This window comes from Haliotis rubra, unplaced genomic scaffold (genome assembly GCF_003918875.1).
Source record: "Haliotis rubra isolate DU_JTF1 unplaced genomic scaffold, ASM391887v1 Scf718, whole genome shotgun sequence".
NCBI lineage: Eukaryota > Metazoa > Mollusca > Gastropoda > Lepetellida > Haliotidae > Haliotis > Haliotis rubra.
This window is the reverse complement of record NW_025767433.1, coordinates 262,508-550,865: the sequence shown is the minus strand read 5'-3', so window position 1 is coordinate 550,865 and position 288,358 is coordinate 262,508. Positions and strand designations below refer to the sequence as shown.

The window sequence follows — 288,358 nt, the reverse complement described above, 5'->3', positions numbered from 1 at the left end:
AGAATATGTGTGCTTTTAATTTATGGCTAGATTTCTCTTCTGTCGCCAATGGCTGAAGGGATGATGTAAATCCAAGTAGGGTCCATGCAGGTAGCGAAAGTAATGTAAGTCCCCATGGTTCCTAGTATGGTGATCTACCTTCAGTTGTTGGCGATCTATAGCCCGTGTTTTATATTGTATTGTCTTCTTTAATTGGAATGTTTTAGCTTTGTTCACTAGTTTTATATTCATATCTGTGATTATCTAGTATTCTTACTGTCCTTCGTCGGCAGGTTTTTATAATATCTATATATATTCTATTTCAATGTCAAATGTTCTCGTCACGATATGGCTGAAATATTGCCGATGTGACGTTAAATAATAACTCACTCACTCACACTCTGATACAACAGGCATAAATCCTGCTAGGAAATCATGTAGGAAGCGAAAGCACTGTAAGTCCCCTTGATCCCCAGTAAGGTGGTCAACCTTTGGTTGTTGGTGGTTTATAGCCTAGTTTTAATTGGTACGAATGCATCTATTGGATCTACTCTCTTTTTATTTTAATTATGGTCAGGTTGGTTTTATGTTCAAAACTGTGATATATACACCTATTTTACTGCCCTTTGTCGACAGATATCTTAAAATGATTACCTTGTTTTTATCGCTATATGGCTGTAATATTTCCGGCGCGATGTAAACTTTTAACTCACTCACTCACTCGGATACAACAGTTACTGTGAGCTGGCTGACTGTCCTCGTACGGACTTATGACTATGCTACTTACGACGTGACTGTGTGCTTGCCCACTGATATACCCATACAGTTTAACATAGATACTCCACATATTATAACAAGAGTTGCCATATTCCTTTAGTATGACAAGTGGCGAGGCAATCGCTCTAACCGCTACACCACCGAACATGTACACCAGCAGTATATCTGACACAACAGAGGTCTAGTGTTAGAAACGGTGAGACATGGAAATGTTATGTGTGGCTTTTTATTGCAGGAAGGTGTGGAAATGAAATTGGGTTTAACGTCGTGCTTTCCATGAGAATATTTCGCTCATATGACGTCGTGCATGCGGGTGTATGTGTATGTGCGGCTGCTTGTACTAGCCAAGACTGAAACTGGTTTCATAGTGCTAGCCCACTGAGATACCATGCTGCAGTGAAGCATGAATACCCCACTCAGACACATTATACTGACTCCGAGCCGACCAGTCCTTGTTGTACCCATTAATGCCGAGCGCCAGGCAGGGACCAACAGGTACCATATTTTAACGTCTTTTGGTATGACGCGGTCGGGGATCGAACCCGCGACCTTCCGCTCTCCCTTTTAACCACCAGGATACCAGACTACACGCCTCATAGAAATGAGCAAGTGTGATATTAGTGAATGTCCGTCATTACATCCCACAATGCAGGGATCAGTTGGACAGTTAAATGTGTGGCTGTTAACGCGTAACAGAAACAACCTTGGTAAAACACACACAAAAAACTATCAGCCTCTACTTCGTGTTTCGTCCAACATACTACATCTTTGTAGTAATCAATATCGTTTTCATCAATAATGATCGAGTATCGACCAGACAACCCAGTGACTGATACGAGGGACAGTCAAAAAGTAGACGGCCTGGAAAAACCTAGTAAATGATACAAATGCAGCTGTTTTCACCAAGTTCATTTTTCTCGGAATGGTAACCCCAAAAATCGCAAAACTGCTCTATCTTGCAATAAATGCACCACAAAAACTTCAAGGTTAACAAAATATGCAAGGAAACATTTTGTGTGTTTCATAGATATTCCTATGCCATAGAACGTCAGGTCAATAACTCCTACCAAGATAATCTTAATCTACCTTTCAAGTTTAGAAATCATTTGCAATGTGTACATTAAATCGGATAGTGATCGGATTTCAAAGTGAGCAATGATTCCATCGAGAAATATTTTCTTTCAGTCTTTGCGAGAAAATGTTTTAGTTGTACTTCTTTCTTGCCCATCAAAATGGTGTGCGTATGAAATTCAAATTTGTGAATGAGTAAACAAAAATCGAATGATTTTACAGGTGAATGGTTTATGAATTACATATAAACACGTTCAGATTAGATTTTCTTCATCAAAGCAAAAAAGTTATACAAATCAGTGGTGGCTGCAATAAGCTACAGTACTTACAACTAAAAGCGTTGGAAAACAATATTCACTCTCTCAAGAATTTTGTCACCTTCGAACGTCTTGAAACAGGCCTTTCTCCGTTCTTGAAACCAGAATGGTCTGCAGATGGCAGGAATATTACTTACGCGGTACATTATATAGATCTGTTGAGCATGTATGGACAAATCGTGCATGAGTATCAATGGCGTTTTCGAAAAGCATTATTGCGGAAGGCTGGTTGTTCGAGCCTTGCCCGCGTCATAGCAACATATGGTAACAAGTGGTGCTTGCTGTTATCAGGTCTGTGGCTCGTCGTTTCGGAACAAAGCGAAGGACTGGTTAGTCCAGGGTCAGTATACTCCGTCTCAGCGGGATGTTGAGTCGGCATGGTATTTTAGTGGGCCTCGCCATAGAACGAATATGGTTCAGATTAGTACAAGGGCGGACACACAAGCACGAACGCACACACGCGCACACACATCGTAAAACTAAATGCAAAGCTCTTGAACGGAAGGTTAAGACTGATATTGTCTCCTGTTTCATGTGGAAGTCTCACTCAGCAGTATTACACCTGCTGGGTCGCAAACTTCAAGAAATCTGAGGCAATGCACCGAGTCGCCGAACCTCAGCCACTATCTATTTAACAGAAATTGCTGAGGACAACTCAAAATCCTTAAATAACGTAAATTCTTAGTGATTAATAATTACAAGTCCAGAATAGGCAACTGTCATCATGTATTGATAATGCATAAACTTAGCGCCCAATCAGTTTTGACAGACACTAACATTGGATAAAGACTGACTGAGTTTGGTTTTACGCCGCTTTTAGCAATATTCCAGCAACATCACGGCGGGGGACACCAGAAATGGGCTTCACACATTGTACCCATGTGGGGATTCGAACCCTGGTCTTCGGCGTGACGAGCCAACGCTTTAACCACTAGGCTGCCCCACCGCCCCCATTGGATAAAGAACATTAGGGAACATTAGAAAATATACTAACAATCACAGAAACAATGTGATCATGTTACTCATTTGTGACGTCGTTAACCACCAACAAATGATGCAACAGCCTTTAAGAGAACAAGAATGGACATATGATCACCATTTACATCGACATTAGTGGAAAGAATAGGAAGCATGCAATGAACATAAAACAGAAACGATACATAAAACTGCTTTGATTTTGGACACGTATTATAACCTATCGTGGATGCATACATAATAATTACTGAAGTTAATATTTGTAGTCTGTTTTGATGGCTGCAAAGGACATTTGAACTGTAGTGTTTACTATCTCTCAAAGGTTAAGATGGAAAAACAAAACTGGGAGAACGCAGCACTGCAGGTGCATTCTATGATTATCAAAGCCATTGTTGTTCAGATAAGGTCAGATATTGGTAGTTGTATAATTTGATATGTAACATAGTTTAGATTTACAATTTTCCTTTATGGTTTAGAGACATTAAAGTTCAGCATTCTGATCAAAATTAATTATTCAGCTACTCCTGTTATTGATAAAATACCACTGCAAAATGTTCAAAATCGATAATGCGGATGCATAAAAAAGATGCTATCCATTTCGTGATGAACTGACAGACGTGAAGGCAACACCATTTGAATTCTAACGACTTCTTAAAAGCACTCATTACATGAACTACATGAAAAGAAACAGTAGCTGAATTATTTCCTCGATAAAGTGAAAGTTGTATCTGTCAAAGTAATAGAATTTATCTTCAGCATACTCTATTTTCTGGATAAGTGTCTGAACAATAGTTTATCGTAGTTTCAGAATCGTCACAAATTAAACGGTCAGTTATAAACGGTATTTCCTGCATGACATTTCTCGCCACCTACTAGCATGTATCTGAACGTACATATTCATCCGTGGTAAGCTTCTAAGACCACCATCTCTTCACGCTTTCCTCATAAATCACCTGAAATGTCAAAATTGAAATTCTGTTCAAACCTTTGTAGAACTCATTGACTAGCTAATTATTTTGTGGGGCAGTGGGGGTAGCCTAGTTGTTAAAGTGTTCGAATCCCCATATGGGTACAATGTGTGAAGCCCATTTCTGGTGTCCCCCGCCGTGATGTTGCTGGAATATTGCTAAAAGCGGTGTAAAACCAAACTCAGTCAGTCAGTCAGTTTGCTCGTCACGCTACAGAACCGGGTTCGATTCCATACATTGTTATATGTGTGAAGCGTTTAAAAGGTGTCCCCCGCCGTGATATTGCTGGAACATTGCTAACAGAGGCGTAAAACTAAACTCACTCACTCGCTCATAATTTTGGCCCAAATAGTTTCAGTAGTTATCTCAACTCCCAGATAAACTATTCAATCTGGAAGGTCTATCAACTGTATTCACGTCCCTGACACGACTCTGGTCGAGGCTGTTTTAAAGCATTGTAAGAAAAGTCATTCTTGCTACCGAAAATTCTGTTGCAGTACTTTTTGTTCACAGAAGATGTCTTCGTATAATATACGCGTCCATTGGAAAAGTAAAAATAACACACAGGCAAAACATGTACATAACTAAATGAAATGATTGCCAGGATAAAAGATAATACTTAATGGTCCTGGCAATGTGTAGGGAAAACGAGATCATACCATGCAAGAAAGTGATGTGTCATACAAGATGACTTTGTGTAATAGAAGGAACCCATTATCTTACATTAAGTAAGATCACTATGTACTTCAAACACATGTGCCCAGAAGCAGCTAGCTCATGGTGGCCGTTCAGACATCATAGAGAAGAATATTTAGAACGTTTTGACAGCCTCAGAAGACTAGTTGCCTAAGTGAACAGTTGAGCAGACAGTGGTGAGCATTAACAACACAAACCTTGATCAGCTATCATTACTTTGTGCATTTTATTCCTTTTGAAGTCGTGATCTAACATGCTCGTTATTTTCATGCAAACGTCCGTTCATGTTTGTTCAAAACATTACAATATTACTCCAATGCCGATCAATAAACCAAACGAAATACGTACGCGTACTTTATTACCAACATGTACTACTAAGTTAGAGTTACGCACCGTAATGAGGCACCATCAGCGCTTCTACAAAGCCAGGATCCAACACAAATCATTGTATTGCAGATAGCTATGGCTATGTTAGTATTCGATGAATATTTATCGTCATAGTGTGTACGTAGTCTCCGTACAAATAAACGTGTTTCTGAAGTTCAAAGGCATTTTGATATGTCTATACTTCAACGTTGTTACCCAATGTTGTTACATTAAATTTATGGTATGTCATGTTATACTTATATATAAAAGTAGCCGCCAGTGTTATTGTCACTTGGGTTGTTTTAGTTGTCGTTTGATGGTCTTTCTCTCAGCATTGAAATACAACATATCGATTAAATATCTTCTCTTACATACACACAAATGTATCGTTATGAGGCAGTGTTATGCCTTGTGCAACTATGATTCAACTATGATTGTGTCTGTGGATTTAGTAATGGGGAGTGGGGATTAACATTTTGACAGAGTTCTGGAGGCTTGTGACCCACAGAATATTATCTCCTTATTTTTTAGTATATAAAGGGAGCTAGCTGTTCTTATTTCACGTTGCCTCTCCAGAAGAGCAGCATTATATGTAATGATCATACTTTGCCTGACCCAAGTTGCAAATTGTTTTGATTGTTTACAATAGCACTTTTTGGTTAACTTCACACAAAGCTCTTTTACGGATGATTCACAGTGAACTTCTAAGTTTCAACTGATGAATCAACACATAACAGAAATTGGGGGTTCGTCCGGAGCCGAAATTTAATATATCACATTTTTAACAATATCTTTCAAAATTGTTAGATAGAATCCTTTTGAAGATTTTGTCAAACAAACAATCAATATATATAACTTTATTTCAATCTCAGGTAAAGAAGTAGGTTTCCGCCCCACTCTTATATCACACAGTTAAAGTAAGGGCTCTGGAATGTACGAAGAAATGACTTGGTGTTTGGTAAGTGAGAAAATCATATGTTCTCCTATTCTCCTACGATCAATCAAATTTACCCTGAAATACATTTCTTGATGACATTGTATAGCCAGAATTATTGTACACTTATCTTTAGACAGCATAAATCTCAGAGAAGCAGGTTTGGTCAATATTGTGCGACGAGAAGGCTTTAACGCCAATATGTTATCCTGAATGCAAACCAAGTTACATAATCTCATGGTTGTGATTCAAAGAAAGACTTGATGCCGAAACCTCTTGAGCAAGATCAGCACAATTACGTTCGGCCGAGCCCCTTTCAAAAATAGTAATTAGACTGAGGCTGCCTTCAGCATAACAGGCATGACTGTCTATTTGGCGAGTTGTTGATGATAATGTACTGCCGAGATAAGCAATTGATGTCTCCTTCAACAGGAATGAGTCTTCCTGGGAATGAAAGAAAACAGCTCAAAACGGAAGGCCTAAAAGATTCATTAGCACAATGCAAGGTCTCAAGAGTGACACTAACATGGACTGGATAAAGAATGTTACTTTGATACATTGCCAGGATAACAAATTGCAGTTATCTGAAATGACCACTTTGATGTGAGGTGTTGGATGCTGATCCTGGCCAGGTGTGTTCATTAAGTGACACAATCCATCTGTCCTATTAGTCAGAAAGATTTCTTCACGTCCTGCACGACTCTGTCTGAAAATGGGTTTGAAAGGAAAATGAAAGAAACCCTCTATTCTTTCCTTCATATTTTTTCATGTTTCTCTTCTCTGCTGGAACACTACTCTCGTTCGATTTAAACTTACACTAACACAATATCATTCATATTAACTAAAGAAAGCAACAGAGGACAGCGTTCATTATTACTCCATGTTAAACAGTGTGACGAAATACAAAGAAGTAGTAAAGAAAATATACATTTTGTTCACGGCATCAAAGTATCAGCCTGGACTGTTTGGTCATTTCGTCCCATTAACTTGTCACTTCCGTGGATTTGAACTCGTCTTTAGCAAGCTATGTTTGTTGTATGAGGTGACTGACAGGATCGGATGTTCATCGCAATCGCAGTTTGTCTGCGCCAGTCTTACCCTGTCCTTTTGGGGAGTATGAACAAAGTTGACAGTTTAGGACCTATTAAAACCGGAAAATTCTTATATTATTACCGCGAAAAGTTGTTTTATCAAATCATTTGGAGAATATGCTATATTTATCCGTGAAGTCGAAACAGACGGGACCTAAAGATATATCCTAAACGGTGATATTATTTGAAATAGCAATTCCCTTAAAACAGTTTTTAAGCTTACAAGAGTTATGTCCCTTCGAATAACAATTCATGTTGAAACGCTTTGCGTCCCATACCGCGGCAGAAATGGAGAAGCCTTTCAATAATAACAGTATTATGACATGTCATAGTATTTGACACCTGAAATAGTTTAAAGGGTAATACAGTCGCTGCACTACACGGCCGTAGTACTGATCATGATTCACAACCTGGTGTCCCCGTCTACTTAATATTGTGCTTCAAAATAGGTCGGAAGAAGACAATAGGACGGCAATTACATTGTACTACTGTGTGCAAAAATGGGGTAACTGCAGACCTCTTTTTCAAGAGCAGGTGATGCCTTAACATTAAATGGATATAAACGTATATGTCTGTGAATCTTGAGGAAAGAGTTTTGGATCCAATGACGGGAGTAGTCTCAACATTGCATCATCCATGGAACCATATACAAGAATATAATATTGGGTTCGTAGTGGATTATATTTGTATTCCTGTAGAGTTTGGTACGGGAGATTTTCACGAGAAACACTGATGTCCCTACACATCATGAGAGATAAATATTGACTGGCAGGAATCAATACTAGTATCCATACATTATGTTTTTCAGTCATATCAAAACATGAATCTAATACTCGATGACGTTCATTACTTCTAAATGTGGTAATTTTCTTCATTCCTTCACGTCATCTCAAGTCTAAAATCTAAATGTCTGTCCGACATATTCATCTTACAAGTCTTTGATGATTTTGTGCAAGAACAGTGATACATAATGTCATGAGATAAGATGTCATTAATCAAACCATCATAAAGACGAATAGTGATAGTCTACATGATGATGATGAATCATTAGTTGTGTGATAGCTACATCGTTTTTGTATCAATTGCCCAATTATCGGCTTGTTAACAAGGCAACTCTCCACATCTGCTATCTCGCTGTAATATTAAAAGGGTAAAAAGCGTTTCATTTACAAATATAATATTCCCAATGTGGCTTCACGATCGTAACATTTACTCAAGGCACCGCACACACTGACATCAAACGTACTTTTCCCACTATGATTGATACAGTGACATGTCACAGCGTACACTATGCTTACTATGGAAACCATCGCAATGCAGTGAGTGAGTGAGTGAGTGAGTGAGTTGGGTTTTACTCCGCTTTAAGCTATATACCAACAATATCACGGAGGCAGACACCAGAAATTGGCTTCACACATTGTACCCATATGGGGGAGTGAACCTGGGTCTTCGGCATAAAGAGCTACACGCTTTAACCACTGTGCTATCCCACGACAATTAAAGTTCGTCTAAAATCCTAAAATAGGAAAATATGTTGATTCTTTTTGGCAACGACGCTACTTGTTAGCTTGGGTGACTGTACCAGCCTGTATTTATAACGCATTTGATCAAATTGGATCAGCAAGATTTATCAGAAGATAAAAGGTTCCTGTGTAATTCTAATCCAGGGCATGCCCTAATATCCTTTCCTTGATGTACGTACCTCCAGGTTCTGATTAGGATTTGTTGAATTGTCTTGCATCAGACAACACCACTTTTAATCAACAAAACCTATTCACAGATGCTCTTAGTCGTGGTTGATAAGAAAAGAACGAAATGTACATGTCTTTGAAAGGACTTTCAGATGTGGGAGATGAGTATAGTCACGATTTGGTACCTGTGCTCGGCGTCATCTGTCTACAACGTTGCTTCAGTTTGCTCTAGTCTGTGCCGATTTGTTTGCAGATGTATGATTTCTTGTTTTTGCAAATACACGAACTTCTAGTGTACATAACCGTGAAGGTCCGGGTTAGAATGAACCTTCAGTAACCAATTGTAAGAGGCGGCTAACGGGATCGGGTGGTTAGGCTTGCTGGCTTGGATGACACATGTCATCGGTTCCCAGTTGTGCAGATCGATGCTCATGCTGTTGATCTCTGGATTGTCTGGTCCAGACTCGATTATTTACAGGCCGCCGCCATATAGCTGGAATATTGCTGAGTGAGGCGTAAAACAAAACTCACTCACTCACTCTAGTGTACGTTGGACTAAAAACGTTGATTGATTTCCTTGGTAGACATTTCTGTATGATACAAGCTGTGATATTCAGGAAAGGCAGGTTTATGATGACAACGGTGTATAACGAGAATAGTAGTTTTACAATGTGTTACACTTTTGCAATACAATGTGCAGATGTGTATTGGACATTCAGCACTATTCCAGCAATATCACGGTGGGGGACACCAGCAACATGTTTCACATGTTATGCCCTTATAGAAATTCCTTTTGATATTTTATTATCTCTTCCATCAACGTAGCCATCAAATATAGATGCCCTACACCAATGATTGTGGATGGTGTCAAGATAACAAATATATGTACTCTGATCGAAAAGCGCCAGTGAACCACGGTGATTTGGAACTTGCATTTTATTACTTGATATCAAAGGTGGGGTTCTCCAAATAGACTGCATGAGATGGAATCCAAGATTTTGACAGATAACGATTAGCCTCGGTAACAATTTCAGAACATGCTCATCTACCGCACCTAAATCAAATGTCAATCCTTTGCCATGGGATGTACTTTTCATTAATTCCTTTGAACTCCGCTTCAGAAACTTTAATGATGCCTTCAGACGCCAGCCACTTCCTCCAGATCCAGTGCAGAAGTTGCAGAAATTTACATCGAGACCCATGGGTGTTTACTACACTACAGATTAAAATTCGATAGAACAATTGTATCCTCTGATAAATCTGTTTTATAAAGCTCGTATTCATTAATAATTCAGCCTGACAATTCACCCACGCTAACACATCGTTCCGTTTCCCTATTTTGGGATTGCAGACGAATTAATCTTTTCAGCGAGAAGCCCTTGCCCTGAGCAGCATTTTGATTTGGTTAGTGTAGGGTAATCCGACATGAAATGAACCAGGTATCCAGCAGACTTGATCTGGTCTCATCACAGTGTTGTGGGATGATATTTTGATACACATAACTCTATCAAGACCATTTGTTAACGGCCTGTGCAAACGCATAGTTCTAAGATGGTATTTTCAGCAATTTATATAATCTTGATATATATACGATTATTGTATTTCCTTCGTGGTGTGGCAAGGCTGAAATAGCCGCAAAATCACATTACATAAGTTAACATTGAGTACATGTTGACACCTGGTGTTTAAGTAAACTTATTTACAAATCATGTTTCCCATCAGTCATGTATATCTCTTTATAAATATTCGTAAAATACCAAACAGAGATCAAGCAATCTATTCTAACACTCTTAATTTGTTTTATAGGTGTATGGTATTTTGAGCAAATCCTTTACACAAGCAACAACATAATAAAAGAATCGACTACATGTATGTTTGAAGTTGTGCCGAAAAGATGCAAACGTGGAATACAATATTATGATATCCCTTTGCCAGATGAATGTATTAGACCACATTGTACAATGTGAATCTCGGATGATCAACGTTTCATATCTTCCTTCTCGGAAACCTAAGCTCACTTCTGATACAACAGGCATAAATCCTGCTAGGAAATCATGTAGGAAGCGAAAGCACTGTAAGTCCCCTTGATCCCCAGTAAGGTGGTCAACCTTTGGTTGTTGGTGGTTTATAGCCTAGTTTTAATTGGTACGAATGCATCTATTGGATCTACTCTCTTTTTATTTTAATTATGGTCAGGTTGGTTTTATGTTCAAAACTGTGATATATACACCTATTTTACTGCCCTTTGTCGACAGATATCTTAAAATGATTACCTTGTTTTTATCGCTATATGGCTGTAATATTGCCGGCGCGATGTAAACTTTTAACTCACTCACTCACTCGGATACAACAGTTACTGTGAGCTGGCTGACTGTCCTCGTACGGACTTATGACTATGCTACTTACGACGTGACTGTGTGCTTGCCCACTGATATACCCTTACAGTTTAACATAGATACTCCACACATTATAACAAGAGTTGCCATATTCCTTTAGTATGACAAGTGGCGAGGCAATTGCTCTAACCGCTACACCACCGAACATGTACACCAGCAGTATATCTGACACAACAGAGGTCTAGTGTTAGAAACGGTGAGACATGAAATGTTATGTGTGAGGTGAGGTGAAATTGGGTTTAACGTCGTTCTTGAGAATATTTCGCTCATATGACGTCGTGCATGCGTGTGTATGTGTATGTGCGGCTGCTTGTACTAGCCAAGACTGAAACTGGTTTCATAGTGCTAGCCCACTGAGATACCATGCCGCAGTGAAGCATGAATACCCCACTCAGACACATTATACTGACTCCGAGCCGACCAGTCCTTGTTGTACCCATTAATGCCGAGCGCCAGGCAGGGACCAACAAGTACCATATTTTAACGTCTTTTGGTATGACGCGGTCGGGGATCGAACCCGCGACCTTCCGCTCTCCCTTTTAACCACCAGGATACCAGACTACACGCCTCATAGAAATGAGCAAGTGTGATATTAGTGAATGTCCGTCATTACATCCCACAATGCAGGGATCAGTTGGACAGTTAAATGTGTGGCTGTTAACGCGTAACAGAAACAACCTTGGTAAAACACACACAAAAAACTATTAGCCTCCACTGCGTGTTTCGTCAAACATACTACATCTTTGTAGTAATCAATATCGTTTTCATCAATAATGATCGAGTATCGACCAGACAACCCAGTGACTGATACGAGGGACAGTCAAAAAGTAGTCGGCCTGACCTAGTAAATGATACAAATGCAGCTGTTTTTATTTTTCTCACATGTTATCTGTCAACCTCAAGCAAATTGGTTTTGATACGTTCCAGCCTTACGATCCCCATTTTGTTTGAAATTTTATCTTGGTACCCCCCAAAAGCGCAAAATCTGCAGTAAATGCACCACAAACTTCAGGTAACAAAATATGCAAGAAACATTTTGTGTGTTTAAGATAGGTAGACGTCAGGTCAATAACTCCTATAATCTTAATCTACCTTTCAAGTTTAGAAATCATTTGCAATGTGTACATTAAATCGGATAGTGATTGGATTTCAAAGTGAACAATGATTACATCGAGAAATATTGTTTACATCGAGTACTTCTTTCTTGCCCATCAAAATGGTGTGCGTATGAAATTCAAATTTGTGAATGACTAAACAAAAATCGAATGATTTTACAGGTGAATGGTTTAATGAATTACATATAAACACGTTCAGATTAGATTTTCTTCATCAAAGCAAAAAAGTTATACAAATCAGTGGTGGCTGCAATAAGCTACAGTACTTACAACTAAAAGCGTTGGAAAACAATATTCACTCTCTCAAGAATTTTGTCACCTTCGAACGTCTTGAAACAGGCCTTTCTCCGTTCTTGAAACCAGAATGGTCTGCAGATGGCAGGGATATTACTTACGCGGTACATTATATAGATCTGTTGAGCATGTATGGATAAATCGTGCATGAATATCCATTTTTGGAAAATCATTATTGCGAAAGGCTGGTTGTTCGAGCCTTGCCCGCGTCATAACAACATGTGGTAACAAGTGGTGCTTGCTGTTATCAGGTCTGTGGCTCGTCGTTTCGGAACAAAGCGAAGGACTGGTTAGTCCAGGGTCAGTATACTCCGTCTCAGCGGGATGTTGAGTCGGCATGGTATTTTAGTGGGCCTCGCCATAGAACGAATATGGTTCAGATTAGTACAAGGGCGGACACACAAGCACGAACGCACACACGCGCACACACATCGTAAAACTAAATGCAAAGCTCTTGAACGGAAGGTTAAAACTGATATTGTCTCCTGTTTCATGTGGAAGTCTCACTCAGCAATATTACACCTGCTGGGTCGCAAACTTCAACAAATCTGAGGCAATGCACCGAGTCGCCCAACCTCAGCCACTATCTATTTAACAGAGATTGCTGAGGACAACTCAAAATCCTTAAATAACGTAAATTCTGTACTGATTAATAATTACCAGTCCAGGATAGGCAACTGTCGTTATGTATTGATAATGCATAAACTTAGCGCCCAATCAGTTTTGACAGACACTAACATTGGATAAAGAACATTAGGGAACATTAGAAAATATACTAACAATCACAGAAACAATGTGATCATGTTACTCATTTGTGACGTCGTTAACCACCGACAAATGATGCAACAGCCTTTAAGAGAACAAGAATAGACATATAATCACCATTTACATCGACATTAGTAGAAAGAATAGGAAGCATGCAATGAACATAATACAGAAACGATACATAAAACTACTTTGATTTTGGACACGTATTATAACCTACCGCGGATGCATACATAATAATTACTGAAGTTATTATTTGTAGTCTGTTTTGATGGCTGCAAAGGACATTTGAACTGTAGTGTTTACTATCTCTCAAAGGTTAAGATGGAAAAACAAAACTGGGAGAACGCAACACTGCAGGTGCATTCTATGATTATCAAAGCCATTGTTGTTCAGATAAGGTCAGATATTGGTAGTTGTATAATTTGATATGTAACATAGTTTAGATTTACATTTTCCTTTATGGTTTAGAGACATTAAAGTTCAGCATTCTGATCAAACTTCATTATTCAGCTACTCCTGTTATTGATAAAATACCACTGCAAAATGTTCAAAATCGATAATGCGGATGCATAAAAAGACGCTATCCATGTCGTGATGAACTGACAGGCGTGAAAGCAACACCATTTGAATTCTAACAACTTTTTAAAATCACTCATTACATTAACTACATGAAAAGAAACAGTAGCAGAATCGTCACAAATTATACGGTCAGTTATAAACGGTATTTCCTTCATGACATTCCTCGCCACCTACTAGCATGTGTCTGAACGTACATTTTCATCCGTGGTAAGCTTCTAAGACCACCATCTCTTCACGTTTTCCTCATAAATCACCTGAAATGTCAAAATTGAAATTCTGTTCAAACCCTCGTAGAACTCATTGACTAGCTAATTATTTTGAGGGGCAGTGTGGGTAGCCTAGTTGTTAAAGGGTTTGCTCGTCACGCTACAGAACCGGGTTCGATTCCATACATTGTTATATGTGTGAAGCGTTTAAAAGGTGTCCCCCGCCGTGATATTGCTGGAACATTGCTAACAGAGGCGTAAAACTAAACTCACTCACTCGCTCAAAATTTTGGCCCAAATAGTTTCAGTAGTTATCTCAACTCCCAGATAAACTATTCAATCTGGAAGGTCTATCAACTGTATTCACGTCCCTGACACGACTCTGGTCGAGGCTGCTTTAAAGCATTGTAAGAAGAGTCATTCTTGCTACAGAAAATTCTGTTGCAGTACCTTTTGTTCACAGAAGATGTCTTCGTATAATATACGCGTCCATTGGAAAAGTAAAAATAACACACAGAGGCAAAACATGTACATAACTAACTGAAATGACTGCCAAGATAAAAGATAATACTAAATGGCCTGGCAATGTGTAGGGAAAACGAGATCATACCATGCACGAAAGTGATGTGTCATACAAGATGTCTTTGTGTAATAGAAGGAACCCATTATCTTACATTAAGTAAGATCACTATGTACTTCAAACACATGTGCCCAGAAGCAGCTAGCTCATGGTGGCCGTTCAGACATCATAGAGAAGAATATTTAGAACGTTTTGACAGCCTCAGAAGACTAGTTGCCTAAGTGAACAGTTGAGCAGACAGTGGTGAGCATTAACAACACAAACCTTTTGATTTTAGTCGTGATCTAACATGCTCGTTATTTTCATGCAAACGTCCGTTCATGTTTGTTCAAAACATTACAATATTACTCCAATGCCGATCAATAAACCAAACGAAATACGTCCACGTACTTTATTACCAACATGTACTACTAAATTAGATTTACGCACCGTAATGAGGCACCATTAGGCCTTCTACAAAGCGAGGATCCAACACAAATCATTGTATTGCAGATAGCTATGGCTATGTTAGTATTCGATGAATATTTATCGTCATAGTGTGTACGTACGTCGATGTTATACTTATGTCTAAAAGAAGCCGCCAGTGTCATTGACACTTGGGCTTTCTTAGATGTCCATTGATGGTCTTTCTCCCAGCATTAAAGAAACCACATCGATTAAATATCTTCTCTTACATACACACATATGTATCGTTATGAGGCAGTGTTATGCCTTGTGCAAGAATGATTCAACTGTGATTGTGTATCTCTGGATTCAGTAAGGGTTAGTGGGGATGTACATTTTGACACAGTCGTAGAGGCTTGTGACCCACAGAATATTATCTCCTTATTTTTGAGTTAAGGGAGCTAGGTGGAAATTTCTTACTTCACGTTGCATCTCCAGAAGACAAGCAGTGTATATGATGATCATACCTTGCCTAACCCAAGCTGCAAATTGGATCACTGTTGCTGGGAGGTGAAAATTACCATCAATGTCTTTATTGCGGTTATTTATTGTGTTATATTGCCTCTGAATTTGTACTGCAACACAATTTGGTACTGCCATAGAGACTTGTGAATTTAGTCGATGTTTGAATGCAATTCTTTACTACAGCACCTTTCTTTGTTGTTTTCACACATAGCTCTTTCACGGCTGATTCACAGAGAAGTTTCAACTGATGAATCAACACCTAACATAAATTGGGGCTCGACCTGAATGGAAATTTACTATATCACAATTTAAAAAATATCTTTCAAAATTGTTGGGTACAAATATTACAGAATATTTTGTCAGTCGGCAATAACAAAGTCCCCCACTTGGATGTATGTATGTATGTATGTATGTATGTATGTATGTATGTATGTATGTATGTATGTATGTATGTATGTATGTATGTATGTATGTATGTATGTATGTATGTATGTATGTATGTATGTATGTATGTATGTGTATGTATGTATATATATAAATATATATATAATGTGTGTGTGTGTGTATACATACATACAAATATGTATGTATGTGTGTGTGTTTATGTTTTCCAAAAGAAAATTGGAAAATATCCAACATGAATGTTGAAAAGCTTCTAGTGGATGTGCATGTTTGTATGGATGAGTGTGAATGGTATGCATGTAATTTCTTAAAAGGCCTTGGTCATGTAAACACCAAGTAATGACATCAATTGAAACAAAAACAGAACATTTTCTCAAACAAACAATCAATCAATATATATATATATATAAAATATACATAAAATATATTTATTTTAATCGCAGGTAAAGAAGTAATTTTTCGCCCAACTCTCATATAACACAGCGAAAGCAATGACCCTGAAATGTTTTGGAGCTTGGTAAGTTAGAAAATCATATGTTCACATTTACTCTGACATACATATCTTTATTTCGCCATGGAGATATCATTGCTTTACACTTAACTGAAGACAGTATAAATCTTAGAGAAGCAGGTCTGGTAAATACTGTGCGACGAGAAGATTTTAACGTCAATACTCTATCCTGAATGCAAACCAAGTTACATAATCTCATGGTTGTGATTCAAAGAAAGACTTGATGCCGAAACCTCTTGAGCAAGATCAGCCCAATTACGTTCGGGTGAGCCCCTTTCAAAAGGAGTAATTAGACTGAGGCTGCCTTCAGCATAACAGGCGTGACTGTCTATTTGGCGAGTTGTTGATGGTAATGTACTGCCGAGATAAGCAATTGATGTCTCCTTCAACAGGAATGAGTCTTCCTGGGAATGAAAGAAAACAGCTCAAAACGGAAGGCCTAAAAGATTCATTAGCACAATGCAAGGTCTCAAGAGTGACACTAACATGGACCGGATAAAGAATGTTACTTTGATACATTGCCTGGAAAACAAATTGCAGTTATCTAATGTGACCACTTTGATGTGAGGTGATCTGATCCTAGCCAGGCGTGTTCATTAAGTGACACAATCCATCTATCTTCTCAGTTAGAAAGATGTCTTCACGTCCTGCAGAACTTCGTCTGAAAATTGTTTTGAAAGGAAAATGAAAGAACCCCCCTTAGTCTTTCCTTCATTATTTTTCATGTTTGTCTTCTCTGCTGGAACACAACACTACTCTCGTTCGATTTTAATATACACTAACACAATATCATTCATATTAACTAAAGACAGCAACAGGGGACAATGGTCATTATTACACCATGTTAAACTGTGTGACGAAATGTAAAGAAGTAGTAAAGAAAATATGCATTTTGATCACGGCATCAAAGTATCAGCCTGGACTGGTTTGTCATTTCGTCCCATCAACAGACCACTTCTGTGGGTTTGAACTCGTCTTTAGCAAGCTATGTTTGTTGTATGAGGTGACTGACAGGATCGGATGTTCATGACGCCAATCGTAGTTTGTCTGCGCCAGTCTTACCCTGTCCTTTTGGGGAGTATGGGCAATTTAATTAGGACCTTTGAAAACCGGAGAATTCTTACATTATCATGAGAAGTTGGTTTATCAAATAGTTTGAATAATATACAATATTTATCCGTGAAGTCGAAACAGACGGGACCTAAAGATATATCCTAAACGGCGCTATTATTTGAAATAGCAATTCCCTTAAAACAGTTTTTAAGCTTACAAGAGTTATGTCCCTTCGAATAACAATCACGTCTCATACCGCGGCAGAAATAGATGAGAAATCTTTCAATAATACCTGTATTATGACATGTCATAGTATTTGACACCTGAAATAGTTTAAAGGGTAATATATTCGCTGCACTACACGGCCGTAGTACTGATCATGATTCACAACCTCTACTTAATGTGCTTCAAATAGGTCGGGAGAAGACAATAGCGCGGCATTTACATTGCATTTCTGTGTGCAAAAATAGGGCAAGTGCAGATTACAAGACCAAGCGATGCCTTAAATTAAATGGATATCAACGTATATGTCTGGGATACTTAAGTTAACAGTTTAGGATCCAATGACGGGAGCACTGGAAACGTTGCCATCATCTGTGGTACCGGCAATGAAAATGTATACAAGAATATTATATAAGTTCGTAGGTGATCATGCTTGCATTCCTGTAGAGTTTGGTATGGGAGATTTTGACGAGAAACGCTGATGTCCCTACACATTATGAAAGATAAATATTGACTGGCACGAATCAATACTAGCATCCATACATTATATAAATGAGTCCTAAGAAAACATGAATCTAATACTTGATGACATTTGTTTGCTCATTCCTTCACGTCATCTCAGCCTAATACCAAAATGTCCCTGAAATATTTATCTTTCAAGTCTTTAATGAATTTTTGTACGAACAATGATACAAAGTGTCGTGAGATAATATGTCATTAATCAAACCATCTTAAAGAACAATAGTGATAGTCCACATGATGATGATGAAACATTAGTTGTGTGATAACAGCATCAATTTCCCAATTGTCTGCTTGTTAGCAAAGCAACTCTCCACATCTCTTTCCTCGCTGTAATAATAAATGATTCAAAGCGTTTCATTTACAAAGATAATATTCCCAGTGGGGCTTCACGAGCGTACCATTTCCTCAAGGCAGTGCACACAATGACATCAGACATACATTTCTCCGCTATGACTGATACAGTGAAATGTCATTTTGAAGAGTATGCTATGCTTACTATGGAAACCATCGCAATTATGTGAGTGAGTCTTCGGCGTGACGAGCGAACGCTTTAACCACTGAGCTACCCAACCGTCTCGCAATTCAGACTATTGCTATTAGTCCTTTAACCGATGGAATCTGTTTGTGTAAGTATTTCAGCGTCATTCCTTGGGAAACATAATAATCATCAACTTATCTGGACGCGTTTTTCCAGTAACCTTTATAACGTAAAGTGTATAAAACTGTAATTACAAAACGCTTCTTAAATCCAAATCAGATATTCTTGCCCCAATGCCCTCATCTCAATGATAACTTTCTGGTAAGAAAACATGTTGCTGGTCAGGACGACACCCTCTCACACAAACAACTATAATTCGTTTTAAATCCTAAAACAGGAAATAATCTTGATTCTCTTTTGCAACGACACTATTTGTTAGCTTCGGCGAATGTACCAGTCTGTATTTGTAATGTATTTTGATCAGATTTGATCAGGAAGATTTATCAGAAGATGAAATGGTTCTGTCTAATTCAAATCCAGGGCAAGTCCTAATATCCTTTCCTAGATGTACATACCTTCAGATTCTGATCAGGATTTGTTGAATTGTCTGGCATCTGAAGACACCATTGTTAATCTACAAGACCAAATCACAGACGCTCTCAGTCGTAGTTGATACAAAGAAATGAAATGTACATACTCTTTCAAAGGAATTTCAGATGTAGGGGATGAGTGTAGTCACGATTTGTTACCTGTGTTTGGCGCCATCTGCCTACACCGTTGCTTCAGTTTCCTGTAGTCTGCACCGATTTAATTGCAGATGTCCGATTTCGCAAATACATGGACTTTTAGTGTACGTTGGGCTGACAACGTTGAACTAATCCATTTTGATAGTAGAATTCTTGGTAGAATTTTATGTGTACGATACATGCTGTGTTATTCAGGAAAAGCAGGTTCACGATGACAACGGGGCATATCGAGGATACTATTTTTTTACAAGCAATATGTATGACACTTTTGCAATACAATGTGCAGATATCTATTCGGTGAAATGGTGAGAGAGTGGGTATGGATTTTACGCCGCTTTTAGCATTTAGTACTATTCCAGCAATACCACGGTGGGGACACAAGCAACGTGTTGCAAATGCTGTACCAAAGTAAGAAATCGACCCCGGGTCTTGTATAATGTTACTATGCTGTTTTTCTGGTTGTTGGTGTTGATTATTATTTGTTCATATCTTGAAATCACAGCATTGTTAGTACAATACTCCTTTTGTTTGAAATACCAACATGATCCTAAGGTAAATATTGATCATGCAAAACTCTAAAACAGCCACTAAATCATCTTTGAATGGCGGAATATTAAAACACATTGTCACACTGTTCAATATCACGAACTTACTGGAACATATATGTGTCTTGACATGTAAAATAGCTACATACTGCATATTTCGTATAACAAAATGTATATATAATTAGGGGAAGGAACGTTAACAAACATGAAACATGTTTACGTTATTCTAGACTGAAATGAAGTGTTTGAGAAAAGTTTATATCACGTGTACAGTGGAAATGTAGATATTTTGTCAAAATCTATATGTATTTTAACTCCGGTTTTTTCCCAAAGGGGCAGATATACTTAGGTTCAACTGCGTGGATCAATGCTTATGATGTCCATCTCTGGAATGCACAAAGAGTCATCGGGAGGTGACTTGTCCTCCTTAGTCTGGTGCAATTCGGACATGAAGTTAAGCTAAATCGACGACACGTTTGAACATTATCATGTGATACCTTTACTGAGGAAATTGATTAACTGTAAATACTGATTTGATTACAAAGCCATCACGAATATATGCCTAGAAGACACAGTGCCATTTAGTCAATCCTAACATCCAAATCTACACTGGTATATGGGCCAAAGTCCTTCATACCATAAGTATTGTTGCCCCTTAAGTGATACATTTACTTCTTAAACGTTGTACCTCGTGACCATGATATTGAGAAACCTACTAAATACATTGACAAAAAAAATCAAACAGAACAAATTGTTCGTTTGATACAACACACATTCAGTGTATGTGGGAATTTCGTGTATGGTATCGAAGGATATAACATGGATGTCTTTATGATGTATATATTATCCGAAGTATTTATGTCATATCATGTACCGGGTAGTTATGAACATTTTACTTTAAATAGAAACAAGATAGATATACAGTCAACTCTCGTTAATCCGACACTTGTGGTTGCAGGGAAATATGTCGAATTAACGAAAATGTCGGATTAATGAAAATGTCGGATTAATGTATTTGTGTGAAAATATCAATGTTTACTAAATGTCATGATCGTCATACTGTTGCATGCATATCAGAAATGATAGATTTAGTTATCTTCATCGTATGTAAAAATATTCACAGAAATAAAATACTAACAATACATACTTGTTTTCATTTATTAACATTCATAGATGGCATAACATACATATACAATCACATAAGCGAACAGTTTCATATCTATTTCATGACCACATTGGCACAAAACTCACGTTTGTTTTTACCGCATATCAGCTGCCATTATGACCCGGATGTTACAGTTTCCATACAGCTAATTCCATAATAACATGTGGACGTCTAATGTACACTCAGGCGTGTATCATAACATATATAATTTATAACTTGAAAAAAATCTTTGATGGTCATTAACATCAAACACATCTAAGTGGTGTGTCAGAAATGTTTGCAAAGTGTTCAACGATGTTTTGGCCTCAGATAGCTTGAAGCATTGGAATCAGTCATAGAGACGCTCAACCACTAAGCAGACTACTTCAGGATGTCAGATACGGTTGATCGTCCAATCTTCACATCAAACTTCTGCTCAGCAAAAGTGATGACTTCTTGTTGTGTTGTCTGGGGTTTGTCTTTCTTCAAAAGGAGATTTCTTTCTTGATCAATGGCGTAACTTCTACAAGGGGTCGCTTAGCAGGTGGTGTACTCGTGACAAACATCTTGTGATGAAAACTCATGTCGGTTGTATCATAAACATTTTATACAGCTCGCTCCACTGTTATTTCTTGATTAAATCGTCTCAATTAATTATCCTGTGTTCCTAATTAACAAGTTTGATGTTCACTGACGCCGCTGTCAAGCAGCCAGTAAGGCACACGCTAATTATCACTCACGTGTGATTGTTTGTATACGGTCGGATATACGGTGGGATCATCCGACCGGCTGTGTTGATTGTCGGATTAACGAATGTTTTTTACACTGTATTTACAATAATCAGCTGCTAGATTGGTGTGTCGGAGTCGGAATGCGAGAATGTATATAACTTGTGTATATAACTTCTATGGCATGCACCATCATTACTTGATGATAGACGGGTTTAACTCGCTGGCATGAAACATCAATAACTGATTAATCAATATTATTGTGTTCTTAATTGTGATGTGTGAACAATGATTCATGAGCATTATGAAATAGATATCTGTACATCATTAACTGCGCTTCTGTCCATGTTACAGTATTCTATTCGCTAGCAGCCACACGTTCCAAGTCTCTTTACTGTTTGTTGGATAATTCGAAACTGGTGAATCATCTTGAAGCAACTATTTGTTTTACAAGGCAATAGCACTAGTCTACACATACTCCATCGTGTTGAATGAAAATATCAAACAATGACGAGTGTTATAAGAGATTGCTTGATCTGTGTTTGGTATTTTAAGAATATTTATGAAGAAATATACATGACGGATGGGAACCATGATTTGTAAATTAATTTACTAGAACAGCAAGACCTCAACATGTACTCAATGCTAACATATTTAATGTCATTTACGGCTATTTCAGCCTTGCCACACCACGAAGGAAATACAATAATCAGATATCTATAGGTTATTCAAATCGCTGAACATTAGTTCGGTAACAAATAGTCTTGATAGAGTTATGTGTATCAAAATACCATCCCACATCACTCTGATGAGACCAGATCAAGTCTGATGAATACCTGGTTCCTTTCATGTCGGATTACCCTCCAAACCCAATCAAAATGCTGCGCAGGGCAAGGGCTTCTCGATGAGAAGATTAATTCGTCTGCAATCCCAAAATAGAGAAACGGAACGATGTGTTAGCGTGGGTGAATTGTCAGGCTGAATTAGTGATGAATAGGAGCTTTATAAAAAATATTTATCAGAGGATACAATCGTTCCATCGAATTTTAATCTGTAGTGACTTCTAAACACCCATGGGTCTCAATGTACATTTCTGCAGCTTCTACACTGGATCTGGAGGAAGTGGCTGACGTCTGAAGGCATTATTGGAGTTTCATCTGGCAAAGGGATATCATAATACTGTATTCCACGTTTGCATCTTTTCGGAACAACTTCAAACATACATGTAGTCGATTCTTTTATTAGGTTGTTGCTTGTGTAAAGGATTTGCTCAAAATACCATAGACCTATAAAACAAATTAAGAGTGTTAGAATAGATTGCTTGATCTCTGTTTGGTATTTTACGAATATTTATAAAGAGATGTACATGACTGATGGGAAACATGATTTGTAAATAAGTTTACTTAAACACCAGGTGTCAACATGTACTCAATGTTAACTTATGTAATGTGATTTTGCGGCTATTTCAGCCTTGCCACACCACGAAGGAAATACAATAATCGTATATATATCAAGATTATATTAGAACTACGCGTTTGCACAGGCCGTTAACAAATGGTCTTGATAGAGTTATGTGTATCAAAATATCATCCCACAACACTGTGATGAGACCAGATCAAGTCTGCTGAATACCTGGTTCCTTTCATGTCGGATTACCCTACACTAACCCAATCAAAATGCTGCTCAGGGCAAGGGCTTCTCGCTGAAAAGATTAATTCGTCTGCAGTCCCAAAATAGGGAAACGGAACGATGTGTTAGCGTGGGGGAATTGTCGGGCTGAATTATTAATGAATCCGAGCTTTATAAAACAGATTTATCAGAGGATTCAATTGTTCTATCGAATTTTAATCTGTTGTGACTTCTAAACACCCATGGGTCTCGATGTAAATTTCTGCAACTTCTACGCTCGATCTGGAGGAAGTGGATGGCGTCTGAAGGCATAATTAAAGTTTCTGAAGCGGAGTTCAAATGAATTAATGAAAGGTACATCCCATGTATGGCAAAGGATTGACATTTGATTTAGCAGCGGTAGATGAGCACGTTCTAAAGTTGTTACGAAGGCTAATCGTAATCTGTCAAAATTATGGCGTCCACATCATGCAGTCTATTTGGACAACGTCACCTTTCACATCAATTATTACAATGCAAGTTCCAAATTACGGAAGTTTACTGGCGCTTTTCGATCAGCGTGCATATATTTATTATCATTACACCATCCACAATGATTGGTGTAGGACATCTGTATTTGATGGCAACGTTGATGTAAGAGACAATACAATATCAAAAGGAATTTCTATAATTCGTCTAAAACTGTGGTGACATAACTTTTATTTAGCATGAAACGTTTAGCAGTTAAAACAGTATGTCTCCGAGCTAGAATTGATCTCCAAAAACCCATGCCAATCGTGAGAGGCGTCTAACGGGATCGGGTGGTCAGTCTCGCTGACTTGGTTGACACACGTCATCGTATCCCAATCACGTAGATCGATGCTCGTGCTGTTGATAAGAGTGTCAAGTCCAGACACGATTGTTTACAGACCGTCGCCATACAGATGGAATATTACTAAGTGCGGGAAATCAACCAAACAAATCAAACAGTAGAAGAACTTAGAAATATGCCAATTTGAAAAGAGTGAGTATGGTTTTACGAAACTTTTCCCCCCACGTCGTCACCGACGACATGTAGCCATCACGTCACAGATATTTTAGTTTGAACTCTCTTTTACCATAATTTATAAAGTCCGGAAACAGATAATATGTATGCAAAATGAATGTAATCAATGTAAACGCAATAAGCATGTATGGAACACGTCACCTTCAGTTACAATATGCTACGTGTAGTATCTCTTCTGGCTTCTTATAACGCACTTCAAATAATTTTGAAATGTATATTGGCATAGACGGTTGTTCATAATAACAATCACTTGATTGTCTGGTCGAATATTTACATGCTGCCATAATAAGGCTACACTCCAGAGAGGGCAGAGTTAAACAACAAACACTTGTTCACTATGAATCAGCTACCAGCTGCCCTTGTATCAGAAAAATAAAATTCATAATGCCAAACAGTAGAAATGAACTACCTTCAAACGTGCCTGCCTCAGCTATGTCAATTGAACTCATTCATAATAACAATCACTTGATTGTCTGGTTGGATATTTTCATGCTGCCATCATAAAGCTACACTACAGAGGAGGATTTGTTCAATATTACATTGCTACCAGCTTGCATATATTCAGAATGATGAAATTCATAAAGCCAAACAGTAGAAATAAACTACCTTTAATGTGCCTGTCCTAGCTATGTCATTTGAGTGAGCGAGTGAGTTAAAATTTTAAATCACATTGGCAGTATTTCAGCCATGTCGTGACTAAGAGTGTTGTATATCAAACATAACTCAGGCAATATAAATATCTCTCAACGAAGCACAGTTAAATATCTTAGATTATCACAGATGTAAACTTAAAACTAGCATTTAATCATAACACGACATTTCTACGTACGTATCACACTCCAATTACGGAAAATGAAAGTTCTAAACATGGTTTATGGAATTTGGAAAGACAGAAATGTCATAAGGTGATTTTATTTATGTATATTCTCAACAACAGACGAGTACTGTATGATCAGTTGAACTTTGATACTGCATTATTTTAGATCTAATATAATGCTGACGAAGGGCGAGTATATTCTACCAACAGCATAAATGTGGTTCTGGATGCCCAAACAAAATATTACACGGGTCAGCAGTGTCTGGCTGAAACATTTTGAATGTGAAGATTATACAAAGTATAAACGACCTAAGACGATTATAGCAAGTGCTGCCTTATTCTTTAAGTATGCCAAGACGCGAGGCAGGCACTCTAACCACTACACCACCGAACATGTACACCAGCGATATATCTGACACAACAGAAATCTTGTGTAAGAAACAGTGAGACATGAAATGTTATGTGCAGTAATTTTGATAAAGCAGGATGATTTGTCAACCATAAACTGTCAGGTTGGAGTGAGTGAATGGCATTGAATACTGTTCTTAATTAAACTATTAACTTTGGCTTTGGCTTTTCTATTGCAGGAAGGTGGAACAGGAAATATACCTTTAACACACACTCATCAACCAGAGTCATATCAACATAATGCTGCGTGAGTCTTGTTTTACGACGCTTTAGCATTAACTTTACGAAAGACATCACAAAAAGAGTTCGAACGCTTTGACGATACCAGACTGCACGCCTCATAGAGTATGTGAGTTTTGTTTTACGCCGCACTCAGCAACATTCCAACTGTATGGCGGCCATGGGCGGATCCAGGAATTTTGAAAGGGGGGGTCCCCCCTCTGGATCCGCCAATGGCGGCGGTCTGTAATTAATCGAGTCTGGACCAGACTATCCAGTGATCAACATTATGAGCATCGATCTGCGCAGTTGGGATACAATGACATGTATCAACCAAGTCAGCGAGCCTGACCACCCAATCCCGTTAGTCGACTCTTACGACAAGCATGGGTTACTGAAGATCAATTCTAACCCGGAGTTTCACGGGTGCACGCTTCATGGAAATGTAAGGTTCTGTAGGTTAATTGGGTGGTTGTTTTTTTTAAACGTAATGTTACAAAACTTGGTTAAACACTAAAAACTCAAACTTTTAGCCTCCACTGCGTAGTAATCAATACCATATACATCATAAAAAGATCTCGAATTGGTTAAATTTAACGTCGCATTGTTTTAGTAAGTAAAATTAAATAGATCCATTTAAGCGACTATTTCAAGACACATTAGGACACCATCACAAGTATAATTTTGGGAAGGTTGTTGTATTACAAACGAGGATGTGTTATTCTTGGGACTTTGATTACATAGTATGATGTTCAGCATCTTTTAGCATTATCACGACTGGGTAGAACAGAATCATTGTACCCATGTGGGGAACTGAGCCCGGGCCATTTGCTTGAGGAGCGAACACTTTAGGGCATTATGCTTCCCCATCCCCATCGCCCGTTCATTACTTCGAACTGACGTTCACGTCAGATGGGACAAAGCTTATCCGATTAAAACAGCCCGTATCATTTGATTAATCGATACGCCTGAAAATGTTACACCATAAACAACGTAAAAGGATTACAATTTTGTTAAATGCATTAGTGCCTCCCTCATTATCCATCTATATGTCTCTAAGTATCTCAATGTATATTTTCAATATATGTTTTTTCTAACAATAGACTCGTATGTCACCATTTTCTTTCCACTTTAAAACTTTCAACACTATGTCTAATTACAAGTCCATTAGGTTTTTTTTTCCAGTCATATCGGCACCAAACAATGGTCGACAATAGGAATCATCAACATGATCTCCCGTTTCTGCTTTCGTGAATATAAGACGCCTTTAACGTACCTGAAAACTGATCGAATAACTGCTGGAGCAACTACGATGATCCTAGCCTGATATTATATTGATAATACAGCACATAAGAATTAACTGTCTAAATGATTTGTAGCTGTCATCAAAAACAGTGTAAAAGCAAGAAAGCTGAAAGAATGTATCTGTTTTAGTGTGAATATGTACTCTTCTATGGTGGTACGCGCGAATAGTGTAACTGATCATAGTGTAAGACCTGATCATTATTCAAGGGGACAAATAACTACTTTCAGAGCCCAAGTTACTTCAACAAATCAATAAAGTTAAGGCATTTACCAAACTCAAGCCCATGACAAGCCAGGTAGACACTTTCCTCTCAGAATCTCTCACGGTAAAGAGATTAGGTGCATCTCGACGGAGAAGAACACATTGTGTTTTAATAAAAAATCTTCTACCCAGAAGATTTATTCGTTGTGTACAACCTACTTCCATCTTTGGGGTTTGGCCTTTTTGGGATGCAATTTGGTGTTCCTTCTGATTGGGATGATTGCAACTACTTTTTTGCAATATCCTGGGCAAACCAGCGATTGGGAGATGTATGGTTCTGTATTTCTCTCTGATGAGATTTGAACAGTTTTGGAAGTATTAAGAAATAGACGAGCAGAGGGACAGCATTTAAAAGAACCACAGACAATATTATGACTTGCCCCCTAAAATACTAGAATGCCCCAAAAAAGGTTGCGTACAAATCTGGCACTGCATGTGCAGCTTCGACATTTGAATGCTGATCATATGTTGAACAAATCACCCCATGTAACTTTATCATAAGTCATAAAAGCCTTAAACATATATATTATAAAATGTCAGATTTCGCTTGTGAAAGAGGTCAAACTCATCGCTCCTGTACGCATGCTCATTAACGTACGATTGAAATATCACTTATGAAACTTTCAAAGTCGTTCATAGATAAATACATCTCTGTTTTATACCATCTTCAACATATGCCAAATGGCATTCGTACCAAGAATGACATACCTGCGGCGTTTGTTTCTTCCCATTTACTCAATGATTACAACGGAATGTTGGAGACAGAGGATTGACATTGATGATGTCCGCCATTCCACCGGAAGCTACGACAAGCTGGGGGTAGTTGGTGGGTGCTTGTTCTCTGGCGTCCACTCTCCGCCTGTGAACCTCCCATGTCAAGTGGTCGCCTCGGTGGTGTAGTGGTTAGAGTGTCCGCCCGGAGAGCGGAAGGTCGCGGGTTCGATCCCAGACCGCGTTATACCAAAAGACGTTAAAATATGGTACTTGTTGGTCCCTGCCTGGCGCTCGGCATTAATGGGTACAACAAGGACTTGTCGGCTCGGAGTCAGTAGAATGTGTCTGAGTGGGGTATTCATGCTTCACTGCGGCATGGTATCTCTGTGGGCTAGCACTATAAAACCAGCTTCAGTCTGGGCTAGTACAAGCAGCCGCACATACACATACACACGCATGTACGTCGTCATATGAGCGAAATATTCTCAAGCACGACGTTAAACCCAATTTCACCTCACCTCACCTCCCATGTCAAGTCACTGAGAGGGCTAGTCCAACGTCCGGATTCCTATTCGTCGAACAGGTCTACCTGGGCACGACGTGGTTTGCCATCCTGGAATTCAAAATTCCTGCCGTTAATACTAGCCAATAGAACAATGACAGGACACACACTTGTGTCGCCCTCGCCAGCAACGTTTTCTTGCATCCGTGAATAGGAGGTAGAACCGTGATTCGTCTGTAAACATAGTACGCTTTTATGTAACATTGTTATATTGCACATTGTAAATGATTCATAAATTGATTTTGAAATCATTAAGTGTCATACTTGTGCCTGTAGTATATTTATTGAGGTAGAAATATTCATTTCCGAGATCGCATTCATCCTTTTCTCCTTTAACGGCCTTTCGGTACCAAGTATTGTTTCACAGCAATTTATACATTCCAGATCGTTTGTATGTATGTAACTATGTACAGTGTAAAACAGTTGGGAGGGGAATTCGACGGATTGACTGAGGCGAAATTAACTAAGACTTTTCTGTCTCGACCAGTGGCCATCAGAAGTATTATGAAGAGCAGAGTTGCATTCGAAATGGCTACATCTGTAATAAAAGAAACCACAGTTGTTTCGGCGAATGTACACTTGTTGCAAAAAAACGATGTCTTTACCTCGCAGCTTGTCCTCACGTTGTTTTCCAATGTACGAAAGACACGTCTTTTTACCCTGATTATTTGGTGTGTGTACACCCTGTGTAACTAACAATATTTTCTTGTTCTTGCTGCTGTTCACGCATGCTCTCACGAAACAAGTCAGATACTGTCTAAAATAATGTAAACATAAATAAAACGAGAAAGTAAGTGTTCCCATTAAGATTCAAGGTTCAGCTAAGGGACACTGGAGGTGAATTAAAACAACTCATAGACATCCGCGGTCATTGCTTTTTACCTTTCCCAGTAAAACAGATCCTAGAAGTGTGCTGACTTATGTACGCTTCCACAGCAGCTCGGTAATGGCATCAGCGAACTAACAGGACAGGACGCGCATGCGGCCCTATTCCTGAAAGAAAGTCATTTAAGCCACTGAACGTTATTTTGGCGTCCGCTTATCTGCCTTCAAGGATGGTCCCACGGATTTACCATTTGTGTGAAGTCGTTTGAGCGTATCGGCCAGGCCACCATGGTACCTTATTGATGTTGAGATTAGAACAATGTGGCGCTGTTAGTAGCGTCAGAGAGTCCATTATAGGTGAATAACTGGTTCAGTTCTGACCTCCCTGTGAAGTTTGGCGTTCAGATGTCCACGGGTGACAACACGTGATAGACTCCTTTCGCTACAAATCAATCACGTCTGAGTAGAAGGACTGATGCTTCGATGCATCCGACAGCCAACCGTTCACCCATCCACCAATACAACAGCTGTGGACCATCTGGATACGAGGTAACAATTTGTATCTGCTGTCGTGGAAAAAACAAACCTGTGATAATCACGTCGAAACTGTCAGGCAATTGACATTGGGTGCGTTTGGGCAACTGAATTAAAGGTAACATGCAACGTAAAACACAACTTTGCAGATTCTGATACCTTTCGGTATGGACTTACCGAAACCCCAATCTATGCTCAACTTAGATCTAAGTACTTACCTCCATACAACTCCATGTCTATATATAGTTTTAAGAAGCTGTTATCCTGCAATAACCCCACAATCCAATTCCAAATTGCTCTGTTTATACACCATGCTTTAATATTACGCAAAACATCCTATTGTTAACATCATTGTATTTTTGTTTTGTATATATGTAACTCGAATGTATATGGGCCTATGGCCTTTCGTACAATAAAGCATTGAATTGAAGTGAATTGACTTACCGAAACAAATCATCAAAAATGCAAATTCAACTCATAAACTTGAAAACTAACGCGATGTAAATAAAACGCGCGAAATCGGGGTTCAAACGATTCACTAATTTTCCCCCAGCGCTTGGGGGAAAAGTGGCTTCAACAGCTGGGCTGCGCTCATAGCGGTACCCTCATAGCAGATGCGCAGTGAAATAGATTCGCGCAGCTTGGAAGCGGGTTGTCCGGTGAATACTCGGTGAAGGCTTTGGTGTGAGCTATGTTTCTAACTTTTTGTTGATATTTCACAGGCGCGAGCCTTTTATATGTTATGACAGTAGATTACCGATTTAACTGTTTATATAATTTCATTTGTCTATTTCACCACACGTTCTTCTTACCGAGTCACTTTCTCAGTTCGATACTTAAATCCCGGCTGCTTGGTTTCTTGGGAAGTAAACCCAAGTACAAAATACTGCACTTATGATTTGCGATCGTACGCTTATAATTTTGTTTATATGTTTTTAGCCAAAGTATTAAATTACGTATCACAAACAAGGTATGCTTTCTGCTTGATCTGCAAGTTATTTAGAGTGAGTGCGTTAATATTTAACGTCGCATTGACTATATTTTAGCAACCTGACGAGATAAAGTTTACACATACACACTAGTCCTTCATAAATATGTTATACCTAAAAGGAACTTCTTTACCTGTCAATATAATTTACCAATTAAAATACCATATCTCAAAATTTACAAACCAGCAATTGGTTATACACAAACATTCTTCTCAATTCACGATGCAGACCAAGAATGTTTGAAATGTTTCTTCATTGTTTAAGGCTGCTTTGATCAATACTCTGAATAAAGGCATGTGAGCCATCAAACCTGGAGCCTGAAAGACCAGTTCACTTATTTGTACAGGATTATGAAAACATAAAGTGTACTGGCAATGGGCTGAAGTTTGAATTGTTAACTTTGTCATTGAATGGGGTATAATATAGAAATAAAACTTACAAATAACACACAAATAAGAAATTGCTTATACCTGGACGAAAAAACACTGATCGGAGCACTGACACAAGGCACGATTTTTAGTGTTACCATAATTTTATGAAAACAGATCTTTACAGTTAGAAAGCAAAGTTGCAAGTTGTAAAGGAGTTAACTGACTTAGTCATTTGTAAGATCGTTTGTATGGCTAATTATACTTATTCCGTTCTGCAGGCATACTCCTTTAGATTTGGCAAATTACTGTAGGAACACAGTCCTTTAAGGTACAGTCAAAACTAGCATTTTAGTGATCTTTCACATGGTTCACGCTTGTGCATCTATATTTAACTTTGAATTATTATCAAAGAAACTGGAGGCGTTTAAGTTCTGTCGAAAAGGTTAAATAGGTATCTTGCCGTGCCTGATCACACTTTGAATGCATTTTCAGATGTAGAAAATCTGTTCATGCTTTGTGTGGTCGTTATTCACATCATAATGCCTTGTGATAGTTCAAGTTACACTTTACAAAGACTGTGTTGTTTGTACTCAAATTGTAACGATCGCTGTTGTACGACTCAAATACCCTTCAGCTAATGAAACCGAGAAAGAAATAATTTTGGTAAGTTGGATTTGAATCTACACTCTCATGCCAATATTGCATGAAATCGATATTTAAGTTCAGTTCCGTTCAGTTACAATATATTTTACTTTACCGAGCACAATGTGATAAAAGTCTCCACATATCTTTAAGAAAATGTGAGGTAATAGATACTTTCTAATCCATTGTGCCAATAAAAAATATTATATTTATTTATCTAGATATACGGTTCATAGGATTCTCTTTAAGACAACATGTTTATTTTATTTTTTCATGGGAATACGATATGTAAGACATATGTAAGACATATATACATCTTTTCTTTCAAACAACTGGTACATATTTGTTACAGTGGGGCGCATATTTCGGGCTATTATGTCCAATCCTATTTTGCAGTTCGAGCTGTGAAAAACAACTTGCATAATGCATGCTACATTAATGGGAACAAATGAAAAAGTTAACCTTAAAACCATTAAATATACTGAGTCAAAAAAGAAACTTCACAAAATGTAATTTGAAAAATAATGAATAATTTTTCTCTGATGATACATCTATGTATCCGAAATGGGATTCCTATCTTTCGACTCGTTAGCGTTAGCAAAACCCACTCAAACCCATCCATTCGTCGTGCAAATGATGTTAGTGCCAAATCAGGTTTTGCACGTGCAGTCGATCACGTGATCTTCGCATCGAAGTTTTCTTCATATGCACGTGTTTGCATTGGCCTCAAGAATTGAAAAAACACACTTTTAAACCACAGTTCTAACGGTACTTGAAATGCCACGATTGTCAAATGTGCAACGTGAACGTGCCGTTGGCATGTTGCAAGCGGGAAGATCAGTTATTGACGTCGCAAGAGCAATGGGATGCAGCCGTCGTACTGTGTATGACTTGCGAGGTCGTCTACAACAAACTGGCACGACTTCTGATCGCCCAAGGTCGGGTCGTCCACGTGTGACGTCACGAGCAGAAGACCGTCAAATCGTCCTACGTCACCTACGTGACAGATTTCTGCCGGCTACACGAACCAGGGCTGAGATGTTTAGACTGTCCTCATAGACCATTCGAAATCGGTTGCGGGCTGCCAATCTCCATTCTCGACGTCCATATCGTGGGCCAATATTGATGCCGTTTCCTCAACGTCAACGTCTGCTGTGGGCCCAACGTCACCTCCGATGGACCCAGAGAGACTGGAATCAAGTCGTCTTTAGCGATGAATCCAGGTTTACCCTCAGATTCGCGGATGGCAGGCATAGAGTCTGGAGACGACGTCGTGAACGGTATGCCCAATGTTGTGTACAGGAAGTCGACAGATTCGGGGGCGGAAGTTGCATGGTGTGGGGAGCTTTCTGTGGGAACAACCGTTCCCGACTTCTGGTCATCCGTGGAAACCTCACAGCTGCTGCTTACCGCGACCAGGTGCTCACCCCTGAACTCGTTCCTTTCATGGCGGCTCATGGCCCAGGTCTACAGTTCCAGCATGATAATGCTCGGCCGCATACCGCGATGTTGACACGAAATTTCCTTCAAAACGCTGGAATCAACGTCATGGACTGGCCATCGAGGTCCCCTGACCTTAATCCAATAGAGCACGTTTGGGATGCACTTGGGAGAAGGCTTCGTGGTCTTAGGAACCAACCTCAGAATTTGCAGGAACTTGGCGCTCCCTTGCAAGAGCATCAGGCAGTCGATGAGGAGACGGTGTTTGGCAGTGGTGAATGCGGGGGCGGCGATACACGATATTGAACTGAGAAATTTCGCATTTTTATTCTTGTGACTTGACATTCTGTATACCCATGTTTTGGAACGGCGGTGTAGCCTAATGGAACTGATTATGGCAGTGTCAGTGTATCGAGTACATCACACAGATCTCAGCAATGAAATAATAACAATTTAACCATCTTACCATCTCTTGTTCTTTTATAGTGCCCTGAAGAAAGAATGTGAAGTTTCTTTTTTGACTCAGTATATTTCACTATAAAAACTATGTTCAAAATAAGGGTAACGGGACTCTCCCAGATTCAAAACACAAAGACTCGAACTCTGTGATAGAAAGGTTCATTCGATAGAGCTGCTTGAAGACCAGAAAATAATTTTCATAGCAATCAAACATAGTACCGGTCCACTTTTTTCTTTGATGATCACATTTCATCAATGGCTTCAGATGCCTGACGTCAAATGTCCTCCATAATTGAACGATGGTGTCTACATTTCTGAAACTACTCTACAGCTGGGTTTAATCAGTCCGTGAAGAGCCGGGTTAGAATTGGTCTTCAGCGTGGTTGTCAAAAGAGGCAACTAATAGGATCGGGTGGTTACATACGGTACCAGTCCACTTAATGCTTTTATGGTCACATTTTCTCAATGTCTTCGGAAGTTCAAACTAACGACGTTGGGGGCTGTCAGCGTTCAGAGCGGCCACGACTGACAAATCCTAGGGAGGATACACCCCTTCTCAGAATAAAAAGAGCCCCCTTCAAGTGGCGTGTTATACATCGTTGTTTGCCCAACCGAACGATCCGAAAGTCGCGGCATACGATCGGCCGGGTATTGAACAAATCATACGACTAGCTTTGTGGCATGTTCTAGCTTTGTCTTACGTTCGACGTTACTTGAATTAGACGTGGAAGGGTCTAACAAAAGTGGTATGTTATGTTCATGACTGATGACCGAGCTGGCATTTGGCGTCGCAGAAACACTGCGAATGAACAAGGGAATATCTTGGAGTAGTTACCGTTGGGCGGTGCTTCGTTGTGGGGCAGGACTGCAGTCCTAGAAACTCTTAGGAGTCAAGCTGCCAAACACAATCACCCATCAAAGGCACTCCGCGCTCGGCGTTGATTAACTTCAACTAATTCGTGACCTGAACTCTACGCACAGGACAACACACCACCACCACCACATGTCGATGACCATCCAGTCTTCATGGGCGACAATGCAATTCAGGTGGGGTTGGTGACATCATTTTGGGTCCAGCATGAGTACAGAAATACATACAACTGAGCTTGTTTGGGACATAAGTAGTCGCAGAATATTCTAGATAGATTCTCCGGTACAAAATCTTGATGTATTGGAACAAGCCCTTCATAACGAATGGAAAAGCCCCATCTCAGCGTCAAATTCAACGTCTGATACTGTCATTGAGAATGTTATTGCAGTTTGCAGAGGTTCTACCTCATATTGACACTGTGGTCGGTTGTTGATAATGTATGTGATTTCTTGAGGATTTTATGACAGAATCTAGAAAATGACTGCACTTCCTAACGTCATACGACTGTAGGTATCAGCACTACAAAATGAGTCAGTGTTTAGTTCTAAGAATAATCTATAGTTATTCGATGTTTTATTGGGTAAATTTGCCTTTATTTTCAGAGTCAGTTTATCTAGATAGTTGGTTAATTTGAGGTTTGGATATATTCCAGCACTTTGGCTAATGGAAACAGAAGGGTACTTTGAAAATTGTAAGTGTTGCGATACATTTTCCATGGGTATATTTGAAGGAAGAATTTATATCGAAATGTTACAAAAACGTTTCTCAAACAGTTATGTATGGCATGTTTGTAGTTTCAGACTAATAGACTGGAAAGACGTCCAGCTGCAGATAAAACAGCTGATGTGTGATACTTTTCCAGCACCTGATGACAGGAAAGTTGCCAGTCGGATGTCATCTGACTAATTCCCTCATCACCGTCTATGGACATCACACGCCAAGAAAATGCCCAAATGGAGAAAATAGTCCTTCAAAGTTGACATGTCATTCCTTCGAGACAGGTGACGTTGCTGCTGGTATTTGCTATTCTGTGAATCGCGAGTTCAAATGACTTCTCATGTTTGCATTGTGACCTTTAATTGCAGGGTAATGCAGACACAATAAATTGTGATGGACTTGTGGTATCCTGGAGTTGCTTATTGCATCTTTAGATCTTTCATTGTTTTCTAAAAAAAATATTTTTAAAATACTTTCAAGATAAATAACAATTTAGCTCTTCAGTGAATAGAGAAATGTGTGTTTCTTGACAGAGAGGATAAGATATAACTGAAGGGTTTCTTGAAAGTGCTTGTCATTTTTTCCACCTTTGATGTAAAGAAATACAAAAGACCATGTACTGTCATACTTCCGTAACTACAAGTACAACGGATACATTAGGCTGGCCTCTGTGATGTAATCTATGTGATCTGTTGATCTCATGCTGTTGCTTGTCAGACTCTCGAACAATGCTTTCATCAACAGTGAACTCTTGCAGAATTATATCGTAATAGAATTATTTATTTGAAGGTAGTGTTTCTAAACTTCTTTGTCATTTTCTTGTTTCACGAGCACGTTTTGCGACATATTTGATATCTCATGGTATTGAATGTTTGTCCTGAAAGCTGTCCCCTATAAAGAGTACACACTCACTCCAAGTAGTGTTATCTATAAGTGTTAATCGTGCTGGCCTGTACACTGTGGCTGTTCATGTCATGCAACAGTCCCGGTTTCACTGTTATCGATCCGTGAAGATCCGGGTTAGATTTGGTCTTCAGTAACCCATGCTTGTCGTAATAGGCAACTGATGGGATCGGATGGTCAGGCTCTCTGACTTGATTGACACACGTCATCGTATCCCAATTGCTTATATCGATGCTCATGATGTTGATCAGTGGATTGCCCGTTCCAGACTCTATTATTTACAGACCGCCGCCATATAGCTGGAATATTGCTTAGTGCGGCGTAAAACTAAACTCACTCACTCACACTGTTACTGAAATACACCAGTCACCAAGCTGCGAACGTACCTGAAGCTAAATGTAGAACTGATGATGATGGGAAGGTCTTCTTTCCAAAATATACCACATAGAATGAATCAAGGATGCGGTCCAGCGTTTCACAAACTGTCTTTTCAAAAGGGTGCAGATGGCATTCGCTTTCATAATTGACAGATTGTGAGATTTAAATATATATCACATGAACTTGCTAGTCACACGAGTTACTGTGAAATATCTCACTTATCAAAGACAACATTATCTTAATCACAAGCCACCAGCTGAGTATTTAGAATACATGTATGACCCATTACACGACGGTGTAGTGCCAGTTAACAGTGCCGTCCGAAAACGTCCGATATACCTTTCTTCATTACAGAGAGATTTGAAAACTCCCTGCCTCTCATTCAGTGAGTGAATGAATTAATATTTACCATCACATCGGCAATATTTCAGCCACATCGTGACAAGAATAATTCATTATTGAATTATAGAGCAATAAAATTAGAAATTAAAAGCCTGTTTACGCAGTAAGGGCAGTAAAATTACAAGTGTACCACAGATATTAAAGTAAAACTAGCATGTTATCATAAAACGATATTTTAAAGTGAACAATACAATATAAAAACAGGCAATAGATTGCTATCAACTGAACGTAGACCGCAATACTAGATTTAAATTTACACCATTCCTTCACCAGTCAGCAATTCGGACAAATCTACCCATACGTTAAAATGACATATATTCTACGATTAAAAAGAGTGGAGAGATTAAATTGGCTTCGAATGTTTTTAGACTTACGCACCCACTCAGGAGCCACTCATTCAATGTTTATGGAAATAATATATCAGTTACAAGCGTTTAAAATGCTTTTGGTGAATTGAAGGAGAGTCCTTCTCTGATTATAATAAGGCTTATATCTAATCAGGTGGACAGGTGAACTTAGGATGAAAGGGGATTCGGTTTGTTACAATCCTGTTTGAGTTTTTTTCTCAAAGGCAACTTCTTACACTGCCTCAACCCATCCTGCAAGACATTTATGAGGTTCATCCTCTCTGTTGGGGCATTTTTAAAAATACAATTCGACAGCATCCATAGGCTTCCCCAAAAGAGCTTTGTTATCTCCAATAATGAAGAATGATTCACATTGCACTGAATGTACAACCTTTGTGTTTCTTATCTGTGGATAGACATCCATAAAAGAAGTTGTTTCGTTTGATTGTGGAGGAAAGCATTTCATTCTCCCCATTTATGAATGTCTTTACGCTGATTGTGTGTAGGACAATAGTTCTTGACGCCCCCTGTTATGGCCTCGTTGATCAACGTATGGAGCACATTGTGTAAATGTGGCATGCAAATAGATTGGTTTTATTGCAGCAAAAAGGAAATGAGTTCTACTCTGTGCGACAGGATAGAGATATGGTGCAATTTCCATTCTATTCTGGTTTTCCAACTAATTCAGTTTGACCTAAATGACCGAAAGGTAGAACTAGTTCTTTACTTTCACTGATAAGTTATTACCTTTGTGTAATTGTAATACTATATTTCTAATGTACATCTAAAGGAATATCGCCGTTATTTATGCTTATTACGTATTCAACAATTGCCTCTCCTATGTAACGTAAGATTTCAAGATGACAGTGGGTTCAGCAAAATATGTAAAATGTGTAACCGCTATAATTTTGAAGATGAATTACATTTTGTACTTGTCTGTGATGCATATGCAAATTTAAGAAGCAAATACCTACCAGAATTTAATTGTCCATCTGTTTTAAGCAAATATCATAAGTTGTTAACATGCAAAGATAAGAATTTACGAATAAAAATTCATTATTTATTAAACATGCACTATCTAAAAGGAATTCTATCCAATGTTAGAAGAGACATGTATGTATATACCTATGTATATGTTTAAACCACTATGCATTTATTGTACACGGGCCAATGGCCTATATACCGAAATAAATTCTTCTTCTTCATGTGTAATTGTGATGAATCGTTCCTGTACTGTGTTTAGTACTATTTCATTCAACCAGCAGTGTATGACTATACAATCTATAACCCATTTTACCGGTACAAGAAGGTGCAATCTAATGATCACATTTGCTTTACTATTTGTGTGATAATGTCAGTGACATGCAAGATCAAGCTAGTAAATGGGCGTTGGAAAGACCCTGTGAGATTCATCTACCAGTTGCCACCTCCATTGCCTTTACTTTTCAGCACACCCGTGAAGATCCAGTAGCAAACCCATGCTTGTCGTAAGATGTGATAGGGCTGACTTGGATGACACATGTCATCGTATCCCAATTGCGTGGAACGATTACCATGCTGTTGATCACTGGATTGTCTGGTCCAGACTCGATTATTTACAATTCATAGAGCGGAATATTGTTGAGTGCGGCGTTAAACAACAAACCAACCAACCAAATCAGCAAACAAATACTTTTCAAGACGTGTTCTTTCACCTATCACCATGGAAACAGATCATGTTAAAAATAAAACCAGTACATTTATTACAAGGTAACGTTTGCCGACTCACCGAATCCAGTTATTGAAAGGCCGTGTTAGTTTACGTCGCCGATGTACGTGCACGATAGCGAACATGTGTACGTCAAACAGGAAACATGATTTTTGTTTCCATCTTTACGATCTATAGGAACAAGATCTGTTTGGAGATCGTCTCCACTTTTGTCAATTGTGATGTGAGAGCAAATAATTGCTGTCCCGGGGGCGGCTTGGAACCATGAGTCACTTATGTGGACTTCTGTGATGACAAAGCTTCTCGGGATCCACGGCGTAATTTACAAAAACGAATGGTGCTAAAGCATTGAAAAATAACATTGAAAATTGTGAAGTTTTTTCGCATGATAAAACGCACTTAATCCAAAAACAGACTCGGTAGGTTTGACCGATGTTCAGTTTAACATTCAGTCATTTTAGGTATCTAACAAGAAGAAAATGCCCTTTAAGAATGCTTTTAAAAGGCTGGAAATTAGAGGAACTACATTAGCTTTAATGAATACATGTTCTTTAATCCTGAGATTGTATTGACTGCATTATTGGTAGTCATGATACATTACATCAACAGAAGCATATACAAAGGGGATGTATATAAAATATCGTGTAACAATATTTGGTTTATAACTCAGTGTCAATTAAACAAAACTAAAATATGAAAATGCTATGTGATATGAATACAGACAACACGAGTGAAACGCCTAGAAATGCTACTAAAATGTGTTTTATTTCTTGTGACAACACACGTGGGACAAGAGTATATTAACGCACAAATGTACCCATGATTTTGAACAACTGAAGAATAAGACATTATGACGATTGAAACTGATAATAAAGTTGTCACAGCAGTGTGGCATTTTCTTCTCCACACATATTTTTAGCGCAGAGAATTTAGGTGACAATAAGTCCGAACCAGACGATCCAGTGATTAACGTTTGAAGCTTAAATAACCATTGCTTGAGAATTAATAATTGCTACTTTACAACCCGTTTTTCGTGAAGCAGTGAATACCGTCCAAAACAATTTGTGGGTACCTTAAGTAAATACTAGAATACTGTTTGATTGGCATTCCATTGTGTGAATGTGATAAATACTTTATGGTTAACATGTTACCGTTTACTGCGTTTCGATGTACATTCTTGCATATATATTGAGCTGGAATGTTACTTCGAAACTAGCCAGATGGAATCAAATTGATACCACCATAATTATAAATTATCTGGTTAAAACTACGTGAGCAACACAGACAAAAAGATTTAATCGAACTTTGATTTATCTCCAGACATGCACAATTATACCGGACATTCAACTTAAGAGTTTGAGCGTCTGTGATTAAAGAAATAATCATGTGACCTGGGTTTTGGACGCATGTCATAGTGTGTTTGCTGAGAAGGTTCACCTATTCACACAGTTTGCCAAGTTTCAGCTATTCCGACAACTACAGGTACAGGCAACATCAACACCCTCTCGATCGAAAGGTGATTGCAGAATTCTTTAAATTTGATCCTGTGTTCTTTCCAACTGTATCTCGATGTTTCACGTGGTTCGTTATGTCCATGTTACATTTGTTCATGTAAATATGTGTGTAGTACACACTTTAGGTCTTTGTTCAAGCTTCCTATAACAACAAGACAACCGGGTTAATGGTCATTATACGGCATACTCCCGAATGTCTCAACAGTGTCTGTTACATGGCATCTTGGTTTTAGATATCTACAACTATCTGTACAGTTAATGAACATGGCAGAATCTCGTACCTGAAATTCTGTATTATATTACATTGAGTGAATGAGTGAGTTTGCGCCGCACTAAGCAATATTCCAGCTATATGGCGGCGGTCTGTAAATACTCGAGTCTGGACCAGACAATCCAGTGATCAACAACATGATCATCGATCTATGCAAATGGGATACGATGACATGTGTCAACCAAGTCAGCGAACCTGACCATCCGATCCCGTTAGACACTTCTTACGAAAATATGGATTACTGAAGACCTTGGTGCCGTTGTACAAAGCGATCTTAGCGCTAAGGTGACCGTAAATCCCATACTTTAACATAGACTTAAGGTAGCCTTAGCGCTGAGGTTGTTTTGTACAACGGCACCCAGTTCTAAGGTGTCGTTATTTAGCTACACAGAAGTTAATCTTCAAAGGTGCTTTGAAAATGCATATAATAGATTGTATTGACGCACAGAGTTTAACCTTTCGAATAAACCCAACCACACTCACTCAATTATACGTCGTTATTATTTATATAAATATCCAAATATTCCTTTTCGTCTCATTAGCATACACTGTTTCCCCTTGTCTAGACAGACGTATCTCGGCTAAAGACGTCACTGTCGACCTGTCACGTTCACCTGTAATTGCCTCACAGCTGTGTCGTCTGTGTCTGTACAAACTGTTGTAAAGAAAGAGGCCGTGTTAGTGGGTCTCTCTGAGCACATGGGATTGCCACAGATAGTCATGATAATCCCAAACGTCTTCTGTTGCTTCCATAATGATAGATATATGAATCTACTTCCACCATTGACATTTGTGGATGCTATCCTCATCTGTCATTGCCTGGTGCCTGGATAATATCTCGGAAAACAAATATACAGATCGATGAACATATTTTTGTGATATTCAATATTGAACATGCATATTTAAGGAGACAGATCCTCGAGGTTATGGTCCTTATTCTCTATTTTTACATAAATGTTCATGCACAACTATATATCAATGACTGACTTATGTTTGTCACGATATGGCTAGAATATTGCCGAGTTGACAACAAATCTTAACTCACTCATACTAGACGCACAGTATGGTGAGTTAGTGAGTTAAGATTTATAGTCACATCGGCAATATTTCAACTATATCGTGACTTAAAAAGTTATAAATTGATAATAAATGGAATTAAATTACAGACACCCAGTGAAATAACTAGATTGTCACAGGTAGAAACGTAAAACCAGTAATTAAATCTAGAACATTTTAACTATAGAGGACAACACAATATAAAACCAGGCTACAGACAACTGAAGGTTGATCACCATACTAGGGACCATGGGGACTTACAGTGCATTTGCTACCTGCATGGACCTTAGATGGATTTACACCATCCCTTCAGCCGCTGGCGATTGTAGGAAAAAAATAGGCGAAATTTAGAAGAACAAACATAATACGTTTAGAAATATGGTAAGCTTGAATTTAACTTTGAAAGTTTTGGGACTTACGTACACGCACAATATGGATGTTGGCCTGTTTTGGGGGGAGCATGGCGCTCGTGCACACAACAGCATACAATGATCCCTTAGTCATCAGGTGTGCACCCAAACACTTTGGTTAACGTAACACTAACGCAAGGCCACGGCTTATTTCTGTGCATTTTGGGAATGCTGACGGAGTGAAACATGACTAACGCGCAATAAATTTGCCAGAAAGTTAATGCTCATCGAAACAGAATGCTATCTCCATGAACAAATTATCTGAAGGTCAACCATTATGATATACTACATGTTACGTAATTAAAACATTGAGTGAGTGTCTGGTGTACGCTGCTATTATCAATATTCCAGCAATATCACGTCCAGGACACACATTGTACCATGTGGGGAATCGAACAATGGTCTTCAGCGTGAAGGGTGGACGCTTTAACCATCAGGTTACCCCATTACCCCGTCAGTCGAATGCTGCATCTACGATTGATACCACACTGATAGTTATACAGGTCGGTTAAAACTATTAAGTGGCAGAACTGTTCATAGCTTGTTCATGGAGCACGCCATCCGGGTCTAACGTCCAGCGGTCGCCCTATTGAGCTCACACGTTACCGCCAGGCACACTCAGTTTGATGTCGACAGCACCTGACATTCAAAATATAATAAACGAAGCATATATTAGTAGATTCATGCAGGTTGCATATGGGCATCTGTGATCGTCGTCGAAGATTAAATTTGTGTCCCATCTTGCATGGGGAACGTTTCAGCTCACCAACATTAGTTTAGGTAGAGGGAGTGAGTGAGTTAAAATTTATCGTCAAATTGGCAATATTTCAGCCATATCGTGACGAGAACAATTAATAATTATACTATAGATCAATGGTATTACAAATTAAACCATGTTGACGAAGAACAGTAAGACTACTAGTGTATCACAGATAGAGATATAAAACTAGCATGTAACTAAAAACTTATACTATAATGCAAGACAATACAATATAAAACGGGCTATAAATCACAGCAACTGAAGGTAGATCACCATAATAGGGACCATGGGGACTTACAGTGGTAGTTTAGGTAGACGCGTCGCTCATATTACAGCAGATTGTTAACGGCAATTTGAATGATGTACGCAACCTGCCCTATATCATTCGAAGAGTTGTTCTACCCTCTGTGAAAATGCTGACACGTACGTTGCAGCAGGGTAATGCTCGCCGCGTTGCCATACTGCCGTACTTGGCTGTTTCTTTAAACACATTGTTGATGACTTAACTATCTCAGAATGATGCCAATATTACATTTCCTATTATAAAATACAACCCCTCTTCGCGAATTATTGCTTTGGTTTGGTCACAGTAATTGAAAAGTATTTTAAGGGATAATAGAGCACTTGAAATGATAATAACGAAATAGTTCTTATGTCGCAAAAAAGTGAGAAAATAACGAGCAATTACGAAATGAAAAGGTAAAAAACCCTACTCTTCATGAGTTCCGGAATATTCCGAAATAGCAAATGTCAGTTTAACTTTTAAATTCTGCCTTCAGTGTTTCCAACCATAACATATTTAACGAGAATTTGATTTTGCGTCCTGCTGCATTTGTCCCAAGTGCAAACGAAGCGTGAAAGAATGTGTAGAATTGACAGATGCATTTTGCAATTTGAGCATCAATTTTCTCACGATTTATCTCCCAGTGTGTTGAAATTGTGAGGCTTATGATCCGTCTGGATTATGATCCTGGCAACGTTTCCATGTGGTTAAGGAAAGGTTTTTATTTTTTTTTATTTCAATGACTCATGTCAAAGATGCCGTTTATTTGTGTTTTCTCCGATTCTTTCAAATTTGTTGGCTCTTAAGACTTTCACTTTCAGCGTTATACATAAAAAATGAATGATATTGTCCTTGCGTTGACATCACTTATAAATAAATATGTGTCACGCACATTTGTACATCATAGTATAAATATAAAACATCGTGTTTTAACTGGTCTTAATTGTTTCTGGTCAAAATGTACCAGTACATGTAAAGGACGCATTTAGGGACGCGTTGCGCATTCTTTTATTGTTTCAATCTCATCATTTAAGATGGAAAATGACATCCAGTTCCAGACAAAGTTAAAGTGCGATGGCCTTCAGCAAGCACCTGCGGACCGGAAGATGGTAGCTGCAATTGCCCCACACCAAATCCCTGGTTACGTTCTGGAAAATCACAAATAGAGCCATGAACAAGGCAATCATTAAGAAATGACGTGGCTTTACCTTCGGGACAAATGGCACTGAAGTAAGTATGAACGTTGATCCTAGAATACGAAAGCGGTTCTGAAAAGGTGTTTCAAAGTGTGTTATGCCCTTGAGCATGAAAACCAAACAATCTACAGCGTAATCATCGTTCGCTGCGTATGATTGTTGTTATCTAAAAGCGTTTTATTTCAACAACCTCACCTTGAGCTATACTTTGCATTTTGTCTTTTCAAAAGGACAGATTTATTTCAGTAGCTGTTAATAACACCATTCCCCTCCACACACACATCATGCTCCCTAGTATGGTGATCAACCTTCAGTTGCTGGGGATCTAAATAGTATCTAATTTTAACTACATCCTAGTTTTAAATCTCTAACTGTGATATACTAGTTGTTTTACTGTCTTTTGACGACAGATTATACAACATTCTGAATTATTTAAGAATGAACTTTTGTAGTCACGATCTGGCTGAAATATTGCCATAGTGACTTTAACTTTTAACTCACACACACTCCACACACGCGCGCGGACGTACACACACACACACACACACACACACACACACACACTATAGGCCGAATGTATTGATTTCATCATTTGCTACTGCAAAACGTCAGTCATGTCAAAATATTTCAAAATGAATATTTCAAGCAATAACTATTTCCCATGCCTCTGCTTTTGGCATTGAAGAGGTAATAACTCTTTCTTAAAATCTAATCATCTTTCTTGACATTTAGTGCAACGGGTTGAAAGATATGTATTTGTTGTTATTTGTTCATATAATCTTTGCCTCTTCATAATAGTGTTATGTAGATGAACACATGGCCTTTAGCATGACATAAATAGTGATAATGGAGACCTTTTCGTTTCGTTAACTAATTGGAGCAACATTTAGATCACAACCGATAAGTGCTCAAACAAACATGTTGTTAAAACTCTCAATCAAGAGCTGATACATGAGACGAAAATAATTTGATGCAGCATACACGTTTTAAGTCGTATTCGCTGCGACGGGAAGCATCCGCGAGTTGGTCCCATAAGCTTACAATGATGTCTACACTTGTCAGACATTTCAATTAATTCCTTGTCATAAAAGGGATATTTTTTCACCAAGGTCCATGGGGTGTAAGAGTTAACATAGATTAAAGTTAATAAGAACCCTTTCAACCTTTGTAAAATTTGTTTGTCCGGTGTTCTAATACATTACAAATATAATGCAGCCTGGCAATTCAAGTTCGTATATAATCCGTTTCTTCTGGAACATATATGCGTCCAGTTTCGTGAGGAATATCTTAAAATATGTATTTTCTTTTGTGTCATGGTCTTCGATATATGCCCCTCTAGAATGAATGTGAGGAGCAAATTGCTAAACGCAGTAACAGAAAGAAAAAAATATCTTTAACTGAAAACTGAATGCACGATATGTTGCAGTTTAGATTCTATTTCAGTATTCCGACTAAATGACGTAGGACGTAACACTCAGATATTACAATTATAATGGATGTGGTTTATCACTTAAAGAACAAACCCGCTTCTTATTCAGCATTCGATTCGGCATTTTACACAGGTAGTCTTTAATCAATATAACTGCAGATTTCGTCATGGCGAAAGGACAAAGTAATATTCTTTATGTCATCCACTGGAGTGTCGCTCAAAAATACTACCCTGTTGTGTGCTAATGAAGTTTTTTTCCAGCTAAATTCTTTCCCTAGGGGACTGCTAATGGAACACGATGTCTGCTGAAGGTGGCACCAATGTCTTATCTCGGCAGTAAAATGTCATTATTGACTCGATGTAAGGCCTCTTTGACGTTCTTGGTCTAATTTCACTCTCAAATACAGTCTCACTCGAATACTACAGTGCTGAACGTAGCTTGTAGACTTCGGTTGCAGTTGTTTGATTCAATCATAACCTTTAGTTCATATAACCTGCCTTGAATTTTTGGAAAAAAGTTTATGTTGAAGTCGTTTAGTTCCACAGTAATGACCAAACTTTTCCCTCAGAGATTCGTGGTGGCCCTCAAGACAAAGCTGATCATTCATTTGGCTGAAAAATAACTATGCCTTGTATAACATTGAGACACAGGTAACACCTGTGAGGGATTATCCTTCACACATTACCTGGACATGTTAAGGCCGCACCTTTTGCCTTTTCCGTGTAATTCATCATCTGAAACCTCAACAACTTCTGTGGTATTTCAGTGGACCCGTGTTGCATGCAAATATTGGAAACCTGGATGAAGTACATGGACCTATCAAAACATGTTGAAGTATCCGCACGAAGGCGCACATGTGTTCAGCAAGGAACAAATATTGATTCCTGTTTGTCTCAGTCAAGCGGTTTAGGACAGTGGTGCCTCCGACATCAATCAATGGATGTGTTCTTGTCTGTCCACTTTCGCGATGTAAAGAAACATATATCTTTCCACGTTCATCTTTTCAGCTGAATTGTTCCAAACCATACTCAAATTTCTTGACAGGAAGTAAATAATTTTGTTGTTGTTTAACGCCACACTCAGCATTATTCCAGCTTAATAACGGCGGTCTGTAAGTAATCGAGTTTGGATCAGACAATCCAGTGATGAGCATCATCAACGCAATTGGGATTTGATGATATATGTCAACCAAGTCAGCAAATGTGGCCGATCCCGTTAGTCGTCTCTTACAATAAGCATGGGTTGCTGAAGGCCAACCCGAATCTTCACGGGTTACTGCATACACTTGCAGTGGTAGAGTAGGTGAGGTGAAATTGGGTTTTACGTCGTACTTGTTTCTCGACATCAACGACGACATGCCGAATCGTTGCTTTGTAGTCAATTGCTCCTAGGGGTCGGGCGATGGTGTCCCCATGCACAGATTTCCACAGGACCCCGCAGTTCGTGCTAAATGGGTTATGTTTGTGAGTGCGAAGCGAGCGTTGTGGAAGCCTGAAACGATATCTTACTTGTGTTCAGATCGCTTCACGGAAGTTAAAGAATCAAAACTACTTACTAGTTGTAGTAAAATATGCATATGATTGATGACCATAAAGATTTTCTATGACACAACTTGTAACATAACGATTTCTTCCTCGGAAGTGAGGTTGTGGTCGAAGTAACAATAATATTGTAAGTAGTATTATATTGACACCCACCTCGCTGCCACGAGAGAAATTGTTATGATATACGCTATGTCATGCAAAATCCTATTGGCCATCAATAAAATACATATTTTACTACCAGTAGAAAGTAGTTTTGATTTTGTAATTTTTTTAAAATAGAAAAATCTGTTAGAATTAATGAGATTATAGTTTGTTTTCATCAAGTTAGAAAATCAAGACTACTTTCTACTCGTTGTTAAATATGTATTGGAATCATAACCAAACGGATTTTGCATGACACAACTTATAACATAACGATTTCTTCCACGGAAGCGAGGTGGGGGTCGAAGTCACAATACTGCGCGATAAATTTCTTGCTACATTCCCATGGTTAATGTCCACTCACCAGTATGTAGATACTAGTCAATGTGCGTCTTTATATTTGGTCTTATAATCCTAATTAGTTTATTATCACACTTGTATGCATTTTGAAACTTAATAAAAGCAGACGATCTGCTGATACTTATAGTGAATTTATAACAGAACTGTAATATCTAGACATTTTATAGTTTTCCAATGTGAATCATAATTCGCACACACACCCTAGTGCATGTTGTCTGTCTCATTACACTTCACGGCGAAAACAATGATTCTGTTGAATGCCACGACAAATGAATAAAAACAAAATGCAAATATTAAAATTAAAACAGATTAAAGTTATAGGAACAATATCAGGCCATTACCTTGTTCGAGGAATGTATCCATCAATATCCACAAAACTGTTCCAAATGATGTGTCTTTTAACAGTTTAATATACGAAAAAGTGATAAATCTTTTCAGGTATTGGTGTATAGTCTCATTGGTCACCCAAGATAGCACACCTGGCAACTAATTGCATAATGTCCGCCTTTCTTTAAAAACAGTAATTTAGTTAGCCAATAATGGGCAATCAATCAATGTATTGCCGGTTAATCCTTTGAAAGAAGGACGTTGTTTTTACGCAGACACCGACACGACAGAGTGTATTCAGTATAGATTAGTAAATCTACATACATAAACGCTACCTTTTTGACAATTCCGCTGTGTAAGATAAAAGTAATTAATCAATCAGCGTGTTATCGGTTAATCCTTTGATCGATGTTTATAATGTTGAATATTTACTCCAGACACAAGAAATGCCAAATGGGAACCTTTGTCGGGTAATCTAAGTGTGTTACCACTAATTATACCTGTTATAAATTCATTAACTGACCATCAAGTGAATGATGACAAATAACATGTGTAGGTTTATACCACCTAACACGGGTTACAACGAGGGAGTATTAAATTGCTGTATTGCATGTGAAAACTGGGCCGACACTGTTTTGAGAATACAAACAGATTTTACATGACATGATTAAATATCGAGGTAAAACAACACAGAAATGGGATCAATTTGGATCAGTCATTATACAAATTAACGACACCAATCGATTTTGACAGAATCGTCTATGAAAACAAGTTGTAACTCGGAAACTAGGCAAAGCAGGAGACAAAATTAAATGACAGTAGATTGTGAGAACATATAGCTTTCATTTTCCACAACAATTGTCACGATTTCAGGTTTATACAAGCCTGTAAACACGATAATTTACCCCCTAAAATGTAGATGAATTCTGCATCGGCTCTCAAAGCTATTCCTCATATGACGTGCGGGCGATCAACTATATTTCTTACAATCACATTCACGGTGAAAGATGAATGCTCCCAAGCGTCTGTATGTTGAAGGCCCATCAATTCCTCTCCATGTCTGAGTGAATCAGTCAGGCATTACACCCCTCTGAGCACTATTCCAGTTATATCACGGCGGTTCAGCTTCAAGTGGGAGGAAAACCAAGAGTCATGCAGATCTCACATGTTTTTGCCTGAGAGAAACCCATGAGCGTGTGTATTGTACTGACACCTAGAAATATGATTCTGACTCAATCACCGTTAACCCCACCAGTCATGACTAACTTCACCCAGTCACGCCGAAGCCCCAATTTCGATTCATCACATGGGCGCAATGTGTAAAGCCCATTTCTGGTGTCTGCTCTGGTGATATTGCTGGAATATTGCTAAAAGTGGCATAAGACATACTCACTCACCCACTCATTTGTGTTGACTTATATATCTGCAAAGACTAGACAAATACGAGTGTCAACTTATATCAGAATATAGTAAATATTCTTGTACCCCGCTAGATGTGAAACAAAAAGCTATGGTTATGCTGGAGGTTCATCAGATGTCTAGGAAAGATGAATGAACTTCTTGTTCGCAACGACAAGATTACAAAACATGGTCATGTACACGTACAGCTGCACAGTGTCTCATGCCACTTGAAGTCATATTTCTGCTATATTGGGGGCAAGTAGGTTTTGTGTGGAACTTTATACACGACGTACATAAAACGAAAAACCAGGCCGCCTAAATTTTGCCCGGAATCCAACTACTTTACCAGATTTAAAAGACAAACTATGACGCGAATAAAAGCAGCCTTCGTTTTACCTTGCCCGTTTGACTCACTTTGACATTTAGACTGCAAACGTGTTCGATCAAGTGCAGACACCACATTCCACACCTCCATAGAATTTTTTAAAATACCGGAACCATAATGCTCATGGCTGATGGTTCAAATAAGTGAAAGGGGCGGTGGGGTAGCCTAGTGGTTAAAGCGTTGGCTCGTCACGCCGAAGACCCGGGTTCGAATCCCCACATTGGTACAATGTGTGAAGCCCATTTCTGGTGTCCCCCGCCGTGATATTGCTGGAATATTGCTAAAAGCGGCGTAAAACTAAACTCGGTCAGTCAGTCAAATAAGTGAAGTATCATCTAACTACGTCCACTGAAATATACTGAACTTACAGACCCTTCATTGTCAGATAAAATAGGTTTTAAGAGCCCAACTGTGTTAACACTGATTCCGATATCTACAGCCCGAAGCCATCATAAAGTAATTAAGATCCAGTAAAAACAATGCACGGTCGAACCTCATACATAAAGTCACTCGAAGTCGTGCGACAGTTGTTTAATGTGAATTTACAGAAGCTTGTTAATGATAACAACACCATGTCAGAACATGTAGAAACCAATGGTCATATATATAACATTGGTCAGATTGATCATATCACTCTTATTTTCCTGGAATATCACTTCTAAAAACACTTCTGGAAGTACACTTCATGTGTTTCAAATATCCATTAGATAATTTAAAATTGATCTCTGTTATGACCTCCAATTTCAGGTTAACATCAGTCCTACTTTAGTCGAAAGCTTGTTCTCTCCAAAATGTGTGTGTCACGGGTCTCACACGCGTGGCTCAAGGAGCTCCAAACGGGTTGCATCACGGGTTCCCCGCGGGTGTACGGGGTTGCCCTTTTAGGCAGTAGTGTAAAAGGTTTTTCGGAAAACACTTTCATCATTTCACTTTAATGGTTTTAGTATATTTCCACTAAATAGTGGTCAATGGTGATCAATAGTGTTCTTCTTACTAACAATTTTAGCTGTACTCATGTAAAGCTAACCATTACCAACGAAGTTCTAATTCACTTTTAGGGAACAAATTACCTGAGTGCCATAGCAGTTATTCGTGAAGTTCATGATTACATAACACAGTCCTCTGGAAATAGCAGAAGGGTTGTTTGATGCGTTTACCACGTTAATGAAAGCAGGATTTCGGTGCGATTCGCTTTCTCTTGAAATTCGATTTCCACAGGTGATAAAAGTTGCAGTGTTGGACAATTCGATCGTCGAGAATGGGGAACAGAAACAAAGTGTTGACGATAGGCTATGTGGATAAGGTCTATTGATTCTGGGTTTAGAGTAAGCGTTATTGGATCGATGGCAGAATGAATCAAAGTACAGCAGGCAGTTTGGGTGCTACTGCAGTCTACGCAAAATAGTTGTATCAGAAGGCATATATGATAGGGTGTGAAAGCCTTATAAGCATGTGCTGTCGTATTTGTTTTGGTGACTAGGTTTGGTTTAACCCATCTTACTTCTGTTCAGTTGACGTGAAAGGGCTACGTGTAAAGCAACACAATAAAGTGAGTGAGATCATGAACATTGATCTTCTCAATTGAGATACGATTAGATGTGTCAGCCAAGTCAGCTAGCCTGACAACCCGATCCCGTTAATCGCCTCATTCAAGTTTTGGGTGGCTGAAGATGAATTCTAACCCGGATCTTCAATGGCTTTTAAATGTCAGCAGGCCATTAAATTAAAATGTTAGACGCTAATTGATTGAATTCTGCCTTATGATTGATCATTTGCTGCAAAAGGGAATGTCAAGAGTCAAATGTAAAGTTCAGTGTCATTACACTGAGATCTAAGTGTTCAGGGATATATAAGAAACATCTTGTATTAAAATTCATTTATAACTATTTATATCTATACCTCAACAGAACAACAACAGTTTTAGTGACGACAATACTTTTATGTTGGCGCAATGAATATAATACATTTCATCATAGGTTCTTGCAAACTCAAAATAGCAGCTATATGTAAATCATATCCGTCCCTGACTATGACCACACCTCATATATTACGTCTAAGGTCATTACCACATCCGTGATCTAGTGTCTGCTAGAAGACCACCTCTGTTAGCGAGTGGACAGAACGTCTTGCTCGTCACCATCAAACACCAAGTAGTAGAGACGCCACAGCAGTTTCCTACAAGACGTTAAAAAAACGACAAAACAACACCTGGTCTTCTTATAATCGAGCATCTGTGTTAACCAGTGGCATTGTACCACAGTAAGTTTGCATTATGAACTCGGCATCAGTCCAGTCAAGTGCAGGCACACGCTCAAAACGCAAACCATCAGCCTCACACAGCGCAATACATGCATACCTGTGAATTCAATAATCTGGAAAGATAGCGTAAACGACCTTCCCCATAACCTGACCTTTGGTTTTCAAAAATCATTAAACAAACAAGCCATGGTGTTAATGAAACTTCACACAAACTGATTATTCAGTGCAGTTCCTCGTGAACCAGTGGAACCGTACTTCTTTGAAGCATTATTGCTCCATGTATTGATCATATCGATATGATATAATAATATAATATAAATAATACGTTGGAATGTAACGTTGCCTGAAAGGAAAGGTTACTATTGGGAAGCCGAAGTCATCGTTTTGGTACCCAGTCGTGCGGACTGCGTTCTCCTCACTGAATCCGTATACTGAGATCTAAAGGATAAACAGATGAGAATGTTCCACTGGTCTCGTTATTTCGGGTTCACTTGGTAAATCACTGGACGGGAATTGGCTATTTAGGCTGGCAATGGTGTCTTCAGATGTCAGACTCCTCAAATGAATCCTGATTAGAACCTAGAGGTTAACACTTCAAGGCCCATGAGGTGTGAGGGTTTATCACAGATTAAAGTTAGATTGAAACCTTTCATACTCTGATACATGTTATTCGCTCGCAAGCTTCAGTTCATTAATATTTCAACCTGGCAATGCACCAAACCTCAAGTACAAAGGTGGTTCCCTATTCTGGGATTACAGGCGAATTGGTGTTTGGCAGAGACGGACCTCGTCCTGGGCACCATGTTGGTTAGGTTAGGTTCCATATTATAAACAACACTTGAGGGGGTATTATGTGAATATTTATGTTGTAATCAAGCAACAGAAGATGTTCCTGCAGAGCAAGTTGATAAATACATAGGCTCACGTTATGTTTACCTTTCCAAGAACTATTTGATTCTAGTTATTGCATATATTCCCGAAGGCATAAAATGGGGATTTAAATATTAAAAGAATTGACTTTCACTTTGTGTAATTTCATTGGAGTATGAACATTGATAGAGTGAGGACCAAACTGTATGAACGTACGATATTGCGCCATGAAACTAAAGGAAATTCAAAGATGACAACCATCAATAGAGACCATGGCATCTAACCATGTGTATACAATCGTTATTTAACTGCAAATTGTTTTCCTTATTTTTGTGTAATTGCTCGAATTCCAATGCACATTGAAGTTTTGCACATTGTAATATTACGAACAATTAATCCTATGCTGTATTTTAAAACGTATAGAAACAAAGTATCAACTTTTTTAACTACAGATGCATATTGGTCTAGATGAAACATAAATTTAACTCTGAACCGATTTGGTGTGAGGTCCAGTCTCTAAACCACATTCCTCACGTCTAGGTAATGTAATGGATGTAAATATATTTACTTGCTTCGTATTATTGAGATAGATGTAGGCATGTAAAGCAGAGTTGCCAACGAGCAGACAAAGTTACATTTGACAAAAGGCAAATATTTCACATTTATTACCCACGTGGTCAACGTATGGGTAGTTGCATACTAATCTCGTACGTCACACGAGTGTCGTATCGCGTTGACCTGTGTCATAACGACTTGACCTGAGATTCTAACGATATGAAACCGGTTTCGGTTTGAAACCACAACAATACTAAAACTACGCTATTTTGTCAATTTAATGCATGTAAGACGTGGGTAATAAATAAAATACCACACTCGGTCTCATTACATACGAATTATACGAAACTCGTGACCTTCCTATGGTTTCTGACCTCGCTTTCGCTGGGTCAGATACCATAGGAAGGACACTCGTTTCGTATAATTCGTATGTAATGAGACCTCGTGTAGTATTCTCTATTTACGTTATCTTAGCAAATATGCTACTGTTTAGCACTGCCATATATTTAAGTGAATGATGAATATACAATGCTATTTAGAAACTGGTAAAATATATTATATAATGGACAAAAATAGTTAGGGATCTATGTAAATTTTGAAATTGTGAATAATGATCTATTTATTCATTGACACGTTGATAAATTATTAATCATAGAAATACCAATATCCCTATCTTATTTGTCCAGTTATGTGTTATATTTGGGATATACTAGGCAATCGAGATATGTGAATGATATTTCAGTAATTGTTGGTTGATACGCCATAAATACACCTCTCAACAAAGATTTAATTGTATCGGATTTTTTTCAAGAGCACCCCTCAATTTCGTACACAATAATGTCAGCAAGCATTATATTATGTTGGATTTTTTCTCTCACAGGGGTCTGAAGTAACAAAATAGCTAGGAGCTGCTCGACCGTCCAACCTGTATGTATTGTACAATATCCGGAGTAAATTGCGCCGGAGATCGTAAACATTACTATTCATTTCAGAAAATGCAAGTTTTGGTGACATCAAAGGGTTACCAAGTTATATATTTAGATCAACCACACTCCTCGAGTTGCAAAACCTTGGATCGAATTCATGTCCACAAACTACACACGCTAATTCAGGATCCAATAGAGGCTGATGTTACCCATCAAGTTTTGTTGGCTCTAAATGGACGCACAACACTGACGATGAAACTAGTGTACTTCTCATCCGAGAAGCAACTGCATTTGATTATGTGGTAACGAAGTCCTATGTGAAATGATTATTTTCATTCTTTATTACGTGTTGTTCCCTCTGTAACGCCCCCGTACTTCCCAGTGAAGAACACTGTGTTTAAAATGATAGGTTTCATAGAAGTGAGTGAATTAGATTTACGCCGCAATTAGATTCCAGCTATATCACGGCGCTTGTAGATAATAGAGTCTGGACCAGACAATTCAGTGATGAGCAACATGAGCATCGATCTACCTATTTGGGTTTGGATGACATGTGTCAAGCAAGTCAGCGAGCCTGACCACCCGATCCCGTTAGTCGGCTTTTACGACACGCATGGGTTGCTGAAGACCAATTCTTACCCTGATTTTCACAGGTACACAGTTAAAGGTGGAGAAGGTACTGAGTGATACACATACGCACAGGCACTACCAACAGCCATGGCAGGCCAGTACTAATCCCATTTACATTCTGTACAGGGCTAGAGTGATTTATCCTTTGACACACATATGAATCGTAATGCAGTTATATCCCACCGCCTATATTATTCAAACTATGCTTTACTGGTACTACATAAAATGAGGTTTACACTCTATACCCATGGTGGGGAATCAAACCAGAGGCTTAGAAGGTAAACTAAACTTTATAACCATGAGGCTACCCTCATCAGTCAAGAGAGTCAAATATGGTATTTATAAAGGTCTGCTCGACGTCAACAAGGGGGTCCTCCAGAAATGGGCTTCCTACATGTAGATGTAGACGGGACAAAATACATTTATTGCAATGTTGTCTTACTTCCAAACATTACTAACCAGCTAAAAGTATAATGCAGCAGAGAAAGGGTGGATAATCATTGCACAGTCAGGTTAGGTGCACCTAACATATTATAACATCCGTACGGTATGTCTCGCTGAACCAGTTATATACTTCGACGGTGCTAAATCGAGCCTGTTTTGAGGATAGGAGATATCACATTACTCAATTCTATGAAAATACAAAACGCGTTTATAGAACCATGATATAAAAAACTCTTGGTTCAACCAGGCATACTTCTGTCAAGTTCTGAGGGCAGTCAATCGAGCATTATCTGTAAAGTGCAGACACCAAATTCTATCCCTCTACGGAAGGAACGAATCCTTTCACGCAACCATATTACCCTTGACTGATGGCTGAAATGTGACCTTGAGTACACATATCACATAGCAACTTCTATTATTCAGAGTAGCTATATTCGGCCGAAATCTACAGATCCTTCATGGTCAGATATTGGATTTTTAAAACGTACAAATGCATAGATATAACACCGATCCATATAGTTTAGGGCTGTAGAGACATTGTTTGGTTTGTTTTTTCCCAAGCTGATTTTTTTTCAGAATATCCACCAGTCCATGGTATTACCCAATGAACCTGGTTGTATCCCATGAGCACAAAATAGAATTCTTCCGCCCACCTATCTTCCGGTTTTAGATGCTTTCAAGTCAAAACTTACCATTATCAGATAATTCCTGTTTTTTTTCGGGGCACAGTTGATGTAAGAGCCATGCAACTATTCGTGACGTTAATGATCACCAAACATAGTCCTCTGGAAATAGCAAAAGGTTGTTTGATCATTTTACCACTTTAATGAATGATAGCAAAATGTGAGAGATTCACTTCCTCTTGAACGTTTGAAAAAGTGTTAAAAGTTGCAGTGTTGGACAATTCGATTGTTGAGGACGGTGAACAAAAACGAAGTGTTAATAATTAGCGATGGGAGGTAGCGTCTGGGTTCCAAAATAGAGTAAAGTGTTATTGGATCGATGGTGGAATGAATCTGCCAGGACAGCATTTACCTTGTGGTACTCTTTCTACCTGAAATTAGTTTATCACGAGGGATGTTGTAAATCCTTGTGATTATTATTTGTAACATCAGTATTAGTAACTTGGTTCGGTTTAACTCGTCTTATAGTTAGTTTAGTATTATACTAACTGGGACTGTGCAATATTAACAGGTAAACCGTATGTACCGGTACAGTATCTCGCAATACGAATATCGCGATATGGTTCAGATTCTGCAATATATTGCTGGAGACATTATCACGCCCAGCAGAGCGAGTGAGTGAGTTAAGATTTAAAGTCACATCGGCAATATTTCAGCCATATCGCGACTAAAACCAGTTCAATATTCATAATACATACAAATAATATATACAACCCTGTCAACGAAGGACAGTAAAACCACTAGATTATCACAGATTGAATTAAAAGTAGGTAGCATATATCTTTAAAAGTAGAAAAATTATTTCTGGACAATACAATGTAAAAATGGGCTATAGATCGCCAACAATGAAGGTAGATCACCACGCCCAGCAGAGCTTCATTGAAACATGCTATCTTCTGAAGATAAACATGAAGTGACGATTGGTTTGAGAAATCTTGTTCTTACACCATGCGCAACTGAAGTTTAGTTTAACCATTTATTTTGTGGTAATATGTGCATTTCCACTTAGAGTTGACAGTTTATTATAGTTTGACAGACACCACTATGGCAGATGTGCCTTAGTTTTAACTAGTTTTAAGTTTCCATATTTTTACCACATCTTACAAAATGTTATACTTTTCAAGCTTTGAGTTTTGTGGGTTTGAATGTTTTCATATGTGAAATTTTGGAGGAATTTAGTGGCCTCAAATGGACCCAACTTAAATTTGGACTTATTAGTAGAACCTCTGGCTCTGAGTGTCCGTTTCACAATTCACATGATTTTGTTATTTTTGTTTGTTTCATAATGGGACATCTGTTATCAGTTTATCATAAAGGCCTAAGTCTTATACTTTTGTAGGACTGTACATGCTAGCCAAGGATTTTAGTTATTGGAGGTCAAATGAGATAATAACCTCTATATCATTTCATTTAAGCTCAAGTAGTTCACCTAAATAATGTTTTGGTTTCATTTTGCAGTAGTTCATGTTAACACATGTTTATCTTGGAGCTGAATCTGAATGAATCACTGACGTACAGTAACAATAATTACATACTGCATTGAAGTGTATTCTGTTGAAGCAAACACCACTGACCATGGAAATCATGTTATACTATTACCTTTATCATTATGTTCGCAAAACTTTGTTGCAATACTTCATTTAAACATACCACATTTAATTCTCTATATCATTTCATTTATCTGTATATCATTGGCATACAACCATACACAATGGGGACGGGGAGCTTGAAAATATGGTGTAACAGCAACTAAGAAGATGATGTCGAACACAGAGAGATATTAAGAATGTATGATGTATGCACTTGGGCAGAAACTTTCCAGTCAATATACCCGATTATGTATTGCAATATCTCGTAAATTATTGCAATATATCGCAATATGAGAATCAAGGCAATATCCAGCCCTAATACTAACATTTGTATAGCGCCAATATCCAATATCCAGTTCAGCTGCTCAAAGGCGCTTTGTTTTCCCTCGATCATTTGATGTCAATCTCAACGGCGCATAGTAATTTCAATCTCAACTCTTTGCATCCTTACGAGGTGCCCATTCACAGCTTGGTGGACTGGGACACATAGTCACAGTACTTTGTCCACGTTTTACTGCATTTTGCTCTACCCGCAACTAGGTGTTTGTACGTATTCATGTTGCTACCATCTGGTCTTTTACCAACGGATTCGTGGGGTCTTTTTAAGTGCACAGGGTTGTAACAACACTGATAGAGTCTGCACACAAAGTTGACTCCAAGGTTTTTACAAACGGTCACAGGTGGACTCGATCCCGGCACCTGAAGCTTACTAATCACTAGCCTGGCGCCTTAGACAGCTCGCCCACCACGTCACTGTTTTCCACTGCATGTTAACGAGAAGGGGTATCCGAAGTGGCACACAAGGAAACGGTTAACCTGGGAGATGTATCTGCCAAATTAAGGATCAAGTATGGTGCCAAGGAAAGTATTGAATCCGAACCCAAATATTGTTTATCTTGGTAGGGCGTGATGGAGCAGTAGTGGTGGCACATTGGACGACTTGGTCCACTGGGACACCCAATCACACAAAATCTTGATAACTGTGTCTGAAATTGAATTGGGCCAGTCCCTGAAGAAAGTGTATCCAAATAGAGACATATTTTCCCAACAGGTGGTTTTGTAACGACAATTTTTAGCATTACAGGTCATCCAATAATACACCTCCAACAAACGGCAATTCGTGTTAGAGTTAATTATAATTTTATGATTCATATAAGAACGTTTAGGTAAAACTAGAGAACTTTGCCAACACAAGATATACAGCAACATATACTAACAACCGAAGTGATGTTGCCTTAGGTTGATATACATTAAAGATAAATTTTAAATGGATTCGCGGCACAACGGTAGGTTTGATGACACAACATCTTTGGTTTAAACCCTTATGGTATTTCATTTTGTAATGGCGGGTGGACAAATGAAAGTTTGAAAGGCATATCTTATTTGAAAGAACACCTATAAATATCAGACTTGTACATGTCAAAGATGAGGTCCCATTCAGGGCACCCCAAACAAAAGGCTAATTGAGTAACACAGTATTATAAGGGTATTTATTTAGCGCTATAGTCAATCCCATCTACATGCATAGTCAAAGAGTTTTGTTTTTCCTCTTTCACTGGATGTCAACCTCAACGGCACATCCTAGTTTCAATCTCAACTCCATGGTTAGCATACAACGCTTGCAGCCACTAGGCGCACTGAGTCAATGTGGCTTTCCCATCCTTACGAGGTACCAATTCACAGCTGGGTGGACTGGGACACATAGTCACAGTTCTTTGTCCAAGTTTCGTTGCACTTTGCTGAACTTGCAACTAGGTATTTGCACACATTCATGTGACCACCATGTGCTCATTTACAAAAGGACCCGTGTTCTTTGTAATTGCACAGGTTTGTGTACTGTACACTAGGGATTGTGACAACACTGAAAGAGTCTGCACACAAAGTTGACTCCAAGCGTTTTACACCCGGTCACAAGTGGGCACCTTAAACTCCAGACGAATAAGGAATTGTACACCAAACAGCTGCCATGTTTGATGGTTAAAGGTTTGTCTCAGTTCATCAGTGACTCCTGCAAGGTTTCCACAGTTAGGAAGTATGATTGTTACGATAAGGAATAATGGAAGCCCACAATGTATAGTTGTTACTGAGTCATGAAGGTAATTTGTCAGAACTCAAACAATTCACCTCATTACACAACTCACGATTTTGTGTCACATTGTGAATATGCTAATTTTCAATGCAGATTTATGTTGATAACATTTTAATAGTTGATAGTGCATTTACTATTGCACATATTTAAATCCATCCGCCCACCCCACCATACACGTACATCCATCCGTCCATCCATCCGTCCATACATACATACATACATGCATGCATACATACATACATACATACATACATACATACATACATACATACATACATACATACATACATACATACATACATACATACATACATACATACATACATACATACATACAACATATCAGAGTGGGTTGTTGTGAGGAGTCCAAATTTGTATGGATTGTACAATATCCGGAGTAGATTCAGTTCGATCGAATGCTTTAATGTTGATAAGGCTCTCCTATTCAGAAGATGCAATCTTTCGTAACATCAAAGTGTGAACGAAGTAATATACTTTGATCAAACACTACCGAGGAGTTATAAAAGCTGGAGTTCGGTATCCTATTCATGTCCACTAAGTACAGACGCTGATTCAGTGTCCAATACTATCTAATGTTGACCATAAAGCCTTGCTGGCTCTAATAATGGTGACGCACAACAGTGAAAGTGTAACCTTTGTGTTTCTAAACTGACAAGCAGTTTCATTGCTTTGTGTGGTAACAAAACTCTAAAGGGAAAGGCTTGTTGTCAGTGATGGATGTTATAAATGTCATTCTCTATGTTATGTCTCCTTACGCCTTTGTGGATCTCATTGTGTTTGTGAAAACTGTAAACAGATTTGTTTAGAAGGTAAACAAAGTAGGGTGGAGTTTCCATTTTACGTTTTCGTGAAAGTAATGTTCTTTATCCAGTACACAGGAGCGTGGCTCCAAAAACATTCAACCTTAATTAATCTTCAAAGCCCGTGGCGTTTCGTCTTCAACAGCTTTGTTTCATTTCCAGTAAGTCTTATTCCCCAGGGGATCGATAATGGACCACCTACGTTGCCTGCTGAAGGTAGCATTAGCAGTAAATTGGCTTTAACTTCTCGCATTAGGGACAGCTATGACCTTTATATAAAAGACAACAGTGTTCGTGATTCTAATCAGGTTTTACCTGAATGCAACTGTGCTGAACCTAGCTGTATGATTCTTTGGTTTTAATTCCCCCATCAGTCACAACTGTCAGATAAAACATTATGGTTTGCCTGCACGAAAATGGTTTCAGTTAAAGTCACATTAATAAAATTAATGGATTATCAAAAAACTTACATACTCGAAACAACAGAGCGAAAGGGCACATGTCAAAGTGATGTACGCTGGACTTGAATTGATGTCTTTCTTCAAGGTCAAGCAAAATCGGAACAGCGGCTTTGCAATTTCTAATACTTTAGGACATACCCAATACCTAATGTTTGTCGCGCCAGACCATTTCAGTGACTGTACCGATGATAAGCCCTCATGAGGGCAAGAGCGTTTCAACTTGGATGCAAATTCACCCGCGCATACTCGCATAAAAAACAACACATTGGTGAATATCTCGCGGAATGTAAGGACACAACATGTTTGTGAACACTATTCACATAATCTGTGCTGAGGGAATAATTCTGAAATATCAGTGAGCGAGTGATCAAATACGCAGCTTGATTTAATGTTAATTCTCTATCAAAGTGGGTCGGGACATTCATACCTAAAGCTTTTATTCTGAAAAGGATGGATTAATGAGAAGACAATGTTGGGTGTCTACCTTTACCACAAGATAGTATTTCAACGCATTCGGATCACACTAACTGAATTATTGGTATAAAGACCATGGGTATTTGCTTCACTACATGCATGTACAGATGGCTTTCTAAACAAACACACACACACACACACACTCACACACATAGATATATGTACACATACACACGCGTACATAATACAAAATATGCTCTACTATTTTATAAAGGAATAATAATAAGATTACCTTTTTTACCTTGTCTGACTAAACCTGTTCTATTCTTGAGTTGATTAAATCGAGCAAGTTTTGTACCTGAAATCAACTTACACCACTCGCGGGCAATACGAGTAGCTATTAATGAAATGACATTCTAAACACACACACACAGACACACTCACTCACTCATATATACACACACACCCTCACACATATATACACACACACTTACATAGAGAGTGTATTGTTTTACTTCTAAATACAAACTAAACTTTATTATATTATACAGGAATAATTTTCAGATTACCTTTTATACCTTGTCTAACTAAACCTCTTTGATATTTGAATGGATTAAATCGAGCATGTTTTGTACCTGAAATCAACTTATACGGCAATACGAATAGCTTTTATCAATAACTCCTGGTTCAACTAGGCGTGCCTCTTTAATTTACTGAGTGCATTAATCTAGCCTTTCATGTCAAGTGCAGGCACCAAATTCTATCTCCCTATAGAAAAGACAAAATAATAGATCCACATTACCCATGACTGATGGCTCAAAAGTACAAATATCAACTAACAAACTTCACTTAAATATTGATGCACTTGGCTAAACTTACTGATCCCTCAGACAAGATTTTGAAAACGTACAAATGTGTTAATATAAAACCGATTCCAGTAGCGTAAAGCCGTAGTGATGCTATCAGTGTTTCTCTGATATCATTTCTTCCAGTGCATGAAATGTAAAGAAAAGTGACTGCCCGCCATTAACCCGAGTACCTGGTTGTATTCTGTGAGCACTTAATAATATTTTCCGGCTACCAAATGCTCCGATTTTATCTACTACCAAGTTAAAAGTTGCCGCTTGTACTTGATTTCTATTACACTTTTTGGACGCAAAATGAATGGCATTATAGCATCCCTGAAGTTAATGATTAGCAACCATTGCATTACAGAGATAGTACAAACGTTTCACTCTAGGGTCAGATTTGAATTTGTCAAGTGATAAAGCACACCAATTTAACCTATGACGCTATACTTACTGATCATATATTTATCATTTGGAGAATAATGTAATTGTGTTAACTATACTCCAGTAGATCATTTCATGTCGTATTGGTATTTGTTGATCTATGTACGCCTCCGCCAAAATCTGTTTGCCCCTGTGTTTTTATCTTTTGTTATTATTGCCCTGGCTGACGCACTTCAAAGAATTGGCAGTACAGATATCGAACTGCCCAATCTGAAAACAAATCCTGGTAGGGAGTCTTTGGTCACTCAGTTGCAACCTACTTGTTTTGTAATTTGAAACCAGAGCTCAATATTGTGTTGGAGATGGAAACATTTCAAGTGCCGAAATATGTGTCATGGCCAACGTAATATGATGCTTCTTGAAAGTAAGGTTCCATCGCTTTGAACAATATAAAAGCATCATTTTTGCTTTCTTATTACAGTATCGGATATACTGAAATACCATCACACTTCTGAATCTACTGATAATCCTTTGAAACATAAATGTACATTTCATTTATAAACGTAAAAAAATGACTGGAAACAACGGTGTGTTCAGATGTTCAAAAGGTAATTCAAAAGTATAGGACCATGGGATGTCGGGAATACCTTACATTTTCATAATTTCAAAAAGGAGCAACGATATCAACAAATTCATGGGTATGTCAAAAACATATTAATCCGCCTACAACTCTCAACGAATTCTGACCCGTGAAGGTTCGGGTTAGAATGAGCCTTCAGTAACCCATGCTTGTCGTAAGAGGCGACTAACGGGATCGGGTGGTCAGGCTCCCTAACTTGGTTGACACATGTCATCGGTTCCCAATTGCGCAGATCGATGCTCATGCTGTTGATCACTAGTTTGTCTGGTTCAGACTCGATTATTTACAGACCGTCGCCATATAGCTGGACTATTGCTGAGCGCGACGTAAAACTACACTCAGTCAGTCAACGAATTCTCCGCTTAACCAACCTTATCAATGTGTGTGAAAGCGCCATTGAGCATATTCAGTTAGGGAATTGAAACAATATCAGTGTCCACCTGTGGGTTTGACTGGCTTTACCAGAACACATTAAGTACATTTGTTCATTTCATTTCTGTATTAATCTCGTCTGACATGCGACAATGTGAGTGTTTGTACCTTGTTGGATGTATGGGAGCTGTCGCCATGGCATGTGGTCGTGGTATCGCTGGTTATGATGAAGATCAATATTTACTCCAGTTTTATGTATGCCGATGCAGATTGTTTCTTTTAATATTACATTTCGGAGTCTTTTGAATCATTCATAATTAACAAAACAGTTTTCTCTAAACTGTGTATTATATGGAGCATAAAAAATGCCAACTGCGCTTCACGATTTGACTTGACGTTCGAATAATATTATAAAGAATCCATCTGTATTAAACTCCAAGGGCATCTTAGTAAAAAGTAGATGAAACACAACACGGAAGTCATATAACCTTACAGATGTCCACTTCTTGTGAAATGGTATGCCAACATATTACACCTGCAAACACAGTCTCAAAGATGCTTTGACTTTTAATCTTGGTTATAATATTCGTGACTCATGCTTCAATAAGACTCATAAGATGTATAATCTGTCAATAGATGTAACATAAGATGCTTCATGTGACTATATTGGAAGTATTTAAAATGGTTCCTTTCATTTCATTTCGTGCATAGTGACGTCAACATGGTAAACGACGTAAAAACAGAAAAGGGGGATATGTGCGTTTTATCGTGTAATGAAGTCACTGTTACTGGATCAGCATTAATTACGTTTTCTGTAAAAGATATGCATGTCGGTCCTTGCTGTGTAACAAACAATTATTCTTTATCCCTAACTCATAAATCATCAATAGAAAGAGACTCAATAGAAAGAGACTCGTTTCCAGCCTGTATTGTGTTGATGAATGTTAAAGAAATGCAGCGTCACTTGACATTATGTGGCTTATGTTATGCAACTGCATTCTTTAATATCGCGTAAATCTCATTCCGCGGGGCACCGATAAGTGAACACGGTACCTGCTGAGCGAATTATAAGTTAAACTGACATTAATTCATGGCCGTAACGTTGCGAAGATGAGGAAAGTTGAAGTGAGAGACCTCAGGAAATGACAAAATTAAAACATTCTGGTGTCTGAAACTAGGCTGATGGCACAATATGACCAAAAAGGATAATACCATGAATAGACTCTGTGATTGTCATGATCAGGAAGAACCTGTGATATTCCATATGTGTCTGACCAATGAATGGGACCTTCAGCTGGAGATATAGGGCCGCTCTTATTTCTCGTTCCGGTGTATCTTGGCACGGAGGATTCCTTCTTGTTCCTTCCTTGTTGTTCCAATTATTAATGAAAATGGGTTGACCAGAAATATCTGTGCAATCAAGAAATGATTTTTTTCTATTCACGGAACGTATTCGAGGCTGATATAACACGTCGTGAATTGTACATTATACGATTTGATTGTACCTTTGTTATCTCAGAAATGAACACAATGGTATCGCAAACTGGCACGTCACTTTACAAAAGGGCACGTGTGACTAAATGGAGTAAACACTTCTTAATTTTGTAAGATTTACTTAATTTTGAGGTAATACAACGGTACCATCATCGTCAAACATCTAAAACAAGAGAAAACGGCGAAACCATCAGCGGTGTCAATATTATGCATAGCGAAATATGCATGTGGTATACCATAACGAGTGACAAAAACTATACACAAGACTGTGACCAGAAGGATGACTTCCGCAATCAAATAGACAATTTTCACTTTTTGTTGAGCATTGTTCCAGCAGCTACGTACCCGTCAAGATCCAGATTAGAATATTGATCTTCAGTAACCCATGCTTGTCGTAAGAGGCGACTAAAGGGATCGGGTGGTCAGGCTCGCTGACGTGGTTGACACATGTCATCGGTTCCCAGTTGCGCAGATCGATGTTCATGCTGTTGATCCGTGGATTGTCTGGTCCTGACTCGATTAGTTACCGACCGCCGCCATACAGCTGTAATATTGCCGAGTGCGGCGTAGAACTGAACTCACTCACTCACTCACTCACTCACTCCAGCAGCTCCATTTCTGCATTTCACAATACAAAGGAGCATGTCCTTTGTATGAAGATCTTATAGAAGCGAGGTGGCCTTTGCTAAAACGTGTTATGATTTTGGTTACATAATCCATAGCCTTGGTGTAGCTTTAAAACTCGTTGTTGAAGTCATGCTGTCCAAATGTGATGCATCATGGTTATTTCCTTATTGTACTTGTATCACATGTCCTCTTGTGAGAAAGGGCACTCCTGTTTTCATTCTTTGCTTTGTCCAAAGGGGAAGAGCTGTGTGACAATAGATAATGTCACAGGGTTAGTTGTAGTGATAGTGGCAGCAAATGCTGCTATCAACGGCTGAATTTGCCGAAGTGAGGTGAGGTGAAACTTGGTTTTACGTCGTGCTTGAGAATATTTCGCTCATATGACGACGTGCATGCGTGTGTGCATGTGTATGTGCGGCTGCAGGTACTAGCCAAGACTTAAGCTGGTTTTATAGTGCTAGCACACTGAGATATCATGCCGCAGTGAAGCGTGAATACCCCACTCAGACGCATTATACTGACTCCGAGCCGACCAGTCCTTGTTGTACCCATTAATGCCGAGCGCCAGGCAGAGACCAACAAGTACCATATTTTAACGTGTTTGGGTATAACGCGGTCGGGGATCGATCCCGCGACCTTCCGCTCTCCGGGCGGACGCTCTAACCACTACACCGGGGAGGCGGTTAATTTGCCGAAGTGCCGAATGGAATCCATTTTGATAATACCAAATTAGTGCAACCTTTCAACACAAGTTTATATTCAAGAGACAGATCTGTTTCGAGAGCGAAATTCCTGGGTATTTTTTCGTGTACCCTTACTTATCTGTGCTGCCATTCATTCAACCCTTTGCACAATTGCATTTGATGAATGTGAACTGAACCCTATTGTTTTATTGTTTCAATATCTGTTGATTATTCATTGATTTGGCATTTAGGATCTCAATGTTCCAGTTTCTGGATTAACCTATGCTTGCCAATGCAACTATCCAGAGAAAAACAGCGTGTGTAAAAATCCTGATGTCAAGAAGGCAAACTGCCATGTTACCACGTATGTATAAGAATCCTTTACTCTGTGTTTCATGACCAGCATGCCAGAATAAACTGATTCATAAATGCATCTGTTTAGATCTTCAAGACGGTGTGTTTTGCACAGACAGTGTTGCCAGGTTCTTAGCCTAGTGGTCACACAAAAACGGAAAAGTTGAAACGGATAGTTGATTGAACTATCAATTAGATCAAATACAAAATTCGAGTCATAAAAACCTGGAATATCTATTAATTGCAAGAATAAGGCACACTAACGTTGTCATAAAATGGCAGATGAAAGGTTCCTGTGGTACAGGAACTGTCACCTTTGCATTTCTCATCTGAAGTTAGAAAGACGTAACACAAGCAGTTTCGTTTCATTATGCAGGAAGGAAAATCTTTCATGAAATGATTATTGCTGCTTTGTAACTCTGAGTGTGACGGTCTATGATTATGGAAAGAGCTCTGTCACTTGTATGTGCACCCTCTGTGAATTGTGTAACCATTCTTATTTCCCTTTGTTATCAATAATTTGCGGAGCGAATTGTACAAATGCAGCATCTAAACAGATAGATTTTACAGGAGGAAAAAGTTTCGTGAACTGATTAGATTGTGTACACCATAGGGGACAGCTTTCGTTCTATTTCAGTTATAGTAGTAATTGAAGTAGAATGTAAAAGAATGAATCTGACAACAGGCGAGAAGATCTTATTGCATTGACCAAACCTGGACTGGATCAGTATTCAGCATTTCATATCATTTACGTTTCTGCACATTCTTGCATTGCGCTGCATTCTTTCCTCACCAGTAAGTCCTCTCCCTCAAGGGACCAGTAATGCTACACACTACTTTCTGAATCATGCATCAATTTCTTATTTTCGCAGAACATTGTCGTTAACAACTCGTTGAAGGGACAGTTGCAGATGCATCCTATGTCTGATGTCACTCTGTTACGAGGTCTCACCCGAATGTAAGTGTGAAGAACGTAGCCAGCAGATACTTTTGTATAAATCCTTTTGATTCAATCATTAACATCAGTTTACAGAGCTTACATAACCATCAGAAACCAAGCTGATGATATGACAAACACAAGAATGCCATGGATAACGTAGTAATTGTTGAACGATAAGAAGAACCGGTGACATAAGACAATATAAGTAACAAGGAACATTCTCTGTCGTCACATACACTTCCCGTGTAGCTAGAAATGAGTTGAATTATAACTGTATCTCATAATTCACCTACGAAAACCAATAGAAATGTGATGAATTATTGAATCGCAAATAAACAGCCAATCCGCTAACAGAACCACTTGACAGGGATTCAAAACAACACTAAATATCCTTTGGAATGTTAAGTGATTTCAATACCATTGAAGCCATATGTCATGACCGAATGAGTATGGTTTTATGCCGCATTCAGACATGTTCCATCGATATAACGGTAGGGAGACACAGGAAATTAGCCCTCTTTTGTACATATATATGTTACAGTAAATATGTATAATCACTTATATGTATTTACTGATTGTTTCAGTGATTATGTATATTTACTGATTCCGTCAGGGACAATGGCAATGCATATTTGCTGAAATGTTCAGGAAATATACATATTTAATGAAATCTACACTTAGTCTAATTCATTACACATATTTACTGAAATCATGATCTGATACAGGTACAGTTAGCACATGATCAAAAGTTGACAACGGGTTTTGTTATTGCAACATCTAATCTGAACACACGATTCTTGAATGTTATGTAAGATTATCCTAACGTTCAAATGTAGTTTAATTGCAAGAGACACTTTACTAAATTAGGAAGGAATATTTCTAAGTTCTTTCCTTTAACCTTTGCGCTTGAACTTTTATGGGTGCAGTAAGCCGCGCTTTTTCTATGAATAGCCAAAAGCAAAGTACTCCTTTCTTTGGAATACGTACAGATATTGTATGCAACCATACTGTCCACAACTGATGCTTCAACAACCCCCAAACACACCACTCTAATCTGACACTTACCATTGACATATACTATGTTGAAATCCCTCACGATCTGTTGTCGATCAGACGCGCATTCCAAGTGTGAACGTGCCACTTAGTGTTGTCCAGACGCTGTCATATTTCACTTAAAAGGTTTAAATATCCTGACTACAGGTGCATGAATTGTAACGCAAGGTACCTGGTTACCTTCTTCTAGACCGTTACTCAATTCTAGCTGTCTGGTCAATATGATTTTCCTTAACACCAGTCTTACGACTGTAGCCATAGTAAAGTTAACAATTTAACATCATTTAACTGGAAACATCAGAAATGTTTTTTTTAATAAATTTACGACCTAAATACAAGTCAGCAAGGCGATCACCGCAAACGTCAGACTAACAACTAGTCTTTGAAATGAACATATTTTACAGTAAAAAGGTTTATGGTAAAAAAATAAAATATATTGAAAAGGACCCCTGAGACTTTCTTCATGGAAATCTTGATTTGCCATATTTTCTACACTTGCGCTGGCTTTCTTTGATATATTGGCTCCAGGTTCTGTATGTCCGACTAGGGAAACGCCAAACATCACAAGTAAGACAATTTTGCACGATCAGTACACGGTGTGAAATTTTCTTGAAACAGCAACTGTGTTGGAATACATCAGACTACACCTGTCCGTCATTCATTCATAAGACCCACCAGGGTTAAAATTGTTCTTCAGGAAACTATCGTGGCAAAGAGGTGACTGACGGGGCGAAGGGTTAAGGCTCGCTGACGTGATTCATGCATGTCATCGTATCCCAAATATGTGTAGGTCACGCCTCGTGTTGTCAATCACCGGAGTAGCTGTTCGCGACTTAATTATGTAATGACAGCCGTGATTTAGCTGGAGTTAGGCTTTAAGCAACAAACAAACATTGGTACCTGCATACAGGTATAGTAAGTATTTTCTTCATCAATAATGCATATAGATGTATGACCAATGTATCGGAACATTTTGCATGACGTAATAGTGTTACTTTCACTTAAGATATAAGGAATACTGAATTTTCAACGTAACTTTGGCTGTAGACTGACTTTCATACATTTCTTAATGTTTCGGAAGTATACGGCAATGCTTGCTACATTTATATACAATAATGTCCACCGTATAGGGAAAGTTGACCCTTTGAAAGCTATCTCAGATATTAATGCACACAAGAAGCCAGACATCTGCTAACAAATCACTATTAAGACTGCAAAATGTGAGCACCATGGTGTTGTCAGTTTACACCTAGACACCTAAAAACTCCAGACTATGCTCATATCAAACAACTGAATCAGCTGAGAATCCTTTGATACAGTATGTACATTTCATTTATTCATATCAGCCACGACTGAGGGCGTCTGTGATTTGGTCTTGGAAGCTAACAATGGTGTCTTCAGATATCAGACATTTCAACTAAATCCTGATTAGATGATGGCGTAACAGACATCAAGACCATAGGGTGTTAGGAGTTACCATAGATTAAAGTTAAATAGAACCCTTTCAACCTCCGAAAAATGTTATTAGGTCCCCAGCTCTTATTCATGAAATATTCAAGCTTGCAAATCACTCCATTTTACATTTCGGTTCGTTTCAATGAAGAACACAGTTCTTTTCGAATTTTGCGAATTGCAGATATGGTAATCCTTTGTTGATATGAACACAGCCTCGCCATGACCAACATTTGTGTTTGATTTGTTCCATTAATAAACATTACATAAAACAAATTTGTAAGTTGTGAAATCTGTCCAGTGCCGTATTGAAACATCTTGTCGATTTTCTGCACATGATAGCTCCACATCCTCTTCTGCACTGGACAGATCTAGAGACACATTGTGCGAGGACACTGAATTCTTAATTGCCTGCAGAAATGACTTAATTAAACCAGTGTTCGGTAACGATTACAGTCACCTTTTTATCTCCAACAGTATATGGAAGCTTGCACATCTGATGTGGACTGAACATGGTAATTTTGTTACGACTGTATTTCGGAATGCTTACGACGGAAGGGTAGCTTTGTTTCAACATATCCAAAGTCGGGGTACTTTCCAATTGTTCTGCAGTCATTGAAAGCAAGGTTGAAATGTTTTTCTCTCTTGAGCTAAAGGTCTCACAAAGGTTGAATTATGTGTTGCTCTAGATAGACGTGTTGGACATCATGCCGGAAGAAGAATGTTTAGTATAAAGTTTCGGATATATCGTCCAAGACAAGCCGAAACAAAGTTACCAAAAATACGGCTAAATGTAAGCATTTGTTGGAAAGATCTGCACTCACTGCACAGATTCTATAGGTTATCATTTATTTCATTTCTCTCTTATTTGTTTAGCATTACGAGTTATACCTTGTGTAATTCTTCTTTATTCAGTATCTATGAAATTGTAGTGCCCGTTTCAAAGGGTGTTTTCTTCGGAGCAACATTGCTTCAAAGAGCCAATAATCGAGTAGTTTCTCCCTCTGAAGAAAAACATTGTGATGGTTGTAACTAGTTGATTGAACAGATTTGACAATATTCTTAGAAATTCTTACCTACAATCTAACAGGGTCGACCAAACAACATTTATATGCCAACGGTTACCTTCATAATACAAATAGTAGAAATATGTGTATTACAAATTATTTACACGACTGCCCTTCCAGCACAAGTGATGTCTTCAACAAATGAAAGCGGACTGAAAGGCTTTGTCTGGTATTTGAAAAAAAATAAATTTTTGTTCATGACAATATATCGTGTAAGATCATTGTTGTTAAAACGCCTTCAAAAGTGGTTTAAAAACATTGCATATGAACTGTATTCTTCACCATCTGACCAATAATCTGAATAAAGAAAGTGACAAATTTACCTCCATAGTTTAGTCGACTATATATCGGTGTCCAAAATGGCTTTGGAAAAACTATTCCTCTATACCATGCCATGTTCAAAATTGTAACCATTACATTTAAGAATGTTATTCTTGTTATGTTTTCCATTAAGTAAATTCTATATTACTGTCAAAACTTGTTCCTGTCATCAAACGTTTGAATAAATCATTGCATTTTAGTCTGGGCTAAAGGATCTGTAATGCCTATCTTAGTTCCAATTACAAACCATGTCAATCATATGTTACATTCTTCTTATATTCACATAAAGTCCAGGTGGAGAATTTCGGTATATATTCATCTTTCTTATGATTAGGTGAAGGGAATTGTCCTTTTTATATAGTATCTGTGTTTGCAGTATATGAGCTACCGACAAGAAGCCACTGTGCCATGTTATATGGTTGTGATACTGCTACATACGTGGAATTCATTAGTAAGACAATGTTCAACATTCAACATGTCAGTATAGACTGACTTTAACACGTTGTGTGGAACGTAACAGAGGTTTCTGGTTTTCAACTTGTATGTTGTGTGTGCAATCACGAATAATGGTTACAATCAACACGAAAGTTGTCATAGTAACATTTCACAAACTGACTTTAAGTACGCATTCTGAAGATGCGCTTTTTCTTAACATCAAAGGGCGAATCAAGCAATAAATTGTGTAAAGCCCAACTCTGCGTAATAAAATCTTGCTGTTAGATATCTATTTATGTCCACAATTACGCACGCTAACAATGACCAATGACGGAAGCAACTGGTAAGCCACGACCATAAAGATGTGTTGACGCTATCACAGATACAATGTTCTCACAGCTGTAACCTTTATGTTTCTAATCTGACATAACGCTAGCAATTCCGTTTGACTACATACGAAGGGAAGCCCTTTTAGAAATGATAGTGTTCTTGTTTCGTGAATAATTGTTTCTTGCAAATGTGTTTGTGCTGTGTGTGTCTATGGCAAGAATTCGCCCCTCACGTACGTCCCTGGTATTGTGGAGCACATTGTGTTAATCCAGCTTCCAAAAAAGAAATAAGAAAAAGAAATCTTCAATTGATTCCTTTCGAGGGAATACAGGATTTCCATGCTATTTCAGTTCTCAGACAAAGCGGAGAATAACAGAACCTAACAGTAGTGGATGTGTTTCATAATGTAATGTACAAACTGCAACTGGATTAGATTTCGGCATCTCACATCAATATACAGGTTTTTTTAATACAAATGCCGATTGATCCCTGGCAATACGTCAAATGTATATGTATTTTCAGTCCTTGGGAATGTCGCTCAAAGATGACGATTTACTACACTTTATTGTGTTAATGAGTCCTTTAGACATGTGGTCCTCCGTGATGATCTAGTCTTTCATTTTCCAGTAAGTTCTGTTCCTCTGGGAAGTGATAATGGAACACTTTGGCTGCTGGAGATAGCGTCACTGTCGAATCTCGGCCGTAAATTATAGCCCTTGTTTTAGTTCACCTTCTGATAAGGTCTAAGTTCAATGTAATTGTGCTGAACCCTGCGTCTTTGATACAAATTCTTAACTCCTCTATGTCGTTCCATGTGTCAGGGACCCGTGCAGATCCGGGGTAGAATAGGTCTTCAGCAACCCATGTGCTTGCCATAAAAGGCGACTATGCTTGTCGTAAGAGGCGACTAACGGGATCGGATGGTCAGTTTCGCTGACTTGGTCGACACATGTCATCGGTTCCCATTTGCGCAGATCGAGGCTCATGCTGTTGATCACTGGATTGTCTGGTCCAGACTCGATTATTTACAGACCGCCGCGATATAGCTGGGATATTGCGGAGTGCGGTGTTAAACTAAACTCACTCACACACTCCATGTGTCAGGATTACATGGTTTGCATGTACCGGTAAGTTCATGTCTTTTTACCCGCAGTAAAAAGACAATAGCTCCTTTCCCGAGCTCAACGGTCAGGTTTCATGGTGTGATAAGTGACGTGAGGAACAAATCTGTTCATATATTGCTGAACAAGGGGATGCGACGAATGGTATTGATCGTGTTGAAGAAACCTGTCAGAAACCATGTACCATGACTTTTTTCCATGCCTTTTTATGGCCTCTTCCATCAATGTCTAATGTCATCAATAGGCGGCTCAAAGGTGGACACAAGGCGATTTGGTGCCTCAATCTGAGGGTGTGGGTCGAATCCTGTGTCTGTGAGTCTAGATAGTCATGCTTCTCCAAACTCCTTTATGTACACAAGATCTTTCTCCGCTCAACGGCTCTTCACGAATACATGGGTGTTTTATTTTTAATACGGTTATGGATTTTAATATTAATTATGCAAAAGGTTTTGAGGTCACAGTGAAGAAGCATTCAGTTACACACTGTCCTGAACATTCAAATTCGACCATACTGATAAACAATTAATATTTGCTTATGGATGTTATCAGATGTAATCATACGTTAACATGTTACATATGCACGGCAAAATACACGTATGTGTGATCTAGAGTTAGAATAATACCCTAGAATTATTAAACCTTCCAGTCCCTGGTATCAACTTGTGGAACACAATGTCTTTATCCAGCTCCCAAGGAGAAAAAGTAGAAAGGATTCTTCAGTTGATTCATGAAGTAGGAGTGCATGATTTCCGTGGTTTAGTTTCGATTGACAGGACTTCTGTGATTTAGTTTCGTTTGACTGATTAAGAAAAAGTAATTCTTATTGGAAGTATAGCACCGTTGAATATACGGACTGATCCATAATCAGGATTTTACATTTCACATGGTCATAGGGTCTTTTAAGTCAAACGTCAAATGAATATTCTGTATCAGTACATGCGGATGCAGCTCAAACGAGACGAGTTACTACATTAATGAATCATTGGCATGTCGTCCTCCGCAATGAGCTACATTCGGTCATTTCCAGTTAGTTCAGGGGACCGATAATGGAACTCATTGCCTCCTGAAAGTGGCATCTCTGTCTTATCTCGGCAGTAAATTGTCATTAACAACCGCGGTAGCGACAGCTACGACTGCTCTGCAAAGGGCTGCTATGGGTTAATTTCACTTTCTGATAAGGTCTTACAAGAACGTAATTCTGCTGAACCCTGCTCACGGAGTCTTTGGCATTAATTCATTCATTCAATCCCAACCGTCAGATTACGCAACCTGGTTTACATGTACACGTATGAGAGAAGTCAATATCTTCTTGCATTCACGTTTGGAGTAATGTGGAAGTTAAAGTCTCCTTTGATCAACAGTAACGACCACAGCTGCTTTCACGGTATGTCTTTGGTGCTGTGTAAAACAAATCTGATCAAATACACAAATGACTTGGATAACATAGTACGGCTTACTGGTTGCATGGAAGAACCTGTTTGGAAGACCGAGTCATGTTGCTAAAGTACACTCACGATTGTGAACATGTCAGAGAGAAACTATTGATTCATTTTAGATGTCTCGTTGAGTAACGCGCCGATCATGCCGACAGAACATGCTGTGTCTCCAACGTCATCTTATCAATGGAACATTGCGTTTTTAGGTGCTCACTTACATCACGAGTTCATCCAGACTATTATTTATCACACCCGAAGTATTCAAAGTATCCACAGTGTATATAATACGTTAATGATGGACATCAAATAAGTCAGTGAGCCTGACTGCTACTCTTACGACAAGCATGTGTTTAACAAAACTCCATCACTTATAACCTGCAACCAAGCAGTTGTTGACTGACCGGCACCAAATTTGCAAGCGTTTTACATTATCGAGGAACATGACCAGCAATGTCCACTTTAAAAGGCCAGACAAGCAGATGCTAATCATTTCCAGTTCATGCAGTCTTTAGCAGTGCATAGGAGCACAAGTAAAGACTCCCCGTCTAGACCGAGATCCGAACCAGGCACCTCCATCACAACTGGTCCTAACCAACAACCCTAACAGCCAATACCATACCAGGCAACAGAGCTGTATCTGCATGAACTGTTTGAAGCCGACTAGACGTATACGTCATCCGTGCCAGACACACACCCTAAGAGCCCATTCTGATGCCAGAACATAGACGTCGACAGTGGATGACTATTGCGATATTCACCGATGTATCACGTTTTCTTCTTCACCAAGAGGAGAACAGGGCAAAGTTACATCATGCCAACTATTATGGAGTGAGTGAGTTAATATTTAACGTCACATCGGCAATATTTCAGCCACATCGTGACGAGAACATTTGATATTGAAATGAAATATATGTATATTATAAAAAACCTGCCGACGAAGGACAGTAAAACAACTAGAATATCACAGATATGTATGTAAAACTAGTAATTAAATCTAAAACGTTTTAACTATAGGGGAAAAAACAATACAGTATAAAAATGGGCTATAAATCGCCAATAACTGAAGGTAGATCACCATACCAGGGACCATGGGGACTTACATTACTGTTGCTACCTGCATGGACCCTAGCCAACTATTATGGAAGTCGATCCTCTTCGAGGAGCGACTAACGGGATCGGGTTGTCGACACGTGCCGTGGTTGACACATGTCATCGTTTTCCATTTGCACAGATCGATGCTCATGCTGTTGATCTAATGCTGTCTGGTTCAGACTGGATTATTTACAGGTCGCCGCCATATAGGTGGAATATTGCTGAGTGCGGCGTAAAATTAAACTCACTCACTCTTCCAGGTATCGGCGTTATTATATGGGGTGAGGAAATCCGCCCATTCCTTCCTCTTATAAGGAATGATTTTCAACAGGACATTTATCAACATTATGTGGTCTCAGTTAGGTGAAGGTGCCATGCCTGCGACAATGCGCCAGGTAGACAAACGCGGTGGTGACCATGTGAACTTGCCTGTGAACCCACACCAGATGCACAGTTCTTTTTGACGGTTGATAGTTACCATGCCTTGAAACATGTGCATGTCCATGTAACAACGTGTATTTCCAGTAAAGGTTTAACACTGAGTCTATTTGTTGTTGTTTGTGTGTCACAAGAACGTTTGCCATTGAGTATATAACTATTAAGTATAATTAGAGGAGCAATTAAGTTCTAGCATTATACCACTACCATCGAAGAATTTCCTTTGACATTCCGCATGATCAGATACTTCTTTTAGAATACATCAATGCGATAACATGATCTGATTCTTTAGGGTTATCAGTATACTATCAACATCACGATGAAGTAGTTTTTAAAATCTTTTCCATAAGTGCATCACATATAAAGAAAGGTAATTGCGATCGATACTAAATGAACCTAATTTTCTATGGTCTGATTTTAGCAAGGTAACTTAAGTTTCACTTTGGTGCACATTTCACCTAGCTGTCATTGCATGTATTCTAGAAGCTAATACTCACCAAACACAGTTCTCTTTAAATAACAGAAAGGTTGTTTGTTACATTTACGATCATAATGAAAGGCAGCAGGAATCGACAATTTTCGCTTTCAGCTGAAATTTGATTTTAAAAGGTGGCATAGGGCTTGCGGTGTTGGACAATTAGATTGTGGATAATTGTGTCCAGGATTGAGCTGTTGATGATGTGCGATGGGGAGGAGAGGATGGTTAATACTGGGCTCAGGAATAGAGTAAAGTGTCAGACGATCGATGACGGAATGAATCTTTAAATACACCAACTACCCTGCGATACTAAAATCTACTGATTATTGGTTAATCACGAGAGAGAGTGAATTAATTGTGTTGTGCCTGTGGATCAAATACTGTCACATAATTGACAGCCAACGAGAGGTTAACTATACTCATTTCTGTAATTCCCGTGTTTGTTGGCTTAGTGTTGGGTCAGTCTGCAAAACTGGCACTAATTCAATATGCCTTATACTTATTATACTTATACTATTATGAGACCTATATGGGATTGCAACTAAAAACAATTGAATTCTGGCAAGTAGCTGATATTGTTCTAAAGGCCACGTAACCAGCTTGGCCACCGTATCTGGTACACATGTTACAGGACACAAAGAATTCACTTCACACAGCGAACAATCAAATTGTGACGGTATCATGAGACAACTATCCCAAATTAAGATAACGTTTTATAACCACGATCGGATTTCTATGTTTGTGGTTATGAACCGACTTTTAGATGAATTATGAAGATTAGTTTGGATGGGTTTGGTCGTTCCGTACGTTTTAATGCCATTGTTTCTTTCAGATTGTTAGAATTGTCAAAGAAGTAACTCTTTAAAATAGAGGATTTTGTAAAACCTTTTTAGCCACTTTCCCAAATCATCTCAACAACATCACCAACAACAAAGTGAAGAAAAATCAATAGCTTGTAAAACAAGGTGGCGTAAGTTTTATTTTCAGCTCCATCAACCAAAACAGAATATCCAAAATGATCAAAACTCCCTCATGTTAAGGTGGAACTTTTGGCAGTCCGACTAAATGTAAAATGCTAAGAGAGCAAATGCTGGAAGATGCATAAGTACAGTTTTCATATATGATGTGGTTATTCTTATTTATTGGTTGATGTGACCTCAATTATGTGTCAATATTTGTCAGGGATAACTTTCAAACTAGATATCAAACGTGCGTCTGAAATGAAATTGCCTCTTCTTTGATGCTTAAGTACCGTGGGAGATGTATGTTGAGATCTTTGTCGTACATTTCATCAATTCAGCTATCCAGTCTTATCATTAGGTAGACATGTCATCTCTCACTGATCACCATGGACATGGTCCACACCTTTAAACAGAAAACAATTTGCAATCTGAGATCATTGTGTTGATCTTAATTATTTTTTATCCGGTGTGTTTCCTTGCTATATGAAAGCAATCTGTAAATATTTGACTGAACCAGCCAATCATGAGTTTACTAGGTGTGAGTGTGTACAGTTTGTACGCTTTTTTACACTGTACTGGAGAACCAGAAACGTAAAATGTGATGCCCTAATTATGATTGATACATTCCGCGATAGCCTGCACTTGTGTGCTATCAGTTGCGGTCTGGAACTAACCGTCTTAAACACTGCACAGAAACTATGGTCATGGACTTTGTGGTGCAAATGCTGTGGACTTAATGTTGGCACCACTGGGATTCACAACAAATAGATAGCTCACCACATTACACTAATTCCGGCTATCGGTTTGTTGGCCAACAGACGAATGGCAATAAAACATCGAGCTCTGGGGACGAAGAGATCAATAACACTTACAATCACTCGCAGTGAAAGAATAAGGTTCCCTGAATAAAACCTTGTGATACCGTTACTGAGGGTGTTTTAGGAAGATCTAAGACAACTTGACAGGGCTTCCGTGTAAAATGAGTCCAACATTCATTTTGTGTTTCATTGTTCAAATCGCATTTGGAGAGAGACCAGAAGTGTTGGGATGGCCTGTAGATCTTCCAGTCGGGTAACTGAAATGATTGATGTTGATGTCATCACCAGCGACCCAAACTGTAAGAGTACGATGAAACAGATTCAACCCAAGCGGCCTCATTCAGTTAAATCATACGCCTATTAGGAAAACATCTTATATTCCGGTAAGAGGGTATGCCGTTTCGACAACACACTATTTAAAACAAATTTTACACGTGGAACAAATGATTTTTCTTAAAGAAATGTTTCGTGACAAACTAGTCCTGGTGGATTTAACCAAGTTCACGAACGTTGATGGCATGCCTCAGTTCCGATCCACCTCCTGCATTAGGACAATGTGACAAGATGCATGTATAAATGTAACACTGCCCACACCAGCTCGCTCCCTGAACAAATATCGAATATAGTAACTTTGAAAAGTCTAAGAAGCAGATAAACAACATGACATGTATCCCCGATTTACAGGGGGCACGAGTGGACCATTTGTGAGTGAATATAGAACAAACTTTATGGATAACAGCTTCTTTTTATTCGTGAGTGCGACGTTTCGATGCAGATTCTTGTACCGTTGTCAAGCATAATGGAACATGAAGAAGGGGGAAGTGTATATATACTGGATGTAACAATGTAACAAAGAAAACAACATAATTAACATAATTGGCTAGGCAGAAAGCTGATGAAGCCAGAGAGTAGACAAAGGAAAGGCGTGGAAGCCAATGATGTACAAATAAAATGAGATGTTTATACAGCAGAGTTTATACAGTAGATTGGGCTTGGTGGATGAGTGCATCATAAGCGGATGGAATGAAGTATCCTTGGTCTCGGTTGATGGTGGGCTTTTGGCGTTTGATGTGGATGGTTTCGGTGAGCTTGCGTTTAGTGAAGTCTGTTTGTTTGTTAGAGAGAATGGTGATGTCAGACCACTCTATTTGATGATTGGGGCTTGCTTTGATGTGGTCGGAAATGGCTGATTTGCTGTCGGAATTGGTAACAGAGGTCTGATGTTCTTTCACTCGGGTGTTGATGGGTCGGGAAGTTTCGCCTATGTAGCTCTGCCCACAATCACAGTTTATTTTGTAGATGACACATTTTGGGTGGTTGTTCTTTACGGTGGCGGGTTTTCTTCCATTGGCATGGAGAATGTTGTTAAGGTTGGAGTTGTGAGAGGCTCTGCAACATGCTGTTCACAGTTCATAGAAACCTACAACTATGGTTTCGAAGCCTGTATAGATAACACCATATAATATCCCTTTTACATATTTTTGTTCAACCAAAGAATACGGATAAGTTATCAATGAAAGGTGATTAGCTTAAATTTGATTTTAATCCGCCTACAGCTCTCAGCGAGCTTTCCGTTTGATCATGTGAAAACGCCTTTATGTATATTTAACCTGCAAATTGAATGTTTACCTGTGTGTATATATAACCATCGCAAATTGGCACATCACTATACGACAGGGCCCGTGTCATAATATGTAGTAACATACGTCTTACTTAAGTTTGTGGTCATTACATAGACATGGTATTGTACCATCATGATCAAATGGCATAACAACTTGCACAACTGTGAACATCTAAGATAAAATAAATAAAACAGAAAACACATTACTATGCGGCATGCATGTGAGAATTTGTGGGTGTAAAAATTATGATGTCAAGAAGACAAACTGCCATGTTAATGGGTTGTAATATCACGGATTGTCTAAGGACTATTACTCCATGTGGGACAGCTCCCACAGCTTGCCAGAATAAACTGATTCATAAATGTTGAAGTGGATTACTGTCAGATTTTCAAGACGGTGTTCCCTGTTTCCAGTGTTTTCTGAAATCAAGGGATGATATGGGTTATCAGTTAGATCAAACACAACCGTCCAGTCATGTAAAAACTTGAATATATGTAGGACTCAGATCTGTGGCGGGTCTGATTGTTAAATGACGTCATCACGTAATTACGTCATTACGCGATGATGTCATAATCGCTAACCGTTCCCGACGTTATTCGACACTAGCCCTTCGTGGCGATAGTAAATCTCAGGAAAATATTCAAAGCTACGTAAATGGAAACCATGGAAAATGATGGTTTTGTAATTGCGGAGCTACCTACAAAGAAGAAGAAACACGTATCAAAAGATCCCAATGCAGAAACATTTTGGAAAGACATGGAAAAAATACGTGAGATTAACAAAACTGAAAACGCTTAATCCGAAATGGGGAAGTGTAAAGATTTGCAAGATTAGCATGGCCTAAATTTTCGAAGCTCTCTTAGTTCTATGATAGTCGTAAAAACATTAGCAATATCGAAAGACGATCTTAGCGCTAACAGAGTTTCAAAAATCTAGGCCCAGGGGTATCTGTAAGTTAGAAACACATAAATGAAATGCCATAAACCCCTATTCTACAGAGGTGAAATGTTCTAATGATGATGTGTAGGAAATCCGCCACAGATTAGGGTAGGTACGGCAACTAGCCATGGATTTGCAATTCTGCCATGGATTTGGAAATCCGCCACGGATTTGAGGCCTGCCATGGATCCGAGTCCTACATATATATTGCTATACTATTGCAAATAACGACAGAAAATTGAGCCTTCGAGTTTATAAAAACCTGGGTTATTTTACTAGTGCAAAAGATTACGCACGAGAACGTTCTTTAATAACGACAACAGCTACTAAGCCTAGCACAAAGAGCTTTGTTGACACTCTAATGAATGGTTAATGAGGCACATGAAGCGTTACCTTGGTATTTCTCATCTGACGTCTGACAAGGGTAACTTGTATGTGCACTATTCATGAATTGTGTAACCATCCTTATTTCTCATGTTATAACTTATAGTATCAATGTGCTGAGCAAAGTGTCTGAGTGCAGTATCTATACAGATAGATTTCACAGGAGCAAAATTCTTCAACTGATTAGATTGGAAACACGATACGGGGCAGTTTTCAGTTGTAAGACTAATTGAAGTAGAACGTAAACGAATAAATAATACAACAGATGAGAAGGTTTTATCACATATTGACCAAGCCTGCACTGGATCAGAGTTCAGCATTTCATATCAGTTACGTTTTTGAAATACTTCTGAACATTCTTGCATTGAGCTGCATTCTTTCCTTTCCAGTAAGTTCCTTTTCTCTGGGAACCAATAACAAAATATATTACTTTCTGAAACATGCATCAATTTCTTATTTTCAAAGTGCATTCTCGTTAAAAATTCACTGAAGGGCAGTTGTGGATGTGGTTTATGTCTAATATCACTGTTTTATGAGGTCTCACCCGAATGAAAGTGTGAAGAACGTTGCTAGCAGATACTTTGGAATTAATCCTTTTCATTCAATCATTATCATCAGTTTACAGTGCTTACATAACCATCAGAAACCAAGCTGATCATACGATATGACAAACACGGGCATGTTATGGATAACATGGTGATTATTGATCGACAATACGAACCGGTGAAAATCTTAGAGGCTGTTCACTCCCCATGGACCTACAGATGCAAGAATCTTGCATATCATAATGAACAGACGAATTAAAATTCAACCTTTCTTTGGATAAAGTATATAAATCACTCCTGCTCACAACTGACGATTCAACAACACACCAGTATGATCTGACACTAACCATTGACATACACTAGGTTGAAATCCTTCAAGATCCGATATCTATCAGACGTGTCTTCAAAGTGTTCACGTATCACTTAGGGATGTCCAGACGGTGCCATATTTCACTTAAACAGTTTAGATATCATCACTACAAGTGCTGGAATTGTAACAAAAGTTACTATCAACCCATGACCCTTACTCTGTTCTACTCTGTTCTACCTTGTGTGGGTGTTCAATATGATTTTCCACCAGTCTTCTGACTGTAGCAACAATCAAGTTAAACCATACCATTTAAGTTGGGGGGGAACATTTCAAGTAGTCCTCTGGCAACAACAGGAAGGTTGTATATATTTAAGGCCAGAATATAAATCAGCAGGAATCGGAAACCGTCTGTTTCAGATGAAATCCGATTTGATTGTAAAGGGTGGCGCCTGGCTTGCCGTTTTGGTTAATCGGATTGTAGAAAATAGTGTCAAGTACGAACAATTAATGATGTGCGATTGGAAAAAGTGTCTGGTTAGGAAATAGGAGTACAGTGTCGCACAATTCATTATGGCATCCATCTTCAAGAACAAGAATGTCATTACGGTATTTGATGATCATTATCGTATCTCAAGAGAGTGGTTGTACATTACTATAAGCCGTCACTATGCTTGATGCTTGTTAGTTGGCGACCATGGGAAGCGCCAGGGACCACTTTTAGGTAATTCAAGACCAGTAAACGGTGTCATATGTTTTGAAACAGAGCAACGGTGTTGGAATACATCAGATTACCCCTATCCGTACTGATTCTTAAGACCCATGGGGAGGTTTGGTACCCAAGTGGTTATGGGTTCAATTCCCCACATAGATACAACGCGTGACGCCCATTGCTGGTGTTCCCCGCAGTGATATTGCTGGAATATTACTAAAAGCGGCGTGAAACTAAAACCTCACTCTTAAGACCAATAAAGACCAGAATTAAAATTGGTCTGCATCATACCATGCTTGTCGTAAGAGGGAACTGCCTGCAAATCATACAGCTTTGCTACCAATGTGAATCGTTATGATCGAAATGCGAAACATGTGAATCATCATAAATATATATCATTGTGACAAAGCACAAACATTTTCCATTATGTCACAAAAAGCATGTTGGATTAGGATAAACGAGACTAGACAAGGCATATTCTCTAACACATACAATATGTAAAAGAACTGATACTCTAATACAAACACGATAACAAATATACTGGAAATTGGATGAATAATTCGTAATTTTTCAGCGTTTCAGGTATCTTATGCCTTATTAACAATGCGTACAAGATTTTTTATCCTAACAAGGACTGAGTCGTAAAACATTAGTACCTCACTCCGAGTCCCTAATCGATTTGCATTCTCTGATATGCGTGAGTGAGTTAAAACTTAACGTCACATCGGCAATATTGCAGCCATATCGTGACGAGAACAGTTTATATCAATATTCAAATCAATAAATGTAGAACGTAAAAACCTGTCATCGAAGTACAGTAAAACTACTAGAATATCACAGCTCTTAATTTAATACTAGTACGCTATCTTAAAAGTATATCCCGAGAGACAACAGTACAATATACGAACGGGCTATAGATCACCAGCAACTGAAGGTTGATCACCCTACTAAGTGAGGTGATGTGAAATTGGGTTTAACGTCGTGCTTGAGAATATTTCGCTCACATGACGACGTGCATGCGTGTGTATGTGTATGTGCGGCTGCTTGTACTAGCCCAGACTTAAGCTGTTTTTTTTATAGTGCTAGCTCACTGAGATACCATGCCGCAGTGAAGCATTAATACTCCACTCAGACACATTATACTGACTCCGAGCCGACCAGTCCTTGTTGTATCCATTAATGCCGAACGCCAGGCAGGGACCAACAAGTACCATATTTTAACGTCTTTTGGTATGACGCGGTCGGGGATCGAACCCGCGACCTAACCACTACACCACGGAGGCGGTCCACCCTACTAAGGACCATGGGGATTTACATCATCCCTTCAGCAACCGGTGATTGTAGTCAAATTTAGCCATAATTAAAATCACAAAAAATTTACGCTTAAAATCCTGGTAAGTTTGAAATTACTTTGAGGGTTTTGGGACTTACGTACCTCTGATATGCAAGAACACAAGAGCTCAGACATCTGCAACGAAACCACTATAGACTGCAATAAATGATCACCATAGCGTAGGCGGTTTACATCTGGAAACCTTTCAACTCCTGATCATGCTCATGCTAAAACAACTGAATCAGCTGAGAATCACTTGATACTGTATGTACATTTCATTTATTCATATCAGCCACGACTGAGGGCGTCTGTGATTTGGTCTTGGAAGCTTACAATAGTGTCTTTAGATATCAGACATTTCAACTAAATCCTGATTAGATGAGTGAGTGATTTAATATTTAACGTCACACTGATTAGATGAGGGGCTACTGGCAACGAGGCCATGAGGTGTTAGGCGTTACCACAGACTAAAGTTAAATGGAACCCTTTCATCATCCAATACATGTTATTAGGTTCCCTACACCCATTCATTAAATATTCAGCCTTGCAAATCACTCCAACTTACATTGAATAAAGAACACAGTTCCTTTCGTATATTTGGACTTGCAGACATGTTAATGTTTTGTTTAGAATGGGCTCAGTCTGGACCCGTACAACATTTGAATTTGATCAGTTTTTCTAATAAACAGAGCTTAATCTGACTTTGGTTGAGGCAGGACTGACTGACTGACTGAGTTTGGTTTTACGCCGCTTTTAGCAATATTCCAGCAACATCACGGCGGGGGACACCAGAAATGGGCTTCACATATTGTACCCATGTGGGGATTGGAACCCGAGTCTTCGGCGTGATGAGCCAACGCTTTAACCACTAGGCTACCCCACCGCCCCAATGTTGAGGGAGGAAGCTGACAGATCAGGTTTGAATGAAACAATTATTAGTATTGAGTATTTTGCATTGATATTTTTCATACAATGAACTTTATCAAGACTGCATTTTAGAAAGCTTGTGACAGAAGGGTAGTTTTGTTTTAAAATATCTCAAAGTCGGTAAACAATGAATTTGTTCTGTGATCATAATAAAACAAGGCTGAAATGTCATTTCAAGACATCGTTCCTTGTGCTAAATGTCTTTCAGCGGATGAACTATATGCTGGCTTGGACAGAAGTGTTAGATACTAAAAACATTATTTTTGATACATGTTTAGGGATATTTCGCACGAAAGAAACAGAAACAAAATTACAAATGTAAATGTACTGTAATCTAAATATATGCATTTGCTCGCATGAAAACATCTAATACACGCTGTGCAGTTCATAGGTTAGCCAAGTTGATCTACTAGTTAAAACTTACGCTCGTCCTGCCGAAGACCGGGTTCGATTCCTCACAAGGGTACATTGTGAGTGAGTGAGATCGAGAGTAAGGTTTTGAAATCACTTATACTAATATTCCAGCAATATCATGGCGTGAGACAACAGCAATATGAATGTGATATTGCTACATGTATGGAATTCAATATTAAGACAATGTTCCACATTCAACATATCAGTATTTACTGATTATTGATTCGTTGTGAGGAAAGTAACATAGTTTTCTAGTTTATGTACTGTAGTGTACGGTATCCGGCTAGAATGCGCGAGTAATAATTGTTAATCTCAACATAAAAGCCATTACTGTAACGTTTCACAAACTGACCTCACGTAGGCATTCCGAGTGAGCGAGTGCGTTAAAAATGTTTATCGCATCAGCAATATTACAGCCATATAGCGATGAAAACAAGGTAATTAATTTAAAATATCTGTCGACAAAGGACAGTAGAACCAACTAGACTATCATAGATATGTATTTATAACTAGTAATTATATCTAAAATACTTTAACTATGGAGGACGATACAATATAAACACAGGCTATAGATCACCAACAACTGAAGGTAGATCACCATACCAGGGGGCCATGGGGACTTACAGTACCTTTGCTACCTGCATGGACCCTAGTTGGATTTACATCATCCCCTCAGCTGTTGGCGATTGTAGAAAAAGTTTTGCCGAATTTTAAAAGAACAAAACTACTACGTTTAAAAGTCTGGTAAGCTTAAATGTAACTTTGAAAGTTTTGGGACTTACGTACCTTCTCAGGAGGACAATAATTTTACGATACTTTTACCCCCTTCGAAGGTACAGCCACTAACAATCGCAGTTGCTAATTTATACTACGTGATTAAATATCATTTATCTATTTACAAAACAATTTCTTCAACATTTCATCTAATAATTCTATTTCCTTTAAAAATCCAATTATTAAATGATAATTAGCATTACTAATAAGATCCTTCAATGTTTTGACATTGAAATATTTACCCCTTGCGATGGAAAAATGTAGGCATTCTGAAGATGTGTTGGGTTTTTCTTGTCATCAAAGCGTGAACCATGGTATAAATTAGATAAAGACCAACTCTGAGTAATAAAATCTTCGGGTTTGATACCTAGTTATGTCCAATGCTGGAAGCAACTGGTAAACCTGGACCATAAGGCTTTGTTGACCCTATCACCGATGCAATGATCTCACAGCGGTGTGGACCCATTTCAATTTAACCCATCAGACGGTATAATACAAGCTGTTTCGTTTGACTTACGGAGGAAGAGGAGTCAGTTCCGAAATGTTCTTGTTTCTTGCTTGTCTCTTGCAAATGTCTATGCACTGTGTTGTCTAGTGCAAGACTTCTTTCCACCGTTTTGTGAATTTAATCAACTAGTAAGGGTCTCTTTGTGTTGATCCAGCTTCAAAATAAGAAAGAGGTATTTTCAATTCATTACTTTCGAGGGAATAGAGGATTCTCATCATGCCATTTCAGGTCTCACACAATTTAGAGAAGGGCCTAAATAACACAACCTAACAGTATTGGTCGTGTTTTATAATGTAATGAACAAACTGCAGCTGGATCTCCGTTCTGCACCTCACATCAATATACAGGTTTTTATAACACACTTGCCGATTGATCCCTGGCAATATGTCAAATTAATATTCTTTTACAGTCAATTGGAATGCTGCTTAAAGGAGACGATTAACTACACTTTATTGTGTTCATGAATCCTTTAGGCATGTGGTGTTCCCAATTGCACAGATCGATGCTCATGCTGTTGATCACTGGAATGTCTGGTCCAGACTCGATTATTTACAGACCACCGCCATATAGCTGGACTATTGCTGATTTAGGCACTCACTCATTTAGGCATGTGGTCCTCCAAACTTGGCATGACTCTAGCAGTTTGGTTCGACTACTAAGTAGGTAAGCCCTTTTTTGAAATCATAGCGTTCTTGTTTCTTGCCTGATTGCTTGTTGCAAATGTCCTTGCTCTGTGTTTTCTAGTGCAAGAATTTTTGCCTCTGTTAGGTCCCTGTTATCAACTTGTGGAGCACATTGTGTTAATCCAGCTTCCAAACCAGAAGTAAGAAAAACACACCTTCCATTGATTCATTTCAAGAGAATACAGGATTGCTATGCTATTTCAGTTCTCAGACAAACTGGAGAATTGTGTGGTGGTGGTGGTGAAATTGGGTTTAACGTCGTGCTTGAGAATATTTCGCTCATATGACGACGTGCATGCGTGTGTATGTGTATGTGCGGCTGCTTGTACTAGCCCAGACTTAAGCTAGCTTTATAATGCCCACTGAGATACCATGCCGCAGTGAAGCATGAATACCCCACTCAGACACATTATACTGACTCCGAGCCGACCAGTCCTTATTGTACCCATTAATGCCGAGCGCCAGGCAGGGACTAACAAGTACCATATTTTAACGTCTTTTGGTATGACGCGGTCGGGGATCGAACCCGCGACCTTCCGCTCACCGGGCGGACGCTCTAACCACTACACCAAGGAGGCGGTCGGAGAATTGTGTAAATAACAGAACCTAACAGCAGTGGATGTGATTTATCATGTAATGTACAACTGGATTAGCTCTCTGCATCTCACATCAATATACAGGTTTCTCATAATACAATAATTAGTACCGCTCAGAAGAGAAGATTTACTTCACTTTATTGTGTTAATTGATCCTTTAGGCATGGGGTCCTCCGTGATGAGCTCCACCCGTTTGCAGTAAGTTTTGTTCCTCTGGGAACCGATAATGGAACACGTTGCCTGCTTGAGGTGGCACCACTGTCTTATCTCAGCAGTAAATGACATTAACAACTCGCAGTAGAGACAGTTAAAGCTGCTGTGCAAATGCAGTCCTGGTTTAATTTCACTTTCGGATAAGGTCTCAATTCAATGTAATTCTGCTGAACCCTGCTCAAGGGGTCTTTGATAATAATTCTCACATTCAGTTACATCCGTCAGGATTACATAACTGGTTTCCATGTACATGTTTAAAAGTTAGTGTCTCTTTGACACGTAGTAAAACACCATAACACCCTTTCCGAATTCCACGGTCAGTGTTCATTGTGTATTAAGTGACGTTAGAAACAAAGCTGATCATGTATTGCTGAACAAGGGTATGCTACGGAAAACATTGTATTTATTGATCGTGTTGAAGGAACCCATCAGAAACCAAGTATCACGACCTTTCTCCATGACTTTCAAGGCCTCTTCCATCAATGTCTAATGTCGTCAATAGGCGGCTCAAAGGTGGACACAAGGCGATTTTATGACTCTCTATGAAAGAGTGGACCGAATCCTCATATGTCTGTGAGTCCAGATATTCGTGCTTCTCAAAACTCCTTTATGTACACAAGATCTTTCCCAACAGCTCTACACGAATACATAGACTGACGATGTTTGGAAGTTTAGAGTGTGTATTTTTTTGTAATGAATGGATATTAAGTATGTAAAACGTTTTGAGGCAACAATGAAGACACATTTCGTTATACACTGTCCTAGGCATTAATATTAGATCATACACTTATAACTAATTAATATATGTTTTTGGTTGTTTTCTTGAAAAATAGTCATGCTTCTCCAAACTCCTTTATGTACACAAGATCTTTCTCAACGGCTCTACATGAAGACATAAAAAAAATGACGATGTTTGGAATTTAAGAGTGTTTTGTTGTTGTTTTCTTGAAAAACAGTCCTAAACATATGTTTACATGTTAAATATGCACGGCCAAATACAAGGATGTGTTCGAGACACATCATATCATGTCAATTCTAAGCTAGTGCATAAAAATCTGTTTCATTATTTGTGATTTTCTTCAGTCGAGTGTAGTGCCTGTTTAGCTCTTTTTCTTGAGCTAATAGTGCTACACTCACTAGGCAATAAGACCTTTATGAATGTAATTAGTTACACATAACTCTGGGTTGCTCGATGTGATGACTTCGGACGTTGGAAGAAGAGTCACTATATAACGAGCAATTGGAAAACTGACAAAATATATAACATTTCACATTCACTTTATGTTAGGAAACACCATCATGACAGAATTGTGTTTTTAAACATTGATATAAATTAGAATTAATGATATTTGAATAGTCGTTGCCTACTGCATCGGTGTCAATACATCTTCCTTGATAAATCATTGTTAATAACATCTCTGAGGGTGGCAAGATGGCAGTTTACTATGGCGGATCCACATTGCTGTTATATTACTGATTCAATATTTGCTCGATGTTCCACATTCAGCATACAAGTATAGATTGATTTTCTAATATTGCAGGGAGGGGGGGTTAGTTTCATTTTAAAAGGTCCAATTAACAAAGTTTTCTTTTTTATGAAAGTATGTAGTGTTCAGCATTCGGAGTGGGGGAATGCTTTGTTACGTTATCGCTGATGCAGCGTTTGAAAGTGTAGCCTATATATGCTTATTTAGCAGTGTGACGACACAACACAAGCACATTTATTTCCATAACTGTCTGTTAAACATGCGTTTGTAGTGTGTCTAGTACAGGAACTCTTCCCGGCGTGAAGTTCCTGGTATCAGCTTGTGGAGTACAATGTGTTTATACAGTTCCGAAAGAGAATCTTTAAAGTAAAAAAGATGTAGAGCGCGTACTGGATTCCTGTGATTTAGTTCGATTGTCTAATTAGGAAGAAACGGCAGCTAAAGTGAAGCAATTCTTAGTGAAAGTATTACATCGTGGAATATACGAATTACTCAGTAATCAGGATTCTACAATTTACATCGTCATGTTGTCTATTAAGGCAAACGTCAAACGAATGTTCTTTATCAGTGCATGTGAATGCATCTCAACCGAGACGATTTGCTACAATGCATTATGTTAATGAATCTTTGGCATGTTGTCCTTTGTGATGAGCAACATCTGTTAATTTTCAGTAAATTCTGTTTTTCACGAGACTAATAATGGAACTTACTGCCTACTGAAAGTGTCTTATCGAGGCAGTAAAGTGTCATTAACAAGTCACAGTAGAAGCAGCATGGTTTGCATGTACATGTAAGGAAGTCAATATCTTCTTTTGAGAACATAACTACTGAATATATGGAGGATCAATTAAGCTCCAGGATTATACCAATGCCGTCGACGAATCTCCTGTGACATTCCTCGTGATGCTTGTTTTTGAATACATCCTCATGTGTTGGCATAGTCTGACACTTTAAGATTATAAGTGTACTATCATCATTACGGTAGATTAGTTTAAAACAAAACTTTTCCATATGTGCATCAAGAAAGAAAGTTAAGTGCAAGACAAACTAAATGAACCTATTCTCCATTTACTCACCAGTCTTCCGATTTTAGCAGCAATCGGACTACAGCTTATCATTACAAGCTAATTCCACTTTCACTTTGGTGTACAGTTCACCTAAGTGCCCATTGCGTGCATTCTTGAAACTAATACTCACCAAACACAGTCCTATTGAAATAGCAGAAGAGTTGTTTGGTAAATTTACGATCATAATGAAAGGCAGCAGTGATCGACCATTTTCGCTTTCAGCTGAAATTTGATTTTGAAAGGCGACATAGCGCTTGCCGTGCTGGACAATTAGATTGTGGATAATGGTAACCAGGAACGAGCTGTTGATGATGTGCGATGGGGAGGAGTGTGTGGTTAGCTCGGGGCTCAGGAATAGAGTAAACTGTCAGACGATCGATGACGGGGTGAATCTTTAAGCACAACAATTACCATGTGAAACTCAAATCTACTGATTATTGGTTAATCACGAGGGAGAGTGAATTAATTGTGTTGTGCCTGTGGATCAACTACTGTCACATAATCGGTAGCAAAGGAGAGTTTAACTATACTCATTTCTGCAATTCCCTTGTTTGTTGAGTTAGTGTGAAGGAACGTCTGTATAACTGGCATACCTCCAAAATGTCTTATTCTTTGAAATCCAATAGAACATACTTGAACAAGCATCATATCGTGAGACCTATCTGGGATTCTGACTATACACAATTGGATTCTGGCAAGCAGCTGACTTGGAACATGAGGTCAGTAGGACCACCGTATCTCGTACACATATATATTATATTATATTATTATATTTATATATATTTATATAGCGCCAATATCCAGATCACCTGCTCAAAGGCGTTTTGTTTTCCTTTGATCATTGGATGTCAGTCTCAAACGGCACAATGTATTATCAATCTCAACTCCCTGGGGAGCATACAACTCTTATTCCACATCTCACAAAACATTATCATTATCATTTTCTGAGACTGATTTTCAGAAACTGTCCCAGAAATGATAAAAAAGTGGTATAGCCACGATGGGATTTTTATTTTGGTCGTACTGAATTGACTTTAGTGAGTGAGTGTAGTTTTACGCCGCACTCAGCAATATTCCAGTTATATGGCGGCGGTCTGTAAATAATCGAGTCTGGACCAGACAATCCAGTGATCAACAGCATGATCATCAATCTGCGCAATTGGGAACCGATGACATGTGTCAACCAAGTCAGCGAGCCTGGACACCCGTGAAGAGCCAACGCCTCGTGGTGGGTGGTGGGTAACGCTAAGCGCTCTTCAACCCCCCGTTGTGGACCCGGGGGTATATTTGGTCCACCAACCCGTTTGCCGTGGGTTGCGCCCCTGTGTCGGTGTAGGAAGGGAGTCTGGTGGTTGAGGGCAATAGGATCCTGGAACCGTGTTCCTGTTGCCCAACACACCACTTTGGCCCTTACTTCACTTAGACGGGTGGTAGAACTGGCCCGGTTGTATCAATCGGCTGGTCACGCCAAGCCCTGTGCATGGTGAATCTATACTGAAAGCCATTAAAAACGCAATTGGTATTTGTTGTCCTGAAACTTACAAAAGTTCTATTGAAGATTTTATCCTGCGATACAGAGGATGTAGGGATAAAAGGCTGTTATTCTGGCCCATTTCGAGTTCGAGTCCCGGAGCATTCCTCTCACATGAACTTTGATACTTAAAACTGAACCTTTGACATTTCTCGTAAACACGACCACATTCATGAAACACGTTGTGCACATGCATTACCTGCACCCAGGCCCTGTAAAAGCACAAGGAATTGTGGAACTCAATCACTTTGAGAAAATGCCACACTTGACACAAGACGAAAGGAATCAGGTTATCGGTATGGTCAGCCAAGGTGCTTCAGATGTGATGATTGCCAGGCACTTTAATGTGCATCCATCCACAGTAAGTCGATTCAGACAACGTTTTCGGAAGTGTTGCTGATCGTCCGCCACCTGGTGCACCACCTGTGATAACAGCTGGACAAAACCGCAATATCCGAGTTTCACACTTGCGAAATCGGTTCCAAACAGCTGATGATTAGGCAAGGAGGACAATTGGGACAAGTCAACGTCATTTCAGCGCCCAAAAGGTGCAAGGACGCAACCCGTACCGTGGTCCAACCTTATTGCATCGCCACAGACTTGCCAGACAGCGATTGGCAGCAAATGGGGCCAATCTTGGCAACAGGACATGGCCAGATGTCATTTTTTCAGATGAATCCAGGTTTAACTTATCCTTTGCAGATGGACGTCAACAGATTTATCGACGTAAAGGAGAAAGACTTGCGCCAAACTGTGTCCTTGAACATGATCGTTTTGGAGGGTGGGGGTGGGGGGTGGTGTGGGTGTCATGATCAGACCACAGACCATCAGAGGCTGCAAACCATCCAACAACTGTTCCTGAGAAATGTGTGTCTTTCAATGCCCCAAAGACTGCGAGCATGTCTTGCAGCTCACGGTGGACACACCAGATATTGACTGCAAGTGCCCCCTCCTTTGTGTGATGTCGCTGTTGCGTCACTGCTGTTGTTGTTGACTGGACATTTTCAGATGAAATTATTCACAGATGTTCACTTAAAACATATCTGCCAGTTAGGTTTATATATGTTGAAATAAGTGTGAGTAAAGAAAGTATGAATGTCAAATTGCATTTTTAATAGCTTTCAGTATATTATCTGCACATTTGCTTATTTTGAGCCTTGGTTATTTGTTATCCTCAATGTTCAAATTATTATGTTAACTTGCCTAGAGTCTACTGTTCATCATTTGAAGGACGGTGATAATTTATTAACTAGTAAAACTGACATTGTAAATAAACTTGGTGAAACTCTTGCGAGGCATTCATCTTCATCAAACTATGTCCCTGAGTTTCAAAAGTATCACAAACAACATGAGAAGAAAAGAATAAATGTTAACTCAGACAATGGTGAAGATTATAACGAACTGTTTACATTACATGAGCTCCATACCGCCCTTGAGCAAGCTCATGATACAGCAACAGGAGCTGATAATATTCACTATCAGCTCTTGAAGCATTTGCCGGTCTCATGTTTAGAAATCCTTTTAGAAATATTTGATCAAATATGGACTTCAGGGAATTTCCCAACTTCGTGGCGTAATGCCATTGTTGTCCCTATTCCTATGCCTGGCGGGATCATACTGATCCGTCTAATTGCAGACCAATCTCTTTAACGAGTTGTGTCTGTAAAACCATGGAACGAATGGTAAATCACAGATTAACATGGTATCTTGAAACCGATAACCTTATCACAAATATTCAATGTGGTTTCAGGAAAAATCGTAGTACTATTGATCATTTGGTACGTTTAGAATCCTTTATTAAAAATGCAATAGTAACTAAACAACATGCCGTATCGATATTCTTTGATCTCGAGAAAGCGTATGATACCACCTGGAAGCATGGCATTTTAAAGGATTTACATGATTTTGGTTTGAGGGGTCGTTTACCTCATTTTAAATCACAGTTTTTAAGAGGCTGGCAATTTCAAGTCCGAGTGGGTTCAACCCTGTCTGACCATTATAATCAGGATCAGGGTGTCCCACAAGGCAGTATTTTGTCTGTCACATCGTTCAGTATCAAGATCAACAGTTTATCCAAGGTTTTAAATGATTCAATCGATGGATCACTTTTTGTGGATGATTTTAATATTTCTTGTCGCGGTAAATATATGCATGCCATAGAACGACAACTGCAGTTGTGTTTAAACAAAATATATAAATGGTGTCTTAAAAACGGCTTTAAATTTTCTAAATCAAAAACTAATTGTCGACACTTCTGTAGAAAATATAAGCCTCATAAAGACCCAGAACTCTTTTCAAATGGCACCCCCATCAAAGTTGTCAAGGAGGCCAAGTTCTTGGGTCTCATTTTCGACTCCCATTTAACTTTTCTTCCGCATATCAAATCCCTAAAAACTAAATGCCTTAAGGCACTCGATTTACTGAAAGTCGTGTCTAATTCAAAGTGGGGAGGGGATCAAGCTACTCTCCTACACCTATACGGATCACTTGTCCGCTCGAAGCTTGATTATGGCTCCATTGTATATGATGGAGCCTGCGAAAGCAACCTAAAACTATTAGATTCAGTTCACCATCTAGGTCTGAGACTTTGTCTTGAGTCCTTCAGAACTTCTCCTGTTGACAGTCTTTACGTCGAGGCCGATGACCCTTCTCTTAACCACCGCCGAATAAAACTATCTTTATAATATATTACAAAATTATATTCTAGTGCGTTTAATCCTGCATGTAACTGTGTCTTTAACCCTCTTTATGAGGAATTGTATAACAAAAAGTCTTCTCATGTTCCGCCTCTTGGGCTCAGAATTAAACCATTTATTGCTGCTGCCGGCATTGAGCTGCAAAATATAGCTCCTTCCCGACTTCTTTCTTCTCCTCCTTGGCAATTGGTTAGGCCACAAGTCGACCTAACATTAACTACTTTTAAAAAAATTAGAAACTAATGCATTACAATATAAAGCAACAATATAATCAGTTAAAAAGTAATAATACTTACAAATCCTTATTTACAGATGGGTCCAAGGATGGTGGCGCAGTGGCATGTGCCACTGTCATGGGATTCCGAACAATATCTTCTCGAATACCAGATTATAGCTCTATTTTACAGCAGAAGCAAACGCCATATTAATGGCTCTTAAATATATTCAAAGACACCCTAAATATAAACAATATAATATCTTTTCTGACTCTCTTTCTTGCCTTCAGGCTATTACAATCTTTCTTGTAAACATCCACTTTTAATAGAAATCATTGAATTATATAATGATCTTGCTACTGGCCAATGCGACATCGTCCTCTGTTGGTTACCAAGCCACGTTGGCATTCCTTGGAACACAATGGCTGATCCTGCGGCCAAGGCAGCCCATAACAAATCTGTGACATCACTTCTTATTCCATACTCTGATTACAAAGCTAGCATTAGAACCTACATCCGTCATCTGATGCAGAAAACGTGGGACACCCAAGTAGGTATTACATGAAATAAAGCCCTATATTGGTTACACCTACTTGGGTTGTCAATCCAGATTTCAAGAGGTCATCATACGACGATGTCGTATTGGCCATACAAGATATACTCATGAGTACCTATTGAAAGGTGAGGATCCTCCGTTTTGTATCCCTTGTGATGAAAGAATCACGGTCAAGCATGTCCTGCTTGACTGTGTTGAATATTCCACCACAAGGGATATCTGTTTCAAATCACGAACTATGAAGGATCTTTTAAATAATATAAGTTCTCATATAATATAATATATATATATATATATATATATATAGAGACAAAGTCGACCTTTAGAGGCGACATTTGTGCGACCTTTAGGCGACAGCTGTCGCCCTAAGGATATATTTCTGTCGCCCTAAATATCTGCATGTCACAACTATGTTCATTTTCCTTAATAACTATCCCAAACTAGATAGATGGTTGGATAGAGGGTCGTCTCAGGACCTTCGTGTGCTTCTTTGTATTTTTATAAAATTTCAGTGCTGTTATTGAAAAAACAAAAATATCATGTATATAACGTCTGCGACCTTTTGGCGACACGGGGTTTTCTATAAAATTCTCTAACACGTGGATATATGTTCAGAAATAAACAATGGAGAAATTATTGTCTAAATACATACTCTTAGGTTTTGTACAGTTTTTTCAAATATAGAGTCAGTGCTCCGAAATCCGTACGGTGCCCGAAGTTCCGTACACTACATGTAAATAAATCTACTGATTAATCCATTTCATCAATGTTTTTGTCTCAAGCCGATACCTTTTCCGGTGTTTCCTGGTGTTATTTATAGGATCTAATCGTCACGCTATCACGTGATCACACGAACGGTTTTTATTGGTTAACTTCACGGTTGCCTGCGCAGGCGCGTTCTTTTCGCTCGCACTCGAGATTTTCGCAAGCCACGCCTTCGTTACCTTGGACACCTGAACTATATCCAAGACCATTACGATATTCAACAGGATCTGAAAGCCGTTATGGAAATTTTGGAACATTGTGGTTGTTATTGAAATAAATGAATTTCTTGTTCAATAACTAAGCTTTTGTTCTTTTTTAAATGACTCTACCATTGATACTTTATAGATGGGGAAGAAAAGAACTTATACAAAAGAGGATCTCCAAATGGCAGTGAACGATGTCAATATGGGCATGTCGTTCAGAAAGGCTGCCAAAAAGCATGGAGTGCCAGTCATGACGATATCGGACCGTGTCACTGGGAAATCCGAAGGTGATTTGCATCTTGGGCGTCCCCCAACCATCTCCACAGAACTTGAAAACGACATTGCAAGCAAATTGAAATTAGCTGCATTACAGGGATTCGGCGTCACCCGACGCCACTTAATAATAAAAGTGGCGCGAATTTGCAAACAGCTTGGTATTAAAAACCCTTTTAAAGGGGGAATTCCTGGCAAGAAATGGATTGCAGGTTTCCTGAAACGTCACCCTGACGTGAAACTGAGAACACCAGCGGCGTTATCCACCGTGAGAGCCAGGATGCTAAACCCCGTCATTGTGGACAGCTATTTTAAGACTTTACGTGACATTATGAATACATTAGATTTAAACAACAAGCCTCAGTTAATCTGGAATATAGACGAAACTGGGGTTCCTCTAACTCACCGGGGCACCCATGAAGGGCCACCTCCTCATGGTGGGTGCTGGGTCACGCCAAGCGCCCTTCACCCCCGTTGTGGACCCGGGGGGATATGTGGTCCACCAACCCGTTTGCCGTGGGTTGGGCCCCTGTGTCGGTGGAGGACGGTAGCCTGGTGGTTGAGGGCAGTAGGATCCTGGAACCGTGTTCCTATTGCCCAACACACCACTTTGGCCCTTACTTCACCTAGACGGGTGGTAGAATCGGCCCGTCACGCTATCACGTGATCACACGAACGGTTTTTATTGGTTAACTTCACGGTTGCCTGCGCAGGCGTGTTCTTTTCGCTCGCACTCGAGATTTTCGCAAGCCACGCCTTCGTTACCTTGGACACCTGAACTATATCCAAGACCATTACGATATTCAACAGGATCTGAAAGCCGTTATGGAAATTTTGGAACATTGTGGTTGTTATTGAAATAAATGAATTTCTTGTTCAATAACTAAGCTTTTGTTCTTTTTTAAATGACTCTACCATTGATACTTTATAGATGGGGAAGAAAGAACTTATACAAAAAGAGGATCTCCAAATGGCAGTGAACGATGTCAATATGGGCATGTCGTTCAGAAAGGCTGCCAAAAGCATGGAGTGCCAGTCATGGCGATATCGGACCGTGTCACTGGAAATCCGAAGGTGATTTGCATCTTGGGCGTCCCCAACCATCTCCACAGAACTTGAAAACGACATTGCAAGCAAATTGAAATTAGCTGCATTACAGGGATTCGGCGTCACCCGGCGCCACTTAATAATAAAAGTGGCGAATTTGCAAACAGCTTGGTATTAAAACCCCTTTTAAAGGGGAATTCCTGGCAAGAAATGGATTGCAGGTTTCCTGAAACGTCACCCTGACGTGAAACTGAGAACACCAGCGGCGTTATCCACCGTGAGAGCCAGGATGCTAAACCCGTCATTGTGGACAGCTATTTTAAGACTTTACGTGACATTATGAATACATTAGATTTAAACAACAAGCCTCAGTTAATCTGGAATATAGACGAAACTGGGGTTCCTCTAACTCACCGGGGCACCCATGAAGGGCCACCTCCTCATGGTGGGTGCTGGGTCCACGCCAAAGCGCCTTCACCCCGTTGTGGACCGGGGATATATATGGTCCACCAACCCGTTTGCCGTTGCTTTAGCCCTGTGTCGGTGGAGGGCGGTAGCCTGGTGGTTGAGGGGCGGTAGGATCCTGGAACCGTGTTCCTTGCCCAACACACTTTTGTGCCCCCTTCACACCTAGACGGGTCGGTAGAATCGGCCCGTCACGCTATCTTGATCACCACGAGCGGTTTTATTGGTTAACTTCACGGTTGCCTGCTTGAAGCTGGCGTTCTTTCAGCGCTGAGATTTTGGCAAGCCACGCCTTCGTTGCCTTGGACACCTGAACTATATCCAAGACCATTCGATGATATTCAACAGGATCTGAAAGCCGTTATGAAATTTTGGAACATTGGTTGTTATTGGTAAATGAATTTCTTGTTCAATAACTAAGCTTTTTGTTCTTTTAAATGACTCACCATTGATACTTTATAGATGGGAAGAAAGAACTTATACAAAGAGGATCTCCAAATGGCAGTGAACGATGTCAATATGGGCATGTCGTTCAGAAAGGCTGCCAAAAAGCATGGAGAGTGCCAGTCATGGCGAGGACCGTGTCACTGAAATCGAAGGTGATTTGCATCTTGAAGCGTCCCCAACCATCTCCACAGAACTTGAAAACGACATTGCAAGCAAATTGACTGCATTACAGGATTCACCCGGCACGCCACTTAATAATAAAAGTGGTATGAATTTGCAAACAGCGGTATTAAAAACCCTTTTAAAGGGGAATTCCAAGATTGCAGGTTTCTGATTACGTGAAACTGATTCCAAGAGCAGGATGCTAAACCCCGTCAATAGCCGTTATGGATACATTAGATTTAAACAACAAGCCTCAGTTATCTGGAATATAAACGAAACTGGGGTTCAATCCTAACTTTCACGTTCTCACCATGAAGGGCGCCGCTACCTCATACTGGGTAGCTGGATCAAGAAGCCCTTCACCCCGTTTATTGGACCGAGGATATATGTCCACCAACCCGTTTGCCGTGGGTTGCGCCCCTGTGTCGGTGGAGGACGGTAGCCTGGTGGTTGAGGGCACTGGATCCAGGAACAGCGTTCCTATTGCCAAACACACCACTTTGCGATCTTACTTCACCTAGACGGTTGGTAGAACTGGCCCGATTCTATCAATCGGCTGGTCGCGCCGATGCCCTGTGCATAGTGAATGTATTTTGCACATTTAACTCTCTGTGGGTTTTTGAATGATTTTGAATGTACTTTCTAAATTATTGATCCAAACTTTAATTGCCTAGAGTCCTATGCCAGAAGGCGGTGGCTCATGGGCCAATCTGGTGACGTTGACCTCCAAATTCAGTATGTATCCTATTTCTTGTCATGGGCAGAACCACCCTGGCATCTAATTTGGTATACAAATATTGCTATTTGCGTCATACTTCGCTGGAGTATAACATCCCTGTATCCCTGGTGTCAGCATCTTGGATATCCGGTGCTCTTTGACATCGTCCTTGTCGACACTCCATGGTGGGTGGGGAGCAGGGGTGTCGAATAAATTTCCTTTCATCATGTTACCCCAACAAGCTGGTTCGTCGCGGAATGAAAAAAGAGACGTCTGGACGAAATAGATCGTCCAAATGAAACCAATTCTTTACACGTTGATTCTTGGGCTCGATTCTTAGTGATCGAAGCTTCTGACTACCTACCTATTAAACTAAATCCATTTGCTATTTCTAAAGCTATCCATGGGATTTGTGGGAAGTTAGAAATGTTACCCGGCTCCGTAGTGGTTCACTTCTGGTGGAGTGCGCACGGAAACAGCAATCTCTTAATCTTTTGTCTATCAGAACATTTGCTAATGTTGAGGTTGCTGTGTCCGTGCACAGGACTCTCAATTCCTCCGTGGTATTATACGAGACAGGGCTCGTTGTCTCTCTGACATGTCAGAGGAAGACATAGCTGAAGAGCTTGAAGACCAGGCTGTTACAGAGGTTAAACGTTTCTATCAAAAAAGATGGCAAAATCACAAATACTAACACGTATCTCCTGACCTTTGCTAGATCAACCATTCCACAGTCAATCAAAGCAGGTTATGTTAACATCGGGGTGGATGTGTATGTCCCCAATCCACCTCGGTGTTATAAATGTCAACACTTTGGACATTGGTCTCACTCATGCGCCGTTAAACACAGTAGTGTGTTATCATAGTTGTAGTGAACATCATGAAAACATAGATTGCACAAATGAATACAAAAATGCGCCAATTGTGACGGCCCACATCCAGCTTCTTCCAGGTCCTGCCCTGTGTTTCTAAGGGAATCCAAAATAATGAAAATTAAATGTGAAAAAATCTTTCTTATCTTGAAGCCAGGAAACTTTTCACAACTCAGTCTTCACCGCCATTAAACATTTCTTATTCTGCCGCAGTCACCCGCTCTGTTGCAGGCGTCCTCCATTGCATGCCAGACTGACTTGACATGGGTCAACTCGGAAAAACCTGTATCTTCAACCTCAAACCCTACTTCCCCAGTCAGACAATCTACATCAGGATCTCAGACTGAAATTCAGCCTGTGTCATCACAAGCTTCTACATCAAATTCAGTTATCTCCCAACCAGCAACAGATCAGTACAAAAGAAGAAGAGGAAAAAGGAAAGGAAAATAACCCAACCTACTCTCACTTCATCTTCGGAGTTTCTCCCAAAATTCATTTAGACCTCTTGACATGGAGGTCACTCTGTCCTCACAAGACAGGCAGAGGAGCTTATCCTCCTCACATTCACGTGAACGATCGCCAATTGAGCCACCATGACTCAATTGTCGACTTTAATGCAATGGAATTGCAGAGGATTGCAGAATAACTTTAATGAGGTTCACTTATTGATACAAGATTTTACACTGTCAGCGTTATGTCTGCAAGAGACATACCTAAAAGATACAGATACTTTTAATTTGAGACGGTACAGTGATTACCACTCTTATTCTCCCCTTGGAGATAGAGCAACAGGGGTGCTTCCATTTTAGTACGACAGGATATAATACATAGTCCTGTCGTTCTTAATACTAATCTTCAGACTGTGGCTGTTCGTTTGACCCTACACATTGCAATAACTCTGTGCAGCTTGTACATACCTCCTTCTACTAATATTCAACAGGCAGAGCTCCAAAATTTATACGATCAACTTCCGAAGCCATGCCTCATTATGGGTGATCTCAACGGACACAACCCGCTTTGGGGAAGTGTTCAGATCAATACTAAAGGTAAAATCCTTGAGGAATTCATTTCCGATAATAATTTATGTATATTTTAATGATGATTCAGCCACTTATTTACATCCAGCTACGGGAACATATTCTTCCCTGGATCTGTCACTCATTGATTCCAACGTATATAATGAATTTGAATGGATGGTCCATGATGACCTATGTGGGAGTGATCACTTCCCCACCATTCTCAAAACAATCAGCCCTGGTGATGATCCACCTTTATCAAGGAGAAATTTCGCCAGGGCGGATTGGTCATTATATGAGAAACTGTGTGTTGAACACTTGCAGCATGATCTTTTTAGGAACAGTAAAGATCCTATACAGTCTTTTTCGGATATACTTAATCACATTGCTGACAAAACAATTCCTAAGTCCTCTGCAGTTCCGCATATTCGTAAACCATGGTTTAATAATGAATGCAAACAGGCCAGAAAATGTAGGAAAAAGGCCGAAAAATATTTTCGCAAACACCCTACTGTCCATAATCTAGACAAGGTCAAAATTACTAATGCTAAGGCTAGACGTTCTTTTAAACAAAATAAGCGTCAGTCTTGGCGAAATTATGTTTCTAAAATAAATTCACGTACACCTATGTCAAAAGTGTGGAACATGATCCAAAGAATAAAGGGCAAAGGTTCCAAATCTACTGTTCATCATTTGAAGGACGGTGATAATTTATATTGACTAAGAAATCTGACATTGCAAATAAACTTGGTGAAACTCTTGCCAAGCATTCATCTTCATCTAATTATGTCCCTGAGTTTCAAACGTATCAGAAACAACAGGAGAAGAAAAGAATAAATTTTAACTCGGACAACGGTGAAGATTATAACGAACTATTTTCGTTACATGAGCTCCATACCGCCCTTGAGCAAGCTCACGATACAGCAACAGGAGCTGATAATGTTCACTATCAGCTCTTGAAACATTTGCCGGAATCATGTTTAGAAATCCTTTTAGAAATTTTTGATGAAATATGGACTTCAGGGAATTTCCCACCTTCGTGGCGTAATGCCATTGTAGTCCCTATACCAAAACCTGGCCGGGATCATACTGATCCGTCTAATTACAGACCAATCTCTTTAACGAGTTGTGTCTGTAAAACCATGGAACGAATAGTAAATAATCGATTAACATGGTATCTTGAAACCAATAATCTCATAACAAATATTCAATGTGGTTTCAGGAAAATCGTAGTACCATTGATCATTTGGTACGTTTAGAATCCTTTGTCAAAAATGCAATAGTCAATAAACAACATGCAGTATCGCTATTCTTTGATCTCGAGAAAGCGTACGATACCACCTGGAAGCATGGCATTTTAAAGGATTTACATGATTTTGGTTTAAGGGGTCGTTTACCTCTTTTCATATCACAGTTTTTAAAAGACAGGCAATTTCAAGTCCGAGTGGGTTCAACCCTGTCTGACCATTACAATCAGGATCAGGGTGTCCCACAAGGCAGTATTTTGTCTGTCACTTTGTTTAGCATTAAGATCAACAGCTTATCCAAGTTTTAAACGATTCCATTGATGGATCACTTTTTGTGGATGATTTTAACATTTCTTGCCGCGGTAAGAATATGCATACTATTGAACGGCAACTACAGTTGTGTTTAAATAAAATAAATAAATGGTGTCTTGAAAACGGCTTTAAATTTTCTAAATCAAAAACTAATTGTTTACACTTCTGTAGAAAATATAAGCCTCATAAAGACCCAGAACTGTTTTTAAATGGCACACCCATCAAGGTTGTAAAAGAGGCCAAATTTTTGGGTCTGATTTTTGACTCCCATTTAACCTTTCTTCCGCATATTAAATCCCTAAAAACTAAATGCCTGAAGGCACTCGATTTATTGAAAGTCGTGTCTAATTCAAGGTGGGGAGGGGATCAAGCTACGCTCCTACACCTTTACAGATCACTTGTCCGCTCGAAGCTTGATTACGGCTCTATCGTATATGGTGGAGCCTGTAAAAGCAACCTCAAACTACTTGATTCTATCCATCACCAGGGTCTAAGACTTTGTCTTGGGTCTTTCAGAACCTCTCCCATTGACAGTCTCTACGTTGAGGCCGATGAGCCATCTTTAAAACTTCGCCGTATCAAATTGTCCCTACAATATATCACAAAGTTATATTCTAATGAATCCAATCCTGCTCACACTTGCGTTTTTAATCCTCTTTATGAGGATTTGTATAATAAAAAACCTTCACTTGTTCCACCTCTTGGGATAAGAATCCAACAATATATTTCTGCTGCTGGCATTGAGTTGGAGAATATATCTCCTTCCCGTCTTCTTTCTTCTCCTCCTTGGCAATTGGTTTAGGCCACAAGTCGACCTAACACTCACTAAATTTAAAAATCAGAAACTAATGACTTACAATATAAACAAGAATATAATCAAATAAAAGTAAATATAATACATATAAATCCTTATTTACAGATGGGTCCAAGGATGGTGGCGCGGTTGCTTGTGCCACTGTCATTGGGTCCAAAACAATATCTTCAGATTACCCACTGACAGTTCCATTTTCACAGCTGAAGCAAACGCAATACTAACAGCTCTCAAATATATAAATAGACACCCTAAATATAAACAATACATAATCTTTTCTGACTCTCTGTCTTGCCTTCAGGCGATTAAAAATATTTCTTGTAAACATCCACTTTTAATAGAAATTATTGAATTGTATAATGAGCTTGCTACTGGCCAATGCGACATCGTCTTTTGTTGGTTACCCAGCCACGTTGGCATTTCTGGGAACACGATGGCTGATATTGCTGCTAAGGCTGCACTCAACAAATCTGTGACACCACTTCTTATCCCATACTCTGATTACAAAGCTATCATTAGAACCTACTTCCGTGATCTGATGCAAAGAAGTGGGACACCCAAGTAGGTATCAATAAATTACATGCAATCAAACCAACTATCGGTTACACTTACTTGGGTTGTCAGTCCAGATTTGAAGAGGTCATCATACGACGATGTCGTATTGGCCACACTAGATATACTCATGAGTACCTATTAAAGGTGAGGATCCTCCGTTTTGTATCCCTTGTGATGAAAGAATCACAGTCAAGCATGTCCTGCTTGACTGTGTTGAATATTCCATCACAAGGGATAAGTATTTAATGTCAAAACATTGAAGGATCTTTTAATAATGCTAATTATCATTTAATAGTTGAATTTTAAAAGAAATTAGATTTATTAACTGATTTGTAAATAGATAAATATTTTATTATTGGTAATTTAAATTAGTCACTGAGATTGTTAGTGGCTGTACCCTCAAAGGGGGGTTGACGTAGCGTAAAATTATTGTCCTCCTGAGAGGGTACGTAAGTCCCAAAACTTTCAAAGTAAAATATAAATTATCACATTTTAAACGTAGTATTTTTGTTATTTTAACTGTTGGCTAAATTTTCCTACAATCGCCAATGGCTGAAGGGATGGTGTAAATCCAGCTAGGATCCATGCAGGTAGCAAAAGTAATGTAAGTCCCCATGGCTCCTAGCATGGTGATCTACCTTCAGTTGGTGGCGATCTATAGCCCATTTTTATATTGTGTTGTCCCCTATAGTTAAAATGTTTTAGATTCAATTACTAGTTTTACATATATATCTGTGATTATCTAGTTATTTTACCGTCCTTCGTTGGCAGAATTTTATAATTTCACTTAAATTGTTGATATATTTATAACCTGCTTTAGTCACGATATGGCTGAAATATTGCCGATGTGACTTTAAATCTTAACTCACTCACTCACTCTAACTCACCGGCCGGCGAAAATTTTCGCTCAAACTGGAATTAAAAAACATTCCTGGCCGTGTTGGTAATGACCGTGACAGGGTTAGTGTTTTGGCATGTGTTTATGCCGCTGGAAACACAATACCACCAATGGCCATCGTGAGAGGCAAGACCCAAAGATGTTTGGGCGCATACAACACTAAACTTGGCGTTCCTGGCACTGTCTACACATACCAGGAGAGAGCGTGGATGGAAGATCAGCTGGGGGAGAGATGGTTCGAAGACCATTTTCTCAAGTATTGCGGCTCAGAGAGACCTCAGCTAATCATCCTTGATAGCCATTCGTCTCATGAGACACTGGGTTTTCTGGAGAAGGCACGGGAGAACAACGTTACAGTTCTTGCGTTCCCTCCCCATACAACCCAGTGGCTATGTCCACTAGACAAAAGCGTATTTAGTTCTTTAAGTAGGGAATGGAATTTTGGGTGCTCAGATTATATGAGCAGTAGCCCCAACAACATTGTTTGTAAGTGGGAGTGGCCGAGGTTGTTCAGAGCTTCTTACGACAAAGCATTCACCGCCAGTAATATCATCAATGGCTTCAGGAAATGTGGGATATTTCCTTTCAATCCCACAGCCATCCCCAGGTCAGCATTTGCACCGTCGCAGCCCTTTGACAACGCTCCTACATCAAAGTCCCCAGTGAGCAACGAAATAGTTGCATGCGGTGACGAGTCATCGGTAGCTGTAGCTACCCCTGAAACAGCTGAAACACTCCATGATGCAGATGCACTTCAAGCTGCAGCTACTCCAGAACCGACACCATCTACATCCGTCCAGCAGGAGGCTGACCTTCCAGAGGGAGCAGAGGTCTTGTCAGCTGAAGAATTCATCCTCTCTGTTCTCACTGGAGACGTCCCTTCATCATTTGATGAATCTGGCAACATGGTTGTAGAGATTGCAAGCGATGAAGGGTTGCCACTTACACAACTGGAAGCAGTTAACCGGGAGTTTGCTTTGCCTGAAACTAAAAAGTCAGAGGGCAAAGTCAATCCCAGAAAGCTGACCTCACATAGAATCTTGACAAGTGACCATATCATTGAAATGAAAAGAGAGAAAGTTGAGCAGAAACGGAAAAATGAAGCAGAAAAGAAGGCCAGAAAAGAGCAGAGAGAACTTAAACTAAAACTTAAGAATAATCAGAAGTAGTTCTCCCATAAAGTATTGATTCAAAGTAAAATCAAGTTTAAGTCAGTTTCATTCTATGTGTGAATTATACTGAGACGTACAAATAGATCTAACTATTTTATCGTTCGGGATTAAAATTAGCATTCATCATGACTCAACGTTTTCATGTTGTATATTACACACATTATGGAATAATGCATGCATGCTATACATTTACGAATTAAATGAACACAAAAACTACTTATTTGGAATTATTTAAAACTTCGCCATGTAGTCACCGGCGATACCACTGTTGGCATTTGACAGCAGAGCTATTGAGGGTGTATGAGCTGTCAATCAATGTAATATCCATGCACGCCCCTTAGAGAGACACCGTGTACTTTATTTACAAACACTTACAAAGTGAAATGCAAAACAAATATTGCTTTTGTCTAGAAATTCAATATTTAATAACATATAATTCAGTATGTACGGTATTGAGCACCCTGTACGATATTGAGAGGTTAGGTGTACGGTATTACAGTGATTCCGTACGGCATTAGGGGCATAGAGGTTTGCGTGGAAAAGTTAACAGGGATGATAAACTGAAACCCGTATAATGAACCGGTTGCTATATTCAGACTCCCCATTGGATGAGCTTCATTCTGGTATATGACATTCCAAAACTGGTAACGGAAGTAAGTGGCGCATTCATTTAAGGACCAAAACCGTACGTACTTAGGAGCACTGACTCTACACATCGTTAAGTGTTCAGCATAACATCACTGTTTCGCTCGCAGTACCTTTCGGCGATTTGCCTTCACGCTCCTGTGCGTCAAAAACGTGAAAGTTCAAAAGCGGCAACGTCGAAATGAACACTTAGCTAATAATTCAATAATGTCTGTAGATATTGTGGGAGCTGACAGACAAGACTAATGTGCCACCAAGAACACGTTTAAATACTTAAAACATTTGATTCTTCGATCAAAATAACAATGTAATAATCTGTAAATAAATTGAATTCATGTTTCACACGAAGGCCCGTTCACGTTTTGTGTCAAATCGGATCCCCTTTGCTACAGTTTTCGCGCACTACACGAGGTGACTTGGCAGCACTAAGCATTGGGAAATGCATGGTATGTATCGTAATCGGAGTATTTTGTTGAAAAAAGCAGCATGTACACTTGTTTCAAAGGCGATGCCTGTCCCATGACACAATCTATTTCAAGATTTCTCAACTGGAAGAAACTGTTTGCTAGTAACTTGATCGCGATTGTGACGTTTCGTATCATGTTGTTTCTTGATCCTCACCTAGGGCTAGACTATCGCTTAGTCTCTGAATATAATTTTTTTTATATCAACAAACAACCGCATTATAAATTGAAAAGGAGCCCCGGGGGAACCAGAACTTGAGAAAATCTAGACTTACTTCATTTAGGGCCTTAGCATTGCAGAAAGGGCAAGGCAGTAGGGAAAATAATATTGTGGTTCAGGGATGTGACACAGAACTACAGGGTACAGTAGTTGGCTATAAGTGAGTCATCACTAGTGAAATTTCCATAGACTTACATGTTAATTAACTGTTGCAAGAATAATTTTCATAAATTGAGTAGAAGTTTGCAAACATCTTGAAAAATCATCTTCAGCTACGTGTACATAATTTTCTTTCATCTTTCCATTGATTAGTTATCGAATGACACCTGATTAAGCACCATAAATACAACTTAATTTTTATCTATCCCATAGACATGTTAAACCTGATTGGTAGGTCTAATATATGTTGTTTAAGAAGTTGCAGTTTTCTTAATAATCCTCGGAAAATTGAAAGGAAATTATGTGTACAAAGCTGAGATGATTTCCCAGCTGGTAGATAAGTGCTGAAAGCAATTCCACCTCAAACTAAATGTATGAAAATTATTCTTGCAAGAGTTAATTAACATGAAAGTCTATGTGAATTTCACTATTGATGACTCACTTATGGCCAACTACCGTGATCCACAACCGAAAAGAGCTAATCACAGCTGTATGATTTTATGTTCACTCAGTGGGTGAAATTGACCTTTACTTTTAGGCAGTTCGGTCGCGAAAAAAACCCAAAACATCTCTCATTCGGACAGCCTGATATTCAGGGGTATCAGACTGACTTGCACTGATATATTGTTTTCTTATTTTAAATAAATATCTACCAACTAATAGATAAATACACCCCAAACAGTCAATAACCATTACTAATTTCAGGAACTAACCAAATCTGTAAGACTTGAATTCAGCAAAATTACTTATAGGCCAAATGTAGAGATAGCATAACACATTACAATTGGTTTTATCACCCACACTGCATATTCTGACCTGGGGGTAATACTCATTGAGCATGGGTTTTGCTCAAATAATGAGCCGATGATAGTGCAGTGTTGGAGGAAGACTTGTAGTTATAGTTTCAAATGGCACTCTCCATTGTTGCTCTTTAGCTGTTTCCTCTGATGGCTGAACTACACATTTTTATATCAGCTACACATTTCCTAAATTGTTCATGCAAAGGAAATATCGCGATTTGCTCTCTCTGACCATAATATGTTTTCAGGTTACATTATTTATATCAAGAGTTTCTAACTTTCAAATATAGCTTTTTATTGCTCCTGCTTTGAACCCTGCCCCTTTGGGTGCTTATGTGCAGTGTATCTCCTCCACTGGTCTATCGTGGAAGTGAAAAAATATCAGTGTATAGTGATGAAATGTATATGTTGCACCATTTTCATGATAATAATAATAAATTATCTCCATATGAGTACAAAGATTGTAGCCTACCACCCTATTACCTACAAGTAAAGGCTGTTCAAGTCCAAACCCGTGTTTTGTTTTAGTAACCTGGATACATTTTGTGGCTGATTGTAGACAAAATTTCTAATTACCAGAAAACACATTTGCCGATGCTGAGAGATCTAAAGAGATAAAAATCTTTTCTTGCATTGTGGCCCAGACTATAACCTTGTCTGTCCACGCGCCACTGCCACTCAGCCAAAGCATAATTACTGACCCAATACATCCTCCTACTCACAGGTGACTCAACTGACAACCATAAATGTTGGTTTACGTTGTATTTTTCTGCGCTTGGTCCAAACTTGATGTAGTTCTTTTAAATGCTGGAGATTTTCCACTTCACTGATGCACTTGAATCTGTTAATTCAATATTGTGCATGAACACAGTCAGAATTCCTTTTTGAGCTTTCATAATTCCATTGCAGCTACTCTTATCTTTGTATGTTTGCAGGGACATTTCCTCATTTCAAAGTTTAAATCCTGTACATTGTGTAACATAGGAAGAGGAGTAAATACCAGTGGACAGGATAAGATTAACTGAAAAATCAAGGATGGATCTCACTAAACACATTGAGACATGTTGTATAACTTATTGGTTGGTCAATAGACCAACTGTTTTCTATCACAGGAATATGTTATTAGTCTTTTATGGTTTTAAGTTCACTTTAGCAGTCAAATTGTATAAAAGGGTAATTTTGTTCAAAAGCGGGGTTCTTAAACAAACTATTTCTCTTTAAAATGTGGAGGTGAAGTTTAACATTTCTTTCAGTACAAACAGCAACAATTAAAGCCTCTTCCTGTTGTAAGTTACCTTTACAAAGCCATAATAACAGTTTCAGAAATGACTCTTTGATGCATCTATTCAGGTAGTGTGCTATTCATCATTGGTCCATCATGACTAAATAGTTTGTATTGTAGACTAATACCAACATCTCTGAGCAGCACTGGGCAGACAGTATTGATGTAAATGTAAAGAATCGATGATTATTATTATGAATAGTAAATTAAAAATAAACCTGAAAGAAATTAACATTTTGTATTACTGGTGAGTTTTTTACCTTTATGCATGGATGACTAACAAAATCCTGAACATGACTTAGAAGCAACCCATGAATAAAGACATAACTTTGTATATTGTGTGAGTAAATTGAAACTATGATATTATGGGTATTCTTAAATTCCAATCAAATTGACTTGATGGCACAAGTTATTTCCTTTGGTCACCCTTCATCTCAAGATCAAAGTTGACATAGACTGTAAAAAGTCAGGAAAGGTCTAGTCTGTCTCATAGTTCCTGAACTGCATTATTTTTACTTCCGTCTATGCCTTTCTGCAATGATAAAGACCTAATTTAGGCAAGTCTAGATTTACTTAGTTTCAGGAATCTCCCATCTCACTGGAGCTCCTTTTCAGTTTAAAAGGATTTGTTTGATTCTATCAAAATTATATATATTCAGAGACTAATTGCTAGTCTTGGATGGTCCTGTTAGACATGGAAATCCTATCGAATCCAGTTTATGCCCGGTAAGTCAATTTTATTTTAACAATGGTTTCTGAATATGAAACATTGTAAATTCATAATTTATGTATTTTGTTAGGGTGATAACTAAATCATGTAGAATTTTAAATACTTTATCAGTTCAGAAGAAAAAATATTATTTCTTAAGCTAAATTTTGAATTTAAGTTCATAATCATTTTGAGAATAATATTGTTAACACATTTTAATGTTACATAATACTGACAACTATGAACGGGACCAAGACACGTTGAGCTTGGCAGAGGAGAAATGTGACCTTCAAATTGCAGAATCTGAGGGGGAGTCTCAGGCATTCCAATGGGAGGAGGAGGGGTAGGCTAGTGTGATCCAGAGATCAATACACCTTCATGTTACTAGATTTTGAAGTTGTGAATACCAATTTACAGCTTTGTTAAAATTTTTCTACCTTTCTAACTAGGATGTCATGATACATAAGATTCATGAATCGATACGTATCACGACATTCTCATGACATGATTCGATATGTATCATGATACCTATTTTCACTGCATTATTGTGTAAAATTAGTTACATTTTTGAACATTAAATATTTTATATTTTATAAGAGTCCTTGAAAAAGATCAACATTTTCTATTCTCAGACATTAAAAGTTCTAATTTCCTACATCTTTGTGTATGAAAAATAATCATTTATAACTCTCATAACATAAAAACATGATACAATTTTAAAATGTGAACGATACATATTAAAACATGTTTAAATGAATACTTTCAAAACAAATAATGATAGAGTTTTGAATGTATCAATGATTGTATCGTCTTAGAAAAAGTATCGATAATATCGTGGCATTCCTAACCTCAAACATTGTTCTGGCCTACCTTTAGAATTCAGCACCACAAACTCAGCAATTCCCGGATGAAGTAATGCCTCATGAATCTTTTGCAATTTGTTTAAATCCTTCACTAACAATAGTACAGTTATCTTGAATGGTAGTGTGCGATCAGTACTGAGTGCAGCAATACATGTTTTAGGTATTATCTCAATACAGGATCTTTACTATTTATAAAAAGCATCAAGAAACTTCAAAATGGCCAATAAGAGATTAATTGTTAGACATGCAATAGCCCTATATACAGATAGTCTGTCTTTGATGTCATATATGAAAAAATCTAAAGAAAAAACTGTATATACCCTCATAACAAGCAGTTCAGACAAGTATTGTGGTTCTGATCATGGAAAACTTTACAGAAAATGTAGAAATTTTGAAAATTGGCAGAATTTGCTTTTCACATTATCAATAGGGTAATTTTCCAACATTTTAAGCTTTTCTATTGACTTTTGCACCTTGATTGATGTCCAAACATTTGCAATCCAAAAATTTATCCCTGCAATAATCATGTCTTTTTATAATAGAGATATCATTTTCACTTTTAGGTTACTATGTATTCATATCTTACCACAGTTTCATAGAGAGCTGATGCGTGTGTCGTGTTTAAGTAGTGCACACAATTCAGAAAAGATTGGCATTTTTCAATACAGAGTATACAAATTAACATATTCCCTACATTTTTGCTGTTTGTCTGTTGTCCTTTAATTCAATCTTCCATCGGATAATCAGTGTATTCAAGTTCTGACACTCATTATGTTCATATCACTTCTGGGCCGGTTGGAGTGGGGATGGGTGGGTTCTCAATTAAATTTGTTTTACATAATTGTATCTGGTGTTTAAATGGGCTGTTAACAAATGATTCATGTAATTGTTGATACATTTGCATTAATGTTTTGGTGTCCTTCATAATAATATGAAATTCATCAAATGAGAACTGAAGACACCTCTATTCCATGTCAGCAGATACATTTTCTTTGTTTATCTTTTCAGGATTCAGATGTAGTATCTGTAAGAAAGGTACTAAAATGTAAAGGTGGATATACTGTTCATCAGCAGATGACTTGAAGTCAAAAGGTACCACCAGTTTTTGAGTAGGTGTCTTTCTAGATATCAAGATAAGTGAACACCAATAACATATCATATCATTATATTAAGGTCAAGAATGTGTTTATCTCGACCGCTGCCTATGATGTCCCTGGCAGGTCATTAGTAAATCAATCAAGCTAAATTCCATTGTATGCAACTAGGATGTGTTGTCTAAAGGTCTGTGTTGATGATGAATAGGATGTATCTTGTTGACCATCGGGCAACTTCTATATATATATATATATATATATGTATTAATATTCAGTAGAATGTTGGGTAACACATCATATCTGTTATAATCACAGCCCATTGGGAAACACATCCAATCTGTTATTTTTACGTACCTTTGGGCAACACATCCAATCTGTTATTTTTACAGTCCATTGGGCAACACATATATATTCACCATCAGACCTTTATCAGAAGACCTTTGGGCAACACATCATATCTGTTATCAGCAGACCTTTGGGCAACACATCATATATTTTCAATAGACCTGTGGGCAACATCATTACATCATATAATCAGTAGACCTAAGGGCAAACACATCTTATATATCACCAGTAGACTTGTAGGGCAACACATCTTATATATCACCAGTAGACTTGTAGGGCAACACATCTTATATATATCACCAGTAGACCTTAGGCAACACATCATATATATCACCAGTAGACCTAAGGGCAACACACCATTATATATTACCAGTAGACCTTGAGGGAAAACGCACATCTTATATATATCACCAGTAGACCTTAGGGCAACACATCTTATATATCACCAGTAGACCTTAGACCTGAGGCAACACATCTTATATATCACCAGTAGACTTATATATCACCCATAGACCTGAGGCAACACATCTTATATATCACCAGTAAAGACCATAGGGCAACACATCATATATATCACCAGTAGACCTTAGGGCAACACATCATATATATCACCAGTAGACCTTAGGGCAACCCATCATATATATTATCAGTAGACCTAAGGGCAACACATCATACAATCAGTAGGGCACCTTAGGGCAACATTACATCTTATATATCACCAGCAGACACCAGTAGACCTTAGGGCAACACATCTTATATATCACCAGTAGACCTTAGGGCAACACACATCATATATATCATCACCAGTGGCAAACACATCATATATATCACTGTAGACCTTAGGGCAACCCATCACATATATTACCAGTAGACCTAAGGGCAACACATAATACACACATCATATATAATCAGCAGACCTTTTAGGGCAACACATCTTATATATCACCAGTAGACCTTTTCTTATATATCACTGGTAGACCTTAGGCAACACATCTTATAATATCACCAGTAGACCTTTTTAGGGCAACACATCTTATATATCACCAGTAGACCTTAGGGCAACACATCTTATATATCACCAGTAGTGACCTTTAGGGCAAACACATCATATATTATAGACCTAAGGGCACACATCTGTACATATCAGTAGGGCAGCACATCATACATAATACCAGTAGATCGTAGGGCAAACATCTTATATATCACCAGTAGACCTTAGGGCAATTACATCACCAGGAGACACATAAAATCAGTAGACCTTAGGGCAACGCATCTCATATCACTCAGTAGACCTTAGGGCAACTTCATATATATTACCAGTAGACCTTAGGGGCAACACATCTTATATATCACCAGTAGACCTTAGGGCAGCACATCATATATATCACCAGTAGACCTTAGGGCAACACATCATATATATCACCAGTAGACCTTAGGGCAACACATTAGGGCAACGCATTTATATATCACTAGTAGACCTTAGGGCAACTAGACCTTTATATATTATCCAGTAGACCTAGGGCAACACATCGGTAGACAACACATCATACAATCAGTAGACCTTAGGGCAACACATCATATATCATAGACACCGCAGCAGACCTAGGGCAACACATTATATATTACCAGTAGACCTTAGGGCAACACATCATATATATTACCAGTAGACCTTAGGGCAACACATCATATATCAATCAGTAGACCTTAGGGGGCAACATCATTATATATCACCAGTAGACCTTAGGGCAACAACACATCCTTATCTATATATCACCAGTAGACCTTAGGGCAACACATCTTATATATCACCAGTAGAACCTGAGGGCAGCACATCATATATATTACCAGTAGACCTTAGGGCAACACATCTTATATATCACCAGTAGACCTTAGGCAACCTAATCATATATATTATCAGTAATCCTAAGGGCAACACATCATACATCAGTAGACATTAGGGCACACATCATATATATCACCAGTAGACCTTAGGGGCAAATCACATCTTATATATCACCAGTAGACCTTAGGGCAACACATCATTATATATCACCAGTAGACCTTAGGGCAACACATGTATATATATCACCAGTAGGGTCAACACATCTTATATATCACCAGTAGACCTTAGGGCAACACATCCTATATATCACCAGTAGACCTTAGGGTCAACGCATTATATATCACCAGTGCAGACCTTAGGGCAACATACATCATATATATTACTCAGTAGACCTTAGGGCAACACATCTTATATATCACCAGTAGACCTTAGGGCAACACATCATTATATATCACCAGTAGACCTTAGGGCAACACATTCATATATCACCAGTAGACCTTAGGGCAACACTTAGAAGACCTTACAAACATCTTATATATCACCAGTAGACCTTAGGGCAACACATCTTATATATATCACCAGTAGACCTTAGGGCAACACATCACATATTAACACATCCCATATATCACCAGCAGACCTAGGGCAACACATCATATATATCACCAGTAGACCTTAGGGCAACACACATCACATATATCACCAGGGGGCAACACATCTTATATATCACCAGCAGACCTTAGGGCAACAATATCTATATATCACCAGTAGACCCTAGGGCAACACATCTTATATATCACCAGTAGACCTTAGGGCAACACATCTTATATATCACCAGTAGACCTTAGGCAACACATCATTATTACCAGTAGACCTTAGGGCAACACATCTTATATATCACCAGTAGACCTCATAGGGCAACACATCTTAGATATTACCAGTAGACCTTAGGGCAACACATCTTATATATCACCAGTAGACCTTAGGGCAACACATCTTATATATCACCAGTAGACCTTAGGGCAACACATCTTATATATCACCAGTAGACCTTAGGGGAACACATCTTATATATCACCAGTAGACCTTAGGGCAACACATCTTATGTATCACCAGTAGACCTTAGGGGAACACATCTTATATATCACCAGTAGACCTTAGGACAACACATCTTATGTATCACCAGTAGACCTTAGGGCAACGCATCTTATATATCACCAGTAGACCTTAGGGCAATGCATCTTATATATCAACCATAGACCTGAGGGCAAAACATCAGATATATTACCAGTAGACCTTAGGCAACACATGATGTATATCACCAGTAGACCTTAGGGCAAGACGTCATACAATCAGTAGACCTGTGGTCAACACATCTTATATGTCCCTAGTAGACTTAACACTGCTTAAGGGCAACGCATCTTATATATCACCAGTAGACCTTAGGGCAATGCATCTTATATATCACAAGTAGACCTGAGGGCAACACATCTTATATATCACCAGTAGACCTGTGGTCAACACATCAGATATATTACCAGTAGACCTTAGGGCAACACATCATACAATCAGTAGACCTGTGGGCAACACATCATATGTATTATCAGTACACCATTGGGTTACACATTAGGGGTGTCACGATACACCAATCTCACGATACGATACGTATCACGATTTTAAGGTCACGATACGATACGTAGCGCGATACAAAATTTTCGCGCCTTTTCATAGCATTACCTTACCGGCATCGTACGCGCTCGCTGATTGGTCCATCAAAATAGTTTAGCCAATCACAAAAGCTGTTAGTTTCCAACCTATTTTTTAAGTAAAGCTAGCTACATCTATTTATCGGAGCGATCTCGTATAATTTTACTATCAAGACTTTGAAGGAGATGGATATAGCATAAAAATTTGAATCGATAAAGTTTTAAAATAGGAATCGATACACGCAAGCATGTATCGCGTATCGTATCGTCAGTAAAAATGTATCGATGCATCGATACATTCGCGTATCGCGACACCCCTATTACACATCATATATAGTGTATATACCAAACTCTCTGTAGTTCACTTGACTACAGTCGAATGTAATGAAACTGTGTGTCCCTAAAGAGGCTGTTTCACTAATCAGTTTGTAATCTAGTTATATCATATGGATAAGTTGGGTTTGGTTGTCACACTGTGCACTCAGCTGTAGTACTGTGCACTGAGCTGTAGTATTAAATCATACGTACTAAAGGGTTAAGATTTCTTCCTTGCAGTCTGTATTGACTGATGTAAGTTATGATTCAACACTTCAAATGATATGTGTCACCTAGATAGATAAAAATTACAAAAATGACAGATCATGTTTGTATTCTACAGTGTCAGTACATACTGTATGTTTTCTAGATTTGTGGGTTTCATTGAGTAGTCAATGCCAAAATTGTTTATATTTCAACCTCAAGCTAAACTTATGTGCTCTAAATGTAATTTCTGTTTATCAAATACACAACAAAACTCTCAAATCTGAAAACATACCATGTCTTTTTTCTAACTAGATAACTAACCCTTAGCCTTTAGCACTGCTAGAACTTGGCTGACATACTGCTGACATATGTAATCAACTGGTTCCAATTGCATTTTGCATGACATGTAGGAGATTTGGAGAAAAATCTCTGAGCCAATTGTATGCAGAATTTTATGAAGTTTGGTTTAGAAGTTAAGCGAATCAGATATGTTCCTTTTTTTTTTACATATTTTCAGTTCGGACCTTTGTTATACAAAAACCTAATGGTGCCATTTTTGTCAATCAAAATGTTGTTTTAATTAAAATGTCTTTTTTGTTCAATTACTTTCTTGTTGCTTTGATTATTTTATCATTGCCGTAATAATTTCTCTGAGTATATACCGAAACATGTGTATGTTGCTGCATATTAATATCGTCAATGGTTTGTTTCATCATCATTTCACTAGTTTGATAAACACTAAGCAATAAAGTTAACCAGTATCTATCTGGACATCCTCCCACCTTTCCCTTTCTCTGTGGTATTCAGTCTGTATCTGCTTAATGAAGCGCTTACTACTACTAGGGTTGATGGGCGGAGGGGTAGCCTAGTGGTTTAAGCGTTCGCTTGTCTTAGCTAAAAACTAAACTCACTCACTACTAGTGCTGACCCTCATTTCACTCATAGACAGTGGCAGTCACTCCCATTCAATTTTCAGCCATGTTACCAGATTAAAGTTTCCTGAATACTCAAGGCTTCATCTTTATAGAACTATTTCTATTCTACGTTATAGCAAACTTAATTTAATGACTATAGATTGTTATATTGTATATTGCATTGATTACTCACACTTTGCTAAGGATCACAAATTTTCCAGACTATACTTACACATAGATTTATAATTTGAAATTGTATACATTTAAAACTTGATAAATAATAATATAGTAACCCTTCTGTAGGCAAACAGCTACTTTTGTCTAACCTTATGCACTTGATACATGAGTAACCATAAAAATGGTTTTAATGGCACCAATCAACCATTTTGCAAATCATGGAACGAGTCATTTACAAACAAACAACACCTGTCAATAGCAGGTATGGGATCGACAAGATGAAATGACATACTGAAACCTAGGATCCATGCTTACAATAAGCTTAGATATTTAAACCAAATTTGATCCCACAATATAGTTTTCTGTTGAATCAATGATTTAATTCATAGCAAAGGGTGAATAGTATATTTAGGCCACAAGTTCTCATAATGATAACAAATTAGTTAAATCTTAAAATGGCAAATGTTTACTTGTCCTAATAAAACCTTAAGTTGGGGAGTTGGGTAAAGACTATAGGACTAAAAGCTGAGTGATGATACTCACTGTACCTTGATGTTTTAACATACTGAAAACTTTGTTATATTTCAGAAACGGAGACCATTCAGTCATTTCTACAGATTTCCAAGCACGAATGCTCTTAAGTTCAGCTGAGAGCAAAAATGATGAACAAGCAGAAAATACAGCAGCAAAGGACAAGGAAGAGATGGCACACATTTTAAGAATGAAATTAACTTAATAAATATTCAGATCATTTCTAAGGGATGTTACATTTGGGAATTCACTTTCCCAGTATAGTACAGATACTAGTACTTTGCTGGTAGAGGGTGGAGTGAATCCCTTGTGTGATTTGAACCCACCCTCTAAGAGTGAAACACCTTATCACAGAACAACATTGTCAGAAATTTAACCTGACAAATGTTAGTCAAGGTCTCGATCAGAGAAGTGTAAATGCCACAATTACAATTTTTTGCAAAGTTATGCAAATAAGAATGTCAAAACTATTTGGTTTAATAAATAGTACTTATTAAACTTACAATTTTTTCTTGTTCCTATCATTGGTTCGCACTGGGGTGGAATATGGCTCCATTTTCCATGGTGGAGTCTCCGAAGCTGATTTGGAAAAAATAGGGGCGTGGAGTGGTAGCACTTGCGGATCTAGTGCGGTGATGGGCTGTGTTTAGATGGTATTCAGACCAGACATCAGGCAAATATCAGTGTCGGAGCCCAAGTTTATTCAGGAGTCGTCCAGTATGCCTCAGTGTATGATAAGAAAACGGGAATAGTCCCGACTGGCTCAAAATGGGCTTTGGTTAGGTGGTATTTAGACCAGACATTTGGCAAATATCCGTGTCGGAGCCCCAGTTTATTCAGGAGTCGTCTGGTATGCCTCAATGTACGACAAGAGAACGAGAATAGTCCCGACTGGCTCACAATGGGCTCAGTTTAGATGGTAGTCAGACCAGACATCAGGCAAATATCAGTGTCGGAGCCCCAGTTTATTCAGGAGTCGTCTGGTATGCCTCAGTGTATGATGGGAGAACCGGAATACTCCCGACTGGCTCAAAATGGGCTGTATTTAGATGGTAGTCAGACCAGACATCAGGCAAATATCAGTGTCGGAGCCCTAGTTTATTCAGGAGTCGTCTGGTATGCCTAAGGGTATGATAGGAGAACCGGAATACTCCCGACTGGCTCAAAATGGGCTGTATTTAGATGGTATTCAGACCAGACATCAGGCAAATATCCGTGTCGGAGCCCCAGTTTATTCAGGAGTCGTCTGGTATGCCTCAGCGTATGATAAGAATACTGGAATAGTCCTGAATGGCTCAAAATGGGCTGCGTTTAAATGGTATTCAGACCAGACATCAGGCAAATATCAGTGTCGGAGCCCTGGTTTATTCAGGAGTCGTCCAGTATGCCTCAGTGTATGATAGGAGAACGAGAATAGTCCCGACTGGCTCAAAATGGGCTCTGTTTAAATGGTATTTAGACCTGAAATTTGGCAAATTTCAGTGTCGGAGCCCCAGTTTATTCAGGAGTCGTCTGGTATGCCTCAGTGTATGATAAGAATACGAGAATAGTCCCGACTGGCTCAAAATGGGCTCTGTTTAGATGGTATTCAGACCAGACATCAGGCAAATATCAGTGTCGGAGCCCCAGTTTATTCAGGAGTCGTCTGGTATGCCTCAGTGTATGGTAAGAATACGGGAATAGTCCCGACTAGCTTAAAATAGGCTGTGTTTAAATGGTATTCAGACCAGTCATTTGGCAAATATCAGTGTCGGAGCCCCCATGCAGTTTATTCAGGAGTCGTCTGGTATGCCTCAGTGTATGATAAGAATACGGGAATAATCCCGACTGGCTCAAAATGGGCTCTGTTTAAATGGTTTTCAGACCAGACATTTGGGAAATCACAGTGTCGGAGCCCCCAGTTTATTCAGGAGTCGTCTGGTTTGCCTCAGTGTATGATAAGAGAACGAGAATAGTCCCGACTGACTCAAAATGGGCTGTGGTTAGATGGTATGCAACCTTTGCTCATCTCTTCATTGTGATCAGTCATTAGAATTAGTTTCAACCAATCCATATTTGATGACGAAAGTTAATGATGTTGTTACTTTATCTCGTTAAAAAGACGTTTTTCATATCTGGACTTTGCAATCCAGTTTATTAATTTTACTCAAAAGGTAAAAAAAGAATGTTTATATCAACTGCAGTTATATCCTGCAGCTGTGTCTCCCCGATGTTTTAACTTCGGTCCGCATTAGTCGCAACAATCACTATTATTTTACATCTACTCACGCCTCGAATTGAAGTGTATTTGGCAGGAAATGGATACGTACATTGTATACATATTTGTTTTCGCTAAAAGTAATATTTCTTGCAGTTGGACTATTACATGTCAACGAAGTGTTTTCACGGTGGAATAAGCGAGATCGCGCGAAACCTCATCGGTGACAGGTCAAATTGTTCCTTGCATAAATCCTATCCAGCAAAACACCATAGTGCGTGCTCTCGCATAACCTCAGTTATGATTATAGATATTTTACATTTTTAGAGCAAATCCTGCAATTAAAACGAAACAATATATTTCTTATGGAAACACAAAAATAATTTCAGATACTAGATTATTTTCGATCACTCCATTAGAATTCATCGGGTGGTAATATAGGATAAATTTTAACTAAATCACCGGTAGATCACGGGGAAAAGTGTACACAGCTGACTTCCATTTCCGACGGTGTATACGAGGCAAATGCACACGCTAATCCTAATCCCTACACATAATACAATGCCTAGCAAAACAAAATTAGAACTAAAAAGATAAATAAAATTGTTTAATAATTTTTAATTGAAAATTTGACGTCTTTACTGACAAAATCGTCTTCGTTCACGGGAATCGATACGATGTCGTTTTCTTACCTCCCCCACCCCACCCCCTCTATTTCCTATAGAGGTTTTCAGTGTTTGAGTATGGGCATATTTAATATTTAGTTGTTGGTTAATCTTAACATATCCTTAAAACTTAATCCTTAGCAAACCTCGAATGGTAAACAACGGACACTAATTAATATGAAGCAAGGGCACATCGGCGCTTGAGTGGGAAACAATAATTGCAAGTTATGCCAAATGATAAATGTCTGTTACAGCATAATATTTTTAGAAATATTACCAGTAATCATAATCTCAGTATTAATTCTAACTAGCCGGATTTGTTTGACTGCATCATATTTGAGAAAATTAAGCACAAAACTATGAATTGATTGTACGTGCGATGATAAAGATCGGAAACAAGAAAGTCAGTTTCATGCACACAGATATGAAATATAATTTCCTTGGCGCTCAAGACATAAACAACCAAAGGGTGACATATATATCAAATAAGCAGCCATGGAAATGTATACACGTATATAGTATTAAACAGCAACCATTGGGCGACATATATATATGTATATTACATAAGCGACCATTGGGCGACATATATATACGACCTTTGGGCGACAGTCGCCTAAAGGTCGCATATAAACATGTACGCCGTACACTTTACCTTTAGGCGACACGGTATGGGCGACATCAAAAATATATTCTCTATTTGCATATATGTACAAGGTTTTATCCCCTCTTTTAATGTTTAATTATCAAATTAAAGTGTATATAACCGAAGAAATATAAAAAAATCAATGTACGTTTGTAATATATGGCAATGTCGCCCAAAGGTCGCAGCTTATAGTACTGTCGCCCAAAGGTCGGATTTGCCCTTATATATATATATATATATATATATATATATGTTTGTTTGTTTGGTTGTTTGTGACATGAAGATCCCGTTGTTCGTCTCCAGGACGCCATAAAGTAGGTAAAATATTTGTGACTGCTCCATCAAATGACCTCCATGACACTCACTCACTGCTGGGAGACCATATAAAATCAGAACCCAAGTGCTCAACATCCCCGTAATTCTCAAAAAAGGATTTTAAACTTAATTCTAATTTCCAAGACATCAGTCTCTGAATCTACCCAGCGTCTTTCCACTTTCCTGAACTTCTATACGGTTGGGAGCCGTCCTGAATTCTAACTCAACAGTACCTACTTGTACTTCAACAAGGCTGGCGAATAAATGACGTTCAACCTTTTTACAAAGAATAAATACATGATTATTCTCAATGTTTCCATTTTGTGGGGGCGGTGGGGTAGTCTAGTGGTTAAAGCGTTGGCTCGTCACGCCGAAGACCCGGGTTCGAATCCCCACATGGGTACAATGTGTGAAGCCCATTTCAGGTGTCCCCCGACGTGATGTTGCTGAAATATTGCTAAAAGCGGCGTAAAACTAAACTCAATCAGTCTATTTTGTGAGAAACAAAGATCACACACAACTGCTCAGAAGTGATTGAGTCCAACTAATGGTTTATTGCAACGGTGCATCATTAATATTCATAACGTTTTTCTTTTGATAACATACATTTAAACGTCGAGAATGCACACTAGTCAGCAGTTTTGAGTGAGGTTATACAGGTTCAGTACAGCAGCAACAAGCACTGGCAACAGATACGGGGGCAGCCACTGAACGTTTTCGTCGTCTTGATGGCGCTGAAAATGATCAAAATAAGTCAACAAAGTCTACTTAAGAGTGGCATTTGTATTAGACGATATGGACAATTTAGTGACATTTTAAGTCAACAAAGTCTACTTAAGAGTGGCATTTGTATTAGACGATATGGACAATTTACTGACATTTTAAGTCAACAAAGTCTAATTAAGAGTAGCATTTGTATTACACGATATGGACAATTTAGTGACATTTTACGTCAACAAAGTCTAATTAAGAGCGGCATTTGTATTACACGATATGGACAATTTAGTGACATTTTAAGTCAACAAAGTCTAATTAAGAGCGGCATTTGTATTACACGATATGGACAATTTAGTGACATTTTAAGTCAACAAAGTCTAATTAAGAGCGGCATTTGTATTACACGATATGGACAATTTAGTGACATTTTACGTCAACAAAGTCTAATGAAGAACGGCATTTGTATTACACGATATGGACAATTTAGTGACATTTTACGTCAACAAAGTCTAATGAAGAACGGCATTTGTATTACACGATATGGACAATTTAGTGACATTTTAAGTCAACAAAGTCTACTTAAGAGTAGCATTTGTATTACACGATATGGACAATTTAGTGACATTCAAAGTCAACAAAGTCTAATTAAGAGCGGCATTTGTATTACACGATATGGACAATTTAGTGACATTTTAAGTCAACAAAGTCTAATGAAGAGTAGCAATTGTATGAGACAATATGGAACAGGTAGTGACATTCTCAATCAAAAATGTCTAATGAAGAGTGGCATTCGTATTAAAAAATATGGAAAATTGAAGAGCGATTGACAACAGTACGAGTACTGAGTCCCCTCGTACTGCCATGAAATACACAATGCCATTTTAGAAAGTGGTCAAATGTAACATAATATGTTATATTTGGGATTACACTTTCTTTGTAAAGTACAAATTCTAGTACGTTTTGGGTTGAGTCCCTTCCGGGATTCGAACCCGCACCCTCAGAGTCAGGCACCTAATCGCCAGCACACAAAGTCAGACGCCCAGACCGCTCAGCCACCGCGGCTTCCACACAAAAAATGGAAGTCGGACAACTGGTAGTCTAGACTGCGGACTTTGCGTACCCCTCTGATAAGTGTTAACTGGCACGGCTCCCACGGCCGAAAGCTATGAAATACACAATGCCATTTTAGAAAGTGGTACACAAAGTCCGCAGTCTAGACTACCAGTTGTCCGACTTCCATTTTTTGTGTGGAAGCCGCGGTGGCTGAGCGGTCTGGGCGTCTGACTTTGTGTGCTGGCGATTAGGTGCCTGACTCTGAGGGTGCGGGTTCGAATCCCGGAAGGGACTCAACCCAAAAAGTACTAGAATTTGTACTTTACTAAGAAAGTGTAATCCCAAATATAACATATGTTACCCTCGTACTGCTGTCAATCTCTCTTCAATGTGCTTTGCCGCGTGGCTCTCGAGAACTGCTCTGCACTCAAGCTTATCCATGTCTGCCGTCTCAATAGGGGTACACGTGATTAGATGTCACGTGACCGGAGACTAAGATCATGTGCCTGTCAGTCTTACGTGTATGTGAATGATATGAACCACCCTTCGATATCATACAGTTATTTTTATCATGCACATATCAGAAGTATTTGAGGCTCAAAACGTTTTGATAGCCTCTTGTTTATGTCACTGTCGTGTGCAATAAAAAACATCCATAACATAGCCCCCTTGAACAATACAACATTGAACACAACACCATACAACGGCCTATAGTGCGTATGGCTCGAAAGCGGACCGATGAATTGCAATCTAACTAAAAAACTAATAAACATATAATACTCAATGAAACGCTGATCATAATCAAAATATCAGACCAACTCTGTGATTTGTTTGCAGAATTTATGTCCTAAAATTAAAAAAAGTTGTTCAACAAACTATCATTAAAATATTGACACAGTTCACCATTTGTTACGAGGAAGGAGTGTAGAGAAAGGGACAGCCAGGTGTTAGCGAAGCACGTGCACAAGTGCCGACAAACTTATTGATACATTAACCTGTGCTGTGCCGTCTCCATCCTTTCTCGCACACCTAGCTGTCCCTTTCTCTGCACTCCACACTCGTAACAAATGGTGAACTGTGTCAATATTTTAATGATATTTTGTTAAACAACTTTTTTATTTTTAGGCCATAAATTCTGCAAAAAAATCACAGAGTTGGTCTGATATTTTGATTATGATCAGTGTTTCATTGTGTATTTTATAGTTATTAGTTTCCAGTTAGATTGCAATTCATCTGTCCGCTTTTGAGCCAAACGGACTATACCTATATTTATTTATTTATTTATTTATTTTATTTATATATAATTATATAGCGCCAATATCCTGAAAGGCGCTTTGTTTTTCCCTCGATCATTGGATGTCAGTCTCCAACGGCACGATGTATTATCAATCTCAACTCCATGGGAATCATACAGCATATTTACAACTGGGTTGATTTTGCCATCCATACACACAGTTTCATTGATTGTAAGCTCGGTGATATTGGTGTCTTCAGTATTTGTTGTGCAGTTTCGGCAGTACATAAGCACGGGCTTTGGTATTAAGATCACGTTTGTTGTCATTAATCAGTGCTATCTTCTCCACTTACTTTCGAGTTTTAACTTAAAATACTCATAGACAATATTTAACTGTAAGTATGTGAGTGATGTTCTGATACATCGATGCAAGGCAGTACTTACTTGTGAGATCCACGGTTCCGGTGTGCACGAGGCCGATGAAGTAGACTTTGTGGAAGCGGCAGAAGCAGTCGATCTTATCTCCCAGGAGTTCCTCAACAGCCGACGACTCGATGGGGCAAACATTCTTCACGTCGATCCAGTCTTCGGAGAGTTTGCCTTTAGATGAGTTGTGCTTTAGAAATTATAAACGAAAATATCTTATGTCTTAATATTACAGGTCAGAACCTAGACAGCTATAGAGAATTGAATCAGACCGAAATTGACACCTTCTTTCCAAAGAATGTTCAAACGTCTCCACACATCTGAACGACATGGGTCATGCACTTCCTGCATGTGAGTATGGCAGAGGCTTTTCAGGCTTTTCAAAATCAAACATCAAATTTCACTGGGACATGTTTCATTCGTTAACTTCGTTATGGTACTATCAATGTAATAAGCATAAAACTACACATCATGTGTCAAATGGTTTATCTCGTGTATCCCGGGGCGGTGGGGTAGATAATGTCCACAGCTATAGCTAAACTTTAGCTTAATTTCATAAATATGGACTGAAAAAGTATAAGCTGCTCATTGTACAAAGCATTAAACATTTACGAGCAAGTCAGACTAGAGACATTTCAGATTCTCTTGCCCGACAGAAAGTTGCAGGCTAGGTGCAGGCCAGCGGACAGGCGATTACATTTATGCACAAATTCATCTGAATGAACCTCTTCTGTGGTTGGGTAACAACACAGAGATTCAAATCATGCCATAACAGATGAAAAATGTGTCTTAAGAAGACCCTCTGTAAGTCAAGTAACAGTGACTGCGTATGGTAATAAGTTTTACATCAAATACCGTTCGTCAATTTGGCCAACACGATAGGGCATCGAGAGAAAATTTCGAAGTACTTCAAGAAGCTGCGCCGATTACAAGTGTTATTCATCATGGATTATTGAGAGATGTGTCAGATAGATTCTAAAGTATATCTATAGATCCCTTTAGACTGTCACATGTCACACTGATTGAGGATATTTTTGAGAGGACATGCAGTCAAACTGTCCGACTGGCCTATTTCATGCTAAAACGTAAATCTCAAAATTAAATGATTCAGAAACAACGCCTCTATATTCATTTGAAATTCCGAGGAAATTCTCCAGGAATGTGGAACAAATCCATCTGTGTTCACGTCATTTCAAGAAAACAGACTCGTGAAAACTGTGTGAATGTCAAAATGTGACGGTCATACACTTCTGAACGTCAGCTTCTTGGTCATGTGACCTGCCCATGTCATGTATCATGTAAATGTCACAATAAAAACAATTATAACTGTATGAATTGACATAGATGTATTTAGCTCAGCTAGTATGATGACCTAAAACAACATGTTCATATACATATTTGAAAGTACACATACCTGTTCAATACCGCCTATTTTCTCTTTTAAATCTTCAAAGGATTCTATGATATGTCTGACATAGCATTCTTTGTCCACGGAATTTCTCATGGCAACAAGTTGCTGAAATGAGATAACAGGTTTTGCTGACATGAATGAGTGATTTTGTGTTGCTGAAGAGGTCTTTTCCTTCCCGAAATATTATTCCAGCTATATGGCAGCGGTCTGTAAATAATCGTCTATATTGCAGCAGTCTGTAAATAATCGAGTCCGGACCAGATAATCCAGTGATCAACAGCATGAGCATTGATCTACGCAACTGGGATACGATGACATGTGTCAACCATTGCCCAATCCCGTTAATCGCCTCTTACGACAAGCATGGGTTTCTGAAGATCAATTCTAACCTGGATGAAACGGTTAGTGTGCGAGTAAATTCAAATGAACGTTAAGGTTACAAGAAGTCTCGTCAATTAAAGTTTGAAACTTAATTTAGCCAATTATAGTAAAAATACAAAAATACCCTGGAAAACACGTGGATGTTGCTTGTTTCTCTGAAAGAGGCTGGCGCATTAATGATGCCATCTCCGATTGCCACGTTCAGGAGCATTGCCTCATCCCCGTAGGTGGCGTTGATACTTCTCCACTACAAATATAAGAATTGTTTAACGCTGCACTCAACAATATTCCAAGCATATATTATCTACAATTAAAATACACACGTTAGGCTGATTTTCAGCTGTAAAGAATGAAATTCAAATCATTATGTATCATTTTCACAAACGTTGCCGTACAATCTTATAGGTATGATTTTCATAAACTTTGTCGTACAATCTTATAGGTATGATTTTCATAAACTTTGCCGTACAATCTTATATGTATGATTTTCATAAACGTTGCCGTACAATCTTATATGTATGATTTTCATAAACGTTGCCTTAAAATCTCATATGTATGATTTTCACAAACTTTGCCGTAAAATCTTATATGTATGATTTTCATAAACGTTGCCGTACAATCTTATATGTATGATTTTCATAAACGTTGCCTTACAATCTCATATGTATGATTTTCATAAACGTTGCCATACAATCTTATATGTATGATTTTCACAAACGTTGCCTTACAATCTTATATGTATGATTTTCATAGACGTTGCCTTACAATCTCATATGTATGATTTTCATCAACTTTGCCGTACAATCTTATATGTATGATTTTCATAAACGTTGCCGTACAATCTTATATGTATGATTTTCATAAACGTTGCCTTACAATCTTATATGTATGATTTTCATAAACTTTGCCGTACAATCTTATATGTATGATTTTCATAAACTTTGCCGTACAATCTCATATGTATGATTTTCATAAACTTTGCCGTAAAATCTTATATGGATGATTTTCATAAACTTTGCCGTACAATCTCATATGTATGATTTTCATAAACGTTGCCGTACAATCTCATATGTATGCTTTTCACAAACTTTGCCGTACAATCTGATATGTATGATTTTCATAAACGTTGCCGTACAATCTTATATGTATGATTTTCATAAACTTTGCCGTACAATCTCATATGGATGATTTTCATAAACGTTGCCGTACAATCTTATATGTATGATTTTCATAAACGTTGCCGTACAATCTCATATGTATGCTTTTCACAAACTTTGCCTTACAATCTTATATGTATGATTTTCATAAACGTTGCCGTACAATCTTATATGTATGATTTTCATAAACTTTGCCGTACAATCTTATATGTATGATTTTCATAAACTTTGCCTTACAATCTCATATGTATGATTTTCATAAACGTTGCCGTACAATCTCATATGTATGCTTTTCACAAACTTTGCCGTACAATCTTATATGTATGATTTTCATAAACGTTGCCGTACAATCTTATATGTATGATTTTCATAAACTTTGCCGTACAATCTTATATGGATGATTTTCATAAACTTTGCCGTACAATCTCATATGTATGATTTTCATAAACGTTGCCGTACAATCTCATATGTATGCTTTTCACAAACTTTGCCGTACAATCTTATATGTATGATTTTCATAAACTTTGCCGTACAATCTTATATGTATGATTTTCATAAACTTTGCCGTACAATCTTATATGTATGATTTTCATACACGTTGCCGTACAGTCTTATATGTATGATTTTCATAAACTTTGCCGTACAATCTTATATGTATGATTTTCATAAACTTTGCCTTACAATCTTATATGTATGATTTTCATAAACTTTGCCGTACAATCTCATATGTATGATTTTCATAAACTTTGCCGTACAATCTTATATGGATGATTTTCATAAACTTTGCCGCATAACTTCATATGTATGATTTTCATAAACGTTGCCGTACAATCTCATATGTATGCTTTTCACAAACTTTCCGCATAATCTTATGTGTGATTTTCATAAACGTTGCCGTACAATCTTATATGTATGATTTTCATAAACTTTGCCGTACAATCTTATATGGATGATTTTCATAAACTTTGCCGTACAATCTCATATGTATGCTTTTCATAAACGTTGCCGTACAATCTCATATGTATGCTTTTCACAAACTTTGCCGTACAATCTTATATGTATGATTTTCATAAACGTTGCCGTACAATCTCATATGTATGATTTTCATAAACTTTGCCGTACAATCTTATATGGATGATTTTCATAAACTTTGCCGTACAATCTCATATGTATGATTTTCATAAACGTTGCCGTACAATCTCATATGTATGATTTTCACAAACTTTGCCGTACAATCTTATATGTATGATTTTCATAAACGTTGCCTTACAATCTTATATGTATGCTTTTCACAAACGTTGCCGTACAATCTCATATGTATGCTTTTCACAAACTTTGCCGTACAATCTTATATGTATGATTTTCATAAACGTTGCCGTACAATCTTATATGTATGATTTTCATAAACTTTGCCGTACAATCTTATATGGATGATTTTCATAAACTTTGCCGTACAATCTCATATGTATGATTTTCATAAACGTTGCCGTACAATCTCATATGTATGATTTTCACAAACTTTGCCGTACAATCTTATATGTATGATTTTCATAAACGTTGCCGTACAATCTTATATGTATGATTTTCATAAACGTTGCCGTACAATCTCATATGTATGCTTTTCATAAACTTTGCCGTACAATCTCATATGTATGATTTTCATAAACGTTGCCGTACAATCTCATATGTATGCTTTTCACAAACTTTGCCGTACAATCTTATATGTATGATTTTCATAAACGTTGCCGTACAATCTTATATGTATGATTTTCATAAACGTTGCCGTACAATCTTATATGTATGATTTTCATAAACGTTGCCGTACAATCTTATATGTAGGATTTTCATAAACGTTGCCGTACAATCTCATATGTATGCTTTTCACAAACTTTGCCGTACAATCTCATATGTATGATTTTCATAAACGTTGCCGTACAATCTCATATGTATGATTTTCATAAACGTTGCCGTACAATCTTATATGTATGATTTTCATAAACGTTGCCGTACAATCTTATATGTATGATTTTCATAAACGTTGCCTTACAATCTTATATGTATGATTTTCATAAACGTTGCCGTACAATCTTATATATATGATTTTCATAAACGTTGCCGTACAATCTTATATGTATGATTTTCATAAACGTTGCCGTACAATCTTATATGTATGATTTTCATAAACGTTGCCGTACAATCTTATATGTATGATTTTCATAAACGTTGCCGTACAATCTGATCTGTATGATTTTCATAAACTTTGCCGTACAATCTTATATGTAGGATTTTCATAAACGTTGCCTTACAATCTTATATGTATGATTTTCACAAACGTTGCCGTACAATCTCATATGTATGCTTTTCATAAACTTTGCCGTACAATCTCATATGTATGATTTTCATAAACGTTGCCGTACAATCTCATATGTATGCTTTTCACAAACTTTGCCGTACAATCTTATATGTATGATTTTCATAAACGTTGCCGTACAATCTTATATATGTATGATTTTCATAAACGTTGCCGTACAATCTTATATGTATGATTTTCATAAACGTTGCCGTACAATCTTATATGTAGGATTTTCATAAACGTTGCCGTACAATCTCATATGTATGATTTTCACAAACTTTGCCGTACAATCTCATATGTATGATTTTCATAAACGTTGCCGTACAATCTCATATGTATGATTTTCATAAACGTTGCCGTACAATCTTATATGCATGATTTTCATAAACTTTGCCGTACAATCTTATATGGATGATTTTCATAAACTTTTGCCGTACAATCTCATATGTATGCTTTTTCATAAACGTTGCCGTACAATCTCATATGTATGCTTTTCACAAACTTTGCCGTACAATCTTATATGTATGATTTTCATAAACGTTGCCGTACAATCTTATATGTATGATTTTCATAAACTTTGCCGTACAATCTTATATGGATGATTTTCATAAACTTTGCCGTACAATCTCATATGTATGATTTTCATAAACGTTGCCGTACAATCTCATATGTATGATTTTCACAAACTTTGCCGTACAATCTTATATGGATGATTTTCATAAACTTTGCCGTACAATCTCATATGTATGATTTTCATAAACGTTGCCGTACAATCTTATATGTATGATTTTCACAAACGTTGCCGTACAATCTTATATGTATGATTTTCATAAACGTTGCCGTACAATCTTATATGTATGATTTTCATAAACGTTGCCGTACAATCTTATATGTAGGATTTTCATAAACGTTGCCGTACAATCTCATATGTATGCTTTTCACAAACTTTGCCGTACAATCTCATATGTATGATTTTCATAAACGTTGCCGTACAATCTCATATGTATGATTTTCATAAACGTTGCCGTACAATCTTATATGTATGATTTTCATAAACGTTGCCGCATTAATCTTATATGTATGATTTTCATAAACGTTGCCGTACAATCTTATATGTATGATTTTCATAAACGTTGCCGTACAATCTTATATATATGATTTTCATAAACGTTGCCGTACAATCTTATATGTATGATTTTCATAAACGTTGCCGTACAATCTTATATGTATGATTTTCATAAACGTTGCCGTACAATCTGATCTGTATGATTTTCATAAACTTTGCCGTACAATCTTATATGTAGGATTTTCATAAACGTTGCCTTTACAATCTTATATGTATGATTTTCATAAACGTTGCCGTACAATCTCATATGTATGCTTTTCATAAACTTTGCCGTACAATCTCATATGTATGATTTTCATAAACGTTGCCGTACAATCTCATATGTATGCTTTTCACAAACTTTGCCGTACAATCTTATATGTATGATTTTCATAAACGTTGCCGTACAATCTTATATGTATGATTTTCATAAACGTTGCCGTACAATCTTATATGTATGATTTTCATAAACGTTGCCGTACAATCTTATATGTAGGATTTTCATAAACTTTGCCGTACAATCTCATATGTATGATTTTCACAAACTTTGCCGTACAATCTCATATGTATGATTTTCATAAACGTTGCCGTACAATCTCATATGTATGATTTTCATAAACGTTGCCGTACAATCTTATATGCATGATTTTCATAAACTTTGCCGTACAATCTTATATGGATGATTTTCATAAACTTTTCCGTACAATCTCATATGTATGCTTTTCATAAACGTTGCCGTACAATCTCATATGTATGCTTTTCACAAACTTTGCCGTACAATCTCATATGTATGATTTTCATAAACGTTGCCGTACAATCTTATATGTATGATTTTCATAAACTTTGCCGTACAATCTTATATGGATGATTTTCATAAACTTTGCCGTACAATCTCATATGTATGATTTTCATAAACGTTGCCTTACAATCTCATATGTATGATTTTCACAAACTTTGCCGTACAATCTTATATGGATGATTTTCATAAACTTTGCCGTACAATCTCATATGTATGATTTTCATAAACGTTGCCGTACAATCTCATATGTATGATTTTCACAAACTTTGCCGTACAATCTCATATGTATGCTTTTCATAAACGTTGCCGTACAATCTTATATCTATGATTTTCATAAACGTTGCCGTACAATCTTATATGTAGGATTTTCATAAACTTTGCCGTACAATCTCATATGTATGCTTTTCACAAACTTTGCCGTACAATCTCATATGTATGATTTTCATAAACGTTGCCGTACAATCTTATATGTATGATTTTCATAAACGTTGCCGTACAATCTTATATGTATGATTTTCATAAACGTTGCCGTACAATCTTATATGTATGATTTTCATAAACGTTGCCGTACAATCTTATATATATGATTTTCATAAACGTTGCCGTACAATCTTATATGTATGATTTTCATAAACGTTGCCGTACAATCTTATATGTATGATTTTCATAAACGTTGCCGTACAATCTTATATGTATGATTTTCATAAACGTTGCCGTACAATCTGATCTGTATGATTTTCATAAACTTTGCCGTACAATCTTATATGTAGGATTTTCATAAACGTTGCCTTACAATCTTATATGTATGATTTTCATAAACGTTGCCGTACAATCTCATATGTATGCTTTTCATAAACTTTGCCGTACAATCTCATATGTATGATTTTCATAAACGTTGCCGTACAATCTCATATGTATGCTTTCCACAAACTTTGCCGTACAATCTTATATGTATGATTTTCATAAACGTTGCCGTACAATCTTATATGTATGATTTTCATAAACGTTGCCGTACAATCTTATATGTATGATTTTCATAAACGTTGCCGTACAATCTTATATGTAGGATTTTCATAAACGTTGCCGTACAATCTCATATGTATGCTTTTCACAAACTTTGCCGTACAATCTCATATGTATGATTTTCATAAACGTTGCCGTACAATCTCATATGTATGATTTTCATAAACGTTGCCGTACAATCTTATATGTATGATTTTCATAAACGTTGCCGTACAATCTTATATGTATGATTTTCATAAACGTTGCCGTACAATCTTATATGTATGATTTTCATAAACGTTGCCGTACAATCTTATATGTATGATTTTCATAAACGTTGCCTTACAATCTTATATGTATGATTTTCATAAACGTTGCCGTACAATCTTATATGTATGATTTTCATAAACGTTGCCTTACAATCCCATATGTATGATTTTCATAAACGTTGCCGTACAATCTTATATGTAGGATTTTCATAAACGTTGCCGTACAATCTTATATGTATGATTTTCATAAACGTTGCCGTACAATCTTATATGTATGATTTTCATAAACGTTGCCGTACAATCTTATATGTATGATTTTCATAAACGTTGCCGTACAATCTTATATGTATGATTTTCATAAACTTTGCCGTACAATCTCATATGTATGATTTTCATAAACGTTGCCGTACAATCTTATATGTATGATAAACGTTGCCGTACAATCTTATATGTATGATTTTCATAAACGTTGCCGTACAATCTTATATGTATGATTTTCATAAACGTTGCCGTACAATCTCATATGTATGATTTTCATAAACGTTGCCGTACAATCTCATATGTATGATTTTCATAAACGTTGCCGTACAATCTCATATGTATGATTTTCATAAACGTTGCCGTACAATCTTATATGTATGATTTTCATAAACGTTGCCGTACAATCTTATATGTATGATTTTCATAAACGTTGCCGTACAATCTTATATGTATGATTTTCATAAACGTTGCCGTACAATCTTATATGTAGGATTTTCATAAACGTTGCCGTACAATCTTATATGTATGATTTTCATAAACGTTGCCGTACAATCTTATATGTATGATTTTCATAAACGTTGCCGTACAATCTCATATGTATGATTTTCATAAACGTTGCCGTACAATCTCATATGTATGATTTTCATAAACGTTGCCGTACAATCTCATATGTAGGATTTTCATAAACGTTGCCGTACAATCTTATATGTTTGATTTTCATAAACGTTGCCGTACAATCTGATATGTAGCATTTTCATAAACGTTGCCGTACAATCTTATATGTATGATTTTCATAAACGTTGCCGTACAATCTTATATGTATGATTTTCATAAACGTTGCCGTACAATCTTATATGTTTGATTTTCATAAACGTTGCCGTACAATCTTATATGTAGGATTTTCATAAACGTTGCCGTACAATCTTATATGTATGATTTTCATAAACGTTGCCGTACAATCTTATATGTATGATTTTCATAAACGTTGCCGTACAATCTTATATGTATGATTTTCATAAACGTTGCCGTACAATCTTATATGTATGATTTTCATAAACGTTGCCTTACAATCTTATATGTATGATTTTCATAAACGTTGCCGTACAATCTCATATGTATGATTTTCATAAACGTTGCCGTACAATCTCATATGTAGGATTTTCATAAACGTTGCCGTACAATCTCATATGTATGATTTTCATAAACGTTGCCGTACAATCTCATATGTATGATTTTCATAAACGTTGCCGTACAATCTCATATGTATGATTTTCATAAACGTTGCCGTACAATCTCATATGTATGATTTTCATAAACGTTGCCTTTACAATCTTATATGTATGATTTTCATAAACGTTGCCGTACAATCTCATATGTATGATTTTCATAAACGTTGCCGTACAATCTTATATGTATGATTTTCATAAACGTTGCCGTACAATCTCATATGTATGATTTTCATAAACGTTGCCGTACAATCTCATATGTATGATTTTCATAAACGTTGCCGTACAATCTCATATGTATGATTTTCATAAACGTTGCCGTACAATCTCATATGTATGATTTTCATAAACGTTGCCTTACAATCTTATATGTATGATTTTCATAAACGTTGCCGTACAATCTCATATGTATGATTTTCATAAACGTTGCCGTACAATCTTATATGTATGATTTTCATAAACGTTGCCGTACAATCTTATATGTATGATTTTCATAAACGTTGCCGTACAATCTCATATGTATGATTTTCATAAACGTTGCCGTACAATCTGATATGTATGATTTTCCTAAACGTTGCCGTACAATCTTATATGTATGATTTTCATAAACGTTGCCGTACAATCTTATATGTAGGATTTTCATAAACGTTGCCGTACAATCTTATATGTATGATTTTCATAAACATTGCCGTACAATCTCATATGTATGATTTTCATAAACTTTGCCGTACAATCTTATATGTATGATTTTCATAAACGTTGCCGTACAATCTCATATGTATGATTTTCATAAACGTTGCCGTACAATCTCATATGTATGATTTTCATAAACGTTGCCGTACAATCTCATATGTATGATTTTCATAAACGTTGCCGTACAATCTTATATGTATGATTTTCATAAACGTTGCCGTACAATCTCATATGTATGATTTTCATAAACGTTGCCGTACAATCTTATATGTATGATTTTCATAAACGTTGCCGTACAATCTTATATGTATGATTTTCATAAACGTTGCCGTACAATCTCATATGTATGATTTTCATAAACGTTGCCGTACAATCTTATATGTATGATTTTCATAAACATTGCCGTACAATCTCATATGTATGATTTTCATAAACGTTGCCGTACAATCTTATATGTATGATTTTCATAAACGTTGCCGTACAATCTTATATGTATGATTTTCATAAACTTTGCCGTACAATCTTATATGTATGATTTTCATAAACGTTGCCGTACAATCTTATATGTAGGATTTTCATAAACGTTGCCTTACAATCTTATATGTATGATTTTCATAAACTTTGCCGTACAATCTTATATGTATGATTTTCATAAACGTTGCCTTACAATCTTATATGTATGATTTTCATAAACGTTGCCGTACAATCTTATATGCATGATTTTCATAAACGTTGCCTTACAATCTTATATGTATGATTTTCATAAACATTGCCGTACAATCTCATATGTATGATTTTCATAAACTTTGCCGTACAATCTTATATGTATGATTTTCATAAACGTTGCCGTACAATCTCATATGTATGATTTTCATAAACTTTGCCGTACAATCTTATATGTATGATTTTCATAAACGTTGCCGTACAATCTTATATGTAGGATTTTCATAAACGTTGCCTTACAATCTTATATGTATGATTTTCATAAACGTTGCCGTACAATCTCATATGTATGATTTTCATAAACGTTGCCGTACAATCTCATATGTATGATTTTCATAAACGTTGCCGTACAATCTCATATGTATGATTTTCATAAACGTTGCCGTACAATCTCATATGTATGATTTTCATAAACGTTGCCGTACAATCTCATATGTATGATTTTCATAAACGTTGCCGTACAATCTCATATGTATGATTTTCATAAACGTTGCCTTACAATCTTATATGTATGATTTTCATAAACGTTGCCGTACAATCTCATATGTATGATTTTCATAAACGTTGCCGTACAATCTTATATGTAGGATTTTCATAAACGTTGCCGTACAATCTTATATGTATGATTTTCATAAACGTTGCCGTACAATCTCATATGTATGATTTTCATAAACGTTGCCGTACAATCTTATATGTATGATTTTCATAAACGTTGCCTTACAATCTTATATGTATGATTTTCATAAACGTTGCCGTACAATCTTATATGTATGATTTTCATAAACGTTGCCGTACAATCTCATATGTATGATTTTCATAAACGTTGCCGTACAATCTCATATGTATGATTTTCATAAACGTTGCCGTACAATCTTATATGTATGATTTTCATAAACGTTGCCGTACAATCTCATATGTATGATTTTCATAAACGTTGCCGTACAATCTCATATGTATGATTTTCATAAACGTTGCCTTACAATCTTATATGTATGATTTTCATAAACGTTGCCGTACAATCTCATATGTATGATTTTCATAAACGTTGCCGTACAATCTTATATGTATGATTTTCATAAACGTTGCCGTACAATCTTATATGTATGATTTTTCATAAACGTTGCCGCATACAATCTCATATGTATGATTTTCATAAACGTTGCCGTACAATCTTATATGTATGATTTTCCTAAACGTTGCCGTACAATCTTATATGTATGATTTTCATAAACGTTGCCGTACAATCTTATATGTAGGATTTTCATTAACGTTGCCTTACAATCTTATATGTATGATTTTCATAAACGTTGCCGTACAATCTTATATGTATGATTTTCATAAACATTGCCGTACAATCTCATATGTATGATTTTCATAAACTTTGCCGTACAATCTTATATGTATGATTTTCATAAACGTTGCCGTACAATCTCATATGTATGATTTTCATAAACGTTGCCGTACAATCTTATATGTAGGATTTTCATAAACGTTGCCTTACAATCTTATATGTATGATTTTCATAAACTTTGCCGTACAATCTTATATGTATGATTTTCATAAACGTTGCCTTACAATCTTATATGTATGATTTTCATAAACGTTGCCGTACAATCTTATATGTATGATTTTCATAAACGTTGCCTTACAATCTTATATGTATGATTTTCATAAACATTGCCGTACAATCTCATATGTATGATTTTCATAAACTTTGCCGTACAATCTTATATGTATGATTTTCATAAACGTTGCCGTACAATCTCATATGTGTGATTTTCATAAACTTTGCCGTACAATCTTATATGTATGATTTTCATAAACGTTGCCGTACAATCTTATATGTAGGATTTTCATAAACGTTGCCTTACAATCTTATATGTATGATTTTCATAAACTTTGCCGTACAATCTTATATGTATGATTTTCATAAACGTTGCCTTACAATCTTATATGTATGATTTTCATAAACGTTGCCGTACAATCTTATATGTATGATTTTCATAAACGTTGCCGTACAATCTTATATGTAGGATTTTCATAAACGTTGCCTTACAATCTCATATGTATGATTTTCATAATCGTTGCCGTACAATCTCATATGTATGATTTTCATAAACGTTGCCTTACAATCTCATATGTATGATTTTCATAAACGTTGCCGTACAATCTCATATGTATGATTTTCATAAACGTTGCCGTACAATCTCATATGTATGATTTTCATAAACGTTGCCGTACAATCTTATATGTATGATTTTCATAAACGTTGCCGTACAATCTTATATGTAGGATTTTCATAAACGTTGCCGTACAATCTCATATGTATGATTTTCATAAACGTTGCCGTACAATCTCATATGTATGATTTTCATAAACGTTGCCGTACAATCTTATTTGTATGATTTTCATAAACGTTGCCGTACAATCTCATATGTATGATTTTCATAAACGTTGCCGTACAATCTTATATGTATGATTTTCATAAACGTTGCCGTACAATCTCATATGTATGATTTTCATAAACGTTGCCTTACAATCTTATATGTATGATTTTCATAAACAAATGTTAACGGAGATTCATTTTTCAAGACAGGACTTCATTCTTTCTGAGGCGTCTTTACATATTTCTAATTCTAATGTGCGTGGCGGGGATGTAGCTAATACCGTTTTCTTGTTGCAGTTTTGGCAGAGCCTTCCACAAGAAAAATCTGTTGAACAACGCATTCAGCAATACATGTATGCAAGCATGTTGTTTTCATGCAAGCACCTCGCTTCAGTTACAAGACAAGGACTGATCGACTCGGAGTCATTATACTATGCAAGGTAGCCACACTAAACTGGGGCATGGAAGCTAATAGTGCCTGGCTGATCCTCAACTGTGCCTGGTACATGTCAGATCTAGACGCAAACACAATCTATTGAAAAATACAACATTTGTTGAGTTACAGTCTAATAATGGTATAAAACCTTGTCTGTTTATGCACATCCCAGTTTGAATCTCAGCTTGCTTTGTAGGAGAATGAATTGTTTCCTTTGCCACGTCTGAGCACGATATCTTCTTTGAAGTGTTCGATGAAACATGAAACCAGATTGACATAGGCGCTTCCAAAATATATCCGTTGAGTATCAATGGTAGTTATCTAGATGGCAGTTTATTTTATTTTACTTGCTTCTATTCAAGCTATGTCCTTGAGACTGTTTACTGTAGACATAATGCTTGATAGCCTAAGCGAATACATTTTGTTAAACGTGTTAAGCAAACTGTCTTCATCGTGCTGCGAACACAGATCGGTATGGTGTTGACGAATTGTAATCGCGTTCACCCTTTGAGTAAATAGGATATAGTTTCAGATAACCCATGCAGGTGTGTGACAGTGTATGAAAAGAAAACAAATCTTCTCATTGTGATGAAAAGGACCAAAACAAAATTTCACAGGTTTATGTGTGTATCTGTGTAAAAGAGTGACATAGGTCACATCTAGACTGTTACAGGTAACACTGTCCAGAGTTAACCCCCTGGATGCCAGATGGACATATACAGAACCGTAACCTAAATTCGTGGATAACCTTGATTCGTTGATCGCGGTAATTATCATGCTATCTCGTAAATTAAGTCTTCTATGACGTCACGAAGCAGTACGTGTGATGTACACACATTGCCACGCCTCGCTGACAAAACTGTTCCGAATCTCTGCATTACACGTAAATATACTAAATCTAATTGTCCAACACTGAGATAAATAGCCCAAGATCACTAATACCAATTTCTATATTTACAAAATGTCAAGTGAGAAAGATACCGCTAGCACCAACCTTCTCGCATATCGTCGTCTGCTTTCCTTGGTGTCAATACTTACTGTAATGGGCTGTTGTACATAGTGATACATAGTAACCGACTACGTAATCCACGAAACAAGGTGACGTCACATTTTGTGGGCACACGAATGGGTGATGATTGGAAATGGCTTTAGTAAACAAACGTTTCATTCACGAGTGTAATATTAGGCATTTTCAATTTGCTGAATAAATGAATAAAATATTCAGTGAGTGTGCAAAAATGAAATCGTGCATTAAAACTATGACTTCCCTTATATCCACGAATCAAGGTCACGCGAGTGTATGTCCCTCCTCTCCAACCTTCACTTTAAGTCGAAAAAATTAAAATTAAATACAATGTATCACGACACAAAAACACTTCACAATTTCGGATTCAGCGGGACATGTCCTGTAAGACTTCCTTACGTACCCCCCACCTAATGTTTTTTTTAAAAAAATACAAAGATATACAAATAATGAAAAGTACCTTATAAAATAGGTGGTTGGTACGTAAGGAACTCTTTCCCACCAATGGTACTTCTGAAGCATAAATACCCGTGAAGATCCGGGGTAGAATAGGTCTTCAGCAACCCATGCTTGCCACAAAAGACGACTATGCTTGTCGTAAGAGGCGACTAACGAGATCGGGTGGTCAGGCTCGCTGAATTGATTGACACATGTCATCGCAATCAATGCTCATGCTGTTGATCACTGCATCGTCTGGTCCAGACTCGATTATTTACAGACCGTCGCCATATAGCTGGAATATTGCTGAGTGCGGCGTAAAAATAAACTCACTCACTCACTCTGAAACATAAACCAAGAACCAGCTGGGTTGTTTTGGAAAACACACTTACTCGAAGTGAATTGTCCGCCATAGGACACTGTTTACAAAATAACGCTCGCGAAGGTCGGCCATGAGACGTGTATTACATCATGTATAGTTCACAATTTGCTACAAATACATCAATGAATTTTTCGAAGTTTCGAATAAAATAACAAATGTCTCTGTGAGCAAAACCAAGCGTCTAGATAAAATCAAACGAAATAGACTGGGTTTGAAAACGAATTTTGTGCTCGTAAGACTGCGCGTGTTGGAAATGTAAAGAAAAATTCAGTATTTACACTGTGTGGCATTTTAAAATTTGTTCACATCCATTCGTATATTCTTTGGATGCATTGGCTCAATACGTTTCGAATATGCACGGAAAGCTATCGTAGCAAGAAATAAGAAATAATTTTTTTTTATAATACAACGATTTGATAAATTCATGCTAAATAGTCAAAGTTTCCGCGCAGCGTGACGCCATGACGGACGCAAAATCACTCAGAACAACCACGTCATCAGCATTCCTGACTTCTTCTCTCACTTACAAAGAAAACAATAACAGCAAATGACGATACCCGGACAGTCAGAATCTTTCTGATAACTCACATCACATATTTAAGATAAAACATACTCTGCGTGAATACGTCAACTAGTTATGACTGTGTCAAATGTTACATTGTTCTTCACATTGATCTAACAAAAACATACAGGTGTAAATTATTCATATACTAGCATGCTTGTACCAACAACAGACTGTCTGAGTGCTTCCACGGATTGATGTACCTCAGTAATGTTGATACTGGAAATTGAGTGGTACTGTTGACTTATGTCATTGCAGGGAGGTGGAAATAAAGACCAATTCTTACATTTACTTGTAAGAAGTAGCAAAGATTGTTTTGTACAGGAGTGGCATGCAAAACTCCAAAATAATCATTGTACGTTTACTTATTCCCTGTTTAAAGAAAATTTCATGTGTGAACCATATGTACGCTATATTAATGTTAAGAAGGTAAGAATAGCCTTATCCCAGTTTCGTTCCGTTGATTATGATTTAAGTTGTTATAAGGGAAAATTTCATAAGAAATGTACCGTGTGTAAATACTGTAAATTGGATGTCCTGGAAGATGAATACCATGTTCTGCAATTTGTGATTATTATAGAAGCATTAGCAACAAATATATACCCAGGTATTTCACGAAACAACCGTCAAAACATAAATTTATCCAACTATTATCAACTTCTAGCAGTACATTTATAGAAAATATTGCTTTGTTTATCTATCATACTATTTGAAGAGAAATCCACTCTGCTGTTGAACTTTGTATATATACTGACGTTCATAAGAAAGTACACACCTGGTGTTTTGGGACTATTTCCATTAAAACCATAACTATTTCGCTTGCAATGTTGTAACTGGGTACAATATCTGGTGTTTTGGAAACACTTGCATAATGTTTGTGACAAGGCAGAATCAAAACACTTTTTAAAATATTAATGCTGTTTTAAAGAAAACATTTTACCAAAGAATCAGGTGACTGTGTACTTTCTTCTGAACGTCAGTTTATTTGTACTATGGGCCTGTGGCCTTCAGTTCTGAATAAATATTGATTGATTTGTCATTAGGTTCTTGAATACCCGCAAAGTGGAAGGAGAGTATTGAAAGGTTTTTAAGTTCTACTCCGGAAAGGGGCACTACCACCAATTTCAGTCAAAGTCAAAGTTATTGCCATGGAAACGCAAAAATCATTTTATTAAGAAATCCAAAGCTACCAAGAGGCACCAGCTCACCAACAGACCTATCTATCTGCCAAGTTTGTTGAACACATATTGAATGTGTTTTATGTTCTGCTCCGGAAAATACACACGACTTTGCATGGACGGACGGTCGGAGTCCAAAATAATAACCCACAAAAAGTATGGATGTGCACGTGTTCATAATGAGGAACACGAGTTTTCAGAGCTTATTCTTAATCCTTCATTAAGTGAAAAGTCAAAATATCCCCTGAAACGTCGTGTTTCTCATATTTGACAACGGTTGACATACATACTTTGTGTATCAAAGACATTATCGTTGTGGGTGGTTTGTTAGGATTAGGTACTAATACCGACTACCATGTGAACATCTCTTGTTATTTTTCTTTCTTTTTTAAGGGTGTGTGTGTGTGTGTGTGTGTGTGTGTGCTGAAAATAGTATCACGTTTAAAACTACCAGTAATGGTTGTTTGCAGGGGTTTACCTGTGATCGATATGTCCTATATGACTCGATCACGTGCGTGTTGGTAATAGGACACAAGAAGTTTTCAAAGATATATTGTTAGAACAATTCTCAGAAGTATTTGGGCCCAAAAGAGGAATGTACAATAAAACACTCTGCCGCTTCAGGCTAGGCAAAGAAACAGTAATCACAACCCAGATCAACTAAGAAGTTCAAGCAAATTTAACAAGGTATGAGTACTATGAGTGAGTGAGTGAGTTAATATTTAACGTCACATCGGCAATATCTCAGCCATATCGTGACGAAAACAATTTATACAATAAAAAGTTTGAAAATAGTTTGAAGATTAAAACCTGTCGACGATGGACAGTAAAAATACTAGAAAATCACAGATAATGAGTACTATGACACTCCTTTACTATCATATATTATAAGTTGTTCACTGGTCCCTTCGGGCTCAGGGAACATAAACAAACATCGAGGGGCCAGTGAACAACGTATTGATGTTACCGAACACCTCAATGGTAATTTTGAACTGTTTGAAGCACGGGTATCGGATCGTAGTATGGAGTACCGGACTACAAGACGACAAGAAAAACAAACGTAGAGTTATCTCCCTTTCATCATTTTGCATTCGCAAAACATCGGTTATTTCTATACATCATATGTGATTCAATGTTATTCGAGATAAGGAATTACTACTGCGAAGTACCAAATGAGTTCGGCATTCCCAGTGGGGTGTATAGAAAATGTTACTCGCTTGTAAGGAGTTACATTGAAAATAATAGAAGAGCGCTCAGCCAATCAGACAACGACATTTATGTGTGAGGCAAGGTAAAGAAAAATGTTAACTGTTGAGTTCGTGTTCTGTAGCAACAGTTTCCTTAGACAAAAGCAAATCTCTAAGCTGTCGTGCTGACAGCTGACAATCTGGGGGCCGTATTCATGGCTGAGTTGGACTTTTCTCCAGCGATAGAGGTGGTGTATAGGATCATCGCTTGAAAATACCACTCCTTTAACAGCAGACTATATGACTGCAAAAACATGCTAATGTTAGGAAGTCATCATGTAGCATGTTTGATTTGACAAAATTTCATAAGCGTCAGAAGTTGTCTATCCAGTTTACAACATTAAAGGCCTCAGTAAAGCTTTCAGAAGTTGTCTATCCAGTTTACAACATTCAAGACCTCAGTAAAGCTTTCAGATGTTGTCTGTCCAGTTTACAACATTCAAGGCCTCAGTAAAGCTTTCAGAAGTTGTCTATCTAGTTTACAACATTCAAGGCCTCAGCAAAGCTTTCAGAAGTTGTCTATCCAGTTTACAACATTCAAGGCCTCAGTAAAGCTTTCAGAAGTTGTCTATCTAGTTTACAACATTCAAGGCCTCAGTAAAGCTTTCAGAAGTTGTCTATCTAGTTTACAACATTCAAGGCCTCAGTAAAGCTTTCAGATGTTGTCTATCCAGTTTACAACATTAAAGGCCTCAGTAAAGCTTTCAGATGTTGTCTATCCAGTTTACAACATTCAAGGCCTCAGTAAAGCTATCAGAAGTTGTCTATCCAGTTTACAACATTCAAGACATCAGTAAAGCTTTCAGAAGTTGTCTATCCAGTTTACAACATTCAAGGCCTCAGTAAAGCTTTCAGAAGTTGACATGTCGAGGAAATGTCCAAATACACTGCATCAGTGACAAGCATGTCCGATGCAATTCCCTATTTTGACTTGTACCATGCGTCACGAAATATTTCAGGTGAACGATTGACTAGACAATGCTTGTGTTTAGGACGAGTGCCACTGGAGAGGCAGGATACTATGAATAAACACATGCTCTGTAGTCGTATTGCATGATGACAATCACTGGGTTGGTCCAGACTCGTTTAGTTTGCAAACAACACCGTACAGCTGTAATATTGCGGAAACAAAAACATACTCATTATAAGGTAAGATTGTACAATCGACTGTGCAATCAGCAGATTTCTTATGAATGAGGAAAGGTTTTGTCGCTTCTATTTTGATATTGCAGTCTCATAATCTCAACGTCAATGTTGATTTTGTTAATGGTTCTGTACTTCTTGAAATATCCATTCCATGTTTGGTACCCCCTATCACTGGGAACACAGCCCTTCTCAAGAAGGTAATGCAGAAGGTTGCAGTTTTGGGAAGTCTACATATGCACTGTGTGTGTTCGTCTCGGCAGCGCTTTTTGGATCAGTCCCGTGTGCTGCCCGGGCTGCGTGTAGAGAGCTGATGATGAGCCTTACCAGCCTGACTGTGTCAGTATGCTACCAATGCTGGTTTGATTTTCCGTAGATCATTGGATGTCAATGTCAAACGGCACATCGTATTGTCAGTCTCAACTCCCTGGGGATCATACAACTCTTGCAGCCACTAGGCGCACCGAAGTACGTTGGCTTTCCCAGTCCTTACGAGGTACCCATTCACAGCTGGGTGAACATGGACACAGTACTTGTTGTTGTACCCGCAACTAGGTGTTTTCACGCATTTATGTGGCCACCATCTGGTCATTTACCAACGGATTCGTGGGTACTTTTAAGTTCACAGGGTTGTGTACTGTACACTAGGGGATGTGACAACAGAGAGTCGCACACAAAGCTGACTCTAAGGTTTTTACACAAGGACACAGGTGGGCTCGATCCTGGCACCTCAAGTTCGCTGTATCTCTAGCATGGCGTCTAGACAACTCGCCCACCCCGCCCCCGATCACCCGAACACGCTTTGCTGCATTCAGCTATTTTGATCGTAATTGTTAATACGTTTGACAGCTTTTCGATTGCACCGCTATGCGTACATGTATATTTAAACTTTTCAAAAATATTTGATCTTAATCTGTATCATGATCTGTAAATAGTAAACAGTTTGCCCTCCGATTGTACTCATACAGTGTACCTAGATTTTCACTTCTCAAAAATGTTTTATCTCAATTTTTCATTTTGATCTGTATATAGTTTATAGATTGCACTTCTATACCTATATGTACGCTTTGCAGTTTACTGTCAATTTGTAATATGATGTAGAATATGTGTTCATATATTTTACAATCTGAAGTCTATCTCCTCTTCTTCAACCGCAGAGAAACCCTGTACAAACTGCGCAGTTGTAAGTAACAATGAGACAGTGTGGCGTCAGTTGTGTAACGGTGTCTAGTCACGTACAAGAAACATTATATTCGGAAACAGTAACCTCTGGGTCAGACAATATTTACAAACTGTCGTTAGATATACCCTCTTTATACAGTTTGTAAATATTGTCTGCTGTTTGGTTGAGAATAAAAACACACATGTCCACAAGGTGCAAGTTATGTCCAGACTCGATTATTTACATACCGCCTGTATATTGCTGGAATATAGCTGGAATATTGCTGGAATATTGCTGGAATATTGCTGAATGCGGCGTTAAACAACAAACGAAGCCTTAATGTTTTCAACTAAACGTTTGTCACGCATATCGTAGCAAAAGGTTGGGTATATGTGAAGGAGAAACTGGTTGTTCCATCAACATCAACAAAGGCTGGAGATCGTGCCTTCCCAGTTGCAGCTGCCGCCCTGTGGAACGCGGTCCCCATTGACATCAGGAACAGTGACTCTCTCCCAACTTTTAAGAGAAAACTCAAAACATTTCTTTTCTCATCTAGTGATTGAAGTGCAACGTGTAAAGCACCATTGAACAGCTGCATATAGCTGGAAATAGGGGCTATACAAAGCAATTATTATTATTAATATTTTTATGTTGAAGCTATACAAAGACGTATCGACTGATGATATTGGACTTAGAACAAGATGTAGTGAGTGAGTGAGTTTAGTTTTACGCCGCTTTAGAAATATTCCAGCAATATCACACCGGAGGAGTCAAGAAATGGCTGGACACATTGTACCCATTGAATCGAACCCGGGTCTACGGCGTGAAGAGCGAACGCTTTAACCACTAGGCTACCCCGCCGCCCCATGAACAAGATGTATTATGACAATCAATATAATGTTGGTGGTACATCACAAAAGCTAGCAGGGATGTGGAGTGAAGCTACAACCGTTTTAGGAGACTGGGTCTGTAATGGACCATGCCCCGACAATTGGTCCGATATTTCGTTAAATACGATGCAGCATGGTCCGAATAAATCCACCAATTAGTGTGCGCGTTAGTTGTTTAACGTCGCAATCAGCAATATTCCAGTTGTATGTCTGCGGTCTGTAAATAATTTTGTCTGGACCAAAACAACAAGAGCATCGATCTACGCAAATGGGATGCGATGACATTTGTGAACCAGGTTAGCGAGTCGGACTTACGAAAAGCATGGATAACTGAAGATCAGTTCTTTCCGGGATCTTCACGGGTCCGTCTAGTTACAAGTTGTTATATTTTATTTGATCCCTCTTGGTGATTTGAAACGTGATTACCTCACTCCTGTTTTCTATACGTTGACCGCTGCCGTGATGTTGATTATCGTCCGTGGATCGCATGTATTCTACAGCACGTATTAAGTCATCAAATAATCCTCGTAGAGACCGAGATCCTTGATTTCCGGTATTTTTTTTTATTTCGTCCCACTGTTGGTAGGTCCTCATACCTTGACTAAAATGTTGATTGGGCACGCCCTCAATAATCACTTCCACTTTGGTAATCTCGGGGATTCCAGTACGTTTCATTTTCTCTTTGAAACGGCATAAATTCTTCCAAATACCCTTCATTGATTGAGCCGGCACGTTCAGATTGATGTTCCACAGCGTATCGCTTTTATCCCTCACGATTTTTTGGTGGCACAGAACTCGGTAATACAAGATGGATATCTTTCCCGAATACTGGTTGCAAATTTGTCTGGCAAGTTCTGTATCCATCACCATGTCGTACTCCAACGAATGGTGTCGATGGTATATCTACCCTTTTGCGACAAATAAATGACTTTGCTATAGTTGTTAAACGTAAGTTTGTATTCCAACATATGGCCCAGCGAGGCTTGGTAAAACCGCAAGTGTCCCTCGAGTAACTACAGAGAGCTATTATGAATTTATGATGTACGCACTTGGGCAGAAACCTTCCAGTCAATATATCACAATATGTAATGTAATATCTCTTAAATTATTGCAATATGAAAAGCAGGGCAATATCCAGCCCTACTAACAAGTGCACCACCACCGTTGAATCCATCTGTAAATACAAGTTTGTGGGAGGTGGGGGGTGTATTTTGAATGGTAATATTAGCACCAGATATGGCAGATTATATATTTTGTCAAACTGGCTAAATAAGCGATGACTGGGTATTGTAGGTAAATCCTCATTTATACTGTCACAAAACCCCAAATATGACCACGGGTTTACTGGGTGTTGAGGTGTAGATGTCTTAAAACTGTTCATATGATATGGTGCCTCCATCTTCTCACATTACACAACAACGCTTGTGTAAAGTTCATACTCTCACCTCAGACCCTCAGCCTTTGCCCATTGTGACTGTTTTATTGTCACTGACTCTATGGCTTTTACTAGTGGTACGTTTAATGTACAGTACCATGTAAAGAGACTAGTGGTAAAGAGTTCGCTCGTCACGCTGAAGACTCGGATTTGATTCCCCACATGAGTACAACGTGCGAAGCCAATTTCTGGTGTCCCCCGCCGTGATATTGCTGGAAAGCAGCATAAAACCAAATAACCCAATACTCATTCTACGACCATTGTATTGGGTACTGTCAATCTTTTGTCACTTGACTTCCCGTGAAATTGACCCGTGAAGGTCCGGGTTAGAATGAACCTTCAGTAACCCATGCTTGTCGTCAGAGGCGACTAACGGGATCGGGTGGCCAGGCTCGCTGGCTTGGTTGACACATGTCATCGGTTCCCAATTGCGCAGATCGATGCTCATGCTGTTGATCACTGGATTGACTGGTCCAGACCCCAGTATTTACAGACCGCCGCTATATAGCTGGAATATTGCTGAGTGCGGCGTAAAACTAAACTCACTCACTCACTATATTGAAATTACTCAGCAGTAACTTGCAGTGATTTGTAAACAGTGGCAGGGATTTGTGTTGGTTTCAAATTCTTTTGCTTGTCATTTTATGGGTGACTGCATTGTTTCAACTCGACACGCAACGATGGATATAAACACATACCCGCATGCGTAACACACAAACAACCTCACCTTCCACTCAGATTTACACCATATCATAACTTAAAAAAAGAGCGGGTAGATGGTATGCATTATTTCAATGATGATAACAATACACAAAGTTAAAACTTCGCAGTTTCCTTCCCCAATACCAAGTCTGTACCCATAAAGTGAGTATGACATAATCCCTGCTTGATTACAAAGGATATTTCATGTGCCTTACTTCTGTTATCAAAGGTATAATTGTATCCTATTACATACCTAAGAGATTGTATTTTGTGTGCACAAACACACGAGTGTGGTTTTATAATTATATATATATAAACTATATATGACTACATCACGACAGGGGAGGCCAACAAGAATGGAATCTGTACCAGCGATATATTGGAGAAATGCGAACTGGGGCTTTTGAGACCTCACTGCTGAGTACATATGTTATCTGTTAAAAGCAGAGTCGACTGCACAATTCCGACTATATCACGAGAATGCAATTACGAATAGATATCAAATAGTGATGATCCCACATGAAACGTTTACTATGTACAGTGGAATCAGCTGGATATACAATGATGCGTTATAGTATTATACTACAAAGCATATGACTCTGTCCCTCATGAATGGTTTATTAAGTAACTTCATTGTATTGACCTCCCCGGCGATTACTTGATTTACTCAAGCCTTTGATGAGTTGCTGGTTGACTCAACTTGAGATGTATTCACAAAGGCAGGTGCAGACTTTGGAATCTATTCCAATCAGAAGGGGGATATTCCAGGGGGACTCCTTTAGTCCTTTGCTTTTTTGTTTGTCATTACATCCTTAAGCTTTCTGCTCAATAAAGAGGAGGGTTACAATCTCGGACCTCCTCAGCACAGATCACCAACACCGCTTACTCATCTCCTTTACATGGATGACATCGAGCTCCTTGCCCGAGGAGATACTAATTCGAAAGAATAGGTTCTCCTTGTCGAGTCCTATTCTAATGATATTGGCATGACATTTGCTTTCGATAAATGTAATACTCTTCATTTGAATCATGGCAAGGCAATTAATGATGGTTGGGTCAAATTACTGGGGGAAGGAGTTATTGAGCATCTTGTGGAAGATAAGTCCTAGACCTATATTGGACTGCAAGTTCGAGACAAGCTCCTGAATGCCCACATTCCAGACAAACCTCGGGCCGAGTATAAAATAGCTCAAAGAAAATATGGAGCTCAGAGCTAAATACTTGAAACAAGATCAAAGCCACCAATACTTTTGCTGTGTCAGTCCTTTCCTATTCCCTTGGAGTAGTGATTGGACAAAACAAGATATCCAGAGTCTTGACCGCCTGACCAGAAGGATCATGTCTGATAACAGAGTCCTTCACCAAGTCTGCCCAGAGTCGGTCATTTGTGGAGAGGCATTCTGATAAACCATTGCAACGTGTGTGCAGGCAGTGCGTGAAACAGAAGAGCAATATTCCAGCTATATGGCGGCGGTCTGTAAATAATCGAGTCTGGACCAGACAATCCAGTGATCAAAAGCATGAGCATCGATCTGTGCAATTGGGAACCGACGACATGTGTCAACCAAGCCAGCGAGCGTGACCACCCGATCCCTGTAGTCGCCTCTTACGACAAGCATCGGTTACTGAAGGCTCATTCTAACCCGGACCTTCACGGGTCCAAAGGAACAGGAAAGGACTGACCCAGCAGTTTTGAGCATTTAGCTTTGAGCTCCAGATTTTCTTTAAGCGAGTGTTATACTCGGCCCGAAGTTTGTCTTGAATGTGGGCATTTAGGAGCTTGTCTCCAACTTGCATTCAAATATAGGTGTAGGCCTTATCTTCCACAAGATGCTCAATAACTCTTTCCCTTCCCCTTCAAAATTTGGCTCCATGTCCAAATTGTAGATACTTGAAACAACTGATTGGATTTTGTACATACATATCAACTCCCATGTTGAAATACCTAGCTCTGATGGATGTCGGAAGTGTCGAAAGACAAAAGTTAAAACCAGAAGTGTTACTATGATTATTCTGACATTATAATTTCTAGAAAAATCGTTTACAGACTTGACGCCTTAATATTTCAGTTCCAGTTCATGTCCTCTTCTGGCATGTCAGACAGACGCTTTGCTCTACCTCGAACAACGCAGCTGCATGAGTTCAAAGGCTTGGCCACTAATCTCAGTATCTGCACAACGATTCTGTCAAACGAGAACCAGGCCATAGACGAGTGACATTCTTCACATCGTCACATATTCCTTCAACAGCTTTAGATATTACAAGGGCTGATCAGGAATTGGAGGCCATTAACTCCTCCAACTCCCAGAAATCGTGGCCTTGAATCTATCCTTGTTGCAGACGCTTCATGATCAACAGATGGAACTGCTCCTGTGCAATCGTGCCTTGACTTTGTAATGAAGACCACTGATTGGAGGGGTCGCCATGATGAGCGAAAAACAGATTCGCCATCACTGCTGTTCTATAGAGTGACAACTAGGACGCAGTTGAAGTCGAAACGCCAGGGCTACAGGGATGCTATAAATCAGCAAAAAGGACACAGGTAGTCATTTATGTCAAAATGGACAAATAGAACCCAGAGGTCGAATGACTTATTGGCAGATGGCCCACTGCCACCTGGCTCTAGGTAAACTGTATCATTATATTGAATATTTGAATATTACCAAGTTCAAAAACATTTCTGTAACATTGTTTAGAAGTTTCACGTTGTCCGTGCTCAGTGCATGGCGTGACCAGCCGATTTTTAGAATCAGTTTGTATGAATTGTATTGCCTGTCAAGGATAAGTTAGTCTTCCACCGGCATATGGCAAACATTCAGTCACCAGCAACCAGCAATCGGGTGTTGTGGGCATGTTCAACCCCAGGTCCTTGCAGAGGAAGAACAATTACCGTTAATTAGCATTCATCACGACGAGGTAGCCCTTCTCGAGTGTCATCAGCTGCTGTGGGTACCCCGTACAGCTCCAGCAAATGGAGCTTTCACAAATGCCTTTTCACAAATGTTTGCAGAAATCAATTTTACAGAATAAATAGATACTGCTGAAATAATAATGCTTGGGCGTTACGTTTTAACTCCCTCACTCAGTCATTCACACACATGGTAAAATATGGTTGTTGTTACCTATCTGTCGGCAGTCTGTTGACATCATACCAACACACGTCTTCCGGAGCAGTTTGTTACTATTAGTCGGATATTCTAAAGGACGAGTGTATTGAAAACAGCACTTTCAATACCTCAGGAATGCCCTTTCACAAATGTTCTAGCGAAATCCAATTGTGGTGTATTTGCATGGGGATATTACATGGCCATATTAAATAGTAAATATTATTTCTGGCCTGGAAGAGCTCAATCCTTTTGCCTCAGCCTAGCCCGAAGCAGACAGTGTGTTTACTTCACACTCTTTTACTTGGCTAAACGTTTTCTGCGAAATGTTTTGAAAATATGACTTGGAAACGCAGTTTGCCGTTATGTATTTCCAACACGAACGTGATCTAGTCATAAGGGCCAAATACCCGTGAAGGTCCGGGTTAGAATATTTATCTTCAGTAACCCATGCTTGTCGTTAGAGGTGACTAACGGGATCGGATGGTCAGGCGCGCTGACTTGGTTGACACATGTCATCGGTTCCCATTTGCGCAGATCGATGCTCATATTGTTGCTTACTGGATTGTCTGGTCCAGACTCGATTATTTACAGACCGCCGCCATATAGCTGGAATATTGCTGAGTGCGACATAAAACTAAACTCACTCACTCTTACGGGACAAACATTGGTAGCTGTGAACCTGGTTCAATATCCAGCTGCCCAATTGTTCCAGCACTTCTATGAAATAATTGTACAACATCAACAATCTGCGCCAAAGATAGTGGATGGATAGATAAAGGGTTACAAGATAGATATTGTATTGGATAGATGACTAGTAAGTCTATGTGGGTGGAGAGAGAAATGTATTGGGCCGACACTACTTTTCTCTTTTGCAGGGTGGAGTAGGGTTGAGATAAGTTGGTGAATAGATGTTCGTTCATACGATATTCGCTTTTACAAATACAGACACATTTATATCGGATCATTAATATCATTACATGGAGGGCCCGTGTCAATAACCCGAACTTCTTATCACCCCGGCCACGGTTCCAGTGTTACCTACCACTTCGATGACGTCAAGAGACAGAAGCCCAAATGAAAGGATTACAAGACAGAAAATATTAATTTATCATGGTCCATTTCATCACAAAGAGAGGGTCAGTTTCATTTTCATGCATTATGACAGTCTTACATGCATTATCTGAAAATGTATATTATTTATTCAAAGTGTGATCGTATTCATTAACTGCATGCTCATAGGTGTCCACAGCGTGACTATGGTAAATTTCTTTGTATGTTCAACCACATATACTGAGTCAAAAAAGAAACTTCACAAAATGTAATTTGAAAAATAATGAATAATTTTTCTCTGCTGATACATCTATGTATCCGAAATGGGATCCCTATCTTTCGACTCTAGAAAAACGTTAGCAAAACCCACTCAATCCCATCCATTCGTCGTACAAATGGCGTTAGTGCCAAATCAGGTTTTGCACGTGCAGTCGATCACGTGATCTTCGCATCGACGTTTTCTTCATATGCACGTGTTTGCATTGGCCTCAAGAATTGAAAAAAACACTTTTAAACCACAGTTCTAACGGTACTTGAAATGCCACGGTTGTCAAATGTGCAACGTGAACGTGCCGTTGCCATGTTGAAATGGTGTCGTACTGTGTATGACTTGCGAGGTCGTCTACAACAAACTGGCACCACTTCTGATCGCCCAAGGTCGGGTCGTCCACGTGTGACGTCACGAGCAGAAGATCGTCAAATCGTCCTACGTCACAGATTTCTGCCGGCTACACGAAGCAGGGCTGAGATGTTTAGAGGTCGACTGTCCTCACAGACCATTCGAAATCGGTTGCGGGCTGCCAATCTCCATTCTCCACGTCCATATCGTGGGCCAATATTGACGCCGTTTCATCAACGTCAACGTCTGCTGTGGGCCCAACGTCACCTCGGATGGACCCAGAGAGACTGGAATCGAGTCGTCTTTAGCGATGAATCCAGGTTGACCCTCAGATTCGCGGACGGCAGGCATAGAGTCTGGAGACGACGTCGTGAACGGTATGCCTAATGTTGTGTACAGGAAGTCGACAGATTCGGGGGCGGAAGTTGCATGGTGTTGGGTGCTTTCTGTGGGAACAACCGTTCCCGACTTCTGGTCATCCGTGGAAACCTAACAGCTGCTGCTTACCGCAGCCAGGTGCTCACCCCTGAACTCGTTCCTTTCATGGCGGCTCATGGCCCAGGTCTACAGTTCCAGCATGATAATGCTCGGCCGCATACCGCGATGTTGACACGAAAATTCCTTCAAAATGCTGGAATCAACGTCATGGACTGGCCATCGCGGTCCCCTGAGAGCACGTTTGGGATGCACTTGGGAGAAGGCTTCGTGGTCTTAGGAACCAACCTCAGAATTTGCAGGAACTTGGCGCTGCCTTGCAAGAGCAATGGCGCAGAATCCCAAACCATGTGTTCACAAGCTTCAGGCAGTCGATGAGGAGACGGTGTTTGGCGGTGGTGAATGCCCGGGGCGGCCATACACGATATTGAACTGTGAAATTTCGCATTTTTATTCTTGTGACCTGACATTCTGTATACCCATGTTTTGGAACGGCGGTGTAGCCTAATGGAACTGATTATGGCACTGTCAATGTATCGAGTACATCACACAGATCTCAGCAAGGAAATAATAACAATTTAACCATCTTACCATCTCTAGTTCTTTTAAAGTGCCCTGAAGAAAGAATGTGAAGTTTCTTTTTTGACTCAGTATATATTCGCTGGTATTAAACCATTATTGGATGGCTACTTAACAAATATTGTATTATTCAAACGTTTGTGTTTGTTTCTGGATCACACATGTGCCAGGTACAGTTGATTAACAGCCCGGTCATATTATGAAAGTAGATGGTGTTATTTCAATGTCATGTGAAAGTGAGCGAGAAGGACTACTGGTGCAAAGTTGCCTTAACATATGTCTTTCTGTTTCATGTTAAACGAACTAAACCGTTCATGGAGCTTTGCATTAAGTGGAGTACATGAGACGTACAAATCACTTTAATGCTATAACGGTAGCATGCTCTCAAGGGTGTGTGCATTATACAATATTCTAATTCAACTTAGTATGTAACACGAGTTCTGATTGGTCAATGCTATAAATTTCCGACCGTATAATCAGCATATACGGTCGCAATTTGAAAAACCGATTCACCGAAACCTTTGAATGTATCCCTACACTATTGGGGTAACGCTGTTTCGCAGGACATTGTCATTTGCAGAAGCCATTGGTCAATTAACACCCCCTATCCAGCTAAAATGGGTGGAACTTGTGTTTAAAAAGACAAAACAGTATCATAAATTTAATTTTAAGTTCAAACAACTTACTCGCAACGGGCTGTTGACCCAACACTGTTAGATCATGAAACAAGGTTTATGACGTCATTATGGAGCGTGACGTCACCTGCTATGACGTCATTTGACAACAGAACTGATAATGGCCCGTAGTTGAGGAATCAGCGGGCAGCTCATTTCTGTAACTAGAGGGCTGTTTCATCATAATACCGTCCATTTTATCTATAATACTATGATCTATTCATCATTGTCAAATTTAGTCTGTGTGCACATAATAAACGTGTGTAGTTTGAAAAGGGAACTACTTTCTCTGGCGATGGTGTAAGTTGAAGGAGTGATATGATTAACCTTTGACCTAGAGGAACTTTGACCTGGTTTAAATAATGAATCTCTTTCACGAAAAAACAGCGTAAAACGAGTTGAATTAGAATGGGGATAACTGTACTGTGTTTGACAAATTGGGGACGTATACCGGTGGTTATATAGCCGCAAATTTAACGTTATATCGGCTCCGCTTACGCGTCGCCGATATAACTATATTTGCGGCTATATAACCACCGGTATACGTCCCTAATTCGTCAAACACAGTACAGTTATCCCCTAAATACACTGTATATCGGAGCAGAGAAAAACACAACGAGCACCCTATTAAATTGTTCTGGTCAGAGGCAAGAGTAGCATAGAATTACATACAAAAGGAGAACATTTCGAACAAACCAATCGCTGCTAGGGGGACTGGGAAACAGCAGAGTTATCTGAGCAGTCATTGGTAGCTCTTCTGATTGATTGTGATTGGATGTGTGACTATCAAATGCAAGTCACGTGGCCGTCATATCATCACATGTGATTGGATGTTTCAATGTTCTGTACAGGTGATGTGTGCAACAGATCAGATATAAATGTAACACGACTTGTCACAGACAGCGGCCGGGACACTGAAGAAACATTCAAATATTGGACCCCCGACACTGGACAGGTCAGTCTCATTTCTTTTCCTTCAGACTGCTGTCCCATTGCTGACTTGTTCTCACTCCCTCGTACTTCTCCACACTTTGAGCTCAATTTAGTATTTTGAATTAATTTCACGTTTCAGTATACAAACTCCACAATGACGATGCTTTTGATTAGCCTTGGTCTCGTCTTGTCATCTGCTGCAGCAGCGACAGTAGCGGCACCAGGGAAAGAAGCGGCACCAACAGCACCAGCGTATGAGGTAAGTCCACTGAATTTATGCCGCATCATCCTGAGATGGTGAAATTGTACGCAGACGTACAGTGGTAAATCCTTGAGGATTGTAGGCAAGATGTGAGGTGACGACAAAACTGGGTTTATCGTTGCTACACGTTTAGTTTTTCCCTTTGTCCGCAACTAATGTGACCGTAATAGTGCTGGGGCAGTGATGTAGCCAAGTGGTTAAAGCCTTCGCCCGATCATGGTTCGATTCTCCACATGGGTGCAATGTGTGAAGCCCATTCCTGGTGTCCCCTGCCGTGATATTGCTGGAATATTGCTAAAAGCGACATAAAACCAAACTCACTCACTTACACGTTATGTCCCATCAACATGCCGTATTACAGAATGCGGTGTCTTTTTCCTTGTTGAGGGCTCTACAAAAACAGAAGTAAGAGCAACAAGGCATCAACGTTCTCTCCATCACCTGCCAGTGTACACGTTAGAATTATCAGCGAAGATGATTTAGAAAGAGTCAGTGAATGAATTTAGATTTACGCCACTTTTTTTAGTCAAGCAATATCACAGCAGGGGACACCAGAAATGGGCTTCCCAGATTGTACCCTTGTGGGGAATCGAACCCTGGCCTTCGGCGTGACGAGCAAACGCTTTAACCACAAGGCTACCCCACCGCCCCGATTCAGAAAGGATGAAGTCACATTTTGAAAAAAACATGGCACATTTTAAGACAACGACGCAGAATAAATTACATTTCATTCCTTGAAGCTGATAATCAGTCTGTCTTGTGTATTTTATTGTATCTAACAATACAGTTTTTGAATATTGCTGAACAAACCGAAACATGAGTCTCATTAACCTATTCAGACAAAGATCTACTTTCCAGCTGATCCGTATTTTCTCGTATGAAAGTGAAAAGAGACACCACAAACACCTATGATTACACTGCATTCCAATTCCTTGTTTCATAAGAAAATGGTATTTACAAGTTAGTTTAAATTTTAAACTTTAATAACATCGTATTTCTATATTTTATGACGAGGTGTAGCCAGCATGTCGTTAACTAAGACGTCACAGACTGCCCCTGTTTGATGAGGTCGTAAAACGATTCACAATTCATCTGGCCTACTGGTAACGCCTGTTATGTGTTTTGTGCTTATTCAATGCGGTTTTGTAACGTACAATGTGATTGTTGTAATATCAAGTCCGTATTAGACCGCCAAACTTTTCTAGCGGCAAAGCCTCGTTTTGAGATTGCCACGATTTCCAGATTTCCGTCTGTCAGAGCACGCTGTATGACAGAGCAGGCTGAACAACGTGTTTGCAAGGATTAGAAGTAGCGTAGTGTTGCAATATACAAGTGCTTAGATGTATCAAGTAAAACTGATTTAATATTTATGTATCCAGTTTAATGAAATGGTCTTAAAATATGGACTGGTTATTGTACGAAGTTGCGCAATAGGGCGGAACCCAGTCAGCAGGAAACGAGACTGTTGTGTAGTCTGTTTTGACTTGGCGGCGTTGAACACAATTCTTTTCTTTTTTGTAGTGGAGAAATATCAATGCAACATTCCAGGACACAACAATGCTCCTGAACGTGGCAGTCGGAGATGGCATAATTGAACTTCACTCCCACAAACCGGACAATGCGAAAGCCTCGTTTAGAGAAACAAGCAACATCCACGTGTTTTCCAGGGTATTCGTAATTTTATTCAACTTTAACTGAAAAACTGGCCACTTCCACATTCAGTGCAATATTGCATATCAGAATATCCGTTATTGTAACACCATTATTCCTTTGGAATTAAGATTGGTACCTGGTAACATATCCATTAACGTCTGTTAGTACTGGGTGTTCCTCCCAGTCCAGACTTTTCTGTTCATTTTCATGTATCTGCAGGCCTCCTCAATATATCGGTAAACCAAAACCTGTTTAGCAACACAAAATCACTCATTGATGTCAGCAAAATCTGTTATCTCATTTCAGCAACTTGTTGCCATGAGAAATACCTTGGACAAAGAATGCTATGTCAGACATATCATAGAATCCTTTGAAGATTTGAAAGAGAAAATAGCCGGTATTGAACAGGTATGTGCATTTTCAAAAATATTAACAGATATATGTAGATGCTGTTTTAGGTCCATTCATCAGAATCAATGACTGATTAAAACATTTAAAAAAAATTCCTTCAAAGCTGACTTGTTTATGACCTGAAACATTTAGAAATATCATAACTTCGTTTATTACTTCTAAAGCACGACGCATCCAAAGGCAAACTCTATGAAGACTGGATCGACGTGGCGGACGTTTGCCCCATCGAGTCGTGGGCTGTGGAGGAGCTCCTGGGAGATGAGATCGACTGCTTCTGCCGCTTCCACAAAGTCTACTTCGTCGGTCTCGTACACTCAGGCGCCGAGGATCCCACAAGTATGTATTGTCGTGTCTAAATGAAATTTTAAACATCAATTACATAGTTACAAGTAGTCTATTGGTATTTCCGGTTACATCAGTGAAGACTCCACTGGTTAATAATAGAAAGCTGGAACAACCCAATCTGTATCATAGCGTTTGCTTATGTACTCCCCAAACCACAACAAATATTGAAAACACTATAGCACATCTGGCTGTTCCTCTCTTTGCACCCCTCCCTCGTAACAAATAATGAACTGTGTCGAGATTTTAATGATAGTTTGTTAAACAACTTTTTTTTATATTTTTAGGACATAAATTCTGCAAAAAAATCACAGATTTGGTCTGATGTTTTGATTATGATCAGTGTTTCATTGAGTACTATATGATTAGTAGTTTTCGAGTTAGATTGCAATTCATCGGTCCGATTTTGAGCCAAACGGACTATAGTATCACTAGACCCTTCAATGACGGTGCGAGTTTGGATGATACGTCACCGAGAGAATGTTATGTACATAGGATATTATGCGTTTGTAAACTTTGCATAGTGTTGATATAATGACCTCAGATGTTTTGATGTTTTCTAATTATTCAGTTGGATTATTCTATGGATATCTGCATGTTGCACACGACAGTGACTAATTACGTTTGAGTTTAGCTCCTACAGTTCAATCATCGTACCAGGTTTAGCTTCGTTATTTATTATACCAGTTCCCTTAAACGTCATCAACATTAACTTACTTCTCCTCTTCAAACAGTGTCTCTTTGGTGAAGTATCCGTGCCTTGAATCAAATTCCCATCTTTTTAATCGAATGAGGTACGTTTAAGCCGGTTCGAAATGTTGAGTGACTCTGATAGTGGTAGCACTAATATTATCAACTTTATTCTCATAATACTTCGTTGACTTAATTTCATTTATTTCAGCTCCGTCAAGACGACGCAAACGTGCAGCAGCTCCTCCTGTGGATGTTGCCAGCGCCTGTGCTTGTCTTCAGTAAGATCGCTCAGTACTGCTGACTCGTATTAATTCTCGAAATTTATATGTACGTCATAAGACAAATGTCAAATGTCAGTGTGGCAATAAACCAGTATTTAGACTCACTGAGAGTTGTATGTGTGTTTTAGAAATATGAAAACATTAAGAGTAATCATGTATTTACAAAGTTGAGCGTCAGGTAGCTGTCAGCCTCGAGGTGAGGTGAGGTGAGGTGAAATTGGGTTTAACGTCGTACTTGAGAATATTTCGCTCATATGACGACGTGCATGCGTGTGTATGTATATGTGCGGCTGTTTGTACTAGCCCAGACTTAAGCTGGTTTTATAGTGCTAGCCCACTGAGATACCATGCCGCAGTGGAGCATGAATACCCCACTCAGACACATTATACTGACTTCGAGCCGACCAGTCCTTGCTGTACCCATTAATGCCGAGCGCCAGACAGGGACCAACAAGTACCATATTCTAATGTCTTTTGGTGTGTCGCGGTCGGGGATCGAACCCGCGACCTTCCGCTCTCCGGGCGGACGCTCTAACCACTACACCACGGAGGCGGTTCTGTCAGCCTCGACACATGGAACGGTATAGTGTATGGATGCTTAACGTTAAATCTTTTTGAGTAACTTAAAATGTAGCTTGTGCAGTCAGTCATATCTGAGACGGTAATGGCTTCATGCTTGTTGATTTAAGACGCTTGGGAAAGCACAACCGTCAAAAAACTGGGTCGATTCAAAGACATATTACTGGACATAACTCTTTTTCATCGTGGATTTCTCAGTTGTTAGATTCTGATATCTAACATGAGAAGCGAGAAAAAAAATCCTTTTTAAAAATTGTGGTCTGGTCTGGTTGTCGTTTAACGCCGCACTGAGCAACATTCCAGCTACATTGCGGCGGTTTGTAAAAGATAGAATTTGGACCAGACAATCCAGTGAGCAACGTCATGAACATCGATCTACACAGTTAGGATACGATGTCATGTGTCAACCAAGTCAGTGAGAGTCTGACCACCCGATCGCGTTAGTCACCTCTTACGACAAGCATCGGTTGCTGAAGACTAATTCTAACCCGAATCTTCACGGGGGTTTGAAAATTAAGCACTTGGTCTTTGATTTTATCGTCTTGTCGTCAGTGTAGATTACCTGTATATCCCACATTAATACTGACTGACTGACTGAGTTTGGTTTTACGCCGCTTTTGGCAATATTCACGGCGGGGGACACCAGAAATGGGCTTCACACATTTTACCCATGTGGGGATTCGAACCCGGGACTTCGACGTGACGAGCCAACGCTTTAACCACTAGGCTAACACCCCCACAACATTTATAAACATTACAGAAATTAACATATCACAAATAGACGGCTTGTGTTAGAGTGAGTGAGTTAGTTAAGTTTTACACCGCTTTAAGCAATTTTCCAGAAATATTACGGCGGGGGACACCAGAAATGGGTTCGTACATTTTATCCACGCAGGGAACCGAAACCTGGTCTTCGGCGTGACAAGCGAACGCTTTAACCACTAGGCTACCCCACAGCCCTTAAGGTCGCGCTAGCTCCACTAAAACATGGATTTCTCATTCAGGCATAGTATACTGACTCCTATCGGACAGTCGTCAGGCAGTTTTAAAGCTTGTCTATTATCGTCTTCTCAACGGGCGAATTAGTTAATATTTACCATCCTATTGGCAATATTTCAACCATATCGTGACGAGAAAACTTTAAAACAATAATTTTATATATATATATACACGTTTTTATCATTATCAAAATGACATTTCTACCTTATCTAACCGTTGACGTTTTTAACCAATCAATATAACGTTTCTACACCCTAAGGATACCATTTACCCAATTATACCTCATACATTTTCATGCGGGATCATTAATATTATTTCCTTTCCGGCTGCAAATCTATATTGCAATATGGGGCGGTGGGGTAGTCTAGTGGTTAAAGCGTTGGCTCGTCACGCCGAAGACCCGGGTTCGAATCCCCACATGGGTACAATGAGTGAAGCCCATTTCTGGTGTCCCCCGCCGTGATATTGCTGGAATATTGCTAAAAGCGGCGTAAAACCAAACTCAGTCAGTCAGCTATATTGCAATATAAGTATCACAGCGATAGTGATTGAAATATTCCAGTACACACGGACTAGTTGACTCCTGCAGTACCTCAGTTTTATTATGAGTTCAGAAGCATACACATATGGAGAAGAAACAAGGTTCTTGAAAACCTAAAACAACGCTAAAACTTTGAAGCCCCGTAAAATCTCTAACTTCGACCATACGTTCCCAGTTGGTGAAAATCGCGTTGTCCAATGCTTCTTGTGTCCTTCTTTCCTTATCTAATAGGTGTCGCAGTCTGTCCAAAATTCAGTTTGGTTCTTAAACTGTTTTTAATAAGCGATTATAAGTATTTAACTCATCAAGTACAAGAAGCGAATCGAACGTAGCAATATGATGAAAACGATATGAAGTTTGATGTACAAGTACTGATGGGAAAAAAAGTTTTATAACAGGACTTATATTTAATCACAGTTTATATGTCATGTACGTTTTCACCGGAAATTATTTTGCAGCCAAAGTGCTAAAAAGACTTTTTATTTAAACAAAAATCTACATTAAAGAATCTGAATGGTTTATTTTGATTTAACATGAGTCCTGTAATAAAACTGAAATTAAGATAACATAATGTGTCAATATAAGTATGGTCATCCCAAACGGGTAACACGATGCATAGTCCTAATTCATACACCCAATCCACAAATAAGGTCTCCAGTTTTAGAAACGGAAGACAGGCAGTATCTTGTGTAACCTCCGCCCAACTGGACGACGTTTTGAACTCTCGTCCTCATTGAGTGCACAAGACGCTGAATCCCATGTTGGGTCAACCTGTTCTATTCTTGTTGCAATGTTTGCTCTAATTCATCAATATTCTGGAATGGCGGATCTCTCAAGAACCTTACTCCCCAGAATGTCCCAAACATGGGTTCAAATCAAGGCTTCTGGCTGGCCACGGAACGGTGGTAATGGCGCCTTGGTACAGGAAAACAATGACTGCGCGTGCGCGATGTGAGTGTGTGAGTTTGGTTTTACACCGCTTTTAGCAATATTCCAGCAATGTCACGGCGTGGGACACCAACAATAGGCTTCACACATTGTACCCATGTGGGGAATCGAACCCGAGTCTTCGGCGTGATGAGCGAACGCTTTAACCACTTGGCTACCCCACCGGCCTACGTGCGCCATGTGACCTGGCGTTGTCAACCACAAAGACTGGCCTTGTTAATAGGGAACAATTATCAAAGTGAGGCACTACATGCCTCCTGAAGATGTCTTCTTGGTATCTTTATCCATTCAGATTTCCTCTCACTGTGACAAACTGAAGTTTGTAATCATTCGACAAAAATCGGCTCTCGTCTGAAAAATGGATCTTTCTCCAAGAAGCCAGGTTCCACCGATACCGGTCACGGCACCACCGTAATCGTGCATCCATGTGGGTACCTGTCAACAAAGGTCGTCGGACATGACTCCTTGCCTTATACCCAACTGTTTTTAACTGATTTCTGACAGTTTTATGACAGAGTTGCTGATGTGGAAGCCATTGCCGGTTTAACATTGGACTTTGTGCAAAGGGAAGTCGCCGAACAAGTCTAAGTAGGGCTGCGTCTTGTCTAGCTGACGTCTTGCGTGGTCTGCCTGAACGATGCAATTTGTCTCACGGTGATATTTCCTCACTAATCGACTGATTGTTGAGGGTGGTGACCTAATTGCCTGGCTATTTGTCTCACGGTGATATTTCCTCACTTATCGTCTGCTTGTTGAGGGTGGTGACCTAATCGCCTGGCTATTTGTCTCACGGTGATATTTCCTCACTAATCGTCTGCTTGTTGAGGGTGGTGACCTAATCGCCTGGCTATTTGACTCACGGTGATATTTCCTCACTAATCGTCTGCTTGTTGAGGGTGGTGACCTAATCGCCTGGCTATTTGTCTCACGGTGATATTTCCTCACTAATCGTCTGATTGTTGAGGGTGGTGACCTAATCGCCTGGCTATTTGTCTCACGGTGATATTTCCTCACTAATCGTCTGCTTGTTGAGGGTGGTGACCTAATCGCCTGGCTATTTGTCTCACGTTGTTATTTCCTCACTAATCGTCTGATTGTTGAGGGTGGTGACCTAATCGCCTGGCTATTTGTCTCACGGTGATATTTCCTCACTAATCGTCTGCTTGTTGAGGGTGGTGACCTAATCGCCTGGCTATTTGTCTCACGATGTTATTTCCTCACTAATCGTCTGATTGTTGCGGGTGGTGACCTAATCGCCTGGCTATTTGTCTCACGGTGATATTTCCTCACTAATCGTCTGATTGTTGAGGGTGGTGACCTTATTGCCTGGCTATTTGTCTCACGGACAACCCGGCATTAACCATACCTATAACTTGCCATCTTTTGGCTGACGTTAACTGAGGGGGTCCCATAGAGTGGTTTAGACAATAAGTATGCGTTTAGCTCAGTTTTAGCTCAGAGGGGATGATAATTCAAACAGTATTTTCATAACACGAGGGGTGCAAGTATTTTATATGCTTCTCACGTGTTACCTGCAGCGCGTGCATCGTGATTTGTTGCGTTTGAGACACGTAATTGGTTTCAGAAATACAGTTCGCTCTACCACCATGTATATTGTAATAAAAGCACACTTTCGGCCTGAACTCTAAAACGTCAAAGCTCTCGGACGCAAACGTCTTCGTCCTTTTTCTAAGATGCTAAATCTAATACTTTCTAAAGATAATAACAAGTAATCTAAGGCAGAAAACAAACGACGGTGTCGGTAACCTAAGTTAAGAAACCCATCTCAGGGCTAACTGATGCGCTGTTCTATTGACGTGTCTACCCACCGCACCCCTCACCCCGACACACACACGTTAAGACGAACGTTACCAGAAAAAACGAATGATAAACAGTTAAACAGTTTGATGACAGTCTACGTTCGGGTGAAATATCTTCTCTAAATTCTTTTAATTACATCTGTAATTAACGTAAACCATATGGGGCAATATGAACGTCGCATTTCTACTACCAACGTAAGTTTAGATCAGTACATCCAGATGAAGCTGACTAGTCAAGCGACATTCCACGATTGCATTGTGGGAATGTAAACATCGCGAGCGTTACCGTGTCGCTGTACAAGTGTGAGTGGAACTGAGACATTTTATCCGTCGGAAAACATAAACGTTATGCTTCCATCAGTGATGTTAGCTGAGTGAAGCAACTGCAAACCAAGAAACGGGATGCAAAGTAGTCTACTGCAGACAGCTGTACGAGGCGATGGCAACTGACATGCATCATAACGTCGGTTACATTGTGATGTAATTCAAAAGTGTTCGATTACGTGGGGGTGGGGGGGGGTGGGGCTAGAATACATTGTGACGTAATGCAATAAGTGCACATTATCGTCTGATAAAGTACTGTCGGCGCCTTTCATCTTACACCGGAGCATCTTAGAATATTGTTTCATGTTAGAATGTTGTTATATGGATTTTTTTAATATACCAGGGGTTCAAATTATTTTTAAAAAGCCACTTGCCACAGGGCAAGTGACTTTAAGAAAGTAACTTGTCCTGACTAGACTTCATCTTGCCCTGATTTTATGACATAATTATGATGATGTAATTATGAAAGAAGAAATCACCATGGTATTTGATGTTAATGTTTAATGGACTATTTATTGAAAAGTGATAAATAGCAAAGAAAGATAACTCTACTTTATAATCATTGCGAAATTTAATAGCTACATTTTGAGCTGATATGAAATTAAATCAAAGTTTTTTTGCAGTTTGAAACCATAAGTGGAAATTATCTAGTAGCCCACGGACAAGTAAGATACCATTATTTGATTGCCCAAAATGAAAACTGATTTGTCCCGGACGAAAATAGGACGATTTAATTCTTCTGAAAAAGATGAATTTCACCTAAATATGAATGCATTTGAAACTTTCTTTTCGTGATTTGCATAAAGCTGTGTAGTTAAGCTTTCTTGTAAACTAATGCCTTCTAACATATCTTTGATAGTTTTGAAGTAATTCATAAAGGTAGGAGGGTAACGTTTCTTTTGGTGTCTAGTGTATATACACTCGTGGTTAAGGCGACCAGGGCTCGGTTCCCTAGTTGGATAAAATGTGCGAAGCCCGTTTCTGGTGTCCTCCGTCGTGATATTGCTTGAACAATGCTTAAAGCGTAAAGCTAAACTTACTCACTCTACAACTTAAGACTTCGCAATCCATTAGACTTCAAAGCTATAAGCCGTCGTGCGCGCACACAGTGACACACACAGTGACACACGCACAGACACACACATAAACACACGCACGCACGCACACACACGCACGCAGGCACATGTAGCTTTATAAATGCTGCACTCGTGAATGTGAGACAAATCCCAATGTACATCACCTAGATGTGATGTCACTGGGTGATCAACATCTTTGAAAAACAACTTAGTTGCTCAAAGACATTAAATACGACCAAATTTCCTCGCTTCATTTACAGGTATTCGGTGTTCTGTACAAAGATTCTGTTCTGCACAATTGAGAAAGAGGACATCTATTTGTGATGTGTTAATCTATTAAATGCTTGTTAGTGTGGCACGTACAGGTGAACAACACGATGAGATCCCGTGGACAGAAAACGCTCCTCGTTGGAGATGGCCCTGGTATGCGGGTGTTTAAAATGTGTCACTGTGTCATCGTCCGTTGGATCGTTGGTCATGCTATCAACCACTAGATATTCTATCCCAGACTCAGAATAAAGTAGGTGAAACATTTCTGACTGCTTCGTAGAACAACATTCAAGACACATCTTCGCTCTTAGGAGACCATATAAAATCAAAGCCCGAATTCCCTCAATTCTCAAAAAGGATTTTCAACTTTATTCTAATTTTAGATGTCAAACCTACTTACCAAGAAATCCACACGGAGGAAGGGTTATTTCTCTTTATGCGTATCTGAATCCAATGTTTCTATTTTGTACAAAAAACAAACACGCTCAGAAGTGATTGAGTCTAAATAATGGTTTATTGCAACCGTGCATCATTAATATTCATAATGTTTATGTTTTGACAACGTACATTTAAATTTCGAGAATGCATACACATCTGCAGTAATGAGTGAAGTTACAACAGCAACAAGAGCTGGCAACAGTCTTTGGTAAATTCGCAGCACGTTTGCGTCGTGTGGATGGTGCTGAGATTAATCAAATTAAGTCAATTAAGTTTACAGGCCCGTGGAATTTGTATAAGACAATACAGGCAATTTAGTCACATTCTGAATGTCGAAGATAATGAAAACTGAATGTCAGGAAAGAATGAGAATACTACAAAAATATAGTTGACAAATTCAGTGCTACCATTACCAGTAAACCAATCTACATTCCTATCGGTAAATATTGATGACATTTAAGGAAACCGGTAGATATTAGGAACGAACTATCGCAATAGTCATACATTCTGACCATGACAAATATTACAGGTCACTGTCGCGTGCAATAAGAAGACATCCATTACATAGCCCCCTTGTATTATACAACTTTGAACACAACACCATACAACGCCCTACCTAAATGTACAACTGTGTTGATTTGGCCATCGAATGTGTATAAGATCCTCTCACTGATGTATCGAAGTGTGATAGAATATAAGCTCATTGATCTTGGTGTCTTCAGTATTTTTTGTGAAACTAGTTTCGGCAGTACATAAGCTCGGGCTTTATTAAAGTTCAAGTTTATTGTTATTAAACAGTGCTGTCTTCGCCACTTACTTTCATGTTTTAACCTAAAATACCCTTAGACAATATATAACAGTAAATATGTAATTGATGTTCAGAAACATCGATGCAAGGCAATATATACTTGTGAGGTCCACGGTTCCGGTGTGCACGAGACCGATGAAGTAGACTTTGTGGAAGCAGCAGAAGCAGTCGATCTCATCTCCCAGGAGCTCCTCCACAGCCCATGTCTCTATCGGGCAAACATCCGCCACGTCGATCCAGTCTTCAGAAAGTTTGCCTTTGGACGCGTCGTGCTTAGAAGTAATAAACGAAAATATCTTATTTCTAAATGTTTCAGGTCAGAAACAAGACAGCTATGGAGAGTAGAATCAGACTAAAAGTGACAAATTCTCTCCAAAGAATGTCCAAACGTCCCCACACATACGAACAATTGCATGTAGGCCACCATGCACTTCTTCTGTGCAAGTGGGTATGGCAGCATTGGGAATAGTTGCAAAATCATGAGTGTTTGGTTTGGGGTAGGGCAAGCTGGACTTCAAAGTTACAAGGCAACATCAAATTTCACTGGGAAATGCTTTCCTTCGTTAACAATGTATTATCAATTTCATAAGTATTACATGCACATCATGTGCCAAATGGTTTATCTCGGGGCGGTGGCGTAGCCTAGTTGTCACAGCGTTCGCCAAATACCGAAGGCACGGGTTCGATGCTCTACATGGTTACAATATGTGAAGCCCATTTCTGGTGTCCCTCGTCGTGATATTACTGGAATATTGCTAAAAGCGGCCTAAAACTAAACTCACTCACTCACTCAAATGTTTTATCAACATAAGAAACAAGTGATTCCAAAACTGTTTCAGATCTGCAGTCAGGGAGTCAGTGTAAATTGCAATCGATGTAAACTAAAACGCAAAGAAACGCAAAATGAATAAAAACGCAAAAACAACGTATATTCTTCATCAAATCCACAATCTGTGATTCAGGAAGGAGACTGACTGTTGTCAATCAATTATGCCTTCGGCAATGAGTTTGAAATTCCGTTCAGTTTTTTTCAAACAGATGAACAATCACAATTTAACAAAACGCAGCTACTTGCTTACCATGTCTCCCGAACGCACCAATATACAGCACGTGAAACATGCGTGCATTAGAAATAAAAAGGCAGGGTTTTTGTTCGAATTTCAGACAGACAGACAGACAGACAGGTTTTATTCAGTAATGTAGGCACAGTGGCCCATAGTACAGTTGAATTTTCATTTTAACAAATATTGGTCACGTGACACGAAATTATGGTTTTACATGTGATTTAAGGATGGACATCAAATGTTTTATGAAAATGGCAGCTGATTTAATAGTGTCATCGTTATTAGAATTAAGTATTTTATATATCGTTTGTGGGGCATCATTAAAGCATTTTAGATACTTCTTTCGGCCAGCAGAGAATGCCTCACAGTCTAATAATAAGTGACGTTCGTCTTCAGTTTTACCAGAAGAACAATGAGAACATGATAAATCTTCCAATGTATTTTTATCTTTCTATAACGCTGTATTTTTAAGGCATGTAGAGAGATTCTAAATTTACAAAAATTTCTTAAAAGGGACTTATCATTAAGGACCCTAATATATTTTCAGGTCCGAACATCGATTTACATTGTGAATAATGACTTAGAAAACTCGATGAATTTACTGATGCGTGCCAATTCTGAATATATATATCTTTTATTCGTTGCTTAAAAGTTAACAAAAACATTTTTATATCACCAACATCTTGCTTAAACCAAACATAAGAAAACCCGCTTGAAAATAACACATTTCGGACACCAGAAGCCCAAGAATACTTTCCACGTTTGTCTGGGGATAATAATAATTGATAGCTTTGATAGGGGTAGCGATAATCAGGCATTCTTATAAGTTTAATCCAGTATCTGATAGCTCTCATTTGACTCTCAATATGCATGCTATAGCGGCCTGTATCGCCAAGTACGGCTTTGTTGGAAGCAAATTTACCTACAGTAAGAAATCTTTTAAAATATGATGCATGCACATTTTCTATAGCTTCGAAATAGTTTACTCCCCAAATTTCAGATCCATATAACAATATTGGTGCTATTTTAGTGTCAAAAAGTAAGCAAGCAGAGTCAAATGAAATAAACTTATTAGCCTTAAACAGTTTAAAATAGGAAATAATGCCTTCTTAGCTTGTGCTGCAAGGGTTTTAGATGCCATGGACCAATTTAATCGGCTGGAAAATAGAAGACCCAAATATTTATAATATGAAACAACATTAATACTTTTGCCACGGAATAACCATTTTTCAGAATGTGCCACTATACCCCCATTTCTAAAGACAACTATGTTAGATTTTTCCATATTCAACTCTAGTCCCCATGTGTCACAAAATGTTTGAAGAATATTTATCTGTCTCTGCAGTCCGTTTACCATGAATGAAAACGTAACAATATCATCTGCAAAGAGAAGCAAAAGTAAATCTTTGATTTGGGGAGTAACAAATATTCCATTATTACACGATTTATACATATCATCTACAAGTTCATTAATAAAGAAGATGAAGAGTACGGGGCTTATTACACAGCCTTGTCGCACACCAACGGAAGTGTTAAACGATTCAGTGTTGCCAGAATTAGTTCTAACACAGGCTGCAACAGAGTCATACATGCTTCTTAAAATATTATACATTTTGCCATGGCATCCTTTGGTATGTAACATAAATAGCAATTTCTTACGGTCAACAAAATCAAAGGCTTTCTTAAAGTCGATGAAAGCGCAATAGAATCTCCCTCTTGGTCTGCAGAGGTACTTTGTACATAATGACTGTAATATAAATAAATTATCAGTTGTACTATAATCGGATCTAAAACCAGCTTGAGCCTCGTCAAGTAGCTCGTTTAGATCAACCCAGGCGCGTAAACGCTTTTCTAATATATTAGCAAATAATTTTCCAGAAATGTTTAGAAGAGATATTCCACGATAATTACATGGTTCTGATACACTCCCAGACTTGAATAAAGGGACAATCATACCTATATTCCATACCGATGGGAATTTACCACTATCAAGAACTACATTAAATAAATCTTTCAAATATGACACTAAAGAAGTAAAAGTAGATTTGTAAAATGAGGGAGGGATTCACTTGCTACTGAAGTTAGAGAAAGATCCGGAAAGATGCCCCGACTCAGCGAATCAGAGAGAAACAATGCTGTCGGTCGTTTGGAATCTGGTGAATCATTTTCTGCAGTAGCCAGAGTGTTCAACATGGCGCCAAGCACCATAACGAGACTGTAGAACCGATATCAGCACCAAGGAACCACACGTGATCGACCCAGATTCGGAAGACCAAGTGTGACCACCAGGGGGAAGGACCGGTACATTAGGTTACGTCATCTACGGAATCGAACCACAACTGCGTCCTCTACAGTATCCAACATACCGGGACCAAGGTCTAAGACTTTGTCTTGGATCATTTAGAACTTCTCCAGTTGATAGTATCTATGTCGAGGCAGATGAGCCTTCTCTTACCCAACGCCGTATAAAATTATCTTTACATTATATTACCAAACTCTATTCTAACGAGTCGAATCCTGCATATAACTGTGTTTTCAATCCTCTTTAAGAGGATTTATATAACAAAAAGTCTTGTCTTGTTCCGCCTCTTGGACACAGAATTAAACCATTCATTTCTGCTGCCGGCATTGTGCTGGAGAATATATCTCCTTCTCGCCTTCTTTCTTCTCCTCCTTGGCAATTGGTGAGACCAGCAGTTGACTTAACATTAACCACATTTAAAAAATCAGACTCAGACTCAGAAAAAAAATCACATTTAAAAAATCAGAAACTAATGAGTTACAGTATAAACAAGAATTTAGTCAATTGAGAAATAAAAATAATACATATAAATCCTTATTTACAGATGGGTCCAAGGATGGTGGCGCAGTGGCTTGTGCCACTGTCATTGGATCCAGAGCAATCTCTTCTCGATTACCAAATAACAGCTCTATTTTCACAGCAGAAGCTAACGCCATATTAACAGCTCTTAAATATATCATTTTATCGGATTCTCTTTCTTGCCTTCGGGGTATAAAAAATATCTCTTGTAAACATCCACCTTTAATTGAAATAATTGAATTGGATAATGATCTTGCAACTGGCCAATACGACATCGTCTTTTGTTGGTTACCCAGCCACGTTGGCATTTCTGGGAACACAATGGCCGATTTTGCTGCCAAGTCAGCACTCAACAAATCTGTGACACCACTTCTTATTCCATACTCTGATTACAAAGCTAGCATTAGAATTTACATCCGTGATCTGATGCAAAAGAAGTGGGACACCCAAGTAGGTATTAACAAATTACATGAAATAAAACCCTATATTGGTTACACCTACTTGGGTTGTCAGTCCAGATTTGAAGAGGTCATCATGCGACGCTGTCGCATTGGTCATACAAGGTATACTCACAAATACTTGTTGAAAGGTGAAGATCCTCCGTTTTGTATCCCTTGTGATGAGAGAGTCACAGTCAAGCATCTCCTGCTTGACTGTGTTGAATTCTCCATCATAAGGGATAAGTATTTCAATGTGAAAACAGTTAAGGATCTTTTTAACACTGTTAATTTTCATTTAATTATTGGCTTTTTAAAAGAAATTGATTTAATAGATGAATTTTGAATAATATGTTCTGTAGATAGATGTATTTTAATGATTGGTAGTTTACATTAGTAACGTGTATTGTTAGTGGCTGTACCCTCAAAGGGGGTTAAAGTACTTTAAAATTATTGTCCCCCTGAGAGGGTACGTAAGTCCCAAAACACTTCAAGTAAATTTAAGTCTACCAAGTTTTTAATCGTAGTATTTTTGTCATTTTAAGGTATGGCTAAATGTATAAACGCCAATGGCTGAAGGGATGGTATAAATCCAACTAGGGTCCATGCAGGTAGCAAAGGTACTGTAAGTCCCCATGGTCCCTAGTATGGTGATCTACCTTCAGTTGTTGGCGATCTATTGCCTGTGTTTATCTTGTATTGTCCTAATAGTGCTATTAGTTTTAACCTTCCACACTAGTTGTAAATCTAATTGTGATATTCTAGTTGTTTTACTGTCCTTCGATGACAGGTTTTATAATATACACATATTTCAATGTAAAATGTTCTCGTCACGATATGGCTGAAATAGTGCCGATGTGACGCTAAATATTAACTCACTCACTCACTCCAACATACCGGGCCTGCGTAGGATATCGGCCCAGACAGTGAGGAACAGATGGCGAGAAGCAGGACTTCGGGCTCAACGTCCTGTTCATGGGGTCACTTTGACAGCACAGAACCGTCAACAACGTCGTCAATGGTGTCAACAACGTCGTCAATGGCCGCAACTGTGTTGGAGAAGAGTGTGGTTCAGTGACGAATCCAGTTTCCTACTCTATCGTTCAGGTGGAAGAACTCGAGTTTACAGACGTCAGGGACAACGTTTTGTGCCATGCTGAATCCAAGAAGTTGACAGGTTCGGCTGTGGGAGCGTTATGGTAAGGGCAGACATTTCACACACTGGAAAAACAGATCTTGCCCGTGTGCAGGGCAATCGGAGGTACACAGACGAGATCCTGAGACCTCACGTCCTACCCATCACCTGGACCGCCAATGTCATTTTAAAGCATGACAACGCCCGGCCACATGCAGCTCGACACACAACAGCTTACCTTCTGGCAAACAACGTCCAGGCTCTGCCTTGGCCGTCAAAATCGCCGGATTTGAATCTCATAGAGCACCTATGGGATGAGTTGGACCGACGTGTACTTCAACGTCAACAACAGCCGCAGACACTAGAACGATTGGCTCAAGCACTTCAGGAGGAGTGGGCCAACATTCCCCAACGTGTCATTCAGACCCTTGTTGGGTCCATGGCAAGGCGATGCCATGCTCTTCTTGATGCCAATGGTGGGCATACGCGATACTGACCACGTTGATGACCTTGACCTTTGAATGTGACATTTTAACCCTGCTGTAATGACCTCGACTTCTGTGTTCTCCATGCCACTCCGTACGTCTGTGGGCCACCTCGGATTCGTGTACATCTGGCTTGCGGTATGTGCTACTTCCAAAGGGACAAACGACCCGATCGGTTCTCGGCATACGCTTCGCGCGATAGCTTGCTTCCTGGCATTGTTGTGTTCCATACCTATGTGCCTGTGTATCTCTAATTGGAGTGCACCTTTGCCGGTGGTTTTCATCTGGGGGAAGCCCCTGTTTGGAGGAGGGTGTAGAGTGGTCCAAACCCCATCTACATACTGTTGTTGTTTTTCTGCACTGGACTTTCTGCGACTATGCTTGTCGTAAGAGGCGACTAACGGGATCGGGTGGTCAGGCTCGTTGACTTGGTTGACACATGTCATCGGTTCCCAATTGCGCAGATCGATGCTCATGCTTTTGATCACTGGATTGTCTGGTCCAGACTCGATTATTTACAGACCGCCGCCATATGGCTGGAATATTGCTGAGTGCGGCGTAAAACTTAACTCACTCACTCACTCACCCACTTAACCCTTCCTCCACCGACACAGGGTGCGATGCAACCCACGGCAAACATGTTGCCCAATTCGGTCGATTTCTACGACGAGCAATGGGGGCTGTGGACACATTCTACCCCGGGTCCACACGGTGGAAGAGCTATCACCGTTACCCAGCACTCACTACAAAGAGGCTGTTCTTCACGAACGCCTCGACTGAAGAGGAGTATATTTGGTATACCATTTATTTCTGGGCTTGCCTATTGCCCCGCTGTTTGTTGCGCTCACAGAGAAACATTCAGGGGTGAGTGAGTTGAATTTTACGCTGCAATCAGCAATATTCCAGCTATATGGCGGCGGTCTGTAAATAATCGAGTCTGGACCAGACAATCCAGTGATCAACAGCATGAACATCGATCTGCGCGATTGGGATACGATGACATGTGTCAACCAAGCCAGCGAGCCTGACCACCCGATCCCGTTAGTCGCCTCTTACCACCGGAAAGGGCGGCTGAAGACCAATTCCAAGACCGTGTTGTCAGGTCCAGATTCGATTATATAAGTACAGACCGCCGCTATATAGCTAGAATATTGCTGAGTGCAGCGTGAAACTAAATTCACTCTCTCACTCCAAATGGCTTTCCAACGTCCATTTACTTTCTGTCAGAAGTCCTAAGCGATGTCCATGCGAGAGATAACAAGCATTTTGTAAAGCAATAGCAGATTCAAATTATACAAATTTGTTCAAAACAAAATAACAACAACAAAAACTTTTAGGATGCGAAAAGTTTACTTCAACTTTGCAGAAAATGAACTGTGGCAAATCTTAGTTTTCATTACATCTATTGAGCTGCGAAGGTCTTGGAGTTTTGACAATCACGAATATCTGGATATTTATGAATGTATTAATATAAAATATCCACGTGACATATTACATTTCAGTTTCGAGAATGTACACATTCTTCACTGTTCTCGACTTGCTTCAAACCTTTGTTCGCAGTGGCAACAGCAACAGCACGCGCTTGCAACTGATACCCTATAACCCGCTGCACGCTTGTGTCTCCTGGGTCTATCTGTAATAATCAAATTAATTTTACAAAATATAATGTATAGGGATATGTGTGTATGAGAAATGAACCGTATGTAAGTTTCCGTGTTATCTCACCAAACAGTTTCCGTGTTATCTCATCAAACAGTTTCCGTGTTATCTCACCAAACAGTTTCCGTGTTATCTCATCAAATAGTTTCCGTGTTATCTCATCAAACAGTTTCCGTGTTATCTCATCAAACAGTTTCCGTGTTATCTCATCAAACAGTTTCCGTGTTATCTCACCAAACAGTTTCCGTGTTATCTCACAAAACAGTTTCCGTGTTATCTCACCAAACAGTTTCCGTGTTATCTCATCAAACAGTTTCCGTGTTATCTCACCAAACAGTTTCCGTGTTATCTCACCAAACAATTTCCGTGTTATCTCACCAAACAGTTTCCGTGTTATCCCACCAAAAAGTTTCCGTGTTATCTCACCAAACAGTTTCCGTGTTATCTCACCAAACAGTTTCCGTGTTATCTCACCAAACAGTTTCCGTGTTATCTCACTTAAAAGGAAAATGCTTCCACATTCCAAAGCATAACCCTATCGTCATTTATCACTGATTAAGACGTCATTTATTTACCAGTGACTGTTAATTGCTTGAAGCAAACGAACACTTGTTGTTTTTGTTCGTTTTATAGAGTTGACATTAGTGAAGACGCTTGCACGGAAATGCGTAAAGTAGATGAGAATACCAATCGAATAATATCTGACAGTAAATATGTGTTTGTTGTTTAGAATTTCAGAAAATCAGCGATGGAAGACAATGCATACCTTTTAGGTCCACGGTTCCCGTGTGCACGAGACCGACGTAGTAGACGTCGTGGAAGCGGCAGAAGCAGTCGATCTCGTCTCCCAGCAGCTCCTTAACAGCCCACGACTCGATGGGGCAAACATTCTTCACGTCAATCCAGTCTTCAGCGATTTGGCCTTTGCTGGCGTCGTGCTTCAGATGGAAAAAAGAAAATATCATTTTCTAAATGTGTCGGTGCCTCTTTAGGTTATCATGAACAAGAAGACATGGCCATCAATATCCCCCACCATTGTGTTCTGTTCCTATTTGGTTCCTGTTTTTAACTCCACCACAACATTCGTGTCCTGAAACACATACCAAATTTGGATTCCCTATCTGTAACGGTTACTGAGAAAATATGCCCCCATTGGGGATAACGTGCACTAAGTCAAGAAACACATGACAAGGGTCATAACTCTGTGAAGAAACGTAACGCGGTGTTCGTGTTCGAGCTCCACCACGACATTCATGTCCTGAAAACACATACCAAATTTCCCTATCTATAACGGATTTTGAGAAAATCTGTCCCCATCATCTCGGACGGACGGACAGAGCTCAAGCCTAAATCACCCTCGTGGCGGGGATAATAAATCCAAAGATAATTTCTATGACATTAAGTCTCATTGTGTAAAGTGTTGTGTCTTTGTAAATAAACAGGAATCCGTGACATCCAGAACACAACGTCTATGAAAGTTAAGAAAATATAACAATAACGTGATCGCCACAACCACGGGCAAAGGGGAAGGATAACAACTATATACTGTTATCCTTCCTTACTCCCCCAACTTCTAAATGCCTCTAGAAGAGGTCACACACTATGGGTTCACCTGAACAAACACGGGGACATATGGTAGGCAAGAAAGATAATTGCATCTGAGATTCAATGTCACAATACATTTGAAAACGTGGCATGATGGAGTTTTTCTGAACTAAATAATCAAGCCCTTGTTATACAGGGCCGGTGGGGTAGTCTAGTGGTTAAAGCGTTGGCTCGTCACGCCGTTCGATTCCCCACATGGGTACAATGTGTACAAGCCCGTTTCTGGTGTCCCCCGCCGTGATATTGCTGGAATGTTGCTAAAAGCGGCGTAAGACCATACTCACTCACTCACTCACCTTGTTGTACTGAACTCATAATTGCATACACGCATGACTCACATTGCGTGGAAATTGCGATCCTCCACGTACCTGTTCAATGCCGTTTATCTTCTCTTTCAACTCTTCAAAGGTTTCATTGATGTGTCTGACATAGCATGCTTTGTCCACCGAATTTCTCATGGCAACAAGTTGCTGAAATATTATAAAATTGACGTCAAGATACCAACGAGTAACAATTTGGCATGTAGATATCAAGACAACGCAAGTGAGTGATCAACGTCACAGTGCCTTCCTCACAAATACAGTTTACTTTTCTGTTACTGGGAACCAGTTTTACCCAGGAATCCTATGGTGTTAGTAATGAATACCATGCCAGTGAGTAGTATATTTATACTTTCAGCTCATGGAAAGGGACGTTAACGCTGTAAGTGTTTTAACGTTAGTTTTAAGCTTGTAGACAAAAATACCAAATACTCTGGAGAAAAGATTTCATGTTGCTGAAAAGGTCTTCCCCGATATGTGAAGACAGCAATAGAGAAAGACGTTCTTCTCTATTTCTATGGTTAAGACGACCTGTCAACCTTGATAATCCATGGGGCGGTGGGGTAGCCTAGTGGTTAAAGCGTCCGCTCGTCACGCCGAAGACCGGGTTCGAATCCCCACATGGGTACAATGTGTGAAGCCCATTTCTGGTGTCCCCCGCCGTGATATTGCTGAAATATTGCTAAAAGCGGCGTAAAACCATACTCACTCACTCACTGATAATCCATACTTGACTAGAGACATAAGTGTCAAAGCAATGATCATCAGTGTTTAAACACACAGGGGGAGCATGGCTTATAAATCCATTTTACAGATGTTACTGTGAATATAAGTTCTAAATTGTACGTTAAAGGCACAATGTCAAACAATTTCGACAATATTTTGGCCTATACTATATATATTGGGGCATATCCACTCACTTTACCTTCCCACTGGTGCAATAAGACTTTTTATCCTTAACGACTTGCCTGAAATCGATAATTGAAACTTCGAGGCGAATAATTTCCAAAAAGAGAACACTTGCTCCGTACATCGAAAACTGTCGCACGCGGTGTTGTCGGTGTTTGCTGAACTGGTTTCAAAGACGAGTTTTGCGTAGGATATTCGTAAAGAACGCTCGGGCATAACTCTATGGAGTTCGCTTGAAATAATGTTCGGCCGGTAGAGGGCGCGAGAGCCTATTTAATGCAACGTTGCATTAATTAATTCGAACGCTTTAATCTAACATTGCAATCTAAATTCGTAATCATTATTGGAATAAATTATATGGTGGCTTCGCTGAGGGCTGATAGTTAGCATTATTGAGAGAAATGCATTAATTTATTTTTAGAGAAATATGGTGTGATATAGTGCCTTTAACTTTGACACAAATTTCGGATGTAAACACTCAAACTTTTAAGTTTAGGCATTTAGTGTATAAAGCTAAATACCCTGGAAAACACGTGGAGGTTGGTTGTCTCATGGAAAGAGTCAGGTGCATTGTCTGGTTTGTGGGACTGCAGCTCAATGATGTCATCTCCGATTGCCACGTTCAGCAGCATTGTCGTATCCCCGTAGGTCGCGCTGATATTTCTCCACTGCAAATATATCAATTGATTGTCGTTTAGAGCTGGACTCAACAATATTATTGAAAATATATTGGCAACAGGCAAAAGGTGCACCACAGACTGCTTTTTAGTTGAGAGAGGTTGGATTTAATGAACAATCTGTCACTGTCATATAATGTCGATATAACTTCGATCTAATTTTTCCTGACCATATTTCACAGAGCAAACCTACCTCATACGCAGCTGCAGAAGACAAGACGAACATTAAACTCATCAGAAGCATCGCCATTGAGAAGGATTTAGACTGAAACATGAAATTATTACACAATACTAAACGAACGTGAGATGAAAAACGGTACGAGAATAGATAGGTGTTTTCATTCTAAAGCAAAGGAGCTGAAACTGACCTTTTCAGTGTGGATGCACCAATTCTTGAATGTTGCTTCAGTGTGTGGCCGCCGTATCTGACAAGCAGTGTTACTTACCGGTATTTATATGCGATCTGTTAGACTCGTTATCCGTATACAACAGTCAAACATCCAATCACATTTGATGAAGTGAGGCCACGTGACTTGCACATGGTGATCGCACATCAGTCAATCACAGGAACAACCAATGACTGTTCAGACATCTAAAGCGTTCGCTCGTCACGCAGAATCCCCGTGTTGAATCCCCACATGGGTACAATGTGTGGAGCCCATTTCTGGTGTCCCCCGACGTGATATTACTAGAATATTGATAAAATCAGCGTAAACCCTCACTCACTCACTCACTCACTCATTCAGACACCTTTGTTGGTTCCCATTTCCCCACCAGTGAGCGGTTCTTCGAAATGTTCTCTTCTTGTATTCGATACTATGCTTCTGTTAGCGTGCCCGTAATCGGTTTTCTCTGTTCCAAGACAAAGTACATTATTTTACAATGCACATTTTGAGAACACACTTCCGTTATTATATCACAGTGATTCGTGTGTGTCATGAATTCACTCTTCACCATGTACACTACGTCAAGACGGATGTACGTTTAACATGAAATCACTATATACATATGTATATGCCTCAAATGTAACCGGTCTAACCCGTGCAATGTAGAAATAGTTCCACATTCAGACAGGCAGAAACTGAAGGACATATGTAAGGGCAACTTTTCACCAACAGCTTCTGTCAAGTTTACTGACATAACATAGAGGCATGGCCTCGGTGAACAGGGATGAATTCACTATGTTCTGAGGCGTAGACAATTGATGTGTCAGTGTATGGCCACAACCCACCCGGGTATATTTTATATGACATAAAACATGTGTAAATCCGGGTGGGAAGCAATGTCCACAGCATGTAGTCCCTATGATCCCTAGTATGGTAACCTAACCAATCCTGCTGGCGATGTCTAAGCCCATATATATCGTATTGTTTCCAAATAGTCAGAAAGATTCAATATTCAATAACTAGTTTTAAACCATAGTTGTTCTTCTGTACTACGGTGAAAGTTTATATCTGAAATTTTCGAGAAACTGACCAACCTGATCAAGTCACAATACTACCGAGGTGACCTAAATTAAACACTTACTTTTACATGACATTAAAATAACATCCATTGCATTGAAGACACAAACGAAATTGTGGTTCGGTACCAATTAAACACGCATCTCTACTGTTATAATAGTGTTTGGAAAGACCGTACTGGGGACGACCTTACATGTCTGATCTAAACACAAACTGTTGAATAATAAAGTATTTGTTAAGTTACAGTCGAATAATGGTATAAAACCTTGTCTGTTTATGCACATCCCAGTTTGAATCTCAACTTGCTTTGTAGGAGCATGAATTGTTTCCTTTGTCCCATCTGAACACGATACCCGTAGAAAATATCTTCTTTGAAGTGTTCAATAAAACATAAGACCAGATTGACATAGGCGCTTCCAAAATATATCCGTTGAGTATCAATGGTAGTTATCTAGACGACATTTATTTTATTTTTCTTGCTTCTATTCAAGCTACGTCCTTGAGAATGTTTACTTTAGACATAATGCTTGATAGCCTAAGCGAATACATTTTGTTAAACGTGTTAAGCAAACTGTCTTCATCGTGCTGTGAACACAGATCGGCATGTTGCTGAGGAGTCGTAATCGCGTTCACCCTTTGAGTAAATAGAATATGCAAGTGTGTAACCCATCCAAGTGTGTGAGAGTGTATGATAAGAAAACAGATCTTCTCCTTGTGATGAAAAGGACCCAAAAAAAGATTTCACAGGTTTATGTGTGTATTGTGTAAAAGAGTGACATAGGTCACATCTAGACTGTTACAGGTAACACTGTCCAGAGGACTAAGTTAACATATCTTTTTAGCTGAAAACAGTAGTAATGGTTGTTTGCATGGGTTTACCTGTGATCGATATGTCCGATATGGCTCGATTACGTTCCTGTTGGTAATAGGATAAAATAAGTTTTTAAAGTTATATTTTCAGAACAATTCGCAGAAGAGTTTTGGCCAATAAGAGGAATGTGCAATAAAAGGCTGTCGTTTCAGGCGAGGCTAAAACAAACCAATAAGCTCATCCCAGATCAGTTATCGGACTTTTCGTTTTTGTGACTTATTATCCATATAATATCCATATGTTAATATCTACCATGCGCCGTTTTTACTTCTGTTTTCAAATTTGATTTCTTTTGTGAAACATTTGTTAAAATATAACATTATTTCAACCATATGTTTTCAGTTTTCTCAAATTACTTCTGTAATTAATCTGAAATTAAATCTGTAATATTTTGTCAGTTAATGTGTCTGTCGACAGAGATTCTAACTTGCTTTGTTTAACTCTCAACCAATAAGATTTTTGTTGTGCACCATTAATGTATTATTCTGTAACATAATACTTGGCGTTTCGTACAGTTTAGAAGTTCAACCAAATTTAACAAGATATGACACTCATTTGCTGATATATATTTATTCATTTTCTCATATACAGCAAATGTTTACAGTTGATTTCGTGTTCTGTCTGTAGCATTGCGTAGATCGATTCTCATGCTGTTGATCACTGGTTTGTTTGATCCAGACTCGATTAATCAGCATCCAAAACTGTGTTCCATTGGAGATATTGCTTGTGTTGAGATCAAACGATATCTCCTAGGAGATATCGTTTTGACAGTAGATTTTGTACCATGCCCTGACAATGCTGTGGCGCCATGATCTTGATGACATCACAATGATATGACATAGCTGCACTACACGTCTAATGGTAACACCGTGTTCAGAGATGTACATTTTTTAGTGAAAGCTTATGAAGAGTAATATTGGATGATGAATAGAATCTCACCCTCGTGTGTACTGATATCAATTATATCAACTCGTGTTGCTGTAATTGATATCGGTAGACACTTGGCTGAGATTCCCTATTTTCAGACCGCTGCCTTATGGCTGGAATATTGCTGAGTGCGGCTTTAAACAACAACCAACCACTCCGTCTGTAGCAACAGATTCCTCAGACTTATGCGATCTGGGAACCCTATTCGTGGCTAAAATGGAATCTTCTGTATAGGATAATCGCTTGAAAATACCACTCCTTAAACCGCAAAATAATAACAATATGCACTAACCATTGGTATTTGATTTGAGAAGATTTCAAATAGCTTCACACCGCTCTTGCTCAGAAACTGTTCGGTCAAGGTTACTACATTTAAGGCCTCAGTAAAACTTTCACAAAGTTCCATGGTAGCCACGTGGAGGAAATACTAGTATGCATCAGTGATCTAGACTCGATTTGTTTGCAAACAACACCGTACAGCTGTAAAGACAAAAGACAAAGTAAGAATTGTACAATGGACTCTGCTTTTAGCAGAGATTTCTTATGGATGTAGAAAGAGTTTTGTCGCTACAATATGAACATTGCAATCCCCATAAGCTTAAGTTGATCTTGTTCATGGTTTTGTATTGCTTGAAATGTCCACCAAACGTACTTGGCATACTTGTCTGTGCCCCTGGCTTTGTATCTTGTCTGTGCCCTTGGCTTTGTATCTAGTCTTTGCCCTTGGCTTTGTATCTTGTCTGTGCCCTTGGCTTTGTATCTTGTCTGTGCCCTTGGCTTTGCATCTTGTCTGTGCCCTTGGCTTTGTATCTTGTCTGTGCCCTTGGCTTTGCATCTTGTCTTTGCCCTTGGCTTTGTATCTTGTCTGTGCCCTTGGCTTTGTATCTAGTCTGTGCCCTTGGCTTTGTATCTTGTCTGTGCCCTTGGCTTTGTATCTTGTCTGTGCCCTTGGCTTTGTATCTTGTCTGTGCCCTTGGCTTTGTATCTTGTCTGTGCCCTTGGCTTTGTATCTTGTCTGTGCCCTTGGCTTTGTATCTTGTCTGTGCCCTTGGCTTTGTATCATGTCTGTGCCGCTGGTTTTGTATCTTGTCTGTGCCCTTGGCTTTGTATCTTGTCTGTGCCGCTGGTTTTGTTCTTCCTGATGGCATGACACTCCACCGGGAGCACATACCCTCTGAAGAACTGGGTAATGCAGAATGGCTTTGTATCTTGTCTGTGCCCTTGGCTTTGTATCTACTCTGTGCCCTTGGCTTTGTATCTTGTCTGTGCCCTTGGCTTTGCATCTTGTCTGTGCCCTTGGCTTTGTATCTTGTCTGTGCCCTTGGCTTTGTATCTAGTCTGTGCCCTTGGCTTTGTATCTAGTCTGTGCCCTTGGCTTTATATCTTGTCTGTGCCCTTGGCTTTGTATCTTGCCCTTTGGCTTTGTATCTTGTCTGTGCCCTTGGCTTTGTATCTTGTCTGTGCCCTTGGCTTTGTATCTTGTCTGTGCCCTTGGCTTTGTATCTTGTCTGTGCCCTTGGCTTTGTATCTTGTCTGTGCCCTTGGCTTTGTATCTTGTCTGTGCCCTTGGCTTTGTATCTTGTCTGTGCCCTTGGCTTTGTATCTGTGCCCTTGGCTTTGTATCTAGTCTGTGCCCTTGGCTTTGTATCTAGTCTGTGCCCTTGGCTTTTGGCTTTATATCTTGTCTGTGCCCTTGGCTTTGTATCTTGTCTGTGCCCTTGGCTTTGTATCTTGTCTGTGCCCTTGGCTTTGTATCTTGTCTGTGCCGCTGGTTTTGTCCTTCCTGATGGCATGACACTCCACCGGGAGCACATACCTTCTGAAGAACTGGGTAATGCAGAATGGCTTTGTATCTTGTCTGTGCCCTTGGCTTTGTATCTACTCTGTGCCGTTGGCTTTGTATCTTGTCTGTGCCCCTGGCTTTGCATCTTGTCTGTGCCCTTGGCTTTGTATCTTGTCTGTGCCCTTGGCTTTGCATCTTGTCTGTGCCCTTGGCTTTGTATCTTGTCTTTGCCCTCGGCTTTGAATGTAGTCTGTGCCCTTGGCTTTGTATCTAGTCTGTGCCCTTGGCTTTGTATCTAGTCTGTGCCCTTGGCTTTGTATCTTGTCTGTGCCCTTGGCTTTGTATCTTGTCCGTGCCCTTGGCTTTGTATCTTGTCTGTGCCCTTTGCTTTGTATCTTGTCTGTGCCGCTGGTTTTGTCCTTCCTGATGGCATGACACTCCACCGGGAGCACATACCTTCTGAAGAACTGGGTAATGCAGAATGCCGCAGTGTTGGGGAGTCTACATATCCACTGCTCTTTGTTAGTTCGTCTCGGCAGCACTTTCTTGGAGAAGTCCCATTTGCTGTCTTGGCTGCGTCTAGAGGGGGCAAGGGCCGTGAGCTGATGATGAACCAGCCGGACTGTGCCAGGATCATTATGCTAATATTTGTATAGCACAAATATCCAGCTCAGCTGCTCAAACGCCAAATCGTATTATCAATCTCAACTCCTGAGGATCATACAACTCTTGTAGCCACTAGGCGCACCAAGGCAACGCGGCTTTCCCATCCTTACGAGGTACCCATTCACAGCTGGGTGGACTGGGACACATAGTCACAGTGCTTTGTCCAAGTTTACTGCACTTTGCTGTACCGGCAACTAGGTGTTTGCACGCATTCATGTGGCCACCATCGGGTCATGTATCAACGGATTCATGGGTTCCTTTAAGTGCACAGGGTTGTGTCCTGTACACTAGGGGTTGTGACAACACTGGAAGAGTCTGCACACAAAGCTGACTCCAAGGTTTTTACACCAGGACACAGGTGGGCTCGATCCTGGCACCTCAAGTTCCCCGTATCTCTAGCATGGCGTCTAGACAGCTCGCCCACCACGCCCTCCGATCACCCGAACACGCTTTGCTGCATTCATCTATTTTGATCGTAAATGTTAATACGTTTGACTGCTTTTCGACTGCACCGCTATACGTACATGTATATTTAAACTTTTCAAAGATATTTGATCTTAATCTGTATGTTAATCTGTAAATAGTTTATAGATTGCACTTCTCTACCTACATGTACGCTTTGTCGATTTGTAATGTGATGTAGAATATGTGTTCATATATGTTACAATCTGAAGTCTATCTCCTCTTCTTCAACCGCAGAGAGACCCTGTACAAACTGCGCAGTTGTAAGTAACAATGAGACAGTGTAGCGTCAGTTGTGTAACGGTGTCTAGTCACATACAAGAAACATTATATTCTGAAACAGTAACCTCTGGGTCAGACAATATTTACAAACTGCCGTTAGATGTACCCCTCTTTATACAGTTTGTAAATATTGTCTGCTGTTTGGTTGAGAATAAAAACACACATGTGAACCAGGTGCAAGTTATGTAATGAAGGAATGACATCATCCATAAATTTTAGCTGTATGTCAACATTTTACAAATAAATAAATTTTACCTGTCACACGAAATTCAAAACCCTTTTCTCCTTCTTGATCGATATTAATTTGTCTTATCGTTTATTCAAGAAGCACACATGCACTTACCATTTTCGTGATACTACAGTATGATACAGTGTGCGAAATAGCCATTGGCCCGTTAGTCCGTGGCTAGTAAAAATCCCTTCGGGCCAATAAATCTCCACGGTCACTGACCCGACTGGCTAGTGAATTTTCATGGGGTCTGTTTGTAAATTGATCGCTCTCTCCGACTTGTTAAGTTAATATACTTTTAAATCAAGCAAGATTATGGCCTGATAAAAATGTTCATCATACAAGCAGTTTAATGATGAAACACGTGTCTACCTTCAAATTTCGGGCTAGTGAATTATTTTGTGGGCTAGTAACTTTCAAGCATAACTAGCCCGACTGGCAAGTTATATTTGGAAACTGTTTCGCAAACTGGTATGATATTTTGATAAGCTGTCGAGGGTATTTATGCATTTCTTAACCTGTCGAGGGATTAGCTAGTAAGTGAATCCACATTACATGCATTTGCTCATGTGTCACAGTAACCGTTTGAGGAAGGTTAAGCAACAGACAAACATAAAAAACATTATGTTTTTCTAATTCGTCTCACACATTCTTTTTAGCCATATGGTTACAGCCTTATTGTTTTCGAGCCCTGAAGATCCGGGTTAGAACTGATCTTCAGTAACCCATGCTTGTCGTAAGAGGCGGCTAAGGTATCGGGTTGTCAGGCTCGCTGACTTGGTTGACATATGTCATCGTGTACCAATTGCGTAGATCGATGCTCCTGCTGTTGAAACACTGGATTGTCTGGTCCAGACTCGAATTTTTACAGACCGACGCCATAAAGCTGCAATGTTGCTGAGTGCGGCATAGTACTAAACTCACGCACTCATAAGTCATGAGATAGCCCGTCATTGTTATCGTATTTTACTGTGCCAGTACATGCTACAGGTTTACTATTGCTTTGTGCTCTGTTCAGCCAAAAAACCCAAATGAAACAAAAGTTTCTAAAGGGAGGGTTTCGTCGTTGTGTGAATTAAACACGTGTATTATGAGTAATTTCTTGCCACTGTCAAGGACATAACTGATACATATATACTCAACAAAAAAGCCAAGGACCACCCCAATATTAAATATTTAAGTATTATATGGATCATAATATGAACTATTAAAAAAACTTTTGAAAATTGGGTGGTCCTTAACTTGTTTTTTGTTGACTATATGTTTTGGACCACCATTGATCATAACATGAACAATTAAATACTTTAATATTGAAAATTGGGTGGTCCTTAACTTGATTTTTGTTGACTATATGTTTTGGACCACCATTGATCATAACATGAACAATTAAATACTTTAATATTGAAAATTGGGTGGTCCTTAACTTGTTTTTTGTTGACTATATGTTTTGGACCACCATTGATCATAACATGAACAATTTAATACTTTAATATTGAAAATTGGGTGGTCCTTAACTTGTTTTTTGTTGACTATATGTTTTGGACCACCATTGATCATAACATGAACAATTTAATACTTTAATATTGAAAATTGGGAGGTCCTTAACTTGTTTTTTGTTGACTATATGTTTTGGACCACCATTGATCATAACATGAACAATTGACTATATGTTTTGGACCACCATTGATCATAACATGAACAATTTAATACTTTAATATTGAAAATTGTGTGGTCGTTAACTTGTTTTTTCTGTTGAGTATATGTTTTGGATCACCTATTGTCCATGGTTTTACACATGTTTAATCCTTTTTACCTGTCCATACCATATGTTAATCTTGAACTCTACGATTTCCTTGTATTTTGAAAATACAAAACACCAAAATGTTACCTTTAATCGCACAGCCTGCTTATTGTGTATTGTTACACATTTCGTAATAGACAAAGGAGTGAGTGAGTGAATGACTCAATATGAAGTCGGGGGACACCCGAAATGGGCTTCACACATTGTACCCATGTGGGGAATCGAACCCGGGTCTTCAGCGTGACGAGCGGACGCTTTAATCATTAAGTTACCCCACCGCCCAGTATACAATGGAGCTATCGTAAACTGGTTTTCATGTTGTATAACGTAAAAATATGAAACCATTTCGATTACACCGGTCGAGATTCTGTTTTAACACGTGGATCAATGCAGCCACCTGACTGTGGACTAGAATCTAAATCCATATACATTTAGTAAGTATTTTACATTCCGCGTGTATGACATGTATCCTTTGACCTACATGTGACTTGATCTGACATTAAATTATGAAACCAATACACCGACACACACACACGTGGGGTGGTGGGGTAGCCTAGTGGTTAAAGCGTTCGCAATGGTGAAGCGCATTTCATGTGTCTCCTGCCGTGATATTGCTGAAATATTGCTAAGAGCGGAGTAAAACCATACTCACTCACTCTCACACACGTATACTAACATTGAATAATATTGACAATATAATGTCCAACAAACACGATGTTTACATGTTTTACGTTCAGCTATACTGCCTTGAAACGTTGGTTTGTATGCTTAAATATAGGCACAATTGAATCTGCCAATTATCTCATGCAATGACATGAAATTCAATTAATATAAAAACAGGAAAACTGCGAGTTAAAAGGGTAGTAGATATGACTATCTGTAATTTACGTGGGCCTACGAACCCTTTCAATATAATTTCATGAAACTGACATGACATTCAGTTAATATAAAAACAGGAAAGCTTCAAAGGAGAGATTGCTGCTTGGCGACAGGCAGATAGCAAATTAAACCAGTGAGTGTATGTTCTATAATGTTAAATTCATCTTGGGTTGTTTTCATGTAAATTCTGTGCTAAACACATCTGTTTGAAATAGATGTGGAAAATGCTTATGAATGCAACTGTCGTGCTAGGTGGCGTGTGTTAACGGCGTTTAAAATGCACCTATAAAGCATGCAATTTCAATTCAAAGTTGTAGCTTAATAAAGCATGCAAAACGTAATAGTACCAGTAAAGCATATTATTCATAGAAATGTACGTTTATTGCTACTTGTTTGTAAGCGTAACTCGTGCAATGTCTATATAAATATTATATTTGTTTTTTATTGCATAAACACTGTGTGTCAATGGTGGCCTTTCATGTGGCAATTTCTACATTCCAAATACGTCCTTGTCCTGAAAAGTTCTTTCAATTTGAAAGCTGTGGACAATAAACATCCAAAATCAACAACTTGCGTAAGATGAGAAAACAAATATGTATAGCCTTTGAATACATTACGATTAGTGAGCGTGGGAAATACTTTAACGTGATATCGACGAAATTACAGCCATATCGTGACGAGATAAATTTAAACAGTGACAACACCCCAACATTTTGACATACAACATCATGTTAGCGAAGTACAGGAGACAAATGAATACAAAATATATAATATTTATGAACTGTATAAAATCATATTGTCAAAGAACAGTAAAATAACTAGATTATCACATATTTAACTATTAACTAGCTCAAGGACAATTGAAATCATTATCCTGATCTGTAAAGTGGCATTGTGGTCGATGTTTGGAACAGCTCTGTAGTGTTCTCCCCCAGCAGTTGAATTGGGGGTTCAGGATAATCCCAACATGCTTGATCTCTGACACTGCTGGAACTACTTCCGTGTGTAGAAGAATCGGTGCCATCAGCTTGTCCTTTCGGCCAAACCTAACGACTTGGGATTTTGTTGGAAAGAAGGTGAATCTCCATGTTGAACTGTATTCTTGACAGATGTCGGGCGGTGGGGTAGCCTAATGGTTAAAGCGTTGGCTCGTCACGCCGAAGACCCGGGTTCGAATCCCCACATGGGCACAATGTGTGAAGCCCATTTCTGGTGTCGTGATGTTGCTGGAATATTGCTAAAAGCGGCGTAAAACCAAACTCACTCAGTCAGTCAGTCAGTCTTGACAGATGTTGAGTATGTCTTGTAGATTTGCTTTCACTGGGCTCATTAAGGCGATGTCATCCGCCTGTGTTGGTGCTGCAACATGAAGGTCAAGAATCACTGCACCTTTCTTACTTTGATTGAGACGTTGTAGTAGACCATCTATATAAAGCAGGTATAGTTTTGCGGAGAGAACACTTCCTTGTCTCACACCTCTATATAGTGGGAACCAGTATGATAGTTCGTTGTTGGCTGCAACACAACTTGTCATGGATTTATACATACTGTCAACGGCTATCCATAAAGCATTGTGTATGCCCTGAGTGTACAGTTTATGGAGAAGACCTGCATACCACACGGTGTCGAATGCTTTAGAGCTGTCGAGGAAGCAGACGTTAACATTATCTGATCTGACATTATGACAGAGCATGTGTTTATGAATCACTATAAAATAGTGATGATACCAGGTGTTCGCGAAAAGGTGAACGTATTCTGCCCCGCCGGTGCACCCGTCATAAACATACTCTAAGCCTAGTGAATTGTTCACCTGAAATAATTCGGGAACGTATGGTATAAGTCAAAATAAAGAATTGCCTCGGACATTATTTTTTGTCACTCCACACAAATCTCCATTTCCCCATTTCTGGTGTCCCCCGCCGTGATGTTGCTGGAATATTGCTAAAAACGGCGTAAAACCAAACTCAGTCGGTCAGTCTTCCGTATTTCTGAAATATACAAACAATCTGCGATTAAAACAGTGGTATTATGACTATTTACGTAGGGTTACATACCGTCTCAATATAATTTGTCGTACTTCAACCCCCGTCAAGGGTACGGCCGCTATTTAATATAGAACGTCAGCGCAAAAGAATGCCTGATCCTAACTATCCTCCGAAACAAGAACCGTTTGATTTGAATAGAAAAATAACTGTAAAGGTTTTGTGAAGGGGCCACTGAAGTCAGTGATGACACCAGTGGCCGCATGCATATGTCGGGCGCAGCTAACGTCAGGCGTAACACACTACGTCGCGCTTAGCAGCGCCCTGCTCTTACACGTCGGTTAAGCCTAGACGTTACTACGCCCGACTTAACGGATTTACGTCGAGGCGCACTGTACTATTTCGAACGTGTTTCATCCACCGGGAAAAGGCGCGAAACAAATAATCCCGTAGCATTAAACAGTAAGGCTGCAAGTACCTGCATTTCCAGGGTAAGGGTAGAATTGCGGTAGGAGCAATAATCATTATCGCCTCTGATTGTATCCACTATCATGAAATTGTCAAATCTTCTGAATCTAAATCTTATGTACAGAACAACAAGGTCGTCGTATATTTCTAAAGGGTGTGACCTTTCTCTAAGTGTACGGTTTCTGTAGAAGTGTCGTCCGCGATATCGCTATACGACTGCCGCCATTACAGGGCTACGCCCGGCTTACGCCTGCTGGGTAGGTGGCGTAAATATAGTGCACTACGCCTGGCGTAACTTTAGCTAAGCCTAAGATATGCATGCCAGTTTAATGTTACGCCCGGGCGCACAGTTTACTTACATCTGGACTAGAATGTATGCCCGACATATGCATACGGCCACAGGTCTTCGCGAGAAGAGTAAGCATGTCATGTACGAAAAATATATGTAAACTTGGTCGATTCATTGAGTGAGTGAGTTTAGTTTTACGCCGCGTTCAGTAATATTCCAGGAATATCACGGCCGGGTACAACAGAAATGACCACCTGATCCCGTTTGTCGCCTCTTACGACAAGCATGGGTTACTGAAGATTACTTCAATAATGAAGAGAGTTAAATCAGTAAAATGTGCATGGTATGGATTGTATAGTACCATACATGGTAATATTGGACCAACTAGCATGGTGTATATCGTTGGCATTTTGGAACAGGGTTTATCAGGGGTATTTATAATATTCCTTGAGTTATGTAAATTGAATAGCTATCTAAGTTATGACCATGCTGTCAATAGAAATGAAATCAACACAGCTTGACCATTGTCATCATGGCCACCACCATAGAGTCATTAGCTGCCTTTAATCAAAGTTAGACAAAGGCTGGTTGGCCAGTGAAGCATGACATTGTGGATGAGGTGCGGCGTACTGCAGGCTGACCAGACATCTGTCACAAATACGACACGTGACAGTCTGATGAGGATTCTACCCTGAGGGATAAATGGAGAATGCTTTGCGTTAGTCGAGTCTTGACCCTGAGACAGCGACTAGGCAGGTTTGGCTGACCATCGCCTCCTACATGCCGCCTAGTCGTTGTTGCAACACATATAGTTATACACATTGAATCACGAATAAAAGTGTTATGGATCCACTGATGGACTTCTGTATCTAAAGACACAGTTATTCCGCTAAACAGCCCGGGATACATGGCGTAACATGTCTGAAGAAATAACATTGAACACGACGTATAACCCAGTTACTTAACCTCATCCACTCGTAATTGACACCACAGATCGGTCATTAATGATTCACATTTCACTTATTGTGTAAGCGGTGATTAACCCGAACGCTGTACATGCATCTTTGCACACAACCAATACCGACCAGATCAGAACGGTGGTTCAGAATGATTTACGGTTTCACAATATTGACTAATTTGGTTAGAAGATGTTTGTATGCCGTTGTATTTCTCATTAGACTGTCTAAGTAACTCACGTCACAATATATCATCCTTGGTTGATTTGCAAAGTGCATACTCGCAACCACCAATTACGTTTGCGATACTGTACGTCTTTGTTAACAAGTGAGAAAGATAGATGAGAGAATTTATTATGCAAACGGAATACAACGTTTCGGTGTACATTGGGGCAGTGGGGTAGTCTAGTGGTTAAAGCGTTGACTCGTCACGCCGAAGACCCAGGTTCGAATCCCCACATGGGTACATTGTGTGAGGCCCATTTCTGGTGTCCCTCGCCGTAAAGTTGCTGGAATATTGCTAAAAGCGGCGTACAATCAAACTCAGTCAGTCTGTCAGTTTGTTAACAAGTAGGAAAGATAGATGAGAGAATTTATGATGTCAGTATCTTTTGCAAACGGAATACAACGTTTCGGTGTACGTTCTGTTTTGTTTTGATTTTAAACATCACACTCAGTGTGTGTGTTGGTTGTTTTACGTCGCACTCAGCAGTATTCAAGCTACATGGCGGTTGTCTGTCAATAATCGAGTCTGGACCAGATAATCCAGTGATCATCAACATATGCATGTACATTGATTTACGCAATTGGGACACGATGACATGTGTCAACCATTTCACCGAGCCTGACCACCCGGTCCCGTTAGTCGCCTCTTAGCGGTGTAGATTCATTCACCTGATGAAAGAGTAACAGTCAAACCGAAACATGAGTCTCATCAACCTATTCAGACAATGACCTACTTTTCAGCCGATCCGAATTTTCTTTTGTGAAAGTGAAAAGAGACATTACAAACAACTATGGTTATACTGGTTATACTGGTTATAGTGCTTCGATGTATCAAATACTGATTAATAATTATGTATCCAGTTAAATAAATTTGTCTCAAAATTCTGGACTGGTTATTGTACTAAGTTGCGCAATAGGACGGGACCCAGTCAACAGGAAACGAGACTGTTGTGTAATCAATGTTTTGACTTGATAGTCCAAAAGAACGTGTTCCTTATACTAAAGAAGTTAACAGCAACATGTGTTTTTCAAAATTTCAAACTATTTCATTGCTGGGTTATCTTTAAAGGTTGTTTTAACGGTTTTTTATCGTGGCAAAATATTCAAATGAACAAATGGCCATTGGAAAATGAATTCAAATTTTACTGGTAATTCAAATATTTGCATACTATATCGAAAATGTCGCACATGGTCATTACATTACCTACAGCTTGGACGTAGATGTATCTGAAATATACACAAGGAAAAAAGTATCGCAACACCCCATATTATGCACAGTATCAATATGTTACCAATATCAATATAGAAAAAGGAGCTTCTGCAAACCTCAATTTAACCTACACTTTGGTTAAATTAACCCTCAAAGAATATTTGAATGTAAAATCAAATCGCAAAAAAACAACGAAATAGTGTAGTTTATTCTGAGCGGCAAACATGGCAAATAATTGACCCATTTTGTAGTGCTGATAACGGCGGTCGTATGACGTTAACGTCCTTTTCAAGATTCTGACAATCAAGAAATCACGTGTATCAGACGTTGAATTCGACGTTCAGACATTGCGTTCCATTCTTGACGGAGGGCTTGTTCGAGTACATCAAGATTTTGTACCGAAGGAACTCTCTGGCGTATTCTTCGACCCTTAGTGTACGACACATGCACTATGGGATTGAGATCGGAACTCCTGGTGGACCCAGGTAGGGTTGCAACCACGAAATAGCCAATGGCCTGGCATTGTCGTCCATAAACGGTACTTGCTCCAAGATATCTGCAGTGTTTGTGCGGCGTAAAAAACGAGCTGGGCCATCAGTAATGAACAAAAGAAATCGACTTTCGTCCCCCAGTAGACCCTTCCCCATGACGTCAAATTCCAGTTAAGTCGAGCTGGTTGACCGTTTGGGGTAAACCACAACAGACGGCTGATAGGTCGTCTGGCCATAACTCGCAGATTTTAGGCGATTTTGGACCGCCCTGTAGACTAAACAACGATGTGGACGCCACTCTGTTTAAAACACACCACTTGACATGCAAGGATGAAATCTGAGAATGGCTGTGGCCTTCGTGGTTGACCTGAATGCTGATGGTACTTCATATCAGATTCCTGATGGTTTCTGGCCAATCGGCTGATGACAACCCCCATCTGTTGCTGTAGCCCTCAATGACATGCCAGTATTTCCCATGGTACATGGCGTGCCAGCTTTGAGTCAGCTGAGCAGCCGTCATATCTGCCAATCAACAACGAAATCAATTAATTTTCCAACTTATGGAGCTCTAATGACAGTTTACTGAAACTTGATGTTTGCTTATTGACGTCAACACGCCTTTGATCGTAGCACGTTCATATCTAATATCAATGTATGGTGTGCCAGAAGGGTAACCACAATCATACAAACAAACACAGTTATGACATGTATAATATATATAATGGCTTTCATATATATTGCGTTTTTGTTTTCCATGTGTATGTATTTGTCCGTCAGGTCATCTTTGTATTATTTGTAAAGACTTGGAGACGCTTGCACCTTCTGAGGACAAAGGATCTGTGAGTATACAAATTCAGGTTACATGAGAGTCACAATTGAGTGTTCGATCCTCGACCGCGTCACACCAAAAGACGTTAAAATATGGTACTTGTTGGTCCCTGTCTGGCGCTCGGCATTAATGGGTACAACAGGGACTGGTTGGCTTGAAGTCAGTATAATTTGTCTGAGTGGGGTATTCATGCTTCACTGTGGCATGGTATCTCAGTGGGCTAGCATTATAAAACCAGCTCAAGTCTGGGCTAGTACAAACAGCCGCACCTACACATACGCATACATGCACATCGTCATATGAGCGAAATATTCTCGAGCGCGACGTTAAACCCAATTTCACCTCACCTTACCTCGCAATTGAGTGAGTGAGTGAGTGAGTGGGGTTTCACGTCGATTTAACAATATTGCAAACATATCCCTGCGTGCGGACACCAGAAATGGTTTTCACTGTTTGTGATCCTGTGCACAAAGCTCAAGTCACAAATCATCTGCAGTTAATCAACATTGGGTGCGGAGAGTCCTTGGATGGGTGACCGCGTTTGGCAGCTTGACACCTGAGAGTTTCTAGGACTTCAGGCTTGCTCCACAACGAAGCACATGTGATACACGTGATCTCACCTTAGGCAACTGAATTTGTTTAAAATTGCCTCTGTTTACCCAGCAGAAAATGGATACCGGTGGGATGTCATGTGACTATAACCTTCTAGCGCCTAACAGTTAGCTTGGGTTACCCGGGGTAATAATGTGTTAGCGCCAGGAGCATGTTTACGAGCGGGGATATGTGCGCATGATAAATATGCACTATTACTTGTGTGGAGTCGAGGCGTGACAAGCAAATACTTCCAGGGTTACACTACTCAACCTTTCATTCTGCTTCACCTGAAATCCTGTTCAACGTTGCAAGTCTACATTTCAACTCTCTCATATTTTCAGAATACCAATCAGTATTCCAGAAATTCAATTCATATAAGCTTAATGCCTTCGTACTTAAAGCGAATTGTAATTTGTGTACTCAACGTCACTTAAGCGCCTCTGCTGAACTGTGGATTTTCCCAAACAGATCGAATGCAATTGGAAATTAATGCATAATTGGCACCACGGAATCGATGGACGGGGATGGAGACGAAATGAGATAGACCACGTGTGTTTGGATGTGTAAATATATGTGCATCGGAACTAATGACATCAAAATAGCTTGTTGTATCGAAATATATCCGCAGACACTCTAAGATGTATTCGCAAATCTTAATTTAAATTTCAAAACTAGTGTCATTTGTGCATTATAATTGGCGATATTTGTTACGCAACATTTGTCTTTTTTAACGAGCAGCGTATTTGTGGTGATTGAATGTATATACACCCAACAAGAACCTAATGTCGAAAACATTATATTTAACACCTACGGATAAAACGAAATGTTTTCTCAATTGACTTTAATTTGGGTGTTATCCGTGTGATATGGATTCCGAGAAGTGGTGATGTCCAAAACACGTTTTGCATATTAAGCTCATACGGTTTAATTCAACGATTAACTGACCCGTGAAGGTCCGGGTTAGAATGAACCTTCAGTAACCCATGCTTGTCGTAAGAGCCGACTAACGGGATCTGGTGGTCAGGCTCGCTGACTTGGTTGACACATGTCATTGATGCCCAATTGCGCAGATCGATGCTCATGCTGTTGATCACTGGATTGTCTTTGTGGTGTGAAGTGAAGTGGTGAAGTCCAAAAAATGTTTTGCATTAATATATACGGACCCTGTGTTCTCAAATAGTTTAATCAGACATCACATTATGATTGTGCGTCCTGGGTAACAAGCAACGTGTCCCAAATATTTCTACTTGAATATCACGTACTTAAAAATGGTTTCATTCAAATTAGTCATGAAAGATCAGTCAATTAACACACTTTGTGGTTTGAAAATCATCTATTCGTTTTAATTAACTTCGGTTGATATATGTGTACCCCATGTCTCAATCATTAGAGAGCCACAATTGTGATTGCATGAGTGAATTTCAGATCATTATGACTGATCATTAGCTATTTTCTTTATCTAATTGGCAACAGCCAACAACGTCATTGTGTTATAAGAGTGAAATTTCACTCGATGGGTTTATTTGGAGGAGAGAAAAAAGAAGAAGATGTATGTGATTGTGAGTGCTGTTACCGTCTACAACGTTCTGACTCTGGGTTACTGTCAGGGAAATCTGTTGAGTCAAGCTGTTCTTACAAAGAATACCTCAACGTCGCGAACGTTTGTCTGTACGTGTTCCGACGCTGCCAGCTGCACTGCAGACAAGTGGAAGGACCTTCTAGCTGAGTGTCGGCAGATGTTGGAGAACATCGACCATCAGGTACTCTTAATTTAGAATGGGCATGGTTTTTAGCAATATTCCAGCAGTAAAACGGCGGGAGACACAAGATATAGGTTTCACACACTGAAGGGTCTCGCCTTGATTAGCGAACACTATGACCACTAGGCTTCCCACTAACCCGTACGTAGTAGTAATAGTAGTAGTAGTAGTAGTAGTAGTAGTAGTAGTAGTAGTAGTAGTAGTAGTAGTAGTGGCACCCGTGAAGGTCCAGGTTTAGATATTGATTTTCAGTGATTTATACTTGTCATAAGAGGCGACTAACGGGATCGGGTGGTCAGGGACGCTGACTTGGTTGACACATGTCATCGGTTCCCAATTGCGTAGATCGATGCTCATGCTGTTGACCACTGGTCCAGACTCGACTATTTACAGACCGCCGCCATATAGCTGGAGTATTGCTGAGTGCGGCGTAAACCTTAACTCACTCACTCACTAGTAGTTGCAGGAGCAGTAGTAGTACAACGCAGGGAAGTGGTGTTTGACATTTACAGGTGGCACTGAGAACTAAGAACCTTGGTTGGTGGGTTGTGGGTGGTGATGGTGGTGATGGTGGTGGTATGATAAGAGTGGATACACCGAATGTTTGCTGATATATTAAACAGACAAAGGAGACAGTATTTCCGTGCACGTTGGACTTATATTGAAACAAGTAGGTCGTCTGAATACGTGAAGTTTAAATGAAACTTAGTGAAATGGTTTGCTCTATGACACTGGTATCGGAAGTTGCAATCAGCAGTGATGTATAAATACTCTCAGCACAAATACTGAGGACTAAGACTGAATTAAACGAATATGTGATCAGAATAAAATAACCTTTCCAGAATTCAGGTTAATCATCTGCACTCTGGGTGTCATAGCGAAGATAAAGTTTACAAACATTCAGATAAAGATTCAAACATATATAAGTGTCTTATATACATTTCTATTCACTTTACGAGCCTACAAGACCCTAATGCTTACCTTTGTGTCAAGTGCCAGGAAACAGTGAGTACTGTCACTTGCTCTAAACAACAACATTCCAAGCCCCGTGCGGACTCTCTGGCCAAAAGGCCATGGCAATAATTGTTCTTAAAGATTGTTTGATCTAGCAACGTATGTTAGAGTCCCGGTAAGGCGACCTGCAACCATGCTGTGCTGAATACATGTTTCGTGTTATTGAAAACTTTTGTAGAAACGTTTCCGAAACTGCTGCAAAATATTTCGTCCGTTTCCTTTACGGCCTTAGCCTCTGAGATCATCCTTTAGCCACGTGGAAATGGTGAGAATTCAAACATGCGAAACCTAGACTGTTTTATGTTATCGGTTCACTGCAGAAAAATGTGCGAAAGAGAAAGGAAATATTGCATTGTGTTATTCTGAAGATAATATAAACTAGAACAACATCAACCTACTGTTCGCCATGTGCTTGTCATGTTCTTACCGACCACGTCTAGCGGGCTCGTTTCGGACCATTCAGGCATTAGAAAAAACGCCACCTAGAATTCAGACTAGATTCAACAAATCTAAATGTGTCCCTGCTGATAAGAAGATCCACCCTCATTCATCTGATCATGAAATCAAAGTCGTGTAACACATTTTACAGACCAAGTCAGAAGAAAGAAACCCTTTAGAGAAGCAAGAGGAAACCACTTCGGCACAAGAGACAACAACGTCGGCACAAGAGACAACCACGTCGGCACGAGAGACAACCACGTCGGCACAAGAGACAACCACGTCGGCACAAGAGACAACCACGTCGGCACAAGAGACAACCACGTCGGCACGAGAGACAACTACTTTGACCCAAAGTCCGACCACCACAGGTAATGGTTGTATTCGTGAAGCTCTTGCCCATGTTCCCTATACATTATATACTCAGCACATTAACTATCGCCACATGTAACCCTGAGTGCGTGTACCAGCATTGATTGAAACATACGTCAATCATCGGATGTCCGCAGTTATGGTGTCCCATACGATCACATTCACTGACGAAAAGGCTGATGTCACATATATTTGTTATGATCTCCATGAGACCAGCTCATACGAAATGTGTAGGTCGGTTGTAATGACTCTCTGTAGCTCGGCGCACCATTCATGGATAATAGACGGGGCATCATTTCCCCTCCCGAAACTCCGAACAATTAGCCTGTAGAAATGTTCCACTTCAACACACATAACACCAACCAGCTTGACACACATAACACCAACCAGCTTGACACACATGACACCAACCAGCTTGACACACATCACACCAACCAGCTTGACACACATAACACCAACCAGCTTGACACACATAACACTAACCAGCTTGACACACATAACACCAACCAGCTTGACACACATAACACCAACCAGCTTGACACACATAACACCAACCAGCTTGACACACATAACACCAACCAGCCTGAAACATATACCACCAACCAGCATGACACACATAACACCAACCAGCTTGACACACATAACACCAACCAGCATGACACACATAACACCAACCAGCATGACACACATAACACCAACCAGCTTGACACACATAACACCAACCGGCATGACACACATAACACCAACCAGCTTGACACACATAACACCAACCAGCTTGACACACATAACACTAACCAGCTTGAGACACACAACACTAACCAGCTTTGACACACATAACACCAACCAGCTTGACACACATAACACCAACCAGCTTGACACACAACACCAACCAGCTTGACACAACCCAACCAGCTTGACACACTTAACACCAACCAGCATGACACACATAACACCAACCAGCTTGACACACATAACACCAACCAGCATGACACACATAACACCAACCAGCTTGACACACATAACACTAACCAGCTTGACACACATAACACCAACCAGCTTGACACACATAACAATAACCAGCATGACACACATACCACCAACCAGCTTGACACACATAACACCAAACCAGCTTGACACACATAACACCAACCAGCTTGACACACAAAATTTTGGACAAATAGTCGACAGGGTCATTTTGGGAACATTCACGTATTAGAAGAAACGCCTCCTGGGATAGTTTCAAGATTTCACAAATCTAAACATGCTAATGTTCATAAGAAAAATATAATATTATACATCTTAACACTTAGAGGTTCACAATGTAAGTTTTCAGTTTAGTTTTTTGAAGTCATGTTACACATTTTACTCTTCACAATCCAACTCTGCAGACAAAATCGATGCAAAACAATTCCTCGCACACAAACACTACACATGCCAACTGTACTCTCACAAACTCTACACACATCAACCCTACAGACAAACTACACAAACCAACGCTACACATACCACATTTTACTCTTCACACCAACTACACACACCAACGCTTCACATGCCACATTTTAATCTTCACAAAAAAACTCCACAGACAAAATCGACACAATACAAGTCCTCGCACACCAGCACTACACATACCAACACTACACACACCAACTCAACACACACCAACACTACACACAACCAACTGAAAAAACACCAACACTACACACACCAGCTACGAATACCAACTCAACACACACCAACTCTACACACACCAACTCAACACACACAAACTCAACATACACCAACTACAAACACACCGACTCAACACACATCAACTCTACACACACCGACTCAACACACATCAACTCTACACATACCAACTCAACACACATCAACTCTACACATACCAACTCAACACACAACAACTCTACACACACCAACTCAACACACATCAACTCTACAGACACCAACTCTACACACACCAGCTAAACACATACCAACTCTACACACACCAACACAACACACACCAACTCAACACACATAAACTAAACACACATCAACTACAAAAACACCAACGCAACACACACCAACTCACGTACCAACTACACACACCAACACTACACACACCAACTACACACACCAACACTACACACACCAACACTACACATACCAACTCAACACTCACCAACTCTACACACGTTAACCCTACACACACCAACTCAACACACACAAACTCAACATACACCAACTACAAACACACCAACTCAACACACACTAACTCAACACACACCAACTACACACGTAATCTAAACACACACAACTACAAACACACCAACTCTACACACACCAATTCAACACACGCAAACTCTACACACATCAACTCTACAGACACCAACTCTACACACACACCAACTCAACAGATACCAAGACAACACATACCAACACAACACACACCATCTCTACACACACCAACTCAACACACACCAACTCAACACACACCACACCTACAAACACCAACTCAACACACATCAGCTCTACACACATCAACTCTACACATACAAACACAACACACATCATCTCTATACAAACCAACACTGCATACACCAACTCTACATACACCGACTCAACACACACCAACTCACACACCAACTACACACACCAACACTACACATACTAACACTACACACACCTCCACACACACGAACTGTACACTCACCACTTCCACACACAGGAACTGTACACTCACCACCTCCACACACACGAACTGTACACTCACCACTTCCACATACACGAACTGTACACACACTACCTCCACAATAGACGAACTGTGCACTCACCACTACCACACACACGAACTGTACACACACCACCTCCACACACACAAGCTGTACACACACCACCTCCACACACACGAACAGTACACACACCACTTCCAGTCACATGAACTGTACTGACACCACCTCCACACACACGAACTGTACTCACTCCAACTTCACAGCACGAACTGTACACACACCACCTCAACACCATAAGAACTGTACGCACTCCACCTCCACACACACGAACTGTACTCACACCAACTACACACAAGAAGAACTGTACTCAAATCACCTCCACACAAACACGAACTGTACACACACCACCTCCACACTACAAGAACTGTACTAACACCACCTCCACATACACGAACTGTACTCACTCCAACTCCACAAACACGAACTGTACACACCACCTCCACACTACAAGAACTGTACACACTCCACCTCAACACACACGAACTGTACTCACACTAACTACACACAAGAAGAACTGTACTCACACCACCTCCACACTACACGAACTGTACACACACCACCTCCACACACACGAACTGTACACACACCGCTTCCAGTCACACGAACTGTACACACACCACCTCCTCACAAACACAAACTGTACACACACCACTTCCAGTCACACGAACTGTACACACACCACATCCATACACACGAACTGTACACACTCCAACTCCACACACACGATCTGTAAACACCACCTCCACATACAAGAACTGTACACACTCCACTTCCACACACACGAACTGTACACACACCACCTCCACACAAACACGAACTGTACACACACAACCTCCACACTGCACAAACTGTACACACTCCACTTCCACACACACGAACTGTACACACACCACCTCTACACACACGACCTGTACACACACCACCTCCACAGACAAAAACTCTACACACACCACCTCAACACACACGAACTGTACACACACCACCTCCACACATCAACTCCACATACACCACCTCCACACACAAGAACTCTACACACATCAATTCTATACATAATTATCAACTCTGCATACGCCAGTAATATACCTCTACACAAATAATTTTATCTGAAAACTAATGATACCTCTGTGGGGATTTTAATAAGTGTTTCGTCAATTTCCATACTCGTTGATACCAATTATATATTGATCAGCCGTTCTCTTGACATGAACTATTCATATTATTCTCATAGTGTATGCTATGATCAAATAGACTCATTGTTTACTTCACCATACACACAATCACTACAATGAACAATATGTACAGGACACGGTAGTTTTAATTAGGTTTATCGATAAAGCCGTGAACATACTTGATTAGTAGTGTTTCTCTACGACCGCCAGCACAAATATAATGCCCGTCAAAACAGAAGTAGGAGCCGTGATGATGCTATGTACATATTTGATAAGCATTTACTTCATAACGTGTGCCCTCCTAGTCTATAGATCACCATCATTGGCCTAGCTAAATCGATGGAAATAGTCTATTTTACATATTTTCAGAGGGGCAAAGCGTAATGCTGAGCCATACCGTTGTGTGCTACTTAGTAATATTATGGCAGTTCATACCAAAACCCGAAGGTCCATGGTGATATATCGACTTGGAGGCTGGAGACGGGGAATAATGATATAATGACAGATCATTGAAGGAGTAGGGGCGTGTCCGACGTGTATGTGCATGTACGTGTCGTGCCGTATTTAATGTGTCTGTAGTGCAAATCTGTGTAGGGGCATGTTAGGGGTGTGTGTGTGTGTGTGTGTGTGTGTGAGAGAGAGAGAGAGAGAGAGAGAGAGAGAGAGAGAGAGAGAGAGAGAGAGAGAGAGAGAGAGAGAGAGAGAGAGAGAGAGAGAGAGAGAGAGAGCGTGGGTGTCGGAGCGTATCGGACATGTGTGTGTGTGAATGTATCTGACGTGTGTAAATGTGTCTGACGTGTTTATGTGAGTGTGTCTGACGTGACTGAGTGTGTCTGACGTGTTTATGTGACTGTGTCTGATGTATGTGTGAGTGTGTCTGACGTGCGTGAGTGTGTCTGGTGTGTGTATGTGTCTGACGTGTGTATGTGAGTGTGTCTTAAGTATGTCAGTGAGTGTGTCTGACGTGTATACGTGAGTGTGTCTGACGTGGGTGAGTGTCTGACATGGGTGTTTGTGTCTGACGTGTATGTATCTGACGTGTGTGTGTCTGACGTGGGTGTATCTGACGTGTGTGCGATGTGTGAGTGTCTGGCGTGTGTATGTGAGTGTGTCTGACGTGTGTGTGTGAGTGTTTCTGACGTGTTAGTGAGTGTGTGTCGCTAATTTACTCGCTAACAACATACGTGATTTACATGGACGAATAAATGAATGTTGCAGTACACCGTTATTTTCGGCTTTCATCGAGGGATAGCCTAGTGAGTAAAACTTTCGCTCGTACCGCCGAAGGACCCGGGATCGATTCCCCACATGGGCAAGATATGTGAATCCCATTTCTGGAAGCATAACCTTCCCAGTACTTCGTTTTGGATGCATCTCATGTCCATCTCATTCCAGCATCCTGTGTCTCGGACTGCACTGGTGTGGGCAATGGGAGATACCAGTCGTGTATACGGTGCGACGGCTACGTGGAATGCACTCATGGAAACACACACCACAGACCATGCTCCGCTGGTACACTGTGGGATGATAACAAGAAAAGCTGCCAGTTTCCTCCGTCACCTACCTGTGTCCTGAATGATGAGAACTTTTAAACGCCGAGTTGAACACAGCGAAGTCAGTTTTTACTCCATGTGCGCAACACCAATCTCGATTATCAGCTGAAATAGGTTCCCCAGGGAGTAACAACCATCACTCAGACCCCTTGTGTTTTAGTAGTTAGAAGTGAGTGAGTTTAGTTTTACGCCGCACTCAGCAATATTCCAGCTAGATGGCTGCGGTCTGGAAATAATCGCGTCTGGACCAGACAATCCAGTGCTAAACAGCATAAGCATCTATCTACGCAACTGGGATACGATGACATCTGTCAACCAAGTCAGCAAGCCTGGCCACCCTATGACAAGCATGGGTTACTGAAGATCAATTCTAACCCGGACCTTCATGTCCAGAGACATGCCATTAATATTCTCTCTCTCACTCAGTATCGCCTTAGTCATTTGCCTTTCGATTGTTACTGTCTTTGCATCGTTATCGAATTATCTTCTTGTTTTACACTGTAGTGAAGCGTTGGAAAAGTAGTTTTTGTCGACTTGATGTCAGAAAAAGACTTGATAAAAATACCATTCGCTCAGCGTTGCGCAGTAGGGGTATTTTACTCCCTCTTCACTTGAGTGTACACCCTGTGGCAATCACTCACGATCACTCAGCTACGTAAGTTAGCACAACACCTAATTCTATTATTAGTGTAATATATTTATGTCATTAAAACTTATACACTCATTTCTTGGCTGGTCATTTATCATACACTCGAAAGACACGTTCCACCATTATTTTCTTGTTCATGTACAATAGGGCTGTGTAGTAGCCAAGTGGTTAAAGCGTTGGGTCGTCACGCCGAAGACCCTGGTTCGATTCCCCACGTGGGTACAATGTGTGAAGCCCATTGCTAATGTTTCAGTCGTTATTTTCCTGGAATATTGCTGAAAGCGGCGTAAACTAAACTCACTCACTCTTGTACGTTTGTTCTGGTGTGTGCGTTATTGTTTGTTCGTTTCAGTTTATGCGTTCTTTCGTGTATTTAAAGGCATGTTTACGTTCGTGCGCTGAGTTTGTGTTCATGGATATGGGTTTTAGTAAGTGCGTGTTCGTGCATGTTTAGTTGCGTTCGTCCTCGTGCACGTGTTAGTGTTTGTGGGTTGTTCGGGGCGGTGGGGAAGCCTTATGGTTAAAGCGTCCGCTCGTCCCGCTGAAGACCCGGGTTCGATTCCACACATGGGTACAATGTGTAAAGCCCATTTCGGGCTCACTAACTCACTCGTGCGCTGTTCTTTGTGCTATCAGAGGCAATTAGGGGTACAACATCTAGATAACATACAAAGCTCATAGATATTATTGGGCGCATTCATGAATCGCACGACACGTCGCAAGGGTCAGATACGTATGGCCAAGCAGCCTAATTTTGAAAGAAAAATGTTACATCATAAGTAAGTGTCCAAGGGCCATCTTCATGAAGGTCAATTCTTTCTATTTTCTCTAATCTATAACCACTGACAGACAAAACAATAAAGTGATAAAGACAATCCCGTTTGACGGCGTCTGGTTAGTTTTTGGAATGTCTATCTCCATTATAATCATTAAGCACGATGAAATTGTTTTATTCTACCATGACTACGTGAAATACTCGAATTTGATTCGACAATCAATAAAATTAGACACTATCAATCCTGGATTGACAATGAGTCTGATTCCATGACCGCCTCACTGCACACGTATCCAACACTGCCGCGCTACTTCAGCTTGACCACCAACATGGCTAATATCAACGCAACAGACGTGATGGAAATGTTTATAAAACATTTATTCAACTCCAAAAATACAATTATATGGTTTGTCCTCCACAATTATTAGGGAACCTCACTATCACATTACATTCTATTATAAAAATAATAACTCAATTACAATGCACAGCCCCAAACAAAACCAAACAATATCTAACTAATAAATCAGAAAGCCTTGTAAAAATACATCCCTATCTATACAAAATTTGCAGCAAAACGTTAATAAATATTTGCCTACCTGGTAAATGGTATATAAATTCGCAAGATAACGGTCAGGCGAAACACCACATTTATACCACTCACACAGAATTCTGATCTCTGTCAGCTTCCCAACAAGGGTGTCACTGCTGGTGATCTGTGTTCGTACACTTTGAAAATATCTTGGCTACAATCCTGTCCCAACTGATGAATACAATTTCCAAGGAATCCCAAGTTAATCGCATGTACACAAAAGTCATTGCGTTGGACCAGCACTGTCACTCCTTCGTCGCATGCCGGGTAGGAGGCACGTACGTGAAATCATGATCGAAACTCGCCGGTCATAAAAATCAACAGTCTTTGACTAGTTTAATGAGTTACCACACTGTTGGTCGATCAGAAAAGGATCTAATCTTCGATTCAAAGACAAAGTCAAAAAGGAGTTTATTTGTAACGAGGCCAAGGGCCCAAATACAAGATATAACTATACATCGTTAACAAGAGCATACAAATGAAGTCTAAAGTGTTTCTAAATACCTATTTCTTTTTATATATGCATGGTAAATGTAATACTGTACACGTCTGATAAAATTCTCCTGAGTTGCACATGTCAGCCTTTTAAATTTATGGATAGAAGGGAATTTCCAAAAGTGTTCCGGAAGAAAAGTTGTTCTCAATTCATTGTACAAGTGGCATATAAGTGTGAAATGATACTCATCCTCTACAGAGGTGTTGCAAATGGGACACACACGTAAACCAGATTCGATTGATTGCCACCTACCTTCATTATAACGTAGTGGCAAGACATTGCATCTGAATTTGTTGTTAGTAGAGCGCACCTTTTTTTCTAATATGATATACAGGTATCTTTCTGGTTCAAATATGAATTTATATTCTCTATACATCACATATCTAGAGCTGTTATTCAACGTGGAAGTCCAACTTTGAGAAAATTCATTTATCAATGATGTTTTAAACAATTGTACAAAAGAAAGTTCATCGCCAACAGATTGGTTAATCCAGATATATCCAAAGCCATGAGAAAACAAAATATTTTTATGAACGATACCCAACTCTTTTTTCCAATGTCATCAAAATATCTTAACATGTAATACACTTTGTTGGGTAATCTACACTCGCTCATTTTGAGCAATTTTAGCCAATATCGTAAAAGCCGTAAGTAAGCATTTATATATATATTGGATAGCGGCCACATTCGCCATATACAATAGTATTAGGAGTTTGTTTTCCTACCCTTAAAATCGTTTGCAGGCTAGAAGATGTACCTTTTCCAATAATTCATATTGCTTGACTCCCCAAATCGCACAGCCATATAATAATATCGGCATCACCTGGGAATCAAAGATTTTAAAATATATTTTCGGGTCAATCATTCTAATCTTATTTAGTTTGACAATGATTTCCGTCAATGCTCTTTTACCCCGGCTTGCCAAGTCTGAAATGCATTTAGTCATTTTTAAGTTACTTGAAAACCAGACACCTAAATACTTGTAACTATTTACAGTGGCAATTTGGTTTCCTTTATAAAACCTGTTTTCCTTATTCGAAAGAATGCCCCCTTTTCTGAACACAATAATTTGAGTTTTATCAAGATTAACAGTTAACCCCCAATTGTCTGAAAACGTTTCAAGAATATTTAACTGGTTTTGAAGGCCGACAATTGATTCAGATACGAGGATGTTATCATCTGCAAATAGAAGTAGGAATAGTTCATATAAATCAGGGAATAATTGCAAGCCGTGTCTACCACATTCATTTACAGAGTTTGACAGTTCACTGATGAATAATTAGAATAACAACGGGCTTAGGATGCATCCTTGGCGCACTCCATTTGGGCAATTGAATAGATCGGTAAAATCTGAAGAAGAGCATTTTACGTAAGCTTGTACAGATATGTAAATTGCTTTGAGTGCTGACAGCATTCCCCCCCCTAACCCGTTCTGTTTAAGGCAAAACCAAAGTTTATTTCTTTTCACATAATCAAACGCCTTTCTGAAATCTATGAAGGCGACATAAAGCTTTTTTCGTTTTTTCGTAAAGAATTTTTCGACAATAGAATTTAGCGTGAATATGCTATCTGTGGTTGAATAACCAGATCGAAAGCTTGCCTGTGTTTCTGGAACTTTCTCTTTTAGCTCTGTCCAGACTTTCAGTCTATTATTGAGCATACCAGTGTAGATTTTGCTCAAGACGCTTAATAACGATATGCCCCTGTAGTTGTCGGGGTTATTTCTATCACCTTTTTTGTGTATTGGGACAACGATAGACTTTGTCCAGCTTGTAGGAAATGTTCCCGAGTCATATATTTTATTGAAAAGTGTAGCGAGAAAAGGCATGAAATATGAGGAAGTGGTTTTGATCATTTCAGTTTGTGTTATACCTGTGCCAGCTGCCTTACCACTATCTATATGTTTTATAGCATCACTAATTTCTGACGAAGTAATATGTGAATCTAGGATAAGTGAATCAACTTCACCTAAGTCTGGTTCTTCCGTAGAGCCAAAGTGGTCAATCATTGGTGCATCATAAGTTGCAAACAGGCTACTAAAGTGGTTAAACCATGCATCATTACTGATATTCGGACGACGTCGGTGCAAAGGAGATATACCTCTGAGGATACGCCAAAACGTCTTTGGGTTACCGGTTGCTTGCTTTAATGCTTCAGCTTTGTTGCGCTCATACGAGAGCTTTGTGCGCCAACAGATACCCTTATATAAATTCCTCTGTTTGCAATAATTACGTCGGTTTTCCTCAGATTTATTTCTTTGGAATCGACGCAAGGCTTTGCGAGTGAAGCATTTTTTCCTTTTACAATATTTATCCAAAAACCCATTTGAAATACACTTTTTGTTACGTTTTTTCATACAGTCCGCTGCACCAAGTACTGTTTGTACAAACAAGTCTAGAGCGTGGTCAACATCTGTATCAACTAATTTTGTTGCTTCAACAAAGGTGTCAGCAAGTTGTTTTATGCTGTCGGTGTACACGTCTGACTTAGCATGGTCCCATACAATTCTGTCTGAGCAGTTTCTGTCAGTATTATCATTATTTTCTAGCTGGTGGCTTTGCTCATAAAGTTTACGTTTTGCCGTTAATGGCATATGATCTGATTCTACTCGGGCCTCTACATGAAACGATTCAATCAGTTCAAACGCATCAATACTGGCAATGCAATAATTATTTACCGAAGAACCCTGGCTAGATATGAACGTAAACTCGCCAGTTTTATCTCCTTGCACACGACCATTTAAAATATACAACTTTTACGTATAACACATTTCCATTAGCATTCTACCAAATCTATTTATTGAGTTATCACAAGATTGTCTGTTGTCAGTAGGCACTAACTCTTCGTTAGGGAACACATCTCCCAGAAAGTTCGGTTGTGGTTCAGGTGGTTCATTGCCTGTCCCAACCCTGGAGTTCAGATCACCGGTGATAACTATATGACAGTCAGAAAGAATATCCAGGTTTTTCTGAGAACCACTGCATCATGATCAAGTAGTTCTATACTTGGTGGTTTCCCACACAATGTGTAGTATGTCGACCCCTTCGGGTGGTATGTAGAGACCTATCAAAATAACATCTTTCTTACTTTGAAATATCCGTTTAGAAATACGAAAGGCAATTAGATTATCGATACCCAACTTCAGTAAAGTGCAGAACTGGGATACGTTGTTATGTATGAAAGCAAGTACTCCTCCCGACAATCTCCCATGCCTGACCGTTTTCATTGCTTTCGCTATGTATTGTGTATAGTCAGACAACTCAGGGACAGCAATGATGCTGTCTCCAAACGTCTCATACAGAATCATTATTTGAAACCTAATGAAATAGGAAATGAAATCTGTATTCTCTAATTTAGACGTTATACCATTGATGTTCCAAGAGAGAACCTCTAACAAATGTGTAAGTGGGTACTCATCTGATATGCTATCAGCTGTTCAGGTAGGTTGCTGCGGCCACATCCCTATTCATCAGGAGTCCCCCTAGATGGAGCCTGTACGTCATCCTCTCGACTGCTGTCACGTGAGGGTGCAGACTCTTGTCGGGTAGCCCGTGACCTGGGCCTTGCAGCCGTTTTTCTGCGGACCGGGACAATGGTCCTGGTGCTTGTGGTTTCATTCTCGTTCATCGGTCTTGTGATCAGTCTACCATTTGTGTAGGGTTCAGATTCGACAATCAGTGAAGTATTTTCTCCACTGTGACTTCAACTTTCACCCTTTCCCAAATGTAAACATTGGATCGCCCGCCATTTCAAACTGTTGCGCAACAACTACTTCTATGAAAATAAGTAGGTCAGACGATTCCATTGCCAGGGGAGGGGTACAGTAACACGGCACACAAAATAGGGCGGGCATTCCAAAGCACGTCGACCCTAAAGGCGATCACGTGATTCGCTGCACGTTACTTGTGAAGTAGATTTGCACAAGTGTCTAAGGTCAAAATGAATAGTTTAAATGATAATTTCTAAAAAACAAACAATAAACAACAGGCCGGGGTCCTCAGATGTGCTGTCCGCCTATCGAGACTTGCCTTTTCGAAGGATAGACTTACTATACATCCATGGGCTCAGCATTCAGTACAGCCTTGGAGTAAGACTACCCGTGAAGATCAGGTTTAGAATTGGTCGTCAGCCACCAATGTTTGTCGTAAGAGGCGACTAACAGGATCGGGTGGTCAGGCTCGTTGACTTGGTTGACACATATTATCGTATCCCAGTTGCGTCGATGCTCATGCTGTTGATCTCTGGATTGTCTGGTCCGGACTCGATTATTTACAAACCGCCGCCATATAGCTGGAATATTGCTGAGTGCGGCGTTAAACAACAAACAAACAAATCGACCCACTTTATTGTTGTGTTTCACACTTTATGGACACATTGTCAACATCTGCCGTCAAGATCAAGTTACTTCGACACCTACGGACCCCATACAACGTTTACTCAACTGATTTCGTTCCAATTAGTCATGCAGCATCAGCCATTTTAACAAGCATTGTGCTTTGGATATAATTTATTCATTTTAATCAACACGGTAGACATGTGCACCCCGATCTCAATTATTAGAGTGCCACGATATCGTTTGCATGTGTGAAAATCAGATCAATATAACTGATGGAAAAGACATCGAAACCATTGTTACGTTTCTGTTGTTGACTACTGCCAGCAACGTCATTGTCTTATAAGCGTGAAGTTTCACCCTTTGGTTTCATTATCGGAGGAAAACGTGAACAAGATGAAACTGATAGTAAGTGTTGTTACCGTCTACAACGTTCTGACTCTGGGTTACTGTCAGGGAAATCTGTTGAGTCAAGCTGTTCTTACAAAGAATACCCCAACGTCTCGAACGTTTGTCTGTACGTGTTCCGACGCTGCCAGCTGCACTGCAGACAAGTGGAAGGACCTTCTAGCTGAGTGTCGGCAGATGTTGGAGAACATCGACCATCAGGTACTCTAAATGTAGAGTGGGTGTGGTTTTACGCCGCTTTTAGCAATATTCGAGCACTTTGGCGGCGGGTGACATATAACATGGTCTTCACACATTGTACTATATGTGGGATCGAATTCGGGTCTCGGTGTGACGATCGAGCGCTTTAACCGTGAGGCTACTCCACCACCTCCTGTAAATGACAATGTCATCTGTTCCCAAGTGCGCAAATCGATGCTTATTTTGGTGACAACTGGATTGTCTGGTCCAGACTCGATTATATAAAGACCGCCACCATATAGCTGGAATATTGCTGAGTGCGGCGTAAAACTCAACTCACTCACTCATTGTAATGAGAAGTGGCGTTTCACGTGAATTTGTGGATAGCAACATGAATTTGTAAAGATGGGGTTTATCCGATATATCGTTAACTGATTAGTGAAATTATTAGGGCTGCACGGTATTACCGGTATATCGGTAAACCGCAATACGAAATTCTAACAATTACGTATCGCGATACGTTTATGACGTAAAGGTATACCGCCAAATATTTATTTGTTCACCTTTAACCCATTCAACACCGCAAATAAGACTTCCGCCCGTATACTCCCTAAATTTTAATGGTGAGGAAATATATATATATATGTATATTCAGTTAATATGGGTGGTGGATGGGGATTGGGCGGAAGTCTTTCCAAATGATTGGCAACGGGTCCACTTAAACATTGTCAAAGAGCAAATGATGGACGTTTCGAGAAAATCATTAAAATTGAATAAACTAATGAATAAAATCAACAGTTTTCATAAAAGTTGTCAGACGTACATCTAAGTTACTATTTCCATCTTTTCGTGCGATCATGTTATGTAAGTCAAGTGACATCTCGGCTTTCGTCACCTCGATCTTCATGCTCGGACACGATGTTTAATGAGAAAACATTTTGCATTTGCCGTTGCCACCTAGGACGATACGTCCAATAAGTTTCATAATTTACGTATATATGGCGAATTGTTGCTTACGACGTTCAGAATAGCATTATTGTACCCAAAACTTTGGTCTAAAAGTTTTTGTTTATGACGATGGTATCCATTGCGTAATATGATTGGCTTACGAGCATGATTTTTACCAATCACGAACCTTATAGCAGACTGTGGCCAAAAAGCACCATTAGAACCTATCTTTATCCAATAAAATCGCTTCTTACCGCTGTGAAAATACTCCTGGCAAGGTTACTGTGAAATTGTTGATGATTAGAACTTTGGAACAAGACCCGAGATCAAATGAATCTTCTAGAGTGTTGTTCATACGGAGTTTCGAAAACGGAGGCATTTCCCATGTTACGGGGTGATAAGCCACTGTTATCGGGAAATAGGCGACCATGCATATTATTTAATTAATCTTTATATAATAATTTTCTGATTACGTAAAAATGGAAGTATGTAACAAATTTTGCAGACCATGTCAGAAAACGCACAAGAGACAACCACGCCTGCAGAGGTGACAACGACTCCGACCACCACAGGTAATGGGTGTTTTCATGAAGCTCCTGCCCCTCTTCCCTGTGATCTATACTCAGCACATTACGTATGTAATGCACCTAAGGTGAGACCACATGTTTCACATGTGCCTCGTTGTGGGCAGGACTCTGTGTGTGTGTGTGTGTGTATGTGCTGCGTGGGTGTGTGTCGGAGCGTATCTCACATGTGTGTGTGTGAATGTGTCTGACGTGTTTGTGAGTGTGTCTGACGTGAATGTAAGTGTGGGTCACGTGTGAGAGTGAGTGTGTCTCACGTGTGTGTCTGACGTGTGGGTGAGTGTGTCTGACGTGTGGGTGAGTGTGTCTGATGTGTGTATGTGAGTGTGTCTGACGTGTGTATGTGAGTGTGTCTGACGTGTGTAAATGTGTCTGACGTGTTTATCTGACTGTGTCTGATGTATGTGTGAGTGTGACTGACGTGGGTGAGTGTGTCTGATGTGTGTACTTGTCTGACGTGTGTATGTGAGTGTGTCTTAAGTATGTCAGTGAGTGTGTCTGACGTGTATATGTGAGTGTGTCTGACGTGTATACGTGAGTGTGTCTGACGTGGTTGAGTGTGTCTGATGTGTGTGTGAGTGTTTCTGACTTGGGTGAGTGTATGACGTGTGTGTGTCTGACGTATGTGTATCTGACATGGTGTGTGTGTCTGACGTGTGTGAGTGTCTAGCGTATGTGTGTAAGTGTGTCTGACGTGTTAGTGAGTGTGTGTGGCGTGTGTATGTATGTGGTATGTAACGTGGCTGACGTGCACTGGATCATGTTTGACGTCATCTACTACCATAACTTATACTACGACTACAGCCACTACTGCTACGACCTCTACTAATACTGTCAATATTACAACTACCACCACGCCGATTTCTACCACAACCACCATCACAGCTAATGCTAATAGCACAACCGCGTACGGTCTCTCTTCTACCTTTACTTCCGCTGCTACTACTACTATACCACGACGTCTACTACTACAACTGGTACTACTACCCCAGCAGTACTAACAACATATATTTACATAATATGCTACATTTACTCTCTAATTTACTCGCTAACCACATACGTGATTTACATGGACGAATAAATGAATGTTGCAGTACGCCGTTATTTTCGGCTTTCGTCGAGGGGGCGGTGGGATAGGCTAGTGACTAAAGCTTTCGCTCGTAACGCCGAAGGAGCCGGGTTCGATTCCCCACATGGGCAAGATATGTGAATCCCATTTCTGGAAGCATAACGTTCCCAGTACTTTGTTTTGGATGTCCACCTCATGCATTTCATGTCCATCTCATTCCAGCATCCTGTGTCTCGGACTGCACTGGTCTGGGCAATGGGAAATACCAGTCGTGCGAACGGTGCGACGGCTACGTGGAATGCATTCTTGGAAGGAAATTCAACAGACCATGCAGCGCTGGTTTGCTGTGGGATGATAACAACAAAAACTGCCTGTTTCCTCCGTCACCTACCTGTGTCCCTTAAACACCGAGTTGAACACAACGCAGTCAGTTTTTACTCCATGTACCCAACAACAATCTCGATTATCAGCTGAAATAGGTTCCCCAGGGAGTAACAACCATCGCTCAGACCCCTTGTGTTTTAGTAGTTAGAAGTGAGTGAGTTTAGTTTTACGCCGCACTCAGCAATATTCCAGCTATATTACTGCGGTCTGGAAATAATCGCGTCTGGACCACACAATCCAGTGATAAACAGCATAAGCATCTATCTACACAACTGGGATACGATGACATATGTCAACCAAGTCAGCGAGCCTGGCCACCCAATGACAAGCATGGGTTACTGAAGATCAATTCTAACCCGGACCTTCATGTCCAGAGACATGACATTAATATTCTCTCTCTCACTCAGTATCGCCTTAGTCATTTGTCTTTCTATTGTTACTGGCTTTGCATCGTTATCGAATTATCTTCTTGTTTTACACTGTAGTGAAGCGTTGGAAAAGTAGCTTTGTCGACTTGATGTCAGAAAAAGACTTGATAAAATACCATTCGCTCAGTGTTGCGCAGTAGGGGTATTTTACTCCTGCTTCACTTGAATGTACACCCTGTGGCAATCACTCACTCAGCTACGTAAGTTAGCACAACACCTAATTATATTATTAGTGTAATATATTTATGTCATTAAAACTTATACACTCATTTCTTGGCTTGTCATTTATCATACGTTCCACCATTATTTTCTTGTTCATGTACAATAGGGCTGTGTAGTAGCCAAGTGGTTTAAGCGTTGGGTCGTCACGCCGAAGACCCTGGTTCAATTCCCCACGTGTGTACAATGTGTGAACCCCATTTCTAGTGTTTCAGTCGTTATTTTCCTGGAATATTCTGGTGTGTGCGTTATTGTTTGTTCGTTTCAGTTTATGCGTTCTTTCGTATCTTTAAAGGCATGTTTGCGTTCGTGCGCTGAGTTTATGTTCATGGATATGGGTTTTAGTAAGTGCGTATTCGTGCATGTTTAGTTGCGTTCGTCCTCGTGCATGTGTTAGTGTTTTGGGGCTGTTCGGGGCGGTGGGGTAGCCTTATGGTTAAAGCGTCCGCTCGTCCCGCTGAAGACCCGGGTTCGATTCCACACATGGGTACAATGTATAAAGCCCATTTCGTGCTCACTAACTCACTCGTGCGCTCTTCTTTGTGCTATCAGAGGCAATTAGGGGTACAACATCTACATAACATACAAAGCTCATAGATATTATTGGGCGCATTCATGAATCGCACGACACGTCGCAAGGGTCAGATACGTATGGCCAAGAAGCCTAATTTTGAAAAGAAAATGTAACATCATAAGTAAGTGTCCAAGGGCCATCTTCATGAAGGTTAGTTCTTTTCTATTTTCCCCAATCTATAACCACTGACAGACGAAACAATAAAGTGATAAAGACAATCACGTTTGACGGCGTCTGGTTAGTTTTTGGAATGTCTATCTCCATCATAATCATTAAGCAAGATGAAATTGTTTTATTCTACCATGATTACGTGAAATACGCGAATTTGATTCGACAATCAATAAAATTAGACACTATCAATCCTGGATTGACAATGAGTCTGATTCCATGACCGCTTCACTGCACACGTATCCAACACTGCCGCACTACTTCAGCTTGACCACCAACACGGCTAATATCAAGCAACAGACGTGATGGAAATGTTTATAAAACATTTATTCATCTCCAAAAATACAATTATATGGTTTGTCATTCACAATTATTAGGAAACCTCACTATCACATTACATTCTATTATCAAAATATCCAAACTCAATTACAATGCACAGCCCCAAACAAACCAAACAATATCTAACTTATAAATCAGAAAGCCTTGTAAAAATACATCCCTATCCATACAAAATTTGCAGCAAAACGTTAATAAATATTTGCCTATCTGGTAAATGGTATATAAATTCGCAAGATAACGGCTAGGCGAAACACCGCATTTATACCACTCATACTCCATCATGTCCTGTTACATTGTTAAAAAAATACATGTCAGAAATTGAACTACCAAAAATCTGCTCTCTGTCAGCTTCCCAGCAAGGGTGTCACTGCTGGTGATCTATGTTCGTACACTTTCAAAATATCTTGGTCACAATCCTGTCCCAACTGATGAATACAATTTCCAAGGAATCCCAAATGAGTCGCATGTACACAAATCATTACGTTGGGCCAGCACTGTCACTCTTTCGTCGCATGCCAGGGTAGAGGCACGTACGTGAAATCATGATCGAAACTCGCCGGTCATAAAAATAAAACAACAACAGTCTTTGACTAGTTTGATGAGTTACCACACTGATTTGTTGGTCGATCAGAAAAGGATCTATTCTTCGATTCTGCAGGGTTCAGATTCGACAGTCAGTGAAGTATTTTCTCCACTGTGACTTCAACTTTCACCCTTTCCCAAATGTAAACATTGGCTCGCCCGCCATTTCAAACTGTTGCGCAACAACTACTTCTATGAAAATAAGTAGGGCAGACGATTCCATTGGGGGGTACACTAACACGGCACACAAAACAATAGGTCGGGCATTCCAAAGCACGTCGACCCCTAAAGGCGATGCTCATGCTGATGCTGTTGATCACTGGATTGTCTGGTCCGGACTCGATTATTTACAAACCGCAGCCATAGAGCTGGAATATCGCTGAGTGCGGCGTAAAACAACAAACAAACAAATCGCCCCACTTTATTGTTGTGTTTCACATTTTATGGACACATTTTCAACATCTGCTGTCAAGACCAAGTTACTTCAACACTTACAGAACCCATACAACGTTTACTCAACTGATTTCATTCTAATTAGTCATGCAGCATCAGGCATTTTAACAAGCTTTGTGGTTTGGACATAATTTATTCATTTTAATCAACACGGTAGACATGTGCACCCCAGCTCTCAATTATTAGAGTGTCTCGATATCGATTGCATGTGTGAAAATCAGATATAACTGATGATTAAGACATCGAAATCATTGTTACGTTTCTGTTGTTGGCAACTGCCAGCAACATCATTGTCTTATAAGCGTGAAGTTTCACCCTTTGGTTTCATTATCGGAGGAAAACGTGAACAAGATGAAACTGATAGTAAGTGTTGTTACCGTCTACAACGTTCTGACTCTGGGTTACTGTCAGGGAAATCTGTTGAGTCAAGCTGTTCTTACAAAGAATACCCAAACGTCTCGAACGTTTGTCTGTACGTGTTCCGACGCTGCCAGCTGCACTGCAGACAAGTGGGAGGACCTTCTAGCTGAGTGTCGGCAGATGTTGGAGAACGTCGACCATCAGGTACTCTAAATGTAGAGTGGGTGTGGTTTTACGCCGCTTTTAGCTATATTCCAGCAATATGGCGGCGGGTGACATATAACATGGTCTTCCCACATTGTACTATGTGTGGAATCGAATTCGGGTCTCGGTGTGACGAGCGAGCACTTTAACCGTGAGGCTACTCCACCACCTCCTGTAAATGTTCCCAAGTGCGCAAATCGATGCTCATGTTGTTGATAACTGGATTGTCTGGTCCAGGCTCGATTATATAAAGACCGCCACCATATTGCTGGAATATTGCTGAGTGCAGCGTAAAACTAAACTTACTCACTCACTTTAAATGACAAGTGGTGTTTCGCGTGAATTCGTGGAATTCGTGAATTTGTAAAGATGGCGTTTATCCGATATATCGTTAACTGATTAATGAAATTATTAGGGCTGCACCGTATTACCGGTATATCGGTAAACCGCAATACGAAATTCTAACAATTCTAACAATCACGAACCTTATAGCAGACTGTGGCGAAAAAGCGTCATTAGAACCTATCTTTATCCAATAAAATCGCTTCTTACCTCTGCGAAGATACTCCTGGCAAGGTAACGGTGATAGTATTGATGATTAGAGCTTTGGAACAAGACACGAGATCAAATGAATCTTCTAGAGTGTTGTTCATACGGAGATTGGAAAACGGAAGCATTTCCCATGTTACGGGGTGATAAGCCACTGTTATTGGGAAATGGGCGACCATGCATATTATTTAATTAATCTTTACATAATAATTTTCTGATTACGTAAAAATCAAATTATAAGAGAAATAGGTAAGAGGATATTATGGCATCTTAAAAATGGAATAAAATACGTCTCGTTGGTGGTTTATATAGACATTTTAAATGTGTAAATTTGTATTACTATTAGAAATAAATTTATCTAAGTTGAAGTTGTATTATTTGAACAATATGATAAACATACCTTTAGAATTTATTAACAGTTGGATTAGACCAAAAAAATTTAAATGGTGTATGAGAGAGCAATAATGTTTCACGAGCTGATATTTTCCTTGATAAACGTAGGCTTCTATCTTATTATAAGGTTTATAAGGTTTCTCATGTTTCATTTTTTTTTCATTATTCTATTCAGTCTAAAGAAAGTGTACTCTAACTGATACAGAGTGACTTTTGCCCATCGTGATTGTTTTGTTAAATCATTTCTTTATGTGAATGTGTACCAAACATCATTCATGAAATAGGTAATGTTAATAATACTTTTATTCAAAGATGAAGGTGCATAAATCATCGGTTTGATTAGAATGTGCACTTCAAGATCATGTCACATGATTGTGACTTCAATTACATTTTTCTTGAGTAATACAGTAAATTCTTTAACTCTTTAAATTATTTGAAATTCAACATCCTTTGCTGTTTACAGAAGTCAAAGTATATAAATAGTACGGGTGGGTCGATGGAGGACATAGCGTAAGCTAGTTTCAGTTGAATTTGTCATATATATGAAATGAGAAATCATACATTTACTAGTATCTGCGTGAAGTTTCCTTTGAACAGCAGTTATAATTAAAAAAAAAGATTTGTTGAAAGTTATGTTTATAGTAAAGCGAAGGGCTAATAATTTTTGGAAAGGACTAGTGACATACAAAATCCACTAGCCCGGAGGGCCAGTTAAAATTTTTAGTGAGTGTCAATCCCTGCTGTTGTAATATAAAAATATAAACAGAAGAATGTTCTGGATTTTCCTTTCTATTCACTTTGAAAGAAGCTATACAATGCATAATGGTTAATCACATATACTGCGATTCAATTTGAAGGTAAAAGAATATTACCAAGTAGATAGATCTCAATAACTGGTCTTTCACAATATATTGCAATACGTATCGCAATACAGAAGAGTGTATCGCAATATATCGCAATACAAAGTTTGGGGCAATACACAGCCCTAGAAATTATGTCTCGGGAGTCAAGAACAATTAGTCCCGGATTTAACATTACATAAGCAGAAGCTCGTCTGGATAATGTAGCTCACCTGGATAATGTAGCTCACCTGGATAATGTAGCTCACCTGGATAATGTAGCTCACCTGGATAAGCTCACCTTGATAATGTAGGTCACCTGGGCTCATCTGGATAACGTAGCACACCTGAATAATGTAGCTCACCTGGATAACGTAGTTCACCTGGATAATGTAGCTCACCTGGATAATGTACCTCAATATGCAGACAGAGGCTGTCACATATCGAAAGTTGCAGTCAGCACTGGTGTGCAAATAGGACTGAAATGAGCACACCAATAAATTTCATGTTAATTCAACAAAAATATGATAAGAAATATAAATTTCAGGTTCATCACGTGCACTTTGGCAAATTTAGCAAGAGTAAAGTTTACAAGCATTGCAGATTAAGAGTAAAACATGTATTTTGACTTTATGTTTAACATTGATCGTTAGTGTTTCATACCGGACTCAGAACCTGTTTACTCTTTACGAGCCTCCTGGGCCTTGTTGTATCATTTTAATATCGAGTGCCAGACAGGGAAACAATAAGTACCATCTGATAACCTCTCTTGGTTTGGCTCAACAGCGGATCCTGCAGACCCTCTCCAATAAACCGAAGGGATAATTGCTCATGAAGAATCTGAGAGAGTACACGGAATGACACCAGTATATATTGTTGTGTCATGGCAAAGTGAACTGCACCTACATGCATGTTTACCCGTGAAGATCCGGGTTAGAATTGGTCTTCAGTAACCCATGTTTGTCGTAAAAGGCGACTAAGGGGATCGGTTAGTCAGGCTCGCTGACTTGGTTGACATATATAATCGTATCCCAATTGCGTAGATGGATGCTCATGCTGTTGATCACTGGATTGTCTGGTCCAGACTCGACTATTTACAGACCGCCGCCATATAGCTGGAAGGATTGCAGCGTTAAACAATAAACCAAACAACCAATTGTATGTTGCGCTGTCAAGTCATTGTTGCAGTGGGTGTATCTTAGAGAAGCCTTTTAGAAGTTTTAAAGATGAAAGGAAAACCAAGTTCTATGGATAGTCAGCTTCATTATTGCAATGAGTGCGACGTTCCGGTATTGGTGCTAACACCGCTATCAAGGAAATTATCACTTGGAAGTTGACTATCCACAGAGCCTAATTTAAAGCTATTGGGAAAAAAACGTTTCTGACTCCAAGCATGCTAGCTTCCTTTATGTGTTATCTTCTAAGGTCCCTGTTTAGCCAAATGCATTGGCGAAAAGCGACACCTCACTAATCCGGGAACATAACTGCTTTCGTTTCATCAGTTATAAGTTTTAGACTATACCGTCATGATCAGTTTCAGAATAATGGCTGAAGTGAACGGAAGTTCTGTATTTTAATATCCAGAAGATAATAAAAACTAGAAGCCATCATTCGCTTGTAAACTTATTACTGATCATACCAAGCAACAATAAGTTTGGCCATTAACTTACTCATGTTCTATGTTAGAAGAAACGAAAGGTATACTTTCTAGATTTTACAAATCATACACTGCTCATGTTGATACGAAAAGGTCGACTCTATCAACATGTCTGAGAGTTTCATAACAAGTTTTATAAATATATCCTTATGAATTCGTGTAACAAATTTTGCAGATCATGTCAGAAAACGCACAAGAGACAACCACGCCTGCAGAGGAGATAACTACTCCGACCACCACAGGTAATGGGTGTATCCATGAAGCTCCTGCCCCTCTTCCCTGTAATCTAGACTCAGCACATTACGTATGTAATGCACCTAACGTGAGACCACATGTTTCGCATGTGATTCGTTGTGGGCAGGACTGAAGTCCTGAAAACTCTCAGGAGTCAAGCTGTCACACACGGTCACCCATCCAAGTACTCTCCGCGCCCAACATTGCTTAAATTCACCTGATTTGTGACCTAAGCTCCATGCACAAGACCACACACATACACGTATGTGAGCCAGTAATGTTTGTCTGGTAGGTTCTGTTTACAGGGGCTGCTATGTGAGCCAGTAATGTTTGTCTGGTAGGTCCTTTTTACAGGGGCTGCTGTGTGAGCCAGTAATGTTTGTCTGGCAGGTCCTGTTTCCAGGGGCAGCTGTGTGAGCCAGTAATGTTTGTCTGGTAGGTCTTGTTTACAGGGGCTGCTATGTGAGCCAGTAATGTTTGTCTGGTAGGTCCTGTTTACAGGGGCTGCCATGTGAGCGAGTAATGTTTGTCATGTAGGTCATGTTTACAGGGGCTGCCATGTGAGCGAGTAATGTTTGTCTGGTAGGTCCTGTTTACAGGGGCTGAAATGTGAGCAAGTAATGTTTGTCTGGTAGGTCCTGTTTACAGGGGCTGCTATGTGAGGCTGTTATGTTTGTCTGGTAGGTCCTGTTTACAGGGGCTGCTATGTGAGCCAGTAATGTTTGTCTGGTAGGTCCTGTTTACAGGGGCTGCTATGTGAGCAAGTAATGTTTGTCGGGTAGGTCCTGTTTACAGGGGCTGCTATGTGAGGCTGTTATGTTTGTCTGGTAGGTCCTGTTTACCGGGGCTGCCATGTGAACCAGTAATGTTTGTCTGGTAGGTCCTGTTTACAGGGGCTGCTATGTGAGCCAGTAACGTTTGTCGGGTAGGTCCTGTTTACAGGGGCTGCTATGTGAGGCTGTTATGTTTGTCATGTAGGTCCTGTTTACAGGGGCTGCCATGTGAGCCAGTAAAGTTTGTCTGGTAGGTCCTGTTTACAGGGGCTGCTATGTGAGCCAGTAATGTTTGTCTGGTGGGCCCTGTTTGCAGGGGCTGCTATGCGAGCCAGTAAAGTTTGTCTAGTAGGTCCTGTTTGCAGGGCTGGTATGTGAGCCAGTAATGTTTGTCGGGTAGGTCCTGTTTACAGGGACTGCTATGTGAGCCAGGAATGTTTGTCTGGTAGGTCCTGTTTACAGGGACTGCTATGTGAGCCAGTAATGTCTAGTGCTTGTGGTGCTATAATATCGTATGTTGTATAAACCAGTAATGTCTAATGTTTGTCATGTAGGTCAAAAGAAAGTACACACCTGGTGTTTTGGGATTATTTGAAAAGTGCCGTGATTTTGACTGGCAACTTTGCAGTTGGGCACAATATCTGTGGTGTATAAATTTCTTTAAACATTACGTCGCCTTTTGGCAAGTAAACCAAAAGCACCACGAATGTACTTTCTGTTATATAAGGGCTGCTGTGTGAACCAGTAATGTCTGATGGTTGTCTTGTAGGTCCTGTATGTACTGGGGCTGATAAGTGTACATGTATTACGTTCACCATGTAGGTCCTGTATATAGAGGTTGATGTATTACGTTTACCACGTAGGTCCTGTATATAGAGGTTGATGTATTACGTTTACCATGTAGCTACTGTATATAGAGGTTGATGTATTACGTTTACCATATAGGTCCTGTATATAGAGGTGGATGTATTACGTTTACCATGTAGGTCCTGTATATAGAGGTTGGTGTATTACGTTTAGCATGTAGGTCCTGTATATAGAGGTTGATGTATTACGTTTACCATAGAGGTCCTGTATATAGAGGTTGCTACCAGGATGACGAAAATCGTGTCCTTCCTCATGAACACATGCTAAACCGCACTATGACGATTGACATGTGTCGATTTCACTGTACCCAGTATGGATACTCCTTCTTGGGACTTGAGGTAGGTATTAAGGGCTGTATTTCAGAACTGAGGGGTACTTTGCTTTGAGCGGTATAATAATATGTTACATTACCCTTTAGGTATATGAAAATACCTTTCATTGGTTAATAACCAAGAACAACGTTTCAAGAATATCTGTATTGTAACATTTTGGCACCTAAAATAACAAAGGGTGATAAATTCGTGACTCGGCCATTTGCTGACAACCTAATATGTTTCGAATGGGTGGGATTTTCTCAAAGCCTGGACAGGTCCAGGATAGCGTCCTGGCAGGGGGTCTCGGGTGGTGTCTGTGTGTGTGTATGTGTGTCGCGAGCGTGCGTGCGTGCGTGCGTGAGTGTGTGTGGCTCCCAAGCCCCAAAACAATTCAGCACTTTTTGGACATTTGTAGAGACCGGTGAATAGAGGTAAATGATAAATTTTAGATTTGCATGAGCTTTTATTGTGTGGTCTTGAGAGCGTGATTTTGTATTAAAATGAGTGACGTTCACGCCAAATGCGAGACAGTGGGCAGGTGTGCAAAATATGATGAGTTGGCAGGTGGTATGGGATGGTACGTCCCGTTTGACTTCGTATCACCCCGTCCTACCTGGCAAGTAGCCAGCTTAACTTATAATGTCATTTTGGTACATCCGTTATTGATATAGGTGGGAGGGGGATTATACTTACTTACTTAGTACATAGCAAACTTTTGAATCCTATGTCCTTCTTTATGCATTTAATTTTTAACATCAGTTTCACTTCCCATATATTTTACTCTTATCAATTCATTTCCATATACCCATGCAAACCATCTGTGTGTTTGAAACAACTGTTCCAGCTGTTTTCTCAAACACTTCACATTGCCATATTCTTCAACTCATGTCTACGAAAGGATATAATTTAAGCTATACAAAAGTATATCATTCCGTATTACAGAAACTGCACCGGACTGTGCATTAGAATATAGAACGACTAATTTGTATGTTACAAATCTGCAGTAAAGGCTATATGGACGTACATGTAAGGTTCTCAGTTGGTTTAATATGAACTACAAACCAGAAAATACCATAATGCAATTGAAATAAACAAAACAAAATTGAATTAGAAAATAACAAAGTCCAATGCGAAGAAAAGAGCTGCGGGAATATGTTAGTCGCATGTTTTGTTTTAAAGGTGGGAACGGAATGTTACTGCGGAAACCTGATCAAGAGTGGCTACATGAATGTGTCCGACAACGAGTGCAACTATCCCTGTGCAGGGGACAACACCAAGATGTGTGGAGGACCGTGGAGGATGACCATATATCAGGTTGTTTGACGGTCCTGTCAATGTGCCTTAGAAATAAAGGCAAGAGCCGGCCCTGAAGAACATTCCGCCGGTCCGTGAAACCTTTGACTATATGACTGTGCTTGAAGTCGACTTCGCCGGTCGGTATATTACACGAGTCATGGTAGCCATGGTCTGATACACATATGAACAACGTGTTTTGTTTTTTTTGTTTTTATTTTCACGTTTTTATTTCCCAGTGCATGTTTACATGACATTATAATGATGAATAGATATTCACATATACAAGACATACATAAATAAATAATATTTACAGGTTTGGCATAGGACCTTAGTCGGTGTTACATTGACCATTCTTTCTTTGCAGATATTACATTTAGATAAGTGGGCATAACTACATAAGTAGGCATCGGTACATAATGTTGTTTCGTATTGTATACGAATTACAACTTGTGTATGTTTGACTACCTCTGGTAACATGCAAGGTAAAAGTCATTTAACATTACCCGTTATTTCTCAACAGATGTTTCCCTATACATAAGTATACAAAGTACAGTGTATGAAAACGTCAACTATATGTTTGACTGTTTCTAATCACCTGCAAGGCAAATCATTGTAACATTAAACTACACTCTTTATGGTTTACAATTAAATATTAAGCTACAAGTCTAAAAATAGCGTGTGGAAAGAGGATCAAAATGTAAAACAATTGGACTGATTGTTGTTTATAAAGGCAATGAATTTACATGCTTGATAGTAACCTACTATTTCTTTTTGGATGCTTTTAAAATTATGTTTTCTCCTTTTCTGCTCATATTGTAACTATATTGTTTTACCTTGAGACAAATGGCATTAAGTAGATTATAATTTATCCCCTTAAAACCCAAAATAGTATTTTCTGGTGTTAAATCAATGTATCCTTCAGCCAACCTTTCTAACCATTTAGCCATTTCTTTCCACACTTTGCTTGAATGGGTACAGTCACATAATAAGTGTATAACACTCTCAGGCACCTGTTTACAAAACGGACACATAGGTGAATCAATGTATTCAATCTTATGCAAGTGATTATTAGTTGTCAAAATATATTTACTTTTGGAATATTGAAACCTCCATATTCAACAATGGTAGTCTTAACCTTTCTTTTAATTTTATTCTTCTTGCCTTTCCAAATAAAGTTAAAGCATTTCTTCTGAAAAGATTGAATCGTATCATCAGGTGGGCTTGATTCAATTTTGACAGTAGTAGTGATTTCAGCACATTTTTTCCCATAGGTGTTAACAATCTTAATTCCCAAGTTTTCATCTCTCTCTCAATTTTTCCAAGCTTGTCAGAATAATTAATGTCTACCATAGATTCTAGATCAACATTAAATTTGATACCTAGTAGATTAAACTGTAATTGTGACCAATCTAGATTATACTCCTTGCAAAGCTTGTACCTTGATCTTTTTTTTGATCCGATCTATATTAGTCTTGTCTTTTCAGTATTAACTTTAAGTCCAGAAAACCTTGCAAAAACAGTTAAAACAGTAAGCACTGCATAGACACTCTTTTCAGTACCATCTCTAGTGTTAGCGAAGTATCGTATGCAAACTGAGCTAGAATATTTTCAATATTTCCCATCTTGATACCCTTTATCTTCTTATCTTTTCTTATCATAATTGCAAACATTTCTATACATAAGATGAATAGATAGGGCGAGACCGGATCCCCTTGTCTCCATTCTCTTGTAATCATGAAAAAAGAGCTTCCGAAACCATTTGCGAGGACACATGATTCTATATCATGTAGGAAAATTGAAATCCATTTTTGTATACTTGGTCCAAAATTAAAGAAAGTGAGTACATTCATAATAAAATTTCTATCGATTGAGTCAAAAGACTTCTCAAAATCTATTAATAATAGCAATCCAGGGACCTATAATGTTTCAGTATAATCCATAATATCATAAATAAATCTAGTAACCTCCCCTATATATCTACCTGTGAAAAATCCATTTTGGTTTTCATTAATGACTGTTGGTAGTACTGGTTTAATTCTATTAGCGATTACTGCAGATGCAACATTATATGAGGTATTTAATAGACTAATAGGACGACAGAATTTGAGAAGTTGTTTAGGCTTATTTGCTTTAGGCAAACATGTAATTAACCCTTGTTTCTTGGTTACAGATAAGGAACCATGCTCATAAGAATAGTTCAAGGAATTAATTAAATAAGTTTAGAGTTTAGATCATTCCAAAAGAATTGTAAAAATTCAGTAGTGAACCCATCAGGTCCTGGTGATTTTTCACTTTTCATTTTTTCAGTGCCATCAGACATTCTTCGTACGTTATTTTACCTTCTAGATTTCATGATTCCTTAGGAGATAATTTTGGAACATCTGTCTCGGAAAACAGATGCTCTAGATCAATTTCTGTGCATTATTCCCTGGAGTATAACTTTTGGTAAAACCGTTTTGTTTCTTCTAGAATATAACTTTGCTATTTATTACAGAGCCATCGTTTCTTACAAGTTTTGAAATCAACTTCTTTATTGGTTTTTCTCCTTATTTATTGTTTCTAATTCTATTTTTATTTCATTTAACTTATTCAATATATTCTCCTTTTCAGTCATATTTTCCTCTGTATCTAGTTCAATTTCTAATCTTGTAATTTACCCTCAAGTTCTGTTTCATGTTTATTTCTCTTTTTCTTCTTGTTGATGAGTAAAATATAGTCATACCTCTAATTTCAAGTAGCAACATTTCCCACAATAATTGGTTATTTATTTCATACTTCAAACCTTCCTCTTCCTGATTAGAGATTTCATATTTCTGTAAAGTAGCTCTTATTGTTTCCTTAACCATTCTAATGAATTCTGCATCGTGCAATAATGAGTTATTAAATTTCCAAAATCCTTTACCTCTTTCCAGTTGTGCCGAATTGATTCTAATAGATATTATTGATTGGTCAGAATTAATACTTGGAATAATATCTGTGTCCGAGACTGAGTGCATTAGATTATGAGAGATCAAAAAGAAATCTAAACGAGATTGCTTTAAAGGAGTTGGTTGTCGCCAAGTAAACCGTCTTTCGTTAGGATGAATGTCACGCCATGGGTCCTTTAAGTCTAACAAATCAATTATCTCGATAAGTTCAGTTCTAGCTTTAGGATTATTTATATGCTTATAATTATATGTATCCTTCTCAGTATCTAATACTAGGTTCCAGTCTCCACTGATTATTGTCTTCTCACTTTCCATATTCCAAACAGCTGTTTTAATATGTTTATAGAAATCTGGATCGTCAGTATTTGGTCCGTATAAATTCACTAGTGAGTATACAATTTAATTTAGTTTTAGTTTTAAAGCAACATACTTACCTTCCTTCTTGTCTATTACAATCTGTAGAATGTCAAACTGAAAATCATTATTAAAGAGGATGGCAGTCCCTCTGGCATTGCTTTTATAATGGCTAAAGTAACATTCATTATAACCCCATTGTTGTTTAATTAATTGTTCCTGTTCTTTTGTAAAATGTACATCTTGAAAGCAAAACATCTGTGCTTTCATTTTTCTTAGGAATCTAAATACTTGTTTTCTTTAAAATTATTATTTAGGCCTCTACAATTTAAAGAAAGGATTTTGAACTTTTCCTGATTATCTATCATTGATGTAAACTAATATGTAGTTCATTAGGGTGCCCTAACCAAACCTGACAACTATGATTCTATGAGTCTCATGGTAAACATCTGGGATTTTCTTTTGTATGTCATTTACTGGTACATGTGAAAGCAACATAATAGTCATATGAACAACGTAGTATCTCTACTTATGACACACATAACGTTACATTTACCAGATGCAGTCCATTATATTCTGTGTTACACCCTGACATTGTCATGTGGGAACACAAGATACGCTCACCCACTGTGCCGTGTGTTGACACCTGACATTGTTCACAAGATACCGTCATCCACTGTGCCGTGTGTTACACCCTGACATTGTTCTATGTGAACACAAGATACCGTCACCCACTGTGCCGTGTGTTACACCCTGACATTGTTCTATGTGAACACAAGATACGCTCACCCACTGTGCCGTGTGTTACACCCTGACATTGTTCTATGTGAACACAAGATACGCTCACCCACTGTGCCGTGTGTTACACCCTGACATTGTTCTATGTGAACACAAGATACCGTCACCCACTGTGCCGAGTGTTACACCCGTCACCCACTGACATTGTTCTATGTGAACACAAGATACGCTCACCCACTGTGCCGTGTGTTACACCCTGACATTGTTCTATGTGAACACAAGATACCGTCATCCACTGTGCCGTGTGTTACACCCTGACATTGTTCTATGTGAAGACAAGATACCGTCACCCACTGTGCCGAGTGTTACACCCTGACATTGTTCTATGTGAACACAAGATACCGTCACGCACTGTGCCGAGTGTAACACCCTGACATTGTTCTATGTGAACACAAGATACCGCCACTCCTTATGCCGTGTGTTACACCCTGACATTGTCCCGTGTGAAGACAAGATACCGTCACCCACTGTGCCGTGTGTTACACCCGGACATTGCTCCGTGTGAAGACAAGAACCGCTCACCCACTGTGCCCTGTGTTACACCCTGACATTGTCCTGTGTGAAGACAAGATCCGCTCACCCATTGTACCGTGTGTTACACCCTGACATTGCTCTGTGTGAAGACAAGAACCGCTCACCCACTGTGCCGTGTGTTACACCCTGACATTGTCCCGTGTGAAGACAAGATCCGCTCACCCGCTGTGCCGTGTGTTACACCCTGACATTGTCCCGTGTGAAGACAAGAACCGCTCACCCACTGTGCCCTGTGTTACACCCTGACATTGTCCTGTGTGAAGACAAGATCCGCTCACCCATTGTGCCGTGTGTTACACCCTGACATTGCTCCGTGTGAAGACAAGAACCGCTCACCCACTGTGCCCTGTGTTACACCCTGGCATTGTTCCATGTAAAGACAACATCCGCTCAGCCAATGTGCGTGTTATACCTTGCGTGTTATACCATGTTGTGATATATTCACTTATCAAGGACATCAGTATCATCATATCGTCTTTGCAGAGAATTGTGATATATTCACTTATCAAGGATGTCAGTATCCCCATATCATCCTCGCACTGTATTGTGACATATTCACTTATCAAGGATGTCGGTATCACCATATCATCCTTGCACTGTATTGTGACATATTCACTTATCAAGGATGTCGGTATCACCATATCATCCCTGCACTGTATTGTGATGTATTCACTTATCAAGGATGTCGGTATCACCATATCATCCCTGCACTGTATTGTGATGTATTCACTTATCAAGGATGTCAGTATCCCCATATCATCCTTGCAGTGTATTGTGATATATTTACTTATCAAGGATGTCACTATCCGCATATCATCCTTGCAGGGTATTGTGATATATTCACTTGTCAAGGATGTCAGTATCCCCATATCATCCTTGCACTGTATTGTGATATATTCACTTATCAAGGATGTCGGTATCACCATATCATCCTTGCACTGTATTGTGATATAGTCACTTGTCAAGGATATAAGTATACGCATATCATCCTTGCAGAGCATTGTGATATATTCACTTGTCAAGGATATCAGTATCACCATATCATCCTTGCAGAGTATTGTGATATAGTCACTTATAACGGATATCAGTATCATAATATCTTTCTTGTAGAGTATTGTGATATATTCACTTATCAAGGATATCAGTATCACCATATCATCTTTGCAGAGTATTGTGATATAGTCACTTATCAAGGATATCAGTATCATAATATCTTTCTTGTAGAGTATTTTGATATATTCACTTATCAAGGATATCAGTATCCGCATATCATCCTTGCAGAGTATTGTGATATATTCACTTGTCAAGGATATCAGAATTACCATATCATCCTTGCAGAGTATTGTGATATATTCACTTATCAAGGATATCAGTATCACCATATCATCTTTGCAGGGTATTGTGATATAGTCACTTATTCAGAATATCAGAATCATCATATCTTTCTTGTAGAGTATTTTGATATATTCACTTATCAAGGATATCAGTATCATCATATCGTCCTTGTAGAGTATTTTGATATATTCACTTATCAGGGATGTCAGTATCCCCATATCACCCTTGTAGAGTATTGTGATATATTCACTTATCAAGGATGTCGGTATCCCCATATCATCCTTGCAGTTTATTGTGATATATGCACTTATCAAGGATGTCAGTACCACCATATCATCCTTGTAGAGTATTGTGATATATTCACTTATCAAGGATGTCAGTATCCCCATATCACCCTTGTAGAGTATTGTGATATATTCACTTATCAGGGATATCAGTATCACCATATCACCCTTGTAGAGTATTGATATATATTCACTTATCAAGGATGTCAGTATCCCCATATCATCTTTGCAGTTTATTGTGATATATGCAATTATCATGGATGTCAACATTACCATATGTATTTTGTCTGTATTGTAATATAATCAGAGACGAAAACGATGAAGAACATTCTGCCTAGGTACACTGCAGGAAGCCCCCTTTGTTCCTATCGAGGTGGCCTTGTTATGCTTTCTGGTAGCTCATTGCCGGTGTTATAAACCACTGTACATGTTTTATGCTAAAACGTTTGACCAATTTGCTTTCAAATAGAATGGTGTGCAAGTAAATTCATTTCCATGTATGTTTATGTGTAAATGCAACCAATTAGCATGTGATGTCCAAAACAGTTTTACTTCAACACCTACTGAAACCACACAATGTTTACTCAAATGATTTCCTTCAAATTTGTCATGCAATAAGTAGTTTTAATAAACTTGCTTTGGAAATGATTCATTCATTTCAATTAATATATGTGTACCCCTGATCTCAATTATTAGAGAGCCACTATATTTTTTAAAATATTTATTTCATTTCAGCCATTTTACAAGTATTGCACATTTTCACATTAGAGCCACTATATTGATTGCATGCGTGAAAATCAGATCAATATGACTAATGATTAAAACTGACATCGAAATCATTCTTACTTTTCTTTATATAATTGGCTGCTGCCTACAACATCATTGTGTTATAAGAGAAGTTTCACACAGGGATAGCTTCGAGAACAAGACGTATCTGATTGTGAGTGTTGTTACCGTCTACAACGTTCTGACTCTACAACGTTACTGTGAGGGAGAATTATTAAGTCAAGAAGCTCTTACGAAGAATACCCAAGCGTCGCGAACGTTTGTCTGTACGTGTTCCCACGCCACCAGCTACACTGCAGACAAGTGGGAGGACCTTCTTGCAGAGTGTCAACAGATGATGGAGAACATCAAACATGAGGTACTCTTAATGTAGAATGGGTATGGTTTTACGCCGCTTTTAGCAACATTCCAGCAATATCATGGCGGGGGACACCAGAAGTGGACCCCACACATTGTACCCATGTGGGAAAATGAACACTGAGTTTAGGCGTGATGAGCGAACATTTTAACCACTGGGTTACCCCACCACGATTGTAAAAGTAGAACATACCAAGTGGTATTTTACGTGATGAGGGTGGAAAAGGAACATGGAACTTGGAAAAGTGGTGCGTAGAGCTCAGATCGCAAATCAGGTGAAGTTAAGCAACGTCGGGTGCGGAGAGTCTTGGATGGGTGACCGTGTTTGGCAGCTTTGCTCCTGAGAGTGTCTAGGACTTCAGTCCTGTGCCACAACGAAGCACATATGATACATGTGGTCTCACCTTAGGCAAGTGCATTTGTTCAAAATTGCCTCTGTTCACCCAGCAGAAATAGGTACCCGGTGGGATAGGTCATGTATCTATAACCCTCTAGCGCCTTACAGGCAGCTTGAGTTTTCCGGGGTAATAATAATCAGATTGTTTGGGCGCTTCGAGCATGCATTGCATTGCACGGAGCAATGCCTATGATAAATGGACTATTATTATTATAACTTTATAAGATGGGAACGGACGTTTAATCGATATATCGAAATCTTTATATCGTAAACTAGTTCATGTATATATGTATACAAACAAAATGTCACTTGCTCACCTGGAAATTGTAGTGCAGGTATCAAACTGTTGCAATCAATGTGCAAATACTCTCAGCACAAATACAGCACAATACTCCAATTAAATTTAACAAAATATGTGAACAGAAAAATAATCTTAAAAGTTCATGTTCAGCCTGTGCACTGTGGAAATCACCACGAAGATAAAGTTTGCAAACATTTCAGAAAAAAAATTAAAACATGTACTTGACTTGACATGTAAGCGTTCAGTAAGCGTCTCTATAGCCTTTATTATCTTACCTCACATATAACTTTCGTTTTCTGATTGGCTAAGCCCTCTTCTATTACTTTCAATGTACTCCGCTTACAAACGAGGAACATTTCAATGTACCCCGCTGACAATGGCAACTCATTTGGTTCTTCGTGGTAGGTAAGTCTTTATCTCGAATAACATTGAATCACGTTTGATGTACGGAAATTACCGATGTTTTGCGAATGCAAATCGATGGAAGGGAGATAACTTTAAATCTTTCTTTTTTTGTCTGCAAAATCTAGCGATAGCCACAAACAGTTTTGTACCCGTGCTTCAAACAATTCAAAATTAACGAGGTGTTCGGTAAGATGAATACGTTGTTCACTGGTCACGAGGGGAACATGGGTTGATGTACCCTCGATGTTTGTTTATGTTCCCTGATCCCTTTGAGAACATTTTCGAAACAACATTATATCTAAAGTCTTTAAAGGACTGTTTTATCAATCATTCCGTCCACCCATTCATTATGATGTCATTTCCTTGACTTGATATATAGTCGGATGTTGTCACTCTGATTGTTGTAAGACATTTTGATTTAATGGTGTATGACTTTATTGATGTCTCAATAACATTATCATCCTGCATATTCTGGACAGTCTTTTTAGATGTAGGGATACGATGAGGACATTGCCCTTTCAGAAACGTTGAAACGTAATGATGAAATACTCTGATACAGCGGTAAGGACACGACATTTGCGTGGGACATATGTTCCTCTATTGTTGGCGGTGGGGTAGCCTAGTGGTTAAAGCGTTCGCTCGTCACGCCGAAGACCGGGGTTCGGTTCACAATGTGTAATGCCCATTCTGGTGTCTCCCAGCATGTTATTGTTGGAAAATTCACACTCACTCACTCACACGTCCGATATGTCCCAACTGGCACGTAAATAGAGAATACTACACGAGGTCTCATTACATACGAATTATACGAAACTTGTGTAAGGGAGGTCAGAAACCATAGGAAGGTCACGAGTTTCGTATAATTCGTATGTTATGAGACCTCGTGTGGTATTTTATTTATAACCCACGTCTTACATGCATTGAATTGACAAAATAGCGTATTTTCGCTATTGTTATTGTTTCAAACCGAAACCGGTTTCATAAAGAGGTTGCGGAAGAATTTTGTTCTGAAGTACACTTTTGCATGACGTCACACTGTAATGACGTCACTACACCATTCTCGTCTGTCCCCTTGGTAACCGACGTCACGATGCATGTCAGTTGTCATCGCCTCTCGTACAGCCTCCTACAGTAAACTACTTCGTAGCACCCCGTTTCTTGGTTTGGATCTGCTTCACTCGGCTAACATCACTGGTGAAAACATTGCGTTTATGTTTTTTCGACGGATATAATGTCTTAGTTCGACTCACAATTAAACAGCGACACGGCAACGTTCGCAATGTTTACATTCCCACAATGCATCTAAGTTGTAGAATGAATAAATTCACGTGTTTGTTATGAATGAACAAGTAGTTCCGTCACAACGTGATCTAACTGAGAGGTCATCGGTTATCTAATCAAATCGTTAGAATCTCAGGTCAAGTCGTTACGACACAGGTCAGCGCGATACGACACTCGTGTGACGTACGAGATTAGTATGCACCTACCAATACGTTGACCACGTGGGTAATAAAATACGCCACGACACATGTACACACACATACCTTTGCCTTTTTACGTCGGTTACGCCCAATACATACACGCCAGAAACGTCCCTCCAACGTTCTATCCATCGAAGATACACCATACTGTCATTTAATCATTATATCCCACAAGGGTATGTCTCTGTATTTCGCTTTGTCCTTCAACAAATCGGCAAATAGATATTTTCATCGATTTAGGTAGGACAAAGGTGATGAACTGAACCTTATTATGAAGAAACTGCTCATGAAATATGTACATAGTATCATCGCGGTTCCTAGGTGACAGCGATTACTTCTACTTCTGTTAAGAATGTTTACGGCTTTATTGATAAACCTTAATTAAATGTTCCTTGTCCTGTACATAGTGGTTGAGGCATGGCGACGTAAACAATGAGTCCATTTGATCATGACATACACTGTTAAGATAATATGAACGATTAATGTCACGAGAATGTCTGATCAATATTTACTTGGTGTCAACGAGTATAGAAATTGGCTAAACACTTGCTAAAATCACCACAGAGGTATTACTAGTTTTCAGATAGAATTATGTGTGTAGAGGTATATCATAGACGTGTGTAGAGTTGATGTGTATACAGATGATGTGCATAGAGTTGATGTGTATAGACCTGACGTGTATAGAGTTGATGTGCATAGAGTTGATGTGTATAGAGTTGATGTGTATAGAGCTGATGTGTATAGAGCTGATGTGTATAGAGCTGATGTGTATAGAGCTGATGTGTATAGAGTTGATGTGTGTATAGTTGATGTGTATAGAGTTGGTGTGTAAAGATGTAGTGTTCAAGGAGTTGATGTGTGTAGAGTTGGTGTGTAAAGATGTAGTGTCCAAGGAGTTGACGTGTTTATGGCGGTGTGTAAAGATGTAGTGTTCAAAGAGTTGATGTGTGTAGAGTTGGTTTTAAAGATGTAGTGTCCAAGGAGTTGATGTGTATAGAGTTGATGTGTGAAGAGTTGATATGTAAAGATGTACTGACTGAGTTTTGGTTTTACGCCGCTTTGAGCAATATTCCAGCAACATCACGGCGGGGGACACCAGAAATGGGCTTCACACATTGTACCCATGTGGGGAATCGAACCCGTGTCTTCGGCGTGACGAGCCAACGCTTTAACCACTAGGCTACCCCACCGCCCCTGTAAAGATGTAGTGTCCATGGAGTTGATGTGTGTAGAGTTGATGTATATAGATGCGGTTTGTAAAGATGTAGTGTCAATGGAGTTGAGGTGTGTAGTGTTGATGTGTGTATAGGTGGTTCGTAAAGAAGTAGTGTCCATAGGGCTGTCGTGTATAGAGGTAGTGTTTGTAAACTTCTTGTTTTTAAAGTTTAGAGGTGGTGTGTATAGGGTAGAGATGGTTTGTTTGTAGTGTGTGTGTTGTGTGTTGACTTGATGTGTGCAGATTTATATACGGACAAATTTATGGATGAACAACTTCTTTATTCGGGCTGTTCAAGTTGTTCATCTATAAATATTGTCCGTATATAACTTCTAAATAATGCCATTCAAAAAAGTGTGTAGACTTAGTGTATATAGACCTTGTGTGTGTAGAGATGGTGGACGGGTTTGTATGTAGTATTTGTGTGTGTAGATTGTTTGTCCAAATTATGTGTCAAGCTGGTGGGTGTAGAATTTATGAGTGTAGGGTTGGAGTGTGTTTCTGAAGGCAAGTTGTTCGGCGTTACCGGAGGACAAATGATACCCCCATCTAATATCCATGAATGGTCCGCCTAGCTACAGACCTACACGTATATGAGCTGGGACCATGGGATAGCCTTGTGGTTAAAGCGTTCGCTTGTCACGACGAAACTCTGGGTTCGATTTCCCACACGGGTACAAAGTTTGAAGCCCATTTCTGAGGTCCCCCGCCGTGATACTACTTGAATGTCGCTAAGAGCGGCGTAAAACCATACTCGGGTGTGGTACACATGTCCAGCCACTGGGCTGCTAGTCATAACAAAAGCAGTTCTTGATGAAGGATGAAGATTATTTTGTTGGAAGAGTTCATGCAGAATAGGTATAATTTAAGCCAAATAGTTTAAATTGCTGTAGCACATGGTTGAAGGTCATGTGCTCAGTCCGAGTTACAAAATATGCTGGTAAATATTTGGATAATGTAGGAACTTATATTGTAATTAAATAGATTTTACAATTATGAAGTTGTGAGATACCCTTTAATGAATAGTATTTGTTTACAGAACAAAGTACACAAAGATAAGAATATTGAAATCTTTCTCACCTTAAAAGAGAGAAGCCCCCTCCTATAAGAGTTCATGCAGAATGCATGAGGAGGGCAGGTGAGAAAGGAAGTTCAGAGAGGGAGACCAAAAGGCCAATCAGAATATAGGTAGCATCTGACAGGTGTCAAAGGAAGTCAGATGCTGGACAGTTATATAAGGTGGTGGAAGTGTCTAAAATAGAGAGGGGAAGTCCAGGTGAAGCTGGAGAACTCAGAGACTGCTAAGGGTATTGAAGACTGAAGATGTTAGTGGGCTGACATTAAACTGCAGACGAGTACACCATATAACGAAACCAGCATGAAATGATGATGATGATGATGATGATGATGATGATGATGATGATGATGATGATGATGATGATGATGATGATGATGGCGGCAATGTGGATGACAATGTGTATATATAGATGTTTAAGACTGTGGGGGGTTATGAGAGGGTGGTACTTAAGTGGTCATAACTCAATCAGACGTATAACCACCACCTTGCTACATATGCATGACCCGGGAGGTCAAATGGCAAAAACGGCAGGCAAGAGTTAACTTCATTAAATAGGGGAGCAGAGAATGCAATAAATGCTACGTTCGTGCGAAACATGCATACATGGATTCGTTACAGAACTTGTTCCAGAAAACAACACTTTTGAAAAAGTAATCATTTAATGTTTTAATTGAATTGTTTACTCAGTCCTATCATATCTAGCTTGGTTTACTAACTTAAAAAAATTACAACGTACAGACGTCAGTTACTTGCACAATCCGATTCACTCTCGCTGTCACCCTCTGCACCCAGTTCAATTATCACTTTTTCTATTTCATGAATCGGAAACATATATTAAACCATCTGTAGCTTCTTTTTAAAAGAAAGTAAAGACATTGCTGACGATTTCTCGACACTCAGATGTCAAACGGCGACCTTGTCTTGGCTGTTCGGACAATCAACTGACAAAGGTGCACCCCTTCACAATAATGGACTCAACCAGTTGTGACACGGTCACGCAATGCATTAGTATTCACTTGATCAGGTCAAGCTTTATGCGATAGCATTTTAGTCAGTGAATTATGCGGACAACTGAATGACGTATGTTTGGTTCAATACTGGTACACGAGTGTTCTATTGCCATTCTGGATGTGACGCACACAGGGTTGTATGTGCTGAATATTGGTTACATTGATAAGGAACAAAACCAACAATATAGCCATTACCTGTGGTGGTGGTTGTTTTGTTCGAAGTTGGTGTCGCTTGTGTCGAGGTGGTTGCCTCTTCTGCTTTTTCTGACATGGTCTATAAAATTTGTATGACTTAATTTCATTTGGAAGCCATGATCAGATGGAGAACATTCAGTTTTGATCCCAGGCATTCGAATACCAGGCATACACTCTTCAGCATCACTGCAACACTAACACTAACACTAGCACTAGCACTAACACTAACACTAACACTAACACTAACACTAGCACTACCACAACCACTAGCACTACCACTACCACTACCACTACCATTACCACTGACACTGACACTGACACTGACACTAACACTAACACTAACACTAGCACTAACACTACCGACCGCCTCCGTGATGTAGTGGTTAGAGCGTCCGCCCGGAGAGCGGAAAGTCGCGGGTTCGGTCCCCGACCGCGTCATACCAAAAGATATGGTACTTGTTAAAATATGGTACTTGTTGGTCCCTGCCTGGCGCTCGGCATTAGTGGGTACATCAAGGACTGGTCGGCTCGGAGTCAGTATAATGTGTCTGAGTGGGGTATTCATGCTTCACTGCGGCATGGTATCCCAGTGGGCTAGCACTATAAAACCAGCTTCAGTCTGGGCTAGTACAAGCAGCCGCACATACACATGCACACGCATGCACGTCGTCATATGAGCGAAATATTCTCAAGGACGACGTAAAAAACAATTTCACCTCACCTCACTACACTTAGTAGACAGCGGGATAATCGATGAGGTTATATTTGTGCGCTTTGAGCAGGATATGAAGCCTGGAAAGGCGCGTTTTAAATATTCCACATTATTATTCATTTGTTATTATTATCTTTTCAGATTAAAAGAAGATCCGAGTTAGAATATTGATCTTCAGTAACCCATGCTTGCCGTAAGAGGCGGCTAACGGGATCGGGTGGACAGGCTCGCTGACTTGGTTGGCACATGTCATCGGTTCCCAATTGTGTAAATCGATGCTCATGCTGTTGATCACTGGATTGTCTGGTCCAGACTCGATTATTTACAGACCGCCGCCATATAGCTGGAATATTGCTGAAAACGGCGTAAAACTAAATTCACTCACTAACTCACTCAATGATGTAAATGTGTGTTACGTCAAAAATGAAAAAGACAAGCTATTGTCTGCCCTTGTCATTACAGAGCTCTCTCCCTTTCCAGATACTTGATTCCTAGAAACAGGACTCGATTCCAGCTGTACCCGACCTGGATTCGAGTACCCGAGTACCTGTCCCAGCCTTAGAATGCAGTGATTCATTTGTCGCCGCTGAATATGAAATATAAGTGATGTAATTGGCGTTTCAATACCGGCCTTCGCGAAACGTGATTTTGTAAACACTATCCAATAGGGCGCAAAGTGCACTTGGGCGTTCGTGTGAGTGTATTTATGAAAACATCTGAACACGATTCCAGGTTTATCGGCAACGTTTCAGAATTATTAGTGATTTTATGAAAAACTGATATCATTGTTAATTAATATGCTATTTTTGAAAGTCTATACTCCAAGTAATTATCCGATTTTGTTTGGATATGTCCGTCTGGCATCCTTTCCCATAGATGGATTTTAATTATATTTTTACTAATCATTTCAGCAATAGGCCTAATTTCTTTTTCATTCTTCGAATGTTTTAATTGAAGCAAAAAATGCTATATAATTTGACGAAAACTTAGTTAGCATAAAAATTGCTCTCGCAACTGATGTGTAGGAAAATAAACATAACATTATTATGTATCTATTTCTGTTGTGAGTGATATGCAGGCCTACTTCGTAGTCACTTTGATTAAATGTTATATTTGAATATCGAAACCTTTTTGTCACAGCGAACACAAAACTATCTCTTGTCCTATTACACGATAATATTTGGAAGTTTTAACTTATTTTATAACAATATCTGAATGCTAATGTTATACACTGATGTATTTCATATAAGGAATACAATGGCACAATAGTATTTCTCTGCCGAATCGTTGCAGCGTTCTATAATACACTTATGAAATATAATACATGGTTTCCAACCGTTAAGTAATTAAAAAGAATTTTGCATTTTCTGTAGTCACTTGTGAATTGAACTAAATGAAGGTTCATCTGATTAATGAGTATCGAGGAAATTATGTTCATCTATAAATTAGACGCAGCTTCATGTTTTTCAAGACATCTTTCCGGAATATGCGTCTGTGAAGGCGTTCAGATAATGACGATATTGTACAGTTTTATTCATCAGATTCCTGTCAACAGTAAGGTCGGATAATAGATCGATTTTATTCAGCAGTGTTGGCCCTGGGGCCTATAGTACGGTTACAGTTTGATTACTTGCACGTGGTGCTAGTAACATATTAAGTTTCTATTGGCATTAAATGCATATTTCAGATAAAAGCTAATGGTATTAATTTCACAACATCTCTATTGTTTGATGTTAAAAGATTTGGCAATGTGTGTTCATACAATACAATTTTTGACAGACTTGGCAAATAATTAATAAATGATATTGATAGCATCTTTACGACTTGGCCATACTGTCATGACAATTTAAGGAGTGAAAAATGAGCGATAGGTCTTGTGGGAATTCAAAGATTCATTAAGACTGTAGCCATCTAAGCGTAACTCTGTCTGTAATATTTATACATTTTCAATCCACGGACAACATGCTTCTAATATTAATATTTTTTTCATTGATTCATCATGTTTTATCTATAGCTGTGCTATAGTGTTTCATTAAAATGTCTTTTCTGTTGTTGGAATTGAAGTAAGTCCTACACAGAGCTGGGATCATATGTCTTTGAAATATAAATTATGCAAACGGCTGGAACTTTGTGTTCCAATACAAAACGTTCGTAACGCTACGACATTCGCATGCCTATGATAAACTATAGAGTTGGTCTCAACCACTGACTGGATTACATTCTTTTCGTCAGCAGAGAAATATTTCGACTTCTCTTTTTCCTTGGGGTGCAGGCGACATTTTGCGTTTCCATTTTTGGTAAACCGGAAGTAGACAGAATTATGGGATATATGGAAGCTAACCAGTGACGTTAACCACACTGTTGAACTTTGACGGCGACGTTAGACAACGGCATGACTAACCATGTTTTGAACAACGCATATTTAACGTTCGATTACCTAACGGCCGGTTAAGGATTAAACCGGCCGTTAGGAATTAACCGGCGGTTAAGATAACCGAGTATTGAACAGCCGGGCCCTGTCGGACACTGTAACAGGGTGTTGACGTCATCGGTCAACGAGTCCTTGCCCAAGATCCTGGAAGATCTAGGGTCGATCCATTAGCAGCCTCAATCGTCTTCACAGCTTATCTCAACTGTGTTCGATAGGGTTTAAGTCTGGGGAACAGTACGACACTAATCCATGAAATCAGCATCGTCGTTGGGTGAAACGTTGCGCGTTGGGACTGCAGTTTGCGGAGTAACATCGTCATGCTGAAATGTTCATTCCAGGACCATGCAGCTGAATGTTTGGCTGAAGGGCTGCGGTCAAAACGTGGTCCCGATAGTGTCGGGCAGTTGGATTCCCTGGACGATAATCCATTTAGATCGACGATTGACACAAAATGCTCACCGAGCCCTTAAAAGCCCCCTTTACACAGGACGGCGACCACTCCTGTTCATAACGCCACTGAACGCTCAAAGGATGCACGACGAACGCAGAGAGAAGGCAGAGTCATCGTAATGAAGGCAGAAAGAAGGCAGAGCCAACGCTAAGAACGGCTCAGAACGCCACTGTAATGGCGACTGTATTGAACATGCTCAAAACAAACGCAGAGCGGTCGCCGTCATGGTGGATTGATAACAAGACTCAGAGGGAAGGCAAAGGAAAGGCAGAGCCATGGCTGAGGTCGCAGAGTGAAGGCACAACGGTCGGCGAAAGGACGCCACTTAAAAACTTCGTAAACTGCGGCCTTCTCACTGCCTTCTTTGTGCGTCCGTCGAGCATCATTAGCGTTCGTTGAGCATTCACTCTGCCTTCATTCAGCGACTAGCGTATCCCTTTGAACAACCACGGCGTTTGCTCTGCCTTTACTCTGCCTCCCCTCTGCCTTTCCAGATTACATATTAATAGGTCTCGTACTGGCGATTTCCACGTTATTTGAGAACTGCCGAGCTTGCGATCAGACGTCTCACCATGCCTCCAAGAAGGTATTGCTACTAGACGAAAGGCCAAAACCCAAAAGAGTGCCTCAAAAATTACTGAAAACATTGGTCAACAGGAAAATGTTACTGCTGACATGTTTTTTTAAAGATATGAACAAAATTGAAGACAAACAATATGCACATATTGATACTATATTTGGAAATCCAGATATCCATAATGAACTCATAAGACTAATGTAGAATAATGATAGCAATATGAACATCATCAAACAATTCCATCCGCATAGCAATTCAGTTCCATACACAACACTTCAAATCATACGAGCCTGCCATGGAACTGATCCAGCTGCATTGTTGAAGTACAACTTCAGATACTCTCGCAACTGTTTTCCTGCTCGTGTGTCTCGGTTTGGTCCAACTACTTGTGCAGAATCATGCAAATTTGCTTGTTGTCTCCATTCTCCAGGTATGATGAGGTCGTGGTTATCATCTTTAGTGTCGAGTGCAGCATTCTGTAGTGTTGGATATCGGTCTCTGTATTGTGAAGACAAATGCATGCTTCAACCACATCCTGGACTGAATTAGGCATCAGCTGCGTCGTTGAAAGTAGTTGAAAATATGAACGTCGCATTTCTACTACCAACGTAAGTTTAGATCAGTACATCCGGATGAAGCTGACTAGTCAAGCCACATTCCACGGATGTATTGTGGGATTGTAAACATTGCGAAAGTTACCGTGTGGCTGTAAAACTTTGAGTCGAACTGAGACATTTATCCGTCGGAACAGAATTTGGTAGCAGATGCCCATCGTAGTGGGCGACCTCGAGCGACCACTGCGGCGCAGGATCGCTACATCCGGGTACATGACCTGCGTCATCGAACAGCTACGGCGACCAGTACCGCTCGACAAATACCCGGATTGAGGAGGCTTTCGGCACAGATCGTCAGGAACAGGTTGCGAGAGGCTTCTTTACGTGCCAGAAGACCTTATTTTGGCCCTGTGCTTCGACAACAACATCGTCGACATCGAGTTCAATGGTGCATCAACGTTCAGGCCTGGAACCTACCGAATTGACGTAGAATCTGGTTCAGTGATGAATCACGATTCTATTGGAACGACGCGATGGACGAATGCGGGTGTACAGACGTCGACGTGAACGTTTCACCGACGCTTGCGTTCCCCAGGTGGACAGATTCGTCCGGGGCAGTGTTATGATGTGGGGAGGGATCACCTGCCTAGGAGAAGTAATTTGGTGATGATCCAGGGCAACCTGACAGCTCAACGGTACTGTTACGAAATCCTACGCCCACACCTCCTTCCAATCATTGATCGCCAGAGGGAGTTGTTTCAACAGGACAATGCCAGGCCCCACACAGCACGTCACACTAGAGACTTCCTCCAGAACCACAACATCAATGTGCTCCCCTGGCCCTCAAGATCACCGGACTTAAACCCGATCGAACATCTGTGGGATGCCCTGGACAGACGGGTGCGACGCCGTAACCCTCAGCCCTAGACACTTCAGCAACTCTCACAGGCACTACAGGCACAGTGAGCTGCGATTGGGCAACACGAGATTCTGAGACTTATTCGTTCGATGCCGTGCAGTTCTGGATGCCCATGGTGGTCAAACGAGGTATTGACTTCAGCGCCACCACACGTCTCAATGTGACACTCAAACTGACTTTCCTCGAGTTGGTGCCAAAGACGGATAAGTCTGCATTCCCAGAGTGCAATTTCGCTATATTTCATTGACTCATATCGCCTACAAGATGTTTTAAAATAAGCACAAAAATACAGTTGGAATTCCTATATGCGTTTCTTTTTTGGGAGAGTATATGTTCAAGTTTTCATCACCAACTATGAATAGCGCTGTGGGAGGAAATCTGTAAATAAATACGGGAACACTGCCATGAAGTGGTGTTCCCTAATTTGTTTCCCTCAGTATATTAAACATGTCTGTTGGTGTAACGTTTAGAACGGGTTAGAACCGATCTTCAGTAACCCATTCTTGTCTCCCCCGGGAAGACCCGGGTTGGAATTGATCGTCAGCAACCCATTCTTGTCTTTCTCGTGAAGATCCGGGTTACAATTGATCTTCAGCAACCCATTCCTGTCTTCCCTTGGAAGATCCGGGTTAGAATTGATCTTCAACAACCCATTCTTGTCTTTTTCGTGAAGATCCGGGTTACAATTAATCTTCAGCAACCCATTCCTGTCTTCCCCGGGAAGATCCGGGTTAGAATTGATCTTCAGCAACCCATTTTTGTGTTCCTCGTGAAGATGCGGATTAGATTTTGTCTTCATGAACCCATGCCTGTCGTAAGAGGTGACTAACGGGATTGGGTGGTCAGGCTCGCTGACTGGGCTGACACATGTCATCGTATCCCAATTGCGCAGATCAATGCTCATGCTGTTGATCACTGGATTGTCTGGTCCAGACTCGATTATTTATAGACCGCCGTCATATATCTGGAAAACTGTCGAGTGCGGCGTTAAACAACAACCAACCTTGTGAAGTTTAGGGAAAAATTGTTTGATTATACATGTTATTGGTTTGTCTTAGTTATGGGGATATAACACTATGTGGAACCATGGTCATGTCTCCCATCAAAGTTTTCTTGAATGTATTATATTAGAATGGAGTGAGTGAGTGAGTGACTTGAGGTTTACGCCGCACTGAGCAATATTCCTGCTATATGGCGGCGGTCTGAAAATCAGCAGCGGTGGTTGAATTGTCTTCACAATTTATCATGGACAATACATATCAACATCAAAAGCTGAAGTGTGTATTTCTTCGAGCTCATCATTGTATTATAATGATGCTGTTGCTATATTTCAACGTAAGAAGGTAGAAAGGGGATGAACATCTTTATTTCATACATTTAACGACGAGAACATTATTTGGGCTCTGTTTTCAACTTCTCAGCTTTCATTACCGTTACACGTTGAAAAATATTTCAGCTAAGTTCTCGATTCAAAATGAGAAAACCAAACGAAAACTGAGGAATGTCTACTAGATGGCTGAAACTGGGCTAAACAAGATCACTCTCCCTTTCAAATGATCATCCATCCCCTTGAAGCGACAGACAGACGCTGATTTTGATTTCTGTCGTAAAACATGTACCCTCGGTCGGAATGCGCAGTATTTAGATATCACATGATTAGAATAAACTGTAAACATCAAGTCCTTAACTACCGCAATCTGAAAAGCGACGATCTGAATGGTCGAATGGAAATCCGAAATAGGATATACTCAGAGTATCGAAAAATGTTCGAGTGTTAAGGTCAGGCATCAATATGATTGTAAACCTTTATAAAGAAGGAACCCTTGTATTCATCTTGAGATGAAATAGAAACACATTTTATGATTGAAAATTACTTCTGAAAGACGGAAACAAACACCTAATGACATAAAAGAACTGTAATCACATTTAAAGTAGTGTTGAGAAGTATCCTTCACAAGAGACAGTTTCTGGATGTAGCACGGGACATAAAGGGTGTGGGCATCTTGTCTTCACACGGAACAATGTCAGGGTGTAACACACGGCACAGTGGGTGACGGTATCTTGTCTTCACACATAACAATGTCAGGGTGTAACACAGGGCACAGTGGGTGAGTGTATCTTGTCTTCACACATAACAATGTCAGGGTGTAACACACGGCACAGTGGGTGACGGTATCTTGTCTTCACACATAACAATATCAGGGTGTAACACACGGCACAGTGGGTGACGGTATCTTGTGTTCACACATAACAATGTCAGGGTGTAACACACGACACAGTGGGTGACGGTATCTTGTCTTCACACATAACAATGTCAGGGTGTAACACACGGCACAGTGAGTGGCGGTATCTTGTCTTCACACATAACAATGTCAGGGTGTAACACACGGCACAGTGGGTGACGGTATCTTGTCTTCACACATAACAATGTCAGGGTGTAACACACGGCACATTGAGCGGCGGTATCTTGTCTTCACACATAACAATATCAGGGTGTAACACACGGCACAGTGGGTGACGGTATCTTGTCTTCACACATAACAATGTCAGGGTGTAACACACGGAACAGTGAGTGAGCGTATCTTGTCTTCACACATAACAATATCAGGGTTTAACACACGGCACAGTGGGTGAGTGTATCTTGTCTTCACACGGAACAATGTCAGGGTGTAACACACGGCACATTGAGCGGCGGTATCTTGTCTTCACACATAACAATATCAGGGTGTAACACACGGCACAGTGGGTGACGGTATCTTGTCTTCACACATAACAATGACAGGGTGTACCACACGGAACAGTGAGTGAGCGTATCTTGTCTTCACACATAACAATATCAGGGTGCAACACAGACTATATTGAAGTGTATCTGGTCATTATAAGGTTGTGTGTGTAATGAGTATTAATGTTACGTTATTCATATGTGGATCACACCATGGCTACTAAACGGGTGAAAGAAACTTCACGATTTTTTAAATCTTTTATCGTACAGTAAGTGATTATTCATATCTGTAGTTCACACTTTCATCATTCAGAATGTTGTAAATCCATTAATCTTCCACAAATGATTGTTAAATTTCCATAATGTGAGTTTATTGTTTTGTGTTAAAAAAATCGAGGTGACGTTTCTTTCCCCCGTGAGTTTATAACTCTTGTAATGAACCGATCAGCAAAGTCAACTTCAAGCACATTTATGCAAATGTTTCACGGAAAGTTCCCCAGTTCCGTCTCTTGCCTTTAATTTCTGAGGCACATATACAGAACCGTCAAACAACCTGATATATGGTCATCCTCCACGGTCCTCCACACATCTCGGTGTTGTCCCCTGCGCAGGGATAGTTGCACTCGTTGTCGGGCACCTTCTTGAAGCCACTCTTGATCATGTTACCGCAGTAACATTCCGTTCCCACCTTTAAAACAAAACATGCCAATATTCGCGCAGCTGTTTCTTGGCATTGGACATTTTTGTTTTCTAATCCATTTTGGCATTTGTTTTCTTTCCATTGCATTATGGTATTTTCTGGTTTGTAGTTCCTATTAAACTGACTGAGAACCCTATGTATGTCCATGTAGCCTTTACTGCAGATATGTTACATACCAATTAGTCGTTTCCATATTCTAATGCACGGTCCGGTGCAGTTTCTGTAATACGGAATGAGTTAATATTTAACGTCACATCGGCAATATTTCAGCCATATCGTGACTAATACGGAATGAGTTGACCTTACTTCTGTATAGCCAAAACTACATCCTTTCCCAGACATGGGTTGAAGAATATGGCAATGTAAACTGTTTGAGAAAACAGCTGGAACAGTTGTTTCAAACACACAGATTGTTTGCATGGGTACATGGAGATGAATTGAGAAGAGTAAAATATACGGGAAGAGAAACTGATGTTAAATATTAAATGCATAAAGAAGGATATAGGATTCCAAAGTTTGCTATATACTAAGTAAGTAAGTATAATTCCCTCCCACCTATATCAATAACGGATGTGCCAAAATAACAGTATTAGTTAAGCTGGCTACTTGCCAGGTAGGACGGGCTGATACGGAGTCAAACGGGACGTACCATCCCATACCACCAGCCAAATCATCATTTTTTGCACACCTGCCCACTGTCTCGCATTTGGCGTGAAAAGAACTCATGTTCATACAAAATCACGCTCTCACGACAACACAATAAAAGCTCACGCAAATCTAAAATTTATTATTTACCTCTATTCACCGATCTCTACAAATGTCCAAAAAGTGCTGAATTGTGTTTGGGCTTGGGAGCCACACACACTCACTCACGCACGAACGCTCGCGACACACACACACACAGAGACAGACAGACACCACCACCCGAGACCCCCTGCCAGGACGCTATCCTGGACCTGTCCAGGCTTTGAGAAAATCCCACTCATTAGAAACATATTAGGTTGTCAGCCAATGGCCGAGTCACGATTTTATCAGCCTTTGGTTGTTTAGGTCCCAAAGTGTCACATACAGATATTCTTGAAACGTTGTTCTTGGTTATTAACCAATGAAAGGTATTTTCATATACCTAAAGGGTTATGTAACATATCATTAAACTGCTCAAAGCAAAGAACACCTAAGTTCTGAAATACAGCCCTTAATACCTACCGAAAGTCCGAAGAAGGAGTATCCATACTGGGTGCAGTGAAATCGACACATGTCAATCGTCATGCTTGTGATGTTTAGCATGTATTCGTGAGGAAGGACACGATTTCTGTCATCATGGTAGCAACCTCTATATACAGGACCTACATGGTAAACGTAATACATCAACCTCTATAAACAGGACCTACATGGTAAACGTAACACATAAACCTCTATATACAGGACATACATGGTAAACGTAATACATCAACCTCTGTATACAGGACCTACATGGTAAACGTAATACATAAACCTCTATATACAGGACATACATGGTAAACGTAACACATAAACCTCTATATACAGGACATACATGGTAAACGTAATACATCAACCTCTGTATACAGGACCTACATGGTAAACGTAATACATCAATCTCTATATACAGGACCCACTTGGTGAACATAATACATTAACCTCTATATACAGGACCTATGTGGTAAACGTAATACATCAACCTCTATATACAGGATCTACATGGTAAACGTAATACATCAACCTCTATATACAGGACTTATGTGGTAAAAGTAATACATCAACCTCTATATACAGGACCTAAGTGGTAAAAGTAATACATCAACCTCTATATACAGGACATATGTGGTAAACGTAATACATCAACCTCTATATACAGGATCTACGGGGTAAACGTAATACATCAACCTCTATATACAGGACCTACATGGTAAACGTAATACATCAAACCTCTATATACAGGACCTACATGGTAAACGTAATATATCAACCTCTATATACAGGACATACATGGTAAACATAATACATCAACCTCTACATACAGGACGTTCATGGTAAACGTAATACACCAACCTCTATATACAGGACCTACGTGGTGAAAGTAATACATCAACCTCTACATACAGCACTAACATGGTAAACGTAATACATCAACCTCTATATACAGGACCTACCAGACAAACATTTCTGGCTCACATAGCAGCCCCTGTAAACAGGACCTACATGACAAACATTACTGGCTCACATAGCAGCCCCTGTAAACAGGACCTACCAGACAAACATTACTGGCTCACATAGCAACCCCTGTAAACAGGACCTACCAGACAAACATTACTGGCTCACATAGCAGCCCCTGTAAACAGGACCTACCAGACAAACATTACTGGCTCACATAGCAGCCTGTAAACAGGACCTACCAGACAAACATTACTGGCTCACATAGCAACCCCTGTAAACAGGACCTACCAGACAAACATTACTGGCTCACATAGCAACCCCCTGTAAACAGGACCTACCAGACAAACATTACTGGCTCACATAGCAGCCCCTGTAAACAGGACCTACCAGACAAACATTACTGGCTCACATAGCAGCCCCTGTAAACAGGACCTACCAGACAAACATTACTGGCTCACATAGCAGCCCCTGTAAACAGGACCTACCAGACAAACATTACTGGCTCACATAGCAACCCCTGTAAACAGGACCTACCAGACAAACATTACTGGCTCACATAGCAGCCCCTGTAAACAGGACCTACCAGACAAACATTACTGGCTCACATAGCAGCCCCTGTAAACAGGACCTACCAGACAAACATTACTGGCTCACATAGCAACCCCTGTAAACAGGACCTACCAGACAAACATTACTGGCTCACATAGCAGCCCCTGTAAACAGGACCTACCAGACAAACATTACTGGCTCACATAGCAACCCCTGTAAACAGGACCTACCAGACAAACATTACTGGCTCACATAGCAGCCCCTGTAAACAGGACCTACCAGACAAACATTACTGGCTCACATAGCAGCCCCTGTAAACAGGACCTACCAGACAAACATTACTGGCTCACATAGCAGCCCCTGTAAACAGGACCTACCAGACAAACATTACTGGCTCACATACATGTATGTGTTGTCCTGTGCATGGAGCTTAGGTCACAAATCAGGTGAATTTGTTGGGCGCGGAGAGTCCTTGGATGGGTGACCGTGTTTGACAGTTTGACTCCTGAGAGTTTCCAGGACTTCAGTCCTGCCCACAAAGAAGCACATGTGAAACATGTGGTCTCACCTTAGGTGCATTACATACGTAATGTGCTGAGTCTAGATTACAGGGAAGAGGGGCAGGAGCTTCATGAATACACCCATTACCTGTGGTGGTCGGAGTCGTTGTCTCCTCTGCAGGCGTGGTTGTCTCTTGTGCGTTTTCTGACGTTGTCTGCAAAATATGTAACATAATTTCATTTTTACGTAATCAGAAAATTATTATATAAAGATTAATTAAATAATATGCATGGTCGCCTATTTCCCGATAACAGTGGCTTATCACCCGGTAACAGGGGAAATGCCTCCGTTTTCGAAGCTCCATATGAACAACACTCTAGAAGATTCATTTGATCTCGGGTTCCAAAGCTCTAATCATCAATACTATCACAGTAACCTTGCCAGGAGTATTTTCGCAGCGGTAAGAAGCGATTTTATTGGATAAAGATTAGTTCCTAATGACGCTTTTTCTGATATTGCAAATCCACGAATATATTCGAAACACCACTTGTCATTTACAGTGAGTGAATGAGTTTAGTTTTACGCCGCACTCAGCAATATTTCAGCTATATGGCGGTGGTCTGTGAATAATCGAGTCTGGACCAGAAAATCCAGTTATCAACAACATGAGCATCGATTTGCGCACTTGGGAACAGATGACATTGTCATTTACAGGAGGTGGTGGAGTAGCCTCACGGTTAAAGCGCTCGCTCGTCACACCGAGACCCGAATTCGATCCCACACATAGTACAATGTGTGAAGACCATGTTATTAGTCACCCGCCGCCATATTGCTGGAATATTGCTAAAAGCGGCGCAAAACCACACCCGCTCCACATTTAGAGTACCTGATGGTCGATGTTCTCCAACATCTGCCGACACTCAGCTAGAAGGTCCTTCCACTTGTCTGCAGTGCAGCTGGCAGCGTCGGAACACGTACAGACAAACGTTCGCGACGTTGGGGTATTCTTTGTAAGAACAGCTTGACTCAACAGATTTCCCTGACAGTAACCCAGAGTCAGAACGTTGTAGACGGTAACAACACTTACTATCAGTTTCATCTTGTTCACGTTTTCCTCCGATAATGAAACCAAAGGGTGAAACTTCACGCTTATAACACAATGACGTTGCTGGCAGTTGCCAACAACAGAAATGTAAGAATGGTTTCGATGTCTTTATCATCAGTTATATATGATTTTCACACATGCAATCGATATCGAGGCACTCTAACAAATGATATCTGGGGTGCACATGTCAACCGTGTTGATTAAAATGAATACATTATGTCCAAAGCACAATGCTTGTTAAAATGGCTGATGCTGCATGACTAATTAGAATGAAATCAGTTGAGTAAACGTTGTATGGGGTCCGTAGGTGTTGAAGTAACTTGGTCTTGACAGCAGATGTTGAAAATGTGTCCATAAAGCGTGAAACACAACAATAAAGTGGGTCGATTTGTTTGTTTGTTGTTTAACGCCGCACTCAGCAATATTCCAGCTATATGGTGGCGGTCTGTAAATAATCGAGTCTGGACCAGACAATCCAGTGATCAACAGCATGAGCATCGACACAACTGGGATACGATGATATGTGTCAACCACGTCTACGAGCCTGACCACCCGATCCTGTTAGTCGCCTCTTACGACAAACATTGGTGAATGACGACCATTTTCTAAACCTGATCTTCACGGGTAGCCTTGCTCCAAGGTTGTAGTGAATGCTGAGCCCATGGATGTATAGTAATTCTATCCTTCGAAGAGGCAAGTCTAGATAGGCGGACAGTACATCTAAGGACCCCGGCCTGTTGTTTATTTTTCGTGTTTTTAGAGGTTATCATTTAAACTATTAATTTTGACCTTAGAGACTTGTGCAAGTCTACTTCACAAGTAACGTGCAGCGAATCACGTGATCGCCTTTGGGGTCGACGTGCTTTGGAATGCCCGACCTATTGTTTTGTGTGCCGTGTAACTGTACCTCTCCCCTGGCAATGGAATCGTCTGACCTACTTATTTTCATTAGTAGTTGTTGCGCAACAGTTTGTAATGGCGGGCGAGCCAATGTTTACATTTGGGAAAGGGTGAAAGTTGAAGTCACAGTGGAGAAAATACTTTACTGACTGTCGAATCTGAACCCTGCAGAATCGAAGATTAGATCCTTTTCTGATCGACCAACAAATCAGTGTGGTAACTCATCAAACTAGTCAAAGACTGTTGATTTTTATGACCGTCGAGTTTCGATCATGATTTCACGTACGTGCCTCCACCCAGGCATGCGACGAAAGAGTGACAGTGCTGGCCCAACGTAATGATTTGTGTACATGCGACTAACTTGGGATTGATGGAAATTGTATTCATCACTTGGAACAGGATTGTAGCCAAGATATTTTCAAAGTGTACGAACATAGATCACCAGCAGTGACACCCTTGCTGGGAAGCTGACACAGAGCAGAATTCTGGTAGTTTAATTTCTGACATGTATTTTTTGAACGATGCAACAGGACATGATGGAGTATGAGTGGTATAAATGTGGTGTTTCGCCTGACCGTTATCTTGCGAATTTATATACCATTTACCAGGTAGGCAAATATTTATTTGCGTTTTGCTGCAAATTTTAGATAAATAGGGATGTACTTGTACAAGGCTTTCTGATTTATAAGTTAGATATTGTTTGGTTTTGTTTGGGGCTGTGCATTGTAATTGAGTTTGAATATTTTGATAATAGAATGTAATGTGATAGTGAGGTTCCCAAAAGATTGTGGAGGACAAACCATATAATTGTATTTTTGGAGTTGAATGAATGTTTTATAAACATTTCCATCACGTCTGTTGCTTGATATTAGCCATGTTGGTGGTCAAGCTGAAGTAGCGCGGCAGTGTTGGATACGTGTGCAGTGAAGCGGTCATGAAATCAGACGCATTGTCAATCCAGGATTGATAGTGTCTAATTTTATTGATTGTCGAATCAAATTCGCGTATTTCACGTAGTCATGGTAGAATAAAACAATTTCATCGTGCTTAATGATTATGATGGAGATAGACATTCCCAAAACTAACCAGACGCCATCAAACGTGATTGTCTTTATCACTTTATTGTTTCGTCTGTCAGTGGTTATAGATTGGGGAAAATAGAAAGAATTGACCTTCGTGAAGATGGCCCTTGGACACTTGCTTATGATGTAACATTTTCTTTTCAAAATTAGGCTGCTTGGTCATACGTATCTGACCCTTGCGACGTCGTGCGATTCATGAATGCGCCCAATAATATCTATGAGCTGTGTATGTTATGTAGATGTTGTACCCCTAATTGCCTCTGATAGCACAAAGAAGAGCGCACGAGTGAGTTAGTGAGCCCGAAATGAGCTTTACACATTGTACCCATGTGTGGAATCGAACCCGGGTCTTCAGCGGGACGAGCGGACGTTTTAACCATAAGGCTACCCCACCGCCCCGAACAGCCCACAAACACTAACACATGCACGTGGACGAACGCAACTAAACATGCACGAACACGCACACGTTCAGGAACACAGACGCACGACCACGAACTCAAACACACGATCTAACACATGTACAGGAAATAACAAAGACGACAAGCGCGAACACGCACTTACTAAACCCATATCCATGAACACAAACTCAGCGCAAGAACGTAAACACACATTGTACCCAAGTGGGGAATCGAACCAGGGTCTTCGGCGTGACGACCCAACGCGTTAACCACTTGGCTACTACACCGCACTATTGTACATGAACAAGAAAATAATGGTGGAACGTATCTCTCGAGTGTATGATAAATGACAAGCCAAGAAATGAGTGTATAAGTTTTAATGACATAAATATATTTCACTAATAATATAATTAGGTGTTGTGCTAACTTACGTAGCTGAGTGAGTGATTGCGACAGGTTGTACATTCAAGTGAAGCGGGAGTAAAAAAACTCTATTGCGCAACGCTAAGCGAATGGTATTTTATCAACTCTATTTCTTACATCAAGTTGACAAAAACTACTTTTCCAACGCTTCACTACAATGTAAAAGAAGAAGATAATTCGAGAACGATGCAGAGTCAGTAGCAATGGAAAGACAAATGACTAAGGCGATACTGAGTGAGAGAGAGAATATTAATCGGATGTCTCTGGACATGAGGGTCCGGGTTAGAATTGATCTTCAGTAACCAATGTTTGTCATATGGTGGCCAGGCTCGCTGACTTGGTTGACATATGTCATCGTATCCAAATTGCGTAGATAGATGCTCATGCTGTTAATCACTGGATTGTCTGGTCCAGACGCGATTATTTCGAGACCGCAGCCATATAGCTGGAATATTGCTGAGTGCGGCGTAAAAGTAAACTCACTCACTTCTAGCTACTAAAATACAAGGGGTCTGAGTGATGGTTGTTACTCCCTGGGGAACATATTTCAGCTGATAATCGAGATTGGTGTTGGGTACATGGAGTAAAAACTGACTGTGTTGTGTTCCACTCGGCGTTTAAAAGTTCTTTTAATTCAGGAAACAGGTAGTTGACGGAGGATGCAGGCAGTTTTTCTTGTTATCATTCCACAGTAAACCAGCGGGGCATGGACTGTGGTATTTGTTTCCATTAGTGCATACCACGAAGCCGTCGCACCGTTCACACGACTGGTAGTTCCCATTGCCCAGACCAGTGCAGTCCGAGACACAGGATGCTGGAATGAGATGGACATGAGATGCATGAGATGGACATCCAAAACGAAGTACTGGGAAGGTTATGCTTCTAGAAATTGGATTCACACATCTTGCCCATGTGGGGAATCGAACCCGGGTCCTTCAAAGCTTGGGTCTCTGGTCAATGCATGGAACCATCGACAGACTCAAACTCATGCTCTTCGGCAGGCTATGTCGCGCAGATACTGGAAGCACCCACAAAAGAGTACTCCTGTATATAATAGGACAGTTTATTACTGATAACACGTGTGATGTCTGGTTAACCCATGATCTTCTGAAAATTGTTCAAAAGTACGATCTCTGGTCGCATGTGAGTGAATTTATGAAGACTGGTAACTTTCCGTGCAAACTGGAATGGAGTAGAACTATAAATAGAAAAGTAGCCGAGGCAGAATATTATAACTGGCAAATTACACTCACTCAGACACCAGAAATGAGCCGTTATGCCAACATTCACAGTGCTCTAGCCCCACATAGACTGTGGGGAATGTGTGAACTGTACCCAATCTCAACCAGACCTATGTACAGTCTAGTTAAACTTGGTGTATTACCTGTGGGATGTGCCTACTCTGTGACACCGAGTGTGATGATATAGTCAAACACCAACTCTTATACTGCTGCAGTTTATTCTCTAAGCGTAATGCGCTTAGTGAACGTTTGTTTGACAATATGACCATTGAAAGTTATATACAATTCGAGGATTGTGATGACAGTGAACTCAAGATTACCACCCTCCTAGGTGGAATCACACCACTCATTGAAAACATGTCACTGAATGAGTGGGCTGTATTTATTGACATTACAGCAAAAAGCATCAGCTCCTGGAACCTCAAAGCCCTGCTGTATCTGTAAAGCTGAGATTATGTCAGAGGCTATGCCAGAGACTATGTTTGAATATGTAAATATGTTTAGTATTATTTCCTAAGATGTTTTCATACATGTACTCTCCGTCTTAATGGAGGAAATAAAGCAGATTCATTCATTCATTCATTCATTCATTCATTCATGGTAAACGTAATACATCAACCTCTATATACAGGACCTACATGGTAAACGTAATACATCAACCTCTATATACAGGACCTACATGGCAAACGTAATACATCAACCTCTATATACAGGACCTACATGGTAAACGTAATACATGTTCACTGATCAGCTCAGTACATACAGGACCTACAAGACAACCATTACACATTACTGGTTCACACAGCGACCCTATATCCATGACATACAAGACAAACATTAAAATTACTGGTTCACACAGCAGACCCTATATACAGGACCTACAAGACAAATATCAGAAATTACTGGTCCACACAGCAGCCCTATGCATAGGACCTACAAGACAAACATTAGACATTTTAGGTTCATACAGCAGCCCTATATACAGGACCTACATGACAACCATTAGACACTACTTGTTCACACAACAGACCCTATATACAGGACCTAGAAGACAACCATTAGACATTACTGGTTCACACAGTAGACCCTATATACAGGACCTAGAAGACAAACATTAGACATTACAGGTTTACACAGGAGTCCCGATAAATACCGGACCTACAAGACAAACATTAGACACCACTGGTTCACACTGCAGCCCCTATATACCGGACCTACGATACAAACATTAGACATTACTGGTGGCTACAGCAGACCCTATATGCAGGACCTACAAGACAAACATCAGACATTACTGGTTCACACAGCAGACCCTATATACAGGACCTACAAGACAAACATCAGACATTACTGGTTCACACAGCAGACCCTATATGCAGGAGCTACAATACAACCATCAGACATTACTGGTTCATACAGCAGCCCCTTTTTTACAGAACACACAAGACAAAAGTCAGACATTATTGGTTTTTATCATCACATATGAAACTACGTATGGTTCCATTGATAGATTGAAAAACTCGAGGGCACCTGTCGAGGATAATATTTATAATAATTCCTGAGATGTTTTAGACAATCCATGGATGTATAAGTACCACATATAAAATAGTCCATTGATGCATTATTTGATGCTTCTCATTTTTCAGTTATATGGAATACCAGCATAAATGCAACAGTTTTCAGAAAAGAGAGGCAATGAACTTATAGGTATACGCAAAGCTACGTCACCACCTGACAGTTGCCATGTAGAGTTGCACGTCACCTTGTTGTTAATGTGACATAAACATAGTCAGGCGATAACAACTCATTAACATAACGGATGTACTGTCAATACTAACCCGTGAAGGTCCGGATAGAATGTACCTTCAGTATCCCATGCTTGTCGTAAGAGGCGACTAACGGGATTGGGTGGTCATGCTCGCTGGCTTGGTTGACACTGTTCCGAATTGAGCAGAGCGATGCTCATGCCGTTGATCACTGGATTGTCTGGTCCAGACTCGATTATTTACAGCCCGCTACCATATAGCTGGAATATTGTTAAGTGCGGAGTAAAACTAAACTCACTCACTCATTTGTCAAACACATAACACCGCTCGAAAATATCCGATAATACTAACAGTACGCTGAAAATGGTACCAGTACCACTCCCTACTAACAACGTTACTTAACATTCTGTCAATTATAGGCTTCCGCATAAACACAATATATCCTATGATCCGCTAGTTCATTTAACTGTTAAAGTGTCAAATTAAGCGTTGCTTTAAAACGGCGAAGTCCTGTAACGAAGTTATAGATAAAGGCATTTATGATTCGGACCCCCAATCAATGGATTCTTGATGGTCAAATGTGGCAAGTCTATCCGTTACTTACCGTACACTGGATACTTCTAGGGAGCTTCTTGATTAGTCAGAATGAGTGAGTGAGTGAGTTTAGTTTTACGCTGCACTCAGCAATATTCCAACTATATGGCGGCGGTCTCTAGGTAATCGAGTCTGGACGAGACAATCCAGTGATGAACAGCATGAGCATCGATCTTGATTAGTCAGAAACTGAATATGTTATTGTTCAGTGTCGATAGACACATTCTCGTCTTTTGAAAATGGGGCGGTTCTGTAAATAGTGCTTGCTTGATGTTTAACAGCTCATTTGTTTTATGATAAGAAACATTCGGATCACGTGGTTATCACAGTTGCAGAACTCTCTGATAGTGTACTCAGACAGATTGACTCCCCTGGCTTCGAACTGGAAACCACTTGTCTACTTCGTCAAAGCTCGATCATTAAGGAGGCTGTGTGGTAGCCCACGCCGAGGACCTGGTTCCATTCCCCATATGGGCACAATGTGTGAAACCCACTTCTGGTGTCCCCCCGCCGTGATATTGCTGAAATATTGCTAAAAGCGGCGTAAAGCTAAAGTTTCTCACTTACTCACCCTTTTGAAAATATTATCCAAGCATTGTATTTTTAGGATACAAAGTAAACAATCTGTTTTGGTGAGGATCTATTTAAGAACACTTCCCGAAATCTCTTCTACCTAAGTCCACCCAAACAAACACCCTAATAACAAGTCAATATTCACCGTTGCCTGTCCGTTATCAGGACATTCAGAGATATTTTGTAAAAGACCCACTGACCATTCAAAACCCATACCACTTTCCGACACACAGTTATGAAAAAAGAATTAGATCACTAATGATGACTTCATGAAGCCATTCGATCAATTTGGCAAAAATCAAAACAAAGCAAAGCAAAGCAAATAAAAACACATCTAAAAGTACCTTGTGTCGTGGTCGCAACCGTTGTCGTGGTACTTCTCGACGTCGTGGGTGTGGTGGTAGTTTTGGTGGTGGTTGTAGATGACGGAACGGAAGTAGTAGTTACGCTTGGAGATGTGTTGGTGGTTGTTGTCCTAGCAGGCACAGAAGTTGTAGTTGACGTAGATGGAGCAGCAGAAGATAAAGTCGGCAACGTCGTCTCCAGACAGATGTATGCAGTTGCTGCTTCAATAGGAACACACGTCTCCGTCGGGGCGCACGGGCGCCGTCCACATTGTCCATTGTGAGGCTAGAAAATAGAATGTTGTCAATGTCAATTCTGGACGCACCATTCTGCTTTAGCTCTCCTACAAGTTCCTCGTTGTGGACGGGTACCATGGTTCTCTACTCCTCATAGGTATTCCTTATCAGTGAATTAAGTTGTGCGTCATAGAACAGTAAAACACAGAGGAGCTCAGTTTGTAACACTGACACCCTTGATAATCTCATGGCTGCATTTCCACATCTGAGAAAATAGTTCTTAGATTATTCAGGTCATATCAGGGATTGGAACCGTCATCAGTGGGTTCTTGCTTGCAGGATCCACTTGGAGTTCTGTCGCCATAGTTCGTGATACGATGATTCTCATGTGTCAGTCAAAAGATTTCAAGAAGTAGAACTGTGAGTGGATGGTGGGGTCTTCCTACTTTTCCAGCACCTATTGTTTCAGGTGTAAAATCACCCATGCGTGCTCATTGGTCAGACAATAGGGGGATTAGGAGAGCATCTCTAACAGAGAATTTTAGTCAATTATGTTGTAGGAGTGAACACTTTTCATTTAGTGCTGGATCAATTGGTGAACTTTATTTAAACTAAAATGATAACATTGATAAAATTGGAACATGGGAAGTTGATTGCCTGATTAATTGGTGAACTTTATTTGAAATGTCAAGCTCTATACAATACAACCATGCCTTTGATTGAGAGAAGAGACCACCGATATGTAACAAATGTTATTTGTCAAATATGTCATCAAAATAAATGACATATGCCGGGCAATGATAATAAATATTAGATAAAATATCTGTAAAATGTTGGACATGTGTTTTATGTTCTGAATCACCTTAATGAGGGGGACCTGCTCAGAGAGCATCAATGGCAAATATCTTTGAGACGGTCCCTGCTACTAAACAAACCATGCTAGGGATTAACGGTTTGCCAGCTGCTGGACAAGTAGGAAGTCACCAGCTTGGTGCCCACAAAACAAGATCCTTGGACACATGAATATAATAAACAAGAATTGTCACTACAGGGTAGGAACAGGGATAAACGAAATTGTCAAAAAGCACAATAATATGTGAGGTTCCGATTTTACATGACAGTTACCATTGTTAGAAAAAAATATATTACTGAAAAGAACATAATTACATACCACCCTCGATAATCTCCAGGGTATACGTTACTTCACTCTCCACTCTACCCTTGATGCATCCACGGCTTGGCCCGATAATTATATTACCCCCCTTTGCTGGCTCCGCATTCTCACAGTAGCCAATCAGCTAAGCCGCCGTTACCTCCGAGCTTGCCAGTGTCAACAAAGATAGCGGTCGCGGTCGCGAAGGTTTGTTCGCAGTACCACTCAGATTTTTTGTGATATAATACAGACAAATTGACAGATCTGAAACTTTCAAAAAAAAAATGAAAGAACTCCTCCTACATCTTTCAGAGTACCCCTGCATCAATTGTGTTGCCAAGTTTAAACGGTTAGAATATTTAAAAAGCGAAAGTAAGTTGTGATTGGTTCGCTCAACTTCCCAGCGTTGACCCCTGATTGGATAAAACGCCAACCAAGGGAGGTAATAAAATCATCGTACCAAGCCGTGGATGCATCCAGGGTATAGTGGAGAGTGAAGTAAGGTATACCCTGGAGATTATCGAGGATGCATTAAATGTAAATGCAGTGTTTGCTCGACGCACTGCAGCAATATTGCCCTTGACAATCGATCAGTGTACACTTGACATTTCATTCTCAGCTCCCTGGGGAAGGTACAGCCAAATCTGCCAGCGAAGCTGAATAAGGTTAACACACACTTTACCGTCTCATATTTTCGGGTACCGCATTTACATTCACATATTTCGAACAAAGTCACATGCCCGAGGTTACCTGCTCTATAACAGCGGATTATAAATAGCAGAGTCTGGACCAGACAATCCACTGATTTACATCATGGGTATCGATCTACCCAATTGGGATACGAAGACATGTGTCAACCAAGCCAGCGGGCCTCACCACCCGGTCCCGTTAGCCGCCTCTTACAACTTATATAATGAGCATACATGTACACAATGGGGAGACTGGCGTTACGCCAAACCACGCGATGCTAGAATTGTACATCAGCATCTAAATCAGGGCAATGTTACCCTGGACAACAAGAACCCCTGATTATATAACAATCATTGAACACGTCTGGGATGAAATGGAGAGACGTTTACGACGTCATCCGAATCCTCCAACAACGATGTAGGAACTCCGCCAAATTCCTGCTGAACGATCTTCTCCAGCACTTTACCCGACGTTTAATGGCTTCAATGTGGCAAAGGTGCCAGGCTAGCATTAAAGCGCAACATGGACACACTCGCTACTGACAGTGTGAACTTGCTTGTGAACATTTGAAGTGTGATCTTGCGTTGTGGCGTCATTTATACACTGAGAGAAAAGAAAATAAGGGATCACATGAAAACACAAGTGTTCCTTTTTTCAGGTTTCTTCATAAGCTATGCGATACAAAGCTTGTGAAGAAACCTTGTGAAAAAAATAAGGAACACTTGTTTTATGGTGTTCTGCTCTGTTCTGACCAATTGCGAAGCTCGATGCTCATGATGCTGATCACTGGATTGTCTGGTCCACACTGGAATATTTACAGGCCGCCGCCATATAGCTGGAATATTGCTGAGTGCGGCGTTCAACAACAAGCCAACCAACCAATCTGTTCTTATGGACTGTTGATCGTTACAATACCTTGGAATATGTGTCTTTTCTATGTAATAACATTTAATTTGCACATGATTAACTCTCTTGTTTGTCGCACTAAATTTTACCTTTGAGTATATGTCGCATATCCTATAAACATTCTATTTACCTCAGGTTTTGAGAAGCCGGAGTCAGTAGATGAAGGTTGTGTTGAAAGAAGGTGACAAGTTCTGGTAGCAGCATCCCAACGATACCCCTCGCACTGTGACGTGTAGACGCACAGCCGGTCACACACTCTCTGTGACGACACAGCCTTCACGAGGAACACATCTGAACCCAACGTTACCTGGAGCTGGCAGCACACGACGTACATCACCGTCAGCAACAACGACACCATGCACTTCATGTTTGGACGTCTGAAGCAACACAGACACAGTTTGTAAGTAAGACGCCATGAGAAGGTTCTCGCTAATACTTGATAAGAAGGGCGTAGGGATAGCCTGGTGGTTAAAGCGTTCGCTCGTCATACCGAAGGCCCGGGTTCGATTCCCCACATGTGTACAATGTGTCAAGCTCATTTCTGTCCTCCGCCGCCATATTGCTGGAATATTGCTAAAAGCGGCGTAAAACCCCCTTCCCTCAATCACTCACTTGATCAGCTTCAACTTAAACGTATGAGTAATAATCTATACATAATTTAGTTTTATGTTTGCTTGTATGTTGTTCAACGCCTCTCTCAGCGCAATATTCCAGCTATATGGCTACGGCCTGTAAATAATCGAGTCTGGACAAGACAATCCAGTGATAAACTCCATGAGCATTAATCTACGCAATTGGATTCGATGACATGTGTCAACCAAGTCAACCGATCCCGTTAGTCGCCACTTACGACAAGCATGGGTCACTGAGGTGAGGTGAGGTGAAATTGGGTTTAACGTCGTACTTGAGAATATTACGCTCATATGACGACGTGCATGCGTGTGTATGTGTATGTGCGGCTGCTTGTACTAGCCCAGACTTAAGCTGGTTTTATAGTGCTAGCTCACTGAGATACCATGCCGCCGTGAAGCATGAATACCCCACTCAGACACAGTATACTACTCCGAGCCGACCAGTCCTTTTTGTACCCATTAATGCCGAACGCTAGGCAGAGACCAACAAGTACCAAATTTTAACGTCTTTTGGTATGACGCGGTCGGGGATCGAACCCGCAACTTTCCGCTGTCTGGGCGGACGCTCTAACCACTACACCACGGAGGCGGTCCCAGGTCAACGGGATATGTGAGCGTCATAAAACACAATCTTCCCTTTGCGAAAGCAGCTAGTGTGCAAGGAGTTTTGTGTATTTGTTGTTAACTCCGCATAAGTTATATGCCATCTATACTAGGCACATTAAGAAACTGTGCATACCAAAATTTAAAATCTAAATTTCTCAAACCTGTGTAGACACATAAGGATTTAAACTCAGAGATTAGTGACATGCATGCACGTGCCACGTTCCGTGACGTCAGTAATACGTTGCAATACGTTGTTGCACGTGCATTCCGGGAAAGAGAAACAGAGCAAATGAATGCCACACAATACTGTCACTTTGGAAAGCCCAACCCCTGCTCTTGCGATCGTTCAAACAATTAAACCGCTATTGAAACGCATAGCATGCCAAGGCTCACGTCTGCACAACGTCATGAGGCCATTGGGATGGTCCGTGGGGGAATGTCTCAACGACAAGTGGCTGCACATTTCCACTGCCACCGGAACACCATTTCTGCACTGGTGAGACGCTACCAGAACACAAATGACGTCATCGATCGGCCACGTTCTGGACGTCCACGTGTAACAACGCTAAGGCAGGACATATGGATAAGGTGACCCATCTTCGCCACAGCTTTCAGACTGCAGTGATGGCTGCCCGAACCATCCCAGGACTTCGCCGTATCCACCCCAACACAGTTCGACAACGTTTACGTCATCACGGGATCAGACCACGACGTCCCGCCATACGCCCTATCCTGACACAACGTCATCGACAAGCTCGCCAAATGTGGTGCCGAAATCATGTCCGCAGACCCTTGTTTTGGTGGAGAAATGTTGTTTTTACATATGAGTCCAGGTTTAACATTTCCCTTAGTGATGGACGTCAAGGTGCCTATAGACGCGTGGGAGAACGTTATGCACAGGCCTGTGTCTTGGAGAGGAATCGCTTTGGTGGTGGTTCCGTGATGATTTGGGGTGGAATAACAGCACGTCAAAGAACTCCTTTGGTGATTGTTCAGGGCAAATTAACTGGTGTGGGCTACAGGGATCAGATTCTTCGACCTGTGGCAATTCCTTTTCTACAACGTCATGGCCCTGGGTTAACATTCCAACAGGACAATGCCCGCCCTCATACGACAAGGGTTGCTATGGATTTCTTGCAACACCACAACGTTGACTTACTGCCTTGGCCTGCAAATTCACCGGATCTCTCCCCGAAAGAGCATGTTTGGGACGAGATGGATCGACGTCTACGCCGTCTTCCTCATCCGCCAGATAACGTCCTTGACCTTGCAACAGAACTTGAGAGAATCTGGCGTGACATCCCACAAGCCTTCCTTGCACGTTTGATAGGCTCCATGCGTCGTCGATGCACTGCTGTTCTCAAAGCTGATGCTGGACATACTCGTTATTGAGCTTGTGAAATGAAATTCTCCCGACTTGTTATGATCTCATGATCCCTCCATTAAAGTTTATATGTGCCTTTGACATTGTTATCGTACTTATCAACTGGGATAATATTTTGACAATGCACAGTTTCTTTATGTGGCTAGTATATATGGCGGCGGTCAGTAGATAATCAAGTCTGGACCAGACAAGTAAGTGATCAACAGCATGAGAGTCCCGATCTACAACAGTTGGGATACGATGAGTTATGTCATCCCAGTCAGAGAGCCTGACCACCCGATCCCGTTAGTTGTCTCTTACGACAAGCATTGGATACTGAAGATCAATTCTAACGGGTTGAGGGTTATTGACAGCCTATAATGTAACAACTTGAACTTTAACCACATAATTGTTACTCGGCATTGAAGTCAAAACATGAGTTGTATACTCTCCCAAAAAAGAAACGCATATTGGAATTTCAACTGTATTTTTATGTTTATTTTGAAACATCTTGTAGGCTTTATGCGTCAATGAAATATAGCGAAATTGCACACTGGGAATTCAGATTTATCCGTCTTTGGCACCAACTCGAGGAAAGTCAGTCTGAGTGTCACATGGAGACGTGTGGTGGCGCTGAAGTCAATACCTCGTGTGACCACCGTTGGCATCCAGAACTGCACGGCATCGCCTCGGCATCGAAGGAATAAATCTAGTGTTGCCCAGTCGCAGCCCACTCTGCCTGTAGTGCATGTGAGAGTTGCTGAAGTGTCTGGGGCTGAGGGTTACGGCGTCGCACCCGTCTGTCCAGGGCATCCCACAGATGTCCGATCGGGTTTAAGTCCGGTGATCTTGAGGGCCAGGGGAGCACATTGATGTTGTGGTTTTGGAGGATGTCTCTAGTGTGACGTACTGTGTGGGGCCTGGCATTGTCCTGTTGAAACAACTCCCTCTGGCGATCAATGATTGGAAGGAGGTGTGGGCGTAGGATTTCGTCACAGTACCGTTGAGCTGTCAGGTTGCCCTGGATCATCACCAAATCACTTCTCCTACGACAGGTGATCGCTCCCCACATCATAGCACTGTCCCGGTCGAATCTGTCCACCTGGGGAACGCAAGCGTCGGCGAAACGTTCACGTCGACGTCTGTACACCCGCATTCTTCCATCGCGTCGTTCCAATAGAAATCGTGATTCATCACTGAACCATATTCTACGCCAATTCGGTAGGTTCCAGGCCTGAACGTTGGTGCACCATTGAACTCGATGTCGACGATGCTGTTGTCGAATCACAGGGCCAAAATAGGGTCTTCTGGCACGTAAACCAGCCTCTCTCAACCTGTTCCTGACGGTCTGTGCAGAAAGCCTCCCCAATCCGGGTATTTGTCGAGCGGTACATGTCGCCGTAGCTGTTCGATCACGCAGGTGATGTTCCCGGATGTAGCGATCCTGCGCCGCAGTGTTCGCTCGAGGTCGCCCACTACGAGGGGCATCTGCTACCGAATTCTGCCGGCGATACCTCTCCCAGAGCCGTGAAATGGTGCTTTGGTGAACATTCATGCGTCGGGCAACTGCACGTTGCGACTGGCCAGCTTCAAGCAAACCAAACGATATGACGGTTGGCTTCACTTAGACGTGGCATTTTGCGATCGTCAACAATATTCCAAATACAGTGAATAATCTACAGACAGTGATCAACCTTTTATACCAATCATTGAGACTATCTCACCCCCTAACTTTCACGTACATTGCATGTGAATTGTGTATTCTGTGACACTACACGCCGAAATGGAAAATCCTGCTGTTAAATACGGGTATTTTACGGATGGTGCGTTTTGTTGTGATGTTTCGAAACATAAACACAATAGGACTCATAAACAGAGCAAAACCTTTTGTAAAATGAATCACATTTTAATTCATTGCTACATGAAATTGCTATTTTCATGATGCTTTTCTTTTTTTGGAGAGTATATATCACAGAATCATCATTTGCTTCCTGTTCACTAGTTGACAAAATTCGGTACAGTTGTCTCCAAGTTTGATGTTAGAACGCGGCAATTTGCAATCCCAATCATGTCTCCTGTACCGTAGATGATGCCTGCACCAAGGAAGGACGTACCTGTCGCTGACGTTAGAGCACAGTTAGACGTATTTTCCGGATGTTGTGCTCCCTCAGTCGGTTCCGTACAATCCTGGAACTGATTGGACATATGCCAGGAATAGTCCGAGCAGTCAAACTGGCAGTCTGGAATCGATTCCTTAGATGGGTCAGCCGAATGCGGTTTTCTTCCAGACGTGGCTTCACGCGTAAACGGCCGGTGCGACGCAAATCTCTTGTGTTTCTATAATGTTGAAAACGTCTCCACAGAGATGAGATCATTGGTCAATGGATACCAAAATGTCTGGCCACTTCATTTTGGGCCATTCCAATCTCCAGCATACCCACGGCGCAGAGACGCTGATTTTAGTAAACCGTGGCATGACGTACGCGCAGTTTACATTGAAATTAACGTGTTTTCCGTAACATTCAGAGGCTACGGAATAATCGACCATTCTTCAATATTCCAATATCAGGCGTGTGAACCGCAGGTGTCACAAAACAGGCGAAAAGTGAGTAAGTTCAATGTAGACAAAGTGCACGTGCCACGAGAGATACGTGAAATCAAATGTCATGTAAAAGGCCTTGTTACATGTTTATTTGGGGTTGTTTTTAAAACCTTACAAATAACAGTTAGTTTATACAGTTTCATGTTATGCACAGTTACTTTTTCCGTTAATATGCACTCTGGCATCAAGTACAGAAATAAAGACAAATTAAAACGAAGATGTGTGCAGTAAACTATGCTTGTAATAAATTGACGTCTTCGGTCGGCGGATGACGTCAGCAGAAATCCTGTTCCAAAAGTCCTGTCGTTTCACTGGTACACGCCAACTCAGCTGACGTCTCAAGATGATCCCACAGATGTTCAATGGTGTTACATCTGGGGAAGGCGCTGGCCAAGGCAATACGTTGACGTTAATATTGTGCAGGTATTCTCGAACAATTCTGGCGGTGTGAGGCCTTGAGTTGTAGTGCTGTCAAATTATTCGTGTTGGCTGTTGTCGAGTAAAGGGCACCACAATGGGCCTCACCACTTCATCCCTGTATCGCTGGGCATTGAGATTTCCTCGGATGATAACACGTCTCGTTGTTCTCTGGCCACAAATTCCGCCTCACACCACGAGGTCTCCTCCAACGAACGGCGCCAGTCGCAATCCTCTACGTCGAAAAGCTTCGTTTCTGAACGACTTTCATCTGTAAAGAGTACGCCTCCCCGTCACGTCACTGCCACCTGCCACAGTTCGTACCCATTACCGTTTGCGTTGACGGTGTAGACGGTTCAAGTTCATTCCAGGGAAGGGGCGGTAGGCTCTTATACCAGCAATACCAGTCGTCGAAGGACTGTTCGTCCGTTGATGGCGTGTCATAGTGCTGTCGCCGTCACGAATTTGTTCCGGAGGTGGATCTACCGGATGTAGCGGTGTTCGGCGGGTGTCGTGACTCTTGGTCCTCCCGATCTTGGGCGGTCTTGGGTCTGGCCTGTTTGCTGGTAGCGGTTTATCAATTTGCTGATGTGACCTGGCTGCAGTTGAAGGCTCTTGATAGCTGAAGTAGAAAAGCCCCCCATATTTGCCATACCAATCGTCCTGTCGCGTTACGCTTGCGTAAGTCTTGGTATACACACGCATTTATGATGGTGTTTTTTTCGGACGATTTGGACCCAAATGTCCCAAATTTACGTTTTTCACGTTTTGAAAAGTGCACGATTCGTACCAAGTTTACGGATGGATGTGCTGTTATCGGGACCATGTTGCGTTTTGGCGAAAGTCTCCAGCTTAGGTTCAAACCCGTACCCATTATGTGGGGGGATTGTGTGGGTGTGGTGTGGGTGAGTGTGTGTTGAGGTGTGGATGTGGGGGTGTGAGTACGTGTGTGGGGATGTGGGAGTGTGCGGGTGAAGGTGTGTGTGGTGTGTGTGTGGATGGGTGTTGGTGGGAGGGTGGATTGGGGATGTGAGTGTGTGTGTGTGTTTTGGGTGTGTGGATGGGTGGGTGGGTGTTGGGGGGTGTAGGTGTGTGGTCGGGGATGTGAGTGAGTGAGTGTGTGTGTAAGTGTGAGGGCCTGTGTGGGGGGTGTTGGTAGGTGGTGTGTGTGTGAGTGTGAGTGGGGATATATGTGTGTGGGTGTGTGTTGTTGTGTGTTGTGTGTGTGGGTGTGTTTGTGGCCGGGTGGGCTGGTGTGTGGGTGTGTGTTGGGGGAATGGGTGTTTGTGGAAGTGTGAGGGTGTGTGGGTGTGGGGGGAGGTGTGTGTGGTGTCTGCGTGGAAGTGTGTGTGGGGTGTGTGTGGTTGTGTGGTGTGATGGTGTGAGTGGGTGTGGGTGGGTGTGTGGGTGTGTGTGTGGGGGTGATGTGCGTGGGTGGATGGGTGGTGTGTGCGTGTGGCTGGGTGGGTCTGGGTGTGTGCGTATGGGGGATGTGTGTGTGTGGAAGTGTGTTGGTGTGAGGGGAGTGTGGGTGTGGAGGTGTGTGTGTGGAGTTTGTGGAAGTACATGTGTGTGTGTGGGTGTGTGTGGGGAATGTTTGTGTGCGGAAGTGTTTGGGGGGGGTGTGTGGGTGTGTGTGTGTGGATGTGTTTGCGTGTGTTGATGAGGGTGTGGTTGTGTGGGGTTATGGGTGTAGGGGCGACGTGTGTGGAAGTGTGTAGGGGGTGTAGGTGTGTATGTGTGTGATTGTGGTCGTGTGTAGGTGTGGGATGTAGATGTGGGTGTGGAGGTGTGTGTGTGTGTGTGTGTGTGTGTGCGCGCGTGGGTCGGTGGGTGCTGTGTGCGAGTGTGCGTGTGTTTGTGGCTGGGTGTGTTGGGGGTAGGGGTGTATGTGTGGATGGGTGTGGGTTTGGGGAGTGTTTTTGTGTGGGTGTGGGTGTGCGTGGTTGGATGTGTTTGTGAGTGGTTGGGTGTGTGTGGTGTGTGTGGTGTTTGTGTGTGTGTGTGTGTGTGTGTCTTTTTGGGTGGGTGGTTGTGTGGGGAGATGTGTGTGGGGATGTATGTGTGTGTGTTGAAGTGTGTGTGTGTGTGTGTGTGTGTGGAGGTGTGAGTGAGTGTGTGTGTATGTGGTGTGTGTGTTTGGCTTGGTGGATGGATGTGTTGTGGGTGTTATGTGTGAGAGAGAGAGTGTGTGTGTGTTTGTTTGATGTGTGTGTGGTGTGTGTATATGTGTGTGTTTGGGTGTATGTGTGGTGTGTGTGGTGGGTGTGGTGGGTGTGTGAGGGTATGTGGGTGTATATATATGGGGGGGGGTGAGTGTGAGGGGATGTGTGTGTGTGTGCGTGGAAGTGTGCGTGGGTGTGGATGTTTTGGTGTGTGGGTGTTGATGTTTTGGTGTGGGGGTGTGTGCGTGGGTGTGTCTGTGTTGGTGTCGATATATGTGTGTGTGTGGTGTGTTTGTTTGTGTGTGTGTTTGTGCTCGGGTGTTTGTGTTTGTGTGGGGGTGGGGTGTGTGTGTGTGAGTGTGTGTTGATGTTTGGGTGGGTGGGTGTTTGGGTGGGTGTGTGGGTGTGGGTGTGGGTGGAGTGTGGGTCTCACGCAATTTACTGGATATTGCAAACTCACCGTATTTATGACTGTAATCTCAGTGATGGAGATTAGGTTTAGCAATATTGTAGCAATATCACGTCGGAGACATCAGAAAAGGGCTTCAAATATTGTACCCATTTGGAGAATCGAACCAAGGTCTTAGGTTGTTGTTAAACGCCGCACTACGCAATATGCCAGCTATATGGCGACGGTCTGGAAAAATCGACAAGACAATCCAGTGATCAACAGCATGAGCATCGATCTACGCAATTGGGATACGGTGACATGTGCCAACCAAGTCAGCGAGCCTGACCACCCGATCAGGTTAGCCGCCTCTTACGACAAACCTGGGTTGCTAAAGACCAATTCTTACCCGGATCTTCACGGGTGTTGCGTTACGAGCGAACGCTTTAACCACTAGCCTACCTAACAGAACCTCCAAAGATCGAGCTTTGTGAGCTAAGTAGACAAGTAGTCTCCAGTTCAAGGCCACAGGCTGTCTGGGTAAACTATCAGAAAATTGTGACTGTAATTACCATAACAACGCGATCCGAATGTTTGTTATCATAAAACAAAAGAGGCATTACAAAACAGGCAACCATTATTAACAAAACCGTAACGAAAAACAATGTGAAAGAGGATTACTTACATTGAAACTGTGTTTTTTCATACAGAGACCAGAGTCGTACATAGACAGGGAACAGACAGCCCAAACATTTGTAACACCAGCAATGATTAACTGGAACTGAACAGCCGTTGTTATGATCCCAAACATTTGTAATGATATCAGGGAATCTTAGCCATTAATGATGCAAAAGCAACAGCCAGTTATGTGATGTTCTTTTATGTTGTTTATCCGAAATTAATACCACACTAAACAATAAGTCGCATTTATTCTTTACTTCGATCGTCTCTGCGTGAATAAATGGTGCGAAAGCTTTGTAGCTCAACGTAGCGTAGCGTATGCAAGATAGAATGCAGTTCTCGCATGTACCGATACTGAATAGATTCTGCATACTTTGAGGCTGCAGGAGAAACATGCTATGCTGTATATACTACGGTTATAACGAACATGCTATGCAGTATATACTACGGTTATCACGAACATGCTATGCAGTATATACTACGGTTATCACGAACATGCTATGCAGTATATACTACGGTTATCACGAACATGTTATGCAGTATATACTACGGCTACCACGAAGATGCTATGCAGTATATACTACGGTTATCACGAACATGCTATGCAGTATATACTACGGTTATCACGAACATATTATGCAGTATATACTACGGTTATGACGAACATGCTATGCAGTATATACTACGGTTATCACGAACATATTATGCAGTTTATACTACGGTTATGACGAACATGCTATGCAGTATATACTACGGTTATCACGAACATGCTATGCAGTATATACTACGGTTATCACGAACATGCTATGCAGTATATACTACGGTTATCACGAACATGCTATGCAGTATATACTACGGTTATCACGAACATGCTTATAACGAACCGGCCGGTTCTTGGTCAAGGTCAAGATTTGTAGAAGGAAATAGTATCACACAATACCATGGCCTACCTCTTTTATTGTTGCTGATATTTGTTTATTCTATACATGTGCAGTACACTAAGGTTACAAAGAACCCAAAGGGGCCAGTAATTTTAGTTCGCTATATGCTAAGCTCGTTATACGCCTTAAGAATAAAATATACAAGTGGCCAGGGCAGTTGGTTACATCCGTCAGTTCGTTAAAAGCGGGGTCGTTATAAACGTAGTTATCGGTAGTTCCAACTCGAGGTTCAAATATTCGAGAGAGAAAAACATAAACAAAACATGAAAGCAGATGTCATATGAATATCTCAGAGAAAACAACATGTGAAATGTTGGGCATCCCCATTCCATTTTCACTGTGCAATATGGGGATAGGACGATAAATCAGAACTTGTATCTGTAACACCTGTTGTGTTCCCTTTCATCCTTACCTGTTTCCTAAAGCATGATCTTGTGTTCAAAGAGCGATGTATTAGTAATATGCTGACTTCGAGACGACCAATGCTTGTATTACTGTTTGCTTGGTTATTCCCGAATGCAGGTCGCCAGGCACCTTCCAGATTAAAATAAGGTTTTAGTGACCGTACATGTACATTGAAAAGTAAATCTTCAATTCTGATCAGTTGTGACCCGTGAAGGTCCGGGTAAGAATTGATCTTCAGCAACCCATGCTTGTCGTAAGAGGCTACTAACGGGATCGGGTGGTCAGGCTGGCTGACTGGGTTGACACATGTCATCGGTTCCCATGTGTGTAGATTAATGTTCATGATGTTGATCCCCGGATTGTCAGGTCCAGATCCGATTATTTTCAGACCGCCGCCATATGGTGCGGCGTAAAACTAAACTCACTCACTCACTCACTCACTACTACTGCTTCGTGTTCAAAGTTTCTTGTTTAACGTAGCAATGTTCCAGCTATATGGTGTCGGTCTCTAAATAGTCGAGTCTGGACCAGACAATCCAGTGATCAACAGCATGAGCATCGATCTGCGCAATTTGGAACCAATGACATGTGTCAACCAAGTCAGCGAGTCTGATCACCCGATCCCGTTAGTCGCATGGCTTGCTGAAGATAAATTCTAACCCGAATCTTGACGCACCTAACGCCAAGAGGGTTGACCGTCAAATGAGTAAGTGAGTTTAGTTTTACGCCGCACAGGAATATTCCAGCTATATGGCGGTCCGTCAAGTAACAATCGGACAAACCAAAGTTTTCTCCTTTGTCGTGGAGGGCAACACTTTACAGCTCTCATTATTGCATTTAAACCAGACATATATCAGTAATCCGTAATTATATCTATGTCTTCAGTATACATCATACTGTACATAGCGAGTAATTGAGTTTAGGCTAACACTATGTGAACACTCTTCAGTTATGTCTGCTTGACATGGGAGGAAAACCCGGAGTCATCAGCTACTACAGACGTTTATCAGCTTAGTGAAACCCACGTACGAGAACGGGGGCTGACAAATCTGGAAACTTACGGGAAGACCTGCTTTGCTATAATTAAAGTGTAATTCATGAAGATTGTATCATGTAATCTGGTGATTATCTAACTGTGGAGAGCTTTGGGACAGGTTTGTCAAGCGTTCCGGTATCGCCCACTCACATAAACACGATAAAGAAGTAGTGTTTCTTTGTTGCCAGACGTCGCACAAACCTCCTGCCACGAGACGGTATCCTGTACAGAACTATTAATTATAAAACCGTAAACAATCTTAAGTTTCTCACCTGCATCCCGATCCACCAGGGGATCTGTCTTATAATCTGTCGTAACTCTATAGTTTACCAGAGGCGTGCGAATGTCGAATGTAGCAGCGCTATGAACGTTTTGTATTGGAACTCAAGGTACCTGCCGTGTGTATATATTTTTCAAAGGCATATGATCCCAGCTCTGTGTGGGACTTTAGGGAATAACTTCAATTCCGACAACGAAAAAAACATTTTAATGAAAAAAATATTGCACAGCTATGAATAAAAAATGACGAATCCCTGAAGATGACGTTAATAGTGGAAGCACGTTGTCTGTGGAGGGAAGATTTACAAATATTACACACAGGAGTTTTATTGGTTATGTTCTTCATGCATCTTGGAATTCCCACAAGACCTATCGCTCACTTTTAACTCCTTAACTTGTCATGACTGTATGGCCAAGTCTTGAATATGTTCTCAATATCATTTACTAACTATTTGTCAAGTCTGTCAAAAAATGTAATGCGTGAACACACATCGTCAAATCATTTAAATTCAAACACTATAGTTATTGTGAAATCAATAGCTTTTTATCTGAAATATGCATCCAATGCCAAATAGAAAATGATATGTTTACCAGCACCACGAGCAACAAGAAGCAACTGTAATTGTACCATTGGCCTCAGGGGTAACATTACTGAATAAAATCGATCTATCATTCGACCACACTGTTGACATGAATCTCATGAATAATACGGTGAAATATCGTCATTATCTAAACGCCTTCACAGACGTGTATTCCAGATAAGATGTCGTCAAAAACAGGAAACTGCATCTAATTAATAGATGAACATAATTTCCTCGATACTCATTAATCAGATGAACCTTCATTCAATTCACAAGTGACTACAGAAAATATACAATTATTTTCAAGGACGGAAAGCGTGTATTATATTTCGTAAGTGTATTATGGGACGCTGCAACGATTGGGTAGAGAAATACTATTGTGCCATTGTATTCCTTACATGAAACTATCAGTGTATAACATTAGCATTCAGATATTGTTATACAATAAGATAAAATGCCCAAACATGACCGTGCTGGTGTAATATGACTGACTGAGTTTTGGTTTTACGCCGCGTTTAGCAATATTCCAGCAACATCACGGCGGGGAACACTAGAAATGGGCTGCACACATTGTACCCATGTGGGGATTCGAACACGGGTCTTCGGCGTGACGAGCCAACGCTTTAACCACTAGGCTACCCCACGGCCCCTGTAATATGACAAGAGATGTTGCTGTGTTCGTTGTGACCATTTGTTTGTTTGTTGCTTAGTTGCACTTAGTAATATTCCACCTAAATGGCGGCGGTCTGAAAGTAATCCAGCCTATACCAACAATCCAGTAATCAACAGCATGAGCATCGATCTACGCAATAAGCTCGGGACAGTGAACATTAATTTCACTCGGGGCATATTTCCCGTAATATCTCGCACCTCGTGGGTTATTCTATTTATTACCCATTCTGTAATTAAACCGTGAAACCAGTATTTATGAACTCCAAGCCGCATCTTCTTATGTAACTGTTAACAACTAAATCAGCTGATCTGTATTAATGCGCGGATGAAACCAAACTGCTCAAGCTTAATGGAATCGCATTCGAGCCACAAAATAGTTCTGTAGAAAACGGTATGAAAACAGTGTGCGAAATATTTTCCAGATTTTGCTAGCCAGAAAGTTATTAGCCCACAAAATAATTCACAATTTGAATGTAGAAACTAAGCAAATAAGCAGGTTACAAAAATAGATGAGAATAAGATATTGTCGGCATGACACGGGTTTCATCAATAAGCTGCTAATATGATGAACATTTTTATCAGGCTCTAATCTTGCATGATTTAGATGTGGATTATAATTTAACAAGTCAAAGAGACTGATATATGTACAAAATGATCCAATGGAAATTCACATTTACATTCACATTTACTGGTCCGATTGGATTTTCACTAGCCACGGGCCAGTGGCTATTTCGCACACGGTATGAAAAACAAATACAATTCAACAGGTTCCAAAATCATTTCATGGCGATTTTACGAACCTCTCTCTCTCTCTCTCTCTCTCTCTCTCTCTCTCTCTCTCTCTCTCTCTCTCTCTCTCTCTCTCTCTCTCTCTCTCTCTCTCTCTCTCTCTCTCTCTCTCTCTCTCTCTCTCTCTCTCTCTCTCTCTCTCTCTCTCTCTCTCTCTCTCTCTCTCTCTCTCTCTCTCTCTCTCTCTCTCTCTTTATGTTTAGCTTCAACGAGTACAATTACATATTCACTGTTTAGTCGTAGATCCCAAATGTGTCGATCCAGTTTACTCGTGTCAGAAGGTGGGCGACCGTTGTTGGATGCAAAACAGCAAAAACCTGCCAATTCTGTTTAACTTTAACTTGTAAAACAGTGAAAATCTGCAAAGGAACAACTTATTTTAAGAAGACCAGACTCAATTATGAACGTTTGTCAACATTTTGCTGAAACGGACTGTGAACTACTTTTGACTCGCGTCAGTGTCCTTGTCAGGAACGATAACTCTAAGTTTAGTCCGAGTCCGAGTCGACAACAGCATTCGTTCGCAGCCAAAAGGTTTGTAATGTTTTGTTTTCGATTTGGTGGTAAAAAAGTCATCTTGCAGTAAGTCATTTATGGCACTCTCAGGAAGTGGGGACTTTAGCAAGATGCGAACTCGCTCGATATCGTTTCCGGCAACACTTTCAGTCTATACCTTGCGACTTCCATTTCACCATATTCAGTGTCTATCACATCCACGTGAAAGAAAATAAGTGGCTGTATTATTCTCGTTACACGTCCAGTAATGTCTGTCCACCTTGACCAAGTCATTGACTGTGCTTGGAGTTAACTGGGATTGTTTACAAAATACGATTTTATCAATTTTAGATAATCTTCTATTACAAAACATGTTGTTAAGCAAACGACGCCATATTGTTAATGAAGTATGAAAATGAAGCATTAAATAAGCATCAAACTCGAAATCCTGTATGTTTGTTTGTTTGTTTTTTTTGGTTCTATTTCAAAATCTCGAATCAGTGCGATTACAGCACGGTCAATTCATCAATGAATTGATTAAATATTATGAATGAATGTAGTGGTGTGAAAGTAGTTCCGGCATCCAATGAAAATGTACAAATATACGATTGACCAATCAACGTCGAGAATCACTAAATTGCACACTGTGCAAATAACAAAACGACATTACACGGGACCTCTTTAACCGTATGGGTAATACACGATGATATGTGTCAACCAAGTCAGTGAGCCTGATCACCCGATCCCCTTAAGTCGCCTCTTGCACAAGCATGCGTTCATGAAGACTTATTCTCACCCGGATACACATATGGCTATTCACCATTTCAGAACTATTCAAACTCATGTTATTTGCCATTTCTCAAAAAGAAAAGCGTTAAAGCCATGTCCATTCTCACAAGAGTCGTACGTGTCACGTGCCTGCGAATCACGTAAGTGGAACACTCTCGAAGCGAATGTTGTTTTTTACACACCTTTTGGTGAGAACCTCAATAGGAAACTAAAGTGAGTGCATTAGCCCCAAAATATATAATACAGAATAACAGGTACAACGTAATCAATTTAATATATGACTAAACCGAAAACCAGTGTATCCTGTTTTTGGGGAGAGAAGCCAGTTGGAGTAACGTTCTTATACTGCTTTTAGAAACGTGGGTGAGGACCATTTTTGGGTGAACTTCTTCCAGTAGTGGTTAGGTAGCACCGGCTATTTTGCTTGTACCCGTGACGATCCGGGTTTGAATTGATTTTCAGTAACCCATGCTTGTCGTAAGAGGCGACTAAAGGGATCGGGTGGTCAGGCTCTCTGACTTGGTTGACACATGTCATCGGTTCCCAAATGCGTAGATCGATGCTCATGCTGTTGATCCCCGGATTGTCTGGTCCAGACTCGATTATTTACAGACCGCCGCCATATAGCTGGAATATTTCTGAGTGCGGAGTAAAACTAAACTCACTCACTCACTTAAGTTTCACGATTTCCCGTTGGCCGAAGGATGACATCGGACGCTATGGCCATAAAGGAAACGGACGAAATATGTTAGCAGTCTATACACACCACTCTACACACACCTCTATCCACACCAGCTCTATACACACCAACTCTACACACACCAGCTCTACATCCACCAACGCTATATACACCACCTCTACACAAACCAACTCTATACACACCACCTCTACACAAACCAACTCTATATACACCAAGGGGTGGTGTCACCATTGCCGATGTGACGTTAAATATTAACTCACTCACTCACTGAATTAATGCTGACAATGACAACAATACATACACTAAAGGTCAAAAGAAACGTTACCCTCCTTCCTTAATGACGGAGGTACCTATCTTCAGCTGGCGTTCTGATGCGTGGACGTCCACTTCTTGGTCTGTCTACGGTGATATCAGTCTGTCTGAAGCCCTGAATAAGTCTTATAACCGTGATACGGTGGCATCCGAGGGCGTTGGCAACAGCATTGTATGTCGACCCCATCTGCACCATCCCAATGGCTCTTTCTCTCTCATCAGCTGTCAATCGTGGCATATTTCTCGTACTTGTGTATCAGATCATGTCTTGTAGGCTCTCTTTATACCCTATAGAATCATTCTCCATGTGAAATGGATGTAAATACTGTTTGAATGTTGCTGCGTTTTGGCGATTTTATATTGGTATGTGTAAAATGGGAATAGAGAATGTTACTTTGCAAGTAAAAATATTAACAAAGATAATTGCAGATGTTCCTAAACATTTTTGCACAATATCAAAGACACTTTTTACTTGTTTTCACAAATGCAAATCAGCAGAAAATGTTTTAAAAGACTTAAATCATAGCAATGATTATTTGACAATTTTACACGCTCTACAACAGTTGTATCTTGTTTTAATAGTTGAAAAATGGTGACTTTAAACGGTTTACCATTGTCCCAAATTTTATTTCAACCTTTCTTTTGGACATCAAAATCAGTATTATTGGTTATTTCGGCATGGACGAATAGAGGACAATTGAACTCTTCTAAAAAAGATGCATTTCACCCAAATATGAATGCTTTTGAGAAATGTTTTTCGTGATTTGCATAAAGCTGTGTTGTTAAGCTTTCTTGAAAACTAAAATCTTCTGAAATATCTGTGATAGTTTTTTATTAATTCATAAAGGTAGGAGGGTAACGTTTCTTTTGGCATCTAGTGTATGTTCATTCGTGTGTCGAATTTTGGAATTTCCTTCATATATGTTCAAACGTCTTTGGAGGGGCATATGTGCAGGGACGTGAGTGTGCTTGACGTGAGTGTGTTTGAGCATGTTTGAAGGTGTATGTGAGCGGGCGCATGTGTGTGTATGTGCGCGCGTTTGTGTGTGGCGTGCATGTTCTATACTGTTGCTCCTACTACTACATTTGGTATAACTACTTCAACAACACTACCAACATATATTTACATCCATATGATATACGCTTTATGCCGCATCAGTTATTTTCCAGCTATTCACGGCTTGCATGGAGGTGAGGTGAGGTGAAATTGGGTTTAACGTCGCGATGGAGAATATTTCGCTCATATGACGACGTGCATGCGTGTGTATGTGTATGTGCGGCTGCTTGTACTAGCCCAGACTGAAGCTGGTTTTATAGTGCTAGCCCACTGAGATACCATGCCGCAGTGAAGCACGAGCGCCAGGCAGGGACCAACAAGTACCATATTTTTACGTCTTTTGGGATGACGCGGTCGGGGATCGAACCCGCGACCTTCCGCACTTCGAGCAGACGCTCTAACCACTACACCACGTAGGCTGTGAGCTTGCATGGAGGATGTCCATAGTCATATTCACGTATCACTGAACAAATGGAATCTTAACCTCCCCAATATTTCGTTTTGGATGTCTATCTGATGCGGTTGGTTTTATCATTCCGGCATCATGTGTCACGGACTGCTCTCGTCTGAGCACTGGGATATACCAGTCGTGTGAATAATATAAATAATGGAGTCTTGACCAGACAATACAGTATGCACATAAAATGAAACACCGAGAACAAGTAGGGTTGGTCTAAGTTAACGCTCATCACGTACCGCACGTGCATTTGTTTCTCTGTTCCAACTGCTGCGCTTACCCCCCTTGTAATACAAACCAGTAATAGCGATTTGAAGCTATGATCATTTGTTAAAGAACTTTTATCCTAGGTTGAATAAAATTATGAGTTTTAAATGTTCAAATGGCACGATACAATTGTGAGGATTCGTTTACTTAATTTGACTTTATTTGATTTACATTTTTGTTGAAAGTGAAGTTCATCGGTACGTTTTCACTGCAAACAGACTATACCTGTGTCCCGAAAGCTTAAAACTTTTAAACGCCGAGGTGAACACAACGCAGTCAGCTTTTTTCTCAAAGCATGCAACACCAATCTCGATTATCAACTGAAACAGACTCCAACGGGAGTAACAAGCAACGTGTTCTTGGTACTTAAACAAATGGATCAATGGATCAAGTCTCCAGGTGTTCACGACACAGGATATATAGTGATCTCTGTCAATTAAATTACAATTCAGCTTTTAAGATGTGAGTTCTGTTTCCAACATGTTGGTGAGTGAGTGAGTGAGTGATTTTAGTTTTACACCGATTTTAGCAATATTCCAGCAATATCAAGGCGGGGGACATCAGAAATGGGCTCCACACATTGGCGTGAGGAGCGAACGCTGAAACAACCACTATGCTACCCCACCACCCACCACATGTTGGTGTGCATGCATTACTCACACCCCTTGTGTTTACATCTCGCTTGTAACTTTGCATCGTTATCGAATTATGTTCTTGTTTTACACTGTGGTGAAGTACTGGGAAGGTAGTTCGACTTGATGTCTCAAAAAGGGTTCATGAAATACCATACGTATCATACGATGTGCAATAGGGGTATTTTACTTCCGCATCCATAAATTTACGACCTGAGACGAGCAACACAACATCACCTATTTCCTTGTATAAGCTGTGCCTGTTTTGTAACTAGCACAACAACGACTTACATTATTATAATCGGATTGATGAGAATTGGTCTCCATGTCTCCATTCATGCTTGTCGTAAGAGTGTGTGCGTGAGGATGGTTTTACTCCGCTTTTAGCAATACTACAGCAATATCGGGGGGACATCAGAAATGGGCTTCACACTTTGTACCCATGTGGGGTCTTCGGCGTGACGAGCGAACGCTTTAACCACTAGGCTACCCCACCGCCCCTTGTCGTAAAGAGGCGACTAACGCACACTGGCTTGGTTGACACAAGTCATCGTATCCCATTTGCGTAGATCGATGCTCATGCTGTTCATCACTGGATTGTCTGATCCAGACTAGGGTATTTACTAGGGCTGCGCAATATAACCGGTTTACCGGTATTTACCGGTTCAGACATGAAAACGATACGTATTGCGATACGCTGATCGAAAACCGGTATTTTGACTTGCATTCGGAAAACTTGGTAACACTCGGAAAATTTCGGATATTTCCATTTTTCATTTGTGCCAAATATTAGTCACATTTTTATTTTTAATCATGAATAAAAGTTGTTGTTAAAGCTTAATGAAGCATAGTGATTTTGCTGTGTATTTGATCTATAAACCAAGCATTACCTCGATTATAAGTAGTTTTTTGTTTAAAAATACTTCATGCAATATATTGCAATACATATCGCAAGACATGCTTTCGCATCGCAATATATCGCAATATGAAAATTCTCTGCAATACCCACCCCTAGTATTTACAGACCGTCACCATATATCTGATATATTGAACAAGAAACCAACAAATCAACTATCCTGGATGAACTGAATGACATCAACAACTGTCAAGGTGAATGAATTGACTGACTACCAGGTGAAATAGTTTGATTTCCTATTATTATTGAAATCGTACACCAAATATATTTTATTGGCGAAATGGTACTATTTACGTCATTCGAGATTTATGGATGGTGTTTGTTGTTTGTTGGCGAGGCACTCACCAATATTCCAGCTATAAATAATGTAATAGTGAATATTATTGTCTGGAAGTAATCAAGTCTGGACCAGGAAATCCAGTGATCATCATCATGATCATCTATCTACGCAGTTAGGATATGATGACATGTGTCAATCAAGTCAACGAGCCTGGCTACCCGATCCCGTTAGTCGCCTCTTGTGACAAGCATGGGTTGCTGAAGCTCAATTCTAAGAGGTAATTCCAGTAACGTCCATTCGTTTTAGTTGTTTTCATGATAATTCGCGATAATTCACGATCTTCGCGGATAATTCGTGAACAACTTCAGCCAGCGACCTTACCTACATTTGCGACTCATGCCCTAAGATCTCATTTCATTGGAAGATTTACAATTATAGGATAACAAGGATTGGAGTCAGTTAAGTGATGATTAACCGGAAGATGTGAATGCACGTATATCATTTTCAAGTATCTTCTAATATTGTGTGACCGCCTCCGTGGTGCAGTGGTTAGAGCGTCCGACCGGATAGTGGAAGGTCGCGGGTTCGAACCCCGACCGCATCACACCAAAAGACGTTAAAATTTGGTACTTGTTGATCCCTGTCTGGCGCTCGGCATTAATGGGCACAATAAGGACTGGTCGGCTCGGAGTCAGTATAATGTGTCTGAGTGGGGTATTCATGCTTCACTGCGGCATGGTATCTCAGTGGGCTAGCACTATAAAACCAGCTTAAGTCTGGACTAGTACAAGCAGCCGCACATACACATACACACGCATGCACGTCGTCATATTAGCGAAATATTCTCAAGCACGACGTTAAACCCAATTTCACCTCACCTCACCTCACCTCACCTCACCTCACCTCACCTCACCTCACCTCACCTCACCTCACCTCACCTCACCTCACCTCACCTCACCTCCAGTATTGTGTAATTCTCCCCAAACACGTCTCTTTTAATTTTCCAATCAAGGATCCAGAAATGGCGGCAACAATTGACACCATTTTGAGTAAGCTTGAACAAAACCGTCAAGCATAAAAAGTTCCATGGAGTCGGGCCATATGTTTTTAAAACATTTTATGATATAAAGTAGCTGAATGGTTATACTGAGTATACTTTCAGAAAAGAATGCAACAGAATACAGTATAGCTTCAACTCGGACGTGAAGCGGTGGGGTAGCATAGTGGTTAAAGTGTCCGCTCATGACGCCGGAGATCCGGGTTCGATTCCCCACATGGGTACAATGTATAAAGCCCATTTCTGGTTTCCCCCGCCATGATATTGCTGTAGTATTGTTAAAGAGGTCTTGGATTGTTTACACATATCTGAGGCGGACGCAGATTGACTTTTGACGGAGGCTATCGAGAAGTTAAAACTGTGTTCAACTATGTTTCCAAAGATTTGTCAGATGATCATAAGAGGATTGAAAAGGCAGACACAAAAGCTTGTAAAAGGATCCGCTTTACAAATACAGCCGGTCCAAGTTTTAATGCTGTTGTGTTGTTTGAATACGCGCGGAAGGGGTTTAGGAGAATGTGTAATTCTCCCCCAAAATATAATGTAAATGTATTAGTTTGTTTCTTGTTCCGGGTTGTGCGCCTTTTTCAAACGTTTTTGCTTACAGACTCCTTGCATTTATTATGCCGCTTAAAAATACCGGAAATATTCCGTGATATTTAAGGAAGCTACTAGACTATGTTAACTTTTCAAATTAATTATTTATGGCCACGGTAATGTTCTGTATATACACACTAAAAGACGGAATAGTGTTTGGCGTCATGAGATTATAATCATACTTAGTAATATTTATCATGAAAACAAATAATAGGAATCGGATTTTACTGGAATTACCTCGAAATACTTAGAATTGGTCTTAAGCAACCCATGCTTGCCGTGAGAGGCCAGGCCGGAGAGCGGAAGGTCGCGGCTTCGATCCCCGACCGCGTCAAACCAAAAGACGTTAAAATATGGTACTTGTTGGTCCCTGCCTGGCGCTCGGCATTAATGGGTACAACAAGGATTGGTCGGCTCGGAGTCAGTATAATGTGTCTGAGTGGGGTATTCATGCTTCACTGCGGCATGTTATCTCAGTGGGCTAGCACGATAAAACCAGCTCATGCCTGGGCTAGTACAAGCACCCATACATACACACGCATGCACGTCGTCATATGGGCGAAATATTCTCAAGTGCGATATTAAACCCCATTTCACCTCACCTCACCGTAAGAGGCGACTAACGGGATCGGGTGATCAGGCTCGCTGACTTATAGCTGGAATAAGTTGTGAGCATAGTTTTACGCCGCTTTAAGCAATATTCCAGCAATATCACAGCGGGGGACATCAGAAGTGGCCTAACACATTGTACCCGGGTCTTCGGCGTGACGAGCGAAAGTTTTCACCACAAGGCTACCCCACCGCCCCTCACTCGACATAGACCACAGGAGAATGTGACTGATTGTTGTCGAAAGGCAAGTTCGCACGAATAAAATTCTGTCTTTCTTGTACATTTCCAAGAAGACATTTGAAGCTATTCAGGGTGGGGAGAGCAAGCACACCGTGGGGTGCTTGAGAATTTCCAATCACAAATAAAGCCATCTGGAAACAGGTGCATAGATTCATCTATAGAGGATATAACGAGTATTGATTAACACGTGTATTTAGAAGTATTTACCTCGGTCCGGTTGCCTCTTGGAATTTGCAGCATTTTACTCCAAAAACGCCGATCTCTGACTCCGCCATTTAACACCATCTTGTCTGAGAGGTACACAGACTAATATAGTCTACTCTTCAAATCCTTCATCGTACCAACAACCCGTGAAGATCCGGGCTGGAATTGGTTTTCAGTAACCCATGCTTGTCGTAAGAGGCGACCAAAGGGATCTGGTGGTCAGGCTCGCTGACTTGGTTGACACATGTCATCGGTTCCCAATTGCGCAGGTCGATGCTCATGCTGTTGATCACTGGATTGTCTGGTCCAGACCCGATTATGTACAGACCGCTGCCATATAGCTGGAATATTTCTGAGTGCGGCGTAAAACTAAGCTCACTCACTCATCGTACCAACACACACTCCAGCCAATGCGCCTACCACATCCACTACGTTATATCTATCAATGATTATGTTGGCTGTTCTACAGATATTTGGGAAATACTTCTGTGATGACGTCACTTAGGGAATCCCCCTGTCGGATTCCGTTTCTCCCAGTGATTGCATAATTCCCGCACCCCAGACCGTATGACGCAACGAATCCGTGTCCAACCTGACGGAAACATACTGCTGGTATAGTGTTGGCTTTACGCCGCACTCAGCGATATTCCAGCTATATGGAGGCGGTGGGTAAATAATCGAGTCTGAACCAGACAATCAAGTGATAAGTAGAATGATCTACGCAGTTGGGATACGTTGACATGTGCCATCCAAGTCAGCAATCCTGACCACCTGATCCCGTTAGTCGCCT

The 288,358-nt window shown here is 39.8% G+C and overlaps 7 protein-coding genes and 1 long non-coding RNA gene across 9 annotated transcripts; 4 read left to right on the top strand and 4 right to left on the bottom strand.

Moving 5' to 3' along the window:
• Positions 1-107,184: 107,184 nt before the first annotated feature.
• Positions 107,185-108,243, top strand: LOC124259325. The gene has a single exon (XM_046693447.1). It carries the CDS (start codon positions 107,185-107,187, stop codon positions 108,241-108,243), a length of 1,059 nt encoding a protein of 352 aa, XP_046549403.1.
• Positions 108,244-114,395: 6,152 nt separating this feature from the next.
• Positions 114,396-120,639, top strand: LOC124259334. Its single transcript, XR_006893823.1, has 2 exons — positions 114,396-114,480; positions 120,575-120,639. It is a non-coding gene; the product is annotated as an uncharacterized LOC124259334 (long non-coding RNA).
• Positions 120,640-124,867: 4,228 nt separating this feature from the next.
• On the bottom strand, positions 124,868-182,529 carry LOC124259333. The gene is made up of 6 exons (XM_046693457.1): positions 182,455-182,529; positions 182,280-182,351; positions 129,684-129,806; positions 129,182-129,283; positions 127,786-127,957; positions 124,868-125,071 (listed from the first exon to the last, which is right to left on the bottom strand). Exons 2-6 carry the CDS (start codon positions 182,334-182,336, stop codon positions 124,989-124,991), a joined length of 537 nt encoding a protein of 178 aa, XP_046549413.1. The 5' UTR covers positions 182,337-182,351; positions 182,455-182,529; the 3' UTR covers positions 124,868-124,988.
• Positions 159,420-163,275, top strand: LOC124259332. Its single transcript, XM_046693456.1, has 6 exons — positions 159,420-159,551; positions 159,669-159,788; positions 161,313-161,459; positions 161,751-161,852; positions 162,020-162,191; positions 163,099-163,275. The coding sequence occupies exons 1-6, from the start codon at positions 159,435-159,437 to the stop codon at positions 163,170-163,172; spliced, it is 732 nt and encodes a 243-aa protein (XP_046549412.1). The 5' UTR covers positions 159,420-159,434; the 3' UTR covers positions 163,173-163,275.
• Positions 182,530-200,030: 17,501 nt separating the features above from the next.
• LOC124259331 (WSC domain-containing protein ARB_07867-like) lies at positions 200,031-228,454 on the top strand. Of its 2 annotated transcripts, XM_046693454.1 has the most exons (6): positions 200,031-200,253; positions 201,857-202,076; positions 207,416-207,597; positions 216,457-216,523; positions 226,829-226,965; positions 228,121-228,454. In XM_046693454.1, the coding sequence occupies exons 1-6, from the start codon at positions 200,041-200,043 to the stop codon at positions 228,262-228,264; spliced, it is 963 nt and encodes a 320-aa protein (XP_046549410.1). In that variant the 5' UTR covers positions 200,031-200,040; the 3' UTR covers positions 228,265-228,454. The 2 variants fall into 2 exon arrangements, with proteins under 2 accessions (XP_046549410.1, XP_046549411.1); XM_046693455.1 differs by lacking the exons at positions 226,829-226,965; positions 228,121-228,454 and adding an exon at positions 217,827-218,207.
• A 3,855-nt stretch (positions 228,455-232,309) lies between these two features.
• Positions 232,310-235,299, bottom strand: LOC124259321. Its single transcript, XM_046693443.1, has 2 exons — positions 234,409-235,299; positions 232,310-234,237 (listed from the first exon to the last, which is right to left on the bottom strand). The coding sequence occupies exons 1-2, from the start codon at positions 234,743-234,745 to the stop codon at positions 233,183-233,185; spliced, it is 1,392 nt and encodes a 463-aa protein (XP_046549399.1). The 5' UTR covers positions 234,746-235,299; the 3' UTR covers positions 232,310-233,182.
• A 14,708-nt stretch (positions 235,300-250,007) lies between these two features.
• Positions 250,008-255,163, bottom strand: LOC124259330 (putative fungistatic metabolite). The gene is made up of 4 exons (XM_046693453.1): positions 254,873-255,163; positions 254,134-254,200; positions 251,968-252,107; positions 250,008-250,749 (listed from the first exon to the last, which is right to left on the bottom strand). Exons 1-4 carry the CDS (start codon positions 255,083-255,085, stop codon positions 250,606-250,608), a joined length of 564 nt encoding a protein of 187 aa, XP_046549409.1. The 5' UTR covers positions 255,086-255,163; the 3' UTR covers positions 250,008-250,605.
• A 3,154-nt stretch (positions 255,164-258,317) lies between these two features.
• Positions 258,318-274,308, bottom strand: LOC124259329 (integumentary mucin C.1-like). The gene is made up of 4 exons (XM_046693451.1): positions 274,257-274,308; positions 265,529-265,775; positions 262,413-262,698; positions 258,318-258,708 (listed from the first exon to the last, which is right to left on the bottom strand). The coding sequence occupies exons 2-4, from the start codon at positions 265,763-265,765 to the stop codon at positions 258,524-258,526; spliced, it is 708 nt and encodes a 235-aa protein (XP_046549407.1). The 5' UTR covers positions 265,766-265,775; positions 274,257-274,308; the 3' UTR covers positions 258,318-258,523.
• Positions 274,309-288,358: the final 14,050 nt, after the last annotated feature.

Coding starts and splice junctions, on each gene's coding strand:
- LOC124259330 (XM_046693453.1), bottom strand. CDS start 255,085: ATGAAACTGATAGTAAGTGTTGTTACCGTCTACAACGTTCTGACTCTG. Junction 254,201..254,872: donor TGGAGAACATCGACCATCAG/GTACTCTAAATG, acceptor CATATTTTGCAG/ACAACGTCAGAAAACGCACA. Junction 250,750..251,967: donor ACTCCTTCTTCGGACTTTCG/GTAGGTATTAAG, acceptor TTTGTTTTAAAG/GTGGGAACGGAATGTTACTG.
- LOC124259325 (XM_046693447.1), top strand. CDS start 107,185: ATGGCCATCGTGAGAGGCAAGACCCAAAGATGTTTGGGCGCATACAAC.
- LOC124259321 (XM_046693443.1), bottom strand. CDS start 234,745: ATGGTAATGTTGACATCCATGATAATTGCATATATCACAATAAACTGC. Junction 234,238..234,408: donor TATCACAATACTCTACAAGG/GTGATATGGGGA, acceptor TACCCTGCAAAG/ATGATATGGTGATACTGATA.
- LOC124259333 (XM_046693457.1), bottom strand. CDS start 182,336: ATGGCGATGCTTCTGATGAGTTTAATGTTCGTCTTGTCTTCTGCAGCT. Junction 129,807..182,279: donor CTTCTGCAGCTGCGTATGAG/GTAGGTTTGCTC, acceptor TTATATTTGTAG/TGGAGAAGTATCAACGCCAC. Junction 129,284..129,683: donor ACATCCACGTGTTTTCCAGG/GTATTTTTGTAT, acceptor ATCTCATTTCAG/CAACTTGTTGCCATGAGAAA.
- LOC124259332 (XM_046693456.1), top strand. CDS start 159,435: ATGTTCTGTACAGGTGATGTGTGCAACAGATCAGATATAAATGTAACA. Junction 161,853..162,019: donor AAATAGCCGGTATTGAACAG/GTATGTGCATTT, acceptor TTACTTCTAAAG/CACGACGCATCCAAAGGCAA. Junction 162,192..163,098: donor AGGCGCCGAGGATCCCACAA/GTATGTATTGTC, acceptor CATTTATTTCAG/CTCCGTCAAGACGACGCAAA.
- LOC124259331 (XM_046693454.1), top strand. CDS start 200,041: ATGTATGTGATTGTGAGTGCTGTTACCGTCTACAACGTTCTGACTCTG. Junction 200,254..201,856: donor TGGAGAACATCGACCATCAG/GTACTCTTAATT, acceptor CACATTTTACAG/ACCAAGTCAGAAGAAAGAAA. Junction 202,077..207,415: donor CCAAAGTCCGACCACCACAG/GTAATGGTTGTA, acceptor ATCTCATTCCAG/CATCCTGTGTCTCGGACTGC.
- LOC124259329 (XM_046693451.1), bottom strand. CDS start 265,765: ATGAAGTGCATGGTGTCGTTGTTGCTGACGGTGATGTACGTCGTGTGC. Junction 262,699..265,528: donor CCGGCTTCTCAAAACCTGAG/GTAAATAGAATG, acceptor TCTATTTTCTAG/CCTCACAATGGACAATGTGG. Junction 258,709..262,412: donor GGTTGCGACCACGACACAAG/GTACTTTTAGAT, acceptor ATCTCATTCCAG/CATCCTGTGTCTCGGACTGC.